The sequence below is a fragment of the Musca autumnalis genome, unplaced genomic scaffold (genome assembly GCF_047663935.1).
Source record: "Musca autumnalis isolate F117 unplaced genomic scaffold, ASM4766393v1 scaffold_3, whole genome shotgun sequence".
NCBI lineage: Eukaryota > Metazoa > Arthropoda > Insecta > Diptera > Muscidae > Musca > Musca autumnalis.
In genome coordinates, this window is record NW_027411866.1 from 49,032,236 (window position 1) to 49,320,593 (window position 288,358).

Genomic DNA, 288,358 nt, shown 5'->3' on the forward strand with positions numbered 1-288,358 from the left:
CCATACCGACAAATTTCGGGTTGAAAGTTGTGTATCCCAACGAAGACTAAGTACTAAATTTCAGCCATTGCGATTGGATATTGAGACCACATCCTTCAAAATACCGACAATCGCGAGGTACCCTTCTATGGGAGCTACACAAAGACGTGGACCCATACCGACAAGTTCTACGGGGCAATATCTAAACGTGGACCTATATGGCCCATTGCAATACCAAACATACATAGGTGTAATAGAAACTTATATACCAATTATACAGCTCTATATTAAATATTTGACCACCTACAAGCTTTATGTCAATTATAAAGCAGCCTTCGACAGACCCTTACGTTCAAAGGTATGCCATTTTTATACCCTCAGCATTTATGCTAACGAGGGTATATACACTTTCATACGGGCAAAATGTGCCTCATCGAAATAATGGTTTTAGACCCCAAGTATGTTTAGACCAAATGTGTTTCAGACAATTTGGAGTCGATTGAGCAATGTCCGTCCGTCTGTCTGTCTGGCTGGCTGGAGCGCACGATAACTCTCGAACGGATAAACCGATTCGGTTCAAATTTTGGCTTTCGTAATATTTTGCCAAAACTTAGTTTAAGTTCGAAGATGAGCTATATCCACTCCTTCCGGTACCTCCCCCACAAAAGTTCGAAAATGTTCGGAAAATTTGTGCGCACGATAACTCTTGAAGGGAGTAACCGATTTGGTCCATACTTTGCCCATCGTGGAGCGTGTACCAGACTTAGATCAGGTTTTAATATGGACTCAATCGGTCCACTCCGTCGGGTACCTCCCACACAAAAATTTGGAAAAGTTCAGTTTAGGACCATCTCTCGAATCGCTTTGATTTTTGCTTTAGCAATTTGTATTCACTGCCCTCCATACGACAGTATAAGTTTCATCAGGGGCAAGTCCATACTTCCTGAGAAAATAGCCTGAAAGTTGCAAAAAAACCCTATGACACCGTGTGATGAGGTTGGAGATATACCCTCAGCCTGTGTAAATTGAAACAAATTTTTCCCAAAAAACGTATGTATTTAGGGGTTTTTAAAAATTTTGGGCGTTTAAACCAACGAAAATGTTGATTAGGATTAAAGATCAAAAGTTTTGAGGAGGAGATATTAAAAGGAATGGATCTACATTGGCTATTATGGAAGTGGATCTCCAGCCACTACATATGTCGCCATAGGGGGTTTTTACACCCTTCGGGCTGTTTGCTCAAGGACTTGCCCCTAAAAAAACATTTACCATCATAATTGAGGCAGCGAATGCAAGTTGCTTCAACATCAACAACAACAACAAGATCAAAGTGATTCGATAGCAGGTCTTAAAGTGAACTTATCCGAAATTTTGTGTGAGAGGTACCGGATGGAGTGGACAAATATAGTCCATATTTGAACCTGATCTATATCTAGTAGATATATTAGGATGTGTAAAATATGGACCAAATCGGTTACTCAGTGCAAGAGTTATCGTGCGCACAAATTTGTCGAACTTTTTCGAACTTTTGTGGGGGAGGTACCGGAAAGAGTGGACCGATATAGCCCATCTTCGAACTTAAACTAAGTTTGGGCAAAATATTACGAAAGCCAAAACTTGAACCGAATCGGTGCATCCGTTCGAGAGTTATCGTGCGCTCCAGCCAGCCAGACAGACAGACGGACGGACATTGCTCAATCGACTCCAAATTGTCTAAAAACACATTTCGTCCAAACATACTTGGGGTCTAAAGCCATTATTTCGATGAGGCACATTTTGCCGTATGAAAGTGTATATGAGGAAAAGTCAAAATTTTTTAGTTTCCATGAAGCCAAGGTTTGCACTATTATAATACGCGAACTATTGTAGTTTACCAGTAAATATGACTATTGCTGGATTAATTTAGATGTTTTTGTACAAAGCTCAAAAATTTAGCAAAAAAAATTAATTTACGTGGTAGTTACGACCGCGTAAAGGAAAAAACATAGGTAAAAACACGTTGAAGCTAAACAGGTTTTTTACATTGCTATTCGATTTCTGATTAAACCATTCAAATGACGGACATCTGTTCAAAGTAAAAGTAGGAGAATACAAAATGAAGATTACACTTCTAATGTATCACTTTCCAAAATTTCCACTGCATCCACCTTTTATGGATGTTGACATTTTGAAGCCGGATTTCAGGTGTTTTTTGTATTTTTTATGTAACTGGGACGCGCATTCGGATATTTCGAAAAACCAATTATAGGATTAAAGAACTCGCGATTTCGCATAATCTGATATGTATATTGAGTATGTAGCCCACACAGCAGCAGAGTAATCTACTGCCAAAGGCCAAAATTTAGTGTGATATTTTTTCTAAAAAACCTATTTTTTGGGTACAGTATTTACAATATCGTTTTGAGTGTGCTGGTACCCCGCGATATTTTAGTTTTTCGACGATCCGGATCATATGAATCACAGATCATAAAAATCCATCTACTAGAACGGCGGAAATGGCTACTGCAAAAATTGAAAAATTTGCGAAAAATGTTTTTGAAAATATCGCTGACTAATTCGCGTTTTATGTGGATCGTTTCCATTTCAATGAAGAAAGTGAATCATCACTCGCGTTTGTGCGAAAACAGCGGTTTGAAAAATTTAGTGGCGTGGGAGCTGTATCCGATTTATCCAAAAAATACTGTGTGATGCTACATCCACGGTTCTTGATGGATTTTATTGAAATATGTTTAGATCGATGTATTTTTTCACGGTTGATAGTGAAATCGGATGCGCATAAAAAGTGTATGCACTTTGTGCAAAATATAAGCGTTATACAGTTTGTTGCACACTAAACTGCAGACGATGCTACATCTTAGCGGCCAAAGTAAATCCTGGCAAATGTGTACAAATTAAAAGAGAAGAATTCTCTGTATTGGTAAACCGCATGCGCATCAAGTGATTTTGAGGATTTCGCAATTTATACGCATTTCAAAATGAACATTACCCGATACAATTTTATTTCAAGATTATACCCCATTTAAAAGAACCCAACATTTATTTGAAAGATATCCGTATCTTCTGCTAGATGTTAGCGTGTTTTCGAGAAGTGATTAGAATAAAAAATGTGATTTATTGCGTGAAATTTAACTAAAATAGAAGAAAAACTCCGACCTATTTTTCTTACATTTTGTTCAACTAACTCACAAAATAAATTTTAATAAATATTTTCTCTTACAAAAATTTTATAAATTTCCTCAATATATTTTTTTGTTTTCGCTATAATATGAAAACCACTAAACGGATTTGTATAGTTTTGGTTTCATTTGAATCTTCGCGATGTATAGATTACGTACATATTTTTTATATATTTTTCAGAGGCATAAGCAGGTTGAATTTTATTAAAACAAGTTGCAAACTACCAATTGTTTGGAATTCTTTCCTAATTTCCGCGAAAATGAACAACTTTTTCACTAAAGTTATGGGACCTCAGTAAACATATAGTATGTAGGGAGCCCCCTAATTAAGAGAGTTTCTCAATATAATGATTAGAGTCTTTTAAAGATTTTTTTCTTTTTATTAGAATTGAAAACGCCATAACTTTTGCGCGCAACAACCAAAATTAGTATCACGAACAGATTTAAGAATGACATTTTTTTTCCAATCTATGTACCAAAAATCTTTCATGTAGCTTAAAAAAAAAAATTTTAATTTTTTTTTTATGGAAAACTAAAAAATTTTGTCTTTTCTTCATATACCCTCGTTAGCATAAATGCTGAGGGTATACAAAGTATCAGTCGGCTTTGCCGACAGAGATATACCCTCAGTCTGTGTATATTGAAACAATTTTTTTCCAAAATACGTATGTATTTAGAGCGTCTGAACCGACAAAAACTTTCATTAGGATTAAAGATCAGAAGTTTTGCGGAGGAGATACTAAAAGGTATGGATCGACATTGACTGTTATGGAAGTGGATCTCCAGCCACAACATATGGTGCCATAGGGGGTTTTTACACTCTTCGGGCTGTTTTTTCAAGAAGTATGGACTTGCCCCTAAAAAAACTTTTACCATCGTAATTTAGGCAGCGAATGCAAGTTTCTTCAACAAAAATTGAAGTGATTCCATATCAGGTCTTAAAGTGAACTTATCCGAAATTTTGTGTAGGAGGTACCGGATGGAGTGGACAAATATAGTCCATATTTGAACCTGATCTATATCTGGTACATATATTAGGATGTGTAAAGTATAGACCAATTCGGCCACTCCCTTCAAGAGTTACCGTACGAACAAATTTTCCGAACATTTTTGAACTTTTGTGGGGGAGGTACCTGAAGGAGAGGACCGATATGAGTTATGTTCAAACTTAAACTATGTTTGGACAAAATATTACTAAGGACATATTTTGGACCGAATCGAATCTCGTTCGAGAGTTATCTTTCGCTCCAACCCCTCACACGGTGTCATAGGTTTTTTTGCAAGTTTCATGCTATTTTCTCAGGAAGTATGGACTTGCCCTTGATGAAACTTGTACCGTTGTATGGAGGGCAGTGAATACAAGTTGCTAAAACAAAAATCAAAGCGATTCGAGAGATGGCCCTAAACTGAACTTTTCCGAAATTTTGTGTGGGAGGTACCCGAAGGAGTGGACCTATTGAAACCATATTGAAACCTCATATTATCTGGTAGAAAGTTTACGCTATACAAAGTATGGACCAAATCGGTCACTCCCTTCACACACAGAGAAGAGATATTGTTGAAATAATCATATTCTAAGAACAAAATAGTGTAATTTAAAAATCTTAAAATATATATTGTTGTTTCAACCATATATTTTTTATTAGGAAACATGATGACACAAAATATATTGTTGGGCCAATAATACATATTTTAAGAATTTTAAAATACACTATTTTGTTCTTAGAATATGATTGTTCCAACAATATTTTTTCTCTGAATGCAAGAGTTATCGTGCGCACAAGCTTTCCGAACATTTTCTAACTTTTGTGGGGGAGGTACCGGAAGGAGTGGACCGATGTAGCTCATCTTCGAACTTAAACTAAATTTGGGAAAAATATTACGAACGCCAAAATTTTAACCGAATCGGGGTCTAAAACCATTATTTCGATGAGGCACATTTTCATCGTATCAAAGTGTATATTACAAATGTTGTCAAATATTTCATATTCCATTTCAAAAAAAAAAAAAAATGTTGAATTTTTTTCGCGCTACAACAAAAATTTTTGGTACATAGGTTAAGAAAAAAATCCAAGTACGAATCCGCTCGCGAGCCAGTTTTTGGTTGATGCGGACCAAAGTTATGGCGGTTTTATTTTCGCTTTAAAGAAAAAATTATTAGAAAAACGCTAATTATTTTACCGCGAGCAATTGTTAGTAAAAAGTTATCTGAAAGTGGCTTGAGTTAGTAGGTTGCATAATATTTGTTAAATGTTACTCAGTACTCACGAAATGTATAATAAATTGATAAATTATTGAATGTAAGTCAACTTTTTTCAAAATGAAGGTCAATTTACCCACTATAAAATTACGAAAAAATTTGTATGGAACCAAAACTTCACTACGAATCAAATGAGACTAAAATCATACAAATTGGTGTTATAGTTTCGATGTCACAGCTAAAATAAACACATATTTTCGTTAAAAAATATTTTTTTGTTTGAAAAAATATTTTTTCACATTCATTATTTAGTATAAAATTTTTGAAAAATCTATAGGAATAATTCCTTTATAATTCCCATTAAAATATACGGATTTTGCTTTATAGACATTCATATAAAAGATTTCCTATTGAGGAAGATAATTGGATTGCTGAGGATATACATATCTCAAGGCTTCTGAAATGGAAATAGATGTCACATAACCCATTTTAATTTATATGCATTTTAAAATAGGTGTAAATCGCGTAATTATCAAAATCATTTTGTCCGCATGTGATTTTCATGTACAGCAAGACCATATCTTTTAATTTGTAAATATCTTTCGAAATTTAATTTGGAGGCTATGATGTAGCATCGGCTGCATCTTCGCACTAAAAAACTTATAAAATATCGCTAAGTTGCGCAAAATGAATACAATTTTTTTCCTCATCCGATTTCAATGTCCACCATGAAAATCTACATCGATATATATCTTTTTCAAGGCGATCAATCAAGAACCGTGGATGTAGCATCCCACACTATTTTTTGGGATAAAATGAATGTATCTCTCTTATCATTAAAGTTTTCAAATCTCTGTTTTCGCTAAAACGAAGATGCTGTACTAGTTGTTTCATTGCAGTGGACACGAACCGCAAAAACGCGATAAAATACACGATATTTTCAAAAACATTTTTAGGTGATTTTTCTACTTTGGAATTTCTCGTAACTCGCGTTTTAGTAGATGGATTTTCACGGGGACTGATTTATTGGATCCGAAACGTAAAAAACTAAAATGTGCAATCAAGTAGGAAGAATTCGAATGACAATTGTAAAAATTAGGCCCGAAAAATATGATTTTTAGAAAAATGTTCGCACAAAATTTCCGTTTTGGATGCAGATATCTATGAAGCTGTGTAGACTACATTCACGACACAAATAACTCAAAATCGCGAGTTCTACAATCCTATATATAATTTTTTTAAAAACCTGTTTGCGGAATGAAATTAGAAGAAAATGTAAAAAAAAATGTCAGCATCATTTAATGGTAGAAGCAGATAAAAAGTTGAAAAGTAATACATTAGGGAGATGATCCTTATTTAGTTTGCATCTACTTTTACTTTGACAGGAAACTCGTGGAAAGTGTGGTTTAATCACAAATCGAGAGAAAACAAAAAAAGACACGTTGGCTTCAACCCATTTTTACCTACTTTTTAACATAAATATAGCCACAGCTTCCAGACAAATTAACTTTTGATGCCAATATTTTTTGCCACATCCAAAAACATCTCATTTTAGCCAAAAACATTTAGTTTGTATAGTATACAATCACAAGTCGCGTGTTCTAAAAGGGTAAACCTTGGCTACAACTATGTTAAATTTTCAAAAATATTGGTGATATACCCTCCTTAGCCTAAAGGCTGAGGGTATAAAAAAAGAATTGTTTTGGACAACAGATGCTACTTTGGCTTAAGTAAACAGTTTAAAAACGAAGCCACATCTCGTCAACAAAAATAACGCTTTACAAAACACTGATACTACCCGTGTCTGGATACTTGCGCAAGCAGATAAGGCAGTACTCGGTTTGTTTGAGAGAAAAATTCTTCGAAAGATCTACGGGCCAATCTGCGTTGACGGTGAATATCTACGTCGTATAAACCAAGAGCTGTATCTGCTATACAACGACATCAGTATACTTAAACGTATAAAGATACAACGATTGCGTTGGCAAGGCCATGTCATCAGAATGAGCGATTATGAACCCGCTAAAAAGCGTATAAATACGGGACACGTGGCGGTACACGCAAAAATTGAAGTCCAAGGCTTCGATGGAGCGAAATATTAAATCAGAATACTCTCAGTTTGGGAAAATAAAGTAACAAAGCTCATGGAACAAATATTCTGTACTGGGCCAGTTAGGTAATTAAGTAAGTAAGTATCTTAAATATTGCGACCTGTATCTTGATTTCAACAGACGAGCGATGGACAGATGGATATGGCTGAACAAGAATCTATTTAGTTTATAGGGCCTTCGACGAATATGTATTTCGATGTGTTGCAAACGGAATGACAGATTTAATTATACACTCCATATTATGGTGGAGAGTGTCAATATCTTAGATGAAGAGTGCGGACATTAGACATTTCATAAATATTTATACGTCTAAAAATTTTTCCCCATTGGCACCTCTGGTTTGTAACCCATTTCCTTAATTTGTTGCTCTCTTTCTCACGCCTTTTCCTTTTTTTCTTGATATCTCTCACTTGAGTGTAGAGATATGTGACATGACAAAACTAGGTGCTTTTTATTGTTGTTGGTCTGGAACAGGAGAGAGAGTGGGAGTGGGAGTGTTGTCGGGCTGTATGTAGGTGATGCAAAAATGTGTAACAAAAACAAAACTCAAGCTGGGTATGAAAAAGACATCGAAATCAAAATCCATGTCCTTTTCATTATTATGAGGATGCAGTGTGAGTGGTGCTGGTTGGTTGGTGGCAGCTGTGAGTGGGCCATGTGGGAATGTGTGTCGCCAGACCAAGAAACACTATTGCCACCATCAACAGCGCCACACAACACAACACCACAGTCGCTGTGATGTGTTATGTATGTGGTGGCTTGCTGGCTGGCTGCTTGTTCGGCTCGTTAGCTGGTTGCCTTGCTGGCTGGTTGGCTGGCTCAACATTTACTGTGTTGGGACACTTTTGCATTTCAGTACGAGTCAAGCGGTCTTCAAAGTATCCAGCAAAGAGAACGCGGTTCTTTTTAAGCGCGTTTTTATTAAATTCTACTCATATAATTTATAATTTGCGTCGCTATATAATTTCTCCTTGTTTCGTAGAATCAAACCAAAATCAATATTCAAACAAACACGTAAATCAACCACAATCGAATTGGAATTTCGTCGAATTGGAAAAAAAGTCGTAACCAAGAACTACCAAAAAGTTTCGTTTCGAAATTTTCCTTTGAACGGAAGTTGGAATTTCTCAGTTTTGAGGAAGCAGAATATGAAAAAGTGAAGTTCCTGAGATAAGGCAATTGACAACAACTGGTTTGACCCACATCAACCACATTGCCAAAGGAAGCAAAAGTTCGGGCACAACTCATCAAGTGAAGAAGAAAAACAAATTCTGATCTCTAAGCCATTGGAAAAAGAATAAGAAATCAGTTATAATTTTTCAAGATCTCTATCTGGACAAGCAAACATATGTCTTGTTGATTTTTTTAGGTTCATTCAATTCTCATTCACAAAATATCGGATTGGTTCGTTCAACTATATATATACTCTATATAAAAAGTATATGTATCTGTGTATACGTATATAAATTGTCGATTGACTCCTATGTTCGGTGTATAATTTTTCTCTACTTCGGAAAGTGGAAACCTATTTTCAACGAATATTTTCGCAACACTCCACCAGAGCAAATCGAGACTCGTTGAAACGAGAAATTAAGGTAAGTTGAATAGAGGGACTAGCCCGGAAAAAAATATTTCATGGGGAATGGGCCAATAGTATATCCCTTGAACTTTGCAAAAGTTTGCAGCTAGCTGCAGTTTGAGTCACATTCGAGGGGTTAAAGATTCTTCGTAGAATTGCAATTTGACCTACATTTGCGCTTTTGGCCTTTTTCGTTTCCGAGTAACTGAGAGTGGAGAAGTGCATACGTTTAAGTGTGTGTGTGTGTAGGTGTGCTTACTCCTTGCAAGAGAGTTCCTTGTTGTGAACCTATAGGTGCCGGTGATTGTATGTTGTTATTTTGCGCACAGGTATACCTACACAAATGTACCACGCCCTAAACAACAAGAATAATAATAATGCTCAATTGCAAATTTTTGTGTAAACCTGCCTGAGTGTGTTTGTGTCCAAGAGAAGATGTGCGAGAGAGAGTGTATGCATTTGTGAGAATGTTTTTATCTGTCATATCCCGAATGGGTATATGTGTGTGTGTGTGAAGCTGTAACCAGTAACTTTTGTTAATGCCACTGGCAATTGTTTTTTTGTCCCGTTACTGCCGGTTTCCCTTTGTTCCTTTCATTGAAGTGTTTCCCGGTCATATGATTTTCATGATTTTCATATTGTAACCCGTATTCCGCATACCTTTCTGTATCTATACCTCAACACTTAAAGCTGCAGATTGTTGTGAAAATAACAATAGCAAAATATGCGATGAGTTGTTGTTTTTATCCTGAATAATTGAGTTGTTGAACTTTCAGTTAATGTCGTCGATATGAGTTCGATGTCAATAACTCAATCCGAGCAAGCGACCCCAACAGACAGACACCCATTGACTCGAGCCTTGCAATTGAATGCATTTCTGCTGGGTCATTGATTGATTTTCTTCCTGGAATTTCTATGAATAGAAACATGACTTACAGTTATTTTATAACTCTGTGTTGAAGGATTAATTGCACTTCGTAGAAGCGATTGTTTGTTATAAAATAAAAGAATTGACGGGGGCCAGATGTTTCAAAGTAAAAATGAAATTTATATATGGTCCGATATTATTATAGGTTCAACCTGATTGTAGAAGTAAACAAGTAAGAATTGCGCTAAGTTCGGCCGGGTCGAATTTTTATTGAAGTAAAATGGAAAAATATTCCAAGGCTTATTCCTAGGAGAAGTGGAATCTGCTAACTGGAGAATAACAAGTGAACTACTATCAGTCTGCTTTGTCGACAGAGATATACCCCAGCCTGTGTGAATTGAAACATTTTTTTCCCCAAAAACACTTGCGTATTTAGGGGGATCTCAGAATTTTCGGCGTGTGTACTTTCCAACCAAAATATGGATTTGGATTATAGCTCAAAACATTTGCGGGGGAGGTACCTAAATGAATGCACCGATCTTATCTTGGGAGTCATTCCTCTCGATAGATATCGCGCCTACCTTTCATTTCCATATAATTTAGATCTTTTGTACCATTATGTAGGATACATGTAGTTGCCTACAAAAAACATACTATCGCTGTAAACAGGGCCACTAGAAGTACGTTCGGTAAAAATTTCCAAAGCATCCTCGAACACACCCTTATATGCACTTATACTAAAATGTTGAATATTTGTGAGGAGTGGACCGATAGGGCCTACTTTTGAACATAAACTAAGTTTTGTTAAAATATTTCGAGATCCAAAGTTTAGACTTAATCGGTTGCTCCGTTTATACCACTTTAGCGAATATTTTCGAACTTTTGTAATGGAGGTACCGGAAGGAGTGGACCTATGAGCACCACATTCGGATTTCATTTAATATTCTAAGAAATATTACGATATGCAAAGTGTGCACCAACGCAGTATTCGGTTCAATAGTTGTCGTGCGCACCAGCTACTACACATGCTGGTCGTAGGGGTTTTTTACAGCTTTCGGATCATTTTCTCAAGAAGTATGGACTTGCCGCTCAAAAACTTGTACTGTCGTAATATGGGCTTTGAGCGCAACATGTTGCAAGAAAAGACACAACGATTCAAGAGGAGGCCCTAAACTGCACTTTTCCGAAATTTTGTGTCGGAGGTATCCGAAGGTTTTGACAGATATGTATAATACATATTCTAACCGGATCTATGTCTCGTAGAAATATTACGAAGTACACATCATGGACCATATCGGTTACTGCCTTTGAGAGTTATCGTGCCCACAATCTTAGCGAAAAGTATTGAACTTTTGAGGGAAGATACCCGAAGGAGTGGACCGATATGACCCATCATAGAACTTGTTTTAATATTGCGCAAAATATTACGACGCCAAATATTGGACTAAATCGGTTTATCCGTTCTAGAGTTATCGTTCGGGGTTTTCACAGCTTTCTGGCCATTTTCAGGGTGTATGAACTTGCCCCTGAAAAACTTGTACCGTCGTAATGGGGGTTGCGAAAACAAGTTTTAACAATAAAAATAAAAACGATTCGAGAGGAGGTCTTAAATTGCACTTTTCGAAATTTTGTGTGGGAGGTACCCGAAGGAGTGGACCGATATAGTTCATATTAAAATTTGATCTAAGCCTGGTAGAAATATTACCATATTACCAAAATATTACGAAAACCAAATTATGGATCATATCGGTTAATCCGTTCGGGAGTTATCGTGCGCTTCAGCCAGTCTGACAGACATTGCTAAGTCGACTCCAAATTGTCTGAAACACATTTCGTCCAAACATAAAACCATTATTTCGATTAGGCACATTTTGCCCGTATGAAAGTATATATGAGGAAAAGTCAAAATTTTTTAGTTTCCATGAAGCCAAGGTTTGCACTATTATAATACGCGAACTATTGTAGTTTACCAGTAACTATGACTATTGCTGGATTAATTTAGATGTTTTTGTACAAAGCTCAAAAATTTAGCAAAAAAATTTAATTTACGTGGTAGTTACGACCGCGTAAAGGAAAAAACATAGGTAAAAACACGTTGAAGCTAAAGAGGTTTTTTACATTGTTATTCGATTTCTGATTAAACCATTCAAATGACGGACATCTGTCCAAAGTAAAAGTAGGAGAATACAAAACGAAGATTACACTTCTAATGTATCACTTTCCAAAATTTCCACTGCATCCACCTTTTATGGATGCTGACATTTTGAAGACGGATTTCAGGTGTTTTTTGTATTTTTTATGTAACTGGGACGCGCATTCGGATATTTCGAAAAACCAATTATAGGATTAAAGAACTCGCGATTTCGCATAATCTGATATGTATATTGAGTATGTAGCCCACACAGCAGCAGAGTAATCTACTGCCAAAGGCCAAAAATTGGTGCGATATTTTTTCTAAAAAACCTATTTTTTGGGTACAGTATTTACAATATCGTTTTGAGTGTGCTGGTACCCCGCGATATTTTAGTTTTTCGACGATCCGGATCATATGAATCACAGATCGTAAAAATCCATCCACTAGAACGGCGGAAATGGGTACTGCAAAAATTGAAAAATTTGCGAAAAATGTTTTTCAAAATATCGCTGACTAATTCGCGTTTTATGTGGATCGTTTCCATTTCAATGAAGAAAGTGAAAGCGTTTGTGCGAAAACAGCGGTTTGAAAAATTTATTGGCATGGGAGCTGTATCCGATTTATACAAAAAATACTGTGTAATGCTACATCCACGGTTCTTGATGGATATAATTGAAATATGTTTAGATCGATGTATTTTTTCACGGTTGATAGTGAAATCGGATGCGCATAAAAAGTGTATGCACTTTGTGCAAAATATAAGCGTTATACAGTTTGTTGCACACTAAACTGCAGACGATGCTACATCTTAGCGGCCAAAGTAAATCCTGGCAAATGTGTACAAATTAAAAGAGAAGAATTCGCTGTATTGGTAAACCGCATGCGCATCAAGTGATTTTGAGGATTTCGCGATTTACACGCATTTCAAAATGAACATTACCCGATACAATTTTATTTCAAGATTATACCCCATTTAAAGGAACCCAACATTTATTTTAAAGATATCCATATCTTCTGCTAGATGTTAGCGTGTTTTCGAGAAGTGATTAGAATAAAAAATGTGATTTATTGCGTGAAATTTAACTAAAATAGAAGAAAAACTCCGATCGATTTTTCTTACATTTTGTTCAACTAACTCACAAAATAAATTTTAATAAATATTTTCTCTTACAAAAATTTTATAAATTTCCTCAATATATTTTTTGCTTTTTGCTATTATATGCAAACCGCTAAACGGATTTGTATAGTTTTGGTTTCATTTGAATCTTCGCGATGTTTAGATTACGTACATATTTTTTATATATTTTTCAGATGCATAAACAGCTTGAATTTTATTAGAACAAGTTGTAAACTACCAATTGTTTTGAATGCTTTCCTAATTTCCGCGAAAATTTACAACTTTTTCACTAAAGTTATGGGACCTCAGTAAACATATAGTATGTAGGGAGCCCCTAATTAAGAGAGTTTCTCAATATAATGATTAGAGTCTTTTAAAGATTTTTTTCTTTTTATCAGAATTGAAACTGCCATAACTTTTGCGCGCAACAACCAAAATTAGTATCTCGAACAGATTTAAGAATGTGATTTTTTTCCCAATCTATGTACCAAAAATCTTTCATGTAGCTTAAAAAAAAATTTTAATTTTTTTTTATGGAAAGCTAAAAAATGTTGTCTTTTCTTCATATAAATTCAAGATAGAGCTTGCAGTATATAATACATCAGTTTGGAATTTTATATATTAGTCCTTGGATATTTAGAAGTAAAAATTAACCATACGTGATCACGTTCTTTATACAGCATACAAAGGTTATGCCCGGTTTTTGGTATTTTGAAGTTAAAAAAAAATATCCAATAGACTTGATGCAGATTTAGTTAGGTTCTCAATAGCTAAAATTCGTTCAAAAGAAAATTACCCATATAGGTTCATATAGCCTCACATTTTCCAACCGCATTCGCTCTTATATGGGTTTTATTAGCAGAGAATTGCCTATAATGGTGCACGTGTTCTTATCGCAAGATTATCAGTATTTGAAAGATCCTAGCCTAGTTTTTAAGAATATCGGCTGTAATATGGATTTTGAGTTCATAAAATATCACATCGCATTTAAAACATATTTAATATGTCGAATTTAGACATGGATGCTTTTAATGTGAAGAGAGGTTTAAAAAGTTCGCCCCCTTTTCGAGGCCAAGGTTGCGGAGTCTAATATTTTTATTTTTAAGACACTATCATCTGTTGAAATCAAGATACAGCTCATAATATTTAATGTTGAGCTTTATATTACACCTAGGATGTTTGGTATTGAAAATGGGCTATATCAGCCCACTTTCTGATATAGCCCCCATTGAACTGTACATTCCAAATGGTGCTAAAATGGTTCGCAAAATAACTCTCGAAGGTCCAAATCGATTTCTTCGAGACATAGACTAGGTTCGAATATGGATCATATCGGTTCAAACCTTAAGGTACCTCCCACAAAAAAAAAAACAAAAAAATCAAAAATCCGATTTCACCATAACTTTAAGCATCCTATAATTACTTCCAGACGTGCATACATATATCAAGAACCAAAAACGTCTATATAGGACAACGTCTTCGGATACCTCACTCACAAACGTTAAATATAAGTGACGTTTAAGGATCTGTTGGACATTTTGGCCAATGGCATATCTTGCTGTCTTGTTTACAGTGATATTTTATAATTCGTGGTTAAGTCCATGCTTACTGACATAATGATCCAACAGCTCTAAATCTTACGGTTACCAACTAAAATGTCGGTTTTACACGATAACTATCAAAAGGAATGACTTCCAAAATTAGGTCCACTGCCAAATTGGACTATATCGGTCCATTCTTTCAGGTATCGAAACCAAATTTATCAGGAAATATTGTTTCAATATTTTTGGCGGAAAGTTTATACGTTCAAAAAAGGCCACGAAATTCTAAAAATCCCTGACTAGATAATTTTTAGGAAACATATTTTTGGTTGTGTTGACAGTATTCCATTTGTCAACATATAAAATTCTCAACTCACACAGGCTGAGGATATATATCTGTCGGCAAACTCGACTGATACTTTTTTTACTTGTTTGCCTCCGCTGTTCCGACTGAAGTGATTAATATTTGGACATAGTCCTTGAAAGGTTGTTAATGTCATCGAGTCCATAAACATCTACTCATGCAATTAAAATATAAATAAGCCGGAACAACATCCATTGGGGTTTCAGATGGAGCTTTTTCGACTTAACCTACTTTATCAGGACTTACCAAAAATTTTGTCAAGCTTTTTTCAGAGATATTTTTCGACCATGTTTTTGCAAGGCCCAAATACAAACATATTGTAACGGAATTATGGTTGAACTTAGACGTTGTTTTATTCCCCGATACGATTTGTACCAAATAAAACGAAGGTCCGTTTTAGATTACGATTCTACAATACTTTATTGACTTTACTTCAGTTATTCACCCAAGACATTAGTTCAGTTAGTTTACACTTTACTTACACTTGCGGTATAAGATCGCGTTATAATTCGCAACTAACTCCCAGCCGCTCCTTTCCCGTATTTATCTGTGCCCGCTGCTACATAAACAGTTCCAGTCCACTTTATCTGGGAGGTTCTTCAATGTTCAGGCGAAATGCTAACCGACTGGCAAATACACACATTTACGCACCTACCTAGTGTAAACAACTAAAGTGGCTGCGGTAGTAAATAAGTGAGAGGAGAAGGGATTACAATGTCACAATGCAGAAGCATAATTGAATAGTCAAAATAATTAGAAAGAAAGAGTACAATAACGATACCTAAGTAAACAGCGCAAATTAAGACTAAGCGATAAATTTATAATTGTAGTAAACTCCATACAGTTGTTGTTGCAAAACTGAAAGAGAGAAATACAGAACTGAACCATATAAAAGTAGTGATTAAAATTCTATACAGTAATTGTTGTTCGGTTTTTCACTATAGAATCATCATTTCAAAAACTGAAAATCCAATCGAAAATTCCCTTCCCCTGCCCTCTATAATGGAGAGTAATTAATAATGGGGGAAAACTCCTGACTTAAAGCAATCCAAATACACAACTTTTTTAATGGGACTTAAGTTAGTTAGTGTTCGGGCAGAACTGATTATAACACCCACCAGGTGCCGTGACATAACTCCCAACGGACATAACTCCCAAAACGATTTTGGGAGTTATGTCCGCCTTGGTTTGCGGACATAACTCCCAAATTTTTTGGGAGCTATGTCCGACCCCCCTTAGCGGACATAAGTCCCAATGGGAGTTATGTCCGTTTTTAAAATTTAAGTGATTTTTATTGAAATACAATTTTTATTTCAAATGTATAAGAAAAAAATTAAAAATTAACTTTAAGTTCATATGCATTTTTCATTTCATAAAATAATTTATAATTGATTTAAATTTTTTAAGAAAATTAAGTACAAAATCGAATTAAAATTCGCAGATACTTTCTGAAAAAAGGTAAGCGACGCTGGCGAAAATATTTTTAAAAAATCGCGCAGTTTTTGGAAAATATTTTTACAATTTAAGAAGATAAAAAGTTTTTTTTTAAATATTTAAATACTTTCTGAAACTATATTTGAAAAAAAATTGCGCGATTTTTTACAAAAATATTTTCACAACATAAGAAAATATTTTTTTTTTTTGCAAAAATATTCAAATACTTTCTGAAAAACGAAAAGCGCCGCAGGCGAAAATATTTTTGAAAAAATCGCGCGATTTTTTACAAAAATATTTTCACAATTTAAGAAAATAAAAACTTTTTGTAAAAATATTCAAACACTTTCTGAAAAACGAAAAGCGCCACAGGCGAAAATATTTTTAAAAAAAATCGCGCGATTTTTTACAAAAATATTTTCACAATTTAAGAAAATAAAAAGTTTTTGTAAAAATATTGAAATACTTTCTGAAAAACGGAAAGCGCCGCGGGCGAAAATATTTTTGAAAAAATCGCGCGATTTTTACAAATATATTTTCACAGTTTAAGAAGATAAAAAGTTTTTGTAGAAATATTCAAATACTTTCTGAAAAAAGAAAAGCGCCGCAGGCAAAAACATTAAAAAAAATCGCGCGATTTTTTACGAAAATATTTTTACAATTAAACAAGATAAAAAGTTTTTGTAAAAATATTCGCAATTTTTTACAAAAATATTTTCACAATTTAAGAAAAAAAAAGTTTTTGTAAAAGTAATTTAAGCAGATAATAAAAAGTGTTTGTACAAATATTCAAATACTTTCTGAAAAACGAAAATATTTTTGAATAAATAACTTCTCCTAACTGCTACTTACATCATTTCGGGCATAATTTCGTTTTTAACTAATGTTATGAAATCAGGAGGATTTTGTGGATACTTCGGTATTGGTTGGCACTTAGGCCTTCTCAAATGTATAAATCCGCTAACATTCTAACTTCTACTCTAAAATTTAAAAAAAATGTATAACTATAAATTTCAAAATTAAGCAAAGAAATAATTTATAAATTAAGAAAAAATCGTTTGGAGTTATGTCCGCTATTTTTTTGGGTGTTATGTCCGCTTTACTTCACGGACATAACTCCCAACGAATTTTGGGAGTTATGTCCGCAAAGGGCAGCGGACATAACGCCCAAAATCATTTTGGGAGTTACGTCCGTGGGAGTTATGTCCGGGCACCCACCCACCACATTAAAACACTGTATATTTCTTTTCGACATATTCCCGAATGCAGCCCCTGTATTCAAAAGTGGATCTATTTTGACCACTTTCTGCATGGAGGTTCTCTGTGGACATATATTAGCATTTCTCCGCTGGAATTAGAACTCAAAATGTCAAAAAAACGTAAATGGTTAATATTCATTTGAAAATTTTTTTATTTATTGCGTCAATTCTGTTAGAAAAATTGTTTAAAAACTTCAAAATACCAGGAGGAACTTTTGTATGGGGACTATGCCGAATGTCGTCGCATATTTTTATACCCTCCACCATAGTAATGAGGGTATATTAAGTTTGTTTTTCCGTTTGTAACGCATTGAAATACTCATTTGCGACCCTATAAAGTATATATATTCTTGATCAGGGTAAAATTCTAAGTCGATCTGAGCACGTCGGTCCGTCCGTCCGTCCGTCTGTGGTAATCACTCTAGCATCCACAAAAATAGAGATAGGACGCTGAAATTTTGGGAAAATGCGTCTTTTGTTTGCAGGCAGGTCAAGTTCGATGATGGGCTATATCGGTCCACGTTTTGATATAGCCCCCATATAACGGTACCCCCCGATTTGCGGTATTTTGACGTTTTTAGCTACATTTTTAGACCGATTTAGCTATAATTTGAAATTTAGGGTTCTTAAGTATCAATAAACTTATATAACAAAAGTTGTGGACATAGGTCCACGTTTTGGTATAGCCCCCATATAACGGTACCCCCCCCCCCCCCGATATACGGTATTTTGACGTTTTTAGCTACATTATCAGACCGATGTAGCTATAATTTGACATTTAGGGTTCTTAAGTGTTAATAAACTTATATATTAGAAGTTGTGGATATAGGTCCACGTTTTGGTATAGCCCCCATGTAACGGTACCTACCGATTTGCGGTATTTTGACGTTTTTAGCTACATTTTCAGACCGATGTAGCTATAATTTGACGTTTGGGGTTCTTAAAAGTCGATAAACTTATATAACAAAAGTTGTGGACATAGGTCCACGTATTGGTAAAGCCCCCATATAACGGTGCCCCCGATTTACGGTATTTTGACGGGTTTAGCTACATTTTCAGACCGATTTAGCTATAATTTGACATTTAGGGTTCTTAAAAGTCAATAAAATTATATAACGAAAGTTGTGGACATAGGTCCACGTATTGGTATAGCCCCCATATAACGGTACCCTCCGATTTACGGTATTTTGACGGGTTTAGCTACATTTTCAGACCGATTTAGCTATAATTTGACATTTGAAGTTCTTAAATGTCAATAAACTTATGTGACAAAACTTGTGGACATAGGTCCACGTTTTGGTATAGCCCCCATATAACGGTACCCCCCGATTTACGGTATTTTGACGTTTTTAGCTACATTTTCAGACCGATATAGCTATAATTTGACATTTAGGGTTCTTAAGTGTAACTAAACTTATATAACAAAAGTTGTGGACCTAGGTCCAAGTTTTGGTATAGCCCCCATATAACGGTACCCCCGATTTACGGCATTTTGACGTTTTTATCTACATTTTCAGACCGATTTAGCTATCAATTGACATTTAGGGTTCTTAAATGTCAATAAACTTATATAACTAGTGGACATAGGTCCATGTTTTGGAATAGCCCCCATATAACGTTACCGCCCGATTTCAGGTATTTTGAGAATTTTACCAACAAGTTTTAACCGAATTATCTGTAATTTGAACATTTGACATTTGAAATTCTTAGTGGTCACCATACCTCTCCACCAAAAATTGTCAAGAAAGCCCCCATATAACGGTACCTCCCGATTTTCAGTAATTTGATGATTTTAGCTACAATATTAAACCGAACAAGCAGTAATTTGACATTTGAAGTTCTTAGTGGTCACAACACCTCTCCATCAAAAATTGTCAACATAGGTCCATGTTCGGATATAGCTCCCATGTAACGGTACCTCCCAATTTTCAGTAATTTGGCAATTTTAGCTACAATTTTTAACAGAACTAACTGTAATTTGACATTTGAAGGTTGTAGTGGTCACCACACATCTGCATCAACAATTTTCAACATAGCCCCAATATAACGATACTTCCCAATTTTCGGTACTTTGAGGATTTTACTTAAAATGTTTAACCGAACGTAGGTCCAGGATTTTGTATAACCCCAAAACAAACCTCCCGATTTTCCGTACCTTAGCTTTATTTTTTGGACGAACTTTCTGTAATTTGAAATTTAAAAGTCAACAAAAATTCTGCAACAAATATTGTTCATTTAAGTTCATATTTTCGTATAGCCCAGATACCTCCGAACTAGCTGTTAATGACATTTGAAGTTCCCACGTTATGTACCGATTTTCGATATTTTGAGGATTCTAGCTAAATTTTTTAACCGAATTAGGAGTTATTTGACATTAAAGGCTCCCATCAAAAACTGTCAACATAGGCCCAATTTCTAGCCCACCAAAAATTGTCAACAGTTAGATATAGGCACCATAAAAAAGGGCCTCCCGAATGAAGCATTTTATGTACATTATCTAACATTTTAACGTACTCACTTAAAGTTGGGGACAGGAATGAATATTTTATGGTGGAGGGTATGAAAAGTTCGGCCCGGCCGAACTTAACGCTTTTTTACTTGTTTATTTTCAAATCTAAACATCAAAGGACTATTATACTATCTATACTCTTTTCCAAATTTCAAACCTGTATCTAAAATATTATTAACTCTCTCTATTGAATTTATATACTTTGTGTCAATATTGCTTATAATATCAATTAAAAAACCTTTAAAATAGCTTTACGTAACGCTACACAACATTTTTAACTATCATGATTTTGGTCAATTGAAATTTTGCGTTCCCAGAGGATAGATATTGCCCAATTTTATATGTTTCGTGGCTTTTTCTTGTCAAATTTTCGAATCGAGATTGCTATAATTTGGTATTGTGTGTTGTCAGAGGATACTATAGCTCAATTCCGAGAATTGTAAATATTGGTCTATGTTTTGGAAAGAACAACGATGACGCCCCATGTGACGCTTCTTATCATCCGTTAAGGTGTAACAGCACTTGCAAATTTCAGAAAATCGAAAATGCTTAATTGGCTTATTTCAAAATATAAATAGCATAGAATATGTGGTTAAAGTTTCAAGTTGATCGGAACAATATTGTCCGAGATATGAACGTTGGAAGGGAACATTTGTGTGTTTGTACGCAACATTGAAACTGAAAACGTGTTTTTCTCGAAATGATATATTAAAATCGTTGTTAACTCTAGCTGAAAAACTAATGAACCGATTGTCATATATTTTTGTGGGCTTATCAGGTACATCAATTTTTTACCAGGACATCATTTTTTAAGGCCAAAACCTAATATTTTTAAAAAGTCGATCGACGAAGGGCACGATCTTTGAGCTAAATATATGACTTTCGGTTCATTAGTTTTTGAGCTAGAGTTGGGACCGCAAAACGCTTTATTAATAACAGGGCTTCGTAGACAGATATTTACCACAACACTACGTAATATTTTTCAACAACAAAAATTAAAAAAAAAGAAAAATGTAAATCCTAAAAGAAGGTTTTAAATGGGCTACACAACTGGTGGCAGGGACATACGCCCTGGGGCTTTGTTATAAATAGACATCGGATTTTAGCATGTTTTTTATTTCTTATCCGATTGGACTCAAATTTTGGATCTAGGGGTTTTGAGGGTCACTTTTTCGATATTTGGGGTCATATCAAAAATATGCAAAAAATATGCAAAATATATGCAAAATATATGCAAAAAATATGCAAAATATATGCAAAAAATATGCAAAATATGCAAAAAATATGCTAAATATGCAAGTGTTTTTTTGACAAAAATCGTCAATTAAATTTAGAAAATCATCAAAAAAGCATTCTAAATTAAGTTTTTTGACGTTTAACATAGTTTTTTGCAGATTATTATGTTATTGAGACTCTCCAGATATTCCGCCACAGCAATAAATCTAGACTAACAAGACTTAAATCAGTTTTCACAAGGTGAGAAAATGTCAAATAACGCAGCATTCATATTACAACATAATTTGCTTCCTATACAAATGTAGATAGATAATGTCAAAATCAACATGTCCATATATGAGGATTGTTTCTAATCGGCCAAAATTGTCTAGCAAAAAAACAAAGGAGCTAGAGTTAGTCATCGCTATTTTTCTTTAGATAAAAGCGCAATTTTTTCTTGTTTTTGGAAAAAGGGTTCGTTTTTTAGCGCAAAATGGGAAAAAGTACTAAAGTACAATTTACGATTCCAGGTTCTGGAATATAACTATAATTAGAAGTATACGTTTTGAATATCCACATATTAGATTTGAATATATTTTATAGTATTTAGTCCTATATTTGTGGTCAAAAAGCTTCTTTGGAAAAATGCTCTAACTGCCGCTTTAATATTGATGACATGGTTTTAGTTTAATGCAATAAATATACATAATTTTATATGTATATTGTAAGCATACAACCGCTTAATGCAGAATTGGGAAATGTTCACTCCTCGGCGAAAAGTAATGCATTATTTTTAGATTCACTTTTGGCAGTTTTGTTGAGATGTGTATTATTTTATTGTTGTTAAATAATTTGAGCTTAATCTCGGGTTTTGTTGTTTTCAAATTTTTAAAAACAACAAGTTTTATTTAATGCGGGATGTAGTTAAAATTGATGCGAAGAACACCAAATGATTAGTGCAAAATGGCATCACTCAGAAAAACAACACAATAGCGTGGTAGTGGTAAAATAAGTCAAACCCTTGGAATTATCTTTAACATGGCAAAACCACTCACATATTTCTGCCAGAAAAGCATTTGGAATGCTAAAAAAATATAGTTCTTTCATTCCTGCTACAGGAAAACAATTTTGATAACACAGTCGAAAAGAAAATATACAATTAATTAACTTATACCTGACAGTGTACTCGATAATTTGAACTAATTATTACAAATGCTTCGAATTTGGACAGTTGTTTAATGGAGGAGTTGCTGTAAAAATTGTTCCAGCAACATTTAGAAAAAAATTATCGAGTACAAGGATATAACATCTTTTATAACCCATTAGTCTTGTTGTCTAGGATATAAATAAATATATTAAGAAAAATATTCGCCGCAATATTGTCATTAAAGTTGCCAAAGGCACTATACACCTAAAAGGCAAAGATTTCAAGGAATCTTAATTTTCAAAAAAAAAAAAAAAATAAATTTCACACTTGCACCGTGTTTTGCTTACATCCTGATATATACTTTAAAAACGCCATATTTTTAGCTCTACTTTCACAATCTGATTGGCGTTTTCTGTAATTTGGGAAAATTGAGTCTTGTTGCATGGTAAATTGGTAAAAAGTAAGGAAAGGAACAAATACGGGCAATGCCAATAAAAATGTCCGGATTGTCGTATAGAAAAATCTCATTTTTTTAACACTTAGAGCACGTAGAGTGTTATATAACTACCACGAGTTATTTAATCATAGAAAATAATTTATTTTTTTTTACTATTCGTTAATCCGGCCAATTTGATAATTCGGACACCGCCGAAACCTGTGGTGTAGGGACTATCGAGATTATACTGTATATATGGGTGCATTATCCAAATCTGAATCGATTCTTACCAAATCAAACAGGGATCGCCCTAGGGCCAAAAAATCTCCAATTTTTATGCGAATTGGTCTATAAATGTGACCTGTACTTTGTTTTCAAAAAGACCTGGCCAGATGGATAAGTGCGAATCTATGCAGATCATAAAAAGGAACTGTGGGTCTATTTCGTTTCCTTTTGCATGTTGCAAACTCATTCACTAAGACATAATACCCTTAGGGTATTAAAATATAGTTATCGGTGCAATCATGAATAAAAATTCCGTGCATAATTTGTTTCCTTTCCCAAATTTCACAATTTTTTTCCATATTTATGCAGAAAAAAAGGGAATATTTTTGTCGATTCGTCTAGAATATGCCATCATGAAGCGAATCTAGTAGCTTTCAACTTTTAACAAATATTGATTTTAAAAGAGTTTCACTTTCTAAAATTATTTTCCGTGCGGAAAATTCGGAGGGAAATATTCATGATTGCCCTGTATATGTTTTTATATGTTATATGTTTTTAGTAAAATATGAAAGATTTTTTGTAATATTCAATATTGTCTTAGTCTTAATTTCTAGCTCATTTGTTATTCTGTCAGACAATTTGGCCGAGCAGAAACTATCAACATATTTGGATACGTTCATTTTGATATTTCTGATTGAGTTTTTGAACACATTTTTATTAGAAAGCAACTTATGTTGTAATAAGAAGGCTGGGTTATAGGAAATTTTCTAAGTCTTTTAGTCCAGATTTATTGCTGTGGCGGAATAATAATTAATAACATAATAATCTGCTAAGAAATCGACGTTTAACGACAATAAACTTAATTTAGAACACTTTTTGATGACTTTCCAAATTTAATTTGACGATTTTCGTCAAAAAAATTAGTTGCATATTTTGCATATTTTTTGCATATTTTGCATATTTTTTGCATATTTTGCATATATTTTGCATATTTTGTGCATATGCAAAATATGCAAATATGCAAAAAAATAAAAAATATGAGCCTGTCATTGCATTCAGTTTTCTTCAAAACGAATTTTGGCCCAATCAGAATTTTCGTATCTTTATTAATAAAAAATATGCAAATATGCAAAATCCGATGTCTAGTTATAAATAGCATACCCATCTGAATTTTTTCTTATCATTAACAAATTTGTAGCTGAAAACAACCGTAAGCGAAATTAATTCTCAAGCATTGGTTAAATGGTATTAAAATCTGCTGTATTGTATATTGTACCCTCAGGCTTTAGGCTACCTATAAAAAATGTACCTCATCGATATAATGGTCTTATGTTTCGACGAAACCCGCTTCAAAGTATTTTGAGTCGATTTAGCCCAGTTCGTCCGTCTGTCTAGCTCGAGCGCATTATAACTCTCGAATAGACCAATAGATTTGGTCCAAATTTTGCATCTCACAATATTTTGTCCATACTTTAAGTCATATCGGTCCACTCCTTCGGGAACTTCCCTAATATGGTACAATAACTCTTGAAAGTCCAAATCGATTTTTTCGAGACATATATTAGTTTCGAAAATGGATTACATCCATTCACTCCTTCAGGTAGCTCCCACACAACATTTTACTTATCCGATTTGAACGAAACTTTGAACACCCTAAAAATACTTCCAGACGTACTGAAAATTATGCAACCTGAAATAATAAATGTAAACGTTGATAACTTGGAAACGAGTTAAGATTTTTTAACAATTCAAAAAACAATTTTGTAGGCTAAAAAGATGTATTTAAGATGGCATACAAAAATACTCCGTTTACAGTACCGTTATACTAAAATTTTATCGGAAACCAAAAGCTGGGCGTTTTTAAACTGAGCATTGTAAATGATGCACCACAATAATCGATTAATAATTCCCAAATTTTTCACTTTTTATGCCATTTTAGTAATCAAAATGGTGGAATAATTGGTTCCCTATCGTTTTCAGTAGTTTTGCCACTGATTCCGATAGAAAAAATGATGTTCCTGGCGTAAATTTGGCATGATCGTAATTAGTGTCCCTTTGTAGGCAATTTGGCTATTTTTTGAATTTTTTCCAACATATCACTATGAAAAATTAACGGTTATGTCTAGAGTACGCACTAACAAATTAATGATGTATGGAAAGTCCTGTATCAACCAGGTTTGCCCCATATTAGACTAGCCTGTAACGGCATTGCCCTGATAGAGGAAAAAATCAGGACATAGAACGAAAGTTTTGCACTTTTCTTTAAAAGTAGTTTTTAGAAACATTGTTAACAATGTCTTGACCATGTTTGCTTTTATAGAAACAAAAATGTCAACGCCCATTGTTGCCTTACAAGCCAAACAATAATACTTCTGACGAAGCGTTTTGATAGCGACAGTTTATTTATTTAAACTCAGGTGTGTGTTGGCTTCTTCCACAAGTAAAATATCGATTTTACGCCAGATATGTTGGTTTTCATCCGAACTATGAATGTTATACCACACAATGCCCGCAAAAATACGACATAACTTGAAAAAAACGCAGCAAAAAAAGATTTGGGGTGATTCTATGAAACTCGTCCAAGTGAGTGGTATTGTTTGGCTTAAATGGCAACATTGGGCGTTGAAATTTTTGTTTTTATAAATGCAAACATGATCACGACATTATTAACAATGTTTCTAAAGACTATTTTCAAAGAAAAGTGCGAAAACTTTTGTTCTATGCCTTGTTTTTTCACCTATCAGGTCAATGCCATTAAAGTCTAGACTAATATCATTAAATTGTTTGTGCGTACTCTAGAGTCTAGACATAACCCTTAATGATTCTTCATATTCATTTTTGGAAAATAACTTCAAAAACTAGAAATTTCTAGCCAAATTGCCTACAAAGGGACATTAATTACAATCATGCCAAAATTACGTCAGGAACATCATTTTTTCTATCAGAATCTATGGCAAAACTACTGAAAACTATAGGGAACCAATTATTCCACCATTCCACAGTGGATCCACTTGTATGGAGAAGGTGGCCAAACAAAAATATTTAGAGTGTAAAAATCAAGCCAATGCGCCGGTTACAGCTTTGTGCTGCTGCGAAGAGTGTTTTAAGAAACCACGAGCGTAACATTCTCCCCCCTGTCCCCTCTGGAGGGGGTATACGGTAAAAATTGTTTTATGCTGTTAATACAAAATGACATGAACAAAGGTCCCGATTATCTTAAGATAATGCAATCACTGTATTCAAACGTGGATCTATTTTCACTACTTTCTGTGTGGAGGTTCTCCCACCAAAAGAATTTCCAAAATCCATATTGCAGAAGATATTTTAAAAAATTATGCTAATAGCTTCGAGTTACAGAAAATATTTCAAAAGCGAAAACGTGGAGCTATATAAGCAATTCTCTGCGGGTTTTAGAACCCAAAATGATAATTAAGAGCTAATGTGGTCTGCTAAGAAATCGACGTTTAACGACAATAAACTTAATTTAGAACACTTTTTGATGACTTTCCAAATTTAATTTGACGATTTTCGTCAAAAAAATTAGTTGCATATTTTGCATATTTTTTGCATATTTTGCATATTTTTTGCATATTTTGCATATATTTTGCATATTTTGTGCATATGCAAAATATGCAAATATGCAAAAAAATAAAAAATATGAGCCTGTCATTGCATTCAGTTTTCTTCAAAACGAATTTTGGCCCAATCAGAATTTTCGTATCTTTATTAATAAAAAATATGCAAATATGCAAAATCCGATGTCTAGTTATAAATAGCATACCCATCTGAATTTTTTCTTATCATTAACAAATTTGTAGCTGAAAACAACCGTAAGCGAAATTAATTCTCAAGCATTGGTTAAATGGTATTAAAATCTGCTGTATTGTATATTGTACCCTCAGGCTTTAGGCTACCTATAAAAAATGTACCTCATCGATATAATGGTCTTATGTTTCGACGAAACCCGCTTCAAAGTATTTTGAGTCGATTTAGCCCAGTTCGTCCGTCTGTCTAGCTCGAGCGCATTATAACTCTCGAATAGACCAATAGATTTGGTCCAAATTTTGCATCTCACAATATTTTGTCCATACTTTAAGTCATATCGGTCCACTCCTTCGGGAACTTCCCTAATATGGTACAATAACTCTTGAAAGTCCAAATCGATTTTTTCGAGACATATATTAGTTTCGAAAATGGATTACATCCATTCACTCCTTCAGGTAGCTCCCACACAACATTTTACTTATCCGATTTGAACGAAACTTTGAACACCCTAAAAATACTTCCAGACGTACTGAAAATTATGCAACCTGAAATAATAAATGTAAACGTTGATAACTTGGAAACGAGTTAAGATTTTTTAACAATTCAAAAAACAATTTTGTAGGCTAAAAAGATGTATTTAAGATGGCATACAAAAATACTCCGTTTACAGTACCGTTATACTAAAATTTTATCGGAAACCAAAAGCTGGGCGTTTTTAAACTGAGCATTGTAAATGATGCACCACAATAATCGATTAATAATTCCCAAATTTTTCACTTTTTATGCCATTTTAGTAATCAAAATGGTGGAATAATTGGTTCCCTATCGTTTTCAGTAGTTTTGCCACTGATTCCGATAGAAAAAATGATGTTCCTGGCGTAAATTTGGCATGATCGTAATTAGTGTCCCTTTGTAGGCAATTTGGCTATTTTTTGAATTTTTTCCAACATATCACTATGAAAAATTAACGGTTATGTCTAGAGTACGCACTAACAAATTAATGATGTATGGAAAGTCCTGTATCAACCAGGTTTGCCCCATATTAGACTAGCCTGTAACGGCATTGCCCTGATAGAGGAAAAAATCAGGACATAGAACGAAAGTTTTGCACTTTTCTTTAAAAGTAGTTTTTAGAAACATTGTTAACAATGTCTTGACCATGTTTGCTTTTATAGAAACAAAAATGTCAACGCCCATTGTTGCCTTACAAGCCAAACAATAATACTTCTGACGAAGCGTTTTGATAGCGACAGTTTATTTATTTAAACTCAGGTGTGTGTTGGCTTCTTCCACAAGTAAAATATCGATTTTACGCCAGATATGTTGGTTTTCATCCGAACTATGAATGTTATACCACACAATGCCCGCAAAAATACGACATAACTTGAAAAAAACGCAGCAAAAAAAGATTTGGGGTGATTCTATGAAACTCGTCCAAGTGAGTGGTATTGTTTGGCTTAAATGGCAACATTGGGCGTTGAAATTTTTGTTTTTATAAATGCAAACATGATCACGACATTATTAACAATGTTTCTAAAGACTATTTTCAAAGAAAAGTGCGAAAACTTTTGTTCTATGCCTTGTTTTTTCACCTATCAGGTCAATGCCATTAAAGTCTAGACTAATATCATTAAATTGTTTGTGCGTACTCTAGAGTCTAGACATAACCCTTAATGATTCTTCATATTCATTTTTGGAAAATAACTTCAAAAACTAGAAATTTCTAGCCAAATTGCCTACAAAGGGACATTAATTACAATCATGCCAAAATTACGTCAGGAACATCATTTTTTCTATCAGAATCTATGGCAAAACTACTGAAAACTATAGGGAACCAATTATTCCACCATTCCACAGTGGATCCACTTGTATGGAGAAGGTGGCCAAACAAAAATATTTAGAGTGTAAAAATCAAGCCAATGCGCCGGTTACAGCTTTGTGCTGCTGCGAAGAGTGTTTTAAGAAACCACGAGCGTAACATTCTCCCCCCTGTCCCCTCTGGAGGGGGTATACGGTAAAAATTGTTTTATGCTGTTAATACAAAATGACATGAACAAAGGTCCCGATTATCTTAAGATAATGCAATCACTGTATTCAAACGTGGATCTATTTTCACTACTTTCTGTGTGGAGGTTCTCCCACCAAAAGAATTTCCAAAATCCATATTGCAGAAGATATTTTAAAAAATTATGCTAATAGCTTCGAGTTACAGAAAATATTTCAAAAGCGAAAACGTGGAGCTATATAAGCAATTCTCTGCGGGTTTTAGAACCCAAAATGATAATTAAGAGCTAATGTGGTTGAAAATTCTGGGATACACCAAAACGTATACCCTTATGGCCAATATCCATTTCAAAGATTTTTTAGTTATTGCTTCAATTCTGTTGGAGAATTTGGCTAACAACTTTTGTATGGGGACTATACCGAACGTGGTGTGATATGGTTCATTTTCAATTCTAAACATACAAAGACTACTATATTATACCCTGTTCCAAATCTCAAGCTTGTATCTAAAATATTGTGATTTCTCCCTATTGTGGCTATATTGCATATTAAATCAACTTAAAATCTTTAAGATAGCTTTACGTAACGCTACACAACATTTTTTACTTTCATGATTTTTGGTGACCTTAGTTTCAGCATGATTGCCGTCGAGACCCATATGGAAATTAAAAACAAAAATTGGGGGTTTGCCCAGGATAATCGATTTCTGAACCATTTTGGGGCATTACTTTAGTGCACATTAAATACATCTATAAAACGGGGATGGATGAGAGATCATGTTTTGGATTTTAAATAAGCCCAGTCGTTAGAGAATTTTATATGGTAATCTGGTGAAAATTAACCGGATTAAACAAATAAATCCTCATAAGTAAACATATTATCATTTATTGATATTTTATATTTGGTTACATTTTTTCGAGTTGCACTCTTATTTAGTAATTCCAATTGAATATTATATATTATAGTTTCGAGTTGTTTCTTAAGCATTTACATTTATTTGTTTTTATCAATATTTACAGGAATTATAACAAAGAGCCAACAATTCCATTTGAAAGAAAGAAATACAGCGAAAAATTCAAAGGAGAAAAGAACGAATTTAATCAAGAACAAGACGTGAAGGCGCTCATAAACTCAACAACAACAAATCTACAGTATTGAACTAAACCAAAACTAAATAAACAAGAAATATTGAATTTTCACAGAAAAATTCGCCAAAAAGAATCCCATAAAGAAAAGTTGTGGTCTGATCATAAAAAGAGTGAATATTTTATAAGAACTATCTCTCGCCCGGTTATTGCTAAGAAACAAACAAAAAACCCCAACTACAAAGATAAACAATAATACCCTCCCCCGCCCCACACAAAGTAAAATAAAAGATAAGCAATTTTCATAAATGGTGTGTATGTGCATTTTATATAGAAAGTAAGTGTAAGACAAACATTTTTTAAAAAAAGTCGTAAAAACTCCCCCACAAAAATAGTCAAATATTGATGTTTTATATATTTACACATGAATATATAGTATATTGAGTGTTTAAGGATTATGAGCAAAGACTTTCGTAATTATTAAAATAAAAATCTGTCGTACAAGCCCTGACAGGATCTCACTCACTCCCCAAATACAACAACACACATTTACAAGAAGGACTTCCAACGATTTTAAGCTAATTAAAGACGACGAAATTTTTGTTGAGAAAGACAAAGAACAACTTTAAGAACTTTCTTTTTTACTAAAGCCCAGCAACAACAAACATTTCAATGGTTAACAAATAAAAGAACTTTTTTCTTTGTAAAAGGCCAAATTTATTGAAATTCAATATCAACAAAAACAAAAATTACCATAAACTTTAAAGCTATTTCTAAGGCAGAAAAACCAATTAAAATTTTTAAAAATATAAAAAAACACTGCAATAAAAGGGTTTGTGACTTTAATGATAATTTTTTAATGAACAAAACAAAACTGTTTTTATAACATAAAAGAAGAATTTTTTAAAGAAATAAAAATAAAAAAACCATAAAAGTGAAATAGAAAGAATGTTTTAGGAAAAAGCGAGAAAAATAAAAAGGTGATTTAAAATAATAAAAAAACGTTTCTTCGAAATAAGCGTGTACTAGAGACGATTTCAAGCCGTATTAAATTTAATATCAACTGGAAGAAATATTACACCAAGAAAGGTAAGTCTCAGATCTTAAAGAGAACTTATGAAATAAACAGATATATACTCGTATTAATAATTTGAATTAAAAACATCAATGCACAACGTGCGCTTGATGAGAGCAAGTGAAGATAATTTTCAATGCATTTTACATTGAAACTTACGCTCACTTGGTCTCAGTAAGCGCACATTGTGCATCGATGATTTAAAACAAATATTTTAATTGATTTAATTTTTATCCAAATTCGATTATTTATAGCACATATTTCAGATTTGTTGATTAGGAAAAGAATTGTAGATCCATTTTTTGGCCCATAAGTCTGTTAAATATTGCCAGCCAATATTGCATATTGGCAAAATAACTAAAAAAAGAACAACACATAGGGATAGGGTCAACTATGCGTCATTTGTCCTAATCTAATATCGTCGATGATCTTGTCGTCATATTAATTTCATAATAAGGCCTCATGAAATAACACCCCGAATTGAAAATGAAACTAGGTCCCAAACAGGTATATGGAAAACAACAATAAATCTTTTGGGGCCTATTTTCGTCTTTTTGGGACCTTTTTTCTTTCAACTGTTGGGCCAATTTGTCTTCACAACAAGTAAATCGAAAATTTGAAAATTAAATTGGGGTCTAATTACATTTTTCATTGAGGCCTTTTTGCACATGTTTAGGGCCCAAATGCAATCCAGTGTTTAACAGAAAAAATAAATTGGGGTGAATTTTCGAAAGTTATTATGAAGAAAACGAACAAAAATTAGGGTGTAATTTTATTAAGAACCAAAAAAAAAAAGAAAAAATAACGGATCCCGTACATAACTCCCAAAATTCCCAAAAAAAAAAACGCGGACATAACTCCCAACGATTTTTTTAATGTTGTGAAATTTTCCATTATTTTCTAAAAATACCCCTTTGTAATGTTGGCGATATTTCCTGAGTATTTCAGCCATGAAAAATTTCTCTACAAACGGCCTTTCGGATTCGGCAATAAAAACTAGGCCACATATCAATGATCTAATATAAATCCATTGATATAAGAGAAGCCTCCCTTATCCCTACTGGGATATAAATTTCTATAACATATGCCAAAATTGGAAAATTCACTTTGATTGGCATCTCCTCCTACATCTTTAAGAGTTATCTTGTGGATTTGCCATTTTAGTTAGGTTTCTTGTTTGTTTTTCATTGTTTCTTGGAGCTTTTCGGCCATAATCTCAGGAAGTATGGAAAGTTCACAAATTTTTCAGACAAATTTTGAACTTTTGTGGGGGAGTTGCCCGAAGGAGTGAACCGATATAGCCCATATTCGAAATTAAACTAAGTTTGGGCAAAATATTACGAAGTGTAAAATTTGGTTCGAATCGGTAGATCCGTTCGGGAGTTATCGTGCGCACCAGGAAGCTACACAATAAGAGAGACAGATGAACGGACAGGGCTAAATCGACTCTAAATTGTCTGAAAGGAATTTTATCCAAATATACTTGGGGTCTAAAACCATTATTTCGGTGAGGCACATCTTTGGTCGTATTTTGTATACATTCCCTTTACCCTAAAGACTGAGGGTATAAAATATTTGGCGAAGCAACCAAATGCTGCAATATTTGTATAAAAAATCCAATTGATGATAGATACAATTTGTAGTATGGGAGGAAATTGTGGTTCTCTACACAAAACCCATTATATATTAGGCAGTAGGCCCGTTATCTAGCAGACACATTACGAGTATTGAAATGTGCATCAGGGGAAATGTCAGTAGTTATTTTTCCATATGTAATCTACTTTGCCGGTATATGCCCTCCAGGAATTAAAATATGGACCAAAAATAAAATTTGTGTATTTTTCATACAAAAGCAATGGTCTATGTCACCCGCTAAATAATATCAGATCATCATGCAAAATTATAGGCATTTTCTTCAACCTAAATTCTTACCTCCAGCAAAATTTCGTGACTATGAGCTGTAATTGCAAACTCTAGCGTGTTTATGATAATACTACATACAAAAAACTGGATATATTAGGCTGTAACTCTGTTATGTGATCACGTACATCAACATAATTGACATCAATGGAAAGGCCAGGAATGTCTCTTCCAGGAATAAAGATATAAGCTGTATATTAAAAATTTTCGCAATTTTCACAAAAAAGTTATGGTCCATTTAACCCTCTAAATATTATCTAATCGCCATCTCATATTGCAAGCTTCTTCTTTGTCATATACTCTTACCTTATTTAAAATTTTGCGTTGATCGGACTATTATTGCGACCTACAGAGCCGTTACAAAATTGGATAAATATAATGTTTTTGGTCCATTTCACCCGCTAAATATTTCGGGATCATCTGAACCCGACCTCCATACAAAATTTCGTGACGATCGATCCATATTTGCTGCCTGAAGTTTCATTACAATTTATAATGGACAGACGGACGGACGGACACACATCTCAAAATCGCTTTATCTCGTCGAGATATGAAGATTGGTATACCACATTGGAGGACTCCGGCGAATATTTCGCGGTGTTACATGACTTTTTACCAAAACAAACTTATAATACCATTTCCACATAGTGGTGTAGGGTATAAAAATAAATCGCGAAATTTTTATGTGTTTGCATTTTTTTACAAAGACACGGACGCCAGCATCGTGGGATGAGTACAAGTATTTAAAATTTTTTTTTTGAAAATTTTGTCCTTTGAAATTTGAATGTCCTTTAAAAGGCCAACAGAATGAGAAAAAAAATCTTAAATGCCATTTTACTCCATTTTGCCTATAGTTTCAGACGTATATAGTCCGGGTCATGTGTAACGAAATTTTTTTGAAAATTGTTTCCGTAATGACTGAAATCTGGTATTTAGTTTTGTTCTGAGCTACAAAAATTTCCCCCAAGAATTTGTCAGTATAGGTCCAGGTTTTGATATAGACCCCACAGAATGGTGCCTCCCGATTTTCGGTATTTTGTAAGTTTAAGTCACATTATCTCACCGAAATGGCTGAAATATCGCAATAAGTTTTCTTTGGGGCTAAAAAAAATTCCCGGAAGATTATCAGTATAGGGCCACGTGTTCATATAGCCTCCATAAAAAAGGTACCTCACGATTTTCGGGTTTTGTAGGTTTGGGACTACTTTCCCCCAGAAGTTTGTCTGTATAGGTCTAGATTTTGGTATAGTCTCTATAGTATAGAAGATTAATCTACTGATGTGACTGTAACTTGGTATTTTGGATTTCCTGTATCATCTTTTGATGAGTGTTTACCTAAGATTAGATAAAATCTTATTTATAAAGCGATTCAATAAAAAAGCTCACGCACAACGTCATTTTACAAATCAAACTTTTGAAGTCACTATAAGCAGATATATAACTGAAAATTAGCTTTGAAGCCACACGACATAACCAAAATTGGTAAACCTTTTGTTTCTCACTAAATTTATCATGATATCATTACATATATACGTGTATATATTACTTTATATCATATATAATTTTACTTCATATATCAATTAAAAGTGGTTTGTCGGGACCTTTTTCAACATTTAAATTAAATAAAAGTTATTATAGTCAACAATAGACAAGAGATGCAACAGGAAATATTGTTTTGAGCAATTTTTTATTTCAAAAAAATTAAAAAATTAAAATTTGTAATACTTTTACTATTTGTTTCTTGTTGTAATGGCTTAACGTATAATAGGAGCAGCGTAGAGTATTTGGGAGTAGCCTGCTGTTGTTATTAGCTTTGAATTGTTTGCCCTGGGCCTTTAACATTGGGCATTATTCTAATCATCTTGCTTGCCGTTCCCAATACCTTTTTTCGGATCAGGTCCGACTGAGATATTTTTTTATTTTTTTATCATCTTGTCAGCAATAACTTCTGAAATTATTTCCTGCAACTTCTTCTGATTTTTGTTTTCTAAAGTTTGGTCCACATAATATGACGATTTTGGGAACAATTTTGATATAACATATCAGATGACACTTGGAATTTTTCACAGCCCAGCAGATAAGAAAATAAAGGAAATTGAATGCAGAGATTATGGCTTTGGGTTTTTCCGGTATTTATCATTCCCGGGAATCGGGAACCGCAAAATCGCCATTCCCGGGAATTTCTTTTAAAATACGGGGGTGCGTCAATGTTTTCGTAATTTTTCCATCTTACCACATAGTTATATGAAATACAACACCGACTCCATCTAGTACCATTTGTGGGAAGCCCAGAACAAAATTTTCAGAGAATTACGTTCCGAAATAGGTCATTCAGTATCAGTTGTAATAAATGTAAATACATATTTCCCGATTTCCCGGAAATCAAAATAATATTATATATCCCGATCATCTTTCGGTGCGGGAATTCCCTACCCAAAACCCAAGTAGTGATGCGTCTCCAAACAAACTGTTAAATACATATTTCTATTACTAAAATGTGCAGGATGGGGCGATTTTGAAGTCTTCTTATAGCCTCCACCATAAATTATTAGAGACGGTATTTACCGGGTATTTATTTGGGTATTTACTATATTGAATGGCAAATACAAAATTTTACACCCTATTCCTGGGTTTAGGTTGTAAATTCGTTTCAAAATAGATAGTTTTACAATACTTTAAACTAGTGGGTAAATACTTGGGTAAATACCCGAGTATTTACCCAAGTGTTGGGTAAAAACTCATTAACTGCCGAACCACTTGACGTAGGCTGACAAAATTTGGCTTACATCTTTCTTATGTCAACAGAACTTCTGGTACTGAACATGGGATCTCTGGGTCCATGTTTTGATATAGCCCCCATATAGCCGTACCTCCCGATTTACGGTATTTTTTGTCTATTAGGCACATTTTACAATAATATTGGCTGTAGCTTGGCACAGTGAGTTCTCAATGTGTAGAAAATATATTATGGACCCAGAGACCCCATGTTCAGTACCAGAAGTTCTTTTGACATAAGAAAGATTTATGCCAAGTTTTGTCAGCCTACGTCAAGTGGTTCGGCAGTTAAAGAGTTTTTACCCAAAATTTGGGTAAATACTCGAAATCGGGGTACCCTTATATGGGGGCTATTAGAAAACGAGGACCTATGTTGACAAGTTTTTGCAAGGGTATTTTCTACAAATTGAGAACTCACTATGCCAAATTTCAGCCAATATGATTGTACAATGAGGCAAGTAGACAAAAGTACCTTAAATAGGGAGGTACGGTTATTTGGGGGCTATATCAAAACATGGACACAGAGACCCCATTTTCAATGCTAGATATTCTCTTGACATATGTAATATTTGAGCCAAATTTTGTCAGCCTCCGTCAAGTGGTTCGGGTGGTTTAAGGTTGAAGATGGGCCATGTCGGTCGACTCATTCGGTGGGCACTAAGTATACCTCTCGAAGGGAGCAAACAAGTTAATGCAAACTTTGCACATCGTAATATTTCTTCAAGGCATAGATCGAGTTCTAATATGGCCAGTTGCATATATCAATTCGTGCGTACCAAACGTCTAACACGGCCATCTATAACTTTAGATAAAACAGTTTGACATCTTTAACAAACAAAAAAATAGATTTTTTATACCCTCCACCGTTGTATGGAGCGTATATTAAGTTTGTGTTTCCGTTTGTAACGCATTGAAATAATAATTTGCGAGTATATGTGCAAAAAGTTGTAAAATTGAATTTTCCATTTAAAAAACAGAAATCCAAAAAAAAAAAAAATTGATACTACATGAATGATTACATAGACTAAAAAAATCGTCATTCCAAATCTATTTTTGTAACTAACCTTGATCGATGTCTGCAAAAGATATGACCGTTTCAATTTGAATGTTTAGAAAAAATCTAAAAAATTTACGTCTTTATAAAATGAGCTGTTATATGTCTTTATCGTTAAATAAATTCGTACTAAATGCGTTCGCGGAAAATCAAATTTATGACAAAATTTTACGTTTTTGCAAACAAATTTTTTAAAATAGCGATAAAACTAAATTCATGTGTGTTACCACGAGAATCATGTGGTAGTTGTAAAATTTGAACCCAAAAAATATATATATATATATTTTTTTTGAAAATTAAATTAAATTAAAAAATATATATTTTTTAATTTTTTTTATTGAAATATTTACGCACACAAATTGCTAATTTGGGAATGGATTGCTCTGTTCCTATGAAGGGTACACTCTCGAGTTACACAGGCATAAATACGAAATCGCGAGTATTACAACCGCATATTAAGCTTTTAGATAAATCCAGTTGCGCGTCTAAAATAGAGACAAAATTAAACAAAACAAGTAAAAAGGCGTTATGTTAGGCCGGGCCGAACTTTTCATACCCTCCACCATAAAATATTCTGAACTAAAATGGAATAATTAGTTTTCATTCCTGTCCCCAACTGTAAGTGGGTACGTTAAAATGTCAGATAATGTACATAAAATGCTTCATTTGGGAGGCCCTTTTTTATGGTGCCTATATCTAACTATGTATGTTGACAATTTTCGGTGGGCGAGAAATTGGGAGGTACCGTTATATAGGGGTTATAAACATGGACCTGGATAAAACATGGACCTATGTTGACAGTTTTTGATGGGCGTCTTTAATGTCAAGTAACTCCTAATTCGGTTAAAAATTGTAGCTAGAATCCTCGAAATACCGAAAATCGGTAGATAACGTGGGAACTTCAAATGTCATTAACAGCTAGTTCGGAGGTATGTGGGCTATACGAAAATATGAACTTAAATGAACAATTTTTGTTGCAGAATTTTTGTTGGCATTTAAATTTCAAATTACAGAAAGTTCGTCCAAAAAATAACGCTAAGGTACGGAAAATCGGGAGATTTGTTTTGGGGCTATACCAAAACATGGACTTATGTGGTGAAACATTTTAAGTAAAATCCTCAAAGTACAGAAAATCGGGAAGTATCGTTATATTGGGGCTATGTTGAAAATTGTTGATGCAGATGTGTGGTGACCACTACAAACTTCAAATGTCAAATTACAGTTAGTTCGGTTAAAAATTGTAGCTAAAATTGCCATTTACTGAAAATTGGGAGGTACCGTTATATGGGAGCTATATCCGAACATGGACCTATGTTGACAATTCTTTATGGAGAGGTGTTGTGACCACTAAGAACTTCAAATGTAAAATTACTGCTAGTTCGGTTTAATATTGTAGCTAAAATCATCAAATTACTGAAAATCGAGAGGAATTTTTATATGGGAGCTTTATCAATACATCGACCTTTCTTGACAATTTTTGGTGGAGAGGTGTGGTGACCACTAAGAATTTCAAATGTCAAATGTTCAAATTACAGATAATTCGGTTAAAACTTGTAGGTAAAAATGTCAAAATACCGAAAATCAGTAGGTACCGTTATATGGGGCTATACCAAACCATTTACCTATGTTCATAAATTTTTCGAATATAAGTTTTTGGTCACTAAGAAGCCTAAATATCAAATTATAGCTAATTCGGTCTAGAAATGCGACTTAAATCGTCAAAATACCTGAAATCGGGCGGTAACGTTATATGGGGCCTATTCCAAAACATTGATCTACGTCCACTAGTTTTGTTATATAAGTCTATTGACACTTAAGAACCCTAAATGTCAATTTATAGCTAAATCGGTCTGAAAATGTAGCTAAAAACGTCAAAATACCGTAAATCGGGGGTACCGTTTTATGGGGGCTATACCAAAACATGGACCTATGTCCACAACTTTTGTTATATAAGTTTATTGACACTTAAGAACCCTAAATGTTGCATTATAGATAAATCGGTCTGAAATATAGCTAAAAACGTCAAAATACCGTAAATAGGGGGGTATCGTTATATGGGGGCTATACCAAAACGTGGACCTATGTCCACAACTTTTGTTATATAAGTTTATTGACACTTAGGAACCCTAAATATCAAATTATAGCTAAATCGGTCTGAAAATGTAGCTAAAAACGGCAAAATACCGTAAATCGGGGGGTACCGTTATATGGGGGCTATACCAAAACGTGGGACCTATGTCCACAACTTTTGTTATATAAGTTTATTGACACTTAAAAACCCGAAATGTCAAATTATAGCTAAATCGGACTGAAAATGTAGCTAAAAACGGCAAAATACCGTAAATCGGGGGGTACCATTATATGGGGGCTATACCAAAACGTGGACCTATGTCCACAACTTTCGTTATATAAGTTTATTGACACTTAAAAACCCGAAATGTCAAATTATAGCTAAATCGGTCTGAAAATGTAGCTAGAAACGGCAAAATACCGTAAATCGGGGGGTACCGTTATATGGGGGCTATACAAAAACGTGGACCGATATAGCCCATCATCGAACTTGACCTGCCTGCAAACAAAAGACGCATTTTCCCAAAATTTCAGCGTTCTATATCCATTTTTGTGGATGCTAGAGTGATTACCACAGACGGACGGACGGACGTGCACAGATCGACTCAGAATTTTACCCTGATCAAGAAATGAGTATTTCAATGCGTTACAAACGGAAAAACAAACTTAATATACCCTCCATTCTATGGTGGAGGGTATAAAAATTTCAGTCTTCAAAATGCCAGCATCCCTTAGAGGCTGATGTAGTGGATATATTAAAAAAATCTTACTTTAGGAACTTCACCTCTGAAGTGTATTCTTTAAGTTCATATCGGTCCACTCCTTCAGGTACCTCCCCCACAAAAGTTTGAAGGTTGTTCGCACGATAAATCTTGAAGGGATTAACCGATTTAATCCACACTTTTCACATCGTGAAATTTATACCAAACATAGATGAGGTTTTAATATGGACTCTATCGTTCGACTCCTTCGGGTATCTCCCATACAAAATTTTGTTTAGGACCTGCTCTCAAATCGCTTTGATTTTTGTTGTAGCAACTTGTATTCGCTACCCAAAAACGACGGTATAAGTTTTTCCAGAGGCAAGTCCATACTTCCTTAGTAAATAGCCCCAAGGCTGTAAAAACCCCTTTGGCCCCATGTGTAGAGGCTGGGGCGCACGATATCTCTCGAACGGATCACCCGATACCGTCAAAAATTTTGCCTTCAAAATATTTTCTCCAAACTTAGTTTAAGTTCGAAGATGGACAATATCGGCGAGCACCATCCAGTTCCCACCCCTCCTAAAAGTTAAAAAAAATATTACTAAAATGGTACGCGTTATATCTGTTGAACGGAGCAACTATCCAGACGGTGGATCTCCTAATACTTTGTCCACATATAGTTTTACTGCAGAAATGTTCCATATCGGTTTTCTGCTTGTGGGATAGCTCACCCACAAAAGTTCAACATTTTTGTTTAAGTGCAGTTTAGAATCTATTCGATGTCGATGCTACTCTTTGTGGTCCTGTTTCAGAGATATTATGGTTTTCGTGGGCAAGTTGATGCTTCCTGACATAGTGGTCCAAAAGCTCTAAGTTATACGGTGACCAACTGAAATGATTGGTGGGCACAATATCTATCGAGTGGAATGACTCAAAAAATAGGATCCACTTTCAAAATGGACTATGTCGGCCCATTCCTTCAAGTACATTCCTCCGCAACACTTTTGAGTTTTAAACCAAATATGTATATGTTTTTGTCGGGAAGTTCGTACTTCTAAAAAGGGCCACAAAATCTGCATAGTCGTAAATTAAAGTTTCAATTCACGCAGGCTGAGGGTATATCTCTGTCGACAAAGCCGACTGATACTATTTTACTTTTTTTTTTACATTTATACGACCACATCTTCCGCTCATATTATTATTTAAAAAAATCCTTCTACGAATCGTGCTAAAACAGTTGATTTTACAGGAATGCGTTCAAAACTTATGGTACAGTACAATTTTCAATATTCTTGATCAGGATAAAATTCTGTTTCGATCTAGCCATGCCCGTCTTTTGTAACCACTCTAGCGACCACAATAATTGAGCTAGGACACTATATGTTTGCCTTAGACACGTCAAGTTCGAAGATGAGTTATATCGGGCTACGTTTTGGTATAGCCCTCATATAACGATACCTCCCGATTTTCAGCAATTTGAGGATTTTATCTTAATTTTTTGACCGAACTACATGTAATTTGACATTTCCAGCGGTCACAAAACATCTCCACCAAAAATTATCAACGTAGATCCATGATAGGTTCACACTTGCATAAAAATATACATACAAAGATAGATTTTCTGGTCTCATTTAGGCTTGGGGTATCCGTGGTCATAAAATTATGAACAGGAATAAAAAATTAATTATTCCATTATAGTTTAGAATATTTTATTGTATTAAAGTTCGGCCTGACCAAAGTTAACCTTTTTTACTTGTTTTGTATTTAAAGTACTTTTTATATTTTTGAAGTTGATATAAGTTTTTATCAAAATCCAAGAAAAAATACGACTGAAGAACCTATTCCCCACTTTTTACTTCTACTAAAAAAGCTGCTAAATTTATATGAAAATAACTTTCTGTTTAAAAAGCTCTCTTTTGTATAAACGAAAATGATGCAATGCACTTTAGAAACACTTAACAAACTCATCAACCACATTTGCCACAAATTTTTAACGATTTCAAAATAAATTAGTTCAATTTATATGGAAAATGTGAATAAATTTTTCTTAATAGGGACTTTTGAAGTTTGCACGTACGTACCCAGCAAACCAAATGTCTGATGTCCGACACGTCTGAACAATTTCGGAAGCAAAGTCGTTCAGATTTCGTTCCGATTTCTAAACGATTTTTCGGAGAGGAAATAGTTCAGATTTTGTATCGATTTCGTTCCGATTTCGGAACCAATGTCGGAAAGAAATTTCCTTTCCGAATTTCCCAAGGATTTTCTTCAGATTTCGTTACGAAATCGGACCGAAATCGATCCGATGTCGATCCGACATTTCGTTCCGAAATTATGTCAACCACTTCATACAACTTTCGTTAAGATATCGTTACGATTTCGGATCAGATATCGGACGTATCGTCCGAGTTTTGTTCTGATTTCGTTACGATGTCGGTACGATTGGTTTGCTGGGTACATACTATACATATATGTATTTATAGAGGGTGTGTGACTGTGTATGTGGCATTCATGAAAACGGAGAACACAGTGTGGAAGGATAATTAACAATGTACATTTATTATAAAAAGTAGAAAATTCACAAGGATGCAAGGACTTCTTGTTCAAATATAGAAATTATGGCTTCTATACATCCATATGTAGTATGTATGTGTGTACATACACTTCTGCGAAATGAACATTGTTGTTGCTGCTGTTGCAAAATTGTACCCAACCAAAATCACTATGTACTCTTCTGACATCTCATATATACCAAATGCATATAAAATTACGTGGGAGTAGTGGCATTATGCACACATACAGATATACGGAGCCACTTTGTGTACATATGACCGTCAGCATGCCGACCACCGCCACTACGAGTACCACCGTCTCCAACCCAAAATAATAAATATGACCAAATTTGCAAACGGATATGCAAAATGGTTTCACATCCCAACGTATATACATACATACATGTGTTTGTATATATCATCAGTCCACCATCAGCGACATTCTGTGCCGCGCCAGATAGACGATGATGATCTGTTTTAAACTCAGATAGACAAGCAGGCGGACAGCTTCACATTTAAAGTGGATAGAAGGAAGTGTGTTTGTATATGTGGATGAAAGCGTATCAGCAAATTTTATTTTAATTTATTTATATGCTCATATGTATGTATATGAGAGGTCTTTTCAGAGTAGTAAAATCCATTAAAATGCCCGAATGCAATACTAGATGCAATATTTCTAGGCAAATATTTAACAACTAAATTCAGATGTCGTAATTGTATTTCAAAATAATGTGGAATTTTAATAACATGCCTTAAATTAGAATGAATAAATAGGATTTTAATTTGTTTTCCTAGAAACTATCAGGGTTGCGGATTCAAGCCATTTTTAGTTCGACTCCAACACCGACGCCGGAATCGATTTTTTCACGACCCCAGCTCCGGAGTCGACACCGGGGGTACTTTCCTATACCATTCAAAATGAATAAAATATGCACAATTTGCCGGGGCGATCTGTATGGAAGGAACAAAGTAATGGGCGCGTCGCGTTTCTGATTATAGATACAACTCGTGGTTCATACGACGTCGATATTCACAGTCAATGCAGATTTGCCAGTAGATCTTTCGAAGAATTTTTCTCTTTTAAACTGCTTACTTAAGCCAATGTAGCATCTGTTGGCCAAAACAATTCTTCTCTTTATTTCACAACTGATGTTGTATGTTATTTTTATGACGGTGCCGAGGTAGGCGAAGTCTTTTACTACCTCAAAATTATAGGAACCAACCTCCACGGTTGGTCCGACCTTTATTGACGCGTCGACTACATCAACTTTTCTTTTCCAGCAGAATGTTTAACAGGTCACACGAAAGGCTGTCTCCTTGTCTGAAACCTCTTTTTTGGTACTGAATTCTTCGGAGAAGTTCTTTCCTATTTTAACTGAGGACTTAGTATCAGTTAAAGTCATTTTACAGAGCCGAATGAGCTTTGCGGGGATACCAAATTCAGACATGGCTTGGAATGCCTTTGGGCATGGTTGGTCCGAGCTTTATGGACGCATTGCGCGTCGACTCCATCAACTTTGTCTTTTTCAGCAGAATGTTGAACAGGTCACACGAAAGGCTGTCTCCTTGTCTGGAACCTCTTTTGGTACTGAATTCTTCGGAGAGGTTCTTTCCTATTTTAACTGATGACTTAGTATCAGTTAAAGTCATCTTCCAGAGCCGAATAAGCTTTGCGGTGATACCAAATTCAGACATGGTTTGGAATGCCTTTGGGCGTAGGAGGCTGTCGAAAGCTGCCTCATAATCGACAGAAAGGTGGTAGGTTTCGATCTGCATCTCTTGGGTTATCTCCAGGATTTGCCGCAGGGTAAATATCTGGTCAATGGTGGACTTGCCTGGTCTAATGCCGCATTGGTATAGTCCAATTATTTTACCTCGTCTAGGCTGGGCGGTATACTTTCAATACCATCATCTGGGAGTGAATTTGTGGTATCTTCATCGTCTTCGCTACTATTGGACACCAACAGTTTGGAAAAATGCTCTTTCCATATCCCGAACACTATCTCCATCATCTACCAAATTACCTTGCTGGTCTCTACAGGAGGATGCTCCTGTACCAAAGCCATCAGTTTGATGTTTTACTCTCTGACTTCATTCTGGCTCCTGTACATCTCGATGTTTTCACACTCCCGCTTTTCCATTTATCTCTATTTCCTGCGGAAAAGACGTTTCTCCTCTCTCCTTTTCCCTATATGCCGCATATTTGTCTTCGATAGCAGCACGACACTCTTGGTCATACCATGGATTCCTTGATGGAGATCTCTGGTATCCAAGAATGGATTTTACGGCTGTTTGCATGGAGTGGGCAAAACTTTGCCATTGTGCTGATATGTTATCGGGACGAGGAGTGCTTTGATTAATCAATTGGGCCAGTTGATTGGAATATGATGTGGCTATCTGTTGTGATTTCATATTACCGATGTAGAACTTTCGTGTTGTGTCTGTTCGTACTTTATTCGCTACTTTTAACCGGGTACGTACATTTGCTGCAACAAGGTTGTGGTCCGAGTCTATGTTTGCTCCTCGGAACGAACGTACATCCAACACGCTCGATGAATGTCTCCCATCTATAACAACGTGATCAATTTGATTTCTTGTTTTCTGATCCGGAGGCAGCTAGGTGGCCGTATGAATATCGAGATGCCTAAATCTGGTGCTGCTAAATACCATGTTTTTTGCCGCTGCAAAGTCTACCAGCCTCATACCGTTGTCAGATGTTTCAGCTAATGTTGAAGCTAATGTTGAAGAATTTTGCCTTTATCCGTATTGTAGCAAGTCTTTCATTCACTGGGGTGAAGCTGGAGACCAGTTCTACTACTACCTACAAAACCGCGTCACCTTTAGGTGTTGTTGTGACGCTAGTTCCAATCTATCGTCTTTCCTGTATGTCGACCTTGTACTTTTCAAGCACATCTGTCAGCGCGTAAACTGCACCTTTTCTATAAGGAGTGGGAACATTCCAGGTGCAGATTCGCAGATCATGGTCCATAAAAGGTCGTTAACTTTAGAGGGGTTTGTTTTTCTTTTCTTTCGTTGTTTCATTGTAGGCTGCTTTCTTCTAGGGGAGGGTTACTAACCCGACGCCCAAACCCATGTTTTTAACTTTCTTATGGGTGAAGGCGCGGCACATATTAGCTCACTAGCTCACACCACAGGGAGGTCAGCGTCCACTTAAGATAGAGAGGGATCAATATAAATCCTGGGCTTTGCAATGTTAAAGCCGGTCAGGACCGTTCCTTAGTATCTTTCATCTCCTACGTCACCGAGTTGTAAAGATATCAACATGAAAATTTGACAAAAAAAAGAAATTTTAGAAAAAAACTCAAAAATAAAACCATGTTTTGAGTTATGTCACTCTTTGAGTAAATGATAATTCTGTAACTTTTATCGATTAAAATGTTGTTAAAATTTCTTTTGTTTTTGTAACAACTACAAAACAAACAAATGAAATTGTTGTAAAATAAACAATGAGTAAAGTTGTTAAAAAGTTACTGAATAGGGGGGCTGGTCATGACAAATAAATAGTTCTAGTTAATGTGAAAATTAATCGACGTTTGACCGATTTTAGGAGCAAGGATCTAATAGGTTTACTTTCTTGTTGGTATACTAGACAAAAAACATGTTGTGAACTTGTGAAATAGAAATAATCATGTGTTAATTTCTTTGTTAATAGGGAGACTTCCTAATTAAGTAAAGAGGTGAGTGAGTGTGGGGTTTTCAATAAAATGAGTATTAAAGGATATTTGAAAACCAAGGAAGGGTGAGCAAATGTGGGAGTGGAACCACCAACTCTCCCTTGTTTAAGCAGCAGTCGTGTTTGTTAATATGTGTTTGTGTTGTAAAGTTTAGAGTTAAAATTTCGTTTTCGCCCTGAGGTGTTAAGATGTGGCTGGTTGAGTACCAGGCACCGAGACCGCTGGCCGCCGTAGGAGCCTGCTTAACGTCGCCTACAGGACAGACCTACAGCAACCTCACTGAACTAGCCCAATGACTCATGAAATCACTCCCCGCCCAAAAAATATATAAGCGGGAGAAGAAAAAATGTCGAGATGCACAAGACTTAGAATGGATTTACACATATTGTGCTAGGCTATGGAAATGGAACATTTCCAAGTAGTATGGAAAATTAGTTTAATGGTTTATCAGCCATGCTTTTCATACCGGAGGAAACACCCTGGTGTAAGGTGTATATGGCAGATAGTTAACAAGATCTTGCAAGAAGAGCGCGTGTCAAACGATTGGAACCTTAGTATTCTACACCAGTTCGCTGGTAATGACGGGGTTACGAAACTTTTTGTCAATTTACACATACATATATGACCCGATTACAAAGAAAAAGGGTAACAAATATAACAACAGTTTTGACTTGTTTTTGCATTTTGGTCTGTGTTCTTCTTGATTGACACTGTTATACACACAGTATCAGTTTAGTCTAATTGTTGAAATATACATGATGTCCAAGATAGACCATTGTGCGATAGATCTACGGTCCAATACGCCCGAGCTATATCAGCTACATACTGACATTGACATTGTGAAACGTATCTTGTCAGCATACGTGGAGCGGAAAGACCAAGAATCCATTGGAATGAACAAGTTACCAATAATATCGAATATCATAGTATTAGAAAAATTAGTGAGACAGAGTAAAAATCAGAACGGTTGGACATTTATCATCAATTCAACTTATGTGACAAACGTTTTTATGGGCCACCTGAATAAGTAAGAAGACATACTCATTCTATCACGGGGGAAGCCCATTGCGCTGTACAATGTTTCGTCCAACGAGACATCGAAACTAATTGAGATGGAATTCATCTGTATAGTTTTAACTTATTTATATCTGTACGTCTTCCCTCACTGGGAGATCCAAACATACTTTGGTTGCACGCAGAGAAAAAAATTTGATTGTTCCAACAATATTCGAAGAGCAAAATATGTATTGTAAAGATATTGTTAGATTCCGCATGTAGTATTTTGAGTTTAACAATCGCATTTGTTAATTACAAAAATTTTTTTGTCATATTCAACAATAGCTTTTGTCTGCTGGACAATATTATTCTCTTTTCTTCGACAATTTTATTCTCTTCTCTCGGTATTCGATGCAGTGGTGAAAACAACAACTTTGGTGAGTATTGTTTGTATGAGTTCCCCTTATCTTTGTTATACCCTCCACCTTAATATGGTGGGTATAATTAAATTTGTCATTCCGTTTGTAACACATCGAAATATTCATCGGAGACCCTATAAAGTATATACATATATTCTTGATCAGGGTAAAATTCTAAGTCGATATAACCATGTCAGTCCGCCCGACTGTTGAAATCAAGATACAGCTCGCAGTTTTTAAGATAGAGCTTTGAAATTTGGTACAGAAGTTTCCTAGGATGTTTGATATTGCAAATGGGCAACATCGGTCCACGTTAGAACGGTACCACCCGATGTTCGTTATTTTGAAGGTTTTAGCTTCAATATCACACCGAAATGGCTGAAATTTGGTATTAAGTGTTAGTTAGTGGTATAAAACTTTCCCCCAGAATTTTGGTGGTATGTGTCTACGCCTTCATATAGCCCCCATAGAACGGTACATCCCGATTTTCGGTATTTTGAAGGTTATGGCCACAATAATCCATTGAAATGGCTGATATTTTGTATTTTGTCTTCGTTAGGGGTATTCAACTTTCCACTCTAAATTTGTCGGTGCACGCCTCCATATAGCCCCCTTAGAACGGTACCTCCCGATTTTCGGTATTTTGAAGGTGGCGACCTCAATATTCATCCAAAGTGGCTAAAATTTGGTATTTAGTCTTCGTTCGGGTAATAAAACTTCCCCACAGAAATTTGTTGGTACAGGCCCAGGCCTTAATACAGTCCCCATAGAACAGTACCATCGAATTTTCGGTATTTTAAAGGTTTCAGCTTCGTTATCACAACGATATGGCTGCAATTTGGTACTTAGCCTTCGTTGGGAATATAAAATTTCCCCCCAGAATTTTGTTGGTATGGATCCACGCCTTAATATAGCCCCAAAGATCTTTACCTCCCGATTTCCGGTATTTTGAAGGTTGTGGCCTCAATATTTCTCCGATATTGCTGAAATTTGGTATTTAGTCCTCATTTGAGTTATAAAACTTTCCATATGAAATTTGTCGGTATAGGTCCACGCCTTCATATAGCCCCCATAGAACGGTACCTCCCGATTTGCCTTTGTTTCAGGGTTGTGGCCACAACAACAAACAGAAATGGCTGAGATTTGGTATTTACTCTACGTTGGAAGTAAAACCCTTTCCGACTGAATTTCGTCGGTAAAGGTCCACGTTTCGATATAGCCCCCATAGAACGGTACCTCCCGATTTTCATAATTGTGAAGGATGTGACGTTAATATCCCACCGAAATGACTGAGATTTGTTATTTAGTCTTTCATGGCGTTATAAAATGTTCCAGAAAAGAATTATCAGTATAGGTCTACGTCTTCCTAGAAGCGTACCTCGTGATTTGCGGTATTTCTTAGGTTTTAACCAAATTTGGTCTGTTCCAGAACTGCTAGAATCTACCAGTTTTTACTATTTTTTTCCGATAACATAAAGGAAAAAATTTTATCGTAGTAAAAATAGTAGCTTCTTGCAGGTTCTGGAATAGACCAATTATCTTACTGAAATATCGTAAATTTGGTATTTAGTCTTCTTTGAATCTAAAAACTTTACGCCAAAAATTTGTCGGAATTTTTTGTATGCCATTTTAAAGACAACTTTTCAGCTTACAAAATTGTTTTTTGAATTGATAAAAAATCTCAACTCGATTCCAAGTTATCAACGTTTACATTTTTTATTTTAGGTTGCATCATTTTCAGTGACAGTCACTGTATATTCGAGATCAGCATAAAATTCTAAGTCGATATAAGCCTTCCGTCTGTCTGCTGAAATCAAAATAAAGCTCGAAATATTTAAGATAGAGCTTTATAATTTGGTACAGAAGTTTCGAAGATCTCTAGAATATTTGGTATTGAAAATGGGCTATATCGGTCCACGTTTTGATATAGCCTCCATAGAACGATACCTCCCGATTTTTGGTATTTTAAATGTTTTAGCCACATTACCTCATAGAAATGTCTGAAAGTTTGGTATATAGTGTATTTTTGAGGCTACAAAACTTTCTCACTGAATTTCCTCCTTATATGTCCACGTTTTGATATAACCACATTGACCGGGTCCGCCAGATTTTCGGCATTTTCATGGGTTTAGCCGCATTATCCTACGGGATTGGTTAAATTCGGTATATAGTCTTCGTTGGGGACACACAACAGAGAAATGTCGGTATAGGTCTACATCTTAGAAAGGTATCTCCTGCTTTCCGGTATTTTGATGGTTTTAGCCACATTTCCTACCGAAATGACTGAAATTTGGTTTCTAGTATTCGATATGGGTATAAAACATACCTACAGAGAATTGTGCGCATAGATGCTCAGTCTAAGTCCCAATTTACATTAGGCGAGTTTACTTGCGGCAATTGTCAGTTTGTAGGTGAGAGAGGGTGCTGAGAGGCAAAGGGTTACCATATGCCTCACCTCTCTCTCCAACAAAATGACAATTGCCGCAAGTAAACTCGCCCAATGTAAATTGGGACTTATATAGCCCCATAGAATGGAAGGTACTATGATACCGCTCAATGTGAAGTCTTTTAAACGATTAGCCTAATGTAGTAACTGTAACTTGACCTTTCAATGGGTAGAAGAGATCCACGAAGAAAATTATCAACATAGATTCACATTTTGCTATATTCCCAATATGAAGTTACATCCAGATTTTACTTATTTTGAAGATTAAACACGCATCGTCCAAATGGAAGGACTGTAACATGGTACTTCAGATTCCGAATGCGTAGAAAACATTGGCTTCTCATTGGTATTAAACCTTGTTTAAAAGAAATTCGTCTGTTAGCGTGACGGAATAGCTTACTTTCATAAACGAAAGGAAACTGATTTTTCAATTTTACTTCAATACATATGGTAAAATTCAAATTTCCTTTACAATTCCATCGAGAAAAAATTTAAGAAAATTTTGACAAGCACATTCACGATTTTTGTTACATGGGTTCAGAAAAAAAATCGTGGTTTCAAATATGTTCGCGTTCACAAAATTGGATGCTGCGCCCAAAAGTAATGGGGGGTTTTATTCCCTTATAAAGAAAAAATATTTAAAAATGCCCTTTGTGTTGTAATACCAAAATGTATATATAAATCGGTAACAACATTTAATATCTATTCGTAGACGCCTAAATATTAGCTAAATTTATTTTCATTTTCGCGGAAAATCAAAAAATAATGAAGGAATCTTGGAGTAAATTTTATTTATTATTACTCAGAGTCCATAAAAATCTCTAAAAAATAAATTAAAAATACGTACAGAATCTAGACAATGTGCAGAAAAATGTGAGACCAAAATTTTATTGATTAGGATTTTAAATTGCATATTGCAGCTACAACAAAAGAAAAAAAATTTATTGTTGGAACATTATTTCAAGAATATATTGTTTGGTTTAATACGAAAAATTTGAGAACATTTTTGGAGTTATTCTACTATTTCGCTAAATTTCCTAACAAAACCTGAATTATTTTGCTAAAACCTCTTCAAGGAAAATAGTTTATCATCGTGAAAGTATATTTGCATAGTGTGATAAGCAATAGAATTAGAAAATAAAGAGTGATATAGATATTACAATCAAACAAAAAACATAAAAGTTAAAAACCGTATAACGCGCGAAATAGTTAAAATCAGTTGAGGCGCATGTGCTTTTCGCATAGAGCGAGTGCATCTCTGTCAATATGTTTGCATTTTTCAATGTTTCATTTAACCGCCAAAGTGTGCCATCAGTTGCATCTTACTACACAAAAATGCTTCATGTGGGTAAAAATAACGCGATGTTCATATGATTATAAGGCGCATCCGATTTCAGTGACCCCCTGTTAAAAATACGTCAATAAGACAAATTTTATACAGATTCGTCAAGAACCGCGGATGTGCTACCTGATTCTATTTTTGGTTAAATACGAATACTACTCCCGACTCTCTGAAATTCATGACACACCTTTTTGACAAATTTTATAATCGTGTATAAAGGATTCCATTTATGTAAAAAAATTTAAGGGCAATCGCGGTTAAGTATGCGGATTAGTCAAAATAAAATTTTGCTTATTTTCCTATTTTCAGGGTATCTATATCAGCGGTTTTAGTGGATGGATTCGATCGCGGTAGGGCTCATTGAATCCGGCGCGGAAAAAAACTAAAATCATGCGGTGTTCAAGGGTACCTGAGTCACAGTTGTAAATTTTTAAGCCAAAAAATAGGTTTTTAAAGAAAAATTACGCACCAAAAATTCGACTTTGGACTCCTATAACTAGGGAGCTGTGGGGAGCACACTCATGAGATATACATCAAACGACGTGGAATCACGAGTTCTACAATCCAATAAACAGGCTAGGTCATTATCTGGTTGCGCCCTCCAATTATAAGAAAAATTCAAAAAACCCCGATTTCAAAACTTCAAAATGTCAGCATCGATTTTAGGGGGATGCACTGTATATATCGAGAAGTCACACATTAGAATCATGTTGCCCAAGGGGTATTCTTCAATTCTTTCTTTGAGCTCAGGTCTGAATTTTCCCTGGTTTGACCCGAAATCAAGAAAAAACACAAAAAAGCTTGCTAACTTCAACACATTTTTACCCATTTTTTTATATTACCACCAACGCAGCTTCCACGAAAATTATTTGTTATGGTCCATATTATGAGATCGTGGCTAAAACACTTCAGTTAATATAAATATATTCATATTTTATAAAATATATTGACAGTTCGCGACTTATTAAATGGTGAACCTCAACTTCAATGATTGTAAAACATTTTTGAATATTACCATATATATGATTTTTTAGTGAAAACCTGAACTCTTTAAGCATCGAGTATTCTCATGTTAATGAGTCAGCTTGCAAATATTTTGTTCTGGTGTTTTTTTTTTTGGGAAAGCCGAAAAGTGAGCATCATTCTCATTAACATGAGAATACTCGATGCTTAAAGAGTTCAGGTTTTCACTAAAAAATCATCATTTCAAAAACTGAAAAGCCAATTGATAATTCCCTTCGCCGGGATGAAATCATGATATTGGTAGCTATCAGTAAATTTTGCAAGCTGTCAGTGCGTTTTGTAAACATTTTTCTCTGCAAAGAGGAAAGTGATGAAGTTAAGCCAATGGGGGAAACTCCAGACTTAAACAATCATATGATTGAATCTTCAACTAAAACAAAACAAACAAAAAAAAACAGTAATGTTTTATTATAATAAATATTTGAAATAAAGACACTTAAAGAGTTCGGTTTTTCGCTAAAAAAGGCATCATTTCAAAAACTGAGAAGCCAATTGATAATTCCCTTCGCCGGGATGAAATCATGATATTGGTAGCGATCAGTAAAATTTTGCAACACTGTCAGTTCGTTTTGAAAAACATTACTCTCTGTAATAGAGGGTAATAAATGAAGTTGAGCCAATGGGGGAATACTCCACTCAAACAATCGAAAATAAATAAATAACTTCAATATAACTCGTGGTGGAGGGTATAGAATTTCGGCCCGACCGAACTTAACGCCCTTCTGGCTGTACTATTTTAAAAAGCCACATCTAATATATTTCTCAATAAATTACCACTGAATTTAAGTATTTTCAGCATTTCACCTAAAATAATCAACCAATTTAGCTAACAAGTAAGAATGGCGTAAGAATGGGTTTACTTTTATACCACGAACTTTTTATACCATGAGTTGTATTGAAGTAAAATGGAACAAATAGTTTTCTTTCGTTTATGATAGTACTAAATTCTGCGCCACGTCAGGTCTTATTTCAAGGAGAAGTGGAATGTGCTAACTGGAGTATATCACTTTCTTTTAAACAGCAATTCAGAATCGGGAAAAAACATTTAACGGTCATTCCACTTCGACGATGCGTGCACAAACTGAAGATATGTAAAATCAGGAGGTACATACCAAAATATTAACCTGATAATTTTCTGCGTGGAGGTTTTCTACCAATTCCTTTGAACCCGTAATATCCCTTCAATGGCAGTTATATTAAAACGTGCCTTTTTAAATGGTTTTATTTAGCTCACCCCGTTTGTTTTATTTATTCTTGGGTCAAATTTAGTAATTCAAATTTCACGCTCTTCCTGTCAACCGATTAATCTGAAATTTTGTATACTCTTTGGATTTTGGTGACAATACAATTATGTTTATTCATTATCATTATAAATTCAAGATGGCCGCCGCTACAAAATGGCGGATAATTTATGTTTTATTAATCCCATAAATATGGGTATCAAATAAAAGGGCTCAACAAGCAGAATACAATATATTATAAAAAATTTAAATCCAAGATGGCGGCCGCTACAAAATGGCGGATAACGTAGGTTTTATCAATCCCATCAATATGGGTATCAAATGAATGTGCTCAACCAGTAGAATACTATGTACTATATAAAATTAAAATCCAAGATGGCGGCCTCTACAAAATGGCGGATAACTTAGGTTTTAGCAATCCCATCAACATGGGTATCAAATGAAAGGTCTCAACAAGTAGAATACAATTTACTATGCAAAATTGAAATCAAAGATGGCCGCCGCTACCAAATGGCTGATAACAATTTTTTTATCAATCCCACCAATATGGGTATCAAATAAAAGGCCTTGACAAGAAGAATACAGTGCACTATACAGTACATCTTATACACCCGAAAGCCATACAGTTTCCAGCTAAGTACAATTACGGGACGGCTGAAAGAAGAATGTTGCCTTTGATACTATCATGGGCTTCTACAATACATAAAATGCAGGGCAGCACTGTGGATCACGCAGTCGTATACTTAGGTACTGTTTGAAGAAGGTCAAGCCTACGTGGTTCTTAGTAGAGTAAGATCTTTGCAGGGACTATGTATAGAGGAGATGAACTGCAATAAACTAACGGACAAGAAACCTTGCAATAATGAAGCACTAAATGAATTAAACAGAATGCGAAATAAAAACTAAAAACTAGAAAATAAAAATAGGTAAAAAAACTTTTTAAGTTAAACGGTTTTATGTTAAACATACATTGCAATGTTTAAGATAAATGTACTAAAAACCAAAAAATAATAAAATAGATACAGTCGTGGGAATTATAAACATATGCATAGACTAGACTAAAATAAAACCGTGGGGCACGTCAATTGTCTACAAATTATCGACTTAATGTGCGATAGAAGAATCGTTTAATTCGTCGTTAGGCAGTTGGCCCGCAGATGGTGAGGAAATTACTTACTATTTTCTTGCTCATGGAAATTCCAATAGTTATACACTCCATGTAAATAAAAGCGATGTTTCAACTAGTTTATCGTTGGACATTCACACTACTGGCTGGCGAGGAATCGTTTCACTGCTCGTAGTTTGTCTTTAATCAAAAAAGTACTACTCGCTCACCACTATGAAACCCTAAAACTCGCTTATAATCGAGCTTGCTAGCTTGTTTGCACATTCTAGGCCTACTTATCACACGTCCATCGCTGTCGGTTGAACAACAGCCTAATTATAGTGTAACATTACAAAACGAACATTTTAATCAACGAGTGTAGACAATTGACGTGCCCCACGGTTTTATTTTAGTCTAGTCTATGCATATGTTTATAATTCCCACGACTGTATCTATTTTATTATTTTTTGGTTTTTAGTACATTTATCTTAAACATTGCAATGTATGTTTAACATAAAACCGTTTAACTTAAAAAGTTTTTTTTACCTATTTTTATTACCGACAATTTTCTGTAGGCATGTTTTAAACCCATGTCGAAAACTATATGCCAAATTTTAACCAATTCGATAGGATAATGGGGTTAAAACAATAAAAAACGAAAATCGGTTGCTACGTTTTAAAGTGACAACTTTTGTACCACCAAATCAGCCATTTCCCGAAAAACGAGAGGCACCATCTATGTGGTTACATCGTAACGTGTACCTATACCGAAAATTCGTAACAGGAATTCTGAATATCCCCAACGAAGACTAAATACCGAATTGTACCCATTTCTGTGGAACAATGCGACTAAAACCTTGAAAATACCGCAGATCGGAATTACCTATTTGTTACAAGGGCTGTATTTCAACGTTGACCTTTTGCCGATAATTCTTTGCAGGAATGCTGTATATCCCCAACGAAGACAACATACCGAATATTACTGTAGGATAATGCGACTAAAGCTTTAAAATACCGAAAATCGAGAATTCCACTTCTGTATGAGGGCTATATCAATACGTAGACCTATACGAAAAATTTCAGGTGGAAATTTTAATACCTCCGAAGTTTTTATCATTCAAAAAAGACTAAATTGCAAATTTTAGTTATCGCGATGAGACAATAGAGCTTAAACATTCAAAATACCGAAAATCGGGAAGCTATATCACAACGTGTACCTATGCTGATCCGGGGGAGAGTTTGTTCAGCCCCAAAGAAGGCTAAATACCAAATTTTACCCATTTTAAAATACAGAAAATCGGAAGGTGCCGTTCTATGGGGGCTATATCAAAACGTGGACCTATACTGACAAATTTTTGGAAGATAGTTTTTGGTCCCAAAGAGGACTAAGTACGCTTCTTTGGGGGCTATACGATGGCGTGGGCTTATACTGATAATTCTCTTCGGGAATATTTTATACCACCATGGAAAACTTAATATCAAATTCAGGCCACAACCTTAAAAATACCGAAAATCGGGAGGTAGCGTTCGATGGGGTCTATATGAAGGCGTGGACCTATGCCGACAAATTTCAGGTAGAAATTTGTATACCCCCAAGAAGACTAAATTCCAAATTTCGGTCATTTCGGTGGGATATTGAGGCCACAACCTTCAAAATACCGCAAATCGGTGGCATCGTTCTATGGGGGCTATATGAAGACGTGGACCTATGCCGACAAATTTCAGGTAGAAAGTTTTAAACCCCATGAAGACTACATTCCAAATTTCGGTCATTTCGTTACGATGTTGAGGCCACAATCATCAAAATACCGAAAATCGGTGGCATCGTTACATGGGGGCTATATGAAGACATGAACCTATACCGACAAAAATTCAGGTGAAAAGCGTTATATCCAAAACTAATACCCAGCAAAATAAATTGGAAGTAGTACAATGTGGACTAGTTCTGTCACGGCATGTTTTGATGCAGTTCAACCGGAGTCTGAAAAAGGCACTCCAGTCCTCACATTTTAACCGCATTTGGATGCAATCCAAAGAATCACATCCACTGCATTTTAGTCACATCCTTTGGCATTGCATTGCATTTGAGGTAGAATAGGAGGCAGTCCAAAGCACGTGTTTTCATACAGTCATTCTGCGGAAATTGTGCAAGCCATTACAAAATATGCCAGAACAAATAAAATGCATTATTTGTGTAAAACAAAAATATTAAGAACTTTATTACATTAACACAAATTATGAAAATTCTCCATTGAATTCAATCGCAAACATGCGTGTTTCCTCCGCTCTCCATTTGTTCCAAGCTGAACTGTTTTTGCTTCATTTGCTAAATGGGTTGTCTTCCCATCACCAGTTAAGATTTCGACATGTACTCCAACAGCACTCCATTCGGAAATTTTCTTCTCTTGAGTTACCGGAAAAATGTTCACAAATGAAATATTATTTAGTTTGTATTAACAAATGTTTGAAAATGTTAACACGCTTATCTCTTATTGGAAAATGTATACCGCTGCCTGTAGAGGTGTACAAACTGATTTATGTACATGCAGGGATCTCTAACAACTGCTAATAAAATGTAGCGAACGGAGTGCCTTTTTAACGACTCCGTTTAGACGCATCCGGATGCTGTTAAATTATAAGGAATTGGAGTGCCTTTTTCACGACTCCGGTTGAAAGGCATCAAAACATGCCGTGACAGAACTAGTCCACATTGCACTACTTCCAATTTATTTTGCTGGGTAGCTATATATTCATTCATTTAGAAAATGTAGATTTTTATCACAAAAAAACGGCAATTTTCGAAGAACTGTGCGGCGCTAAATTAGTAATTTCCAAACTATTTGAAATGTAGTGTTTTAGATTTTTCCAGTAACCAATCCTGAATGATCACTCTAAAGCTGGCATAAGCGAAATAAGTCACTCGTGCTTTGCTCTCATACAACGTTTAACAGACCCCTAAAGTATGCAAAATAGAATATAGTGCCGATACCTGCTCTGTTTATTTTTTGACTTTCTGCACAACCTAATACTCAATATGAAAAATATTTTGAGGAAGCGAGGTTAAAAGCCGGCAGGTTAGCGATTTTATTGTACTTCCTCTAACACAACTACAACAAAATGAAGATGAATCAACTGCATGTGAGGCCAAATTAGAAAGTGTATACATATGTACATAAATATGTATGAGAAAATGGGTGTGCGTGGGTTTGTGGCGGTATACATCCTGTTTATTTATATAGCCTTACCTTATAGAATGGGAATAAAATTGCATAGGTAAACTTTTTTTGGGGGTTTGTGAAATTACCATGGGACTAAAGGACTGAAAGGCTTTTACAATACAGAAATATTTTGGTCTGATGATGTTACTCTCTGCACTGCACACTGTGGTCAATCAGTCTGTATGTACAATGATTGCTTATTGCATTTTCTGGGGGTTGGTTTTTGTTCTATTCTGTCCTTCGGCTAAATGGGGGCGGATAGAAAATATATTTTTTTCTTAGCGTCCTAATGGCCATAAAATAAAAATGAAATTCTGTATTCGCAGTTATAATTTTTTTCTCTATGGTCAGTAAAATTCCCGTTAAAGACGTCAGTTTTGTTATTTTTATTTATTTGCAAAATGAAACACAAACAAGTTTTCTGCAATTTTATGACCACTTTGGAGGATGAAATGGGGGAAAGGTGGTGGGCGTTAAGTTGGCAGCGGAAACATGCCATCATTAAGCCTCCAAAGCACAACCAACCAACATCACCACCAACGAAAGGCACAAAAGAGTTTTGCAACTTTTTATTGAATTTTTCTAACAACCAAAACGCTGTGGGTTGGGTTCGTTGTTGGCATTTCTATCTGGCGGCAGTGGAAGGCTTCTGTTGTTGCGTTTGTAACAATAAACTTTTTTAATTGCATTGTTGAAACATAAACGAGATATGTATTATTTTTCTATTAACTTTTCCTTGGAAAGTGCTAACAACAAAAAAGTTTTCTTTTTTTGTGTTTTGTTTGGGCTCATTTTTCGACAAAATAAAATACACTAAAATTCAACGAAGGGTTAGGTTACTGAGTTGCTAGAAGTTTGTTTGCCAAAGCTAACTTTGCGCGAAAAAGGAGACGAATGGAAATAGCAATTTTAAATGTCTAATTAAAGACCTTTCAAAAGATTTTAAAACTTTTATGTTAAATGGCTCTTTGTTTCCGTGTTTGAGTCGGAAAACAAAAATTTTATTTTTTGTATTCTTTTATTTTCTTGGGTATAATTAAAGATAAACGTTTTCTTTATTTGTGCGGTAAGGAAAAAGAAAATAATTGACTTTTTGGTCGCCTAGGGTTGGGATGACGATAAATAATTGACGGCACAGGGAAGGACTTAACATTTTTTCTACAAAAAATTGAAATAGTAATAATTTAATTGTTTTGACATGTTTAATTATAGTCCCCATTAACAGAGCTTTGATTTTAAAACATATTTCGGGATAGACTTCCAAGCGCCACTGATTTTGCTTTGTACAGCTATAGCCACGTAATCTAGAACAATATTTTTATACCCTACAGCACACTGTCTAGTATGTCTTTTGTGTGTCAACTATCGAAAGTAATGACTCCTAAAGTTAGATCCACTTCCAAAATGGGCTATGTTGGTCCATTTCTTCAAGTACCTTCTCCGCAAAAGTTCAACACTTTTGCGCTTTAATCCAAATTACCACCGAATTGGTTGTAATTTGGTATTTTGTGTCTCCAGAGGCTAAAAAACATTTCTACCAAAGTTTCTTTATATAGGTCCTTGGTATAGCCCCCATATAACGCCCCATATATAGTACGCGTCACTTTAAGATATTTTGAATGTATTAGTCTCATTTGACCACAGAATCGGTTGTAATTTGGTATTTTGTGTTTCCAGAGGTTAGGAAACATTTCTACCAAAAATGTTTTTATAGGTCCACGTTTTGATATAGCCCCATAGGACGCTATCTTCCGATTTTCGGTATTTTGAAGGTTTTAGCTCTATTATCCTACCAAGATGGCTGAAATTTGATATTTAGTCCTCCTTTGGGCTACAAAACTTTCTCCAGAAATTTGTCAGCACAGGTCCACGTTTTGATATAGACCCATAGAACGGTACCTCCCGATTTTCTGTATTTTTAAGGTTTTAGCCTTATTATCACGCCGAAGTGGCTGAAATTTGGAATTTAGTCTTTTTCGGGGCTACCAAACTTTCCCACAGAAATTTATACGTATCGGTCCACATTTTGATAAACATCCCCATTTTCGGTCCACGTTTTGATACAGCCCCCACAGAGCGGTACCTCTCGATTTTCGGTATTCTGAAGGTTTTAGCCTAATTACAACACCGAAATGGCTGCAATTTGGTATTTAGTCTTCGTTGCGGGTACAAAACGTTCCACCTGAAATTTGTCAGTAAAGGTGCACGCCTTCATATAGCCCCCATAGAACAGTTTCGGGGCTACCAAACTTTCCCACAGAAATTTATACGTATCGGTCCACATTTTGATAAACATCCCGATTTTCAGTATTTTGAAGGTTGTGGCCTCAATATCCTACCAAATTAGCTGAAATTTGCTACTTAGTCTTCATTAAATTTATAAAACTTTCCACCTGAAATTGGTCGGTATAGGTCTACGCCTTAGCCCCCATAGAATGGTACCTCCCGATTTTCGGTATTTTCAAGGATGTGGTCTCAATATCCCACCGAAATGGGTTTAATTTGGTATTTAGTCTTAGTTGGGAGTACGAAGCTTTCCACCTGCAATTTTTCGGTATAAGTCCACGCCTTCATATAGCCTCCATATAAAGGTACCTCCGGATTTTCGGTATTGTAAAGGTTGTGGCTTCAATTCCCTACCGAAATGGCTGATATTTGGTTTTCGGTATTTTGAAAGTTGTGTCCTCAATATACCACCGATATGACTGAAATTTGGTACTTAGACTTCCATGGGGGCATTAAATATTGCAAAGGAGAATTATCAGTATAAGTCTATGTCTTCAAATAGTCCCCATAAAAGCGTATAACAACTTTTATTACACGGCAAAAATCCGACATCGATTTTTTAAAACCACCCTACCTATGTGCACGAATTCCCATATCGCTATCTGCCTTTTAAATTTGGGAGTTCCTGTAGTTTTAACAAAGCTAAGTCAGTTTATTCTTTCACCAAAAGAACTCAAAATAATTACACTGTGCAACATTTTTAAGGTAATCTTGTGCAAACAATTCGAACTGAGGATTTTTTGAAAGTACAGACCCAAACGACAAGAAACCCTAGTTTGGTTTTGTTGTGTCAGATCCAGCTCGGATTTTATGGCCCCATCTAAACATGGTTAAATATTGAGTTTTTAAAGAACTTTGGGCCTATATCTATGAAACCAATGCGAATCTTCTTCTGACCTCTGAAACAAATTTGTAGATAAGGACAAGAATAAAATATTTGGAGAAATAATGAACTCGAAAAACTATATTTATTGCCTCAAATTTCAAAATATATGCAAAAATTCCACAATTTTTATACATTTCGCACCGTATCTCCGAAACCGTTAATTTTTTCTGAATATTTTCTTTTGAAAAAATTTTCCCTGGAATGTAACACACAGCTCTTCAGAACATGTCATTGTTGTAAAATGCCTCTATCTCGTTGTTTTCAGTACATTTATCAACAGCGATTTAATAAAAATGTCAATAATGTGGTGAAATCCGAAATGCGAGAATAAACTGTTGATGTGAACTGTGTTTGAAATACGCGTTGTAAAAGATATGATACAAAATACCGCTGAAACAACATGAACTTAGGAACTTCATTTGGAAGATTTTTGCAAAAGCTTACTTGGTTCAACTCCCAATAGTTTAGCCGATATTGAGCAGATTTCTATATTTTATATGTTTTGGTGCCGTAGATGGAGTTTTTCTTATGTGGTCTGATCAAACGATAAGTTCTACAAGTTTAGGGCTACAATATTGCTTAAGACAGCAAGGCCAAATTCCTATTCGTTTCTGAGATAAAGGCCTGATAAATGCAAAAAAGTGTATTTTTAGCCCGGTTTAGATGAGGCCATAAAATCCGAACTGGATCTGACAGGACAAAACCCTACTAGGGGTTTTGTAGTCTAAATATGTACTTTCAAAAAATTCACATTAGAAGTTGTTTGCATTTTCAGTGTTGCATAGTGTTATTTTGACTCGGTCGCCCTTTGCAATATATCGTTCAAGTGAACTACTAAATAAAACTAAGGAAACAATGTGCGTAATAGCACTTAGACATAAAATAACACATCTTCGAGATTTATTATAATCCCAATGTTTTTCTACATAATAATACATAAAGTTCCCTGAATTTTTTTGATAAAGCACACGTAGATTCATACAACAAGTTATAGGCGTTAGCCCCCGAGAGAGCAATCCAAACTACAGACTAATCATTTCTTTACCTTTTGTGCATCTTTGACGCGTGGTCAGACGTCAATTCAACCTCTTACTGCCTTATTATATATCACACCATGGCAAAGTATTTAAAATGTAATTTACATGGCACAAAGAAATAAATATGTTAATTTATTTTAAAACCACTCTTCCTACTTGTGATTTAACGAGATTTTCATTTTAATTCGATCAACGCTTTTTTTTCTTCAAATCAACATTCATTTATCATCGTCAGTCAGTTTTTTGTTTGACAATTTTTCTTATTCCAATCATATGGAGGTCCTTAACAATTTCTTAATGAAATTCCAATTTCTTTCTACACGTATCAACAATCTCCATTTGCCTTTTTTATTCTTCTTATACTTCATGGATTTTAGATGTAAGAAGTTTTTTTTATCGCATTTGCTGTTTTTTCTCTTCTTGTTCGTCACAGTTTTTTTTTCAGAATTTGAAATGATTCTGCTTTTTTTATTCCGACAATTGGCATATTTTAATATGTAAATGGATTTTTCGTCTGTTTGTATTTTCTTCTTCCTCTTTTCTTTTTGATATTTTCATATTTAGTTTTTTTTTTGTTCGAATTTAAGGCGTCTTTCTAAAAGCCGGATGCCGGAAGAAAGTGATTATCATAAAAGTGTAATTTATGTAAAGAAAAAAATAAACGAAGTAGATCCGACAGGTCAACATATCAAAATACGGTAGTTATACATTGACTTAAAGATGACATTAAGCAACGATTTACTAACAACTATTTACTTCATGCTTTACCCACCACTGTATTTCACTTTTTAATTTAGTTTTAGCTTTTAATGTAACAGTCATCAACTACAAGAAGGCTAGTTTTGTACCGTTGTTTTTTATATGGCATTTATATAATCGGGATTAAGAATTATTTTACCATTTGTAATACTTTTTCTAAACATTTTGAATATGCTACGTGTCACAATTTTATTCAGATTGCCAAACTTTATTACTTTGTCCTTCCAATAATCTGTAAATGGTACAAAACTTTCGTTTAGTTGAATCAGTGTCTAATTATGCGTCATAAAATTTGATATTTAGTTAAGATTCTGCGAAGCGATTTTTCATTCTTACTGATAGAAAATGTGAGAATATAGACTTTACTTACGTGATTGTAATTATACCCTCCACCATATGGAGGGTATAATTAAATTTGTCATTCCGTTTGTAACACATCGAAATATTCGTCGGAGACCCTACAAAGTATATATATTATTGATCAGCATAAAATTCTATGTCGGTTTGACCATTTCCATCTGTCCGTCCGCCTGTCTGTTGAAATCAAGATACAGCTCGCAATTTTAAAGGTAGAGAGTCAAAATTAGGTACAGAAGTTTTTATTACATGCAGGATGGTTGGTATTGAAAATCGGATATATCGGTCCACGTTTTGATATAGCCCCCATAGAACGGTACCTCCCGCTTTTCGGTATTTTTAAGGTTTTAGCTTCATTATCCTACCAAAATGGCTAAAATTTGGTACGTAGTCTTCTTTAGGGGTATAAAACTTTCCCCCAGAATTTTGTCCTTATCGGTCTACACCTTCATATAGCCCCCATAGAACGGAACCTCCCGATTTTCAGTATTTTTAAGGTTTTAGCTTCATTATCCTACCAAAATGGCTGAAATTTGGTACGTAGTCTTCTTTATCGGTATAGAACTTTCCCCCAGAATTTTGTCGGTATCGGTCCACTCCTTCATATAGCCCCCAAAGAACGTTACCTCCCGATTTTCGGTATTTTTAAGGTTTTAGCTTCATTATCCTACCAAAATGGCTGAAATTTGGTACGTAGTCTTCTTTCGGAGTATAAAACTTTCCCCCAGAATTTTGTCGGTGTCGGTCTACACCTTCATATAGCCCCCATAGAACGGTACCTCCCGATTTTCGGTATTTTGAACGTTGTGGCCTCAATATTCCACCGAAATGGCTGAAATTTGGTATTTAGACTTCGTTGGGGTACTCAAACTTCCCCTTTAAATTAGTCGGTATAGGTCCACGCCTTTATATAGCCCCCATGGAAAAGTACCTCCCGATATTTCGTATTTTGAAGGTTGTGTCTTCTATATTCCACCAAAATGGCTGAAATTTGGTATTTAGTCTTCAATGTGATATAAAACTGTTCGCCAGAAATATGTCTGTACAGGTCCACGCTTTCATATTGCCCCATTTCTGACTAAAATTCGTCGGTATAGGTCCACGTCTCGATATAGCCCCCATAGAACTTTACCTCCGGATTTTCGTAATACTGAAGATTGTGACGTCAATATCCAACCGAAATGACTGAAATTCGTTATTTCGTCTTCCAAGAGTTATAAAATATTCCAGAAGAGTATTATCAGTATAGATCCACGTCTTCCTATATTCCCATATAAGCTTACTTCTTGATTTTCGGTATTTTTTTAGTTTTAGCCACATTCTCTTACCGAAATAAAGGAAATTTGGTATTTAGTCTTCTTTGAGCCTAAAAGCTTTCTGTCAGAAATTTGTCGGTATAGATCGACGTTTTGAAATAGCCCCCATAGAACAGAGATGGTCTGTCTGAAATGATGACGTATCTGACATACATTTCTGACGTATATTACATACGACGGAAACGTCGTAAACCTAGCCAAACAAACAAGGTTTTTTACAGAATAAACAAACGAATTTTATATCCTAAAAATCGATGTTTTTCCATAATAATAAAACTCATTTTATTATTATTTTTTGAGATTCTGTTTTATTACAAAACATGCATAAAAAGATTTCACTCTAAAATGTACATTTTATATATATTTTTATATTATATGGGCATTACACATACATATGTTTGTTTATTACTTCACCCGCAAATTCTTTGAATATACGTAAAGTGGTGGTAGTATTCGGAATATATTGTAGATGGCGTACTAAGTGCGTAATCCAATTTATTGTTCAATTATTTCAGTTATTTTAAAAATTGAAAATATTAATAAAAATATTCTGTTATTTTCAAAAAAGGTACGGACCCTCTTCAATAACAAAGACAGGCTTGCAGAATTAATATTAAGTGAAAAATATTATGGTAACATAAATTTTTTGAGGTTTATGACATTCACTACATTTTATACGTTTTCTACGGGTATATGACGTTTTCGACGTTTACAACTTTCTTACGGTCGAAAACCTAAAAAATCGTCATACAGACCATCTCTGCCATAGAATGGTGGCTCACATTGTTTTACCGAAATTGCTAAAATTTAGTATTAAGTCTTCTTCATACACGAAAGGAAGGAAAAGAACCACGCCGGCGTGTCGTCTTGGAAGTCACTCTAGCGACACTTCTAGAAGATCATTTCCGCGATAGTTCTAGAAATTAAAAAAAAAATATTTTTTTCTATTTATTTTTATTTAAATTTTTTATTTTTATTTATTTTTTTAATTGTTCTATTTTTTATTTATTTTTCTTCTCTTTTAGAGAAATTATTCTATGCAATTTCCGCCTACATTAATTTTGTCATTTTAAAAATGTGATGTTTTGTTGCCTGACTTGGGAAGCGAACCCGGACCTTCAGAGTGCAAAGTGAGTATGCTTACCAATGCACCACCGCCTCATATAATCATCAGATAGAAAATGTTCTATATTTGTTCAAATGTGTTGAATCATTAAATAAATGTAAACAATCGCCTTGGAAGTCACTCCGAAGTGTCGGCATACGCAATAAAACGTAATCACAATAAGGTTATAGAAATTGTTTGTGTAATTCACAAACAATCCTCCTTGGCGTGTCTCCGGAGTGACCTCTTAAGCGAGGGAGTGCGAAACTCACATCCAATTGGTGGCAGGGTATGAGCAAGTGCGTCTGTTCTTGCTTTTGTGTTTGTTATTTTTATGCATTTCAATAAAACAAAAACCACCACCACTTATAAATGTGTGTGAATGTGTTTTGTGGCTTTTGGGTTTCATCGAAGCATATATTTGTTTACACACAAACAAATATTTGTTTGCAGGACCCAAACATATGTTATGTTTGGGACTGTTGCAAATATATATATATGTTTGCTGCAAAATATTTTTGGGACATACATATGTTAGAGAGGCCGTTTTTTCCTCCGTGTAATTATGAAAAAATATATACGTTTTTGTTTAGAAAGTGGGTATAAAAGCAGGAGAAAGTGACCCTATTTGGAATTTTTTCTCAATATTTAAGTTGCTTATTAAAATATTGTAATAATATCCAATATAAACAAAGATTTTGAAATATATTTTTTGTAATTGTGATGAAAGGTATGTGAAACGAATATTCGGTGTCGCCAATGAAATGCGATGTCCACACTTGTTTATTTCTTCCACGTCAATTTTCACAATAAATGATGAAAATAGTTGTGGGTAAAATCTAGTTGGGCTGTGTAATTTATCATTTCATAAAAAATTTTATGGCGAACAAACTTCTATAATATTTTGATCTGATACGATGAAATTTGATGCAGATTTTAAAGATTTGTGGAAAAAGGGAAAAAAATCGAAAATAACCCTTTTATGACTCACACGAGGGTTTAGTTCTTAAGAAAAATATTCCTCGCATCCTTGTCAGTAAAGTTGCCAAAGACACCATATACCTAGAGTGGAAAGATTCCAAGTAATCATAACTCAAATATTTGGAAAACTCTAGAAATGGAAGAAGCTTGCACCCCTACTTTAGTTTATTGGCTTTTTAGAAAAATTGATACCAATATTTCCTTAATATGTAATGCAAATAGAGATTTAATTTCATTGGTTGGTGGCTTATAGTAAAATTTAGCGGACAATATTTTTAGCTTTGACGCCATTCTTCTAAAATGATGTTTTGCATAGCAATTTTGCCAAAACTCACATGAAATACGACCTTAACCCTAAAATTGGTTTTTACTTATGCATATTTCTGGAGTTTGGGTAATATATAGAGTTTTAATGTATTCTAGGACCAACAGTAAAAATTAATAGCGAAAAAAATTTTAGAATATTTTGATACGATCATATTTTATAGGAGAAGGGACCTAAAAACTCCTTTAGTCGCAGTCTGAGTGTGAAAAGTATGAAAAACTAGCTGAACCCGGTGCGATTTGCATAAAATACAGGAAACCGGCAGAATATATATATGGGAGCTATATGCAATTCTGAACGGATTCGATATAATTTGGCACATGTATTTCTAGACCAAGTTCCTTCACACATTCCAAATTTTATCGAAATTGGACATAAATATCGTGTTTGTTGCATAAAATGGAGGATATCCGCCGAAAATATATATGGGAGCTATATCCAAATCTGAACCGATTTCGATATAATTTGGCACATTTATTTCAAGAGCAAGCTCCGTCACACATTCCAAATTTTATTGAAATTGGACATAAATAGCGTGATTGGTGCATAAAATAAGGAAGTCGGCTGAAAATATATGTATATGGAAGCTATATCAATATCTGAACCGATTTGTATATAATTTGGTAAGTTTATTTCTACATCAAATTTGGACATTGTATCTGTAACAGTTCTAAAGATATTTGCATACAAAATCTAAATTTTTTGGAGGTACCTCCAGATCAACGCGGAATTTCAAAAAATTAAATAGCCTATTTTCATTCCAGGCGATGTAGCAATATACCCTAAACATTTCAGGAAGATCGGTTCAGCGGTTTTGGGTCTATAAAGCACAATCAAACAAACGTACAAACATTTTTCTATTTTATATATATAGATGAAACCAGCGACCCGAAGAACATAAGAACCCAAAGTTTGGTCTAAATCCATTCATGTTTAGAGTTTTGGTCAGGTTTTTCGTAAACTTGACCACGGCACATCGTACTTGAGGCAACATAATGCGAAAAATATCAAATCTATCCGAGAAATGTCCTTTTGCGACAAATATAGCTATATAGTCCATAGTCCATCCTGATACATTTATGAAAGAAATATTGCTATGTGCAAAGTATGGCCCATCTTTGAACTTAAATTAAGTTTGGACAGAACGTTACGAAAACCAAAGTTTGGAACAAATCGGTTGATCTGCTCAAGAGAGTGCTAAGCGGAGCCAGCTGGACAGACAAACGGATGGACTTGGGGTCTAAAACTATTATTTCGATGAGGCACATGGTTATCGTATCCAACCCTCGTTTGCCTAGAGGCTGGGGGTATAATAATATTTTGTTGTGGAGTTACTCGAATATAGTCCATCTTTAGATATAATCTCTCTGGAAGAAATATTACGCTGTAAAAAGGTTGGACCAAATCGAGTGCTCCGTTCAAACTTTATTTCAGAAAATTTGCAAAACATCTATGTGAATGCTTTAAAACGAAAATATATTTTTACAGTGTTTTATTTACATTGCTTTCGCAGCAAGAAAAAAAAACAACAACTAACCCATTATTTTTCAAAGTCAGTCGCACTGAATTAATTGTTATTCTATGACCACTAGAATAACTAGTTATTCTGTGGCCACTAGAAGGTGAAAAATAAACTATCAAATTTCTATTTTTAGAACAGCTGAGGTGTAATTAGTTTTCAATTTCAACACAGTTCATATTTTCATTTCATTTTGCTCTCTGCTCGGTTTGATCATACGAACTTCTGATTTGTAGCTGAACACAATATCCACTATTCCACGCGTACGAACATTAAGGGTTTCGATTAAAGCTTACATGTGCACCACCAACTGTTTATTTTTAACAAAAAACTCGCATGCCGACGTTGAGCTTTGAACACACAACACTCGGATTTGTAGTCATTACTTTGTAAGTAGTGGAATAAGTTGTTTTACCTTACATAGTGGCTAACCGGTCCGAATTTTTGCTTGGTTGTTTTCTGTTTAGTACAAATCTAGAAACTCATTCTGAACACAGTTGTAGGTGACCAATCGAACTAAAACTTTTCAGACTTTTCAGATTTGGATGACAATATGAATATGACACCAAAACCAATATGGGTCCATCTTAACCCCTAGCCCCCATATAGTGGAACCCGATTTCAGATATTTTGAGGTTTTATATTAAGTTTTAACCCGAATTGGCTGTAATTTGGAGTTCCCAATGGTACATAGACATCCCCAGCTGGATATAGGTCCAGCTGATATTTTGAAGTTTTTATCTACATGTTCGGCCTAAATTGGCTATAATTTGGTTATGGGGCTCCTTTGAAGGTGGAAAGGGCAAGTTAAGAAGTGGAAGTTCGGTTCGGAATAATAAAATATATATATACTAAAACATGAAAAAACAAGTAAGAACGGCGTTGTTATACCCTCCACCACAAATTGTATTGAAGTAAAATGGAATTATTACTTTCCTTTCGTGTATGAAGAAGACTTAATACTAAATTTCAGCAATTTCGGTAAAACAATTTGAGGCACCATTCTATAGGGGCTATTTCAAAACGTCGATCTATACCGGCAAATTTCTGACGGAAAGTTTTTAGGCTCAAAGAAGACTAATTACCAAATTTCCTATATTTCGGTAAGAGAATGTGGCTAAAACTTAAAAAATACCGAAAATCAAGAAGTACGCTTCTATGGGGATATAGGAAGACGTGGACCTATACTGATAATACTCTTCTGGAATATTTTATAACTCTTGGAAGACGAAATAACGAATTTCAGCCATTTCGGTTGGATATGGACGCCACAATCTTCAGTATTACAAAAATCGGGAGATACAGTTCTATGGGGGCTACATCGAAACGTGGACCTATACCGACGAATTTTAGTCAGAAATGGGGCAATATGAAAGCGTGGACCTGTACAGACATTATTCTGGCGAACAGTTTTATATCACATTGAAGACTAAATACCAAATTTCAGCCATTTTGGTGGAATATTAAGACACAACCTTCAAAATACGAAAAATCGGGAGGTACCTTTCCATGGGAGCTATATGAAGGCATGGACCTATACCAAATTTAAAGGGGAAGTTTGAGTACCTCTACGAAGTCTAAATACCAAATTTCAGCCATTTCGGTGGAATATTGAGGCAACAACGTTTAAAATACCGAAAATCGGGAGGTACCGTTCTATGGGGGCTATATGAAGGCATGGACCGATACAGACAAAATTCTGGGGGAAAGTTTTATACCCCTAAAGAAGACGACGTACCAAATTTCAGCCATTTTGGTGGGATAATGAAGCTAAAACCTTAAAAATACCGAAAATCGGGAGGTACCGTTCTAACGTGGACCGATATATCCCATTTTCAATCCCAACCATCCTGCAAGTAATAAAAACTTCTGTACCAAATTTTGACTTTCTATCTTTAAAATTGCGAGCTGTATCTTGATTTCAACAGACAGACGGACATGGTCAAATCGACATCGAATTTTATGCTGAACTAGCTGACCCGGTCCGCGTTGCTGGCCCGTTGTTTGGGTTCTCTGTGTAAACTTTAGTTATCTGTCCAGTATTGATGTCAATGTTTTGACATAAATTCCATGTAATGGTATCTCCCAAATTTAAGATATAAAATCTCTTTTATTATACCCTTCACCATAAATGGACAGTTTAAAGCGCTTTGTGACCCACATATAATGGTCGGTGCAGGTCAATTAAAATTGCTATATATTGGTTTGTTGGTCTCGGTTGGGGTCATAAATATTACTGCAGAGAATTGTCAGTATAGGTCCACGTTTTGATATACATAGCTCCCATAGAACGGTACCGGCTGATTTTCACTATTTTTTAGGATTTAACATCATTATCACACCAAAATGGCTGTAAGCTGGTTTTAATATAATTTAAAGATGAGAGCATAAATATTCGGATCGACCGAAAGACACGCCTTTTTCTTTGCGCTCGGTATGCAACAGCTATAGGTTCACGTTTTGATATATCTCCCAAAAAACAGTACCTCCCGATTTTCGATAGTTCGGAGATATAGCCACTGTTGGGGGTCGTAAACAGTCTTGCAGAAAATTTTCAGTATACGTCCTCGTTTTGATATACATAGGTCACATAGAACGGTGGCGACTAATTTTCTCTATTTTTGGTGGATTTAACCTCATTCAGCCCGATCGAACGTAACGTCTTTTTTCTACGCGCTCTATTTTACCACTATTGCATGGTAAAATACCCCTCAGCGAAATGTATGTTCCTTCGGTATATGTATGGCACCATTTATATAATTCATAAAAAATTACTACTATAAACTATAAACTGAAATCAATGCTCATGAAGTTTCACTTCCCACATTTTGAGATTTTATCCGTAATTGTAATATTTTCAAAAATCGGACGCTATCGCGGTATTCTGATTTTAATGATGATATTGTATTGTATATCAATAACTTTGTCTGATGTCCAATCATTTTTCTGGAATTTCGGTCTAGTGACATCTCAAGTTATCGGGATTTCACTGTATTCCAAAATGTGGAGTTGATCGAGCTATCCCACTTATTGTTAAGTGTTCAGGGTTTGTAGCGTTTTTTATGCACACTTACAAAATTATGTATATTATCTGAAATAATAAATGTTTGAACATTTTGTGATGACCATGAAATTTCACTTCCGCGAAGACCATTCAGGGTCAAGACAGTATTACAATAGTATTGCAAACAATCTGTAAACAATACGTTCAAAAATATCATGGACTTCAGATTTTTTTTTTTTAATTTTGAAGGAGAACCTCCGGCCACTACCACTTGTTCAAGCTAGTGCTTATATCATTTTTGTGTCACGCTTACTAAAATTATGTATATTAATTGAAATAATACATTTTTGAAAACTTTGTGATGACCGCGATTTCAGATTTTATTAAAAACATTGTAGGGGAGGACCACCGGTCACTACTCTCAGTCGTATAAAAACCAGCTTACGAACGTTCTAATTAATTGAAATAATACATTTTTGAAAATTTTGGGATGACCGCGATATTTCACTTCCGCGACGACCATTCAGGGTCAAGACAGTAATTACCATAGCATTGCAAACAATTTGTAAACAATATATAAAAGTATCTTGAATTTCGCGGTTTTCTTAAAAAAATGTGGGGAGGACCACCGGTCACTACACTTAGCGGGTTAAATAAATAGATTACGACCTATTCTCAGACCTAAAAACTTCACATACAAAATTTTATAAGATTTCCCAATCGATTTATCGGAATTGCTTTATCGTGACATCTCAAGTTATCGGGATTTTACTGTATTCCAAAATATGGCGTTGACCGCGTTATCCCACACATAGAAGCCAGTGTTATAGCGGTTTTATAGTCACGCTTACTAAAATATGCTATACTATCTGAAATAATACATTTTTGAATAATTTAGGATGACCGCGATATTTCACTTCCGCGACGACCATTTAAGAAAATATATAGCCTATTTTCACCACCGGTGTAGTTTTATGTTACCTTTTCTTAACATAATTATATTTTTCTTGCGTCGCAAATTAGTCGGGATCAGCAAGTGACTATAAATAAAACATCTTCAGAAATTATGGTGTCTATATGAAATTTGCGGTATGTTAACTTATGATTTGAATATCTTCTTTCATCTACTGGCATAGTAAAACTGGCAGTGTTTGTCTGAAATCTAAACATGAAGTGCTCTTAAATCCTTCAAGAATCGTTCTAAAGCTTCTTGGGAATTTTTATGTGCCATCGTACATTCGTGCCAGATGATAATTTCCATTTAATATTGCATGTGTACAATTCATTCAATAGAATGTCCAGTCCTTGCACCTTCTTATAATGTATACCTGATGAAGCTATAGCTATCGATATGTTGCCTTCTAATCTAAAGACTTCCTTTCCAATAAGACCAAAGCTTCGTTATGCATAACATCTGTTATTTCCATTGATTTGTAACATATTCCCGAAATCGGGAGTAGTCGGGTCTTACGGCTAAAATATGTACCCAGGGTTGGGGATACGGACACGTTTGTAAGTTTATATAGCATATTTCCACAAGGGACTATCCCTGTACATCATCTGATAATGACATGGAAATCGGTTCAGAAGTTTTGGAGATATAACGTATTTAAAAAATGGGCGTGCTAAAAGGATTTGAAAAAAAGGAGGGCATGGGGGAGGTCCCCCGTTCCCTCCAAAATTCAAGAAAAATATATAGCCTATTTTCACCACGGGTGTTCATGATGGTCATCGCTGTAAATTCTCTGAAATTTTAAAGAAAATCGGCTCAGTAGTTTCAGAGATATAACATATTTAAAAATGTGGGCATGGTCGGGTCTTTAAGCCATAAATAAGTACCTAGGATCGGAGATTCAACCACCGTTGTCTCGCAAATTTATTTTCTAAGCCATACATTAGTAAGTTTTGCAAAGACAGAGTTTTAATAAAATAGGGCAAATTCAACAAAATATATAGCCTATTTTCAGCAGAGGTCATCCCTATCCATTCTCTGAAATTTTCAAGAAAATCGGTTTAGTAGTTTTGGATATATAAGATATTTAGAAAGTGGGCGTGGTCTGGTCCCAAATGAGTACATAGGGTCGGAGACACAACCACCATTGTCCCCAAATTATTATTTCTCTCCGATACGTTCGTCAGTTTTGTTAAAATATCGTTTTCAAAAAATAGGGCATGGGGGAGGTTCCCAGCTCCCTCCGAAATTAAACAAAAGATATAAACTATTTTCACCACGGGCCCTCCCAGTAGATTCTCTGAAATTTTCAAGAAAATCGGTTAAGCAGTTTTGATATATGTATAAGCTATTTAAAAAAGTGGGCGTGGTCGGGTCTTTATGCCCCAAATCAGTACCTAGGGTCGGAGACACAACAACCGTTGTCTCGCAAATTAATTTTCTCTCCGATACGTTCGTCAGTTTTGTTAAAATAGCGCTTTTAAAAAATAGGGCATGGGGGAGGTTCCCACCCCCTCCGAAATTCAACAAAATATATACCCTATTTTCACCACGGGTCCTCCCAGTAGATTCTCTGATATTTTCATGAAAATCGGTTAAGCAGTTTTTGATATATTAGCTATTTAAAAAAGTGGGCGTGACCGGGGCTTTAGGCACCAAATGAGTACCTAGGATCGGAGACACAACAACCATTGTCTCGCAAATTAATTTTCTCTCCGATAGGATTGTCAGTTTTGCTAAAATAGCGTTTTTAAAAAATAGTGCAAAGGGGAGGTACCCCGCCCCCTCCCAAATGAAAAAAAATATATATAGCCTATTTTCACCACCGGTGTTCCCTGTACATTATCTGAAATTTTCAAGAAAATCTGTTCAGCCGTTTTTGAGTCTATTCGGAACATACAAACATAGTAACATACACACATTGTCTTTTATATATTAGACTAGCTGACCCGGTCCGCGTTGCTGGCCCGTTGTTTGGGTTCTCCGTGTAAGCTTTAGTTATCTATCCAGCATTGATACAGCCATAATTAGGCATCTCTCTAGAAACTTCATAATATAAATCAATGTTTTGACATAAATTCCATATAATGGTATCCCCCAAATTTAAGATATAAAATCTCTTTTATTATACCCTTCACCATAAATTGACAGTTTAAAGCACTTTGTGACCCACATATAATGATCGGTGTACGTCAATTAACATTGCTATATATTGGATTGTTGGTCTCGGTTGGGGTCGTAAATATTACTGCAGAGAATTGACAGTATAGGTCCACGTTTTGATATAGCTCCCATAGAACGGTACCGGCTGATTTTCCTATTTTTGAGGATTCAACATCAGTATCACACCGAAATGGCTAGAAGTTGGTTTTAATGTAATTCGTATCGACCGAAAGACACCCCTTTTTAATTGCGCTCGTTATGCAACAGTTATAGGTTCACGTTTTGATATAGCTCCCGTAAAGCAGTACCTCCCGATTTTCGATAGTTTGGAGATTTAGTCACTTTTGGGGGTCGTATACAGTCTTGCAGAGAATTTTCAGTATACGTCCTCGTTTTAATTTTTGGTGGATTTAACCTCTGGATAGTGACATCTCAAGTTATCGGGATTTTACTGTATTCCAAATTGTTGAGTTGATCGCGCTATCCCACTTATTGTTTAGTGTTCACCGTTTATAGCATTTTTTAGGCACGCAAAATTATGTATATTATCTGAAATAATAAATGTTTGAACATTTTGTGACGACCGCGATATTTCACTTCCGCGAAGACCATTCAGGGTCAAGACGGTAATTACAGTAGTATAGCAAACAATCTGTAAACAATACGTTCAAAAATATCATGGACTTTAAAAAAATTGAAGGAGAACCTCCGGTCACTACACTTAGCCATATTAAAATAGCTCACGACCGCGCTATCCCACTTGTTCAAGCTAGTGTTCATATCATTTTTGTGTCACGCTTACTAAAATTATCTTGAATTTCGCGGTTTTCTTAAGCAATTTGTGGGGAGGACCACTGGTCACTACACTTAGCGGGATAAAAAAATAGATTACGACCTATTCTCAGACCTAAAAACTCCACATACAAAATTTCATAAGATTTCCCAATCGATTTTTCGGAATTTCTATATAGTGACATCTCGTGTTATCGGGATTTTACTGTATTCCAAACTATGGCGTTGACCGCGTTATCCCACATAGTGAAGCCAGTGTTATAGCGGTTTTGTAGCCACGCTTACTAAAATTAGGTATATTATCTGAAATAATACATTTTTGAATAATTTGGGACGACCGCGATATTTCACTTCCGCGACGACCATTCAAAAAAATATATAGCCTATTTTCACCACCGGTGTTCCCAGTACATTATCTGAAATTTTCAAGAAAATCTATTCAGCCGTTTTTGAGTCTATTCGGAACATACAAACATACTAACATACACACATTGCCTTTTATATATTAGATAATAATGTATATACTTTATAGGGTCTCCGACGAATATTTCGATGTGTTACAAACGGAATGACAAATTTAATTATACCCTCCATATGGTGGAGGGTATAAAAATCAGAGTGATTCGAGAGCAAGTTTTAAAGTGAACTCATCCGAAATTTTGTGTGGGAGTGATTAGAGAGCAAGTCTTAAAGTGAACTCATCCGAAATTTTGTGTGGGAGGTACCCGAAGGAGTGGACAAATATAGTCCATATTCGAACTTGATCTATATCTGGCAGATATATTACGATGTGTAAAGTATGGACCAAATCGGTCACTCAGATCAAAAGATACAGAAACAGAAAACAAACAACAAAAAACAAAAAAAAACTTTGTCGTTTTTTGGGCCGCCCCACAATGCGAAATATGATCACTTTAGCGGAACTTTACTATAATAACTTTTAATGGAAAGGCCGTAGATTCCTAAAATGTTTCTTGTATTAGTGGATAGCGTGGGGCTTAATATGGTCCACATGTAACGGCGCACAGTGGTTCAGAAATCGATTTTCCTGGCCAAAACCCCCATTTTTTGTTGTCACCGATTGTTAATTTCTATATGGGATTCGATAGTAAAAATATTGATACTAAGGAAAACAAAAAATTGGATCAGAATATTGGAATGCGTGGGCGTGGCGTGCTCCTAAAGACGAAAAATGTTTCCCAATTTTAGAAAATACGTGATTTTTGCAAATTTCTGGAGAAAGAAATAGCTATTTCTCAAAAACTATAACAGATATTGTTTTCATTATTTATTATTTGTTAAGCAAGTAGGATTGTTGCCTTTAAAAGTCGTTTTAATAATTTACCGTAGCGTTTATACGAAGAACTTTTAGGGAACAGCTTTGAACAAAGTTCCTTTTTCACAGAATGATGCCCGAGAGTGTCCTCTTTCGGCCCATTTATACTTTTGTAACCGTACCGTTCCGTTAAACACTTTTTAAATTTTTTTGAAATTACATTAGTAAAAATGTATGTTTTTTCCATACCGTTTCCCATATAAATTATAGCTAGTAGAGGGGTAATGCCGGTTCTAGATCAGTAATTTGATACCTTTTTACCTCCTGTCTCTGTGTGTGTGTGTGAGAGAGTGTGTGTGTGTGTGAGAGAGTGTGTGTGTGTGTGTGTGTGTGAGAGAGAGAGAGAGAGAGAGAGAGAGGAAGAGAGAGAGAGTGTGTGTGTGTGAGATAGAGTATTTGGAGAGCGAGGGTTAAATTTAACTGCACAGTGGGTCAAAACAACAAAAAATTACAAGAAATATGATAGGCTAAGCCACCTATATGAACGGATGAGGGGGAGAGAGCCCGAGAATTTGAGAGAGACCCACATTTTTTCAATAATATAATCAAGAATACATACATACATACATACATATGTAAGCGTTTAAATATAAGCGAGGCAAAATATGAAACAATGTTGCATATTTTACCTCCTGTATGTGTGAAGCAAAATATGAAACAATGTTGCATATTTTACCTCCTGTATGTGTGAAGCAAAATATGAAACAATGTTGCATATTTTACCTCCTGTATGTATGAAGCAAAATATGAAACAATGTTGCATATTTTTCCTCCTGTATATGTGTGGGAGGGAGCCAGACCGAGAAGTTGAGAGAGAACCACATTTGATCGTTAATGTAAACAAAATACATTTATTTTAATATATGTCTGTCCGTGAGCATGTCGAATCATGATCATAATCAAAGAGGATTTTTCCGTCCGTCCGCCAGTCTCTCTGTGAGCATGTTCATTCATGTTCATAACTTAACATCTGTATGCATAATTAATTTCACAATATTGTGAAATTATTGATGGTGGTCAGTTGACAAATTTCGTATAAAAAGCAAATAATCTTAAATAAGATTCAATGTATACCCAATTAATTTCACAAGTTTGTGAAATTATTGATGATGGTCAGGTTCGTTCGTCTTTTGAATTTCATAACGCTATGAGTTGAGATGAATGTCAGAGTTTCTCATATTGCAACAAAAACCCAAGAGTAAACATTAAGTGGCCATGAAATGATTCGTACAAATTCTGTCTATTGTTTTACTCCATGTAAGCGTACTGGTGATCGATACATTGGCCAAAAATTTGATTTTTTGTCAACGAGCATTTAGGCAATTTGTTTACATTTAATATAAACAAATCGTTAATAGAAGAAGAGAAAGAATATTTCTTTGTTCATATGAGATCTTGCCCTTTGTTGTTATTACACAGCTTGAGTATAATATGCATGTGGCGTTAGTGTTGATCATACTATGGTGGGGGAGGGGGATTCAAATGTGAGGTGGGGTATGGTTGAGGAGCATCTTGATGCTGGAATACATTCAATACTTTGATTCTTCTAAATCAATGGTGGGCAAATTGCGAGAGACTCATGTATTTTTTTCACTTTTGTGTATGAGGCCGAGCATTTCTGCCCAACAGTGTTCTAAATACTTGTATATTGATGGGATTTGATGAGTACGCCACCAGTACTTAATACGTCACAGATTTTTAACGGAGATTAAATGCACTGCACAGTGGGTCAAAACAACAAAAATAACATCCAAAATGTTAGGCTGAACCAAATTTAGAGTAAGTCTAAATGAAATCATATGTATGAGTGAGAGTATGGTATTATTGTCATCAAAAAACACACATACATATAAGCGTTTAAATATAGGCAAGACAAAATATGAAACAAAGTTGGATTTTTTATCTCCAGTATGTGTAGGAAGCAAAATATGAAACAATGTTGCATATTTAGCCTCCTATATATGTGAGAGAGGGAGCGATAGACAGAGAATTGGGAAAGTCAATGTATATGTAAGCGTTTAAATATAAGCGAGGCAAAGTATGAAACAATGTTGCATATTTTACCTCTTGTATGTGTGAAGCAAAATTTGAAACAATGTTGCATATTTTACCTCCTGTATGTGTGGGAACAAAATATGAAACAATGTTGCATATTTTTACCTCCCGTATATGTGAAAGAGGGAGATGAAATAGATAGAGAATTGGGAAAACCCCCAACATTTTGCAATATAATCAAAGAAAAAAAAAAAAAACCAAGTCAAAGCGTTTAAGGCTTGGGAATTTCATACTCGTAACTTAATTTAATTTGAGTTTAAATAAATAGGAATGAGAGAGTCTCAGTTATTCAACCAGGAGTAAATATCAATGGTCATCATTTGTTATGCTCTCTATACTCGATGTTAGCGGGTTGGAGATCGATACATGGACCCAATAATTAGATTTTTTATTTTAAATTTTGCCTGTTAGAGCGAAGATCATTTTTAATGATTTCTATTAATTTTCTCGTTTAGAGTTAAGCTTGATCAGCTTTAATGACTTTTATTAATTTTCTCGTTTAGAGTTAAGCTTGATGATCGGATTTTTTGTCAACAAGAACGTAGACAATTTGGTTACATTTAATCAAATGTAAACAAAAGTGGTTGTATTTAGGATTGAGGAAAAATAAACTACATATAACTTCATCAATAAATGGCTAGCAACACATGGAACATTTTCTACCAGAAGAGGTTCACTTGACAAAGATCAAAAATATGTCCACAATATAAAAACAATGCACTGCATTCGTTGATATAGCAAAGTTTGCATAAATTTGCATCTGATATTTAATAGAAAGTTTTCTTAATGTCTATTTATCCAGCAGATGTTGTGGTATATCAGATGTTATGGAAGCTGGAATTATTGTTTACTCCAAAAATATCATAAGCAAGAAGAATACTTTCCAACATACCGACAATTATTGTATGCCTCGTCAATAATGTGTAATTAGGTGACCAACGATGATGTTCATGTAAGGTCTATCTTCATGTTCCTAAAAACCAATTTCCACCTCATACCAGAACGGACCAATTCATTGATATCTAAAAATCCAATGGCTAATTTTCAAACGTTTGTAAGCGTTCATCTTCACGATGGAATCTATTATCCATGACATAGGATGGTTTTTTGTTTTTGTAATTTCCAATAAACCGCTGACAGAAATATACTCCATTTCATCAAAATACAAAGGGATCACTGATGTGAATAGGGTTAAGGGGCTTTGACGCAGAGTTTCATGCCAAAAAGACTGGACAAATGATTATGCTTGATGTCTGCGCTTAACAAAGTTATTGAATAATCTTCTGTTTAACAGCATGTTTATTCGTGGTCATGATTAAACATGCCATCTATCCAAATAATTCCCAAAGATTGTGAATTTCATATTTATATTGCTTGACATTACATTTTTCATATTATCACAATTTGGAATAAGAAATAAGGTAGCTCAAGTTCGAAAAAATCTCTATCCAGTCTTCCTGAATTCATAGATTCAGGTTTCGTTCACATTGGATTCAGGTTGTGTTCAGGTTAGGTTGGGTTCAGATTGGGTTGGGTTCAGGTTGGGTTGGGATCAGGCTGGGTTGGGTTCAGGTTGGGTTGGATTCAGGTGGGGTTGGGTTCATATTTGGTTTGGATTTTACCTTACTGATGGTCCGGGAAATATTTCTCATGATTGTCACAGTTTCAAAGTCCTTATTATAAATATATATCAATGACTAATACGCATTAAAAAATAAATAAAAACAACAATATTACGATGGAGATAGATTGCATTTATTTCGTAATCGCAATGTACAAATTTGATTAATATATAATATCTGCCTCTCGTAGTTCTTCAATTATAGAAACCATCTCATTTGTATGGTCATATTTTCCACTTTGATTTGATTCCACCAACAGCTTTAGTCGTTCAACAAGAACATTGGGATCGTTCCAATATTCATATTGAGGTTTTTCGGGATTTACTCTCATTAGGCCTTTACCAGTGTGAGTACCATCGACTATCTTCTTTATTATATTAGTGTATTTATATCCTTTGTTAGATTTTACTCGTTCATTATGGTTGTAGTTTACTTTATGTGCATTTGAATCCAGTAAAATTTTCTTATATATCTCCAACTCTGATTCATCGTAGTTTTTGGGCTTTTGATGAAAGAGGAGTTCAAATAAGCCTGGTGTGAGTGCCCAATTCTGGTTTCCTACCATAATTTTTTCATTATTTATTTCTAAAGGTTTATCTCCAAATTTCCATTCCCCATTAACATTTTTATGTGGACCGTATACAGTATCCAGATTATTATTGATTTTCAATTGAAGAAGATTCTTTTCATAATCATAGTCATCATGATCAGAATAAAAAGATTCTTCTCCACCCTCGTCGTTACTTGAGTCATCTTGATTATTATCTTCTTCGTACTCATCACCACTTGGAGTGGTTTCTTCTTTAACATCTTCCTTATATCTCTTGATACTGGAAAACGATGATTTCCCATACTCGGGTATATTTTCTGTTTTAGGAATCATGTATTTGGATGCATTTTCACTTGTTGTTTTAACTAATTTGTTTAATTCATCTGTTATAGGTTTGAAGGTATTTTCCAATTGGGTTGTTCTTGCTTGTTCTCCCCTTTTAATGTTTTGAAATTTTCTTTTCAAAACATTGCGGGATTGAACCAGCCGTTTTAACATTTCTTCTTCCATTGTTAGAGTTATACTGTTAAATTTGAGTTATTGATACAATATATATAGAACCCCATCCTAACCCAACCTAACCTGAACCCAACCCCACCTGAACCCAACCTAACCTGAACCCAACCTAACCTGAACCCAACCCCACCTGAACCCAACCCAACCTGAACCCATCCTAACCTAACCTAACCTGAATCCAATGTGAACGAAACCTGAATCTATGAATTCAGGAAGACTGGATAGAGATTTTTTCGAACTTGAGCTACCTTATTTCTTATTCCAAATTGTGATAATATGAAAAATGTAATGTCAAGCAATATAAATATGAAATTCACAATCTTTGGGAATTATTTGGATAGATGGCATGTTTAATCATGACCACGAATAAACATGCTGTTAAACAGAAGATTATTCAATAACTTTGTTAAGCGCAGACATCAAGCATAATCATTTGTCCAGTCTTTTTGGCATGAAACTCTGCGTCAAAGCCCCTTAACCCTATTCACATCAGTGATCCCTTTGTATTTTGATGAAATGGAGTATATTTCTGTCAGCGGTTTATTGGAAATTACAAAAACAAAAAACCATCCTATGTCATGGATAATAGATTCCATCGTGAAGATGAACGCTTACAAACGTTTGAAAATTAGCCATTGGATTTTTAGATATCAATGAATTGGCCCGTTCTGGTATTAGGTGGAAATTGGTTTTTAGGAACATGAAGATAGACCTTACATGAACATCATCGTTGGTCACCTAATTACACATTATTGACGAGGCATACAATAATTGTCGGTATGTTGGAAAGTATTCTTCTTGCTTATGATATTTTTGGAGTAAACAATAATTCCAGCTTCCATAACATCTGATATACCACAACATCTGCTGGATAAATAGACATTAAGAAAACTTTCTATTATATATCAGATGCAAATTTATGCAAACTTTGCTATATCAACGAATGCAGTACATTGTTTTTATATTGTGGACATATTTTTGATCTTTGTCAAGTGAACCTCTTCTGGTAGAAAATGTTCCATGTGTTGCTAGCCATTTATTGATGAAGTTATATGTAGTTTATTTTTCCTCAATCCTAAATACAACCACTTTTGTTTACATTTGATTAAATGTAACCAAATTGTCTACGTTCTTGTTGACAAAAAATCCGATCATCAAGCTTAACTCTAAACGAGAAAATTAATAAAAGTCATTAAAGCTGATCAAGCTTAACTCTAAACGAGAAAATTAATAGAAATCATTAAAAATGATCTTCGCTCTAACAGGCAAAATTTAAAATAAAAAATCTAATTATTGGGTCCATGTATCGATCTCCAACCCGCTAACATCGAGTATAGAGAGCATAACAAATGATGACCATTGATATTTACTCCTGGTTGAATAACTGAGACTCTCTCATTCCTATTTATTTAAACTCAAATTAAATTAAGTTACGAGTATGAAATTCCCAAGCCTTAAACGCTTTGACTTGGTTTTTTTTTTTTTTCTTTGATTATATTGCAAAATGTTGGGGGTTTTCCCAATTCTCTATCTATTTCATCTCCCTCTTTCACATATACGGGAGGTAAAAATATGCAACATTGTTTCATATTTTGTTCCCACACATACAGGAGGTAAAATATGCAACATTGTTTCAAATTTTGCTTCACACATACAAGAGGTAAAATATGCAACATTGTTTCATACTTTGCCTCGCTTATATTTAAACGCTTACATATACATTGACTTTCCCAATTCTCTGTCTATCGCTCCCTCTCTCACATATATAGGAGGCTAAATATGCAACATTGTTTCATATTTTGCTTCCTACACATACTGGAGATAAAAAATCCAACTTTGTTTCATATTTTGTCTTGCCTATATTTAAACGCTTATATGTATGTGTGTTTTTTGATGACAATAATACCATACTCTCACTCATACATATGATTTCATTTAGACTTACTCTAAATTTGGTTCAGCCTAACATTTTGGATGTTATTTTTGTTGTTTTGACCCACTGTGCAGTGCATTTAATCTCCGTTAAAAATCTGTGACGTATTAAGTACTGGTGGCGTACTCATCAAATCCCATCAATATACAAGTATTTAGAACACTGTTGGGCAGAAATGCTCGGCCTCATACACAAAAGTGAAAAAAATACATGAGTCTCTCGCAATTTGCCCACCATTGATTTAGAAGAATCAAAGTATTGAATGTATTCCAGCATCAAGATGCTCCTCAACCATACCCCACCTCACATTTGAATCCCCCTCCCCCACCATAGTATGATCAACACTAACGCCACATGCATATTATACTCAAGCTGTGTAATAACAACAAAGGGCAAGATCTCATATGAACAAAGAAATATTCTTTCTCTTCTTCTATTAACGATTTGTTTATATTAAATGTAAACAAATTGCCTAAATGCTCGTTGACAAAAAATCAAATTTTTGGCCAATGTATCGATCACCAGTACGCTTACATGGAGTAAAACAATAGACAGAATTTGTACGAATCATTTCATGGCCACTTAATGTTTACTCTTGGGTTTTTGTTGCAATATGAGAAACTCTGACATTCATCTCAACTCATAGCGTTATGAAATTCAAAAGACGAACGAACCTGACCATCATCAATAATTTCACAAACTTGTGAAATTAATTGGGTATACATTGAATCTTATTTAAGATTATTTGCTTTTTATACGAAATTTGTCAACTGACCACCATCAATAATTTCACAATATTGTGAAATTAATTATGCATACAGATGTTAAGTTATGAACATGAATGAACATGCTCACAGAGAGACTGGCGGACGGACGGAAAAATCCTCTTTGATTATGATCATGATTCGACATGCTCACGGACAGACATATATTAAAATAAATGTATTTTGTTTACATTAACGATCAAATGTGGTTCTCTCTCAACTTCTCGGTCTGGCTCCCTCCCACACATATACAGGAGGAAAAATATGCAACATTGTTTCATATTTTGCTTCATACATACAGGAGGTAAAATATGCAACATTGTTTCATATTTTGCTTCACACATACAGGAGGTAAAATATGCAACATTGTTTCATATTTTGCTTCACACATACAGGAGGTAAAATATGCAACATTGTTTCATATTTTGCCTCGCTTATATTTAAACGCTTACATATGTATGTATGTATGTATGTATTCTTGATTATATTATTGAAAAAATGTGGGTCTCTCTCAAATTCTCGGGCTCTCTCCCCCTCATCCGTTCATATAGGTGGCTTAGCCTATCATATTTCTTGTAATTTTTTGTTGTTTTGACCCACTGTGCAGTTAAATTTAACCCTCGCTCTCCAAATACTCTATCTCACACACACACACTCTCTCTCTCTTCCTCTCTCTCTCTCTCTCTCTCTCTCTCTCACACACACACACACACACACACTCTCTCACACACACACACACTCTCTCACACACACACACAGAGACAGGAGGTAAAAAGGTATCAAATTACTGATCTAGAACCGGCATTACCCCTCTACTATAGCTTTTTCACACAAATGGACATTTTTTAACATACGAGTTTTATGAAAACCCAAGTTTTGTTTATTGGGGTTTGACGTTTTTAATAGTTAGAACATATGAAAAAAGAAGAAGAAATTTGCTTCTACACCAAGAATTATTTCTCACGACTTCATCAACATGTCAACGTTGAAGCAACAAATTTACTTCAAGTATCTAATGTGCCTAGAAGACTCCAACGCAAAAAGCCATTTGATTTGCTGTCACTTCAGAATTGAAATGCCAATATCTTTATTCTTCCATTATACACATTATTCTTAATTTTACAAATTGTTTAAGAATTTTTATCGCTTATTTATCAGAAATAAACTACTAGTTAGTCACTTTTACTTCTGGAGACTAGTCGTAGTATTAGTTAAGCATACATTGTATTATAAATTGCTTAAATAAATACAAAAAAAAAACATATGAAAAAAAAACAAAAATGCATGATGCAAACTATAAAAAAAAACTCAAATTTTTAAATTTGACCTTGAATTCCTCTGCTTGACCCAATGTGTTGGAAAGCTGAAAGTGTTATCTGTCAAACAAAAAAAGAATTATGAGAATATTTCTATCCGTTCAAAAGTTACAAATTGGTATGTTGAGCTTTCAGCGGATAGAAAACTTATTTACAAAATATTTTCAATATAGGTTCGCGTTTTGGTATAGGCCCCGTTAAACGCTACCGGCCGAGAGGACAAATTTTAAATGTTACACGACACATTTTCCAACGTATTTTGTTGTATTTTGGCATTTTATGTTCTTGGTAGATAGAAAACCTCTATGCGAAATATTAGAAACGTAGGTTTGCGCTTAGGTATAGCCACTATATGACGGCTTCCCTCATATTACGAATTTTAAAGGTTAAAGACAAAAATTGCAACCGATTTTGATGCAAATGTAAAACACAAAAACGGTTAACATATGTAGGTCCACTTTTGGGTGAGGCCCCACAACCCTACATATTCATTAAGGAGTAAAATGTCAGCAACTTCATTTGTATCTATAATGTTTATTGGTCTATTCAGCAGGTTTGTACCATTATTTTATTTATAATGTCTCAGATTAAGTTCAGTTTGCCACTGCATTGGAATTTTTAAAAATGTTACACTATATATAAATCACAAACATTTTCAGGTCAAAACTATGAAAAATTGCGAGAGGATTCTTAATTTCACAGAAATCATAATTTTGTTAGAATTTGTGAGTCCATTTCTTCAAAACACATTCAACAATGGCGTTTATTGTCGCGATTAACTTTCTCTTTTAAAAAATGCAATTATTCCGAAGTTATTAAAAAAAAACTTGAATATCTCCGAAATCTTGTATGGCTGCGAACAGAGGAGACCCAAATATTTCAGATTATATGTATCTTAACAAGGAAATGTACTGGACTCACTTTTGAAATATCCACGGAAAATAAAAACAAGTAAAAAAGTATCAGTCGGCGTTGCAGACAGAGATATACCCTCAGCCTGTGTATATTGAAACATTTTTTCCCAAAAAACGTATGTATTTAGTGCGTTTTAAAAATTTTGGGCGTTGATTAGGATTAAAGATCAAAAGTTTTGCGGAGGAGATACTAAAAGGAATGGATCGACATTGACCGTTATGGAAATGGATCTCCAGCCACAACATATGGTGCCATAGGGGGTTTTTACACTCTTCGGGATGTTTGCTCAAGAAGTATGGACTTGCCCCTAAAAAACTTTTCCCTTCGTAATTCAGGCAGCGAATGCAAGTTGCTTCAACAAAAATCAAAGTGATTCGATTGCAGGTCTTAAAGTGAACTTATCCGAAATTTTGTGTGGGAGGTACCGGATGGAGTGGACAAATATAGTCCATATTTGAACCTGATCTATATCTGGTAGATATATAGACCAATTCGGCCACTCCCTTCAATAGTTACCGTACGAACAATTTTTCAGAACATTTTTGAACTTTTGTGGGGGAGGTACCTGAAGGCCATATTTTGCACCGAATCGGCAGATCCGTTTGAGAGTTATCTTGAGCTCCAACCACCTCACACGGTGTCATAGGGGTTTTTTGCAACTTTCATGCTATTTTCTCAGGAAGTATGGACTTGCCCCTGATGGCACTTGTACCGTCGTATGGAGGGCGGCGAATACAAGTTTCTAAAACAAAAATCAAAGCCATTCGAGGGATGGCCCTAAACTGAACTTTTGCAAAATTTTGTGTGGGAGGTACCCGAAGGAGTGGACCTATTGAGACCATATTGGACCTCATATTACCCTGGTAGAAAGTTTACGCTATACAAAGTATGGACCAAATCGGTCACTCCCTTCAATAGTTATCGTGCGCACAAACTTTCTGAACATTTTCGAACTTTTTGTGGGGGAGGTACCGGAAGGAGTGGACCGATATAGCCCATCTTCGAACTTAAACTAAGTTTGGGCAAAATATTACGAAAGCCAAAATTTGAACCGAATCGGTTCATCCGTTCGGGAGTTATCGTGCGCTCCAGCCAGCAGGACAGACAGACAGACAGACAGACGGACGGACATGGCTAGATCGACTCCAAATTGTCTGAAACACATTTCGTCCAAACATACTTGGGGTCTAAAACCATTATTTCGATAAAGCACATTTTCATCGTATCAAAGTGTATATACCCTCCATAGCCTAAAGGCTGAGGATATAAAAAAAACATATTTTTGAAAAATTCAAAAGGCACTTCTTTCCGATTAAAATTGCATGAAAAGGCATTTTGCATTTTTTAAAGAGTAAAATATCATAATTGCTTTGTAAAATATTAAGAGAAATAAATCATGGCATGCGGACTTACCATTTGTCCGCGCCAATTCATTTTTCGTAATGAATTAAAAATCTATTTCTTATAAGAAAAAATGAAACAAAAGTGCAACTTTTAAGTGCAATTTTAGCTCGTTTCGCTGAATAAATCGCCAAACTGAGTATGGGCCATTGGCAGCGGAGTACTTAGCTAACGAATTCAATTAAAAAATTAATTAAATTTATGTACTTCCAAATTCCTCAAAGTTCCACTAAACTTCCCACTCACTGAGCGCCCTAGTGCACAATAATTAAGCTAGAACGCTAAATGTTAAGAAGTAACGGCTCTATCAGAATTTCCGAAGTCCTTGTTTGTTTCAGCCATAACGGGACAGAATGAACCAATCAAACTCGTTGCCTGGTATATAGCATCACCTACATAACATTTTACATTTAAATTTTTTAATTTATATGTATGTATGTATATAAAAAATATTTTAACGTTTCCATTAATTATATCATAAATTAAAAAAACGTCATATGCCACATTTATGTATGTACACATGGAACCATATTTATACATATGTGTACATATTTACCCTGTGATATGCTGTGCTTTGGCCTATTGTTGTCCTAGAGTCAACATGAAAAATGTGTTTGATTTTTCCATTTAATGCTTCGGTTTTTACATTTTTGCCCTTTCTGTAATTTCAAGCAAACATAATTTACATACTTTGGCAATTAATATGCCTTATAATTTGTTATCCTTCCATTATCCTTTCCCTTCGTTACAATCACAGATATATATGTATGTATGGACATACAAACAAATAGCACAAAATAAAATAAAAAAGCAAATAAACATTCCATTGCTTGCTCACCCACTCACTCTATACAATATTTAAAATGTTTTCTGAACCATGGAGTTGTCGTTATCGTCGTCATCGTTGTCCGTGCCCACACCCACCTTCCTCAAAACTGGCCACCACCCATCATTCCCTTACTTTAGATTAAATACAGGCAATTGTTGTTGTTGTGTGTAATCGGCTCAAGCCTGCTTCAATCTTAATGAATTTATTTAGTAAACATCACAGTTTCAACTTGAAAGACAGCAATGGCTGATGATGTCCTTCCCGCCAGAATGAACCCCTAAGATGGTGGTAAGAAATTAAAAGCGTTTTTACTTTTACAAACGTAGTCAAGTATCTTCCGGTGCTAATTAGTTTTTCAAACACTTCAGTGCGCTTTTGTTAATTATCTTGGCGAAGAGTAAACGGAATGTGGCATTAAAAATTTAGAATCCTTCGAATACAAAGATAAAAACAACAACAGCAACAAAATATAAACTTGTTTTTTTAAGTATCTCCATTAAAATACTTTGAAAATACAATTTTGATAAGTTGGAATAAACCACAACAACATTTATTTCCCTCCTGAGGAAGTAAATCAGTATAGCTACTATTTCAATAGTGAGAAAACGCAGCGTTTTAATATCTAAACCTATTTTGATTGGAATCAGATAATTCCACGAAATGAAAAATTTTCTAATATGATATTTAGTGAATGTTATAACTTCCATACTATGCTAAGGAATTGGGAGCTCCCTACTGGGGGCCTGGCAAGTGTTGTCTCTGAGGAGAAAAGTAAGTCGAAACCTTTTGATCTTTACGATTTAATCAAAAATTCGCAACTTGGTTGATAACATTGCAAAAACTAATCAAAACTTGTAAATAGCAAAATGTAAAGTGGAGTTTCGAGAATGGCCTTTTGCGTAATGATCATCCACAATTCCCTCAGGCTACGCCATTGTTAACCAATATATTTGGTTCTACAACATTATTTTCTCCTGCATTAGAAGTAAATTTCAAATGACCGCAATATAAAATACAATATAACTTTAATTTGACAAATAAATAAAATTTAAATCCCCTTTAAAGTAAAATCACAGTAACAATATTCGCCAAACGACCAAACCATTTCGGTTACCATGGTATCCAATTGATAAGCATGGGTTTCCTTGTTAATGCTCACTACAGGAAAATGACAAAAATTCTTATTTGTGTTCTTGTTGTTGTTGTTTTGGACAAGGTATGTTGTAATGGTCGGTTGTTATGTAAACAAGACTCAGCGGGACTTCTGCACCCATGACAATGGTCTGCTGGTGAATTGTTAAATATGTCTCGTATTTTCCGGAGAGAATTTTGCATGACTTCGGTTTGAAAAAATACGCCGCCTTGTTTCCTGTTGCCATTTAATAATTCTATGGGGTTTTTGGTCAGGACAACAAATTGCTGCAAAATAAAGAAAATTCAAATAAAAAGAAAATGAAATGCAGCAGAATAGATGGTTGTTGTTCTTGTTAGCGTTGTTAAATATTATTATTCAACTCTTTCCATTATGATTTTGGTTAACGATTTGGCACAATGGAAATGAAAGCAAAAGAAATCACAGTCATCGTCATCATCATCATTGTGTCCACTCATGTCCACTCGTATAGTTATCCATCCAAATACCCACCCATCCACCGAAAATAAAGATCCAATTCAGCCTAAAAACCAACGGAAACTGTCCATTTCAATTAACTAAAGTTTAGATACATACAAACTTCCAAAAGAGATGCTAGATTTTAAGGGAGGATTATCAAAAAATATCCGAAAAAACGTCATACCATCCATTCCTTTAAAGCTGCTGCTGTATATGTTATATGGTAACGACAGTGGTAGGTGTAGCATTAAATGATATTGAATTTTACATGTTAGGCTTTATACGAAGCAGCAGATCGAAGTCAAACAGAATCAATAAAATAAATTTATGGAAGCTGATTATCGATGAAGAAGATATTTCTCGGTGCAATCGAAAGTGCTTGCTACGGATTCTTTCCGTACGTACCGGGAACAATATGGAATCATACTGTCTGTCTCATTTGTGGTATTATGTTGCACAACATAGCACCACAGTCCTCCAAAAAAATCATCCTTTCTGCAATTTAATTACAATGAACTGCGATGTAAGACTGAAGAAATAGTGGGTTTCTTGAGTCGAGGGTTGCAGGAAACCAAGCACAACTACAACTGAAGGTTAAAACGTTGTGATGGTTATGCTTCCAAGGAGACAGAAGTGGAGGCGAAAAATTCATCTGTTAAATACAACCCATTTCGCTAGAGCTAGACTTTAGTGAGTCCGAGTCTGAACGGCGTGTCCTTAGTTGCCACTTGTAGAGACGTTTTTCATGGCTGAAATACTCAACATTAGTATATTAAGAACCCCGAAGGACAGATCCGTCGTGAGTCGAACTTTCACGTTATGGCGTGATGAAAGTACCACAGATGATGTTTTTAGCTTCGAAATGTTCTGCAAAAATGTTGCTCAGAAAATTTTAGGTACGGCTATCATTGACAACTAATCGATTTTGTCGCGTTTTCGTGGTCTTTTTGTGCTTTTACCCTGTTTTTTGTTCAGAAAAAGACAATATTTTGTTTTTTGTATATTGGTTACAGAACATACAAAAAAATAAAACACAGTTTTTCTGAGCAAACAGGGGTAAATGTCAAAAATGACTATAAAAACGCGACAAAATCGATTAGTTGTCAATGAGAGCCGTACCTAAAATTTTCTGAGCGACATTTTTGCAGAACATTTCGAAGCTGAAAAACATCATCTGTGGTACTTTTATAGCGGCTCTCAAAATAAAGGACGAAAAGGACATTTAAGGAAGCGAGTTAGAAGGTCGAAGTGCTCTACGAAAATAATCCTCATTCGATTTAACTGCAGACATGTCATCTCAAAAATAAGCTAAAGCAACAGTGAACAATGATATAACGCTAATTCCTGATGCCTTACAGGGTCTCTAGCAAAAACTTCATCACGCCATAATGCGGAAATTCGACTCACGGCGGATCTGTCCTTTGGGATTCTTAATATACTCACCAAGGGCTTTCATCTACAAAAGGAATTATCTCTGCCCCAAAATTTGTGTTCACAGTGTAATTAAAAATACCGCCTACAATTCTAAATAATATTGGTATGGAGGATATTTTTATTTTGTTGTAGTCTATTTTTGTCTTCGAATAGTATATGACATTATTGAAATACAAATTTTTATTTAAATTTTTACCAGTTGTATTTTATATTTCTATATCTTTTTTATTTCTACAAATCTATGGTTAATAATTTGTAAAATAAATTTCACAGAAAAACAACACAAGTTTACATGTGTTTTCCATTTTCCTTCGCTCTTATTTATAGGAAACAACAAAAGTATAAATGTGTCATTTTGTGCAAACATACGTCTTTAAACAAATTTAAAAAAAATACATTTATAAAAAAATTAAATTGTTTATCCCTAACGATTATTTTTGGCATGCTCTATGAATATATAAGAAAAAAACCAAAACAAAATCTTCGACATGTAGCAAATATTACAAAAAAATATTGTTTTCGCTCTCCTAAAAATGTTGAATTTTAGATTTATGTCGTTTTCTATGAAAACCAAAGATTTATCTTAACGATTGTGGACGTTCCAAATAAATGTATACATTTTGCTAATAAATTTGGCTTGGATTACAGCGCAAAAGTGTCAATCATTTGCGATGAAGATGCCTGAAGGAATGGACTGGCATAGAACATTTTGTCGTGCCAACCAGCTATATATAATATAAACTTGGGTTTGGGCGTCGCGTTAATAACCCATCCATAGAAAAAATCATCCTACAATGAAAAAACAAAGGAAAAGAAAAACAAACCCCTCTAAAGTTTGCGAACCCGCAAATGTTTTAAGGACCCTGATCTGCGATTTTGCACCTGGAATGTTCTCACTCTTTATAGAGAAGGTGAGTTTACACAATGTCAGATGTACTTAAAAAGTACAAGGCCAAAATAACCGCCTTACAGGTAATGCGATGGATTGGGAAAGGCGTTCCAACAACAACTAAAGGCGACGCACTTTATTGTAGCTTCCTTGACATAAAGCATGAGTTTGGTTGCGGATTTGTAGCTGGTCGGAGGATAAACTATCTGGTCTGCAGTTTCACCCCACTGAACTTGACTTGCTACAATATGGATAAAAGCAAAATTTTTCAACATTAGCCTTATTTGCACTCCAACCGAAGACAAGGACGAACAGACCTAAGATATATTTTACGAGCGTTTATAAGAAACGTATGACCCTTGGCCAGCCCATGACATTAAAATTATTCCAGGCGATTTTAATGTCAAAATTGGAAAAAAGAATATCTTTGGCCAAGGGACAAACATCCGACAATGGACTGAGGCTGATAGATTTCGCAGCAGCAAAAACATGGTAGACACAGTACCAGACTTGAGCATTTTGATATTCATAAGGGAACCTGGATGTCTCCAGATCAAAGAACAAGAATTCAAATTTATCACGTTGTGATTGATGGAAGACATACATCGAGCGTGTTGGATGTACGATCGTTCCGAGGAGCAAATATAGACTCGGACCACTACCTTGTTGCAGCAAAGGTACGTAAACGTACCGTCTAAACGTTGCAAATAAAGAACGAACTGACACAACACAGATGTGGAACATCGGAAAGCTGGAATCACAACAGATAGCCTCAGCATATCCCACTCAACTGGCCCAATTGCTTAATGAAAGCACTTCTTGTTCAATAATATGGCACAGTTGCTAAGTATTAAGCACCCCGTGTAAACAGTCGCATATCAGAGGTCTCTATCAAAGAACCCATGGTATGACCAGGAGAGTTGTGCTGCATATAGAGCTACTTTACAATCAGTAGCAACGCGTAGGGCACGAGGGAAGTATCGGGAGAAAATGAGAGAGGAGAAACGTCTTTTCCACAGGAAGAAGAGAGACATGGAAAAGCGGGAGTGTGAAAAAATCGAGACGTACAGGAGCTAGCATGACGTCTAAAAATTCTACCAAAGAGTTTAACATCAAACTAATGGCTTTGATACAGGCACATCCTCCTGTAGACACAAGCAAGGTAATTTGTTAACATATATCACATAGCACTTTACCAAGTGATTTGCGATATTTTAAAGTCTTAGCCACGTTCTCCTACCTTAATGCGTAAAATTTGGTTTTTAATCTTCGTTAGGGGTGAACAACAGAGAATTGTCGGTGCAGGTTATAACGTTCCTCCCGATTTTCGGTATTTTGAAGATGTTAGTTACATTAGTTGGTAGACTAAAATATGGTATTTAGTATTAGATATGGGTATAAACATTCATATTGAGAATTGTGGGTATAGATGTACGTTATAATACAGCCTCCATAAAAGTGGTACACCCCATTAGGGGTATCTTAAATTTATCATTCCGTTTGCAATACCAATAAATATTTGTACTTAACTATGTCCGTCAGTCTGCCTTCTGAAATCAAGATAGAAGTCACAATATCTAAGGGAAATCAATAAAATTTTGTGTAGTTGGGGAATAAAACGAAAATTAAATAAAACATCAATAACACGTCTAGTGTAAGGTATTCTATTTATCTAACATTGAAAAAATGAACATGAGATCTAAAATACTTTCGAAGAAATTAATATTCCTTTATTCAAGAAATTAATAATTTTTTCTAAACACATTTTTGCCTTCAGAGGCACACAACGCCCACACCATCACATAATCAGACCAGATAACTCGACTTTATAACTTCTGATATTGTTTTTTCTCTAATCTACAATTCCAAAGAAAAATATATAAATTGAAACACATGAAACCACAGTGCATCCCTTGGCGTATAGCGCGATGTTTTATTACATTTTCATAGTTGTTTGTTTAAATTTTTGTTTGAAATGCTCGAAAAAAGCTGTTGTAACGAAAAAGTTTGTGTTTACATTTTTTGTCGGATGAACATTAAGGGATGTAAGCAATCCCTTAACAATTTTTTTCACTCCGCTACAGCCTCAGTGTCTGATGCCAATATTCGTGTTGTGGTTGTTATTGTTGTTGCATTTGAAATTCCTATTTGGTGTTGGTTCATGTTTTGTTTTTGTTTGTTGTCAAAATCCCCTTGCCGTTTGGTCGAAAAGTTTGTGTGGTGCATGGATATTGGATGTCCATTGAGATTTGCTGTGGAGTTTCCTTTTTTTTCAGAATTTTGGCCAGTGGGCTGCTGCTGCGGATGCTATTGATGTAGTTGTTGGTGGCTTTACTTTCAAGTGCACTTTACTGGATGCATTAATTAAAAAAAGTTCCTCTCTTGGCTTTAATTTGTCTGGGCAACAATATGCTTTGCCTGCTGCTCTGTGATGATGATGTGATAGTGATATCAGATTTGCCGTTCTCGTTTTCCATTCATGCGTCCGTTCTCTTTCATAGGGGATGATTTCGTTCTGTTGGTTTTGCTTTTAATCTTTCATTTCACCAAAGTTTAGACAAATTAAAGTTGAAGATTTAACTTTAGTAGATTTTAAATTTTATCAAGGACTTTTTCATTAAATTTTGGTTTTTGAGTTTGATGGATTGAATGTTGAGTGAAGTGCTGTTTATGACAGCAGGGTTTGTTTAAGCTTAAGTTAAATTATTTGTATTAGTTCTAGAATAATTTAGTATATGTTGCGTTTAAATTTAATAACAATTATAAAAACACATATTTTTATTCTTCTCATTTCAGTATTTTACGAACATTTTGCGGTAAGTAAAATAAAAATAATGATGAAATTTTCATATTTCGTTTTAAGTAGTTCTTTCGTTCATCTGAAAGATCACATCTTATACGAATTTTGGAATTTTTGTTTGTTGAAAAATATTGCATAGTTTTGTGGTAAATGGCAATCCGCGAAACCTTTTTTTGCAATAGCATTTTGCGGTGCCAACGACCAAAATCAAAACGATCTTGACCAAAAATCATGAAATTTTAAAATGTTGGGTAGGGTTACGTGACCCTATTACACTGTGCAACACTGGAAATGCAAACAACTTCTAATGGATATTTCCTGAAAGTATATATTAAGACTATAAAAACCTTAATTGGGTTTTGTGTTCTTAGATCGGGTTTAGATTTTATGGCCTCATCTAAACCGACCTAAAATGAGCCTTTTTCCAGTGATCGGACCTTTATCTCCGAAACTAATAAGAATTTTGCTTTGCAGTCTTCAGCAATATTGTAGCCCTAAAGTAGTAGAACAGAAAAGAAAAGAAAGTAGTAGAAAAACTGCATCTAGCGCATCAAACTCGTTAAAATATAGAAAAGTTTACATACACGCAGAGAAAAAATATTTTTCGCTTTTGTTGGAACAAAAATATATGTTTTGGTTCCAAAAATGTATTTGTTTTGTTCAAACATTGTAATCCAAATCCAAAAATACCATCTTTTGTTCCAAACATAGAAAACAAAAACAACTTTCGAATTTCCGCAATATTGTTAAAATCGTTAACAATACCGATTGTAGGAACTATCATAATCTAATTTTGTTTACAAAAAGTATTGTCAATACAGAAAACCAGCCCAGAAATTTTTGATTTGAGTGCATATACTTCTCATATACACTTTTCGCATAACTTGGATATAAATGTCGCGTATAATATTGCAATCATTGATGAACACAATACATGGTTTGCTGCATTGGCTGACAACAAAGACAAACAAAAAGCCACAAGAACCCACCACAACATAAGGAATAATTAAACACCATAACAAACATGAAAAGGAAAGAAGAATGAAACAAAACAGAAACAAATAAAAACAAGAGTCTCACAAGTACATACACACAAAACAAAGGTAAAGGCAGCATGTCATACAAACACACCACAACTCACCAAAATTGTTTTTTCAACACGGCATCGAATAGCGAGAGAAGAGAAACAAATTTTCGAAGAAAAGAGAGAAATATTGTTCAGTTGACACAAACTATTTTTGGATTTACAATACTACATGAGGAATCCAACAATATGTTAACAATACATATTTTGCTCTTGGAATATTGTTGGATCAAACATATTTTTTTCTCTGCGTGTAATTTCTGAAATTCTGGTCAGTAACAACTAAACTGTTGTAAGTTGAAACAAGTAGCCATTCTAAAAATTTCCAAAATAATGTGACCATCAATTCTTCAGAACATTCTTGTTATTTCACGTTGTTTAAGGGTTATTTCATAACATATCTTTTACAAAACTTATTTCAAACAATGTTCATACAGGCTGTTTATTCTCATGTTGGGGATTTCAATTAATTATTGAAATATTTACCAAATTGTTGTTGAAAAGTTTGCTATAAACAAGGCGATAGATGCATTTTACAACAATATAATGTTCTGAAGGGTTGTGTATTACATTCCAGAGAACTTTTTCCTATAAAGTAACATTAACATAAAATTTGAGGCAATAAATGCAGTTTCGAGTTCACTATTCTTCCAAATATTTTCTTCTTGCTCTTATCTACAAGTTTGCGGCAGATGTCAAAACAAGATTCGTATTGGCTTCAGAGATACAGCCCCGATTTGTTTTAAAAATTCGCTATTTAACCATGTTCAGATGAGGCCATAAAAACCGAACCCGATCTAAGAAAACAAAACCCAAATATGGTTTTTGCCTATTGGTTCTCTACTTTCATAAAATTCTGGACAGAAGTTGTTTGCACGCGATTGGCTCAAAAATGTTGCACAGTGTTATAAAGGTTGTCAGTTGAGTTTTTATTAATTATTGAGACGAATTATATAACATCAATAGAGAAAGAGTTCACAATACTTAATAAACAATTTTGAAATTTGATACAGAGTAATATATATTATGAATTACTGGTTGGATATTTTGAATTGAAAATGAACCATATAAGACCACGTTTGGTATGGTTATCCATATTTTTAAGTTATCACATATGCTCACATTTTGCTACATCCACATTCGCTCTTAATTGGCATTTTGATTTCGAATTTCTGCAGAGAATTGCCACTGATTTCGCTGTCGCAAGATATTCAGCAACTGAAGATCTTACATTAATTTCTAAGAATATCGGCTGTTATGCGGATTTTGGGATTCCTATTTTTGGAGAACCTCCATGCTGAAAGTGATTAAAATAGATCCCCGTTTTAATGTTTATCGAGATATCGCCCTTTAATTTCAGCCCCATTTTTCAAAAAATTTTTAGTTGGATAAATCTTTGGCCCCCATAAATTACATCTTATAAACCTTTTAATTGGTATTTGGTATACTGTAATATGTCAAGGTGCCACCGTGGTGCAATGGTATGCACACCCGCCTTACACACATAGGGTTGTTTGTTCGATTCCCCGGCCAGGCAACATCAAAACACTTTTCAACGGTGGCAAAATACCCCTCAGTAATGTTGGCGACATTTCCTGAGTATTTCAGCCATGTAAAACTTCTCTACAAAAGTGGTGTCTTAGACATCCCCTTAGGACTCGGCGATAAACTGTAGGTTCCATATCATTGAGCTAATATGAATCGGGGTGCACTCATTGATATGAGAGAAGTCTCCTTGTCCCTTATGTGATGTTTGTGGAACAATTATATTATAATATGTCAAGGTATTTTATCATCTCTTTTAAATTATTTATCCGAATAGACACTAAAGGAATTCTATGAAATAAACATCTCCAAAAATATGAATAACTCGTATCGGCGAGTGCATATTGGAATTGTATCGAATAAATCCAATCGAATTCCAATCTATCTATTGTGTCGATAACCAAAGAAAATATTTTTTTAAGTCCCTCTTTAACCGAAGTGATTAAGTCCGTGCAATTAAAAAACAAAAAAAAAAACAAAAAAGACGGCGCACAGTGCGAAATATGAGCACTTTAGCGGAACTTTGCTAATAACTTTTAAAGGAAAGGGCGTAGATTCCTAAAATTTTGCAAAAATGTCTCTTATATTAGTGGATAGTGTTTGGCTCAAATTGGGCCACATAGGCCCGCGGTTTCCCGTAGCGTTCATGTAACTCCTGCTGCCGTTTTTACGTTTTACATTCATTTTTCAATCGATTTTGCTGCAAATTGGTATATTCAGTTTTCAGCGGATAGAAAGCTTATCTACAAAATATTATCAATATAGGTTCGCGTTTAGGTATAGCCCCCATTGAACGGTACCGGTAGATGGGACCTATTTTAAATGTTACAGACACATTTTCCAATGTGTTTGGTTGTATTTTAGCATTTTATGTTCTTCGTAGATAGAAAACCACTGTGCGAAATATTAGCATCGTAGATACGCGTTTTTGGTATAGCCCCCATATGACAGGAACCCGTCATGTTAGGTATTTTAAATATTGAAGGCAAAAATTGCAACCGATTTTGATGCAAATGTGCATTTAAGATATTAGCGAATAAACATCCTCCTCACATAAAATCTGTCAACATTAGTCCACTTCTGGGTGAAGCCCCACAACCCTACACATCTATTAAGGAATAAAATGTCAATTTTTTGGTTTTCATTTGTATCTATAATGTTTATTGGTCCATTCAGCAGGTCTGTACCATTAATTTTGTTAATAATGTCTTTCAGATCAAGTTCAGGTCTGCACCGCATTACAATTTTAACGTATTTTGGTATTTGTACCGCAGCATCTAAAAATGTTGCACTATATGTAAATCACAAACATTTAGAGGTCAAAACTATCAAAAATTGCGAGAGGTTTCTTAATTTTACAGAAATTATCACTGTTAGAATTAGTGAGTCCATTTCTTCAAAACACAGTCAACAATGGCGTTCATTGTCGCGTTTACCTTACACTTTTGGAAAATGCAACAGAATAAAATTCCCGAAGTCTTTTTAGAAAATCTTGAATATCTCCAAAGACCGCGCGATACCGCACCATTTTTATAGCTTTGCGAACAGAGGAGAATCCAATCTTTCAGATTATATATATCTTAACACGTGAATGTACGTAATTCACTTTTGAAATGACTACGTAAAATAAAAAATTACAATTTTGAAAACTTCAAAAAATCACTTCTTTTCGACTAAAATTGCACGAAAACAATAAGGGTTTTTTGCATTTTTTTAAAGTGTAAAATATCATAATTGTTTTGTAAAATATTAAGAAAAATTAATCATGGCATACTGAGTTACCATATGTCCGCGCCACGCTATTTTTTTAATGAATCCAAATTACATATATTTCTTAGAAAAACAATTATGAAACAAAAGTGTAACTTTAAGTGCATTTTTAAGTCGTTTCGCGGAGTAAATCGCAAAACTGAGTATGGATTATTTTCAGTGGAGTACTTAGCTAACGAATTAAATTAAAATTTAATTAATTTTTTGTACTTCAAAATTCCTTAAAGTTCCACTAAACTTCCCATATTTCGCACTGTGCGGCGTTTGCAATTTTGGCCATTAAGAACCGTTTCTACACAGTTCGTATGTTCTAGGAAGTTGTTTATTGAGATCTAAAGTACAATTTTGTAGTTAATTGTTTGCTTCAATTTTGATTGGTTCGATATCTGTATATCAAAATCCGAGTAAACATTATAACGGAAATTTGACCTTGACAATTTTGACCTTGAAGATGAGGTTGATGGATTTTATGTGTTCACGATTATTACGACGAGAGCTGAAACTTTGCTTCCACGAGTGAATCCAAATTCTTATCGGTTTTGTGAATATAGTCCTTTGGAGGCCTATAACCGCGAAAGTTAATAGGGAAAAACGGCGAGACACATATCTTCTTATTTTTGGTCTTCTATCACGCTGCGGTGTCAGAATATGGTTAATAATTTTCCTGTCGCATAGTGTTATATTTTAGAAAGCGAGTAAACCGTATCGGTCGGCTTTGCCTCTGTGCAAAATTGCCAATGTCGACAGAAATAGAAAAGATATGTATATATTATACGGAAGTTCATTGAAATAATTTAATAATCTGTATTTGAAAGTCTGCTGAGAAACTAAAAACGTTTTTATATAAGGAGGCAACAAGTTCCACAATCTAGCAATTCGGGTAGAAAAGGATTTCTAGCAAATACTTGTGGTAAAGGGATTTATTTCTATCTGAGAGTTTCTAGAAGACGATATAAACTGGAATCAAATAAAAAAAGGAACAGGGGCATCAAATGAAAAACCTAAAAACCGAAGGGAAAACTGTGAATAATTATTTCTGCAACGTCTGCAGTACAACATTTTAATATTTTTCGAAAGCAGGGCATAACTTTGTTTTAATTATTCCCATTGGTACCCAGTATTACCTCAATACCAAAGGAATGTGAACAACAAATTTGTCGAAATAAATTTCTAAATGGTTTTCGAGATACAGTCAATGAAAACACCTTGATGGTACATTTTGCTCAATAGTTATTTCATTTCATGTAATATTTTTTTGACACAGATTCCATAAACCTCGAAAATTACCTATCAAATATGGAGTATATTAATTACGGAAATCCAAATTCGTTTTTATACCCTCCACCATAGTATGGAGGGTATATTAAGTTTGTTTTTCCGTTTGTAACGCATTGAAATACTCATTTGCGACCCTATAAAGTATATATATTCTTGATCAGGGTAAAATTCTAAGTCGATCTGAGCACGTCCGCCCGTCCGTCCGTCCGTCCGTCCGTCCGTCCGTCTGTGGTAATCACTCTAGCATCCACAAAAATTGAGATAGGACGCTGAAATTTTGGGAAAATGCGTCTTTTGTTTGCAGGCAGGTCAAGTTCGATGATGGGCTATATCGGTCCACGTTTTGGTATAGCCCCCATATAACGGTACCCCCCGATTTGCGGTATTTTTACGTTTTTAGCTACATTTTTAGACCGATTTAGCTATAATTTGACATTTAGGGTTCTTAAGTATCAATAAACATATATAACAAAAGTTGTGGACATAGGTCCACGTTTTGGTATAGCCCCCATATAACGGTACCCCCCGATTTGCGGTAATTTCACGTTTTTAGCTACATTTTCAGACCGATGTAGCTATAATTTGACATTTAGGGTTCTCAAGTATCAATAAACTTATATAACAAAAGTTGTGGACATAGGTCCACGTTTTGGTATAGCCCCCATATAACGGTACCCCCGATTTACGGTATTTTGACGTTTTTAGCTACATTTTCAGATCGATGAAGCTATAATTTGACATTTGAAGTTCTTAAATGTCAATAAACTTATGTGACAAAACTTGTGGACATAGGTCCACGTTTTGGTATAGCCCCCATATTACGGTACCCCCGATTTACGGTATTTTGACGTTTTTAGCTACATTTTCAGACCGATGTAGCTATAATTTGACATTTAGGGTTCTTAAATGTCAGTAAGCTTACATAACGAAAGTTGTGGACATAGGTCCACGTTTTGGTTTAGCCCCCATATAACGGTACCCCCCGATTTACGGTATTTTGACGGTTTTAGCTACATTTTCAGACCGATTTAGCTATAATTAGACATTTAGGGTTCTTAAGTATCAAAAAACTTATATAACAAAAGTTGTGGACATAGGTCCACGTTTTGGTATAGCCCCCTTATAACAGTACCCCCCGATTTACGGTATTTTGACGTTTTTAGCTACATTTTCAGAACGATGAAGCTATAATTTGACATTTAGGGTTCTTAAGTGTTAATAAACATATATAACAAAACTTGTGGACATAGATCCACGTTTTGGTATAGCCCCCATATAACGGTACCCCCCGATTTGCGGTATTTTGAAGTTTTTAGCTACATTCTTAGACCGATTTAGCTATAATTTGACATTTAGGGTTCTTAAGTATCAATAAAAATATATAACAAAAGTTGTGGACAGGACATACGTCCAGGTTTTGGTATACCCCCCATATAACGGTACCCCCCATATAACGGTACCCCCCGATATACGGTATTTTGACGTTTTTAGCTACATTATCATACCGATGTAGCTATAATTTGACATTTAGGGTTCTTAAGTGTTAATAAACTTATTTATTAGAAGTTGTGGATATAGGTCCACGTTTTGGTATAGCCCCCATATAACGGTACCCCCCGATTTGCGGTAATTTGACGTTTTAAGCTACATTTTCAGACCGGCTCTTAGCCAGTGCTTTGTTAAATATTTTTATAATATCTTATTTTTATTTCTTACATATATTGCTGAAACAAATAATTGTAAACCTATTTTGAAAATATAAATAAAAATATGTTACTACTACTATAATAATACTGAACAATATTTATAATATACTTTGATATTTAGGGTTCAATAAACTTATATAACAAAAGTTGTGGACATAGGTCCACGTTTTGGTATAGCCCCCATATAACGGTACCCCCCGTTTTACGGTATTTTTACGGTTTTACCTACATTTTCAGACCGACTTAGCAATATTTTGACATTTAGGGTTCTTAAGTGTCATTAAACTTATTTAATAAAACTTGTGGACATAGGTCCACGTTTTGGTATAGCCCCCATATAACGGTACCTCCGATTTACGGAATTTTGACGTTTTTAGCTACATTTTCAGACCGATGTAGCTATAATTTGACATTTAGGGTTCTTAAATGTCAATATAAGTTGTGGACATAGGTCCACGTTTTGGTTTAGCCCCCATATAACGGTACCCCCCGATTTACGGTATTTTGACGATTTTAGCTAAATTTTCAGACCGATTTAGCTATAATTTGACATTTAGGGTTCTTAAATGTCAATAAACTTATATAACAAAAGTTGTGGACATAGGTCCACGTTTTGGTATAGCCCCCATATAATGGTACCCCCCGATTTACGGCATTTTGACGTTTTTAGCTACATTTTCAGACCGATGAAGCTATAATTTGACATTTGAAGTTCTTAAATATCAATAAACTTATGTGACAAAACTTGTGGACATAGGTCCACGTTTTGGTATAGCCCCCATATAACGGTACCCCCCGATTTACGGTATTTTGACGTTTTTAGCTAAATTTTCAGACCGATATAGCTATAATTTGACATTTAGGGTTCTTAAGTGTAACTAAACTTATATAACAAAAATTGGGGACCTAGGTCCACGTTTTGGTATAACCCCCATATAACAGTACCCCCGATTTACGGGATTTTGACGTTTTTATCTACATTTTCAGACCGATGTAGCTATAATTTGACATTTAGGGTTCTTAAATGTCAATAAACTTATATAACTAGTGGGCATAAGTCCATGTTTTGGAATAGCCCCCATATAACGTTACCGCCCGATTTCAGGTATTTTGAGAATTTTACCAACAAGTTTTAACCGAATTATCTGTAATTTGAACATTTGATATTTGAAATTCTTAGTGGTCACCACACCTCTCCACCCAAAATTGTCAAGGAAGCCCCCATATAACGGTACCTCCCGATTTTCAATAATTTGATGATTTTAGCTACAATATTAAACCGAACTAGCAGTAATTTGACATTTGAAGTTCTTAGTAGTCACAACACCTCTCCATCAAAAATTGTCTACATAGGTCCATGTTCGGATATAGCTTCCATGTAACGGTACCTCCTAATTTTCAGTAATTTGGCAATTTTAGCTACAATTTTTAACAGAACTAACTGTAATTTGACATTTGAAGTAGTGGTCACCACACATCTGCATCAAAAATTTTCAACATAGCCCAAATATAACGATACTTCCCGATTTTCGGTACTTTGAGGATTTTATTAATATGTTTAACCGAACGTAGGTCCATGTTTTTGTATAGCCCCAAAACAAACCTCCCGATTTTCCGTACCTTAGCTTTATTTTTTGGACGAACTTTCTGTAATTTGAAATTTAAAAGTCAACAAAAATTCTGCGACAAAAATTGTTCATTTAAGTTCATATTTTCGTATAGCCCACATACCTCCGAACTAGCTGTTAATGACATTTGGTGTTCCCATGTTATGTACCAATTTTCGGTATTTTGAGGATTCTAGCTGCAATTTTTAACCGAATTAGGAGTTATTTGACATTAAAAGCTCCCATCAAAAACTGTCAATATAGGTCCATGTTTTATTATAACCCCTATATAACAGTACCTCCCAATTTCTAGCCCACCAAAAATTGTCAACAGTTAGATATAGGCACCATAAAAAAGGGCCTCCCGAATGAAGCATTTTATGTACATTATCTGACATTTTAACGTACTCACTTAAAGTTGGGGACAGGAATGAATATTTTATGGTGGAGGGTATGAAAAGTTCGGCCCGGCCGAACTTAATGCTTTTTTACTTGTTTTTATTGACACTGGAATGATATGGCATAAAGAAGTAATTCAGAAAAATTTGAAAATTTCAAAAAAAAAAATTTGAAAACTTCAAACAAAAAAATTGAAACTATTTCTTACAAAACCTGTAAATGAAGTACGTTTTTAGCACATAAACTTCAAAGCTAAATTTAATTTAAAATCTCGAAAAAATATATACTTACAAAAATTTAATAATTTGTTGTAGTACGAGTAGCTCAGCAAATTTTGTTCGACCAAACCATTTGTTCGACCCCCCATGCGTATGTCCCTGCTGTGTACAGATGACTACTTGGAGAACGCATTGTTTAAGTTGTTCGTCCTTTATAATTAATTGATTTTAATCTGTGAAGACGTTGATGTTCTATGGCCAAGTTGCAAGATCTTTTCAAGAAATTCGGAGTTAATGTTTAACCTCTTGTACAACAAGTAAGTCTCACTTTTAATTACGCCAGGTAAACCTTTTTCTAGGAATTTCGGCTGTTGCTCTTTTGTAAGTTTGGGTCGAATATTTCTGGAGAAATGTCCATCTTTGCTTTGTTAAGATTTGTATCGCCATTTGGCTCTTTACGGTGTTTTGCACTGTCAGGCCAACAAAAAACAAAGCAGAAAGAACGGGTTGCTGTTCTGGTACCACATGGGGCTAAAGAACAGGGCAGAAACAAGACCTAGCAGCGTGCTGATGCCTAGAGAAATAGGGTCTAACCCCATTAGTTATATCGTGAGCTCCTGCACCTACGTGCAGACTTATTAGAACTATTGTTGAGAGGGATTTTTGACTGCAAGTATGGAAGCACATCTGGACATCACCCAAACATATTCAAGAGATTTCAAATCCAAGTTCGACTTAGGCAAGAATGTTTAAGACTACTTCCCAAGAACAAGAGACCGTAGAAATACTTTGTGTTTTCATCGTTCGAGCCTGGGGCTGGATTCTTGTTCCATAACAATTTGAAACGAAAAATATTTTCTTTATAATATTTTTTCATTTGACATTTATTTCCTTTATAATTATTTTTCATTTGATGGTATAAAGCCCCCAGAAAGTTTTTTTTTTTATTATTTTGGGGCCTGTTTCACTATGTGGAAAAAATGCGAACGTAAAACACCTAAACTTTGCTTTTCATGGTAATATTTACTTTGTATTAGCTTCGAAACAACTACAAAATATTAAAATCATACACGAGTTATGAAGTTTTTCTTTCGTTTTCATTTTCGTTCGACATAGTGAAACAGGCTGTTAATTTTTTTGTATTCCACACGACAACAACTGAGTGTTATAAATTTTACAAATCGTATAATGAACAAGATACAATTGGTCCAATGGTATGCACACCCGCCTTGCACCCTGAAGGTCGTGGGTTCGATTCCCCGGCCAGGCAACATCAAACATTTTCAACGGTGGCAAAATACCCCTCAGTAATGTTGGCGACATTTCCTGAGTATTTCAGCCCTGTAAACCTTCTCTACAAGTGGTGTCTTAACACAGGCCGTTCGGACTCGACAATAAACAGTAGGTCCCATATCATTGAGCTAATATGAATCGGGGTGCACTCATTGATATGAGAGAAGCCTCCCTTGTCCCGTATGGGATGTTTGTATATGTTATAATGAACAAGATAATGTATATATAAATATAATATAGGATAGATTGGGTAAACATAATTAATAGGTTGAAAAGAAATGGAGACAAAAGATTGAGTTTAATACAAAAAAATAAAAAATAGTGAAAACTATATTCAGAAATATTTTTTAGCTCCAAATATCAGAAAAAGGAAATAACAAAATGATTAATCATCTGTTGTATTTTAGTCCTGGCCTGGCATTGTTTGATCCGACAGTGCAAAACACCGTAAAGAGCCAAATGCGACAAAAATATTAACAAAGCAAGCAGAAGAAGATTGAAATTTCTCCAGAAATATTCAACCCAAACTAACGAACAACTGCGGAAATTCCTAGAAAATTGACTACCAGGCGTAATTACAAGTAAGACTTACTTGTTTGTCAAGAGATTAAACATTATCTCCGAATTTCTTGGAAAAGAAACTTGGCCACAAAACATCAGCTACTAGCCGCAAAGTATGATACTTATGGTACTTAAAAGTTGTGAACGGTATAGCAGACAAAGACTAAAACCAATAAATTATAAAGGAAGAACAACTAAAACAATGCGTTCTCAAAGTAGTCATCTGTACCCAGATGGCTCCAAACCCACATTATGTCAGTCCTTTGAATAAATTAAAATACTAATAAAATGTAAAAGACAGTTGTTTTCATTCCAAAAATTGATAATATAGGAAGAATTTTTTTTTCACAATAGACTCCATTTTAGCCCTAATACCCTAGACAGACGGCAGCGTTAATTTGCATTAACTGCTTTAATTCAAATTCGTGCATTATCCACATTCTTAATGCACAAAATCAAAGGAAATTTAAACTGTATTTAGGTATTTCAATATGGCAATGCTGTAAAAGAGAGCCCATATTCATGTAGGAGAGAGAGCATATTCATGCTCTGAGACACAATTTGCATTGAAAATCAATTGTCTTTTGTCAAATTTCCATGTTTATGAAAATAAAAAAGGAAAACAAATCAGAATTTTTCGCGTTTCTTTCAAATAAGTAGTGGCCTTTCTCGAATAGAATAGCAGCTAATCGTTTTTCGCACCTTCTGTCAAATCTATTTTTAAAATTTTTATTTTCACAAGCATTTCATTACCCACCATACCAATTCTATCGAAAATAATATCTTCTTCAAATGTTCCTTTAGAGTTTTGCGACATTTTTTAATATTAAAAAGACTCAAAAATATCGCGAATAAATTACATTTATTTTTGCATTATCGTGGTGAAAAAGTCTGTGGTAGAAAATATATTTGTTTCGCATATTTTAGCGAAATTTTGTAAAACTTTATGAAATGGTCTGCTGGGTACAAACAAACAACACAAAAAGCTGTTTCATAAATGCAGAAACTATCGTCTGTCAGGGTAAAAAGTTAATTCAAATTAAGGAATTTTTAATGCAAATTAACTCTGCCGTCTGTCTAGGGTATAAGGCGTTTTTTTCGGGACATTGGCTTTATTATCCCGAATTCAGTGATAATTACGTTTTTTGTTATTAAGAACAGAATGGCCTTTAATTTAATGCATAATACGGGAAAATAGCTTTGACCATTCCATAGATATGGGTCGCCAAAGTCGCTAAATAATCAAAAAATCGAGATTTTTCATAACTTCGAGGCACCAGTGGCACGTGTTAACATATTCCCATTGTACTCAAACTTAGACAATCTTATAATCCAACAAAACTAAGGGTAAGGGCTCTCAATAACGTAATAATCTGCTAAAAAATTCGAAGTTTAAAGGCAAACATTCTTAATTTAGAACACTTTGAAGATTTTCCAACCTTAATTGACAATTTTTCGACTTTAATGACGATTTTCGGCCACATACTGTTTGAATATTTTGCATATTCTACATATTTTCCCATATTTTGTGCATTAGGGTTATGACTTTTTTACAACCTCATATCCCTGTATCATAGCGTGATGAGTTTTGCCATAAGAATACATAAAATCTTAATTATAAGGTGATTCGGTGAAAAAACCTCACGCACAAAATGATTTTAAAATTTGAATTTATCAAAATTATGGACAATTTTTTGAAGTCACTGAAAACAGATATATAATTGAAAATAAACTTTTGAGCCACATGAGATAATTAAAATGACATAAAATTTATTTTTCACTATTTTTCTTCAATTCTGAGAATCGTAAAAATGACGTAAACGCTTTTATTCAAAAATAGAATTTTTTAACAAAAAACAAAAAATTTAAAATTTTTTCAAAGTGATTTTTTCGCGACTTTTTTAATATTTGAATGAAATAAACGTTATTATAGTTATTAGTAGGCTTATATTTATTCAGTCGTGCAACAAAAAATAATTTTTTGAAAAAAACATTTTTTCATTTCATATATTTTTTCAAAAAATTATTTTTTTAAAATCGATTTGTGCGTGAACTTTTTTTATATTTCAATGGAATAAACGATAGCATAGTGATTCAGCCCGATCATGAATGTAAACTCCCCGTGAGTTTTGTCTTTCTGGCGTTACAACTTAAAGGAGAAAGTGAAACAACTCACGGGGAGTTGATATTCATGATTGGGCTGATTAATAGGCAAAAGTTCATTCATCCCTGCTACAGGAAATCATTTTTGAGGAAAAATGTCAAAAAATCATAACCCTATTGCATATAGGAAAAAATTTCTTGACAAAAAAATATTAAATCACGAAAATTTCACCCAAGCCCACAGTGCAATTTTTTCTATTTTTTATTAGTTATAAGTGGTTTGTGCGTAGCCTTTTCCAATATTTAACTGGAATGGAATAACATTTATTTTAGGCATTAAAAGACAAAACTTCATTCATTTGTGCAATAGGAAATACTTTTTTTAGATTTGTATACTCTACACCGCCTTGAGGTAAGTGGTATTATGTCTTTGTGCAGTTGTATGAAATATTGAAAAGGAAACGAAATAGACCCATAGCTCTTTCTAGGGATATACATAGAGTCACTTTCTGAGTCGATTTATGCATGTCCGTCCGTTCGCATTTATTGTCCCATTCAGCTGAAAATTGGGGAATATAATTTGTTTAGCCATAGGAAGAACGCTATTGCTTTTGGTTCAGTTTTGGATATAGCTCCCATATATATTTTCGGCCGATTTCATGTATTTTATGCACCAAAGACGCTATATATGTCCGATTTCACTGAAGTTTGGAATGTATGTTGGACTTTAGCCTAAAAATACCTGTGCCAAATTATATCGAAATCGGTTCAGATTTAGATATTGCTCCCATATATACATATTTTCTGTCGATTTCATGTATTTGATGTATCAAACACGCTATATACGTCCGACTTCAATGAAATTTGGAACGTGAGACGAAAATACGTCTAGAAATACATGTGTCAAATTATTTGTGACGGAATTTGGTCTAGATCGGTTCAGATATGGATGTAGCTCCCATATTTTTTCGGCCGATTCCATGTATTTAATACACAAACACCCTGTGTATGTTCAATTTCCATGACATTTTGAATGTGTGACGGAACTAGGTCTAGAAATAAATGCGCCAAACTATATTGAAATCGGTGGAGATTTGGATATAATAGCTTTTTTATATCCTCCACCATAGTATGGAGGGTATATTAAGTTTGTTTTTCTGTTTGTAACACATCGAACTAATCATTTGCGACCATATAAAGTATATATATTCTTGATCAGTATAAAAGATCTAAGACGATCTAGCCATGTCCGTCTGTCTCTCTGTCCGTCTGCTGTAATCACTCTAGCGTTCGCAATAATTGAGCTAGAGCGCTATATTTTTGCACCCGAGAGTCTTTTTTCTATAGGCAGATCAAGTTCGAAGATGGGCTATATCGGACCACTTTTTGGCATAGGCCCCGTATAACGGTACCTCCTGATTTTCGGTATTTTGGGGATTTTAGCAACATTTTTTGACCAAACTACCTGTAATTTCACGTTTGGTGTTCCCAGTGGTCACATAATATCTCCACTAAAACCGTCAACATAGGTCCATGTTTTGGTATATCCCCCATATAACGGTATCTCCCGATTTTCGGTATTTTGAGGATTTTAGCTACAATTTGTGACGAAACTACCTGTAATTTGACAGTTGAGGTTCCTAGTAATCAGAAAATATCTCCACTTAAAACTGTCAACATAGGTCCATGTATTGGTATAGCCCCCATATAACGGTACCTCTCGATTTTTGGTATTTTGGGGATTTTAGCTAGAATTTTTCACTGAACTATCTGTAATTTCACGTTTGGAGTTCCCAGAGGTCACAAAACATCTCAACCAAAAACTTTCAATATAGGTCCATGTTTTGGTATAGCCCCCTTGTAACGGTACCTTCCGATTTACGGTATTTTGAAGATATTAGCTACAAATTTCGACCGAACTATATGTACGTCGACATTTGAGGTTTCCAGTGGTCACACAACATCTCCACCAAAAACTGTATGCAGAGGTACATGTTTTGTATAAAGTCCATCAAAAAGTTGTCATTAAAACTCATTACGACGGGCCAGCAACGCGGCCGCTGTAATCTTTATATATGCCTTCGTTCAAAAAATTTAAATTATGTCATATATTTTTGTTATTTCCTCTTGTTAAATCCTTCAAATTATTTTTGACGGCTCGCTTCTCAATTTCGTTGTATTTTCCTTAAGTGAATGACATTTATAAATATCCTTAGTTTGTGGAATATTTGATTATGTATTTGACATTTCTTTACTTTATGTGTGTTTGTGTGTGCCATTGTATGGTTCCCCCGATGCAACAAATACTAGAGACGACATTTGGCAGCTAACGGAAATGAAATTTAATTTCCCAATTCCCATTTTATGGGAATTGGAGGTTTTAATAAAAGAAACTCCCAAATGTTATTCTTCCTATGGCCATTGTGTGGGCTTATATTAACTGACTTTGTATTTCATGCGTACGATTTATCTGTGAGAGTGAGTGATCCTTAACTTAATTGTGTGGCTTACTATTGGCTCCCAAGCAATATGCCGAACATCATCATCATCATCGTTGGTTTTGATAGAATATTTCACTTTTGCCATTCAAAAAGTTGAATTTATTTTTTATTAAAGCGAAATTTCGTTTCATACATGACTGCAGCCAACAAAAAAACGAAAGAAGAAAAGAAAATTCCAATTAAATTCAAGAATAGTTCATTGAAGCAGTGAACCACGCACACACCCACAAATAGTCCCGTAATAGGAAAACATCTTTGAAAAGAAATTCCACAATTTTTCTTGTACGTGTACGTACACAAAGGCACAATTACAGATGTACATACATGTGTATTGAATTTTATACACAATTCACCGCAGGATATTACACATGTATAGCACATGCATACATACACATACATACATTCTTAAAATATTCTTGCAAAAAAGTTGCTTAAATCCATTGATAGACAAACGAACAAACTTTATTTTTCTTTTTCATGAAACATTTACCAAAAAATGGGGAAAGGAAGTTATGTTCTTTTTCATTCAACTTTTACATTGCGTGTTAAATGTTCTATGTCAAACAAGAACCGGGTAGGACAATGATTTGGAGGGTGTGTGTATGAGTGCGAAACATATTTATGCACTCACACATTGTCACGTACATGGCTTACACTTTGCCACACTCCCAAAAATTCAAAAATTTGGCAACAGCAATTTCCTTTTGTAAGTTTTCCTCCCGCACGTTAAGTGTATGCCGCCATATTCACTTGCCAAAAAACCGCTACCAAACAAACTTACACACATACACATGAGTCCTCACACAGACAGTGACATTCATTTAATTCTCTGTTCTTTTTGTTATATCGTTTATACGGAAAATTTCCGTATTGTGGGTTTTGCTTCTGTTTTTTTTTTTTTCGGGGAAAAATCAATATGGCGCAAGCGCTTTGTAACCACCAGGAATAAGACGATATTATCCTGTTTACTTTTAGCAGAGAATTGAAAAATACGAAAAGTATGAAATGCTTTAAAATGTAAATGTTAATACAATTGAGAAAACACATTTTCATTCTGAGACTTTTCTTTGGAAACTTAATGGCCCAAATATCAAATAGAGAGATCTTTGTAGATTAATCAAACAAAGTTATCTTCCTCTGATTAAAATAAATACGCAATCAGGAATCTATGGTGAGCTTATTTTCAATTAATAGAATACAATTATTTTTAATTAATTTCTCGTTGGAGTCGAGCTTAATGACCGATGATTTTTTGCAAGTGAAAAAGGAAAGCCGAAGATTCGAACCCACACAACCACTATTATGTGACCGGTTTACCATGGGTAGCGCCTCATCAGACATATCGCCGTGGAGTGGCCTCTCTATCATTGAACTTTTTTTCTTTCAAATGCAATTTGAAAATTATAAATGTAATTGAAACTCAACTGATCGGGAACAGCAGTTAATGAGTTCAGTTGATTTTATTTTTATTTAAAAAATGGCGTTTGTTTTTCTTTTCTTTCGAATTTAGCAAAGACTACCGACAGGTTGCAACTTACTTTTTGTACTTAACCCATATCGTACCGAGACAAAATTTTTAATTATTTTTTAAAAGCAAATCACTTTTTAGGGTAATTAGGACCCACTGATGTCAAAAATATACTCAAAAAAAAATTCGATTTTTCGTTTTCGGGGAAAGTGGTATTCGAAATTTCGAACACTGGCGCTTATGCTATATGTATAGAAGTAAAATAGAATTGATTTATTTGCCGTTTTAAGGATTTATTTCTTAATTTTTGTATTAAAAAATGTTTACAGATTGGTATTGAGTCTTCTTTGAACCTACAAAACTTTTCCCCGAATTGTGTCAGCACTGGTCCACGTTTTGGATTGCCCCCCATAGAACGGTACCGCCCGATTTTCGGGAGTTTTCCAGGATTTATCTGCATTATCCTACAGAAATGGCTGTGACCTAATACATATTTACTCTTCTTTGCGGCTACTAAACTTTCCTCCTGAAATTTGTCAGTACAGGTCCATGTTTTATATATCCTCCGTAGAGCGGTACGTCCCAATTTTAGGGTATTTCAGGGTTTTAGCCGCACTATCCTTAAGAAATGGCTGAAATTTAGTATTTAGTCTTCTATGGGGCTATAACAGCATTTCCCCGAAATTTGTCAGTAAATTTCTACGTTTTGATATAGCCACCGACATGTAGGTTAAGTACAAGTGTTCGAAATTTCCGACAGTCAGTTTTGAACATATATAAATCGCGCTTACGCAAGTAAATCACGATTTTTATATTTTGTGAAACAGTTACATCTATTGGCTATAATTCCCCATCACCATAGGATGGGGGGTATATTAAGTTTGTCATTCCGTTTGTAACTACTCGAAATAATCATTGCAGACCCCACACACTATATATTCTTGATCAGCGTGCAATTCTACATCGATATAGCCATGTCCGTCCGTCTGTCCGTCTCTCCGTCTGAGGAAATCACTCTAGCGTCCGAACGGATTGAAGTAGGTGGATGAAATTTTGGTAGAATCTATTATATGTACGTAGGACTTTTGGTATTGAAAGCGGGCTATGTAGGTCCACGTTTTCGTATAGCCCCCATACAAAGTGACGCGTGACGCGTCGTCGTTTTTAGGAATTTTTAAGATATTTGTCTCATTTGACCACCGAATCGGTTGTAATTTGGTATTATGTGTTTTCAGGGGCTAAAAAATATTTCTACCACAGTTTGTTTATATAGGTCCACGTTTTGGTATAACCCCCATATAACACTCCGTATATAGTACGCGTCACTTTACGATATTTTGAATGTATTAGTCCCATTTGACCACAGAATCGGTTGTAACTTTGTATTTTGTTTTTCCAGAGGCTAAGAAACATTTCTACCATAAAATGTTTACATAGGTCCACGTTTTGATATAGTCCCCATAGGACGATACCTCCCGATTTTCGGTATTTTGAAGGTTTTGGCCTCATTATCACACCGAAATGGCTGAAATTTGGTATTTAGTCTTCGTTGGGGTACAAAACTTTCACCCAGAAATTTGTAGGTATAGGTCTAGGCCCTCATATAGCCCCCATAGAACGGTACCTCCTGATTTTCGGTATTTTGAAGGTTGTGACCTCAATATCCCGCCGAAATGATTGAAATTTTGTAGTTAGTCTTCGTTAAGGGTATACAATTTTCCACCTGAAATTTGTCGGTATAGGTCAACGACCTCATATAGGCCCATAGGACGATATCTCCCAATTTTCGGAATTTTTTGAATTCAGTTCAATACAGTTCGTGGTGGAGGGTATAAAAAGTTCAGTCCGGCCGAACTTAACGCTTTTCTTACTTGTTTAATTTAATTTTTTTTATTTTTTTTTAAATTAATTTAAAATGTATCCAAAAACATGTCTTGCAAAAACGGACCCCTACCATCGAGGGGGAGGATAAAATTGTAGGTACAGATCCAGGCTATGGAACGGTAACTCCCGATTTTCAGTATTTTGACGGTTTCACCCATATTATCTTACCGAAATGGCTGAATAATTGATAGTTAGTCTTCCTTAGGGCTACATAGAACGGTATCCCCGATTATCGGCATTTTAAAATTTTTGCCTCATGATGGATGGATGATAATTGGTATTTAGTCTTCTTTTCCCCAGAAATGTGTCAGTACTGGTCTACGTTTTGATATAGCCCCTATAAAACTGTATCTTTCGATTTTCGGACTATTCAAGGTTTTAGTTACTAATCTTTCCCCCACGAATTTGTCAGTACAGGTCTAAGTTGTGATATAGCCCCCATAGAACGGTCCCGCCCGATTTGCGGGTTTTAGCATTTTTTAAAGGTTTTACCTACACTAGCACACCGAAATGCCGGAAATTTAGTATTTACTCTTCGATATGGGAATACAACATTCCTAAAGAGAATTGCGGGTATAGAGGCAAGTTTCAATATAGTCCCATATAATAGGTACACTATATTTTCTGATTTTTTTGAGGATATTTGATATTTTGAGGATATTAGCTAATTTTTCATAAAAAATAGTATTAAAACATCTTTTTCTCGAAATGGCATTTTGAAAACGGTGCCAACTCCAGCTCAAACACGAATAACCCGATTGTTATATCGAAGAGCACTTTCGAATGGAATAATTTAAATTACAAATGTGACAATTCGTATTTCAAATTAAAAAAATGCAAATTACGAATAGAAAACTTGAAATTGCGCATGGAAAAATTCGAATTATAAATGAAGTAATTTGTATTTCAATTCTTAAATCACAAAATAAATAATTCGAAATTCTTTTAAATTCTTTAATTCTTTAAAATTACAAATTAAATGTTTCGAATTTCAAATGAAATAATCAAATCACAACTGAAATTCTTCGAATTACATGTGAAAATGATGTAGTTATACATTACTGCAGGTTTTTGTCTCTACTGAAGAATAAGAAATTTTGAGTTAATACCCTTTTGTTGAAAAGGTGCGATATATTCGTGATCAGGATACAATTCTAAGCCGATCCGTCTGTCTGTTGAAATCAAGATACAACTCGCATTTTTTTAAGATAGAGCTTTAAAAGTTGGTATAGAAATTTCTATTACTTATAGGATCACTGGTATTGAAAATGGGATATATCGGTCCACGTATTGATATAGGCCCCATAGAACGGTCCCTCCCAATTTTCGGTATTTTGAAGGTTGTGACCTTAATAATCCAACTAAAGGGCTGAAATTTGAAGTCTTCCTTGGAGCTACAAAACTTTCTCCAAGAAATTTTTTGTTACAGGTCCACGTTTTGATATAGCATCAATTGAACTGTATCTCCAGATTAAAAGCATTTTGAAAGCTTCAACTTCATTATCCCACCGAAATGGCAAAAGTTTATTATTTAGTCTTCCCTGGAGCTACAAAAATTTCTCCCTGATATTTGTTATTACTGGTCCACGTTTGGATATAGCCCCCATAACCAGCCACGCCAGATTTTCGGTATTTTAAAGTTTTTTTGACTCATTTAGTTTTATTTGGGGGTATAAAAAGTTTCCCATATTTTCAAGGTTTCAGCCGCAACATCGCACTTAAAAGGCTGCAAATGTAAATTTCATCACCAGTAAAACGGATGTGTGGGCCTTCGGTATACTCCTATTTTTTTTAATGTGCCTCTTGGTCATAACAGCTCAACTCGAAAGGGAATTAATTAAAAATATTACTATAAATAAATGATTTTCGACACTTTGAAGTCTGGCCTAAGTTATCATTTATGAACGAATGTTCTGTAATAACCACCAAATTAAGTAATGAAAATGGTAGATTCTCTCGGGAGAGAATAACTGCATTCAAATCCGATAAAAACCATTATCTGAAACTTTGCACGGTTCTGATATAACAGCTATCTATTGTATATTTAATTTAATCCATTTAATATTTTTATAACCGCCAGCGTTAGAATTCTCTTCTACTGTGTCCTAATGTGATGTAACCGATATCCTCTGTGTTGATATATTTAAAAAGAACTCCACTTTTTTTCCTAAAATACCAAAAAAACATATTCAAAATTTCAGTTGATGTCGTATGCTGAGTGCTCATAAATATTTACGACCACAGAATGTTCCGGTAAAAAAGGAACACAAACTACGACAACTGCATGTAAAATGTAGCGAATTCTTTTTAGACATTAACATAAATCTGAAGTCGTAAACTTTTGGGTGTGCCGCCTTTTGAGTTGCTGATGGCATACATACAAAAATAGCAGAGAAATCATGACAGTGATAAAAATAAAAAACACACAAAAACAGTGGCAGTAATAGCAGGAACAAGAAGAAGGCTATGAGAGTAAGGACAACAAACTCTCTAGTTTATGAGATGGTTATAGTTTCCACCAAAACAAAAAACGAGGAAGAAAATAACCAAAAGAGAATATTAAGAGAGACAACTGTTGTGAGAGTCCAAGAGAAAGTATGGCAACTTTTAGTCAATTCGCGAAAATCTATTGGAAAGAATTTTCCACATAAGTGGAAAAGACCTTTTGTTGAGAAATTTCCTTAACAAAGCGCCGGTCCTTACTCTCTGTGGAGATTTTCCTTCCAATGGAAAGCCTTATGCGGCTAATGCAATTTGTTTGATTGCCGCAAAAAAGAAAAAAAAAACACACAAAAGGATTACACTTAAACAAAGTAATTTAAAGCTGTATTAGAAGATGACTGTATGGATTTATGTGTTTAGTCGATAAATAAAACAGGATATAATATTACGCAATCATAACGAACAAATATCCCAAGGATAAGACATGAATAGGAGTGACATAGGGATAGGCCAATGTAGAAAAATGTAAATGTTCTGTAAATTCTTTGGCCCTTAAAAATATTTTGCATTTCTTGATAGCTACACACATATATGTGTGTACGATTATGGACGTCTGTGAGTATTTTTAACACAAACTAACAAAGTTCAATATCCTTTGGCAGTCAACAGCAGTAAAACCAGGTGACTTGTTTTTTTTTCTTCTTTTCATTCCTTTTCCACTTTTGCAAACAAAACACTCCCTATTTTGTATGTATGCTCTGAATGTTGATGTTGTTAAATGGAATGTGTGCTAGGAATAATTCAAGAAGGCAGCTCCCTAGTATTGCGAACAAACAGGACTGAGATTTTTATATGCTTTTGCCTCTTAACACACACACGCTCACATAAGAATATTTACACATAATTACAGAATGTATGGAAGAAAATTCATCTGTTTACCCAGTAACAGCTGTAGTTGAGGAAATTAAGTTGTACTGCTTCTCTTGATCACTGGAGGGCGGGGGAATTATAAGAAAATATGTGTGCGAGTGATTTGATATCCTATTTTTCACAACAGCAGGCTGGCAGGCAGGTTACATAAAAAACCAGTTGTCACCCACCCCAAAGAAACGAAATAAAAACACGCACACACATTCACAAATCCACCATCCCAGCAAACCAATCGTACCGACATCTTAACGAAATTGGAACAAAATTCGGACGATATGTCCGATGTCTGATCCGCAATCGTAACGATATCTTAACGAAAGTTGTATGAAGTGGTTGACATAATTTCGGAACGAAATGTAGGAGCGACATCGTATCGATTTCGATCCGATTTCTTAACGAAATCTGAAGAAAATCCTTGGGAAATTCGGATAGGAAATTTCTTTCCGAAATTCGTTCCGAAATTGGAACGAAATCGGTACAAAATCTGAACTATATCCTATCCGAAAAATCGTTTAGAAATCGGAACGAAATCTGAACGACTTTGCTTCCGAAATTGTTCAGACGTGTCGGACATCAGACATTTGGTTTGCTGGGATCATACCACACCATGCACACACAGCCATATCTAAGATTTATAAATGTTCTGAAAAAAAAAACAACAACATTGTTTTGTTCATGAAGCAAACGAAGTTATTTTTATGATTGCAATATTTTTGATTGCTATTTCCTGAGGTTCTTTATCTTTCTTCCTTCGTCAGCATACTTTTGTTTTTTTTCCTAAAACCGAACCGGAGATAAACTTGAGCTTATTACAAACTTTCACAATTTTGTTTTATTAATGCAATAATTTATGATCTATCGTTCGCTGCTTATAGGCGGCCTTCATTAATGTGATTAAGTGTTGCCATAAAACAGCGGCATTAGTTAACCTTCGCTATGTAACTTATTGTGACGTTTTGCTGTGTAATATTTCTTTGGAAACAATGTAACAGCTAATTTTATAACAAAAAGAAATTCATGAAATACGCAAAGTAGGCAGGATATATAATATAAATCAATTTTAGAAGACATTTATCAGCATAGGGTTTGATAAAAACGATGTTAGTTTTCACAGGAATCTCAGAAGTTTATATTTGTCCGAAATAATGTAGAGGGTATAATTACTAGACATCGGATTTTGCATATTTGCATATTTTTTATTAATAAAGATACGAAAATTCTGATTGGACCAAAATTCGTTTTGAAGAAAACTGAATGCAATGACAGGCTCATATTTTTTATTTTTTGCATATTTGCATATGCACAAAATATGCAAGTAATTTTTTTGAAGAAAATCATCAAATTAAATTTGGAATGTCATCAAAAAGTGTTCTAAATTAAGTTTATTGAAGTTAAACGTCGATTTCTTAACAGATTATTATGTTATTAATTATTATTCCGCCACAACAATAAATCTGGACTTAAAGACTTAGAAAATTTCCTATAACCCAGCCTTCTTATTACGACATAAGTTGCTTTCTAATACAAATTTATTCAAAAACTCAATCAAAAATGTCAAAATGTACGTATCCAAATATGTTGATAGTTTCTGCTCCGCCAAAATTGTCTGACATAATAACAAATGAGCTAGAAATTAAGACTAAGAAAATATTGAATATTACATAAAATCGTTCATATTTTATTAAAAACATATAAAAATATATACGGTGCCATCATGAATATTTCCCTCTGAATTTTCCACACGGAAAATAATTTTAAAAAGTGAAATTCTTTTAAAATCAATATTTGTTAAAATTGAAAACTACTAGATTCGCTTCATTATGGCGTATTCTAGTCGAATCGACAAAAATATTCCCTTTTTGGGCATAAATACGGAAATAAAAAATTGTGAAATTGGGGAAAGGAAACAAATTCTGCACGGAATTTTTATTCATGATTGCACTGATAACAATATTTTAATACCCTAAGGGTATTATGTCTTAGTGAATGTGTTTGCAACATGCAAAAGGAAACGAAATAGACCCACAGTTCCTTTTGATGATCTGCATAGATTCGCACTTATTCATCTCGCCATGTTTTTTGAAAACAAAGCACAGGTCATATTTATAGACCAATTCGCATAAAAATTGGGAATTTTTTGGCCCTAGGGCGATCTCTATTTTGGTAAGAATCGATTCAGATTTGGATATTGCTCCCATATATACAGTACATTCGCGATAATCCCTACACCACAGGTTTCGGCGGTGTCCGAATTATCAAATTGTTCGGATTAACGAATTGTAAGGAAAATAAATCATTTTATATGATTAAATCACTCGTGGAAGTTATATAATAATACTTTTTTAAATTGTAATTGCTAATAACGAACACTTAAACGAAAGTGCTCTACGTGTAAAAAATAGTGAGATTTTTCCACTCGACAATCCGGAAAAAGAAAAAGAAAAAGCCAATCAGATTGTGAAAGTAGTGCTAGAAATATGGCATTTTTAAAGTTTACATCAGGATGTAAGCAAACCTAGAGACAAATGTGGAATTTCATCGTTTTGTAAATTAATATTCCTTAAAATCTTCGCCTTTTAGTGTATAGTGCATTTGGCAACTTTAATGACAATATTGCGCGAAAATTTTTCTTAATATATTTATTTATATCCTATACAACAAACAAAACTGAAACAATTGTTTACCAACTTCTCCATTAAACAACTGTCAAAATACGAAGCAATGGTAATAATTAGTACAAATTATCGAGTACACGGACGGGTATAAATTAAACAATTGTGTATACAAAAGGGTTATGACTTTTCGACTGTGTTATCAAAATTGTTTTCCTGTAGCAGGAATGAACGAACCATATTTTTTAGCATTCCAAATACTTTTCTAGCAGAAATATGTGAGTGGTTTTGCCATTTTAAAAACAATTCCAAGGTTTTTGACTTATTTTACCACTCTATTGTGTGGTTTTTCTAAGTGATCCCATTTTGCACTAATCATTGGGCGTTCTTCATTTTGCTTATTATTCATCGTGGATGGGTATAACAATAATGCATTACTTTTCGCCGAGAAGTGAACATTTTCCAATTTTCCGATATTATAAAATTATGTATTTTAAGTGCATTAAACTAAAACCAAGTCATAAAAATTAACGTGGCAGTTAGAGCATTATTCCAAAGAAGCTTTTTGACCATAAAGAACAAAAATTGCCAATTTATGTCAGTATATACTGAATAAAGGACACACTCTATAAAATATATTCAAATCTAATATGTGGATATTCAAAACGTATACTTCTAAATTATCGTTATATTCCAGAACGTGGAATCGTAAATGGTACTTTAGTACTTTTCCCCATTTTTCGCTAAAAACGAACCCTTTTTCCAAAAACTAGAAAAAATTGCGCTTTTATCTAAACAAAAATAGCGATGACTAACTCTAGCTCCTTTGTTTTTTTGCTAGACAATTTCGGCCGATTAGAAACTATTACCATATTTGGACACGTTGATCTTGATATTTCTGATTGAGTTTTTTTGAGTATAGGAAGCAAAATATGTTGTAATAGGAATGCTGGGTTATTTGACATTTTCTCACCTAGTGAAAACTGATTTAAGTCTTGTTAGTCTAGATTTATTGCTGTGGCGGAATATCTGGAGAGTCTCAATAACATAATAATCTGCAAAATACTATGTTAAACGTCAAAAAACATAATTTAGAATGCTTTTTTAATGATTTTCCAAATTTAATTGACGATTTTTGTCAAAATAACACTTGCATATTTTGCATATTTTTGCATATTTTTATACCCTACACCACTATGTGGGGAGGGTATTATAAGTTGGTTTTGGCCAAAAAGTTTGTAACGCATCGAAATAATGGTCGTAGACCCATACTTATATATACCAAAATAAATGTCTCGACGAGCTGAGTCGATCTGGCTATGTGTGTCCGTCCGTCAGTCCGTCCGTCCGTCCGTCTGTCCGTCTGTCCATCTAAACCTTGTAATCACGCTACAGGTCGCAATTTTGATCGGATCGTCACCAAATTTTGGACGTTGATGAGGGTCCCGGAGGGGAAGAAGCCTATTGATTTTGGTGATGGTCGGATAATATTCAGGGGTCGGCATGGGCAAAAAACTTATTTGCGGAAAAAATCAACGTTTTATTTCAAAGCGAATATCTCCGTATCTATAAGGGGTATATTAAAGGCAAAGCCTGCTAATGAAAGCAGAAAATATCACCTTTTCAGCGATGTATGGTAGATTGTCGTAGGTGGTCAAACAACAAAAATATCGCAATAGTCGCTTGTAGAACCCAACTTTTCATTTATTCGATTTTAATTCAAATGACGAATAACACAGCTTTTGTTGGATACTTTCCAAAAACAAAACCTGGCTATGGGAGTAGAAAATCCTGTCTTTACAATGATACAAAGTAGGTTAGCGTAGGTGGCCAAATAACGGAGATATCACAATAGTCGGTAATACATTCCATTTTTCCACTTTTAAAGAAATCACGCTACAGGTCGTAATTTTGATCGGATCGTCACCAATTTTTGGGTGTTGATGGGGGTCCCGCAGGGGAAAAAGCCATTTATTTTGGTGATGGTCGGATAATATTTAGGGGTCGGAATGGGCAAAAAACTTTTTTGGAGAAAAAGACAATGTTTTTTCCAAACCGAGTATCTCAGCTTCTATAGGGGGTATGCCAAAAGCGAAACCTGCTAATGAAAGTAGAAAATATCGTCTTTGCAACGATGTTATAGGTGGTCAAACAACGAAGATATCGCAATAGCCGCTAATAGAACACAACTTTTCATTTTTGCGATTTTAATAATAATGACGAATATGACAGCTATGGTTGGGGACCTTCCAAAAACAAAGTCTGACGATGAAAGTAGAAAATTCCATTTTAACAATGATGCGTAGGTTGGCGTATGTGTCCAAATAACGGAGATATCGCAATAGTCGTTAATACATCCCATTTTTCAATTTCTTTGTAATAACGCTACAGGTCGCAATTTTGATCGGATCGTCACGAAATTTTGGGGGTTAATGGCAGTCCTACTGAGGAAGAAGCCTATTGATTTTGGTGATGGTCGGATAATATTCAGGGGTCGGAATGGGCAAACAACTTATTTGGAGAAAAAGTTCTCGCGGGTGATCAAACAACGAAGATATCACAATAGTCGCAAATTAAACCCAAATTTTCATTTTTGCGATTTTAGTTATAATGACAAATATCACAGCTTTGGTTGGATACTTTCCAGAAGCAAAGCCTTACAATGAAAGTAGAAGATCCCATCTTTACAATGATGCAAACTAGGTCGGCGTAGGTGACCAAATAACGGAGATATCGCAATATTCGATAATACATCCCATTTTTCCAATTTTTTGGAAATCACGCTATTGGGGGCAATTTTGATCGGATCGTCACTAAATTTCGAGGGTTAATGAGGGTTTCACAGAGGAAGAAGCCTTTTGATTTTGATGATGGTCGGATAATATTTAGGGGTCGGAATGAGCAAAAACTTTATTTGGAGAAAAAGTCAACATTTTATTCCAAAGCAAATATCTCAGCGTCTATAAGGGGTCTACAAAAAGCAAAACCTGGCAATGAAGGTATAAAAAATCACCTTTACAACAATGTAACGTAGGTTTTCGTAGGTGGTCTAACAACGAAGATATAGCATTAGTCGCTAATAAACCCAACTTCTCATTTTTGCGATTTTAATAATAATGACGGATACCACACCTTTGGTTAGGGACCTTCTAAAAGCAAAGCCTGACTAAGAAAGTAGAAAAACCCATCTTTGAAATTATGCAAAGTAGGTTGGCATAGGTAGTCAAATAATAGAGATATCGCAATAGTCGTTAATGCATCCCTTCTTTCCACTTTTTCTGCAATCACACTACAGGTCGGATCATTGATCGGATCATAACGAAATTTTCTCACAGAGATAGAAGCCTATTGATGTTGGTGATGTCGACAGTAGTCAAATATAAAATTAAATATTAATTATTTTGGTTCAGTTCGCCTTAAGTCATTTGGTATAAAAGCCAGATAGGTGAAAACTTTCGTATCTCCATAAAAGAAATGTTTTCGAGTGAAAAGATTATTCACAGAGGTAGTGGTGTAGGGTATCACATAGTCGGCCCCGTACCGACTATAGCCTTTTCTCACTTGTTTGAAAAATAAAATGTGTCGGTATTTTGAATTATTTTATTTAATTGATTTCTTCAAAATAATGAATGAAAGCTCCATTGAATCGTATCTGTAAAATTTTTATTTTGTTTCAAGAATGTGTTGCATAAATTTGTTTTAAGATTATCGGTGTTATTCGCGAGTTTACGTTCTACTCGGCAGCTACAAAGCAAGTGAGTGATTTTGACATTCTCTTTCTATAAGAGACAGTCCTTTCGAAATACATAAACCCAAATTTAATGAAAAGTGTACGTTTACGTGTTATTTCGTAGGGCTTGTCGGTCGCATAGATTTTCGTTTCGAAGGTGTTTACATGAACAGAAAATGATTTTTTTCCACTTCCGAAGCGCAAGAAACCTTTCGGTCGACATACATGAACAGGCTGTATGAATCTGGCTTTCTTAACTTCCTACTAATGCCTTCTTTAAGCGGTCAGTAAGTTTTTATCGATTTCCGACGTCCCAACAACCAAAATGCACGTGTACCGAGAAACATGGACTGTCAAGCAAGTGATATTTGAGCTAAGCAGACATTCAAAACTGGCAATGTGTACCCAGCTCTATCATGTTGCATTATTGCAAACCCTAGTTTTGGACCATGTTGATGATTTTCCAAATTTTATTGACGATTTGCCTTTTTTTTTTTTGACGATTTTCGATCAAAAGCTGTCGGCATACACATAACTTGTCCTGGTTTATAAGGGTCTGGCTCTGAACGCAGCTTCTCATAAAGATCATGCGTCAACCCTCGCATGTACTCCCTGCCTGCATAGGCTACCATGGGACAGCAAAACGTAACTTCACGTCGGACTATACTAAGATAATGACTTCAAGTTTGGACACAATCACTATGAACAACAACAAACAAACACAAGGCGACAAAAATGGAGAAGACCACGAAAAACATGTTGCTTGTCTAAAATTAGAAGAAGCGGCTTTCGTTTACCTCCGAAAAAAGCTAATAATAGTCAGTGATGCTATAGGCTGTTGCCACACATCAATTGCTGAGAGATAACAGGGAAGCAATTGTAAGGCGAAAATTTGTGGGAAAGACACAGGAAAGCGAAAAAGTGCAAGTGGAAAGTAAGAACGTCAAAGAAAAACGAACTGTCTCAATTTCACCGGGGATGGCAAAAGTTAAGAAAAAGGTTCGCACAGTAAGATGAAGAAAAATATAATTCAGAGAAAGACGGAGAAGAACGCGGTTAGAACCAAAGGCGAATCAGTTACTATACAAAGCAGTGGTTCATCCTATGCCGATATCTTGAAAAAAATGAAAACCTCCATTAAACCAGTGGAAATTGGAGTTGGAATAAAGAGAATCCACAAAACCAAAGACGAAAATGGGAAAGTGCAATTAAATCAGTGAAAATGACGTAGTACAAATGCAAAAGGAGAAACTCTTGGTGGATATCAAAGATATTGAAGAAACTACTGGTGAGGCTGATATTGTAAACTAAATTCCTGGAAACATAGTTGAAAAAATTCTAAGCAGTACGTTTATTGAAGTTATTCCTCAAGCAGTAAAGGTTGGGAAAAAATCACCTTGCCCAACACTTGAAACTGAAAAAGGAAAGATCGCAGTAAAATGTTCAAAATTGCAAAGTTTTTTTTTAAGTAGTTCATGCGGAGTCGTGAAAAATTCACTCCATTTATTACATTTTAGAAGCAATAGCGTACAAAAAAATCCAGTTTTCAATCCCTACAAACAACATTTCTAACATTTTGTTATACATTTAAAAATACAAGCTGTTAAGTTAATTAAAAGTTGAAATTTTTTTGCGGTAATCCACAAGAGTAGAATGATTGGAGTGGATTTGGAGTCCTTGCCGAAAGCTTAGCTGGTGATAAGAAGATAAAATAAGAAGACATTTTGGATGGGCTGAACATGAAGACGGAGAGCAGAGGAAGTAAACACAATAGCGATTGATTTTAATGGATACTTTTTATAATTTGTGTTAAAATAATAAAGTTCTTAATACTCTTTTTTACACAAATAAAAAATGCATTTTATTTATTCGGGGATATTATTAGTGGCTTGCGTTTTTATTGCATGCGTATACTGATTAAAACACTTTCCTAAGAATGTATCTAAATTCAATCAAAAGACGTGCCGTGGATCGAAAATGGAGTGCAGCCTAGACGTTTGCAGTGGAAGCAAAATAGACTGTATCCTCGCCAGCAGCAAAATTTTATGGAAGTGGTTCCATGAGATGCCATGATTTCACTGGATCTTTTGCATTGGTTCAAATGAAGTCGTGAAAGATCCGATCTTTTCATCAGCATTTGAACCCATTCAAAGGAAGTCGTGATAGATCCGATCTTTTCATCGGCATTTGAACCCACTGCATCGATCCAATAGAGATGAATTTTGTGTTTTTATTTATACACATGTACATATGTATACTTTCTTTTACTTATCTAAGATTTATTAAAGCTATGTAAGATTTATTACGCTAGGAAGTCCCAGTCATTGAGCAAAAAATAGAGTCGGACTGCAATCTTTGGTATTATAAAAGTTTCCTTGCCTCTAGAGAGCCCTGCTTTACAAGTCGATTTGTAGATCCCTACAAAACAAAAAAAACAAAGATGTAAATACAGTTCTAAGTCTTTGAAAAAAATGTACATTTCCAAAATGTTGGTAAAATAAAATTCACGAAATAGTAATTTGCTGTTAGAGTCCATGTCGCAATCTGTACTGGTGATGGGAACTGAAAAACTTTTGTAAGATGAATCAATCAATCAGTTGCGGAGGAATTAAACTATGTTGCGAGTAGCGGCGGTGCTTAAACTGCAACAGCTGGACGGCCGAATGTCAAGTATCTCAATAAAGTTCTCAACCTGTCGCTAGCCACACACATCGTTTCCGAAGTCTGGAAATATACCAGCTACTGAAGCCTAGCAAGGATGCCAGCAAAGGTGAATCGTGCAGACCAATTTCGCTTTTGTCGCCCGTAACAAAGGCCCTTGAGGCTTTAGTCATCCCCAGCATCAGAAATAACTGCCTAGTTGCCGATCAATAACATGGGATCCGCAAGCAGCACAACAACTGCGCTGCACGCCATCTCCACACATATTAGTCGAGGACTCAATCAAAGTAAGCCGTGCGATAGAAAAATGACATGCCAAAGATTAGCGAAAATGCTATTCTAGGGAATTAGTTATGATGACTTGACAAAGAATTGGTATAGATGCCATGCCAAAGAATTGTTGAAGATGCCATTCCACCGAGTTAATGAAGATGACATGCTTAGGATCTGAAAATGAATTGCATCTTTTGGGGGTCACGCTCTTGTAAAAATAATGAGTGAAGTTGCTAAAAAAATGGCATTCCATTTCACTTGAACCCATTCTTGAATAGCATCTTTGGCATCGTACATTTTGCTGGGAAGATGTAGTCCGAAATCACTTGCACTCATGATTCATCTACTTCTTTGGCTACAAATATTTTGCTGAGTTGCGATATTGATATCTGACAATGTTCAGTAAAGTAACTGACTATTTTTTAAAGTGAATATGTATGTATTCTCTTCTTAGTTTTTCTGAAAACGTTTATTCATTCTATACTCGTCAAACATAATTTGCATTTATTGAATTTTCTTTTGATATAAAATCCAATTAAATAATATTAATTTAAAAGATGTCAAGCACAAAATCGATTATTTTCTTAAATCCAAAGTAATTTAAAAAAATATGATAATAAAAATTCTATGATAAAGATAACAAAGAAATACCGAACTTATATCGTAAAATGTCCCTCTATGGTATAATTATGTACGTTTGTTTTTCTTCCTGTGTGGTATTCCTTGACATTTCTATTGCATCACCTGTCTTCTACATAAGACATGACCTTTTCTAAAGCATATCATCCCCCAGAAACAACAGCTACTTCAATATCCGTTTTTCAAAAGAAAACAAGTAACAAGTAAGAAAAGCGTTAAGTTCGGTCGGGCCGAACTTTTTATACCCTCCACCACAAATTTCAGCCATTTCGGTGGATTAATGTGGCCACAACCTTCAAAATACCGAAATTCGGAAGGTACCGTTCTATGGGGGCTATATGATGGCATGGACCTATACCTACAAATTTCTGGGGGGAAGTTTTATACGCCTAAAGAAGACTAAATACCAAATTTCAGCCATATCGGTGTGATAATGAGGCTAAAACGTTCAAAATATCGAAAATCGGGAGATAGTGTATTATGGGGGCTATATCAACACGTGGACCTATATAAACATTTTATGGTAGAAATGTTTCTTAGCCTCTTTTAACACAAAATACAAAGTTACAACCGATTCTTTGGTCAAATGGGTCTAATACATTCAAAATATATTAAAATGACGCGTACTTTATAAGGGGTCTTATGTGGGGACTATACCAAAACGTGGACCTATATAACCCAACTTTGGTAGGAATGTTTTCTGGCCTCTGGAGACACAAAGTACCAAATTACAACCAATTCGGTGGTAAAATGGGCCAAATATCTTAAAAATTCCTTAAAACGACGACGCGTCACGCGTCATTTTGTATGGGGGCTATACGAAAGCGTGGACCTACATAGCCCGCTTTCAATACCAAAAGTCCTACGTAAATATAACATATTTTCCCAAAATTTCATCAACCTACGTCAATCCGTTCGGACGCTAGAGTGATTTCCACAGACGGACAGACGGACAGACGGACGGACATGGCTATATCGATGTAGAATTGCACGCTGATCAAGAATATATATACTTTGTGGGGTCTACAATCATTATTTCGAGTAGTTACAAACGTAGTGACAAACTTAATATACCCCCATCCTATGGTGGAGGGTATAAAAATAAAGAAAACTTCTATTCACACATACGCAACTATGCGATATACATACATACATATGTACTTATTTATAGCACAATAAACTGCCATAGAAATTATAAATAATTCTTTTTTTGAACTGTTGATGTCAAATATTAACCTTGTAATGGCCATAAGCACGTGTAGATTATTAAGCAGTTTTTTATAGTCCTTGCTATCTTTAATTTTATTTTTTTACGGGTTGTTTTTTTTTTTTGTGAATGTCATAATAACTTGGAACGTGCACTGCATCTTTAAGCGTCTTATCAAACCTGTATAAAATTATAGCAGCCACTTGGCTCAGAGGGGGTGCGATTTCGATATCAAATGAAATTAAATGTTGGATAAGATTAATACAGGATATAAGAAGATTGTTGTTAAACAAAAAATTCTAAGCACAGTGACGTACATAAATAAACTAATGTGTATGTATGCATAGGTCTACAAGTTTCTAACAGAAGTTTATGTGGTGTTATTAGAACGTGTGTTGTTGTGGGACGCCAGACCTTTAAAATAGATTACCTAATGGCCGTGGCATGACTCGTTTAAATTAAATCCTAGAGCTAGGTAATGGAGATGGCATGTATTGATATTGCTGTAATTGTTGCTTATGACAATTGGGAAGGAGAAAATCTACAAGAGACTTATTTACTGATAACAAAGATGACTTTGGTAACAACGCCAGTGGACATTTTGGGGAAAGGGGGTCCACATAAATCCTGGTTTATCCATCTGTCATTCCATCAAGATTGTGTTATGCGACTTAATCCCTCAAGGCAGCGTCGCTAAACATGAATTCCCTACAAGCGGCGTCGTTAGACTCGCTGTTCGGACTTGGCGATAAAAAAGTGGTCCCTTATCTAAGAGCTAATATGAATCGGGTTGCAATCATTGATATGAAAGAAATGTCCTTCTTCCGTTTGAAAATGTGGTCTATATTAAATTAATGACCGCTCACCATTGGAAATTCTAATTAACAATTACTTGAAATTGGTCGGTACTAGTCCATGTCCAAAATTTGCGGTGGGGAAGTTTTCTGATCACTGGCAATCGTAAACGCCTAACCTCCACAATTTTTGGTGGAGGAGATTTTTGACCATTAGGAACCCTACATGCCTAATTATGGCTAATTCGGTTGATACCGTTATATTATGGGGCTATTCCAAACCGTGGGCCTAAGTCTACAATTTATGGTGGAGTAGATTTTTTACTTCTATGTATCCGAAATGCCAAATTACATCTAATTGAGACCGAAATGTTTTGAAAATACCTGAAATCGGGTGGTGCCATTATACGGCGCCTAAACCACAACATAAAAATACCAGAAATCAGGCGTTGTCGTCATATGAGGGATATTCCAAAACGAGGACATATGTCCACAATTTTTTGTATAGAAATTTTTTGACCACTTTGAATCCGAAACACCAGATTACAGCCTATTTGGGCGGAAAATTTAGACGAAAACTTGAAAAATACCTGAAAACGGGTAGTGCTATTATACGGGGCCTATACCATAACGTAGTCCTATGTCCACAATTTTTATACCCTCCACCATAATATGGAGGGTGTAATTGAAGTATGTACATTAGGGTTATGACTTTTTTACAACCTCATATCCCTGTATCATATTTTGATGAACTTTTGCCTAAGATTAGGTAAAATCTTAATTATAAGATGATTCGACAAAAATAGCTCACGCACAAAAAGCTTTCAAAGTTTTCATATACACTTAAGCACATATATGGCTCAAAAAAGCTTTAGCGAGATAACCAAAATGACATAAGCTTTCGTTTCTCGCCAATTTTATCTCCATATCATAACATATATATCGTTTTATATCATACATAACTTTATTCCATATATCATATAAATTGAAAGTGGTTTGTGCGTCAACTTTTTTACTATTTAAATGGAATAAAAGTTATTATTTTTAATAGGTTAAAAGTAATTCATTCATGCAACAGGAAAAAAATTTTTTGAGAAAAAAATTTTTTCGTTTTATAGGATTTTCCAAAAAATAATTTTTTTCAAAGTGGTTTGTGCGTGACCTTTTTTAGTAATTAAATAAAATGAATGTTATTTTTGGCATTAATAGGCAAAAGTTCATTCATTCTCGCTACAGGAAATCATTTTTGAGAAAAAAAGGTCAAAAAGTCATAACCCTATTAAACAACCCTTAATGGTCGTACGCCTGGCACAGTGTATATGACTACTAATCAGAAGTTAGCATGTTCAAAATCAGCAAAGCAAAATAAAACAAATAAGAGAGAGCTATAGTCGGACGGGGCCGACCATGTGATACCATATACCAATTCCTCTGGGCACTGTTTGATTGCAACACGATATGTTATTGATGTAATTAATTGATGTTTTTGCATCATTTGTTATTGATACAATTTGCATCAAAGGAGAGGTCAAGAGTGGGTTTTTAAATTTCGCGTTCATAATTTGTCGGTATATACCCCAAAATTTAAAATTTTTAAAATTAAATTTGGATATTTTTCCCACAATGGTCAATGATCAATTTCGCCCGCTAAATACTATCCGATCAGTTTTCAAATTATTGTAATTTTGCTTGACCAAACCTCTTAGTTCAAAATTTTGTCAGTATTAAAATATAACTACGGACTCTAATGCAGCGATATTTCTATTGCATACTTTTGGGGGTGTCATTGTGTGAGTGCATGCTTTTTCAATTAGTTGAATTGTGTGTGTGGTGAGAGAGAAATGTTTACTGAGTTCTCTATGTGATGACTATGACTATGGCATCAATGGAAAGGTCAAGAGTTCTCCTTCTCAATATAACTTACTGGGGAAAACTTTTTTCCAGGAATAAAGATATAGTCATTATAGGTCTGTCCGGTTACTTTCCCAGCAAGAACTTTCTCGGAGAGTAAGGAGTTTTTACTTGAAAGCAATCAGCTGATTTGCCAAAACACAGCAATTCGAGGTAAAATGTTATATTTTATTAAAAATAAAAAAGAAAATGACCCAAAAAATCAATTTTATATGTTTTCCAAAAAAAAAAAAAAAAACAATTAGGCTTGCCACAACAATAGTGTTTTCAATTTGCACAGACATAAATCACCGAATAAATAAAAACAGCTGATTTATTGTTTGAAGGAAGAAGAAGAGTTGCAAGTGCTTGCTAGAAGAAATTTGTCCAGCAAGAATTTGCAAACTCTCAGTAAAATAACTGTCCAAATGTCCCTCTCGAATCGCTCTCTATTGCTGGACTTATGTGTTAACAGACGACTTCCAGCAACAATTGGTACAAATTGCTAAACATTTTATACTAAAAATTTTACCAATTTTCACACAAAAGTTTCGGTCCATTTAACCCGCTAAATATTATCTGACCATCATGTACAATTGCAAGCTTCTTCCTCGTCATTAACTCGAACCTTACTTAAAATCTTTGATCAGACTGTTATTGCGACCTACAAGCAGCAACAAAATCGGATAAAAATTTGTTTTTGCTCCATTTCACCCACTAATAATATTTCGCGATCATCAGAAAAATATAATCGATTCTATTCTGGTCGGAACCCGAGTGAACGTTGAACACAAAACCCTCAGATTTGTAGTGGGACACACACGCTCTGTTCCACCTTGTTCCATTACTTTGTAATGGGTTACAATTTTGCTGGGATGTGACAGCTATATGTGACAAGATCAGAAGTAGAAAAAACGTTCTCAAGACGCTAGCCGGCAGCTATTGTTGAGCTATATTAAACCAATTGGCAAGTCAGTGGAAAGCTATGCGATGCCAGCAGTGTATGCAAATCATAGATAGAGCTACGCAGTGGAAGAATATTGAGGACTGCACCAGGACAAGACACCAGTGGACCATCTACATGAGGAGACGAAGATTTTAGTGTTACATCAGCAGAAAATGCTGGGCACGCCATTTTAAACATGATGCTGATTCGAATAATTTTTGGACTTTATTAATTTTTTCGATTTATTATTTATTTTCCTTTTTCTTTTATTTTTTTTCTGTGCCAACGTTAATTGTTTGTAATTGACTTTGAACATTGCCATTCCAGACAATAGTAATTAGTTTCCGAAGTCGTCCAGTAATTCTATTCAAAGAAGTCGATTATTTTTGCACAAGTTTCTTCTAATTATTCAATTTATATACCCATGCACACATACACATATGTATATGAAGCTACCTAAATACATAAATAAGAGGAAGTCGAAGCTACACATTGTTCGGTCAATTATGAAACTAAAAAATACAAAGAAAGAAAGCAATGACCTGCAACAAAAGCCATTCATTAGAAACTGTTACCGAATAGCAGTAGTAGTGCCATGACATAGTCAAATAAGGACAAAAGGTGTCTGATGATGACCGACTGGGGTATGCCAAGCCATTATACTCACCCAATGGAACACATAAAATGGAGGGTAAAAAAAAAACATAGAGAGAATAGAAAATAACTAAAAACCAGAAAAAAATGTTATTTGGACACCGCAGCAGCTACTGTAAGGAACGGGACACGCGCTCTAATTTTGAGCATTGTTGTTCGGTTAGTTTGTTGATTGCTGGTCTCTGCATAACAACACTAATACCCATGGAAAAACGAGCAAATAAAGGAAGATATCTACATAATTTGAGAGTTCATTAACCCAAAAACCTATGCATGTTGTTTCTAATGTTTGAGGTTAGGTAGAACAGGTTTGTGTGTGTGTATTTTTTTGGTTCTTTGTTTTTATGGATTTCTAAGAAGCAGCAAAAGTCCTTTGACTGTAATGTCAGCTGTTTAAGGTGTAACTCCGGCCAGTTGTGTGTCTTTTGGTATCCACTTATTTGTTGTTGTGGTTACAATAACAACAACGACATAAGCCAACAAACAAAGTATGAAGTTTAAACAAACATTTTACACGCAGACAGAGTTGTTGTAAAAGGATTGTTGTTTCTGTCATTCATGCCGCTCCTTTTGTTTTATTTTTCTTTCTCCTTTTTGGTTCTCCTCTATAATCAACGTGTCATATTGCCTTTGCCGCAATTGGAAATCTGTCACAGCGAAACCTACTCATTTTTTGTGGTGTTATCCAATTTATTGGATTGTCAAATGAATGCCTATCGAAATGCCAAATAATTGACATATCGTTATCCTGATAGAGGAAAGAAAACACAAAACAACAGAGTGGATGATTTGAATGTTAAGTGGGAAGAAAACAAAATTTAACCCAAAATACGCATTGGCATATCAAATAACAAATGAATGGGAACACACAAAAATTTGGAAAGGCAATGTCATGCTCACATAGGAAGGTTGAAAATATTGCCTGAAGCAGCAAAACCAGCAATCAATTGAATGCAGTATTGATCAACCATCCATTCAATAGTTCCCATACCCAAATTGAATGATTACACTGCTCAACAAAATTGAAAAAGTTGAATGTTTCAACCGAAGTTTTTGTTGTTTCTAAATGAAATCGGCGAGTTATTTTCAAATCCGGTCGCGGTTTTCTCCGTCTGCTCTTGTTCTTGAGATATATTTTTTGATATATATTCACCATAATTATTTAAAAAACTTTTTCTATCGAGCGTACAACATGTCCTTAATATATTAGTGTCGAAAAACCCACAAAAAAATATTTGTTTTTATCCGAAAATAACGAAGTTCAGGGTAAAACTCGTAAAAATGGATTTTGACCTATATCGCAAGAACAAGAGCTGATGGAGAATAACCGCGACCATATTCGAAAATATCTCGCCGATTTCATGTGGAAACAACAAATCCTTCGGTTGAAACAAAAGTCGTGTTGACCAGTGCTATGATTCGACTCACCTTGAAGGGATGATACAAACACTCTTTGGAAAGACCCAGTATGTTTTAAGGGAAAGGGATGACTTTTCTATATCAACTATCACCACGGATCTTTGGAAAATCCATGGGAGGGAAAATATACTTTGAAATGCCTCCTCCTTTGGACTGTACAGGTTAGCACGTCCGCCTTGCTCTCGTAAGGTCTGTGCTTCAATTCCCAGGCCGGATAAAAACATCATACTTTCCAACGGTGGTAAAATATCCCTCAGTGTGATGTAAGCGAAATTTCCTGAGTATCCCAGCCATGTAAAAACTTATCTATACGTGGTGTCGTAAGACACGCTGTTTGGACTCGGCGGTAGGTCCCATATCATTGAGCTAATATGAATCGGCGTGCACTCATTGGTATGAGAAAAGTCTCCCGTGTCCCTTCGGGGATGTGTATGGGAACATATATGTATATGTATGTATATGTGCAGGGGCAAAGAAGAACACCGGCCCATAGACCTGTTCCGTTTGCAAGATCTTCAGTCACCACATGTGAACATCGGTGAGATGTAATCTATGCAGGGATTGGGTGCAGTTGTGAGACTGCTCTGGTCTTAGCCGCCTTCAGATCTACTGCGATAGGAGTCGGAATATGATACCAGAATTTTCTAATTGTTGAAGGGTGTTCGAATATGGGTTTTACTTACTGTATATACTTTATAGGATCGCAAATGCTTAGTTCGATGTGTTACAAACAAACGTAATATATCCTCCATACTATGTTCTATTTTTAGGAAAGTTGAGGTGCATTTTTTTAAACTTCAACGAACTTAATATTTTTATTTTATTTTGCTCTCTGCTGGATTTGATCATACAAACTTCTGACTTGTAGCCGAACACTCTACACACTGTGCCACGCGTACGAGCTCTAATGGTTGTTTAAACGCTTGCATGTGCACCACCAACTGTTCTTTATTTTGTTAGCAAAAAACTCATGTGCCGACGGTGAGCGTTAAACACACAACCCTCGGATTTGTAGTCGGACACATACGCTCTGTGCCACCGTACTCACTACTTATTAAGTAGTGGAGTAAGTAATTTTACCTTGTTTCATTACTTTTTAATGAGTTATATAATCGCTATCGGATCTACATTTTTTCTGGGTTGTGACGATGGACAATGCAATCGCCTTAATTCGTATTAGACCCAACATATGCCCTGCATGTGGATTGAGACCGCACGACACTCTCTATTTGTTTAAGTACTTCTTCTTAAATTATTCGTCGGAGACTCTATATAGTAGATATATTCTCGATCTTGTATGTTTGTCTGTTGGGCTTTATAATTTGGTATAGAAGTTTATATTACTCCATGGATGTTTGGTATTGAAAATGGGGTATACCGGTCTACGTTTTGATATAGCCCACATAGAACGGCACATCCCAATTTTCGGTATTATGAAAATTATGGATTCAATATCGCATCTAAATGGCTGAAATTTGGTAGTTAGTCTTTGGCTGGGGTATAAAACTATATAAATAACTATATAAAAACTATATAAATATAGCCCCCAAGAAGGTCCCTCCTGTTTTTCGGTATTTTAAAGGTTTCAACGTCATTGTCAAACTGAAATGAATGAAATTTGGTATTTAGATGGGGGTATAAAATACTTCGGAAGAGAATTATTAGTATAGGTCCGCGATTTGATGTAGCCATGTTGCCACCATAGAACTGTACCACCCGATTTTCTGTATTTTGAAGGTTGTGGCCACAATACTCGTATTGCACCAAAATGAGTGAAAGTTGGTATTTAGTCTACGTTGGGTATGAAACTTTCCACCAGAAATGTGTTGGTATAGGTCCACGTCTTCATATTTTGAAGATTTCAGCGCCATTATCAAATTTCCCGGAGAGAATTACGTTTTCATATAGCTTCCATAGAAGGGTATATCCCGATTTTCGGTATTTTAAAGTTTGCGGCCTCAAAATTAACCGGAATGGCAGCAATTTGTGCACTCAATCTTGGGGTTATAAAACTTTTCACCTGAAATTAGCCGGTATTTGTTTACGTCTTCATATAGCTCCCATAGATTGAATGGTTCCTTCCTTCCGATTATCGGTACTTCGAAAGTTTTAGCGACAATAATTAACCTAAATGACTTAAATGTGTTATTTAGTCTTCGCTAGGGTAATATAATTGTTCCACAAACATCCCATACTGGACAAGGGAGACTTCTCTCATATCAATGAGTGCACCCGATTCATATTAGCTCAATGATATGGGCCCTACTGTTTATCGCCGAGTCCGAACGGCGTGTCTTAAGACACCACTGTGTAGGGAAGTTTTACATGACTGAAATACACAGGAAATGTCGCCAACATTACTGAGGGGTATTTTGACACCGTTGAAAATTTTGATGTTGACTGGCCATGACCTTCAGCGTGCAAGGCGGGTGTGCATACCATTGCACCACGGTGGCACCCAGGGTTCGCTAGGGTTACACAATATTCTAAGAGGTACTAAAAATCCCTTGCAAAACAGCTTTGATATAGCCCCCATATAAGGGTACCACCAGATTTAAGATTTTTTTCTGAAGGCTTTAGTCACATTATTCTCCCGAATTTGTTATTTATTGGAACTTTGTTTTCTCAGAAAGTACAAAACTTACTCGCAAAGAATTATCCATATATATCCAGATTTGACTCAAGACCACCACGAACCGGTATTGCCCACTTTTATATATTTCGAGGGGGTTTGTCAAATTTTTATACGGATATTGCTGTAATATGGTATTGTGTTTTGTCAGAGGATACAAAACCTAAATTCGAAAAATTGTTTATATTGGAAAATATTTAATATTGGTCCCTGTTTTGGAAAAAACAACGATGACCCCGTGTGAGCTCGTGTAAAGTGCTTTGCTGCATTTTCTTTCTGGCATGGATAGAATCTCAATGTGTAGAAACCCTCCACGGAGAAAATTATCATCAGTTAAGATATTCTGCTCCTCCAAGAAATACGTATTAACGTAGAGGAAGATCTTAGTACTTTCATAAACGAAAGGAAACTTATTGTTGCTATTTTCTTCAATACTGTTCGTGGTGGAGGGTATAAAAAGTTCGGCCCGGCCGGAACTTAACGCCTTTTTTACTTGTTTTATACTATGTTGGTCTCTAGGTAAGAAGTACTATCATAAAGCTAATAAGGACCAGCTGGATGAGACGTTTCTAAAAACTACACCATCTCTGAAATTAAGTATAACAATTTTAAACCATTTTTAAGATTTTTCTTTCAGATAATGTAACAAAAACTGAAAATGTATCAATCTTAAAAAAACCTTTTATAACCCTAAATTTAGCTTCATTATAGCAAAAACTTCAACATTCTAATTTAAAATATTGAATTTCATTTCTGTGACAGTTTTTTCAAATTATGCATAAATTATCAAATGTTTTCTCTAATTTCAAACTTTTAACGTTCTTAAATATTTCAACATGTTTTTTTGTTTGATATTTTCTTCCTGCAACCCTTAGAGCAGCAGGCTCTTCATTTGTTTGCTAGGAAGCCCAAAGCATTATAATTTTCATTGAGGGCTAATTATGCAAAACTTGAGATGAATTTATAACAGTGTGAGTGTGTGTGCCATTAAGAGTGTGTGCATATTTAAATAAATAATTTGACAAAAAACGACAACTGAAATGTCCTTTAAGGCAAGAAATCACCGAACACCCAAAACGCAAACATCAACCCAGGCCATATGTCTTAATTTTCATTGCCCATTTACAGACTGGAGGGTTTTGTGTTTGTACCCTACACGGGGAGTGTAAACGTTTTAATAAATGAATTGTATATGGAGTAGGTATAAAATATAAGAGGAGTTCTGGACATTTTTTGATAAGTACACCAAACTTTGTACGTAATGACATTCGGGATAAGAGAAATGTAAAAAATTATAAAAGATAATATTTCATGTTTTTCTGTAAGGTCAGAATTGTTAATTTCTCTTACAAAACGATCACGAAATATATATTGTAGTGATATTTTATTATTCCCTGAACTTTCAAACTATAACCTCCTAGTTTATAGTTTAAGACCTAAACTATAACTTCCAATTGCGGAGTTTGCCAATCTAACAATATTTTTCTTTATTGAACAAAAAGTGTCTTTTAAAGTCATAGCAACGGCCTAAAATTGAGTGTTTGTCCCACCCTTTGTCACCCATTTATAAGATTGATTGTTGTTTTTGCTTTTAATTTAAACAACAACAACAACAAAAACACATTAATATGCATGAGTCCTAATGCAACAACATCAAGTCAACAGAGTTGAACAAAAAGTGAAAAGAGTTTGAGACACACTTCAAATGTGTGTTTGAGTTAAAAGGACATTATTAAGGACTTGCGGTAATAAATCTGAACAAGAACACATACATTTAGCCGCTTCACTGATTTTTAGCTGGAGAAGTGGGTGCATGGCTCCACCCTCTTGTCAACCACGATTTTAACCCTCCAGCACAAGAGCTAAACAATGTTTGTCATGGAATAAGGAATTTTTATTTAATTTACAAAAGAAGTTTTTAATTGTCATGGCAAAGTTTATTTTGACGAGAATTCTGTGATAAATTTCGCTTAAAACTAGACATGACAGCTATTATTGAAGGTACCGTGGTATCGCAAATGTAGATGCATATGTTGATATATTTTATGTATTCTCTAACTCCGCATGGAGTTTGCAGTTATGGATGGTTGTCTTTGGAGTATAACCGCAAACAATATTTGTATTAGCATTGCTTTCAGAAGTTTAAAATTTATTCATTAATGAGTTGAGGGGGTGAGTCTTGGAGTAAATGTCTTACTATTGGGAACCCTATATAAACAACGCGAGTCTTTAGTGGGCCTAGGTTCACCCTTAGTAATAATAACAAGTAAGTTCGGCCGGGCCGAACTTTTTATACCCTCCACCATGAAAATGGAAAATTTAGTTTAGTTTTATATGGCGACTATACCACAACGTGGGTCTAAGTCCACAATTTTTTATGCAAAAGTTGTTAACCACTGGGAACGATAAATACCACACGACATCACATTTTGCTCCAAAATGTAGCTGCAAAACTTGAAATTGTTGGTAGCGTTGTATGGGACCTTTGTCCGCAATTTTGGTATAGATTTTTTTAACCACTTTGAACCCTAATAACTTCTAAATACCTAAAATCGTGCCGTGCCGTATAGGAGATTATATCAAAGTGTGGACCTATACGCATAATTTAAATGCCATATTATAGTTAATTCGACCAGACAATGTAGCTAAAAACGTCAAAATACCTCAAATCGGGCGGTACCGTTATATCGGGGCTATACCAAAACCTGGTGCTATGACCATAATTTGTTGTGGAGAAGTTTCCTGATCTCTGGGAACCCTAAATACCACATTATATCTAATTCTATGGTATGCGCTAGGTATGTGCTAAGAGCAAATTAAAATTATTAGTATCTCGACAACACTAATAAGAAAGAATGGATTTGCCAGCGAAAAGCTATTTCAAAATAATCCTCGAACAGTCTTTAAACTTAATTTAAGCAAAGTTTTGAACTTTTATGAAGGAGATGTTGTACGATATAGACTTTATGTACGTTTGATACCAAAAATAACACAATGCATTTAATTTGTTCACCGTAGGATTTTTAGAGATTCTGGACAATTGTGTCTGGAAGCATGACCTCACCTACGAAGCAGGGCTACAAAGAGTGCCTTCCGTAAAATTTTAAAAACGAATTTTTCGAAAACTGACCACAAACTGCACTTATGCGTAAAATTTTGAAATGTTTGACCAAATCGGTTCCTACATTTTTAGCGAAATTGACTTTGATATAAGATTGCAAGAACATTCATGATGTGCAAAGATTAGATAAAATCAAAGCTTTATTTAAGATCCAATTTAATTGTTGGTCGTAAGGTCTTTACAGTTTTAGGGTAATTATCCTATAAAAGTTGTACTGCAGTAGTATGATCCGGGAGGACTATTTGATGCAAAATTTTAAAAACGATGCTACACGGAGGAAAGGGAAAGGCCTCTCTAACACATGTCCCAAACATATTTTGCAGCAAACATATATTTGTTTGCAACCAGTCCCAAACATTACATATGTTTGGGTCCTGCAAACAAATATATGTTTGCCCGCAAAAAAAAATGTATGTTTATGTGCAAACAAATATTTGTTTGGGTGCAAACAAATATTTGTTTAGATGAACTATAAATACAAACCCAAACCCCACAAAAAAACATACACCAGAGTAAGGCAAATAAAATTGAGATATGTTACAAAATGTTGGAAACATACATATATTTGTTTGCACCCAGTCCCAAAAATAAATTTGTTTGGATGCAAACATATTTCTAACACATATTTTTCTGCGTGTAGACTTGTCGCTAAATTGCACAGTTGCGCAACATTTTGAAATTATGTGTGCGAGGTACCCGAATGAGTGGAACTCTATAGTCCATGTTTGAACATGATGAGAAATATTACGACGCGCAAAGGTTAGACTAAAGGCAATCACTTCTTTCTATAGCTATCGTGCCCATCAGGCACATTAATTAGTTGGTCACCGTGGATTTTGCGGACATAACGCCTTAAATCATTTTGCGAGTTATGTCCGGGCGCCCGCTATTACGAGGGTACATTTTTTAGGCGGCAAGTACATAACTCCAAAGCAGACATAACTCAAAAAAAAAGCGTGAACATAACTCCCAACGATTTTGCCTTCGTCTGCCACAAAAACAACATTCAATACGCCTGAAGATCGGATTAACCACCCGTGAAACGTAGCGTAATGGTTGCATGTGTGGGACTTCGATAGACTCCTAATTTTTCAATGTATATAATAGGTCTAATAAGCTCAACTCGAAAGAGAATTAATTAAATATCACTATAAATGACCTTCGCCTTAATAAGGCAAAAATAAAAAAAAATCCTTTTAATTTAAATTTTTTTGTTTTGCTTAATTTATGAAACTATGTTAGTATCAGTTTGGAGAAGTTTTACCAGACTATGGTATTTGACAAAGATATTTCGTATACATATTAATTATTAAAATGTTTAATATAGACATATAAATATAATTTTTTTAGTAGTACGATTTTTTTAATCGAGCGATTTTTAAGGTATTTGCATATTTTTACAAAATTTTTTATTTTCTTAAATTGTGAAAATATTTTTGTAAAAAATCACGCGATTTTTTCAAAAATATTTTTGCCGTCGTCGCTTTTCGTGTTTCAGAAAGTATCTGCAGTAAAAATATTTTAGTAAAATATCGCGAGAAATGGTAATATTTTTTTAACATTCACACATTTTTAAAATAACTGTACATTTTCTGAAAATGAGCAAATATTTTTAAAAAATCTCTCTTTTTATGGATCTTCGCCAGCAGCGCTTTTCCACTTCCCGATACATCATTAGCTTCATAAGCTGACAGTGTTTTTATTTTACAGACAAAAAATATATGCACATTTGGCAGGCAAAATTTTCTTGAAATGTTGAATATAGTTCGATTTGTATTGGCTACTACTATTTTTCTTAAAAATTTTAATTCAATTATAAATTGTATTATGAAATGAAAAATGTCTCTGAAATTAAAGATATTTTTTAATGTTTTTTTTTATATATATTTGAAATAAAAATTGCGTATAGAAAAAATTAAATTTTAAAAACGAACATATCTCCCATTGGGAGTTTAACTACAATTACCATTATAAAACTAAAAACGAAGTGATCCAAATGAACCAACGGTATTTTCGTTGTCCAATAATCCCAACACGATAGAATTTTTGCATCAGAACGCTTGAACATTTTTCTGGTCAATCTTTAGTAGCACAATGTAATTTATCGCCTTTTTCCGAAAAATGTGCACTATTTCAAGGCCAAAACTGCCTGAAGGAACGTTCCAATGCTGTGATGTTCTAGAGAGTTCTTAACTATTGTCTTGGCTACAATTTTTCTCCTAATGTTGACTCAAAAATCGGAAGTGTTTGGCGCTTATATGCCAAAAAATTCAAAAAAAAACCTGGATAAAAAACTTTTACCGTAGACATATGCTCTAGTAGACTTTTTTGCTCAGTACTATCCCAAGAATCAGAAACTGGATGCGCCCATTAAGGTTTTTTCCTTCCATACAAATCGCCCCGGCCTAATGTACGTTCTTATCTCCTTCGGTGGACAATATATAGAATACTCAGGTTCCTACCATCGGGTATGCAATCCTCTTGCCAGACGGTGATGCGTTAATCAGTATGTCGCCTATGTTTATGATTCTCTCTATGTTTCAGATTGATGCTTACCATATTTAGCCCCATTTGCTCCACTTTGTTTCAAGCGACATTTCAAGATACGACGTCCGCGAATAGATCAGTATCAAACGAAGTTTCTGGTCTTTAGTCTAATCTCTTCAATTTCCTGCTGGAGAAGTTGGTATTCACATAAAATTTATGATTTTTAAAATATTGAGAATGGTTTCAGCCCCCCCCCCCCCCCCCTTTCCGTAACTTTTTTGAAAAGTTGTTAAAATTTATTTTCTTTTTGTAACAACTACAAAACAAACAAATGCAATTGTTGTAAAATAAACAATGAGTAAAGTTGTTAAAAACTTACGGAATAGGGGGGCTGGTCTGGTTCTAAAATGTTTCTAAAACAAAAGTTTTTGCAGGGGCTAGCTTTTGGACGCAAATAAAAAAGCAATATGTTTGTAAGTACATTTTATATCCACCTTTATGAACCATTTGGGTAAGGAAAGTTTCTCCCCACCGAGAACTCGAGGTAGCAAACTACTTATTGAATATTCATAAATGACAATTTTACTTTTGAAGCTCCAAAATGGATATTCACGACGTTCTAGGTACATAGTTCTGAAAAATATAACTAAATATCTGATAAGTCAAAGAAACGATTGTTAGTGACACACTTGAAGAACATGCTAAAACCACTCTACTTTTTCTTAAGTATTTTGAGTTCTTACCATTAAATGTGTTCTAAATAGAAATCATAACATTACTGTATTCAAAGTATTTGAAAGTATTAAGTTTACGTCCTTGTGAAGGGTGTAAAACCCTCTAATATCCAAATTTAACTGCCTTTGTACTAGATCATTTTATTTCTTCTTCATTTATTTTATAATGTAATTCCAACATTAAGCAATTATTCTTTCAGCTACCAACATTTTACAAATTTTAGCTATGTCATTTTACTGTACAAAACTCTAGATGATGTCAGCATTTTTACAAAATTCTTCTCGCTAATTGCAATATATCTTGTCTTGGGAAATGCGATATTCCGTTTGGAGAAATTTCATACAACAAAAAGAAAAGAAAACATCCTTTGTGTTTCCGCGTCATAATATAATTAAGTAGGAAATTTCATTTTGCCTTTGAACATTTTAAAAGCTGATTAGTACGCACAACATTTCACAAATTTTCTTTGAAGTCTAAACTAATGGCGAAATGCAATTATTATTGGCATTGTCCTTTTTCTCCTCTTGAAGGGAATGCTTAGTTGGCAAAAGAAATCATGACTTTCCCCCCACCTTCATTAGGTAGTGCTTGTGCTTCTATTTACCACAGAGGCCAAACCTTCTGTACCCTTCCTTTTGAAGGCGAAAAATAGATGCTTTGCAATTTTACCTCTTCCCAAACAAAATTTTTCAAATTCTACTTTTGTGTGTTTAAACGGTCCTTAACTAATGCCCGCCGATTTTTCATTTTTTCGCAAAAGTGTTGTGTAAAATGTACTCTAGAAAAAAATCACATTTGACACGCCCGAATAAAAAACAACATTTCATAACACATACACACAAACTGTGGCAATGTTGGGATACAAGAAAACAGATAAAGGGAAACATTTTATTATGCCAGCGACTGTTCATCAAGTATACCAAAAATGAAATATGATCCAGCATTCTATTACAATGGCATGACACCTAAAGAACTGCAACAACGACAACAACATTAACATCACAAGGACTCAATAAACATTTTGTCAAAGGTTTCGAATTTTCCAAAGGAGTTCGAATTAATATTCAAATCTTGTTCAATCTGAGATTAATAACTGACGGAAGGTTGTAATAAGGCTTCTGACTAATTGAAGCTGTTTAGCGAATGGGATATGCTAATTTTTAGCCAAAAACGAGTAGTTAATTCCCTTTTCGGGAATAGTTTCAACCCCTAAAAGTGACAGAGTATGTCTCTGCTGTGTTGTCATCGCGAAAGTCATTAATAGAAATTTATGACTGGCATTCATTTGGGAAATATTTGCAAAACGCAATCAATAAACGTTACAATTTCAGATGTTCGAGAGATAAAAGTTCAATGAACTACTGTTTGCCAAATATGTATTTTCCACAAGAGAATGCTCGGTCGAAAAATTATTAATTGCAATATGTGGCAATATACTACGACCATGCTTGTTGTTGTAAATGCTCGGGTGCATTAGAAAGTTCTTTCAAGAAGAAATAAAATAAGAAAATGAAAGAAAACAAGTCGGAAAGAGTTACTCTGATTTGCGACAGAAATAAATTCAGTTTAATGATTTTGCTATACACCATAAAAGAATGTCTTTACTCTCCATCATAAGATGAAGCGTACACTTTGTCATTCCGTTTGTAATACGTACATTCTACATATACATATACATTCTTGATCAACATAAAAATCTAAGTCGAAATAAAGAACTCCGTCTGTCAGCCCGTCAAATTGTTGAAATCGAGATAGAGCTCGCAATATTTAATATAGAACCATATAATTTGGCATAGCAATTGATGTTACTCCCAGGATTTTAGGTTATATCGATTCACAACGAACTGCCTGATTTTTGGCATTTTTAAGGCTGACATATGGTACTTAGTCTTCGCTAGAGATGCAAAACATGCCTAGATAGAATTGTCGTTATAGGTCCATGTTTTGATATAACCTCCATAGAAAGATACCGTCAGATTTTCGGTATTTTGAAGGATTTTACCACACTGCACTATAGGTAATTTGGACAGGGTTTTCAGGCAAAATGTAGATTTTTGCGAGTTTTCTAATTTGATTCGTAGAAAGAACATGTCAAATTCTATGGATGTGCAATTTGGTTTCAAAAATATTCAAAACTCGCGGTGTAATTCGAATTTAAACTCAAAATTTCGAAGACAAAATAAAAATGTTAAAAAAGATTAAAACTCAGAGCAGAATTTAAACGCAATTTGTAAGAGTTTGGTAATAATCAAATAAATAGAAATGATATTCAGTGGAATTGTGGCTGTGTGTACTTTCCGTTTTAAGAAATAATTTTCAATTTTGTTTTTTCGAAAACGCCACAATGTTTCTAACAGAACACGGTGCTCTTGAATCAAATTTAAATGGAAGGCGCTTACACCTGCGAAGTTTTTGCGGATTCTGAAACTACAATGTTCATAGATTAGAAAAATCAAAAAATAAAAAAATCGCCGGAGCGCTTTTTAAATAAATCGCGATTCAAGTTGACATTTTTAGGGGTTGTTTAGGTTTTCACGATTTTGCTTAGAAACCGCAAGTCCTATCAAAATGAGATTGAAGAAAATGTTGTAGCTATGAAAATTCTCTACAAGATTGATATTTACGGTATTTTCTTAAGTTTTACCATTTTTGAGATATTGAAGTTTAAATTGGGACAATGCTGTATCGCCCCCTTATGCTTAGTTTACATTTGGCGTCGTTTCGTGATTTCGCGCGGAATCAAGCAAAATTTTTCATGATTTCGCATACAAAAATGAAATCATCTCAAATCATTTCAGCGAAATCAACATCGAAATCACAGTACACATGATATACAACCCTGCTTTTGCCTAAAAAAGTTGCAACACTTTTCACGTATCACAATAAACAAGGTAGATGGTCAATTGCTGCAACAAAAAATTTTAGTGTCAAAATTTTTAAACAATGTGAAAAAAATATTAAATTACTTTGTTACAATGCTATTTTTCATTGTGTTCCCGTACTTTTTTAATGGTAATGTTAGAAAAAGAGCGAATTGTCAAAAATTGCTTCCCAATACAAATTTCTTAAAAAATACGGGAACGAAAAAATGACGGAAATTGCAAAAACTCCATCATAAACGTCAGAATCAACGTATCAGCTATCATATTAGATGTCAATGAACATGCTTGCTGCTAGTTTCTACTAGGCCAAAATTGTATGGCAGAAAACAGGAGAAGAGGGTGTTATTCGGCGCTATTTTTGTTTAAAGATAAGTGCAAGTCTTGCTAGATTTCGGAGTACGGGAACGCATTTTTAGCACTAAACGGGAAAACTACTGCAAGTACTAATATTGTGCAGGTTCTGAGCACAACTTTTACCTATCAAAATTTATTATAACGATGTCTCAACAATAAAATCATTTTTTTATTTTTTCATTTGTTGGTTCTATACACAATTAATACGATATATAGATAATTTTACGATAAGTTTCCAAATAAAGTTGTAAAGTTCTATATGTCGTATATTTTTGATGATTAATTCAATTTACAACAACTTTTTTTGAAATTTCGTGTTCGATCAGCTGCGCATATGCATCTACCTTGATCATTGTGATATGTTTGAAATCAACAAAAAATAAATGTAAACATCGGGTTGTATTTCAGGATTTCGTGAAATCCAGTGGATTTTGGAGCGCAAGTGTAAACTTGGCATTATAAAACAATGCCATGAAGGGCGCGCCTTAACTGACTTTTAATGAAAACCCCTTACACAGGGCAAGTTTTTGTGAATTGTGAGACAGCAATGTTCATAGATGAGAAAAATCCAAAAACAAGAAAAAAATCGCTGTAGGGATTTTTAAATAAATCGCGGTCAAAATTCACATTTTTACGTGTTTTTTAGGTTTTCACGATTTTGCTTGGAAACCGCAAGTCCAATCGAAATGGAGCTAAAGAAAATGTTGTAGCTGTGAAAATTCTCTACAGGATTGACGTTTATGATTTGTTCTTAGGCTGTATCATTTTTGAGATAAAGAAGCTCAGTTTACATTTTTAGATTTTTTTGTTAGGGTTTAGCGATTTTGCTTGAATGCGGCAAGTCTTATCGGCATAGGACCTGAGAAAATCTTATAGCTGTGAAAATTCTCTACAAGACTGGCTTATGTAATTTTTCCTAGGTTGTACCATCTTTTTAGATACACAAGTTTAAGTTGGGAAATTGCTGTCATGGCATTGTTTTATAAGGAGACAATACAGAATTGAATTGAATTTGAATTGTCCCAATTTCAACTTCTATATCTCAAAAATTGTAAAACCTAGGAAAATATCATTAAGGCCAATCTTGTAGAAAATTTTGATAGCTTCAACATTTCCTTTATTCTCATTTTTATAGATCTTGCGGTTTCTAATCAAAATCGCAAAAACCTAAACAACCCCTAAAATGTCAACTAGAATCGCGATTTATTTATAAAGCACTCCGGCGATTTTTTTGTTTTTTTTTTCTCATCTGTGAACATTGTAGTTTCAGAATCCGCAAAAACTTCCCAGGTGTAAGCACCTTCCATTTAAATTTGATTCAAGAGCACCGTAAGAAATAATTTTCTTAAAAAAAATCGACATATATGCTACAACCTAAGAATTTGTTTTTTTACAAATGTATAATTTTATATTATAGACTAGACAAAATTGTCTAACTTTGTCTGAAATTCTGCCACCTGAGTTATATCACTTTTTTAAAGATGCCGTCCTTGCTGAAAAATATTTTTTTTTTTAAATTTTTTTTTGTTGAAGGAAATATTAAAAACAAAAAAGCATCCGATTAGAACTGAAAATACAGTTTCTTTAAAGAAATGTTCACCATGTGTTGCAGTGCTTGATTGGGTGTTATCGCCGTGGGCATTCCTGCCATAATATAGGGGACAGGATTCGTCCTCTCCAAAGTACAAGAGAGAACCTGTAGATCAACAATACTACCAGGCAAGCTTGAATGACATTCATACTGATGCAGTTGCGCAGGTAGTACAAAGGTACAGTGTGAATGCGGTACTTGGATACCACCCCCATCCATCGCAGCAGAAGAACGACAGCTGCCAAAGGAATCACGAGTGGTTTTTGCCCAATTGTGATACGTACGATGCAGCCGCCTCAATTCACATTGGGTCCGAGTTGATGGCACGATACACAACACATGCCCTGTATTTGGATTTTGACTAGACGGCATGCATTCGTTAAATTGCCCAGTTAGCCCCACGCAACTGAATCCTGATTCTTTGTGAATGCAACCTGCCCAGGTTGCAGAATTTTTGAATCTGGACGTCGAGGAACCGGAAGCGGAAAAGATTTGCGTTGCTACAACAATAACAAAAATGAAATCTTAAGCTTGTATAGAATTACATATTTTTAACTCGGCTCTACTAAGGCAGTCTTCCAATATTTCGTTGATCCTACCTCAGAACTAAATTAGAAGAAGGTTGCGACATCAAAGGAACAGGATCCTTTCCAATCCCTGCTTTCACAAGATAATTCAAAACAAACAGTAAACTACAAGTGGTGCTCGATAAATTTGTGGCCAAGGCAACGGAATTTACTTGTGAACATTTTCAGCCGATCATTTTTCACAACTTTCGACGTGGATAATCACGGCAAGAGTGCATCGATTAAAATAAATCTTTGTATGGCGTTGAAGCACCATCCTATAGCACTATGATCTGGAATCTGGTTTAATGAATTAAATCGTGACCGACACTAGCAAAAAACGAAACTGGAATCAGGTTTAATGAATTCAGTCGTGACCGACACTCGCAAAGAAACCAAGGTCGTGAGTGTGGCCCAAAAACGGTCGTTGTGCCAGAAAAAAATTAAGTCGTCCATGAACCGATAATGCAAGATCGCCATGTTATATATCGCAAAATAGAAGCATCTTTTGGCATTTCTTCCACCAACTAACATTTGGCATTGCTTGAACGTCAGACCTTAAAAATGGTTACTTCTCGTTAGATCCAACACAATTTTACAATCGCTCAAAGGCAATCGACAAGAGTTTATTGTTGTACAAAGAAATTGTGAATAAATCACGGTGCTTTAAACACGTTTATAAAATCGTTACAGATGACGATCTATGCGTATGAGCCCGAAACACAACAGCAATCGACGATGAAGATCTTGGAAAATGAGCCAAATCCAACTAAAGTGGATCACGGAAGAAGCCCTTCGAAGCAAATGGTCGCCTGTTTCTTCGGCTAAACTGATCATGTGGCTACTATACGGTTTGAACGTAGGACGGTTGATTCTGAGTGGTTAGCCTGAAGTCTCCTGAGAAATTCGAAAAACAAACCAGACGAATCATTGTGTGCCACGACAATACCAACTCTCACACATCGATTGAAACCAAAGGATTTTTGGCCGGACAAAACGCGGCTTTGATGGGTCCTCTGCCGCACACCCCTGACTTGGAACTCAATGACTTCATTTGTATCCCGCAAATCAATGATTTTGGTCGCAAGAAAATGACATTTAAGGGTTTAAAAACTATGGCGGGGCTCCCCGGGCTTTCCCCCTGGCCACGTCGGTGCCCTACCCGCCAAGATTTTAATATAACTTGGCGAAATTTTTTCTAGACAAAATTGCGTCACATTTTGCAGATTTTTTCAACATGCCTGTCCAATTTCGTTTTTACGAAACGTTGCGAACAGCCAGACATGCATAAATAATTTCTGTAAAATGGCATGAATGATAACTCTCGAACGGAGCAATCGATTTGGTCCAAAGTTTGCACATCGTTTTATTCCTTGCAGATGTAGATCGGTTTCAAATATGGACTATATCTGTCAACTCATTCGGGTACATCTTACACAAAATTCGGAAAAAGTGAAGTTTAGGAGCTCCTCTCGGATCATTTTGAAATTTTTTTCGACAGGTTGTCCATGCTGTCTCCTTTACGACGGTACAATTTTTTTCTCGGGCAAGTCCATACTTCCTTAGAAATCCTGACGGCACCAACAAAAATGGCAAATCCTCCTGATAACTATCACAGGGAGTTTTTGATCGGCCCAAACTTTACACATCGTATTATTTCATACAGTCATGTATCAGGTTGGAATATGGATCATACCGGTCTACTCCTTCGGGTACCTCCCACACAAAATTCGGAAAAGTGAAGTGTAAGAGCTCCTCTTGGGTCGTTTAGAAATTTTTTCCTGAGATAATGACTCAAAGGCTCCAAAAACCCTGAAGAATCATACTTAAATGAAATTGTGCAAGATAACTAAAACTTTTTCGAAGATATCTTCCAAATTTAGTTTACCTTATTTTAATATTCGAGTTCTCTATGAATCAAAAATTGGTTTACTAAAAACTTTTTGTATATGTAAATGATTTGGTATATCTCGAAATTATGGTACCTACAGATTCTGAGAAGCTGAGCTAATATCTCCGTCAGCCCAGCAGCCTGATACTTTTTTATTTATTCGTTTTCCCATAGCGAAAATGTTATCAACTTCTTAACCCGATTTCCCAGAGCAACGTTTAAAAATCTCTTTAAAAGTAACTGCCAACTTTTTTTATATTATGATGTATTAGATGTCGAGTTCAAGATACAAAACATTGTATAATTTTCACAATATCTACCCCAGTGTGCACATAGCTTTTCTTTTTTTCCCTGTATCCCGGGCATCTTAACATGCAACCGACCATTTCCGTGGTAACAAACAGAGACACATTCGCTCGCACCCATGTATAAGTGTACATTGTCCCCATGAGCTTTCTATTGCATTTGTATACGTATTTCTTTTTGCTTAAATTGCACTGAATTATATCCTAAACGAATCCAGCGGGATGAAGAAAAACCTCTTCGCTATGAAATAAACTGCAGTAACACCAACAACAACAATGTCATGTTTGACTTTTTGTTACAAATGAAAGGGGTGGTGGTATTGGTGGTGGTGATGATAAAGACTAAAGTCCAGTACATAACCACTGGGTCGCAGCGGCGACGTGCACTCATCAGGATATTCTGGATATGTGTGCGTACATGACAAGAGATTTAGAAGAAATGAAACAAAACAGATAAAAACACACGCAATAATAATGCATTGCCTTGTCCTATGTTGTTGTAGTTAATTTTTTGTTATTTTGGAACAGTTTTTAGTTTTTCTGCCGGCAGAAATTACGTTAACGACGTCGATGATGATGATGATGACGACGACAACAATAACAGCAGGCACCAGGCACGCGTTTTCATGACAACAGACATTAAAGGATACAGGTGAGAGAAAGAGCCAAAGACAATTTGTGTATGGGGTGAAAAACTGAATAAAAATAACCAGGATATAAAAAGAAAAATTTCCACTTTGTGTGTGTACGGAATGAGAGAACATTTGTAAAACCAGAAAATGGGACATTTTCTAGAAATGCATTAAACAATTGAGGATATTTTTCATTGTATAATATTTCTATTCTCTTAATAAATAGCCTTTGTTTTAAACTCTCTTAAATGTTATGCCTCTCTTTTGTTGGAGTTTTCCTTTTGCACCAGAAAAGGGTGTGAATGCCGGCATCCTTTAACCAACCACTAACGTTGGCAAGAAGAGTTCAGCTATACATTTTGTTGGGGTAGTTGTTCTCACTATGGTACATAGGGAGAGCTGTGGTTTTTCTCTCTATCTCTTTGCACAGGATATTCCAATATTTCCAATTCGATTGCTTAGCGAACGGGAGTTAACGTGCCAGGACATCGGGCAGCTGGGCACATACTGTTATCAATCGACAAACCATAAGGATCGTCGTCCTCAGTCGTACGTGTTCGTTTGTTGCTTTCGTTCGTTCATTTTTCGAGAACATTCAGTTTTAATAATCTTTAGTTTATTGTTTTCGGACTCCTCTGCACTCTATAAATGCAATAATTTTGTGTTGAAACCAACCAACCAACAAAGGGAAAGCTAGTTAGAAAAATCCCAAATAAAAAAAACAACAAAAACCCTAAGAAAACCTAAAAAACAGATCATCACCAAATCCAACAACAACACCTTAACTAGGTTTTCAGTTTCAACAACTTCTAGTCCATTCAAAACTCGGTTCACAATTTTAACTTAAGTTTCGTTAAAAATTGATTTTTGACAACAACAACAACCAAAACAAACCAACACCGGCTTCCAAACTCAAATCCGAGTTAAACTTGGCAAAGTAACAGAAACTCTAATATCTCCTGTTCACCAACAACAACAGCCAAAGAACACCACCAACAAAAATCAAAAAAAAAAAACTAGGAGGAAAAAAGATTTAAACGGGCAGTTTGCAATATTATTTCTAAAGTTAAAAGAAAAAAATCAAATAATAACAAATTCGTAACAATTTATTCAAGATAATTGTTAAGAATACAGAAGGCCAAATTATTTAAAAGAGAAAAAAATATCTTCGTCTATGTGTGCATAATAAATTGTGTTCAACGTCGTTTTTCTAGTCAAATTTTTGTTGAATTAAAAAAATTAAGAAAAAAAAAAACTAAAAACGGTTTAAATAAATTTTTGTCCCCGCTAATAAATTTTCTGCTACCACTCGGTTATATTTGAATCTTGTTTATTTATTATTACATTTTCAAAAGACTTCTACTGCGAGTCTACGTTCACTGGTACATGGAACAAAGATATATCTTCAGCAAATAGAAATGTAAGTATGGGAAGATTTGAAATGAAAATACATTTACCTATAAGATTTGTTGATCATGACTGGAAATTTTTAAAGTTTTAACGTGGTCTAATATGTTATACTTTTCAAAAAGTCAAATATCATTTCATTCATATATAAATCATCCTAAAAGTAGGCAATATTTTGAAAAATATAATATTTAAATAATACACTGTGCTACAGTTTAAAAACAGCTATATTTAAAGTTATCATATCCGCCACTAGAAAAAAAGACCAATGACTAGTTCGAATGGACAACCAAACACAGTTTTGTGAAGGAAATTAGAAATTAGCCATCATAAATAAAATAAACAATATAAAAATTAAATAATGTAAATAATGCCTTTATATACAAAAGTTGCATACATATTCTCGAAAAAACTCTGAGTAATTAAAAAAAAAATCTAAAAATGTTTGATAGTAATATAATAGACACATGCTTAAAATCAGTTTAAACCGGACATGCTAACCACTTCTACACTGAATACCAGGGTTCGACTCCTATGCTAGAGAGCATCGAAACGTGTACAACGGTGGCAAAAACCCATTACCGTAATATTGGTTACATTTCCTGAAAAATATAATATTTCATCAACCCTGTCAAAGTTACGCCGCTCGGACTCAGCTATAAAATGCGACCCAATATAATTAAGCTAAATATAGTGTTCATGCCATGTATTTTTTACAAAGGAAACCTTTTTGGTTGTTTGCAGCAATTGCATCGTATCCTGAATAAGTTTGTGGCATTTTACAAAAAGTATGGTCTTTTCTAATTAATATTCCTTTCGAAAAACTGTTTTCATGTCATTAATGGACATCACATAGGGGCAAACTGTTCCAGATATCGCCAAGTTTACTAGCCGGACTAGGACTCAAAAATAATTCCTTTCGAAAGTACTTTAAATCAATAATGACTTACAGCTTATCGTATGACGGAAACCCCCCTGAGGGTTTAACTACCGTTGGAAAATTGTTGTGTTATCTTGGTGTAGACCCGACTCATTAGTACTTTAACTCAAAAGAAGTGATCTTATGTCAAGTGTTTTAAAATTCATCAAGGGTTTTATTTTTTCATATATTACATTTTTATGGCCTTCATGTAAAGATATCACTCACATAGAGGATGTCGATCACTTTGTGATTCATGATTTGGTTATAATTTGACGTTTAGGTTTTCAGTTAGAGGAATTTCTGTCTACATATAGTAAAGTAGATAGCCGAGATAAATATAAAGCAATCATAAAAAACCGGTGATTAAACAGGAAAGGTAGTGAAGTATAGATCGGCATTTTAAATTGATTTGATATTTGTTTGGTATTAATACTTCTCAGAATTGTCAGAATGGGGATTAACCCTATAAAGATTTTAGTCAACTTTAACTTTTGGATTTCTATTTTTAGCTATTCGAAAGCCTTGCACTTATTGCCAAAATTAAGATCTACATATATTCGGAAAATCGATCAACTGACTAGAAGTTCTCCGCACATTTAAATATTTTGGTAAACTTTGACTTTTGGGTTTTTTATTTTTTGTGATTCGAAAGCTTCCTACTTATAGCCAGAATAAATATACACATATGTTCGGAAGTAGACCAACTGCAATGGTGAAATTTTTTCCATACCAAATTGTTTCACTTTTTTAAAATTTTATCAAAATGTCTGTCCAATTTCGTGTTTGGTGCCTCATTTAAAGATTTTAGTAAACTTTGAATTTTGGGTTTTTTTTTGTGATTTGAAAGCTTCCTACTTATAGCCAGAATAAATATCTGCATACATATGTATGTTCGGAAGTAGACCAACTGTAATGGTGAAATTTTTTCCAGACCAAATTGTGTCACATTTTCCAAATTCGTGTTTGGAGCCTCAAATAAAAAAACAGCCGTGGGAGCTATATCCAAATCTGAACCGATTTCAATATAATTTGACAAATTTATTTCTATTTTCTAATTGCATTCAAATTGGAAACAATTTGTGTGTTTGGAGCACCAAATACCTCAAATCGTGCGAACACATCTCGAATCGATTTCAATATAATCTGTAACCATTTTTTCTCTACAAAATTCCGTCACTCATGACAAACTTCATCAAAATTAAATGGAGCGAAAATATATATGGGAGTTATATCCAAATCTGGACTTTCTTCAAATTAAAAATATTTCATACATAGCGTGTATATGGGACCTACATCCAAATCTCACCAAAAGCAATAGCGTTCTTTCTGTGGCTAAACAAATGATCATCCTCAATTTTCTGCTGAATCGGACAAAAAATATGACCTGTATGTTACGAATGGACGGACATGTATAAATCGACTCAGAAAGTGATTCTATGTATATCCTTATAAGGAACTATGGTTCTATCTCGAAATGAATGCACAAAGACATAATACCCCTGACCTCAATGCGGGTATAAAATTATAGTTAGCTTAAGTTTTTTCTACAATATTTCTTATTTTTGCCTATTTAGGTCCAGTTCTGTTAACACTGGAACTAATTTAAAACACCCGTTTTCCGTTGTTGCACGGAAAAAAGTACATCTGAAAAGTGAAGTTTCATACTTATCATAATTAATAGCAAAGTGAAATTATTTTTTTTTTTTTTTGATTGCTTTTGATAAAATGTATAATTTGTGATCCACAATGGGTAGAAGATACTGCTAAAAAAATTTTAAAAGAATGCCCGATTGTAAGAATTCTGTACGTTTTAGAGAAAAAAAAGTTGGAGACCGACGAATTACTACGTTATAGAGAAAATTCGTCATAGAGAAACCGGGGTCAAATGGCAAACCAGTCATTTTTAAATGAAATTAAACTATGCTAGTTGTCATTGAAAACTTACGTATTTTACATCAATTTTTATTTTAACAGTGTCGATAAACTAGTTTTGCTTCTCCTTTTTAGTGTGAAATCCAATAAAAAACACGGTTTATGATTATTTTTTGTTTCACATTTATTGTGCAAATTAAAATGAATAACGTTTTTCAAAAAATCGTTATTGAGATATTATTTTGTGTAAGAATTTCCACTTGTGCATTAAAAAACTTCGTTATAGAGAAGTATTCGCTCTAGGGATGTTCGCTATAGAGAGGTTAAAATAGGTGAAAAAGTGTGGGAAAAGTTGTGTTTTCAATTTTTATTCGTTATATAGAAAAATTGTTATATGGAAGTTCGTTATAGAGAAGTTCGACTGTAATATAATAAAATCCTGCAAAGCTAATAATCTTCGAAAAGTATTTTTTTTTATTTTCCAAATAAAGTTCAACTGTTTTCCCATTGGAATTGTTCAGTTAAAATAATAAACATATTTTAAATATTTTTTTAATTTATATTTTATTAAAATTTTGTTTAGCAAAAAATTTAGTAAGATAGTGTAATTTAAGATTATATTCACCCTTAAAGTAGGCAACATTTTTAACAAGAAATTGAACTCACTTTGGTCCAATCGCTAAAGAAAATAAATATACATACATACGTACATACATAGATACATTTAATAAATATGTACATTAGGGTTATAACTTTTTTGCAAAAATCAAAAATATCACCATATAGCTGTGAAGAGCATAGACAAATTTTAGAAAATGCGTTCTCAATTTTCCCCTACCGTTGAAAAAGTTCGCGCAGTTTTCCATTGCAGTTATTTCTTTTATTTGCGTTATAACGGCAGGAAATCTTTCTGCAATAAGCTATTTTCTATTAAAATTTGATATAATCTTCACAATCGGACAATTCTACGTATATCTTATATAACATTTTCACCAATATTTTAATCTTTTTTTTAACTTAAATTAAACATATGTATAAAAAATATTTGTTCAAAAAATTAAAATGAAATTTTTTACAAAGAAAAAAATTATGAAAAGGCCTTTAGAAATCGCTGTGGCTGCGGGAATTTTTTTGACCGAATCGACTTTAAAATGACATTTCCGTTAACAGGAAAATATATTTGCCACAAGGTACTGGTGCGGTTTTTTTTTTATACCCCTAATGTACGTACATGCACTATTCTATTCATTTATTTGTTTCTCTATGAATTCATAGAAACAACGTGCACCTTTATTTAACTAAAGATATTTCTCCCTTTTACATTATCACCCAAATTATCATAATTTGTTATGCTTATCAAACATTAACAATCTCCCGATACTAAAATTGCCACAATTTCAGCTGTCGTTTAAGGGAATAAAAACAAAACCGTCAAAGAACAAATAAATAACAGCGGGATACCATTGCCGGGGCAAATGGTGGTTTCCACTTATATGGTGTAGTGGTAACAGGGAGTTTAAAAAGGGAAGTGTATCTCTAATATTACTAATAAAATAATAAATCAATTAATGCTAAAGAAAAGGATGGAAAAAATGTCTTGGAAATTATTTGCCGCAAAATCATGGGTTGCATTTTTAGATATATTGATTCGATTCGATTTCTTGCAAGCAATTTAAAAGAAAATAATGTTAGGAGGCTTAAATTTTTTAAACAACATTTTGTAAAATCGCATTGTAGTATACAATACCAGCGTCACACCCTTCTTTTCACTCTTTTCTATCTATCTAGTATGTGACCAGCCTCATCATTGTAGCCATCTCTCAGTTAAATTTTTCTTCCATAGACCTTTATTCGCATTGATATTCTGTATTGTGCTTTACAAAATAGTGGTTGAGTGAAAATATAGTGTCGGCAGGGTTGTTTAACGGCTGCAGCAGCAGCACTTGGTGTTGACTCTTTTGCACTTGTTTTCCATTACACTAATGCTCCTCCACATCAAATAAGTTGAGAGGCCAAATTGTATGAATAGATACAGAAAAATATGTTCCATTTCCAAGCCAAAGCTGCGGCTGCCGCTTGTTTATCTAGCTAAAGAGATTCTCTAAAAATTATAATTGTCTTTCTGCTGACATCTAAGGAGCGTGGGTTTGAGCAGAAGCATCACGTAATGCCGAACATTGGTATTGTGGGAGTGAGACTTTATCCTCAATTCAAGATATACGTAATAGGTGGTTCGTGCAAACAGGAAGCTGCTGGTGCTGTTTTTATGTATCACAAATTTTCCTTCACCCCCTATTTGTTGTTGTGCTTTGCCGGCTTTGTATATTTAGCCTTCCAGTTTTGCTCTCTTGAACTCTTACCAAAAAAGCATTGGCCGGTAAATTTCCCCAAAATCAGAAAAGAAACCCAAAAGCGAAAGAGAATGATTTTGTTATACACTTCGCTTCAGTATTGATTGCCTTTGGGAAATTTTATTTTATTTTTAGCGCATGCATTTAGTTAAATAAAAATAACACAATGGATAAATTTCACAAATTATGCAAGAGGGTGGTAATAAAAAAAAATAATAAAATGTTTGGAAATTGTATTTTGATAAACTAAAAGTTGGAAGACGTTGGGATATCGCCAAATTTGTATAACCTACACTAACAGCAGAAAAAAAGGAAGTGGGAAAGGACTATAGTCGTACTGGGCCCACCATGTCATACCCTACAACATCATTCCGTGGCTTAAACTTTCCTTGGACTGAAATTCTTTTAAGAAAAACGCTTCTCATCTCAAATTCATGGGATTAAAGAATTATTTTAAGCTACTAGGGTTTAGGCCATGTTTATATTATGGCCTTTTGCAGGGTTAACCTTGTTTATGAGGATTTATTTGAAATATAAGCAATGGAATTGACATTTGAAACCCAGTGGGTTTGTTAAATCTGGTTATATATAAACTTACTATTAGTTAATTTTATTTGTAACTAACAGACCCGGGTCCGCATTGCTGGACCGTCCTTTTTTAACGGCAACCTTTTATTTATATTATACTTTACAATTCAAAAATAGGTATTTTCTACATTATTTCTTCGGGTCTTTGTCAAAAGAAATTTTTCATTGAGGATTTATTGTTCTTTCCTAACGTACAATGTCAGATTTTCCGCCCAACATGCTGTTTAGGATTGTTAGTCGTCCTTGTTACCTAAGTTTATCCTGGCGCTATCTATTTAAAAAGTTTAAATGAATAGTTGAAGTCGGATTCTTCCGCTTATGGAGTCTGATACGTTCTTAAGGTGAGAACACAGTCAGCTCTTAGCTTAATTTTCCTGCTTAGCTTATTTCTTCACTATGCCGCTTATTTCTTGGTATCACACATCGAAGCGTAAAATTCATGGGCGCTATAAAGATAATTATTTCAATATACCAAATAAAATTAAATTTTTTAATATGAATTGTTCGTAAATAATTAGTACCGAACATGAAAATTACAGCCAAATTCTATTTTTCAGATGGAACATGTGTTTATATCAAATTGAATGTCGAAACGAAATGTCAAAAATGAAGCCAGGCGAAGACTTCGAAAGTTCAACAATTTTCAACTTTGTGGCCTGAAGCCTCGCTTTGTTGTGGCCTTTCCTATTGAAAACAGTACACGTTCACTTTTGCGCTTTGAAGCGAGGCGGAAAAAAATGCAACAAAAATTCATTGTGTTCTCGCCTTTAGTTTTTCATTCCCAACTCTTCTGCTATTCATAAAAATAGACATTACCACGGCAAAATCTTGAACATTTTGTGCAAATGTCATGTCATGTCATTCAGTTGTTTTGGACATAGAACACATTTTATAAAGAGGCGTGGTCGGGCCCCAAAGAAGTGGCTACATTCTGAAATGCCGGCTAAACATTCTGAAATGGGGCTAAAACCTTAAAAATACCGAAATTCGGGCGAAATTCCGTTCTATGGGGGCTATATCAAAACGTGGACGCTATACGTACAAATTTTGGTAGAAACTTTTGTAGCCTCAAAGAAAACCAAATACCAAATTTTAGACCTTTCGGTAAGATAATGTGGCTAAAACCTTCCAAATACCGAAACACTGGAGGTACCTTTCTAGAGGATGATATCAAAACGTGGACCCTAAACAGATCTTATTTAGGGAGTCATATCCCTTCGATAGATATCGCGCCCACTAGTCATTTCAGTGGGTTATAGTATAAATTTTGGACCAGTATGCCAGGAAGCATGGACTTGTCCACGGAAAACATAATATCGTTGTAAACAGGACCACAACGAACAGCATCGGTATACATTTCCAAATGATCTTCGAACAGAGCCTGAACTGCACTAAGGCGCAAACGTTGAACTTTTGTAGGAGAGGTACCCTAAAAAGAGGACCGATGTGGGCCCTTTTAGAAGTTAAATAAATTTGGACGAAATAGTAGGAGATCCACAGTTTGGACCAAATGCACGATATTTCTTGAACTGAAATTAAGAGTGGACACAATATGACGAAGGGCAAAATTTGGACCAAATCGGTTGATCGGTTCGGGAGTTATCGTGCTCTCCAGGCGCTACATACGGTGCCATCGGGATTTTTTACCCCTTTCGGGCTGTTTTACAAACAACTATGGATTTGCTCCTAAAAAATTTTACCGTCGTAATTGAGGCAGCAAAGGAGTGGTCAAATATTGTCCATATTCAAACCTGATTATATCTGGTAGATATATTAGGATGTGTAAGGTATGGACCAAATCGGTAACTCCCTTCAAGAGTTATCGTGCGCACAATTTTTCCGAATATTTTTGAACTTTTGTGCGGGAGGTAGCTGAAGGAGTGGACCGATATGGCTTATCTTCGAACTTAAACTAAGTTTGTACAAAATATTACGAAGGCCAAGCTTTTGACCAAATCGGCACATCCGTTCGAGAGTTTTCGTGCGCTCCAGCCAGCCAGATGGACATGACTAAATCAATTCCAAATTGGCTGAAACGGATTTCGATCACATTTAAAAATGCATATATTACAAAAATAGATTTTATTAGCATAATAACATTTTCTGAGGTCGCAATAAAGCGGCCACTTTCATTTCTCTAAATGTTCCAAATTTATCGATAGGTAAATAGATTAGAAAGGACAATGTTATTAAAAAAATATTTTAAATACACATTTCCGTATTTACATATGTACGAGTATATGTTCAACATTTAAATAAACTTTGTGTAATTATTAAAATATGTCCAGGCCGTATACTACTTTTTTGTATCTGTCCCAAAAAATCCCTATTATATGTAATTAACTTGACAGCAATATTTTATTATTGTCAACAATAAAAATATACATAAACATTAAGAAAAAAAAACAACCAAACCATAATATTATCTAATACATTTCCTTCAAAAAAAGGATACGACATAAAAGCAAGCAGACACACCCTTTCGCCACAAGAAAAATAACAATAAAATCCCAACTATTTTCTAGCATTTTTCTCTCCCTTTTTACTAATACGAAAACCCTCTCATCTCTGTTAGTCATTGGTATGTGTGTTAATATTAACCCCTCCAACCACCAGTCTATTCTAATTCAAAACCCATAAATCTTCCAAAGCAAAAAATTCCTTTAACCATTAACATATATTATTCATTTGCATGTCTCTTTATTATGAAACATTAACTTTTTTTTTTTTTTGCTTTTTTACAAAAGGACTGCCGGGAAAAATGTGTCACGTGCTTTAGTAATTAGCTCAGAAAACCAAGCACCACCACCAATCCCTTCGTAAGCCACAAAGCACTTAAATTTCTCATCTGTTTTTTTCTGGGTTTTTTTATATCTTTTCGTTGAAAATAATACGTTTCATAGCATGTTGCATGTGGTGCTTACAAACACCTCATTGTCTAATAAACAAAACGCCAGACTGTCAGACAGACCCGGCCCGGCAGTCCTTCATCCCCTGTCGAATGATCCATGAAGAAAGCAAATAAAAGCGAATGGAAAAAATCATAAAAAACGAGGTCAATTTTTTCATATGAAAAAAGCGCAGAAAGAACTAAGAGAAAAAAGTGTGTTGTGAGACACATTTGCACATACTCAGCGTGTGTTGGTCGTTGGCTCGTCAAAAGTGTCAATTACATGTCGGAGAGTATGCCTTTTAAAAGTTCTTTGGTATTTTTCCGTTTCTTTTTTTTCTATTTTGATGTCTCCCTCATCAAGGATTTGTTTTGCTTCACTGGATATGTTCCGTTGCGTTATTCATATCCTTGTTTTGACAATAATGAGTTACAGTGGATTTGCTTAGGAAATAAATTAAAAGAGGAAAATGTAAGCTTTATTTAACATAAAATGGTTTGGTAGGTCCATTGTTTGAATCCAAAGTGGTGGTACTAAATACTAATTAATTAGGGACATGACGTTTACATCCATGCTGATGGAACCTTCTGCACCTTCGGGGTTTAGGCTTTCGCCCCTGATCACAATTAAGGCCGGCTGCGTGTTCAAATTTACACTTTCCTTGCTATAATTTCATACCACATTTTTTAACAGCAGTTTTATTTGCGTCTATGTCCCCACCTAAGACAAGGGCGAGCAGACCAAAGCTATATCTAACGAGCGCTTAGAATAAAAATGGCTCAACTAACGGGAAATTCACTATCTACAATAAAACATCTGACAGCGGAATGAGGATGATAGACTTCGCAGCGGCAAAAAAACATAGCAGCATCCGCTTTGATAATCTCGACATTCATGAGGACACCTGGTCCACCAAAATACAAGAAACCAATAAGATCTTGTTGTGATAGATGGAAGATATTCATCCAGCGTGTTGACTGTACGATCGTTCCGAGGAGCAAACATCGACTCGGATCACCAAACTTTTGCAGTCACGGCATATTCTACTTATCTGGCCCACTTGCTTAATGAAACCACTCCTCGTTCCGATAAAATAACCGTGGGAAAGAAATCCATACTTGTATTTTGGTTGTTGCTTTTTTCACTCATACATTCATTTGTTTTGTTTGTATTCCTACGGTCGGCGCTGCTTTAAATGAAAGAAGCTTACACTTGGGAAGTTTTAGCGGATTCTGAAACTACAATGTTCATAGATGAGAAAAATAAAAAACAAAAAAATCGCTGGATAGATTTTTAAATAAATCGCGTTCAGAAGTCACATTATTAGGGTTTATTTTAGGTTTTCAGGATTTTGCTTGAAAACCGCAAGCCGTATCGAAATGGGTCTAATGTTGTAGCTGTAAAATTCTTTACATTTTCTTTAGTCCCATTTCGATAGGGCTTGTGGTTTCCAAGCAAAACCCTGAATACTTAAAAAAAACAAAAAATGTGACCTTTGACTACGATTTATTTAAAAATCCCTCTGGCGAGAGGGGTACCGTGAGAGAGAATGTGAAAAAAGATAGATACGAGTATACAGGAGCCAGAATTAAGTCTGAAAAGAGTGAAACATCAAACTGATGGCTTCCACCAAGGAACACAGGTAAGACAACAAGTGTCGTGATGCTCCTCGTGACAATCAGTAAAAACTGGTAGCGCGCGAGAGTTGTATAGGGTGAAAAAGAACGAGCGGAACGTTTTTTGTCCACTGGGTAGTAAGAAATAGAAAGGCGGGAGTGTAAAAAATGGAGTAGCCTGGAGACAGAATTAAGTCCCAAATATGTACCAAAGAGTGAAACAACAAACTGAAGGCATCGGTTATGGATAGACCTATTTTCCAAACTGCGGGTATCCAATATTACGACGGAGATACCGCAGATCCAATCCCAGAAGATGGCACTGAATGCATTGAATACATGCCAAGATAAGACAAAGACATCAAAAAACATTTTGAAGAATAATAAGGCAATAGGAGCTGATGGCTTACCATCCGAGCTGTTCAAGATCCGAACAGAAACGCTGATAAAGTGAATAAGACAGGAAGTATGCAAACCCTGAGATTGTTTCTTGGCGTCCTATGTCCCGTCCACAAGAAAGGAGATAAGACAGTGTGCTCAAACTATAGGGGCATAAGTCTACTGTGAACGACTAAATCTATTGAAAAGCAGCCTTCGACAACCATAAACGCTCAAAATATGTTGGTATTCCCGCAATGCTTATTCGGCTTTGTGTGTTGACACTATATGATACCCAGTTCTCAGTTAAAATAGGAAATAGCCTCTCCTAACAGTCTCTAACATTAATAACAGGCTTAACGACCTCGCGGACCCCAGTCTAACAGGGAGTTACCAGCCCCTCGGTCGCACGGGACCGAAACTGGAAGTATCTCGGTTACGAGATCCTAACATTAATAACAGGCTTAACGACCTCGCGGACCCGAGTCTAACAGGGAGTTACCAGCCCCTCGGTCACACGGGACAGAAACTGGAAGTATCTCGGTTACGAAATCCAACCAGAAGTCCCTTTTCTGGTACCGCAGATGGAGTAGAAAATTGAGTAACCAGCTCTCTACACCATCGTGCCTAATTTATCAGGCACTGGGCGACCAGTCCCGATTAGAATGAAATTAAAGCTGGTAGTAGTGTCAACTACGAAGTCTGACCGTAGAGTTTTTTCTGGCGATAAATTGACCTCATCCCCCTACCAAGAGGGAAGTGAAACTAATACAGTGGATCCTCAAATTGGTACATGCTAGATAGACATAGAAGCTCTAGGTAATCCTGGGTCGATCACTAAAGAAGTAAGTGATACATTTAAAGAAATAAACCGAATCAGCTGAAGTGTATCTGACATAAGGATAAGGTCAAGTTGATGGTGATGATCGACACGCAATGCGCCCACAGAACCAACTGTGAGGTAATTAATGACTTCATCTACCGCAGCACATATACACAGCAAACAACATCAGTTGCGAAATAAGAAGAAGAACAGTATTGACCAATAGATGCTACTTTGGTCTAAGTAAGCAGTTAAAAACAAAGCTACATATCGTAAAACAAAAATAACACTAATACTATGCGTGCTATTGTATGGTTCCGATGCCTGGATAAAAATAGTGCTGACCAAAAGATGCTAGAAAGCCACATCTCGCCGCAGAAACAACAAACTAGGTGATCGTATGGCGGTACATGCAAAACTGGAAAGCCAAGACTTCGATGGAGTAAACAAGTGGTAGGCGAGATCGAAAAAAGAGATAATCCAAATTGGGAAAGTAAAGCAACAAACAGGGAAGAATGGAAGTCTATTCTTAGTTCGGCTTATAGGACAAATGTCCTGTAGAAGGCAGCCTAAGTATGTAAGGCTGAAACCATGATTGCGACTGCAGTCTTAATGATCACTAAGTCGATTTTTTTGAATTGCTTGCGTTTTAGACTAAATGCGTGGAAATGTATAGGACAAATGAAACCTTATAGGCGTAGAATGACAAATAACAGGCAATACTATAACAAAGTGCAAAATACCCCACAAAAGTATGAGAAAAAACCCGAGTTTTACGTCAATTTTTGCAACCATTTTTGGTGGCGTTTAAACGACCAGTGGCTTTAAGTGGGTTAATATGTCCCACTGTCTGCTGCTCTGTTTAATTATTATTCCCATCCATATACATATACACAAACTTTAGATGTGACATTAAAAAGGAAATGTGGAATGAATAGCTTTGAGTTGCTATCTCTGTGGGTGTGTTTGCCTCTCTTTGCAGTTTTGGTTTACCATCTATTTTCCATGGATGACAGTTTAAGCACCGATAACAAAAACCTTATCTTGGCTTTAAATGTGGCGTCGTGTAGATGACAAACGCCAACACTGTTTGTTATGGCTGTCATCTTGTCATTATCCTTATTTTTTTCTGTAGCTACATACGTACATACATACATATGTATATAGAATAAATAGCTCACCATATTTACATTTGCTTTTTTAGTCTTCTATTTTGTTTTACTCGTTTTTCCACAAACAAACTAGACACATGCTAACACCAAGAATATGGAAGAGAGAAAAACCACTTAGAAATTGTGTCTTATTTCCATTTTGTGTTAATATTTGTTGCCGTCTCCTTTTTTGTGTCTAAGTGCTTTTATAACGCTGAACAACACCCTGATTTGCGTTGTAGAAATAGGAATTATTTATGTTTGTATTAGTGTGGGTGTATAATAGACGGCTTTTTTTCCTTAGTTTTGTGTGTGTTAAATGTAGGTGAACATTGACTTTGCTGTTAAATATGAGCTTTAATATTAAACATGCCACCAAGTGCCTGTTTATGAAATAATATTAGTTCCCTTTGAAGGTTAAAATATAAATAGACTTAAGTTTGGCAAATGTCAAAGGTAATACTTTTTGTGTGGATATTTTGACATCTGATAATAGGGCTGTTTCAAGGATTTCCACAGAATAATGCATGTACATACATATATGTATGTAAAATAAATTCTTGAAATATAAATTTGTTTTGTTATTGTTCTTATAATTTATTTCTTTGCCAAAGGAAAGTCTATTTTTCTTTGACAAGGGTGGAAATATGGTTGGCTATCCTTTTTCATTTCCAGAAAATTCCATTTAGACATAGAATATCAAATAAAGCCAATAAAAAACATATGTATGTCTAGCACTCTCTCAACATACACCCTGCCAACATATCCTTTGGTCCCAGTTACACACACACACAGTGACTGTAAATTCCCCCTCCTCTGTGAAATCTCTAACACACATTCACACAAGTGTTAGGTATATCTTCTCACCCCAACTACAGCTAATGTCATTAAGGTCCTGCTGTCACAAACAGCAATCATCCCGTAGAATAGTACAACGCGAATAAAAGACATGGTATGAGAATGCATAAAATGCGGATTTTTTAAACCAAGGGAAGTTTAACAACAAAGGTAGTGTAGTGCTATGTTCAACTTTAGTGTCGTAAAGGAAGAAGTAGGAAAAGCGAAGGGTGGTTTTCCACACTCGCTTGGAAAATCATTAAAACAAGGCATGTATGTGTGTAGAACATATGTTTGGGTCATTGAACTTAAAATAAATAAAACTATCAGTATTGGATAACATGTAAGATGGTATCGGTCAGCTGTGCTGACGGAGATATACCCTCAGCCACTGACAAAAAAAAAACGAAATCAAGCACAATAATTATGCCGTATATAAAATATATTGATTTTGTATCACGAGTTTGTTTTAAAATCTGTATGTAGCGCAATGTGGGACTATACCAAACGTTTTTAATAACCAAACTTCTTCATAAAGGACTCGAAATATTAATTTACTTTAAACTAAGTTTGAAAGAAATTTTTGAAAAAGTTTTAGAGTTATCTTGAACAATAGCATTTTAGTATGTTCCGGGAGGGTTTTTATCTCAGGAAGTATTGACTTACACCGGAAAAAGATTGTACCGTTGGCCGCTAGAACAACCTACTGAAAAAAGAATCAAAATGATGCGAGAGGAGCTCTTAAACTTCACTTTTTTCGAATTTTGTGTGGGAGGTACCCGAATCCAATCCAACCTGATACATGACTGGATAACATAATATGATGTGCAAAGTCTGCACCAATCAGAAACTCCTGCGAAAATTATCTTGCAGATTTGCCATTTTGGTTGATGCCGTCAGGGTTTCTTGGAACATTAAGGCCAATACCTCAGGAAGTATGGACGTGCGCAAGAAAAATATTGTACCGTCATAAAGGGAGTCGCAAGGACAACCTGCTGAAAAAAATTCAAGACGATCCGAGAGGAGCTCTTAAACTTCATTTTATCCGAATTTTGTGTGGGAGGTACCCGAAGAAGTGGACCGATATAGTCCATATTCCAACCTGATACATGACTGGATAAAATAATATGATGTGCAAAGTCTGCACCAAGCAGAAACTCCCTGAGAGAATTACTTGCGAATTTGCCATTTTGGTTGGTGCCGTCAGGGTTTCTTGGAACTTTTGAGCCAATAGCTAAGGAAGTATGGACTTGCGCAAGAAAAAAATTATACCGTCATAAAGGGAGTAGCAAGGACAACCTGCTGAAAAAAAATTTCAAAACGATCCGAGAGGAGCTGTTAAACTTCACTTTAACTGAATTGGGAGTGGGGGTGGGTGAATAAGGTATATTGTCTCATAAATTTCAGTCTGGTCCTATAACGAAAATGGTTGGGAAAGGATGAATAATATTTTGTAAAATATATTTCTCTAAATTAAATTTTTAAATGACCATTAGCCAATGCAATAATCAATAATATCTAGAAAATAATTTTTAATTTAATATTATATACATTATAATAACAAACAATATACTAATCTCTTCTTTACTTTCTCCTTTCCCTCATTACAGATTTGATATAAAACTAAATGAAATTATATACACATTTGAGTAAGCAATCGAGCAGCTATTAATTGTACACCAAATAAAAATACAGATTTTTATATTATTCCAAAAACAAAAAACAAATCAAGAATATTCCAAAAACAACAACAAAAGAAAGTAAATAAATCTTGCAAATCAACACCACCAAAGAAAACCAACTATTACAGAGCTAATATAAAACAACAACAAAAGATATATAACGAATTGACAACAACAACCACAAAAACAACAACAACAAAATAATCATTTATACACTTTAACAGAGACTCAAAAAGGATTTAAGGATTTTTTGAGTATAAATCAACCAAATGTTCCATATTGAAATACAACAACAGTAACAAGAAAAAAAACAATTTATAAAATTTAAATAATTCTAGTCAAATAAAAAAACAACAAAACCAAATTTACGCTAAAAACAAACTTTTTTGCATTTTTGCAATTTTATAAAACAGAACAACAGAAAAATCATTCCAAAAAACAACAACAACAACCTTTCACCCATTCACCAAACAACAACTAAAGAAATTAAAAAAACAAAAACAAAATCATTAGCAAAATTTACTCTTTTAACTTTTTATTATTATTAAACAAAAACAATTTTAAATAAATTACCAAACCACAACAACAAGAACAACTCTTATAAAATTACGATCCAAACAAAGATCTAAAACTCCAAATTCCAGTCTAACAAAAATTACCGAGAAATTAAACAGAACTACGCTTTTTTAAGAAAAAAAAAACCAAAACAAAGTTTCAGAGAATTAAAAACAACAACCACAACCTGTGCTAAGCACTAAACTTCAGAGAAAAAACCAACACGCTCCAAGTTTGACTCCAAGTTTCCTGGACAGGCTCGCAAAGCTATAGGCCAAAAGCCACATTTCTCTTTAACCCCACGGTATTAGAAAATCTTTCAAAATTACTCTCCAACAGCAACAAACCACCACCAACACCAACAAAATGACCAATGCCATGGACATTGTTATTAAAAATGGCAGTACCAATGGGTCTGTCGATGGCAATGATGAATCGCGTACCAATTTGATTGTGAACTATTTGCCACAGACCATGACCCAGGAGGAAATGCGTTCGCTTTTCTCAAGTATTGGCGAGCTGGAGAGCTGTAAATTAGTGCGTGATAAAATTTCCGGTACGTTTGAGGTTTCAACGAAATCTTACATAAATTTTATTCTTATTTATTTGCTTTTGTCCTTTTTACAGTATTGCCAGCATCATTGCAAGCATTGAATCCAGCATTGCAGCAAGGTAAGTTATTTGATTTGGTATTATAATTCTCTATTTTTAATATAAAAAAGTTCTTCCACTTGCAGGTCAAAGTTTGGGCTATGGTTTTGTTAACTATGTTCGACCAGAGGATGCCGAAAAGGCTGTCAACACCTTGAACGGTTTACGTTTACAAAATAAGGTCATCAAGGTCTCATATGCCCGTCCAAGTTCGGAGTCAATAAAGGGTGCTAACTTATATGTATCGGGTCTTCCCAAAAACTTATCACAACCAGACTTGGAGGCGTTATTTGCACCATATGGCAAGATAATAACATCTCGCATACTCTGTGATAATATATCCGGTAAATATTTCTGATTGAATATATTTAATTTTCTTTCTTTTAATTTTTAGAATTGACTTTTCATTTCCTTTTTTACATTATTATTTTTAAAATGATATCGGTCACAAGCTCTGTCGAAATGAAACTAAAGAAAATGTTGTAAAGAATTTGCACAGCTACAACATTTTCTCTAATCCTGTTTCGATAGGGCTTGCGGTTTTCATGCAAAATCCTGAAAACCTTAATAAATCCTTAAAATGAGACCTTTGACCGCGATTTATTTAAAAAATCACTACGGCGTTTTCTTTTTTTTTAATTTTTCTCCTCTATGAACATTGTAGTGTTAGAATCCACAAAAAACTTCCCAGGTGTAAGCACTTTTCATTTAAGGTTGGTTCAGGCGCTCCGTCCATGGCATTGTTTTGTAAGAAATAATCTGAACATCTATATCTCAAAAATGGTAAAACCTAGGAAAAAGTCATAAAGTTCAATCTTGTAGAGATTTTTTTAAGCCAATGGAGAAGTTTAACAACAAAGTTATTGTAGTGTTATGTTCAACGTTAGTGCCGTGCGGAAAGAAGTAGGAAAAACGAAGGTCGTTTTCTACACTCGCTTGGAAAATCATGTGTGTGTTAGGGGTCATTGAACTTAAAATAAATAAAATTATCAGTATTGGAAGGACAATCTTGCAGAGAATTTTCGCAGCTACAACATTGCGATGGGACTTGCGGTTTCCAAGAAAAATCTGAGCAAAACCTTAAAAATGTGACGATTTATTTAAAAATCCCTCGGTCGATTTTTTTTATTTTTTCGATTTTTCTCATCTATGAACATTGTAGTTTCAGAATCCCCAAAAAATTCCCAGGTGTATGCACCTTCCATATAAAGTTGGTTCAGGCGCACCGCTAATGAAATTTTTTCAGAAATTCTGTCCGAATTCGGAAGAAAATGTTAGCTGGGCGTTTCTCTCTCTCTCTCTCTCCACACACAATACAACTAATTGAAAAAGCATGTACTCACACAATGAGTGAATATCGCTGATTTATACGCCATTTTAGTGGGTTCATCATCCACGGCAATCCACGTACGTTGTACGTCGATACGTTTAACTATACTGATGTCGTTGTATAACCGATACAGCTCGTGGTTCATATGACATCGATATTCACGGTCAAGTACCCAGGTCTCGGAACCATACAGTAGCACGGGTAGTATCAGTGTTTTGTAGAGTTTTTCTTTTTTTTTTTGTTTGTTTCTAAACTGCCTACTTAGTCCAAAGCAGCATCTGTTGGAAAATCTTATTCTTCTTCTTATTTCACAACTGATGTTATTTGTTGTGTTTATGGTCGTGCCGAGGTAGACGGAGTCGTTTACTACATCAAAATTATAGGAGCCACTGCACTGTTGCTACGAGTTCTGTGGACGCGCGTCGACACCATCAACATGGTCTTGTCGCCGTTTATCGCCAGACGCACTATAGCAAATTCTCCTTATATTTTCTTAAAGGTATCAGTCAATTCTCTTACTGATCGTCCTTTGATGTCTATATCATCACCATAAGCAAGTAACATGTGGCTACTGCTGTAAATTGTGTCATTTCTTTTAACAACTGCCTCTCGTATAATCTTTTCCTGCAGTATTTTGAATAAGTCACACGAAAGGCTATCCCCTTGTTCTGTCCTATTTTAACTGAAGACCGGGTATCAGTTAAAGTCATCTTACAAAGCCGAATGACCTTTGCGGGCATACAAATTCAGACATGGCATGGAATACCTTTGAACGTAAAGGGCTGTCGAAGGCTACTTTATAATAGTCAAAAATGTGGTACGTGGCGATTTGCATCTCTTGGGTCTTTTCCAGGATTTTCCGCAGGGTAAATATCTGGTCAATGGTGGACTACTTACACCAGGTCTAAACCGCATTGGTATGGCCCAATTATTTCGTTCACCGTAGGCTTTAGTCGTTCGCACAATATCCCCTACACTATCTTTTAGGCAATAGGGAGAAGACTTATCTAGTTTGAGTATACAGTCTCATCTCCCTTCTTGTGGACTGGACATAGGATGCTCACGTTCCAACCGTCGGGTACACGTTCTTCCTGCCAGATGGTGCTAACTAGCTGATGCACGTGGCCTCTTTATCAGCGTTAGGGTGTCCAAAAAACCGGTTTTTCCAAACAAAACGGTTTTCGGTTAACCGAAATTTTCAGTTTTTTCAAAAACCGGTTTTCGATTTTCAAAATTTTTCAAAACCGGTTAAACCGGTTTTGTAAAATAGGTACAAAATTGCTCATAATTGATAACTAGTTGATTAAAAATGTGCGGCAAGGGGTAAATTAAGTATAACTAATTCTTTATTATATAATTATCTGATAATATCCTTGTTATTTAACATTCAACCTTAAAGTGGAGACAGCAAACATATGTAAGTCAGAAATTGTGCTCTAAGAATAGTAAAAGCCCTTACAAATATACGATTGTGTAACAAAGGAATTAAATTTACATTTTATTAAGTCTGGATTCTCCTTCTTGCAGTGAGAACCTCAAATTATAGTGCCGGAATCAAAATGTACTTTGTTATCGTTACCCTTTACAACCTTAAATTCGACAAGTTCTTAGTTTAATGTAATAATTCAAAAACGTATGAATAAAGTCATTCCGTGTGATATTACGTATACGCAGTTTTTTCATAGATCGTTCAATTGAACTATATTGGATTTGTGCCATTTTACACTAAATATTTTCAAGTTTAAAGGTATTTGACATTTATAATTTAGCCGTACATTTTGTTAGTTATGTTTAGTTTACTTTCAATAATACAATTGTAACGAAATTTTAAAAATATTACTACTTTTTTAAAACCGGTTAACCGACACAAATAACCGGTTTTTTCGGTTAACCGAAAATGACGTTTTTGGCGAAAACCGGTTTCGGTTTTGTAATTCAAAACCGGTTAACCGGTTAACCGGTTTCGGTTTTGGACACCCTAATCAGCGTGTCGCCCCAGGTTATGAACAGCTGCCTTATTATTCTTCAGTAGGTTTATTGCTTTCTTTACCTCATCTTGGCCGGGCGGTATACATTCAATACCATCTTCTGGAATTGGATATTTAATGTTTTGGTCGTCTTCGTTAGTATTGGATACCAGCAGTTAGGAAAAATGCTCTTCCCATATCCCTAGCACACTATATTTATCAGTTACCAAATTACATTTCTGGTCTCTACAGGAGGATGTCCCTGTACGAAAGCCATCAGTTTGATGTTTCACTCTTAGTAAAATTGTCCGACTTCATTCTGTCTTCTGTACATCTCAACGTTTTCACACTCCCTCTTTTCCATTTCAATATTTTTCCTACGTGCGTTACGCGTTGCTACTGATTGTAGAGTAGTCCTGTATGCCGCATTTTCCTCTTCGGTAGCAGCACGACACCCCTGGTCACACCATGGTTTCCTTGGTGGAGGTCTCTGGTATCCAAGTATGGATTATGTGGCTGTTTGCAAGGAGTGGGAGTGAGACGAGGAGTGCATTGATTAAGCAATTGGGCCAGTTGAGGGAAATATCCTGTGGCTATCTGCTGTGATTGCAGCTTACCGATGTCCAACATCCGTATTGTGTATGATCGTACTTTATTTGTTACGTTTAATCGGGTTCGTGTGCTTTGCTGCAACAATGTGGTGGTTCGAATCTATGTTTGCTCCTCGGAACGATCGCACATCCAAAACGCTCGACGAATGCCTTCCATCTATCAATTTGATTTCATGTTCTTTGATATGGAGACAGCCAGGTGTCCTTATAAATATCGAGGAGCTTAAATCTGGTACTGCTAACTACCATGCTTTTTGCTGCTGTGAAGTCTATCAGCCTCATTGTCAGATGTTTCACCGTGGAGACTGAATTTCCTAAGTGTTGAAAGATATTTTCTTTTCCAATTTTGACAATAAAATCGCCTAGAATAATTTTAATGTCATGGCCAGGACAACGGTCATATGTTTCTTTAAAGCGCTCGTAGAATATATCTTTGGGCTGTTCGTCCTTGTCTTCGGTTGTAGTATGAGCGCAAATAAAGCTAATGTTGAAGAATTTTGCTTTTATCCGTATTGTCGCAAGTCTTTCATTCACTGGCGTGAAGCTGAATACGTGATGTTTTAACCTCCGACCAACTACAAATCCGCATCCAAACTCATGCTTTGTGTCATAGCAGTTATAATAGAGTACGTCACCTTTAGGTGTTGTTGTGACACCTTTCCCAATACATCGTATTTCCTGTATGTCAGTTATATCTTGGAGGTCAGTGTCCACTTGAGATGAAAGAGGGACCAGGATAAATCCTGGGCTTTGCCATATTAAAGTCGGTCAAGACCGTTGCTTGGTACCTTTCATCCCCTACGTCACCCACAGACTCGCAGACAATGTTCCTCAAAACGATTGCGGCATTTTAGCGTTTTTTACTTATTCGTTTTTTGTTTTGTTTCGTTTTTATTTTTAGTTGTTTTTTTATACCCTCCACCATAGGATGGGGGTTTATTAAGTTTGTCACTACGTTTGTAACTACTCGAAATAATCATTGTAGACCCCACAGACTATATATATTCTTGATCAGCGTGCAATTCTACATCGATATAGCCATGTCCGTCGGTCTGTCCGTCTGTGGAAATCACTCTAGCCTCCGAACGGATTGACGTAGGTGGATGAAATTTTGGGAAAATCTATTATTTGTACGTAGGACTTTTGGCGGGCTATGTAGGTCCACGCTTTCGTATAGCCCCCATACAAAATGACGCGTAACGCGTCGTCGTTTTAAGAAATGTTGGTTTATATAGGTCCACGTTTTGGTATAGCCCCCATATAACGCCCCATATAAAGTACTCGTCATTTTAATACATTTTGAATGTATTAGTCCCATTTGACAACAGAATCGGTTGTAACTTTGTATTTTGTGTTTCCAGAGGCTAAGAAATATTTCTACCATAAAATGTTTATATAGGTCCATGTTTTGATATAGCCCCCATAGGACGATATCGGTATTTTGAAGGTTTTGGCCTCATTATCACACCGAGATGGCTGAAATTTGGTATTTAGTCTTCGTTGGGGGTATAGAACTTTTCCCCAGAAATTTGTAGGTATAGGTCCACGCCATCATATAGCCCCCATAGAACGGTACCTTTTAATCCACCGAAATGGCTGAAATTTGTGGTGGAGGGTATAAAAAGTTCGGCCCGACCGAACTTAACTCTTTTCCTACTTGTTTCATAGTAAGATGTTTATTAAAGTGGTGGGTTACTATCCAAACGCCGTTTAACGGGTGCTAAAGGCAGTTCCCAAGGTGACACCATGGGAGGTCAGAGACCACTTCAGATGAAAGAGGGACATACGAGATGGTATTAAAATAAATAGTTTTCACAGGAAGCTCTAGAGCAAAATATTTCTCCTTTCCTGTTTAATTTTATCCCTAGTTTTTTCCACGGATTTGTTACCGGTGACCAATATATTCATATTTGGGCGACCCAACATTTTTTTTTTTGAAATTATACCCCCTAAATTTGTTCCATTTGATCCAAAAATCTTATATATGAAATTTAATGGCGATCGGTTAACGTTAACCCGTGCCAACCGAGCGATCCTTGTGACCATAGTAATTTGTATGGGGCCACAAAAATGTTCATTTCATTTTCAAAATTTTAACAAAAATTCTTTAAATGCCGCATTTATGGTTTAATCGATGAAAAAACTTTACTAGTTTAGTATTATGGCTAAAAACGATTTCTACAAAAAATTTTTAGAATGGGATCGGATTTTGATATAGCTATATAGGGCCCAAAATACGTTAAATCGCCCAAATATGCATATTGGAGCTATATAAAAATCCGAACCGATTTTCACAATTTTTCGTAGAAATCACCTGAATAATGTACTAGTAAAGTTTTTTTTGTCGATCTAATGTGTATATCCTGGAATTTCCCCAGCCAAAGTCGACCGATTAGGAACTGTTATTCAAAATAATTTACAAGTATTTCTATGTTTTGTTCGACCTTTTGAATTGTTTGGTTTTTATCAAAATAATTTACTTTAACATTTTGTTTTAATTTTTTATTTTGTTTTACATTTTCTTTATTATTTATTTTTATTTTAGACATTGAAATAATCAAGAAATTAATATTAAATGGCATGGGTACGTTTATATTTTGTTTTCTTTTTTATTTAATTTAAAATATCCAACATTTTTTTATTATATACATAAATATGTTTTACTTATAAATTTTCATTTCGACTTTTTCACAGGTCTCTCAAAGGGTGTTGGCTTTATACGTTTCGATCAACGCAATGAAGCCGAGCGTGCCATTCAAGAACTGAATGGCAAGACACCGAAAGGCTATACGGAACCCATTACGGTTAAATTTGCCAACAATCCAAGCAATAGCGCTAAAGCTCAAATCCCACCACCATTGGCTGCTTATCTGACACCTCAAGCAGCTGCTGCGACTAGACGCCTAACTGCCGGAGCTTTGCCATCTGCTGGTCGTATAAGGTAAGTGCGCATAGAGACAAAATAAAACTCTCTTAAAACTCATTTGATTGCTTCACATACATAAGAAAGAACAGTGATTAGGCATGCTTTAGGGTACAGTTACCTCTTTTTCTCCCTAAGGGTCTTTCTTCCCCTTGTACCATTCCCATGTGCTCCAATTTACAAAACATATAGCAACAAAGAACCAAACAAAACTTTTGGACACAAGTGTTGGCAGATATTTCCTTTGATCCCGTACACCACCAATCAATCCACCACTAACCGTTATAAACAACTAACAAACTTTTTTATAACATATTTTCAGTTCAGTTTTAAGCATATTCACATATTTTTTCTGTTTTACACTAAAAACATATTGTATTTGTTCTCAAAATCTATTTCCATATTATTTACCAATAAAAAAACCGACGAATTATCTCTAACAAAACTATTTTACTAATCTTATAATAAATTTTTGTGTATTTTTTATATTTTTCAATATTTTTTCATTTCTTTTCAAATATTTTTTCTTTTGTATTTTTTCCGTTATGTTTTTGTCTGTGGCCAATTAATTTTTATAAATTTAGCATTGGAAAAAGCCCCCTGTTTGCCATTAACAAGGGTTTACAAAGGTGAATTAATTTTGTTATTTATTGTTTTATTTGTTCTGAAAAATTACCAAAAAAAAAAAACTAAATAAAACTAAATTTATTATTATAAAACAAAGAAGCAACTAACGTTTTGGCATAAAATTTGTTTTTGGCAACATTTCAATTGTAGTGTTTTCAATTTTCAGTTTGTTTCCTTCCTTCAGATTATATTTATTTCTTGAGATGTCTTTAACGGTTTTTTTGTTATAAAATTTTAATGTGTTTTGATGTTGATCTTTTTGCTATGATTTGTTTTTTATTGTAAGAATTCAGTTCTAAATGTAATAAATTTATGTTAAGTTTTTTTGTTAAAGATTTATTTATTTTTATAATTATTATTACTAAAACCAAAATCAGCCGTCATTTTGTGTCTTTTGTAAACATCTATTATCACAATCACGAAAAGGTCAAGGGGAATATTTGATATGTATTTAAAAAAGAATTTGTTGGGTGTATTCATATTTAGGATAGAGAGGGCCATATTCAAAAATAAAAGTTAACTTTTAAACTTTTTGATTCATAAATTCTACAGAAAGTCGAATTTCCAATTTAGCCATATCACTCGATTTGGCGTATTTTCAAAATTTTAACTATAATTTTTAATGTAATTTTCCTCAATTTAGTATATTGGGTTTGCCGAAAATTAGGCCAAAGCTATGGATTATGTATTTCAAGTTTCTACCATATCCTAAACAAATTTCAGCATATTCAGCGTTATTGATAATTACCGCAATTACTTTTGACATGTTTAGAGCATAATTGATAGGGTCAAATTTGTAGCTTCACAACATGCCATTTTTCAAAACAAAAAAAAAATTTTCTCTTTTCTAATTGTGTGAGTGAGCAAATTGACACACACTGACAGCACGTGGGACCTCAATTGAGCACTGCTAGTATAGGTCCGCATCCGTATTTTTGGAATCTTGAAGGTTTTAGCCAAATTATCCAACGGAGAAGCTGAAATTTGGAATTTAGACCACATTTTAATACGGCCCCCATAGAACGGCCGGATTTTCGATATTTTTAAATTTTAGTCGCATTATCCAACCGAAATAACTGAAATATTGTTTCAACATAATAAAGGGTGAAGGATATAAACAGTTCGACCCGGGCGTTAAGAGTTATAGCTTGATGATGGAGTTGAAGATGGATATGAGGTAGCGATGATGAAAGTTTTGTGGAGGTGATTTCCAGAGTATTGCACTTTTGTTTATCGATGGTAAATAATGGTAAAGGGTAATGGAACCTGTGTCTGACCTCATATCTGCCTAGTAGTCAGTGTCTTCAATGGGCATCAAAAAGTAGATGTTCTTCAGTCTCCATCTCTTTTGCATCTTGACGTAGCCTAGAGTAGTCAATGCCACAGTTATCACATTATGAAGATAGATGTCTCACTCTTCAGTGATCCGTGATAATTTTGGGGCAGAGATAATTCCTTTTGGAGATGAAAGCCCTTGGTATATTCCCTTGGTATATTATTTTTTGTTCACTGTTGTTTTATCTTATTTTTGAGATGACCTCGACCTTCTAACTCGCTTCCTTCAACGTCCTTTTCGTCCTTTATTTTAAGAGCCACTATAAAAGTACCACAAGATGACGTTTTTCAGCTTCGACATGCTCTGCAAAAATGTCGATCAGAAAATTTTAGGTACGTCTCTCATTGACAACTAATCGATTTTGTTGCGTTTTCATGGTCATTTTTGGCTTACGAGTCTCTAGCAAAAACTTCATCACGCCATAACGCGGAAGTTCGACTCACGGCGGATCTGTCCTTCGGGGTTCTTAATATACTCACCAAGGCCTTTCTTCCCCAAGAGGAATTTTCCGTGCCCCAGACTTTCACCTCCATTTTGTTGCACAGTCGGTCGGTGCTGTAAGTTTGCTTTCAACTCTTTTCATTAATTCTGCTCCCTTCCTGACAGCAAGGATCTGTGCCTGAAAGACACAGAAGCTATCATTAAGCTTCAATAAGTTTTTATTTAATTAGATCCCTCTGTGTATATTGGCAGGTGGTGGACAAATAATCGCTTACGCAACACCTGACATTTAGTTCAAGTAAACGACTGTCGATTGTGTTTAAGACTTTCCCACGTCCGATGTGTGATGTCCACCACGATCCTGAGTCTTGGAGCCTGAAATCCACCATCGCAGTCTGAAATCGGATTAGGATATCCAAAGGTTTGAGATCCAGTATAAATTTAGGGCGGCTTGAGGAGTGCTTTTGATTGAGACGGTAATCAGTACTGATGCAGTCCTTTGCACCCTTAATAGTTTGGACAGTCACGTTTTATTCCCAAGTGCATGCAGCCTAATAAGTCAAGTACCGTCTTCTCTGGCTTAACTCCAAGACCATTGTCATCTTTGCCACATATCAGCCATACCACATCATCAGCATAGGCCACCCGACGATCAAAACACACAAGAATTGTGTTTTTATTCAGGAGCCAGAACCGACGTGAGAGACTTACCCCCCTCCGCCTGCGATGTGCAGCTATTGACAGTTTTCCTTACGGAACTTTCACCTATACAGGAACATCTCATCAACCCATTCCACTAGGTTAGAGGGAATTCCTGTGTTGCTGAATATGGATGGATTCAAGCTTCACATGAACTCTCCATATTCTTCTCATCGTGTCCAACCACCTCATGTAAGCCGGTTTCCACTGATTCGCCCTGGTTGTAATTTAATTCCAAGTCCAGATCCAAATTTCCAAATCCAGTAAACTTTCAATCGTCTTTAATAGAAAGGAAGAAGGACTAATTAGTCTACAGTCTTTGGGTAATGTGTGATTCGGCTTTGGCGATATAGGTTACCTTTACCTTTTTTCATAGACCGGGTATGTGTGAGAAACGCAGGCAGGCCATAAAAATCTTTGTCAGGGTCGTCAGTACTGGTACCGCCACATTCTGTAGCATTTCCGGTGAAGAAAGCTCTTAATCGCCCATTGAAGTCTTGAGAGGCTAGTTAGTCTGTCAAACAGTTGTTCATCTTCTACTTGGTGTAGACAAGGCACCATCAAAGTCTACGCAACCGGGAAAGTGAACCCCTGAAAGTAGGTCGAGAGTCTCTAGTCCAGAGTTAATCCAGAAACCGTCACTTCGCTGGTTTTGGATTTGGGATCCTGAAATAATATCTTGCGAAACATAGCCGCATCATTGATTCCTTCTATAGACTAACTAAAATTAAAATAAGATCTCCGTTTAGCTTTCCTGATTTCACTTTTGTACTTATTGAAATTAACCTTGTAGAGGCATCCCAATCCGTACTGAGTTTGGCTAAACCGGTTGTGATTTCTTTACAGGGTAGGTGATTGGCCAGGAGTAATCATAACACGTCGGGAAAATATTTGGTCACCTGAAATGCCCAAAGACGTAACCCTCAAAGGTTTACGTTGAGGGTTACGTCTTCGGGCATTTCAGGTGACGATTTATTGGTTAGGAAATCCACTCCCTCGACTTCTTCGATTGTGTGTAGACTATTGTTTCCGCACAATTTTGAAGTCGTCCGGGATCTAAATTTACCCAAGTACGTTATCCTGGGATTTCTACGAGGGCCATACTCGGAGTAATACAGAGTATATAGATTTGGAAAAATATCACCCTGCGATCCGAGAAGAAACACTTTTCAGACACCCTCCAATTCTCTATATTATAGTACGGTTACACTAGAGTTTTTTGCAGGGTTAACCCACTTCGAGAGGATTTATTTGACGTTTGCGCTATGGAATTGACATTTGAAATCCAAAACCAGTGGGTTAATCCGGTTAAGTGTAAGCGCGGTATTAGATTCGTCTATGTTGATGAGGGTTGCGTCAATTACATCCGCCCATAATATGGAGGGTGTAATAACTTTGACATTCCCATTGTAATACATAGATATATTCGTCGGGGAACCTATAAAGCATATATGTATATTAGGGTGATCCAAAAAAACAAAATTTCTTTTTTTTGGATTTCCTACCCCTAATTTTTTTCATTTCATCCAAAAACCTTATATCTGAAATTTTATGGCGTACGGTTAATGTTGAAAATCGGATCGGATTTGCCACAATAATGAACTGGTAAAGTTTTTTCATCGATCGGACCATAATTGTGGCATTTAGAGAATTTTGGCTTTGGCCCCATACAAATTACTATGGAAACAAAGATCTCTAGGTTGGCACGGGTTAACATTAACCGATCGCCATAAAATTTCATATATATAAGATTTTTGGATCAAATGGACAACATTTGGGGGGTAGGAAATCCAAACAAAAAATAATAGTTTTTTGGGTCACCCTAATGTACATATTCTCGATCAGCATAAAATTGCAAGTATATGTAACCATGTTCCCCGTCCATCTGTTGGTATACGGCTCGCAATATTTACGATGGAACTTTATAATTTGGTACAGAAGTCTCTATTAGTCCTAGGATGTTTGGCATTGAAAATGGCTATAGCGGTCCATGTTTTGTTATTGCCCCCCATTTATGGAATTTTAAAGGTTGTGGCCTCAATATGCCGCCGAAATGGCAGAAATTTGGTATTTAGTCTTCTTTACGGATACAAAACTTTCCCTCGGAAATTTGTCAGCATATGCCCACGTTTTGATGCAGTCCCCATAGAATGGTACCTCCCCATTATCGGCATTTTCAAAGTTTTAACAACATTATCTCAGAGAATTGTCTGAATTTTGGCATTTAGTCTTCTTTGTGGCTACAAAACTTGCCCCAGAAATTTGTCAGTATAGGTACAAGTTTTGGTATGGCCCCCATGGAACTGTACCTCTCGATCCTCCGTATTTTGAAGTTTATAGCCTCATTATCTTACCAAAATGTCTGAAATTTCGTATTTAATCTTCTTTGGGACTACAAAAAATTTCCTCAAAAAATTGTAGGTATAGGCACACTAAAGTGTGGAAAGTGAAATTTTCGAACTAAGTAGGTTAAATATTTAACTTAATCCTTATATGTTTAGTTTTAAAAGATTAATCAAGGCATCATGGTTTTTTTTTAATAAAATGTGAATACCCCCAATGAATTGTTAGTAAAATTCCCATTGACCTTTCTCTCTTGCTCACTTAAATAAAAATCAACACTTTAGCATGCAGCAATAAATACTGACAAAAAATACTTAGTTTAAGTAAACATTTTAGAGAAACCCAAATAAATGTAGAGAACACAAAACTTTTAATAAAATAGAAAAAAAAAACATTATTAAAAGTCTTGTGCAATAAATTTGTCCCAAACAAAACAAAAAATAATTAAATTATTTTCTTCTATAAAAACTAATTTTATTTTTTTTTTCTTATTTTCTCTCCACCAAAATTAAAAAACTTGTAGATATTCTCCATTGGCTGGTGATCTTTTGGCCAATTCCATATTGCCCGGTAATGCTATAACCGGTTCCGGCTGGTGTATATTCGTTTATAATTTGGCACCCGAAACCGAGGAGAATGTATTGTGGCAATTGTTTGGCCCCTTCGGTGCCGTCCAATCGGTTAAGGTAATCCGTGACCTGCAGACCAGCAAATGTAAAGGTTTCGGCTTTGTTACCATGACCAATTATGATGAAGCGGTTGTGGCAATACAATCATTGAATGGTTACACTTTAGGTAATCGTGTTTTGCAAGTAAGCTTTAAGACCAATAAAACAAAAACAGCTTAAGCTCATCCATCATCATCAGCAGTAGTAGCAACTAAACGCAACAACAACAACAAGAACACAACTGCAGCAAGCAAACTACAAATAATATTGTAAGCATAAATGTTTATGGTCGGCCAAAAGACGACTGAATATTCGAAGGAGTATAACAACAACAACAATTACAAGACAGATATTTTGATGCACGTTTACTCGAAGGAGTAACTTCCACAAAATAAAAAACAAAATAAATGAATATAAAACGAAAGGTTTTGTGTATGGCAAAGGTTATAAAAAAAAAAACAGAAAACAAATGGTTTGATGAAAAAGACTGAAGTAATTTTTTAATATATTGAAAATCTACCCCCTTTTGGAAAAAGTTGGGTAGGCTAAGAGTTTCTCTGGACTTCATTCTTAAAATCTCGAAATTTTCTCTTCTAAACAAAGTTTTAATTAATTTAGGCTTGGTATTTTTGAGCATTTAAAGAGTGTTTAAAATACCCTTCCATTTGATCTCATGTATGTGCTAAAGTGCTCAAAGCAGCACTCATGGTGAAATATTTGTTGGACTACTTTCCCCTAAAACGGCACTGCTTAAGATATATACTATACAGGACTACAATACGCAGAGAGGGAATATGGAATCAAGTATAATATAATTATTGGTTGCTGCAACCATATTACGGTGTCTGACACAGTAATGTAAATCACATTCTGAAAAAGGAGAACTGTATTCTGCTATATAAAGTTTCCTGCGTTATCGAAATTATTTTCAAATAGAAAATTTATAAAAGCAATGCTAGTATTCATACCTTAGAACAAAAGCTTTCGTAAGGTGATACATTGGTTCTTACCCTAAAGTTTTATAAATACCTTTCTTTTATGAAATCTCCTGCTCCATAAGTTACTTTCTGCCTCATAGGTAGTTAAACATTCGTAGTAATTATTTGGTAATTGGACTTTCGTTAAACAAGAATATGATCTTATTACATTGTAATGAATTGAATATCAAGTAACTTCTTTCTCTAAAATTTAACGCTTTGCTTTTGATAACAGATTGAGTTTACGTGCTTTCTGGAATATCTGTCTGCAAATACAAAGAAAAAAACCAAAAACAAACATCGTATAATTATGCATTAACATCTTCATACTCAATGCATGTTGTCGATCGAACCCTCTAAAATATTAAAACAAAACATTACTAGTCAAATTTGTTCTTTAATTTTTAAAATAAATTATAAAATTCCTTTATGTTTACTCTTTTTGTGAAAATGCACACATTACGAAAATATTTGAAAAAAAAAACAACAACAAATCTTTGTTACTTAGTAAAGAAAAACAAAACGCTCTTTTTAGAAAATTGATTACGCAAAGCAAAAGAGAGAATAACTACTCCATATTCCATATGAACAAATACAAAATAAGTAGCGCTAACAACGTAAACAGGAAACCAAATAAACCTCCTTCCTAAACAAAAACAAAAAACAAACATGAAATAAAAACCAAGCCACCCACTTAACCTAATAAAGAAAATATGGAAACATTTTTATTACAAGTAACAACATGTGAAGAAATACTATAAGAATTCTAGTAGACCTCCTTATAAAGAAATGTCTTTAAAACAAAACCAAAAAAACAAAAACCCGTAACACAAAGCAAACAAACAAAGAAATTCTGACAAAATTCTCAACAACCGCGCACATTGTGTAGAGCAAATTAAATTTATTCTTACTTAATTAATTATATTGTATTAAATTATAACTTAAATACAACAAATATATATTTAATTATTTTTATTGTCTATGTTTATTTAATCTCAACTCTCTTTCTCTATAAACAAAACAAAAAACTCATTGAAATAAACTAAAAAAATTAATTAAAAACAAAACAAACTTAGTAAACATAGTTTTAATTTTTAATTATTTATTTAATTAAAAACAATTTATTCTACTTACAAACAAAACAACAACAAGCATACACTTAACAACAAAGAACAACAAGAAAAAAGTATAATTAATTAACCATAAACTTTATTATATCAATGTTTAATTATTCTTCAAAACAATATTTGAAAAAAAAACCAAAGTAATAATAAACAAAATAAAGATGAAGAAAAACATTTCTCACAAGAAAAACAAAAACTAAAAACAATTTTAATATAATAGAAGAATCAAGAATTTCTATAACAAAAAAAAACCTTGAAAAAAAACACAAAAAATATATTTGTATGTGTGTAGAATTCTCTTTTTTTTAATTAGTCATACGCCATATGTATGTTTATGTTTAACCGTTTAATTGTCGCATTAATTAATTAACTACTTATACTAATTTATTGTCAAATTCATATAGCAACAACAACAACAAAATATAAATTTCTTTTTTTAAATACAATTTATCCATACACAAAGAAAACAAAAAAGTCTATGATTATATATGAAAAAAAACATACATACTTATATATAAAATGAAACATAAAACTCAAAACAAAAAACATCCTTTTTTTTATTTTTAATCACAACTTTACAAATGAGGTTTGGGGCTGGAATATGTTTTGGGAGGTGGTATGATATGCCATGTCATGAAAGACCGGGAGTGTTAGAAAAGAAATAAAATTTATAATGGAAATCTAAAAGACTGTCATCACATCAAAAATAAATAACATTTCACCTAAGACTAGTTTGGTGCTGCAGAGCTTATAAGGGAGTAATACAAATAATAACAACAACAACACATCAAGAAGAATATCTCAAAAGCAAGGGAGGGAAATATATAAAAGTTCCACTGGTTCCCATACGTTTAGCTACATTTCTAACATAGGGATGTAATTTATGACAGTCCACCGAGTTTATACGATGCATTTAGGTGACGGAGTTTCGTGAAGTTGTTTATAGGCAAAATAGGTGTAAAAATCGACAAGTTACCTCAAACTGCAGATTATTCTTAATTTCCGTGCTTGTGAATGCTTTATCCTAAGGCATTGGTTGATATTGGTTGGTATATTAGTTATGGGCTTCAGTAATCGACATTTGAATCTTATTCTGCAATCCAAATCAGATTCATATATCTCATTTTTTAAAAATTTGAGGTATTATTCCTTCAGTGAAATGAATCGAAATTTTTGTAGCCACTTCAAATTGTAGTGCAAATCGACGCAGGAAGTTTTAGTCTTTCGTAGTAGTATCGGCAATCTCTATGTACACTCTATTTTTCTTAGCCTGTAGTACTTTCACACCTCAAAGACAACAAAAATCAATTCTGTAATAGATTTTAATGTTGTTTCGAAGCACATTTTTTCTATGTCCTATGAAAAACTTTAGTATGAAAACCAATTACGAAATATCGTATCTCCTCATGACCAACAATTGTCTTCAATTTTTAAACTGTTACACACAAAAAGTCTATTAACACTGTGCAACATTTTTTCGCAATCTTGTGCAAACAACTTGAACTAAGGATTTTTCGAAAGTACAGACTCAAACGATCCAGCTAGGATTTTATGGCTCCATCTAAACATGGTTATATATTGACTTTTTAAAGCAATTCGGGGCTATATCTCTGAAACCAATGCGATTCTGCTCCTGAACTTTGAAGCTAATTTCTAGATAAGGGCAATAATAAAATATTTGGAAAAATAATGAATTTTATAATATATCTAACACTTCCATAATTTGTATATATTTCGCACTATATGTCCAAAATTGTTAAATTATTCCTAATGTTTTCTTTTGGAAAATATATTGTCATTGTTGTAAAATATCTCTATCACGTTGTTTTAGTATACTTTTCAACAACAATTTAATAAATATGTCAATAATGTGGTAAAAGGCCAAATGCGAGAATAAACTGCTCGTGTGAACTTTGTTTGAAATACGTGTTGCAGAAGATATGATACAAAATACCGCTGAAACAACATGAAATAAGCATTTTAGAGTTTCAGAATATTCTGAAGAATTGCTGAGAGCATTATTTGAAAGATTTTTGCTGTAGGTTACTTGGTTCAATTCCCAATAGTTTGATATATTATATATTTGATCGATTTTGATGCCCTATATGGAGTTTTTCCGATGTGGCCTGTCCAACAGGTAAGTTCTACTAGTTTAGAGCTGCAATATTGCTAAAGACATTAAGGCCAAATTCCTATTCATTTCTGAGGTGAAGACCCGATAAATGCAAAAAAAAAAAATAGTTTTATCCCGGATTACATAAGACCATAAAAGCCGAACTGGATCTGACAGGACAGTGTTTTTGTAGTCTCAATATGTACTTTCAAAAAATGCATACTAGAAGTTGTAAGCATTTTGAGTGTTGCATAGTGTAATCGAAATTCTACTCCAGTATCAATGTTTAGCATCTTCGTTGGTGGATAAGATCGATTTATTTGTATTTACGTATTCTTATTTGAATTTTCGTTTACATCACAGCTCCACTTGGTCGATTTCACTCGAGAATGAAAAAATACTCGCTAGTGGGAGTACTCGAAAAATACATAAAGTTTTCGCGTCACTCTTTTGTTTTAGATGCAGCTGTGGATTGAGAAAGTACCCATACTTAGAAATAAAACAAGGGTAATAGAAAAACTACGAGAGTACTCGGCAAGAGTAGAATCTGTTCGATTTCGAGCGTATTTTACTCTCATAGGCATAGAAAAGTGGAGTATAGTCGATTTCTTTTTTTCTAATCGGATTCGAGCGAATACTTCGGAGCTCTGTTTGACATATGATCCACCGTATTGTATTAAAAACAATCTTCTGCCACGATGTGCCATTTTCAGGTACATTGTGGTAGAAGATGTCTCACATCCACGAAGACTGGCAGATGTAAGATTGAAGTTGTATATTCGCTGTTTTGTCTGACAGAAATTAAGTTGCGATTTAAATACGGTACCGCCGAACTGAAGGACAATTTTACTCAATATTACTGCAATTAATAATTGGGGATATAACTCTCCGTTTGCGGCGGTCCTTAAGGTTGCGGTTTATTATCTCATTCCGTTTTGAGCCTTGAATTTTCACATTTATCTCTAAGAACGAAGTATGTTACTACATAGTCGATAAACAAGCTGGTAAGTATCGATCTCCAAGATTTAGTCTAGAGTCAAAATCTGCTCGATATTGAATTTGCCAGGTTTCACGCCGGATGCTACCGTAGTGCAATAGTAAACACACCCATATTCTTTTAAAACTAAGAACTCATCGCCTTGTCTCTGTTATTCTCTCAATTGGGTATATAATGCTTAGGATCTAATCATACGTACGTTGCTTTACCTAGATGAAAAACAATAACAAATCATAAACATAATTCGGTTGTTGTTTTTTCTTTATTTTCGGCTCTGGTACACACCTGTCGGTTTAGTTCTATATTGGCCTCATTTTGTCAGGACGAATTTGATAATTTTTATTTATTATTGTCTTTTTAGGACGAAGGCCATTATTTATGAAAGTTATTAATTAATTGGATTAATCGAGCTAATATGGCCTAAGGAGTTTTGTATTGAAAAATGAATTCTAGCGAAATACCACACACTCAACCATTACGCTACGATCGTTTCGCCTGGTGGTTTAAGCCAGGCTCATCAGGCGTATTTGAATGCTAATGGCTAGAAGACAAAGGCTGATTTTGATAACTTCTATTTATACAAACATTTTTACAATTTTGTAATTATGAAGTATTTATGGAAGTCTTTTTCTTTTATCAAGTCACCCTAGTGTCTTGTCTAGGAATCATTTTCTCAATACATACACATATACAATCGAAGGGGGGTTTCCTTCATGAATTGTAATGCCTTCAGTTTTTGAAGTTTTGGATATCATGTCGACTAGTTTTGTTGATATGATACATTGGCATCATGTTGACTAGTTTGTTGATATGATACATTGGCAGTGGCTTAGAACGCTGAGATCTCGACAACATTGTCTGTTTGTTGGAGAGAACCCAGGTTCAAACCTCAGCCGGGGCAGCCGGGCTCTGCTGTAAAGATTTTTATTTATTATTTATTATAATAAATAAAAATCTTTACAGCATTTATTATAATAAATAAAAATCTTTACAGCAGAGCCCGGCTGCCCCGGCTGAGGTTTGAACCTGGGTTCTCTCCAACAAACAGACAATGTTGTCGAGATCTCAGCGTTCTAAGCCACTGCCAATGTATCATATCAACAAACTAGTCAACATGATGCCAATGTATCATATCAACAAAACTAGTCGACATGATATCCAAAACTTCAAAAACTGAAGGCATTACAATTCATGAAGGAAACCCCCCTTCGATTGTATATGTGTATGTATTGAGAAAATGATTCCTAGACAAGACACTAGGGTGACTTGATAAAAGAAAAAGACTTCCATAAATACTTCATAATTACAAAATTGTAAAAATGTTTGTATAAATAGAAGTTATCAAAATCAGCCTTTGTCTTCTAGCCATTAGCATTCAAATACGCCTGATGAGCCTGGCTTAAACCACCAGGCGAAACGATCGTAGCGTAATGGTTGAGTGTGTGGTATTTCGCTAGAATTCATTTTTCAATACAAAACTCCTTAGGCCATATTAGCTCGATTAATCCAATTAATTAATAATTTGATAATTGTTTTCCAAATTTCATCTTGTCCAGTTTTTATATCGCCTTTTGGCTTACACCGCTCTCATGCGCTAGATTGATTGTGTTTAGTCCGCACTATAGGGACTTGGGGGAACAAGTGTTGGAAGACTCCCCAATGGAGCCAGTACGTCCAATACGTGCGGATGGCCGTTTGTAGAACAATGCAAGCTTATATCACGCAGTTGGTTTAGTTTAGCGAAATATATTGGTGCTTTTATTTGTGGCTGCACTGTCAAATCGATCACTTACGATTTATTCAATCGGTTGTGACTACGATCATCATAATTATTTCCAATGGGCTAAGGTTTTCTTTTAAAGAACATGAGACTGCAAAATTGCGCTCTACTTTTCGGCCATATGATAACGGTTGCTGTAGAGATGTATAGTTCGAACTGAACTAGTTCGATTGAACGATTTATTGAAAAGAGCGTATGAACTAGATCAGTCAGTATACATGTGTTTACATAAGCTGTGTTCCTTTACTTACCTGAGGTTACCATTTTTACCGTTTGTTACCATTTTTAACCTGTAAAGCGTTCCTTAACCCCGAAAAGTGGCAAAACTGGAAGCAATTTTTAAGAGTGGGGAGAGAGCGCAACTGGCTTTCTCTTCTACCACAGGCTACCAGCAAAATTTCTGCAGGTAAAAAATGGCAGAACTGATTTTTCGACTTTTGTTTGACGATTATTTCAAGAAACGATTATTTCAAGACGAAAAACAGAAGAAAAAGTCGAGCGCTGACACAACTAAATTAAAAACTTGAAATAAAAGACGAAAATTGATTTTTTTATGTTTCTTTTTGACATTGCTGTCATATCTACCATTTTTCCGTTCCTTTACTTTTCTGGTAAAAATGTTCATGAGAGAGCATTTTTGAGCAATTTTGACACTTTTCTCTTTTACCGAACTTACCATTAAAAAAGTAAAGGAACAAAGCTATAAAAATTAACGAACTTGCAACCGAATGATTCAGAGTTGGCGATGGAACGAAAATACTGCTGACTGGCAACGATCGATTAAACATTGAACTAAAAGTAGATCATTATCATAGTTTAATTTTTAAATTTAAAGAGCTGAGTTAACATGAGTGATCAGCTAAATGGACTAGAATGTATAACTCTAGATTATCGTTTAGTTACTTGTATAATACGAATATTGCATTTCACAATTTACATTGGACGGTCTTCCACATAGCGGAGGTCTGCAAGGTGGGCCATCAAAGATTAGAATGTCCGCTATGCACACAGAATGTCGTGAGTTTCATTCTATTTTAGACATGATAAAATTTTCTAAAATTGTGGCCACAATGCTCCACATACTGTTCGAACTCGACTATAATAAGGAGGTCATATGGAAATTGGTAAATTAAGAGTCTTATGGGTACTTTACACGATATGTTTTTACATATGAGCTGTAACTTTGCATATATATTTTGTATGGGAGAAGTGACAACTCATATGTAAGAAACATATCGTGTAAATTACCCATTACCTTGCTTTATCTGGGATGTTTTCATAAATATCCGTTGCAATGGTATTGTTTGAAGCGGATACCATCGGCTAGATGGCAGGTGAATCAATTTTTACAACATAATCGCAAATCATTCAGTTTTGGACCCATTGGACTTCTCTGATGGTTGTTAAACCCAATAATTTAGAGTAACCAAATAGAAAAAAGTAACGGGTAAGTTTTGTCGTGCCACACCTATTTTTAGAGTAATGAGGTAATTACATTTAGTTTGATAATGGTCTAAACGAATAAGAAGAGCATTCTTAACAATTTCTAAAAATTTCTATTAAAACAATTCTAACCTCCACAAAAGTGGTAAACAAGTTAGGAAAAAATCAGGTAAGAGTAATTAAGTATTACAAATCTACATATATTCCAAAATGACCCTCTAGAATAGAGAATACAACTAAAACACAATAACAACAATATTTTCGTAAAGGATAAAAATAGAATGACCCGTTTCACTAAGGCGATTCAAATAAAAATTCGTTCTAAACACTAACAAACTTTAGTTTTTTGAAAAAAAAATTTTTTTTTTTTGAAAAAAGTAGTAATTCGAACTAATTTGAATTCAAATTGTCTTTGAAAAACAGGCCAGAAAAGAATGGAATACAAATTCGTTTTTAGGCTAACAGTAGCCCATACTCGTATTATTTGTTTATTTAACAGCTTGGCAACATGATCCCAATGTGATCTTAACATGGAAAGCCAAAAATCCACAAACCCATTAGATTGGGAATGAATGTTTCAAATGTGGAATTAAATTTAAAGGTACTTCCAATAACATTTTACATAATGCTTTTCAATTTTTGGACAAATATATTTCCATCTTGAAAATGTTTGAGATTAGCAACATCATTCTTCTTGAATAAACACAACATCAAGATCTATCACTCTATGTCAATATTCCCCCAAATAACCAGTCCCCCTCTGAAATACATACTTATAAACATACATACCAACCAACCAATACATTAACAACACCAAGTAAGCAAAGTTGTAAAAAATCCTTCCCTAAGGATTTTCCAAAATAATAAAAAACCAAAAAAAAGATATAGCGCAAAAATAATGGAAGACATAACAAATATACTAAATGTCATATAATAAATAAAGAAGTAATATTATATATTTAAATTAATTTAATTATCAAATTTTTATAACATCAATTCTATTTAAATGAAATGCAACAACATATATTATTATTAATTAAATTATATTATTATGATTATTCTTCTTATTATTATCAATTCTCCTTATTATGGTGATGATTATGAGTCTTTATTAATGAATTACTATTATTATTATTCTATAGAATATTTAACAATAAATGTGTGTAATGATATTTATTTTTCAAAAAACATAAACTACAACAGAAAAATTTAAACTAAACAGAAGAAAAAACTCGCATTTTATTGTTTCCAAACAGAAAACAAAAACAAATTCCAAAACTCTATATGAAATATTCAATAAAAATTGCATTTTGTTTTTTCCATTGAGAAAAACAAAAATAAAAAAAGAAATCTACAATTGATATATTCTTGTATGAGATAATCTGTAAGGGAGAATTAAATTGAAATTAAATGATTGGAACAAGAATTAATGGATGGAAGAGGGAAAATGCCACAGAAGAAGAAAGATACGGGAGATAGTGTAACACAAAACATAGGTTTGTTTTTAGATTGGATATATAGAGTGGAAAACACCATATTCACCTCAGTATTGTACGCGAAGGAATTTAAATTAAGGTTAATACTCTATTGTTTTCAGAGATATGGAGAGACCCATGTATATAGTCATGGCTCTCTCCATTTATTGTATCAAGTTTAGATGGTGACATATTTTAGGTATTGGTCAACTTCCTCCTGGATTGAGTCCATGTGCATATTCTGGGATTCAAACCTATTTGTCTGAAATAGGCGATCGGTTTCATTTGACTTTAGTCCAAAGGCAACAATTGTCCCAAACTATTTCTCTGTTTCCGTCTTTTGCTGACAGATGACTAGGGAAGACACGCGATAAGCCACCCAATAGCTACAAGGACTGATAGCCCTGTAAAACAAAGATATTTCAAGGACCGTTTTTGCTTCGACAGCCGTAAATTGAAGTCCGCCAGTCTTGGCGATGCATATCCAAAGCCCCATATTGAAGGCAACCTAAGCCGACTCCCAATGTAGAATTTATAGCCAAATCAAATCGCTTTTTCCAAACAGGGAATTCCCGTTGATAACATTTTAGGTACCTTCTTTGGCTGTCTTCTCACCTGGGCACCTGGAATTCAATGGTTCTTGGTTTGTCAATTTTTTTCTTGAACTGCAAAAATTGTGTAGTTCCGTAATGAGCTAGTCCAATGGAATTACTTCGAACAAGAAACTATTGGAACTATATTCAAATCTTTCATTTTTATACTTCCTTTTGTTCAAATGTATTGCCTTTAGTTCATCTCCTTCCTTTAATTTCACACTCAATCTCAATCTTTCTCCTTGCTTCGTTCACTATTTTCATATTTTAAAATTTGAAAAAAGGAAAGATTCATGGAATTATATCGGCCTCGGAATTATTTGAGTAAAGGAACAAAAAGAACTGCGAATGATTATATCAAGGAACTAGTTCCTTTAGAGAAAAAGAATGAGAAGGATCGATCCGCTCCGTGAATTAGATTCTCCAGCACTAAAACTTTGAGGAGTCGTTCATGTGCAATTTCCAGTGATAAAACGTGCATGTGATTTACGTTTATGTAACAATCTGGCAGCATCAGAACAATGAACGAAACGAACCGGTGATCGACATGAGAGTGGAATTAAAAGAATGAGATAAACTATAGGAATGAAAGAAACTAAATGCACGACAAGAACTATATTAAATAAATAAACTATACGAATGCAAGAACTGAATATACAGCAGCGTTAGGCAAGTGTGCGCCCACATGCTCTCAGTGAACGCTTCTCTCTCCACACACACACAATTCAACCAATTGAAAAGCATGCACTCACGCAATGACACCCCGAAAAGTATGCAATAGAAAAATATGTTACCTATCGCTGATATACAGGTAGCTTTGTGAACACAGCTATTTTTACTACTTCCGACAGGACGCCAGAGCCACCAATGAACGTAAACAAACAAAACAATTCCCGTACCAATTACACAAAGTCAAAAACTTTTCAGCTTTTCTGAATCGTTTCATTCTCACAACCAAAACAAAACCACAAAATGTTCAATGTAAAAGGATGAAAACCGTACGATTGCTGAAATGTACTTCGGCTATGCTTTGCCGAGTTGTCTGATTCACCACCGAATTTTTGGCAAATGTTTGCTGTGCGTTATAGTCAATGACACCCTCAGGCACACACACACACACACACATGTGATTGCTTAACAACCCTATATCCTATATATCAGCATACCACAGAGGATTTTATCAAACACAAAACGTTTTTGATTTATTCAAATGTGTTTAGTAATATTTCGTGTTCTATCTGCTCTTGTGGAGTTCAGTACTTTTCGTTTTGTTTGCACTCACGAATGTAAATAAAACGAATCTAAACACGAGCTCCGCCAACGTGGGTTATGTTTCGTTTTGTATTGTTCCTATGGAAAATACGAAACGATTGGAAATGTTATTTAAAGTATTTTTACGTACGCTGGTCGCCACAGTTCATCTAACAGCCGTCTGTGTATACCTTGATGTCGTGACCCGTCTGTGATGATTCGCTATATCATTTTTTTTCTGCTGGATATTTGACTTCAAAAGGATTGCAAGAGTGCAGTAATCAGCATTACTTGCTATTTCTCTCGGTATTTTGTGAAGTACGCAGTCAGGTCCGTATGCTCTATCTTTCCCCATTGCTAGAGGACGATGCCTTTCAGCATTACATGCCGCAGTTGCATTGAGAGTGAGTGTTGGTCTAATTATGATGGGGCACATCCGTAACATCGCACAGAATTGGAAGGCCAATACGTGGAAGGCCAAGGCTTCGATGGAGTAAACAAATAGAGAGGAATGGAAATTTTTTCTTAGTTGGGCTTATAGGGCGAATGTTCTGTACAAGGCCAACTAAGTAAATGAGTACATCCATAAAACCATTTCAGGTTTAAGGCCACAACGACTTGGGTATTTTTAGGATTTGCCAGGGCTATTACTTGATATCGTAGTCGTGGTAGGTTAGGGATAGCATATTTCGTTTTTGTAGTGATGGTACCATCTCAGTTTTCCATGAATTCACCTCAGGCCACTTCTCGCAGCCCAAGTATACAGAGATTTTAGAAATCTACTCATGATGTCACTCACCACTGACGGAATCAAACTAAAGACGAGTATTACCACATCTGGTTAAGTTTCGATTTTGATAATGACAAGGAGACAAAGCAGTGGCGTGGCCATTTCTCTCTGTGGACTTCCTCGATTTACGTGCTTTGCCAGCATGATATTTTCCATTGTGGCATTAATGACTCTTCTCTGCAGTATGGCGGGTTATCCAGCTACTAAAGAATGGTTCCACACATAAGTAATATAGAGTGCGTTCTATTGCTGAGGTGCTAACGTTGTTGATAGCGCCTTCTATATCCAAAAAGGCAGCTTAGGTGTATTGTGTAGGGCTCTGTAAGGGTAAGCGTGTTGACTAAAAGATATGCTGTTTGAATTCTCCATCTTTTCTCGAATATGCTTGTCGATAAGTCTATCAAGCCTTTTAATCCAATATGATGAAAGGCGCGTGGGTCTAAAGACTTTAGCATTTTCGTGACTACGTTTTCCAGCTTACCTCCTCCAAATCTAGGTATTTGAGGGATAGACATCTACTTCATATGTGCACTAGTAAAGGGTTAATTATCCTCTCCGCGCTTTGTAGCATTTTTTGTATAATACTATCAGGCCCGGAGATTTGTAAGGAGAGAAGCTGTTTACAGCCCAGTGACTTCCCAGCAAACCAATCGTAGCGAAATCAGTACGAAATTCGGATGTTACGTCCGATGTCGGATCCGAAATCGTAACGATATCTTAACGAAAGTTGTATGAAGTTGTTAACATAATTTCGGAACGAAATGTCGAAGCGTAATCGAATCGATTTCGGTCAGAATTCGGAACAAAATCGAAAGAAAATCATTGGGAAACTTGGAAGACAAATTTTTTCTTCCGAATTTTCGTACAGATTTCTGAACGATTTCGGAATAATGTCGTATGAAAATCGGAGGTACCTTACAAATCTTCGTAAACATTTCTGAACAATTTCGGAATAATGTCGTATGAATATAAATAATATGTATGAATATGTTGAGTCTATCAGCATTAGCTTTAATTATTATATGTTGCATTTATATTCAAAATGTTTAAAAATTTTATATGCGAAGTTTATAACCAACCACTTTGTTTTTCGACAACAAACTAACATGAAACCAAACTCTTGCTGTTAGATATGTACATATATACAAAAGGTGGTTGCTGTGCGAAGGGAAATTTGTTTCCGACATGTCGCTCCGAATTCGTACCGAAAGCGGAAGAATAACATTGTTATATTCGAAGGGAAATTTACTTCCCATATTCTCTCCGAAATCGGAACGTTATCTGAACGAGTTTGCTTCCGAAATTGTTCAGATGTGTGGGACATCCGACATTTAGTTTGCTGGGTTATTATCATGTCTTTATCTTTATTTATAATAGCTCTTGGATACTTCTATCCCTGCAATTGGGAAGTGCGTCGTAAGAAGGATTTCAAGAGATTCGGTTTTTCGACTGGTGTAACTTTTTAACAACGTTAAAGCCTGGTAACATAAGCTGCCTAGCCTGGTTGCCTTGCTTTCCTGCTTCATTTCTGACTTAACAAAAATAAAAGAATAAAGAAGGCCAAGACAATTTTGAACTAGGTTGCCCTTTTCTTCTTTATTCTTTTATCAGAAGCAAGCAAGGCAAGCAGGCGAGGTAGCTTATTTACCCAGGCCTTTACTCATTGTTTATTTTACAAAGAGGATATTATATTTTTTAAAGCTGTATCTAAGCATTTCTCTAGAATGATACAGCTTTTTCTATATCTGCTTCAGTGTCATCTTTGTGTGGACCATGAAGGGGTAAAGAAGAATTGCTTGCCATTCTCCCGTCACACTCTTGCCACGGTGAAGTCCCCTATGCTAAACTGGGGACATGAGAAAGCGTTTATGGTGTTTTTAACAATTAGACGTGATCTGGGCTTACCGTTATCCTTCATATATAGTAAGGCTGTCTCCAAATATCATCCTTCCAAATTAAGAGAAAAAGCGTAAGAACAATTTTCTTCCAGTGTCGGATTCTTCGAATTTAATGAACACACAGTAATTTAATATATAATTATCGGACAAATAAATAAAACCTAGAACATTTTCATTGTCTCCGACAGGTGTGTAATCTGCATTGGCTGCCTTGCAACGGTGAGTTCTGCCTCAAAACTCCTTGCTCCACGTTAAAGATATTTATATGTAGATATCCTGATTAGAGATAAGCGTGTGTCACGATCGTGACACTAAACAACAATTAAACAATTTAAGCACTTTTGTGGCGAAGTAATAAAAACCTTAGTGATTGTTTAGGGTCACGATCGAGACATGCGCCCATCTCTACGTCCACGCCCCATTTCGCATTCTTCCAATTCATTTGTTGCCTTTGGATTTCCGAAAAATTTCATTTGAAATTATGTACAAAGTAATTTGTACTCGCATAACATTTTCGGCTAAAGTAAAAACTTCTAATTGCTGGTAAATAATTACGGATGTCAATGATATAACTTAATGTTAATGGTATATGCAGAGCAGCTAGGGTATTATATATGTAGGTGTTAGTTTCAAAAACTTTGGGGTATTTATTATTTAAAAAAATATATAAACTGACTTTTAGAATTTGAATTTCTTACAGACGCATACATGCAATTGTTTTGACCTTCCATTTTGGGTGAACAAATTCCAACTTCTAATATCCAGTTACACTTGATCGATCGGCATCCTATACAATCAAAATTGGCCCCCCTTTCTTGTCAACAATATGGTAACAAAATGAAAAATAAGTGAGTATAAAACTATTGTTTTGTTATACTCTCTTTGGATTTTCCTTTACCTAATTAGATTAATTTTTAGGTCCCAACAAAAATCTGCATACATTCAAAAATGGGGAGATGACATCAGACCAAGTATTAAGGAATGGTGGCGAGGTAAGGAAAATGAATTATAGTTTCTTAGAACTGTAGAATGTTGGCACTTTTTTGTGGCAATTCGTTTTAAAGCGTTGCAATATTTTAAATTGTAGATTTTATTTAAGAGTTCTTAAAATGTTTTTGAATCGTTTGTAGTTTAAAGAAGTCATCATCATTATTAAATGTTGCATGGATGGAACAATAAAATATAAAATAGGATAATACCCTAGACAGACGGCAGCGTTAATTTGCATTAACTGTCTTAATTCAAATTAATTCGTGCATTATCCACATCCTTAGGGTATAAGAACAGATTTCCAACGCGCCGATTTTTAACTTTACTTGCTCTTTCCATCAGAGTTTTGGCCTTCCCTTGGCATGTACACCGACAAATGGTTCATATTCATATGCCTCTCTGGTGATGGTGCCCTTATCCATCCTATTGACATAACCCAGCCAATCCAATCGCTGTAACTTCATAGTTTTACTATATCAACCTAGCATTTATTGGCCAATATTATTCTTCTTTTTATTTTAAAACCTATGATATGGCGGTGCCGAGCTAAATAAAGTACACTAAAATATTAGTCCGAGTCTACTGGGCGTCTTGCATGTTGATACCATAAACTTCTTCTTATCGCCGTTGACTGCCAGACCCACTTTGGCAGACTCCTTTTAAATTTGTCCAAAGCTGACTGTTGCGGCTCGCGTGCTTTATTGTTTTTTTTTTGTCATGACATCGCAAATAAAAATGTGTGCAAAATATATTCAAAATCACGTAAGAATGTCAGAATTTTCCCATTTTAATTTTGGACAAATATGCACAATCCGATGACTAATTCTGACTTTTACTGTCTGGACCACAAGGTAATTTTTTTACTCATAACTATCACCTGAATTTGTATTACATTATTTCACAGCATTTTTCTTCACTTCCCTCATATTTTTTCTGTTACAAATTTAACTTCAATTTGTTGTTTTCTTCATGACTGAGAAATATATAAACATTCATGATTTATAATGAAAGTTGTTTATAGTTCAACGATACACTGAAAAATAAATACATAAAAAATAATTATTGATAAACAATACATATGATATACAATAACAAAAAAGTGTTTTTTAAATATAATTGTCCCCTAAAATTTTATTCTTATTAAAACAAATATATTTATATATTTATTAGAAAATAAAACCAAATACCACATAGTTAATAAGAAAGGCAAAAATATAAAATATTATTGTGAAAGAAATATAGAAAATATATTTATTATGTGAGAAACAACTAAAAATAATAAAGGGCTAAATCTAAGAACACCAACTTTATAATTATTTATATACAACCATATATGTATAACAATATATAACATTAAAAAAAGAATAATTTTTTTAAATAAAAAATATATTAGAGAAATTTATTTAAAAGTAAAAAATAAAATTTATAACTAAAAATATCTTTAAAATAAAATATATAACAAAGAAATGGAATATTTATATATTTAGAATTTTAAGTAAAAGAATATTATATCGAAAGGCAATATTTGTGGAGGTTGAGATAATACCAAAACGAAAAAAACAGAAAACAATTATATAGAATAGTAAGAAAAAAAAAACAAACAACAACAACAAAACACGTAAACGGAAGCTTAACCTGAGGAGTAAATATAACAACATTAACTGTGTAAGAAATGTCATTTATATCAACAACATCAACTAAGAAAAACACAGCTATTCAACATCATTGCTTAACATAACAACAACAAAATCACAAGGACATCATAGGTGGTTACCCTAAAAAAATTCCCTACAACAAAACAGAGACTTCATTAGAACTAGGATACTCTGAAATGCTTCAAATAACAATAACTACTATGGAGGAGTATAAGCATCGCAAAAACCAAATATAATATTCATTCATAAATATAAAATATCATTAAGAAGAAAAGACAACAAAAACAAAACCAAAAACATTATCTAATACTAAATGTTATAACATTGAAGATGAAACTGCAAACAAAGAAATTAACGAAATTTATTAATGCAATATACAATATTATATTATACAACAAATACTATAACAAAAATATATATTAGAAGGTATATAAATAAATCTACATACATTTATATGTGTATTTTATATACGTAGGGGATGGAAGATACCAAGGAACGGTCCTGACCGGTTTTAACATGGCAAAGCCCAGGATTTATCTTGGTCCCTCTTTCATCCCAAGTGGACACTGACCTCCCCGTGGTGTCACCTGGGGAACTGCCTTTAACATCCGTTAAAGGTAGTGAGCTAACATGTGCCGCGCGTTCACCCATAAGAACGTTAAAAACTTGGGTTTGGGCGTCGGGTTAGTAACCCTCCCCTAGAAAAAACAGCCTACTATGAAAAAACGAAAGAAAAGAAAAACAAACCCCTCTAAAGTTGACGAACCCCGCAAACGTTTTAAGGACCATGATCTGCGAATCTGCACCTGGAATGTTCGCACTCTTTATAGAGAAGGTGCAGTCTTCGCATTGGCAGACGTACTTGAAAAGTACAAGACCGATATTACTGCCATTCAGGAAATACGATGGATTGGGAAAGGCGTCACAACAACACCTAAAGGTGACGCACTGTATTATAGCTGCCATGACGTAAAGCATGAGTTTGGTTGTGGATTCGTAGTTAGTCGGAGACTAAAACATCTTGTATCCAGCTTCACTCCAGTGAATGAAAGACTTGCTGCAATTCGAATAAAAGCTAAATTCTTCAACATCAGCTTTATTTGCGCTCATGCTCCCACTGAAGAAAAGGACGAACAGACCAAAGATATATTTTACGAGTGCTTAGAAGAAACATATGACCGTTGCCCTGCCCATGACATTAAAATCATTCTAGGCGATTTTAATGCCAAAATTGGAAAGGAGAATATCTTTGGCCCAACAGTCGGGAAATTCAGTCTCCACAGTGAAACATCTGACAATGGTATGAGACTGATAGACTTTGCAGCTGCAAAAAACATGGTAGTTAGCAGTACCAGATTTAATCATCTCGATATTCATAAGGGCACCTGGCTGTCTCCAGATCAGAAAACAAGAAACCAAATTGATCATGTTGTGATAGATGGAAGACATTCATCGAGCGTGTTGGATGTACGATCGTTCCGAGGCGCAAACATTGATTCGGACCACTACCTTGTTGCAGCAAAGGTACGCACCCGCTTAAACGTAGCAAACAAAGTACGAGCAGACACAACACGAAAGTTAGACATCGGTAAGCTGCAATCACAACAGATAGCCACAGCATATTCCACTCAACTAGCCCAATTGCTTAATCAAAGCCCTCCTCATCCCGATAACATATCAGCGCAATGGCAAAGCATTGCCCACTCCATGCAAACAGCCGCAAAATCCATACTTGGATACCAGAGACCTCCACCAAGGAATCCATGGTATGATGAGGAGTGTCGTGCTGCCACCGAAGAGAAAAATGCGGCATATAAGGCTACTTTACAATCCGTAGCAACGCGTAGCGCACGAGAGAGATACAGGGAGAAAAGGAGAGAGGAGAAACGTCTTTTCCGCAGGAAAAAGAGAGAGATGGAAAAGCGGGAGTGTGAAAAAATCGAGATGTACAGGAGCCAGAATGAAGTCCGAAAATTCTACCAAAGAGTCAAGCATCAAACTGATGGCTTTGGTACAGGCACATCCTCCTGTAGAGACCAGCAAGGTAATTTGGTAACTGATACAGATAGTATACTCAGGATATGGAAAGAACATTTTTCAAATCTGTTGGTATCCAATAGCAGCGAAGAAGACGAAGATACCACAGTCCCAATCCCAGAAGATGGTATTGAATGTATACCGCCCAGCCAAGATGAGGTAAAGACAGCAATAAATCGGCTGAAGAATAATAAGGCAGCAGGGGCCGATGGCTTACCAGCCGAGCTGTTCAAAACCGGAGGCGACACGCTGATAAGGTGTATTTATCAGCTAGTTAGCACCATCTGGCAGGAAGAACGAGTACCCGACGATTGGAACCTGAGTATCCTGTGCCCCGTCCACAAGAAGGGAGATAAGACTGTATGCTCTAACTATAGGGGCATAAGTCTACTCCCTATTGCCTACAAGATCGTGTCAGGGATATTGTGCGAACGACTAAAGCCAATGGTCAACGAGATTATTGGACCATACCAATGCGGCTTTAGACCTGGCAAGTCCACCATTGACCAGATATTTACCCTGCGGCAAATCCTGGAGAAGACCCAAGAGATGCAGATCGACACCTACCACCTTTTTGTCGATTATAAAGCAGCCTTCGACAGTCCGCTGCGCTCAAAGGTATTCCAAGCCATGTCTGAATTTGGTATTCCCGCAAAGCTCATCCGGCTTTGTAAAATGACTTTAACTGACACGAGGTCCTCAGTTAAAATAGGAAAGAACCTCTCCGAAGAGTTTGGTACCAAAAGAGGTTTCAGACAAGGAGACAGCCTTTCGTGTGACCTCTTCAACATCCTGCTAGAAAAGGTTATACGAGAGGCAAACGTCAAAAGAAGTGGCACAATCTACACCAATAGTCACATGTTACTTGCTTATGCTGATGATATAGACATCATGGGTCGATCAGTAAAAGAAGTAACTGATACCTTTATAAAGGTCGAAGGAGAATCTGCTAAAGTGGGTCTGGCGGTAAACGGTGAGAAGACCAAGTTGATGGTGTCGACGCGCAATGCGTCCATTGAGCTCGGACCGACTGTGGAAGTTGGTTCCTATAATATTGAGGTAGTAAAAGACTTCGTCTACCTCGGCACCTCCGTCAACACAACAAACGACATCAGTTGTGAAATAAAAAGAAGAATTGTATTGGCCAACAGATGCTACTTTGGATTAAGTAAGCAGTTTAAAAACAAAGCCACATCTCGTCAAACAAAAATAACGCTCTACAAAACACTGATACTACCCGTGCTGATGTATGGCTCCGAAGCCTGGGTACTTGCGCAAGCAGACATGGCAGTGCTTGGTGTGTTTGAGAGAAAAATTCTTCGAAAGATCTACGGACCAATCTGCGTTGACGGTGAATATCGACGTCGCATGAACCACGAGCTGTATCTGCTATACAACGACATGAATATTGTTAAACGTATCGAGATGCAGCGACTGCGTTGGCTAGGCCATATCATAAGAATGAGCGATGATGAACCCGCTAAAAAGGCGTATGAATACATGCCACATGGCGGTGCACGCAGAATTGGCAGGCCAAGGAATAGATGGCGCAAACAAGTGGATGTTGAGATGAAAAGGCGCGGTATTCCAGAGAGCAAAGCAACAAATAGAGAGGAATGGAGATCTCTTCTTAGTTCGGCCTATAGAACAAATGTTCTGTAATGGGCCAGCTAAGTAAGTAAGTAAGTATTTTATATACATACACCCCCAACTAAAAAATATATATATAATTATACACCCAAAATAAATAAATTATATGTGTATGTGCGAGATTATACAAAACAAAAAAAAATGAAAATCTAAACAAGTATCTAGTAATCATCAATAAAATCATAGATCTTTTTTAGCAATTATTATTCATTAACAAAAAAAGAAGTGAGCAAAAAAAAAATAATTAAATCATTCATAGTACATGTGCAACTGATGTCATCGTAATTCCAATTCTATAACAACAACAAAAATACAAATCATATTCATATTTAAATGGACAATTCTATTCAACGATTATATACAAACAAAAATACCATAGAAACATTTATAAAAACAAACAAAAAGAATTACTATTTTTTAATAAATCGTTATATGAAAACAAACAAATACATAGACATACATAACAATAAGCATTTTTTATAGAAGAAACCACAATGCATAACTCAAATTTGTTGGAAATTGTCTAGTTTTCAAGTTGTAATATTGAAGGTTTCAAATTCTGCAAGAATTTTCATTTTTCACACCAACTATCTGAAATATTTTTGGAAAAGATTCCAACAACTTTTAGTCTGAACAAACCTTGGCTGGGAGAAAAACATATTTCTTTGGGGCTCTAAAGTTATTAATCGCATGCATGTAAGTAAAAAAGCAGAACTTCGATTTTCTCGATTTTACTTGCTAGTGAGAATACTCGAAGAGTACAAGCCAAAGTTCGATATGATCGATTGTACTTGCGAGTGAAAAATACCTGAAAGTAGGAGTACTTGAAGAGTACGAGTTGTACAAGAAGATTTACTCTCCACTCTTTTATTTTATTTGGCAGCGATTGTGAGTACTCCTGGTTTAAAAATAAGAGTGGGAGTCAAAATGCTCGAAATAGAGTAAGAGTTTACTAGAAGAGTGAAAACGAGTGAGAAATATATTTGTTATTATTTGCTCTTTGTGTATTTTGTATGACTGGGTGTAGTAGCAATACGGTTTTGATGTTGACGCTTTTTCACTCTAACGAGTACCCCCACTCGAATTCGAGCGAGTTTCACTCACAAGTGGAATTTGAGCGAATATTTCGGGGCTCTGGTTAAAAGTCCTTTAGGTTAGGTTAAAGGACGCGTAACAGTCATTATTGACGCAGAGAAAAATAGTTTTCGCTTTTGTTGGAACAACAATATCTATTTTTGATCCAACAATTCATTTGTTATGTTCAAGCATTGCAATTGCAAATCCTAAAATACCATCGTTTGCTTGAAACATACAAAACAAAAACAACTTGCGAAATTCCAAATATTGTAAAAATCATTGACAATACCTATGGTAGGAACTATCATAATCTAGAATTTTTACAAAAACTACTGTCAGCCCAGAAAACCTGTTTCAAAAATTGCATGGTGTACATACACAAAAAAAGAACAAAGATAGAAAACAAATATAAGGGGATCTCATACAAACAAAACTCACCAAAATTGTTTTTTCACCACGGCATCGAATACCGAGAGAAGAGAATAAAATTGTCGAAGAAAAGAGAATAATATTGTCCAGCAGACAAAAACTATTGTTGGGTATGACAATAACTATTGTTGTAATTAACAAAAACGATTTTTGGACTCACAATACTACATGCGGAATCTAACAATATCTTTACAATACACATTTTGCTCTTCGAATATTGTTGGATCAATCATATTTCTCTGCGTGTAGGTATAAAGATGAAAAAGTATTGGCCATATAGCGTGGTGTGGTAGATTCTAGAAGATTGTAAGAGATTGGATCGTGTATCAATCCATCATTGGTTGCCTATTGTTCAAGTCCACACTTCCTGATATAATGACCCAAAAGATCAAAAAAAACTTGCCGGCGCCAAATAAACCCGATTTGATCCAAACGTCGTACACCGTATAATTTCTTACAGACACGGATTATGTCCGAATATTGACTACATCGGATCACTCTTACGGGTACGTCTCATAAAGTTTGGCTCTGTCGCCACAACTGGCAGATTCTTTGTTATTTGTTTCTGATTCTTTCTTATTGTTTTCAGCTCTGCAGCCTTTTTTTATTGCAAATATTTCGTCTTGGAAGGCACTACAATTTTCGTTGTATGACAGTCGTAGGTCGAGGTTCTGCACCTGTTCAATTTTCCATCTTAGAGCTTATATCGATGGCTCTTTTTACAGTGTGAATGTGGATTTCAGCTGGGGATGTGCATAGGTATTAGCTCGCAGTTTATTTGATGTAATCATTTAAAATCTACGTTCTCTCTGTCACTTCTGTTCGAGTATAATCGCAGCGTGGCCATAGTGAGATCTGCGCCACAAATTAAGCTTCCTATGCCGAAGGTCACTATTGCAAGTTTACTCTTCTAAAACAAGATCTAACGGAAGAAGATGCAGTAACACATTAAAGGCAGCTTGTGGAGAGTTTTTTTTCCTTTTTTTTTTGTAGAATTTCGTGATTGATGACGCTCTTTGGACTCTGTTTACTACGTATAGATAGAAGTTTTTGTTTAGTACGTTCCACCAAACCTGAACTCCATACCTAAGAATTGGGGTTACCAACTCTTGTCTACGGAGTTCTTGCATAGTTCCATCAGCCCTTTCTTGGAGCGTTCTTCGACATTTCTTTTCCATGTTAGCCGATGGTCAAAATTGTGTCTAGAAACTTGGCCTTTGAAGGAAGTTCCAAGGTAACACCATCCAGCGTTGGTAGAATGAAGGTGTCGAATTTCCTCTTAGTTTCTACAGCATGTTTGGACAGGACTGATTGGGGTAATTGGTAGTTTGGCCCTAATTTCAAGGTCCAACAGCCCTTTTAGAGCTTTTAGTAGAAAAGAAGTCTGTGACGTGGTTCCAGCGTCTTACGAATGAATGTTACTGTGGCTTATCTCCATAGAGCCGGAAACCCACTTGGTTTCAAATGTCAATTCCATTGCGTATACGTCACATAAATCCTCATGAAGAAGGTTAACCCGGCAAAAACAGGCTATAAGATGAACTCAGACAAGCTCTGGAAATACTCTTCAATTTGTCAATACCATAGTATCAATACCTCTGATACATTGCAGGTGTGATGCCATTTGGTCCAGAAGAGTAAAAGGTCTTAAAATTATTTACCAAATCCAGCAGAGAGCAAAATAAAATAAAAAAGAGTGTGTTGAAATTGAGAACAAATTTACCTCAACTTCTCTAAAAATAGAACCTATGTGTTTTTAGTTTATTTTTCAATTTCTAGTGTTCATAGAATAACTAGTTATTCAGTGTGACATACCTTTGTTATAATAATGGGGTGTTTTGTAAGTAATTACGACTTCTATAGTATAAAAGTACTATAAAAACCCATTTTTGGTATCGCTTTTTTGCTGGGTAAGTTATGAATAAAATGTGTAGTAGCGACTTTTGCTCTAACGTAGATTTGTGCTATCTTCTCAATATTATATATTTTCATCTCCCAAATATTTATGCCAACTTTTTATTACAACAAGAAATTGTCAATCTTCTAACATCTTTGGAAACCATTAAACGAGTTTATCAGGCTAGAAATAAACCAAACGAACAAAAAATACAAAATAGATATCTGATAACATTAAAATTATTGATGCTCTCACTCACTGTAACACAAAATGAAAGAAAAAATATATAAAAACGCTCCCGCCCCGAAACCAAAACAGAAAAATTACAGATGAAAAACAAATCAAACTGAAAAAACTAACACTTTTTATATAAAACTAACAAAAACCCAAATAAAGAAAATATATATGAAAAACTTTTTTAAAATATTCGAGTGAAAATTATTGAAATTAAAAACATAAAACAGCTTCCAACAAAATATTTAAATATATATTCAAAGAAAGAGATTTATAAAGACAAAAAGAAATATATGAAAGGTAGTTTTTAAGAAAAATAATATTTTAGAAAATAAAGAAAAATATATATTTTATGTTTATCATATGCATAGCGAAAATTTTAATAAAATATCAAGAAAATTCCCCTAAAAAAATAATTTATATAAAAATGGTGCAAGAATAGACGGACATAACAGAAAATCTACATGGATGTCGATATATAGCAGAAATTTAAAGAAAAAACAAACAAATAAGATTTTTAGTAGTTTCTAGATTTTATTGTAGAGAAAGAAACATAAAGTATATATAAAACAAATAAATATATAACATGCGATCGCATAAGAGAATTTTTATAAAATATACATATATGATAAAAAAATTAAATAATAAATGGACAATTTTATGAAATTATTGTCTGAAAGAAGTAAAAACTGTATGAAGTTCTGGAATCAGAAGAAAATAATGTAATATTTTTACGAATGCTGAAAGTAGTTTTTCCCAAGATCAGTTTTCGGGAATAGATCTGGCAGAGCAGACAGATAGGTCCACATTTACAGGGCTATACCAATAATATTTTCCGGTTAAGTTACTAATGAAACATCAAGTTCAGAAGTCCCCGTTATTTTCATATTCATCAATAGACAGCAATCAAAATCTCTCAACACTGTACTTTCCCAATCAACGTAAAAATGTCTATAAAAGGTAAAATTTCCCAATCCCTCTTTAGTAAGATTCCGTAAAGACAGACTTGTCGACAAACGTCGTTAAGAGGAAATTTGGGAGAGAGAGAGAAAAGCTTTTAATAGCCCACGTGACTTTCCTCAAACTTATTATCTTGTCAACTGTCCTTATTAATAGTCATGTTGGATTTTCTCCTCGATTATTCTGTCCGTGCAACCGGGGAAGTGCGTCGTAAGTGGTATTTGGCGCTTTGGCTATAGCTCTTTTGTACTCCTTCTGTGTATCCTAATATTGTTTCGGAGGGAGAGAAAGATTGTTAGTATTTATGAAATCTAGTACTGAATCACCTCTTAAGGTAGTGTCAGTGTTACCCCACAAGGTATGTCTTGCGTTACCGTCGCAGCCAATGACGATGGTATTGTGAGGATGCATAGGCTCCAATGTACTCCAGACCTCACATAGTGGTGCTTTTCTCGAGTAGGCAATGTAACAAGAGGCGTTAAGGAACAGTTTACCATTTTCTCTTGCCACGGTGAATCCGCTGTGTTAAAGTGGCCCTCTACTTCGTTTTCGTAATCGTAGCGCCCTTGTATGACGCCCATCTGGATCCTCCTCGAACAAAATTTGGTCTTCGTAATATTAAAGTGCCGTCCTCCTATCAGGTTATCTGAAGCGATTCTAGAGTGCTTCAGATTGATCTGCACGACCATAATCGTCATTTTTGAGTGGCGATGATTTGTATAGCGCCTCTAGCAGCATGTTTTCCAACAGCTCTTGGCATCGTCGACTTTATCTACGTCCTCTACTCTAGTCGAGGATTTTAATTTTGGACTCCAAAATTTAAAGAAAAGCTTGTTCTTCCGTCTCACCAGTGTCTCCACTCTAGCCTATGTTATAGAGGAAACTAGACCCCTGTTGTTGTTGGGTTACTCAGTGGCTAATACGGACCAACCATCCATTGTGACATTCTTGTTCACCGTCGCCAGACCTTTCAACACCTTTAGGCCGTCGCATTCTATCCTGGGCAACCAAGCTCTGACGCGAGGTCTCATTGGGATTTCCTGGGCCGGAACCAGTCTCAGACTGATGTTATCCCAAGCATCGCTAAGCTTAGCTATGCACTCTTCCAGGAATCTCTTTAAGAACTCGTCCATGCATTTCATGCACCTCGCTAGAGTCGAAATGGGGCACAGGAGAATCACTTTATCCCATTCCGCTGTGGCGATAGAGGACAGCTTTCCTTTCTTATCGTAGGGCAGCTCTCTTTTCTAGTCATAGCCATTATCAGGTTGCCCGTAACGACTTCGTTGAAGGGTTCTTTCGTCTTAGCGGGCTTTATGCCTTCCGTCCGGCAATATTCTTGCTTGGAAATAGATGAACGATCGTCGTTTTGAATGATTTTGGCTTTGTCGTAAACCTCAAAAATTTTAGTATGTATAAGTTTTATATAAGTTCAGATGGGCTTTTTTTATACCCTCTGCCTTTAGGCAGGGGAAGTGTCCTGAGGAAGTGAGCCTCATCGAAATAATGGTTTTAGACCCCAAGTAGTTTAGTCGAAATCTATTTCAGACAATTTAGAGTCGATTTAGTCATGTCCGTCCTTCTGTCTGTCCGGCTGGTTGGAAGACACGATAACACTCGAACGGATCAACCGATTTGTCCTGTCCCATAGGTCAGCTTTGAATATGGACTATATCCCATATCGGTCCACTCCTTTAAGGCCTGCTTGCTCTAGAATCGCTTTGACCTTACTTGCAACAACGTGTATTCACTGCTCCAATTTCGACGGTACAAGTTTTTTAAGGAGCAAGTCCATACCTCCTGAGAAAATGGACCGAAAGCTTAAAAACCCTACTGGGTTGTTCCAAACTTTGCATATCGTAACATCTCTGCAAATCTTAGACAAAGTTCGAAAAAGGTACATACCGGATGACTCCTTCCGGTACCTCCTCACCCTCTAAGGTATGCGGCGACCAAATAAAATGACTGGTGGTCCCAATATATATCTATCGAAAGGAATGACTCCCAAAATAAGAGCCACTTTCAAAATGAACTATTTCGGTCCATTCCTTCAGGCACCTCCTTTGCAATACTTTTAAGCTTTAATCCAAATCCATATTTTTGTAGCAAGTTCATTCATCCAATGAGGTCCACAAAATTCTGAAAACCCTTTCAATACATAATTTTTTAGAAAAAAAAACAAGTTTCAATCGACACAGGCTGCGGCTATATCTCTGTCGACTGATACTGATACTTTTTACTTCTTTAATATTCATGGAGTGTTTCCGTATAGATATTAAGACACCTCTATACTATATGTTCTCGTAGCGTATACAAAGACATCACCTTGTACGAATACAGTGCTGCGCTCTGGTCCTAAATGAGGTGGTTGTCCACAAGTTCTTACATCTGATGAATATCCTCAAACTAATCTGCAGAATTTCTGTTTTCGGCTGTTTTGTGATGGTAGTTTCGCTGCTTCAACCAGTCCATAAATAGGCTGTCTGAAGAAGAGACCAACTAACCTTTTTATCAATTCCCACTTTGTCTTGAAGCAGATACCATGTGGCAAAACTGAATTCAATGTGCCTTGACTGCCTTGACATCTTTAACCCTTGCACGAAATCTTCTATCCTTGGTCAAAGTTATTGCAACTTATATAACATACTATGTGGCCAAACTGACGGCTTTAATTCGCGGTATCATTTACAACTCACTCACCCACCTGCCATTCTCCCGTATTTATATGCTCTCGCAGATTCATTGATTGTTTTAGCATCGTCAATCTAGGATTCGCAAATACACAGACGTTGAATGTAAAGAACAAATGGAGTAAAGATAATGAATTGAGAGAGTAGAAGGCGTAATAATGAATGACGTCACAATGTAGAAAAATAATTAAGCTGAATGATCAAAAAAATATATGGGAGAGAGTACAACAAAAGCGATAGCAAAATAAACAGAAGAAATTGGCACTAAGCGATAATTTCATGATTGGAGAAAATTCTACACAGCAATTGTTATAGTAAGACAGATTCAAATAAAGTAACTGCCTAATTAAAATTTAACTACAAATCATATTTTTTTATATTAGTAGCAATAGCTTTGAAATGACATGCCACATCAATATGTGAAGAAGGTAAGCAATAAATGAGTGGTAGAATGTCCTGCTATGAAAAACCCCTAAACTAAATTATTTTCAAAATGTCCGTATTGCTGATTTATGCTGCTTCGGCATTCATTTCTGATGAACAAGCTGAATGAGGTCTGCTTCTTGCCTGGTTACAGTAAACGCTATCGACCGGTCTTTACCATTGCAAAGATCTTGGGATAATTTTGATGTTGTGTAGAGATAATGCTATTATATTGTCCATGATTACTTTCTTTTCAACAGAATTCCCTGTAGTTCATACATTTTTTTGATTCCAGAAAATCTTAAACAGTTTCTAAAACAAATAGTAAGGAAGTATATTTATTTTGAAACTCATTGGATATTTTGGTTCTTATTTCCTTTTTTCTATGATGATGTGAAACCAAGCTTTTATTATTGTAGACATTGTTGTTTCATTGTAAACATAAACGTATTAAATATTAAAGAAAAAGGAAAAACAACAACATTTGGTTTCGAATCGCCATAGGGAATAGGGCATTAGTTTTCACTATATGAAAAATAAAAAATATAATTTATATTAACTCTGTTTCCATCTATTCTTCTGAATTTAAATGTATCTGTATGTCTTCAAATATGAATTTCGTTATATCTCTAATATTATGCAAACACCTTTCCAAAATAATTTATACCCTAGACAGACGCCAGCGTTAATTTGCATTAACTGTCTTAATTCAAACTAATTCGTGCATTATACACATTCTTAATGCATACAATCAAACTGAATTTAAACTATGCAAATTAACGCTGCTGCCTTTCTATGGTATTAGATATCAATATTTAATATACAATAAATAAAATTCATAACAAAAACGACATCAAATAAAAAGAAATATTTATTAATGGTTTTAGGCATATGCTAAACAAAATAAAAGTTAAAAATATTAATATTACATACTTACATATATCAAGGAAGTGTTTGCTAAAGGCTGGACCAGTTCATGTGAAATTTACGATATTGCCAAAATGGTTGTGTGCAGTTTTAGATAATATAAAACAAAATATATAAAAAAAGAGTTTAAGAAATATCGTAAATTAGGCTCGAGTCTTTCCTCACCAATCAAACAAATAAAAACGAATAAAACAACAACAACAAACCCATGACTCAAAGACTTATAGCGAAAAAAGATATTATTTTTTATAAGAATTCGAGGAAGACAAGGCCTGACAGGCTTTTTGCGATATGCCTATGAATTAGAATATCGTAAAAATGTTTGAAATGTGAGTTAGTCCGCCTTGTACGTAAGACTTCCCCAAAAAGCAAAATATATATTTACATATATAGTAAAAAGTAATATATATTATTTTTTTACCATACCAATTATTATCTGTAAACTAAAAACAATATTTTTTCTAAACCTAAATAGAATTATTAATAAAAACAATAATAAAATAAATGCATGACTCGAAGGTTTGAGGGTTGGTTGGCCAAGCCCATGGACAGGTTGCCAACTATTTGACGCCAGGGTTTGGCAACAACAACTCTATTCATAGTTAATAAGAAATATTAGTTTTTATTCAAATAGTTTAATGTATCTTAATTTATTCATAATTAATTAATTTATTCATACATAAAATAGTAATATTCATACAGAAAAGTTTGTTAGAAGGGTCTTTACAAAAATTGTTATGGACCTTATTTCAGGCGTCCAATAAAACAATAAGGGCCTGTTTATGTATGTCGATAAGAAAACGAATGCGGAAGAAAAACTACCAAATTTGAGTGTGTATTTCAAATTTGTTTTTTGTTTTGAAGCAAAAGCAAATGAAATAATATTTAAAAAACTAAAGTTTGGGTGTCTTTCAAGCGCACACATTTTCGTTTTGAAATACATAAACTGGGGGTAAATGTGTTGTTTTATTGACATGGAAAATATAGGAAACAGAGATTATGTGCTATTGTCTAGTCGCCTTTTACTTCTGATATGGATTATTATTTTTTCTTTTTTGATTTAATAAAATCATAAATATCAAAGTATAGTATTTTTCATTAAAAATAACGTACGAAAGAAAGGCAAATGAAAAAATAGTCTATCGCAAAACACAAAACAAAAAATATACAAATATATTTCTATGTTTGTTCCATTGAAATACAAATCAATTTTATTAAGAAACAGCATTACAAAAAATAGAACCATGTGTCCTACAAACAAAACAACAAACGTAACACACATTATTTCCTATAACAGAACAAAATAACAAACGTAACAAATTATAAAATAAAAATAAAAACAAAAACAAATGAATAAAAAAGTCAGCAATATTACCACAAAAAAAAAATAAAGTTTTAATTTATATTAATAAATATTAAATGTCTACGAAAGAAATTTAAAGTCTATGAAATATATATAAAACGAAAAGAAAAAAATATATAAATATATACGTACGTACATATACACACATTGATGATTCAAATACCACCATCAAATTCCTAAATAATTTAAACACAAACAACGTCATACATTAATAATTTTTTTTTTCACTTTCAACAAAAACAACAACAGCAACACAAAACGCAACAAATTGAAGCCATAAACAGAGATATAAACTCGTAAAAACATCAACAAATTAAAATATATATCTATATATACATATATTTATTCATACAATTATAATAAAAACAAAAAAGAAAAAATTACACACATATATAAAACAAAAGATGGATACATATGAAAATGGAATATATGTATGTGTAATCTTATAATTGTATTTTATGTATTAGTTTTTTGTTCCACACTCTCTTTTGCTCTTTCATTCCAAAAAAAGAAAAAATATAAAAAATAAACGGAAAACAAAAAAAAAAAAAATAAAATTGTTTTATTTATTATGTACCCAGCAAATATTCGGATCCGTTAGTCATTATGTAATACTTTCAGCATTACCAGTAAGCTGAAAATTAATGGGTTATTTTTTAAAAAATGCACAAGCTAAAACTACTATTTTAGGATATGCCCCATCTTGTTGTATTATATGCCTTTTGTTATGAGTGAGATGGCATAGAGCGTGTGTTTCCGGCTACAAATCAGAGGGTTGTGTGTTCAACGCTCCCCGTCGCACAGTATCACGACCGTGGCCAAAAATGGTCAAAATCAAGTTCTTCGGAATACAAATTTATTGATGAGAATTTATAATAAACATTTCAATTTAAAGGAATTTGAATTATGGTATTGATTTGTCAAGTAGGTTTTTTGTAAGCTTTTAAAGAACCCTTAATGTTCGTACGCGTGGCACAGTGTGTAGTGTGTCGGCTACAAATCACAAGTTCGCATGATCAAATCCACCACAAAGCAAAATAAAATAAAACAAGTGAAAGAGGACTATAGTCGGACGGGGCCGACCATGTGATACCCTACACCACTTCCCCTGGGCACTAGTTTTCCACGGAATTTATTTGTATGTTTGTGATGTCTCCCTTGTTCCTTCCGGGATTTTGTGGGAATATATGTATGTATGATTGCGACACGTTATATTTTATTTTCATTACTTAGTAATGGACTTATGGACCATTTTGGATACATATCTTTATTAAAAAAAATACCAAACGTATTTAGAAATAGCTTTTGGTAACTTTATCCGATTCAATCAATGAAAGAGATCAATATTTCGAGGTGTTACATTACTTCTAATCAAAGGTAGCATAAAAACTTCAAAACCCCGTGATTGCAAAATATTGTAACATTGAATGTAAACAAACCAAAACTATGAAGGAAAACACACTTATATTTTACGGTGCGTCTGAACCAACGTTACATGGAAGTTGCTTACACCTAGGAAGTTTTTTTCTTATGTATAAACATTGAACTGCAAAAACTTCACAGGTGTAAGCACCTTCCATATAAAGTTAGTTCAGGCGCACCGTGATGTTTGACAGCTATTCCTTTATCTAATTGCTACATTTATATAATTTGCATCAAGTGAGAGGCCAAGAGTTGGTTTTCAAGTTTAGTTTTCGTTGTCCGAATATGCCTCCAGAATTTAAATTACTGATTCAAATTTGAATTTTTTATGGTAAATGTTATACGCTAAATACTATCCGATCATTATCAACAATTATTGGCACTATACATGACCAAAACTATTACCTCGTGCAAACGTTTGTCAGTATTGAACTATAACTGTGATTTCTAGCGTGATTAAGCTTACACTACCCACAATTAAAACTGAGGGATCCCTGATATAATAGGCTGTAACTCTGTTATCTGACCACATACTTCAACATAATTAGCAACAATGTCAGGCGTTCCTCTTCTAAATATAACTTACGTTGGTTTAACATAGTTTCCAAGAATAAAGATATAGTAATTTCACTGACTACTTTACCAATTTTCACACCAAAGTTCTGGTCAATTTAACCCGCTATATATTATCTGATCATCACGTTAAATTGCAAGCAACTTCTCTGTCGTAAATCCAAACCTTACATAAAATTTCGCGCCGATCAGATTACCATTGCGACCTACAGAGGCGCTACAAAATTGGATAAAAATTTTGTTTTTGGTCCATTTCACCCCCTAAATGTAAAACTATAGGGGGTCTATTCTGGTTTGAACCCGACCTTCATACAAAATTTCGTGAAGATTGGTCCATAATTGCGGCCTGTAGCGGGCGTACAATTTTTAATGGACGGACGGACACACATCTCAAAATCGCTTTATCTCGTCGAGATATGAATTTTGGTATACCACATGGGGGGTCTACGACGAATATTTCGCGGTGTTACATAAAATTTTCGAAAAACAAACTTATAATACCCTTTTCACATTGTGGTGTAGGGTATAAAAATATGAAGTATGTTGAAAAAAAACTCCATTGTTAAAATAATGGATTAGAAGGGAGTTTTGTAAGTAGTTACGACTACAAAAATATAATAAAACCCCAAGTGTACAGTACAAGTGCCGTTGGAGTACATCTTTTTCTATAAATTCACTTATGAATTTTACAAGAGAGTGCGCAGTTAGGATGCAGTCCATTTTCGATCCAAATCACGGTTTTTGATGCAGTGTTTTGGATTGAATTTAAAGACACTTTTCGGATTGTGTTTTTAATCAATTTTAAGAGCCAGTAAAAATGCATGTCATCGCAAAATATCCCAGAATAAATACATTGCATTTTGTATTTGTTTAGACAAGAATATCTAAGCACAAATTATTAAAATTCTCCATTAAATTTAATCGCAACTGAATTTACTTCCTCCTCCTCTGCATTTTATACCTTGCCCAAAAGATTTTGCTTCACCATCCAAAAGGTTTTTTATGTTGCCTTCTCATCACTCCCATCGCTAGTATAGCTTTCGACATGGACTCCAACGCCACTCCATTAAGAACTTCCCTCTCGTGAATTACGGTAAACATGTTCTTGTTTAACTTGTATTTCTTTATTTTATAACAAATCAATTTTTACAAACTATTCCAATAATAATAGCCCGTTTAAGATACATAAATGGCGAAGAAGTACAAAATGTGGACGGTTTTGAATATCCGGGTAGCATTTTATCAACAACAGGAGGTACGGCGGAGGACGTAGATAAGCGCATTAGAAAAGCCCAAGGAACATTTACGTCCCTTAAAAACATATGGGTCTCTGAGACCCTAAATTTTAAAACAAAAATTAACATTTTCAATGCATATGTAAAATCTACGCTACTGTATGGATCCGTGACGTGGCTCACCACTACTATAATTACCAATAAACTTCAAGTATTCATAAACAGATGTCTTCGCAACATACTAAATATGCTAGCCATAAACTATATCAGATGAACGACTCAGGAGCATAAGAAATCAGCAGGAAATAAGGTCTGCAATAACACAAAGAAAGTATGGATGGCTCGGCCACACTCTAAGAAAAATCGAAAATGAAATTACCCACTCAACTCTATAATGGAGTCCCAAGGCCGACGTAATAAGGGCAGGTCTTATCAATCGATCGATTAAAATATATAGCAAATACTATAAATGAATGGAAGATCTTTGTAAATAGACTAAGGGCCATTATTATATGTGTTCTTTTACTTTTGGTAATTGAATCAGTTGAAAACGGCTGGAGCGATTTGGATAATTTTTTGTGGAAATGTTAGTCATAGTCCAGTTTAGGTTTTTATGCAAAGAAAAATTGGCCACGCCCACTTTTCCGCCCACTTTTTTAAATATGTTATATCTACGGAACTACTCAATAGATTTTCCTGAAATTTGCAGGGAACGTAGAGTGATGGCCCCCGGTTGAAATAGGCTACATATTTGGTTGAATTTCGGATCGGGCGGGGTACCTCCCCTATGCCCTATTTTTGTAAAAATGCAATATTTGCAACAATTACAAATGTATCGCCTTGAAAATTAATTTCCGAGTCAATGGCGATTGTGTCTCCGAACTTCCGTGCTTATTTGGGGCATTAAGACTGGACAACGCCCACTTTTTTAAATATGTTATATCTACGAAACTACTAACTCGATCTTTCAGCGAATGTACAGGGTTGGTCCCCGATAAAATAGGCTACATATTTTTTGACTTTCGGATTGGGCGGGTACCTCCCCTATGCCCTATTTTTGTAAAAATGGAATATTTGCAACAAATACGAATGTATCGGTTTGAGAATTTATTTGCGAGTCAATGGCGATTGTGTCTCCAACCTTACGTACTTATTTTGTGACTTAAGATCCGACACGCTCACTTTCTAATTAGGTTATATCTACAGGGGATTTTCAAGAAAATCGCGATTTGTCTAAACTTTTAAATCTTTATAAATAAAAATCAAATATCGTTCGTTGGTAATGGCATCAGTTGAGAACGGCTGGACCGATTTTCGACTTGGGTTTTTATGCAAAGAAAATCTGACCATGCCCACTTTTACGTCCACTTTTTTCAATTTTCTATTTTTATCATTTCTACAAAAACTACTGAACCGATTTTCCTGAAATTGCCAAGGAATGTATAGAGATGGTCCCCGCTTAAAATAGGCTAAAAATTCAGTTGAATTTCGGAAAGGGCGGGGAACTTCCCCTATACCCTACTTTTTTAAAAATGTTATATTTACAATAATTATGAATGTATCTATTTGGAAGTTAATTTGCGAGACAATTGTGGTTGTGTCTCCGACCTTACCTACTTTTTTAGGAACCACAGACTTGATCATACCCTCTTTTTAAAATATGTTACATCTACAAAACTACTGAACCGATATTCGTGAAAATGTTAGGGAATGTACAGGCATATTTTCTTGAATTTTGAAGAGGGAATATTTAAAAAAATTCCTTACCTTTATGAATAAAGATCAATTGCTGTCATAACCCAACTTAGGTTTTTTGGAAAGAAAAGTTTACCACGCCCCCGAAAACAGGTTACATATTTTATTGAATTCCAGAGGAGGCGGGGTACCTCCCCTATGCGATATTTAAAAAAACGTTATATTTGCAAACATTATGTATGTATCGGAATAAAAATTTACGGATTAATCTACAATCTAGGTACTTCTTTGGGGCCTATAGGCCCGACCAAGCCTGTTTTTTTAGTATGTCAAAACTCCAATACTTCTGAAGGGATTTCCATAAAATTTGCAGCAAAAGCTCAATGTATGTGGAGTACCTTCCCCATGCCTTTCTGTTAAACGCTATATGTATAAGCCAAACTTATTATTATATCGGTTTCAGCATACATTTTGGTAGGCAATGAAGTTGTGTGCACCCTAGGACCGGACCAGACCCATTTTTTTTAATATGTTATATCTTGAAAACTTATGACCACGCCCACTCTTTTCAAAACATTAGTTTTCCAAAACTACTGAACCTAATTTTCAGAAAATATTCAGGAATGTCCAGTGCTCCAAAATGCTATATATTTGTAGACGAATTTCAGGGCCTATTATTTTATAATCGGTGTATTTGTTAAACTTATGAGTGCATCAGGTTGCAAATTCGTTTTCGAGACAACGGTGGTTGTCCCCCGATCAAGAAAAACTATATATTTACAAATGTACTTAAATGGTGAGGTTCAACGGTCCATCAGCCATGAAAAGCTAAAACATATAAGTCTAAATAAGCGGGAGAATTCGATTTAATCATTTTTTGTAACTTTTATTATTAGATCGCTTTAGGATAAAGACAGTGACATGGGCGATAATAAATCCTAAAAGGCACAAATTGGCGAAAAATCCGACAAAGTCCGTAAGAGAAAAGAAAGGTTACATACAAAATCTGTTGATAAATTTAAAATCCTTCTCGATATGACAATGGACCGAAGAAGTGATTTAGAAAATACCTACTTTTGAATTAAAACTCATTACGACGGGCCAGCAACGCGGACCGGGGTCTGCTAGTGTCATAATAAATAATAACAAATTCTTAGAAATTTATACACTCTTTTTGCCTTTGGATGAAATAGTGGCGCTGCTTGTAGGGATCAACAAACTGGCTTGTTTGTAGGGATCCTTAACAACTGCTCATAAAATGTATCGAGCAGAGTGCATTTTTCATAACTCTGTTGGACTACATCGAAAGATGTAGTGAAATCCTAACTTCACATTGCACAACTTCCAATTTTTTTGCTGCGTAAATCATGACTTTGGTTGCGGATTTGTAGTTAGTCGGAGTTTAAACATCAAGTCCCCTGCTTCACCCCGGTGGATGAAAGGCTTGCCGCAATTATCATAAAAGCTAAAATTTTCAATATCAGTCTTATTTGCGCCCACCGAAGACATGAGCGAAGAATCGAGTCCTGCTCATGAAATTAAAATTATTCTAGGCGATTTTAATGCCAAAACTGATAAGGTCTTTGGTCCAACAGTCAGAAAATTCAGTCTCTATAATTAATCGGATTTTTGCATGTTTTTTATTTCTAATCCGATTGAACTCAATTTTTCGATCTAAGCGTTTTAAGAGTCCATTTTTCAATATTTGGGGTCATATCAAACATTTCTTCTTCTTCTTTATTTGCACATCCGATGTTCGGATATATGCGATTATACAATATTTTTACAATTTTAAGTGATAAAGTGAATATTTTATAACATTTCATATTAATTGAAGATCTCTATTTCTCGCAGCATTTAGAAGGCTTCTTTCGTCTTGGAGTCCGGTCCAGGTTTAGATATTTTCCAGCCAGGAGAGTTCTTTTCTGCCCCTGGTTCGTCTTCCTTCAATCACTCCTTTGATAATGTTTTGCAGTATTTTGTATTTGTTATTTCTCATGATGTGTCCCAGATATGACACTTTTCGGCTTTTGATAGTTCTTATTAGCTCCCTATTCGCATTCATTTTCCTAAGAACTTCGTTATTATTCATTCGGTCTGTCCACCGTATTTTTAGAACTTTTCGGTATATCCATATCTCAAAGGATTCGAGTCTTTTCATGTCGCTTGTTTTTAGCGTCCAAGTTTCTGCGCCATATAAAAGAACAGACCACACGTAACATTTTATAAATCTGTGTTTTGTTTGGATACCAACCCTGTAGGAAATGTCAATAGTGAATCTATACTGACTTACTGCTGACATTGTCAACAGTACTACTGACAAACTGTAGACAACTAATGTAATTTCCTATAGACATTTTGTATGAACGTGTCATTCGAAAGTCAGTACTGACAATGGAACTAGTAAGTCAATAGTAAGTCAGTAGTTCCTGAGGAACCATGTGTTGACATTGGAGGTAGTGAGTCAGTATAGACATTGGAGGTAGTAAGTCAGTATAGACATTGGAGGTAGTAAGTCAGTATAGACATTGGAGGTAGTTAGTCAATAGTACCAGATTTTCAATACTAAATTTTTTAGCTTATTTGGAACTTTTCATAGATAAAACAGCTATATAGTACGTTTAATAAGAAGATGAAGCTACACATTTGTTTAAATACTTTATTTCATTAAAGAATAAAACAAATAATATTGAAAATGCTAAAAATGTACAAATTGCGTATTACAGTATTTTTATATTTTTAAATGGCTAAGCCAAAGATTCCACATAAGTAAAAATTAGTAAATAAAGACAATGTTTTCAAGGCAGCTTAAACATTTTAACATATAAATAATAAAAAACGTTTTCGTTTTATTTTCTTGGCCAAGTCGCACCAATGACTTGTCTGCTTAAAATAGTCTTCTTCTGTTGCACTTAACGTTTTATCAGGCGATTCGCTGAATGTTGATATAACATCTAAGAATTGAAAAGAATAAACATGTATAAATAAACATAAATTAAAAATATGTCCTTAAATTTGCTTGCCTATTACAGCTGTATAACATTGGAAAAATCTCACAATCGATTTTCTGCCAAATAATTCTTCAACATTGTAATTCATTATTATGTTTAGTTGCATTCAGCATTTCCAGCGAGAAGGGACAATATATACATAAGGCTCCACAATCTTTTCTAAAGGTTCCACATAATGTCTAATTGTCGAAATTTCACCACAAATGTCGCCTCAGAATTCGTACTTTGCTATAGAATTGTTTATTTTTCACATGTCTTTTATATTTTTTTTTTATTGAAAATATATGCTTTAAGTTTTAACGATATTTTATTGATTTTTACAAAAACACTTTTTTCACCAACCGCAAAACTGATTTTACGCCAAACAATTAAGAAAATTAAAAAAAGATGCTTCGTTGGGCTATCATCTGTCAATATACACAATGCTTCTTCTTATTAAGGTAAAGGTATCAATAGTTGACAACCTGGTGACAAAGTATTGACTTTGTCACCATATTAGTAGACAAAGTGGCGACATGTCAACACATGACCCCACACTTCCTACAGGGAATGTCGTGACTCGTTAGGACTTTGTAGTATTTATAGAAGGCGTCTCTAGCCATCTCTATACGGCACTTTATTTCATTGGATATATTCCATTTGTCGTTTATACTGATTCCCAGATATTTAAAGGTTTTGACTTTTTCAATTTCGGAGTTGTTAATCTTTAAATCAGCGTCGCCCATAATATTTCCATCAATACTACTGCATATGTGTATGCATTGGTGAAAAAAACAACAACCACATGATATTCATCGTTTGTTTATTTACACGTACACTGTACGTGAGAGAGAGAAGCAAATGCAAAAACAACTCAGTGGGCGCCCTCACTATACTTCTTTGCAAAGTCAGCGCGTCTCTGCTTTAAATTGAAGTTGCTAGGTAAGTTATTTCGACTTATTACCATGTATTTAGTCTTCCTAGTGTTGATTTTAAGTCCATACGTTTCACTTACATGTGTAAGATTGTCGATTAACTTCTGAAGTCCAGATATGCTACCAGCTAATAGTGTTGTATCGTCTGCATATCGTATGTTATTAATAAGTGTTCCGTATATGCTTATGCCAATTTTCTCCGATTCTATGGCTTCCATAAATATCATCTGGGAATATATATTAAATAGTAGCGGAGAGAGTATGCAACCTTGTCGGACGCCCTTTGAAATTGAAAATTCCTCAGTCAATTCACCATCAATGTCAACATATGCCGTTTGATTCCAGTATAGGTTTTTTATACATCGTATTTCTTTATCATCTATTCCAATCGTTGTGAGGATGTGCATTAGCTTATCATGAAGGACGGTATCAAAGGCTTTTTCATAGTCAATGAAACACATATATACATCTTTATGTACATCTCGGCACTTCTGTATTAATATTTGAATGCTTAGTAGAGCTTCCCTAGTTCCCATTCCTTCCTTAAAACCGAACTGAGTGGCTCCCATTGACAGTTCACACTTAGAGTATATACGTCTATGTATTACGCGCAGGAATATCTTTAATGCATGACTCATAATGCTTATAAGCCTAAATTCTTCGCATCTTTTGGCATTGTTCTTTTTTGGTATAGTAATGAACCTTGATTTAAGCCAGTCTAACGGGTATTTTCCAGTATCATATACGTGATTAAAGAGTTTTACGAGTAGGTTTATATTATCTCCATCTATCAATTTCAGTACCTCTGAGGGAATTTCGTCAGGGCCTGATGCTTTATTCTCCTTAAGAGCGTTGAGTGCGTATTCTACCTCGTTCTTAGTTATCTGTGTCCAAGTCAGATTGATTTGTATTTCTTCATATGGGGTTCTTCCTTCATCATTAAATAATCTCATTACATATTTTCCATACCCTTTTCTTGTCTGATATTTCAAAAATGGCTTTATTATTTTCGTCAAGTAATATTGTTGTAGAAGTCTGCTTATAGACGCCAGCTGCTTCCTTTAGTTTTTTGTGAAGGTTAAAATGATCATGCAGGTTCTGTAGTAATTCAATTTCTTGGCATTTTTTATTAAGTAGATCGGTTTTTGCAGTCCTTGTAGCAGTTCGTATTTCCTTATTTATTTCCCAGTACATTTCGTAGTTGATATTTTTGTATCGGCTTCGCTGTTCCCGCAGTTCCTTTATTTCGTTCGTGATCCATTCTTCTTTTGAGGTTCTATCCGTATATCCTAGACATTCCTTTGTGGTGGTGGTGATGTTTGTTTTGAGCTTATCCCATAAATTTTCCAGATCATCACTGTTTATTACCTCAAGTTTGTGATTGATTTGCGCTTTAATATCCCTTTTCACGTTTGGGTCTTTCATTTTTTCAATTCTAGATTTCTTAATTTTTCGCCTTATAACTGCTAATTTAGTACGGATATTAAGAACTAAAAGATTGTGGTCCGAGGGAACATCCGCTCCAGGACACGTTGTGCATTTTGTGACACATGAACAATAGCGTCTATTTATAAGTATGTAATCAATCTGGTTTCTTACAATATTTTCGCGATTGTCTTGCGGTGATCTCCAAGTATACAATCTTCTAGGATGCAGGTGAAATAGGGTATTTGTTATTTTAAGATGTTGTTCTTGGCAGAATTGCACCAGTCTGTCACCTCTTTCGTTTCGAACTCCGAGTCCATGTTTTCCAGTAATTCCTATTACTTCGTCCTTCCCAACTTTTGCATTGAAGTCTCCCTGTATGATGGTTAGTTCATGAGGTTTGGCCAATTTTATTAATTCATCAATTTCAGCGTAAAATTCTTCAATTTCGTCCGAACTGGAGTCATGTGTAGGTGCGTAAACCTGTATTATATTTATATTAAGAGGTTTTGCATTGATTTTTATCATCATTGTTCTGTCTGACTTCGGGACATATCCCATTACACATTCGCCTATATGATTTTTAGTTATAATCGCCACCCCTTTTCTATGATGTCCTTCTCTATTTCCAGAATGGAACACTCTTGTGTTTTCTGATTTAAAATCTCCACATCCCGTCCACCATGTTTCACTCACTCCAAGTATATCTATATTTAATCTGTTCATTTCGCTTATGGTGTTATTCAGCTTTCCAGTTTCGTATAGACTTCTAATATTCCATGTTCCTATCTTCATTTTCTGTTTTGTTTTACCTCCGGCGATTCTTAGCACCCTCTTTGGGCCGGAGACTGAGGGCCGTGTGTTTTCTGTTGTTGTTTCCATATTGTATAATTTTCAAGGGAAAATACTTCAGTGGTTTCCCGTTGCCTTCTGAAGGGTTTATTGTTTTCCGTCGATATATTCAGCCGCCCCCATGGAGTACAGACGCTGTTTGCTGCCGCCAAATTTTGGTCAGACGCTGCCTTCTTCCTTTGTTTTTTTTTTGGTTCACCCCGCATATTTTATTTTTGCGGTACCCATCATATCTGATGAGCGTTCCCCTATCCACCACCTGGGGAGGCGTCCGATGGGAGAAAAAAGTGGACAAAATAACTCCGTACGGAATCAAACATTTGCAAATATGCAAAAAATATGCAGAATATGCAAAAACTATGCGAACAGTTTTTGGCCGAAAATTGTTATAAAAGTAGTAAAATTGTCAATTAAAGTTGGAAAAATCATCACAAATCTTCAAAGTGCTCTAAATTAAGATTGTTGGCCATTTAACGTGGATTTTTAGCAGATTATTATGTTATTGGCAGATTGTGTGGGTGCCAGCGTGGTGCAATGGTATGCACACCCGCCTTGCACGCAGAAGGTCGTGAGTTCAATTCTCCGGCTAGGCAACATCAAATTTTCAACGATGACAAAATAACCCTCAGTAATGTTGGCAACATTTCCTGAGTATTTCTGCAATGTAAAAAACTTCTCTACAAGTGGTGTCTTAGGACACGTCGTACGGGCTCGGCGAGTTATGAAAATTGCACTCTGTTCGATACATGTTATGAGCAGTTGCTTAAGGATCCCTATAAACAAGCCAGTTTGTTGATCCCTACAAGTAGCGCCAATATTTCATCCAAAGGCAAAAAGTGTATAAATGTCTAAGAATTTGTTATTATTTATTATGACATGTTTATAAAGGTATAACATATTATAAACTTAGTCTATTTACAAGGATCTTCCATTCATTAATAGCATTTGCTATATATTTTAATCGATCGATTGATAAGTTAGTTTCAGTGGTGTTCTTCTCCACGTTGTTTTCGGTCAACCCTTATTACGTCGGCCCTGGGGACTCCAGTATAGGGCTGAGTGGGTAATTTCATTTAAAATTTTTCTTAGAGTGTGGCCGAGCCATCCCTACTTTCTTTGTGTTATTGCAGACTTTATTTCCTGCTGATTTCTTATGCTCCTGAGTCGTTCATTAGATATAGTTTGTGGCCAGCATATTGTTAATATGTTGCGAAGACATCTGTTTATGAATACTTGAAATTTATTGGTAATTATAGTAGTTGTGAACCTTGTCTCGGATCCATACAGTAGCGTAGATTTTACATATGCATTGAAAATGTTAATTTTTGTTTTAAAGTTTAAGGCCTCAGAGACCCATATATATTTAAGCGACATAAATGTTCCTTGGGCTTTTCTAATGCGGTTATCTACGTCCTCCGCCGTACCTCCTGTTGTTGATAAAATGCTAACCGGTTATTCAAAACGGTCCACATTATGTACTTCTTCGCCATATATATCTTAAATGGGCTATTATTATTGGCGTAGTTTGTAAAAATTGATTTGTTATAAAATAAAGAAATACAAGCTAAACACGAACATGTTTGCGGTAATTCACGATACGAGTCCATGTCGAAATCTGTACTAGCGATAGGAGTGATGAGAACGCAGCATAAAGAACCTTTTGGATGATGAAGCAAAACCTGTTGGGAAGCTATAAAATGCAGAGGAGGAGGAAGTAAATTCAGTTGCAATTAAATTTAATGGAGAATTTTTATAATTTGTGATTAGATATTCTTGTTTCAAACAAATAAAAAATGTATTTTATTTATTCTGGGATATTTTGCGATGGCTTGCATTTTTACTGGCTCTTAAAATTGATTAAAAACACAATCCGAAAAGTGCCTTAAATTCAATCCAAAACAATTGACAATTTTTACGACTTTTATGACGATTTGTGAATTCAGTTTTCTTTGAAACGAATTTCGGTCCAATCAGAATCATCGTGCCTTTATTATTATAAAATATACAAATATGCAAAATCCGATGTCTATCTATAATGTAGGATCTGACAAAGGAATGAGACTGATAGACTACGCAGCAGCAAAAAAACGTGGTATTTAGCAGCATCAGATTTAAGTATGTCGATATTCATAAGGGCAACTGGCTTTCACAAGATCAGAAACAAGAAACCAAATTGGTCACGTTGTGATTGATGGGAGACATTCGTCGAGCAGCAAACATCGACTCGGATCACTACCTTGTAACAGCAAGGGTAAATACTCGTCTAAACGTAGAAATAAAGTAAATAAAGTAAAAGTGAACATCGGTAAGCTGCAAAAAAACAAACGGCCACATTATATTCCACTCAACTGGCCCAATACTTAGTTAGTTGGCCTTTTAGAGAACATTTGTTCCATAAGCCGAACTAAGAAACGATCGTAATTCCTCTTTTTTCCAATCTGGGATATGAAGTTTTCTGATGTCGCGCTTCACTTGTTCGCCTTGGCCTTCCAGTTCTGCGTGAGCCGCCATGCGGTACTTTTACGCCTTTTAGTGGGTTCGTCATCAATTATTCTTATGATATGACCTTGCCAAAGCAATCGTTGTATCTTGATTCGTTCAACTATACTGATGTCGTTGTATAGTTGATACAGCTCGTTGTTTATACGACATAGACACCGTAAACGCAGATTGGTAGATCTATCGAAGCATTTTTCTCTGGAACACACCAAGACCTGCCTTATCTGTTTGCGCAAGTACCCATGCTTCGGAACCATACATGAGTGTTTTGTAAAGTATTACCTTGTTCGACGAGGTGTGGCTTTATTCTTAAACTGCTTACTTAGCCCAAAGTAGCATCTGTTAGCCAAGACTATTTTTCTATTATTTCTTATTCGTTGTGCTTATGACGGTGCCGAGGTAGACGAAGTCTTTTACTGCACCAAAATTGTAGGCACCAACATTCACAGTCGGTGCGATATCCGTGGACGCATTACGCGTCGATACCAACGACTTAATTTTATCGTCGTTTACCACCAGAGAGACTTTAGCAGATTCCCTTTCGACCTTTACAAAGGTATCAGTTACTTCCTTTACCGATCGACCCATGATGCCAATGTCGTCTGCATAAGCAAGTAACGTCTGCATAAGCTAGTAGCGGTATACATTAAATACATACCATCTTCTGGGATTGGATCTGTGGTATCTTCGTCGTCTTCGTTAGTATTGGATACCAACAGTTTGGAAAAATGTTAATTCCTTATTACATATTTCCAGAGCACACTATCTGTATCAGTTACCAGATTTCCTTGCTGGTCTCTACAGAAGGATATGCCTGTACCAAAGCCATAATTTTTCTGTTTCAATCTTAAGTAGAATTTTCGGACTTCATTCTGGCTCCTGTACATTTCCATTTTTTCACAATCCCGCTTTTTCATTTCTCTCTTTTTCCTCCGGTAAAGATGTTTCTCCTCTCTTCTTTTCTTCCGATACATCTTTCGTGCACTACGCGTTGCTACTGATTGTAGAGTAGCCCTATATGTCGAATTTTTCTGGTCATGCCATGAGTTCTTTGGTGGAGGTCTCTTGTACGCAAGTGTGAATTTTGGGATGTTTGCATGGAGTGTGCTGATATGTTATCGGGACGAGGAGTGCTTTGATTAAGCAATTGGGCCAGTTGAGTGGAATATGATGTGGCTAATTTAATCTGGTATGTACGTTTGCTGCAATAAGGCGTAGGGCCGAGTTTATGTTGTGTCCTCGGCAAGGACGTAGCCAGAATTTCATTTCGGAGGGGGGCCCACCTGACCAAAATTTTGAAAGTTCATGTTAGCGAAATTTATTATTTTGCAATGATGTAAAACTTATTTTAGACTTATATTACTGATGAAATGATCTTTCATTACTATTTTTTAATTAAAATGACGTAAGAATTCATGGCCAATTCCCCCTTGTTTTCAGAACTTTTTTGACAATATATCAGAATTAATATATGTTCAAAACAATGGGTATACATATTAATAATCGCATATACTTTTAGGAGTATCATTTATCAAATAACTCACAACTACAGTGAACGTTATGTAATTCAGTGATATCACTTCGGTCAGACCAAAAGATAGAGTATACAATCGGAAAACCATAGAAAATTCTTAACTTTTAATTTTTATGTTTACATGGAATGTTGGAGACCTTTCCTTTGTTTCCTACTTGACAATAGTTCAAAATGACGGCTTCAATTTTTCACTCCAATTTTATTGAGTAATTTATAGAAGGAACATGGAATTAGTAGAGAATGGATTTATGCAGATGGAACATGTGGATATCATGGCGCTATACACTAGTATTTTTTTATATTTACATAAAGTTATATAAATAAAGGAAAAAACACCGAGCCACGTGTCTTCTTTTTTTGTCTTTTATCACGATGCGGTGTCAGAATGTAGTAAATTTGTTTTTCGGAAATTCAGGTTTCCCATCGCTGTTATTGTTATTTTGGTGTTCAATGGTCCAATGGCTTCTTGATAGAGAACTAATACTGAGCAATAGTGAGTCTAGCCACGATGAAATTCAAGCACCCAATCGCGGGTATGTACATAAATGTGTTTGGAAGAAATCTGTTTCAGAAATCTTGGAGTTGACTTGGATATGTTCGTCCGTCTGGGTGGCTGCCTGGAGAACACGATAATTTTAGAACAGATCAACCGATTCGGTCCAAAAGTTGAACATAGTGATATTTTGTCCATATTCTAAAACTTCGAAGATATGGTCCATCCTCAAATCGATCCACTCTTTCGGTAACCTTCCACAGAGTATTTAAAAAATTTTCAGATAAGTGCAATTTATGACCTCTCTGGATAATTGTGTAAGCTTAAGACCTCAGTAGTCATTGCTTCACTTCCTTTATGCTAATAATTTAGTTATAAGTTAAATAACAAAATGGAATAAATAAATTAATAAATAAAAAGACCTCTTTGCTTTTTTGCAACAAATGTTCTCGGACCCCCTATTACTACAGTACAAGTATATACATACTTCCAGAGAAAATGGCCCGAAAGCTGTAGTAGTGGCTGGTGCGCACGACAACTTTCAAATCGGATACTGCGTTGGCCCAAACTTTGTTTATCGCAATATTTTTGCGAGCCTTATATAAAGTTCGAAGATGGTGATTATCGGTCTACTTCATCTGGTATTTTTCCCCCAAATTTCAAGATTTTGCTAAAGCGGTATGTGCGATTTTTCTTGAACGGAGCTACAGATTTGGTCCAAACTTTGGATTTAGTAATATTTTGTCCAAATTTAGTTTTAGCTCGAAAATGGACCATACATTTCTCACAAACCTTCAAAATAGTTGTTTAATTTAGTTAAAGGTCTGTTCGAGGATCCTTAGAAATTTTTACTGAAGGTATTCCTTGTGTTTAGAGCGGTATTATGTTTTTCGTGGGCAAGTCCATATTTCCTAAAAAAGCTGACAATTGTACTGTGACGAACTGAAATGACTGGTGGGCGCAATATCTTTTAAAAGGAATGACTCCCGAAATAAGATCTACTTCCAAAATTAACTATGTCGGTCCGGTCCATTTCTTCAGTTACCTCCTCCGCAACCCTTGTTATCAATGATAAAATCCATATATTGTTGGCCAGTTAATACGTCCGAAAATGGCTACACAATTCTGAAAATCGCCTACTACACAGCTTTGTGTTAAAGGATTTTGGTTGTGTAACCGCTTTTCGATCGATCAAACAGGCTCAGGGTGTATTCCTGTCCGCAAACATAAAAATACGACAGAAAAATCCTTTTATGATGTTCAAAATATTTCATTAAAAAAAATTAGAGACTATATACGAAAATTTAAAACCACATAGATTAAGCAACGATTTTATCTTTTATTGTTGAATTGCTCTAACCAAAAATTTCAGAAACAAAAGATCGCAAGAATGATTTTTCTAGATGTTGTTTATAAGCCAAATTATTGGACGTAATATGCTACAAACGTTGAATAAATACAAATAAACATCTTGTTCTGAACTCAGTAACACTTACAGTCAGTGTAAAATTACACTATGCAACACTGAAAATGCAAACAACTTCTAGTATGCATTTTTTGAAAGTACATATTTAGACTACAAAACCCCTAGTAGGGTTTTGTCCTGTCAGATCCAGTTCGGATTTTATGGCCTCATCTAAACCGGGCTAAAACTATACCTTTGTGCATTTATCAGGCCTTTATCCCAGAAACGAATAGGAATTTGGCCTTGCTGTCTTTAGCAATATTGTAGCCCTAAACTGGTAGAACTTATCTTTTGAACAGACCACATAAGAAAAACTCCATTTAGGTCATAAAAATCTATAAAATATAGAAAATTTTACATAATTGCTGAAATTCTGGTCAGTATCGGCTAAAATATTGGGAGTTGAACCAAGTAACCTTTTGCAAAAATCTTCCAAATAAAGTTCTCAACAATTCTTCAGAACATTTTGAAACTCTAAAATGCTTACTTCGTGTTGTTTCAGCGGTATTTTGCATCATACCTTTTACAACACGTATTTCAAACACAGTTCACACCAGCAGTTTATTCTCGCATTTCGGATTTCACTACATTATTGACATTTTTATTAAATCGTCGTTGAAAAATGTACTGAAAACAACGGCATAGATTCATTTTACAACAACGACATGTTCTGAAGAGTTGTGTATTACATTCCAGCGAATATTTTTCCAATTTGAAGCAATAAATGTAGTTTTTCGAGTTCATTATTTTATTGTTGTCCTTATCTAAAAATTTGCTTCAGTGGTCAGAAGAAGATCCGCATTGGTTTCAAAGATATAGCACCAAATTTCTTTAAAAACTCAAACTTGACAAAGTATATTCTCCTTTCCAATTTTGGCATTAAAATCGCCAACAATAAGTTTAATGTCTAAGCACTCTTAAAATATATCTTTGATCTGTTTCTTCTTGTCTTCAGTTCAGGTGTTTTAACCTAAGACCAACTAAAAATCCGCAACCGAAGTCATGCTTCGGAATCCATCCTATTTCCGGTATGGCAGTAATATCTTCCTTTTATTTGTCAAGTACATCTGCCAGTGCTTAAATTGCACCATCTTTATAAAGAGTGCGAACATTCCAGGTGCAAATTCGCAGAACATGGTCTTACAACGTTTGCGGGGGCCGTCAACTTTAGAGGGTCTGTTTTTGTTTTTTTTTTCTTTGTTATACCATACACCACTATGTGGAAAGGGTATTAAAAGTTTGTTTTGGTAAAAATTCATGTAACACCGCGAAATATTCGTCGGAGACCCCCAATGTGGTATACCAATCTTCATATCTCGGCGAGATAAAGCGATTTTGAGATGTGTGTCCGTCTGTCCATCATAAATTGTAATCAAACTCCAGGACGTAATTATTAGACATCGGATTTTTGCATGTTTTTTATTTCTCATCCGATTGGACTCAAATTTTGGATCTAGGCGTTTCAAGGGTCAATTTTTCGATATTTGGGGTCATATCAAAAACATGCAAAAAATATGCAAAAAATATGCAAAATATATGCAAAAAATATGCAAAAAATATGCCAAAAAATATGCAAAATATGCAAAAAAATATGCAAAATATGCAAAATATGCAAAAAAATATGCAAAATATGCAAAAAATATGCAAAATATGCAAAAAATATGCAGAATATGCAAAAAATATGCAAAATATGCAAACAGTTTTTGGCCGAAAATCGTCGTAAAAGTCGTAAAATTGTCAATTAAAGTTGGAAAAACCATCAAAAAATACATAACAGTGTTCTAAACTAAGACTGTTGACCGTAAAACATAGTTTTTTCAGCAGATTATTATGTTATTGAGACCATTTACGACAGTGTGGTGTAGGGTATAAAAGTATGGTATTGTAATACAATTTTTTTTATTATTAAAATATGCAAAAATATAAAATTTGATAGAATATCAAACGCTCTATGTAAAATTCAATACTTTCTTTGTAATTATTTGTAGCGTTGCACATAGGAGTAATGTATGTTAAATGTTGATTAAAACTCCTAAAAACCTTTTTTATAATCCGATTGATATAATATTTTGCACAAATCATATCTTTGGTCCAAGGACTATTTTTGTAGAAAATAATGAAAATCGGTCCAGATTTGGATATAGCTCCCATATATATTAGCATCGGATATGAGGTAAATAATGCACTAAAGGCGTAATATAGGTCCGAACAAGCTGAAAATTGGTACAAATCTACCTACCTTATTTCTACACAGCTATGTGGTGGTATTTTTGATATTTGCAAAAAAGTGCAAAAAGTTATAACCCTAGTGCGCACTTGTTGTCTTACCCATATTTTACTTCAGAAAAACCCGTGATTTTTCCGAATGGCGCAAACATTTATCAAAAGTTTTGATTTAGTCTGATAAATAAGAGCCCCGGCTATAAGACAGATCAAAAATTAGTGTTGGCAAACGTTGCCAAAATATTTCCGTAATTTTTTTAAAATTGCTTTACATAAATTTTCTAAAATTTACTTCAGAAAATCCAGTGATTTTTCCGAATGGCGCAAACATTTATCAAAAGTTTTGATTTAGTCTGATAAATAAGGGCCCGGCTATAAGACAGATTCAAAATTAGTGTTGGCAAACGTTGCCAAAATATTTTTGTAATTTTTTTAAAATTGTTTTACATAAATTATTTAAATTTTACTTCAGAAAAACCAGTGATTTTTCCGTATGGCGCAAACATTCATCAAAAGTTTTGATTTAGTCTGATAAATAAGAGCCCCGGCTATAAGACAGATCAAAAATTAGTGTTGGCAAACGTTGCCAAAATGTTTTTGTAATTTTTTTAAAATTGTTTTACATAAATTATTTAAATTTTACTTAGAAAAACCAGTGATTTTTCCGAATGGCGCAAACATTTATCAAAAGTTTTGATTTAGTCTGATAAATAAGAGCCCCGGCTATAAGACAGCTCAAAAATTAGTGTTGGCAAACGTTGCCAAAATATTTTTTTATTTTTTTTTAATTGTTTTACATAAATTTTTCCTATTTAACTGCAGAAAAAAATTTAAAGGTTTTCATGATTGCAGTGGAGAAAAATATGATTACTTCAGATTGGCGCAACTATGCGTAGCAGATTATCTTTGAATCAGCATAATCTGCAGAATCTTCCATAAAACATCAAAAGTAACTATGGTCCGCAAACGTTCGCATCATGTAGTATTTCACCATTGAAATTTGAGTTATCATAAAAGATATCTATGAATGACGGGATGTATCACAATAAACTAATAGTGAAGATGCAAAAACAATTATCTTTGGCGATTTTTATGAGCTCTAATACACATGAGTACAAATAAAATAAGTAGATTTGGCGAACGCTGTAACCAAAATATATTTCTATTTTGTAAATGTTTTTCTTAAATACTTCCATATTTAAATAATTCAATGGTTTTAGTTGATAAAAATGAGATTTTTTCAGAATGGCGCAAATATGCGCAATATATTATGATTGGATCTAATGTAGGAGACTTCAGTGCATAAACCACCAAAAGTAATTATGGTCCGCAAACGTTCGCATCATGCGCTTTTTCACTTTTGAAATTTGAGGTATCTTAAAATTTTTCATAAAAAATATGCATGAAGGAAGAGACGTACCACCATTATTAAAGAGTGAAGCTGCAAAAACAAATTGGAACTTTTATAAGCTTTTCTTGTGCGGAGAATATACAAAAACAAAAAACCTTGAAAATTATAAATTTTCGCGAAAATATTTTTATTTCAATGTTCACTTCATTTTATAATATTTGAGACTGTACTTTTTTGCTTTCATTATAGCTGAGTTCAGTCGGCTGCTGCTTTGGATTGGTTAACCGCAGATAGTTGCGGATGGTCATAGCGAATGGGGAAAAGGGTCAGGTGACTGTTTACCAATAGTTTGTTTTTAAAAACGCGATTTTTATATGTTGAGTTTTGATCAACTTTTGGCCTATATTACTCGTATGTGCGTTGGGCCGGTTATTGTTCAAAGGGAACAAATCGATGTCGGATTTTTTGAGGCGGCAACCGCATAAAGTTTTTAGTTGGGTCAGATTTTAAGACTGTCAAAGTTTGAGCACAATTGGAATATGTTAACATGTGCCACTGGGGCCCTGACGTTATGAAAATCTCGATTTTTTGTCTAGTTAGCGATTTCGGCGACCCATTTCTCTGGAATGGTTAAAGCTTTTTGTCCATATTAAGCATTAAATTAAAGGCCATTCTGTTCTTAACATTTCTTGCTGAACAACAAACTACGTAAGTATTACAGAATTCGAGATAATAAAGCCAATGTCCCGAAAAACGTGACTAGGTACGCCTTTGTGCGAAAATGGAGACTATTAAAAAACATTTTCTTCATTTTTATCAATTTTTGGAATGAAAACAAATGTCTTTGACATTTTGTTCTACATTAAATTTATTCGACAGTCAGACATCATGTGGTTTTGGAGCTATCTGGTTACAGCTGACTACTTGAAGAACGCTCTGCTATGTAGTTCGCAACTTTCAAGTTGTTTACCATACTTTGCGCCTCCTGGAAATTCGGAGTTAATGTTTAATCTCTTGAACAACAAGAATTATGCCAGATCTTTTTCTAGGATTTTCGGCAGTTGCTCTTTTGGAAGTTTGGATCGAATATTTCTGAAGAAATTTGAATCTTTGCTTTGTTAAGATTTTTGTTGCCTTTTGGCTCTTTACGGCGTTTGCATTGTTGGATCAAACAATGCCAAGCCAACAAGTTCAGGACTAAGATCCACAGGTGATTTATTATTTTGTTATTTCCTTTTTCTGATACTTGTTTGTCTATGTTTTCGTATTTCAATAGATTTTCAATGAGGTCTAGCTCTTGTTTTTATGCTAAACGTATCGTAGAATCTGAAGAATCTGAAGTCCCGAAAACAATCAAGCGTGGCTTCAAGAAAATCGTAACTATGCAATTGTCATTGGTGCTGGACCCCTGTAAGGTGTATAGGAACGTTACTAGTATCATTATGGCTACAGTAGAAGCCATCGGAGAGGATCCCTACAAATATAAGATCTCTAGAAGCTTTATCCGTGAACAGCGGAGAATAAACCGTGAAAAATAAACGCAACAGCTTCAAGGAACGAGGCTATTTGTGTGCACTGGCATGGAAAACTATTACCAGATATTCTCAAAACAGAGAAGAAAAAACGGGTTGCTGTTCTGGTATCACATGGGGGTAAAGAACAACTCCTATGCGTTCTTGAAACTGACAGTAGCTCATGGGAGAAACAAGAACTAGCAGTGTACAAATGCCTAGAAAAATGGGGTCCACGAGCTCGAGCAGATATTAGAGAGCTTCTGTACCACCGTACAAACTTGTTAGAAAATTGTTGAGAGGGATTTTTGACTGCAAGTTTTGAAGCACATCCGGACATCAACTAAACATATTCAAGCGATTTCTATAAGAATAGTCTGCGATTGACAAATCCAAGTTCGAAGTAGGCGAGAGTGTTTTAAAACTACAGCCCAGCCCACTTCCCAAGAACAAGAGGCCGTAGAAGCACCTTGCGTTTAAATCGTTCGAGACTGGACGCCCCCAGAATGATTTTTTCTATTTTATTTATTTATTTGGTATCCCACCCGACAACAACTGAGTGTTATAAGTGAGAGTTTGAACAAGATAATGAACAAGATAATGTTTATATAGATATAATATAGGATATATTGGGTAAACATTATCAATAGGTTAAAAAGAAATAGAGACAGTAGATTGAGTTTAATACAAAAAAATAGTGAAAAGGATATTCAGAAATATTTTTAGGTCCAAAACAAGACCTAAACCGCATTGAAGATTTACTTAATACGAAAGGCATTCACAAACAAATATCAGATAAAGGAAATAGCAAAATGATAAATCATATGTGGTACCTTAGTCCTGAACTTGTTGTTCTGGCATTGTTTGAACTGATAGTGCAAAACACCGTAAAGATCCAAAAGACGACAAAAATCTTAACAAAGCAAAGATAGAAATTTCTCCAGAAATAATCGATCCAAACTTACAAAAATCAACTGCCGAAATTCCTAGAAAAAGGTTTACCAGGCATAATTACAAGTGAGACTTAATTGTTGTTGAAGAGATTAAACTTTAACTCCGAATTTCTTGAAAAAGATTCTGCAACTTGACCACAGAACATCAATTGCCAGGAGGGGTAAAGGATGGTAAATAACTTGAAAATTGTGAGCGACATAGCAAGGAGTCGAGTTCATCACCAAGTTGTCATCTGTACCCAGATGGCTCCAAAACCACATTATGTCAGTCCCTTCATGCCCTTAATTTCAACGCGTAGTTATCTATGGGTTCACAGATATATCCCGTGTAAGCAACATTTTATAATTTCAACGCATAGGTAACATTACTGAGTCAAAAACGGCCGTGTTACTTACACCAAGGATTTTACCTAGTTAATAGTTGCCAATGTTTTAAAAGTTGTAAAACACTTCTATGTGGCAATGATTTTGCGAAATCATGAATGAAAATCACCAATATTACCACATCATTTCAAAATTTAATTCAAACGCGTAGGCAAAGATAACTAATAGGTAGCTGCGTACCAGTATACCCAGACGTTGAAATTACGGGCATAAGTAAGTTAAAATACAGTGCTGGACATATCAATGGAAACTTTTTTCAGAAAACTAAATATAATAATTTTTGACTAAGTACATTTATTCCTTAGTCAAATATACCTTCATATTTAATTTTATGCAAACATATTCAGGTATATCTAGCTAAGGAATAAATTAATTTAGTCAAAAATTATTATATTGAGTTTAGTTGAAAAAGTTTCCATTGATATGTCCAGCACTGTATGTGTGAACAAAATGTAAGCGTTTGTCATTGAAGCCATACAATGAATGTACAAATGTCAATCTTTGTAAAAACAAAATTGCATTTGAAAAAGGAAATGTTTGATGGATAGCGATGCCATTCCACGGCGGATATGTCTGATGAGTCTCTACAAAAGGCGAACCATGTCACATAATGGTGGTTATGAGGATTCGAATCTTCGGCTTTCCTTTTTCTCTTGCAAACATCATTATTAAGCTCGACTGTCATTAAGCTCGACTCCAACGAGAAATGAATTAAAATTAATATTAAAATAGATCTTCGCCCTAATAGGCAAAATTTTCAAATAAAGTAAAATATATTCGTTTTCATTCGCTACAATTTGATAATAATACAGGAAGAAAAAAGTTGTGTTTTTTTAATAGACTCCATTTTTGCCCTAAGGCCTTTTTTGGGACATTGGGTTTATTAATTCGAATCCAGTAACATTTACGTACATTGTTGTTCAGCAAGCAATGTTAAAAACAGAATAGCTTTTAATTAAGTACGTAATACGGGCAAGTAGCTTTAACCGTTCCACATATATAGGCCGTCGAAGTCGCCAAATAGCAAAAAAATAGATTTTCATAACATCGAGGCCCCAGTACCGAATTGTGCTCAAACTTTGGCAATCTTAAAATCTAATAATACTAAAAGGTTTAGGCGGCTCCCCGGCTAAAAAATCCGAGATCGATTTGGTCCTTTGAGTTAAAACCAGCCCAATGCTACAAATTAAATTAAGATGCTACCAAAAAGAAAATATTGAATTTTACATAACACGTTTGATATTTTATAAAATTTTATATTTTTGCATAGTTTAATAATAAAAAAAAATGGTATTACGAACCATATTTTTATACCCTACACCACACTGTCGTAAATGGTTTCAATAACATAATAATCTGCTGAAAAAAACGATGTTATACGGTCAACAGTCTTAGTTTAGAACACTGTTATGTATTTTTTGATGGTTTTTCCAACTTTAAATGACAATTTTACGACTTTTATGACGATTTTCGGCCAAAATCTGTTTGCATATTTTGCATATTTTTTGCATATTCTGCATATTTTTTGCATATTTTGCATATTTTTTGCATATTTTGCATATTTTTTGCATATTTTGCATATTTTTTGCATATTTTGCATATTTTTTGCATATTTTGTGCATATGCAAAATATGCAAATATGCAAAATAAATACGAAATATGACCCTGCCATTGAATTTAGATTTCTTTGAAACGAATTTTGGTCCAATCAGAATCTTCGTATCTTTAATATTAAAAAATATGCAAATATGCAAAATCCGATGTCTAGTAATTATGGACCGATCGTCACGAAGTTTGGTATGGTGGTCGGTTTCACATCAAAATAGATAGTTATTTCAATTGGTGATGATCGCGAAATATTTAGCGGATGAAATGGACCAAAAACATAATTTTTATCCGATTTTGTAGCTGCTCTGTAGGTCGCAATAATAGTCCGATCGCCTCGAAATTTTAAATAAGGTAAGAGTATATAACAAAGAAGAAGCTTGCAATTTTAGATGGCGATCAGATAATATTTAGAGGTTTAAATGGAACACAACTTTTGTGTGAAAATTGTGAAAATTCCGGGCAAATAAGCTATACTTGGAAGAGGAATGCTTGACCTTTCTATTGATTTCAATTGTGTTGGTGTACATGATAAGATAACAGACCCCCATGCCAAGTGCGGATATTATTCGAATGTTCACCACAAAAATTCGAAAGTGATATTATTTTTGAATCGGTCCACTCCTTCAGGTACCTCCCACACAAAATTTCAGAAAAGTTCAGTTTAACTTGTATTCACTGCCCCCCATACGACAGTACAAATTTCATCAGGGGCAAGTCCATACTTCCTGAGAAAATAGCCTGAAAGTTGCAAAAACCCCCTATGACACCGTGTGAGGTGGTTGGAGCGCCAGATAACTCTCGAACGGATGAACCGATTCGTTTCAAATTTTGGCTTTCGTAATATTTTGCCCAAGCTTAGTTTAAGTTCGAAGATAAGCCATATCGGTCCACTCCTTCAGGTACCTCCCCCACAAAAGTTCAAAAATGTTCGGAAAAATTGTTCGTACGGTAACTCCTGAAGGGAGTGGCCGAATTGGTCCATACTTTACACATCTTAATATACTTAATATAGATCAGGTTCAAATATGGACTATATTTGTCCACTCCATCCGGTACCTCCCACACAAAATTTAGGATAAGTTCACCTTAAGACCTGATATGGAACCACTTTGATTTTTGTTGAAGCAACTTGCATTCGCTGCCTCAATTACGATTGTAAACGTTTTTTCAGGGGCAAGTCCATACTTGTTGAGCAAACAGCCCTAAGTGTGTAAAAACCCCCTATGGCACCAAATGTAGTGACTGGAGATCCATTCTTTTTAGTATCTCCTCCCCAAAACAGACGACCAAAATTTTTAAAACCCCCTAAGTACATACATTTTTTTAGAAAACTTTGTTTCAATATACACAGGCTGAGGGTATATCCCTGTCGGCAAAGCCGACTGATACTTTTTACTTGTTTGAAATTAAAATCATTTTGAAAAAGTTTCTTGTGAGTTCGTTTATTTAATTCAATTTAAAGAGTTTGGTGTATTTATAAGTTCTGTAAACAATAATCGCGAAATTTTGCTGTGAGTGAGTGGGATATGCCTTATAAAAGAAAAAGTAGAACATATTTTTGTGAAGCGAAGCATGTAATCGAAAGTCTGGGTGCTGTGCAAAATATACCAGATAAAGCGACTTTTGATTCAGATGACGAGATGTATGTATGTCCCTGAAAGAAGTGGGAACATAGTGCCAGAAGAATCCATTGAAGGTGAGTCTCCTGACGTTGAAGAACGTTTGGCGATGGTTTACGTCCGTGGATAAGCAAAAAAATATGGAAAAGAAAATGTATCGAATTACCACTGAATTAATTTCAATAAGAACAAAGATAGCAAAAGTAAAATCAAGGATTTTGGGAAATACTACTACAGAAACGATTATTGTGCCAAAAATTGCACTAAAAACAATGGAAGATTATAAAATATTTGAACAAAATTTGGAAAATGAAGAAACATTAAAAACATTTGTAAGTATTGCGATAAAAGATTGGAAATGTAGAATGTAACTTAATTTTAGATAAATGAACTTTGCTCTGCACCAGAGAAATCTTTTGAAAAATTTGTAAGAAACTCATGGGGGGAGTTACAGCCTAATATACCCAGTTATTTGTTTGTAGTGTTATCATAAACACACTAGAGTTCGCAATTATAGCTCAATAATCACGAAATTTTGCACGGGGTAAGAGTTTAGGTAGAAGAAGATGCCTACAATTTTGAGTGATGATATGATATTAGTTAGCGGGTGAAATGAACCATTACGTTTGTATGAAAAATAAAAAAAATTAGGTCTATATTTTATTTCCTGGAGGATATATACCGGCAAAGTAGCCTACATATGGAAAAATAACTACTGACCTTTCCTTCTGATGCAAATTGCAATAACGAGTCTGCTAGATAACGGGCCTACTGCTTAATATATAATATGTAGAGAACCACATTTTCCTATACCCAGTTTTTGTATTATTGCAAATTACCTGTTGCACTAACGTTTTAATTGTCCAATTGGATTTTTATACATACGTTGCAGCTTGGGTCGCTTTGCCACCTTTTTGCAAAACGATTCCCCAGCCAGGCAAAATCATTATTATTTAAGCTTGATGTGATACGGTACCGGAATCCACAAAGTTATTTCTTACAATAAGTCAGTGCCCACTTGAGATAAAAGAAGTGCCAAGATGAGTCCTTGGCTTTGCAATGTTAAAGCCGTTCAGGGCCGTTACTTGATATCTTATTTTTTTTTTTTGTGGCACATCTCTAACATGTTTCATTTTGTTAGATTTTATGATTGTCAAAGTTTAATTTAAACGCAATTGGAAGGTGTTAACACGTGCCACTCGGACCTCAAAGTTTTGGAAATCACGATTTTTTGTCTATTGGCGACTCATATCTCTGGAACGGCTAAAGCCGCTCATATCAATGAGTGAACCCCGATTCATATTGGCTCAATGATATGGAACGTAGTGTTTATCGGCGCCTCCAAACGGCGCATCTTACTATACCACTTTTGTAGAAGTTTTTCATGTCTGAAATACTCGAACATACAGTAACTGTCAGTAAAACTGATGCAACCTGAAATAAAAAATGTAAACGTCGATGACTTAGAAACGAGTGGAGATTTTTTAACCATTCAATGTCTTTAAGGTGGCATACAAAAATATTCCGTTTACAGTACCGTTATACTAAAATTTTACCGGAAAACAAAAAATGGTCCTTTTTAATGTGAGCATTAAAAATGATGCACCACAATAATCGATTAGAATTGAACCGCTGACCTTCTGATGGCAAGATGGTAAGCACGTACATACAATGCGGGGCTATTTTAAAACGAGAACCAGTTAATTAAAAAATGCTTAAAAAGTTTTAAAAAATGTCATTTCCATAAAAATTTTAAGTTTTCTCGCAAAAAATAAATTTTAACTGTTACAATGACGCGTTATATGCGAGCTATACCAAAACGTAGACCTTTATATTCTTGTTTTTGGTAGAAATGTTTTTTAACCTCTGGAAACACAAAATCCCAACGGCAACGCATCACTTTGGGGCCTGTATCAAATTGTGGACCTATATAGCTTATTTCCAATACCAAAAGTTCTACGGAACTACAAAAAAACCAAAATTGTATCAATGGATAGGTGTACCAACTTCAATCTATTCGGACTCCCGAGTGATTTCCACAGACGGATGGATACGGTTATATCGATATGGAATTGCACGATGCCCAAGAATAAATATGCCGTGCGAGTTCTAAAATAATTACTGCGAGAATTTACAAACGCAATGACAAACTTAAAAATTACATTAAAAACTTAAGCTTGAAATAAACAGTAAAAATAAAAAAATCAAGAAATTCAACCAAAAACAACAATTTTTACATTGAAGTGGTGCTATGACTTCATTCGGCATTTATTGACCGGCCGGGTGCCATCTGGCGGTACATGGTTAAAATAGACGTTTTATATTTATAAAGGGGTGAATGTCTTAGCTATGTTAGCAGATGCTGCCATCTGACGTTGTATTTGCATTGTGGTGTTGCTATTTCCGACTAGATGGCACTATTTCCTATCAATTGCACTGTGCGAGCGAAAAGTATTCAAGGGTTCTGATGCAAAAATTCTGTCTTATTGGGGTCCATGTTAAACGCAACAGCCAGCAACTTCTGGTTCCGAAAATCGTTGACCACGCCTTTTTGTCTTGCCATGCTGGAATCAAATAAAATCATTGGATCCCCAGTCAGGGCTGTACGGCGGATGACCCATCAGTTCCACGTTTTGTCCGGTCAAACAGGAGCTGATATGAATCGATGTAGGAGAGGTCCCATTGTCATAATGCAGAATGATTCGTCTTCTCTTGTTCGTTTTTCGAATTTTCAGGAGACTTCTGGCAAACAAATTGTAGTGTACCACTCAGAATTACCCGTCTTACATTTCTGAAGCCGTTTAGTTGCCGCACGGTCAGTTATGCCAAAGAAACAGGCGTCCATTTCGTTGGATTTGGGTCGCATTTGAAGCCTCAAAGGCCCGATTCCTGTTTTGCTTCGGGCTCCTAAGCATAGATCAAGCGTCGTTTGAAGCACAACGATCGTTTTTATTCACAATTTCTTTGCACCACAAGAGCCCCTTTTCGAGCGATTATCCAATTTTGCTAGATCTAATGAGAAAAATCCATTATTGCTGTCAGGTGTTCATGCAATATCAAATGTTAGTTGGTGGAAGAAATGCCCAAGGATGCCTCTATCTCAGGGTATATAACATGGCGATCTTGCATTATACGTTCACGCACGGCTTAATTTTTTCTGGCACAACGGCCGATTTTGGCCGACCCTCACGACCTTTGTTTTTTGAATTCATTAACCAGTTTTTCATAGCGCTATAGAACATATAAAGACTTAGTTTGATTGATGCACTCTTGCCGTGATTTTCCACGTCGAAAGTTGTGGAAAATTATCGGACAAAAATGTTCACAAGTTAATTCCATTTTTTGTTTTTTTTTTTTTAATTTTTCAAGTCACTGTAAACAACACAACACAAGGTCGTAACTGCTGCCCTGAGTAAGTATAGGCTAGAAACTGTCAAACTGTCCAAAAAAGATTTCAAATGCCAGATAGTTTTCCTGCAGCCCTCGTTAAAACGTCAAAACAGCTGAAGCCGGACTGCATCGTTATGTGGGGGATAGAACTAAACGTGGACCTATCTCCTTAATTTTTGGTAGAGAAGTTTGCTGATCACTGGAAATCCCAAATGCCAAATTATAGCATTCAACCGATTTCATTAGTTTTTCCTGTTTTCAAAAGCTATAATCAAGTCATTTGTTAACCGATTAAAAAAATAATAGTAGTAAATAATAATAGTTCGAAAGATACATTAAAAGGAAAAAGGATCAATAAAAATCCGTTGTGAAAAAGGTATAACTTCCCCATTAAATTTGAAAATCTGTGTTTCAATACTTTTACCGTTATAAAACAATAAAACAAAGTGACCTAAGGGACCAATGGTATTTTCGTTGTCCATGGACCCCAACACGACAGAATTTTCAAATCAGAACGCTTTCATATATTTCTGGTCAGATTTTGTAGCACAGTGTCATTTATTGATATTTTCCGAAAAATGTTCACTTTCTTAAGGCCAAAACTGCCTGAAGGGGCGTTCCAATGATTTTGCGATGTGCTAGAGAGTTCTTAATTATTGTCTTGGCTACAATTTTTGTCTTAGTGTTGGATCGAAAATCTCAATGGCATGGCGAATTCAGGCCGTAGTCTTCATTTGCTGTAAAAATCTTTTGGCCGAAATATGCACAAATGCAGAAGAAAGCTGTAAAATATTCTACGCGAAGCTAACATAAAGATGTTGTACACAGATATTCTTTAGAGAAACGAAATATTTGTTATTTATTTTTTATTAAAAATATTTTTTGACAGCAAATGAAGACATCGCATTTTTTATTGCACCATGCTCAATGGTTTGACTGTTATATATCAAAATATACAAAAAAGTTAATAAATAACTTCAAGTCAAAAATTGGTAAAAACAAATAAAATAAAATAAATAATTTTGTTTATTGTTGCACTGCAGAATCTTATATATCTTATGTGTTTATTGTTTTATTCAAACATTTGAATAACAACAAAATGTTTTACAGTGCAAACGAAATTGATTAGCTACGGCCAGTGGTTCAGGGAAGACTACAGTTTCGGTTAATGCCAATTATCCTCATCATTTCCCTTTGCCGCCGACTCTGTATCGATAAATAGGTCAATAAGACCATATATGTAGCAAATTAAACAAAATGATAAATTTGCTGTATGGGCCTTAATCAGGCCTGAATTCGCCTTTTGTGGCACCTTCCTAAATTCGCATTGAATTAAACGATTCAATATACTTCGCAAACCTTTAATAAATATGTTGCACACGTGGTCTCATTATTTCATGTCCACGTTTTGATACAGCTCACAGAACAGTGCTCCCGTTTCTCAGTCATAAAGGTAACGAGTGTACGATAAACACACAGTGTCCCACAAATGTCTTCGTACCCAACTACATTTTCAATAATTAGGAGGGTTGGCGTTTTTTATTTGGGATGACGACTTCTATTCTATAGTTTCAGATCTCGCCACAGATCTTCATCAGTTCCCTTGTTTCTTGTTTTTCAACAAGAAACTTTTTATACCCAAGTGTCAAGTTTTTTTTTTGACTTTTCAAGTTTATATTTTCATCAAAATTCCAGACAAAGTTGTTTAATAACTTATTTTCTAACAATCTATAACTTAAATATCTACTTAGCATAAATTTTTATTTTTCTAAGTTTATCTATATAATACTCTATAGGAGGCCGCAGTGTCGCTGCAGCCTTTCATTAATACTAAATTATAATTACAATAATATTTATAATGTAATCTAATGGTACATTATTTGTCCTCCTAAAAATGATGAATAAAAAAGGAAACCCTAATAGCCAAGTGTCAATTGCTCGCTCAAATAGATACGTGCGCAGAAACACTCTGATCGAGAATTTCTTTGGCACTACCTAAACTCGAGCAACTTCACTTGCAATTAAAACCAAATCTTTCCCATTGCTATGCGTTCGTTGATTCTCAACGAAAAAACACATAACTAATTTTTTGGTATTGTATACTACAGCAATAAACAAAATTTCGACGGTGCCCGGTCTCACAATTAGGAGGGTTGGCGTTTTTTATTTGGGATGACGACTTCTATTTTATTTTTCAAAATAGTCAAACTTAATCCCATAGTCGTTGTTTTAATATTTTATTAAAACAACTTTAATTTATTGGTGGGAAAAATTGGCGATGTTTACCAATGGGTAAGGAAGGGAAGACTATAGTTTCAGATCTCGCCATAGATCTTCATCAGTTCCCTTGTTTCTTGTTTTTCAACAAGAAACTTTTTATACCCAATTGTCAATTGCTCGCTCAAATAGATTCTTGCGCAAAGAAACACTCTGATCGAGAATTTCTTTGGCAATACCTAAACTCGAGCAACTTCACTTGCAAACAAAACCAAATTTTTTCAATAATTGATGTAAAAGCACGATGATAACAAAATAAGGAGCTTACACCTGGAAAGTTTTTGCGGATTCTGACTACAGTGTTCATAGATGAGAAAAACAAAAAAAAAAAAAAAATCGCCGGAGCGCTTTTTAAATAAATCGCGATTCAAGTTGACCTTTTTAGGGGTTTTTTAAGGTTTTCACGATTTTGCTGTAAAAACGCAAGCCCTATCAAAATGGAACTAAAGAAAATGTTGTGGCAGAGAAAATTCTCTACAAGATTGACGTTTATGATGTTTTCGTAGGTATTACCATTTTTGAGATATAGAAGTTCAAATTGGGACAATGCACTGACTATATCGTCTCCTTATAAAACAATGTCATGACTGCAATGTCCCAACTTAAACTTATATATCTCAAAAATGGTACAAACTAGGAAAAAATTACGGAAGCCAGTCCACCGACATTTGACGGAGTTAACACCATCATCCTGTATTTGGCGCTTTGAAGCAATATACATGAGATGTAACATAATATATGAGGTCATATACTTCAATTGTGTACTTTATTTATGTCATTAAGTTATCCCATTTTTCTGAACTGAGATATAAGAGGGCAGTTCGGAAACTTCTTAGCCTAGCACAAAAAGCGCGGTGTAAACAGAAAAATGTTAAGTGTTTTGAAAACTTCCATCTCTGTTATGAACTTATGTTAAATTTTGTTTCGATCTGGCAACTCCTTCATATAGAATCAGGTGTTCAAAAAAGTCGCATCCGTATTTTACAATGGAAAAATTAGAAATGCCTGCTGTCATTAAATATTTACATAAAAAAGGTTTACCGGGACAAGAAATTCATAATGATATGGTGAATGTTTTAGGTGAAAGTGCTCCTTCATATGCAACAGTAAAAAATTGGGTTGCTGAATTTAAACGTGGTCGTACAAGCATTGATGATGAACCACGTAGTGGACGTCCAAAAACAGCAACAACAACAGAAATTGTAGCCAAAGTGCATGATATGGTATTAAATGATCGACGAATAAAAGTGCGTGAAATTGCTAATATCATGGGCATCTCAAATGATCGAGTCCATTTAATTTTGCATGAAGAACTACAGATGAAAAAGCTTTCTGCAAGATGGGTGCCGCATTTGTTAACAGTCGATCAAAAACGCATAAGAATGAACATTTCTCAAGCTTGTTTGGATCGTTTTAAGCGAAATAAAATGGATTTTAAGCGTCGTGTCATAACTGTTGATGAGACATGGATACACCACTATACTCTAGAGACAAAAGAACAATCCAAACAATGGACTGAAGCTGGAGGAAGTGCCCCAAAGAAGGCAAAAATAATTCAATCGGCTGCTAAGGTTATGGCAACGGTTTTTTGGGACTTCAAAGGTATTTTATTGATTGACTATCTGCAAAAGGGTAAAACAATAAATTCAGAGTACTATTGCAACCTTTTGGATCAATAAATGTACACCAGCGCACAAGAGTGTTTTAACAATGGCTAAAATCAACGAATTAAAGTACGAGTTGCTTGACCACCCACGTTATTCTCCTGATTTAGCTTCCAGTGACTTTTACTTGTTCCCAAATCTAAAAAAATTCCTTGCTGGCAAGAGTTTTACCTCAAATAAAGATGCAATTACAGTTGTAAACCACTATTTTGAAGACCTTGAGGAAAACTATTTTAATCAGAAAAAAAGCGTTGGACTAAGTGTATTGAAGTTTCAGGAGATTATATTGAAAAATAAAAATATTTTTGAAAAACTAACTATTCTCTTTCATTGATAGGATAAGGAGTTTCCGAACCGCCCTCGTACATTTATCTCAATAATGTAAATTTATCATTGAGCGGAAAGTACGTATTGAAGAAACCGGTATCAGAATATTAGGACCGACTGGGTAAAAATTTTGAACGTCCTAATATTTTCACCAAACTTAGTTTAAGTTCGTAGATCGCACATAACGGTCCACTTCTTTTGGTACCTTCCCCAGAAAAGTTAAAATAGGCAGGATTAATCCCATAATCGTTATTTTAATATTTTATTAAAACAAGTTTAATTCATTTGTGGGAAAATCTCGAAGGGAGCAACCTATTTGGTCTATGATTTGCACATCGTAATATTTGTACCAGACTTAGATAGAGATGCACCTCTCACACAACATTTCAAAATTATTTACAAATGTTCAGTCTAAGGACACGTGTCGGATTGTTTTGAAATTTATACAGCGGGTAGTACTTTTCTTGAAAATTTCTGAGAATGTATAGGGATGACCAGTGTTGAAAATATGTTAAGTATTTGGTTGAATTTCGGAGGAGGCGAGGTATCTCCCCAATATCCTAGTTTTTTAAAACGCTATATTTGCAAAACTTACGAACGAATCGGTGAGAAAATTAATTTGCTAGGCAACGGTGGTTGAATCTCCGACCCTTAGTACTTATTTGTACAGGGAACACCCGTGATTAAAATAGGCTATATATTTTTTTAAATATATATATATATATATATATATATATATATATATATATATATATATATATATTTTTTTTTTTTTTTTAATTTCGGTGGGTGGCGGGTACCTTCGCAATGCCCTATTTTTTAAAAACGCTATTTTAGCAAAACTGACGAATGTATCGGTGAGAACGTTAATTTGTGAAGCAATAGTGGTTATGTCTCCGACCCTAGGTACTCATTTTGAGGGCTAACGACTAGAGTTGTGTCGTTCATGAACGAACCGGCTCAAAGGAACGATTCCGTGGAAAGAACGAACCGATCCGTATCCAGCACATTCGTTTATGTCTTTCATTTAGATCTCTGGTGGCCAAGACATTGCTGCTTATAAAATTTGCAGCAGAACCACCATAATTAGTTTTACACACAAAATCACTTACGCAAGCAGCGTTAGCGCAGGCATCACAAATTTGTACAGACAAAACAATCAATGATTCAGTTGGCTCATACCGTTCAGTAGATCATTTCGTTCATCTCGTTATTTTAGATTCCCTGGTTCTTTTTGCTTCTTCCGTTCATATTCAAAATCACCACCACCACGTTCAGAAAACACCACCATTTTTTTGCACACAACACAAGCTGCGTTAACGCAAGCATTACAAACTGACACACACAAAACAAACAATGTAGAGAAGAGGAACCATGACCGATATTCAAAAGAAAATGATGGACTAAAATGTTTTGTTGAATGAAAAAGAGCCAACGAACGAAGTGAAGGACCCGGATCTTTTTGGTGAACGGAATGAAAAAGATCGATCCGCTCAATGAACGAGATTGCCCAACACTACTAAGGACCCGACCACGACCACTTTTTTAATATGTTATATCATTGAAACTACTGAGCCAATTTTCATAAAAATTTCAGAGGATGTACCAGGATAATCCTGGTGAAAATAGGCTGCATATATAACCCCTGATTAAAATAAGCTATATATTTTGTGGAATTTCGGCAGAGCGAGGTTTCAAATTAATTCGATAGACAATGGTGGTTGTGTCTCCGACACGAGGCACTTATTTGTGGCCTTAAGACCCGACCACGTCCACTTTTTTAAATATATTATATGTCCAAAACTACTAAACCGATTTCTATGTCATTTTCAGATGATGTACTGGGATGGCTCTTGGCTATATATTTTGTTCAATTTCTGAGGTGCGGGTTATGCACTGCGCCCTATTTTGTAAAATGCGCTACATATGTATGTAAAACTTACGAACCATAAGTCCCACTTTCTTAAATATGTTACAAAACATTGGAAATATCAGATGTTATTCATAACGAATCTTTGGTCTTTTTGAAAAGCAAATGTTTAAATTAGAAGGCAACATATCGATAGATATAGCTTCATCACTGAACATTAATTTGAAACGAATGTACTATGGCACAAAAAAATTCCCTAGAAGCTTTAGATCGATTCTTGAAGGATTTAAGAAGCAAATCACGTTTAGATTATATATCCGCGTTGTTTGCCCTTGCTGATGACTTGAGGCATACCTTTATTTCATCTGCTGCAATAGTATAACTGGAAGTGTTTGTCTTAATCTAAACGTGATTTGTTTCTTAAATCCTTCAAGAATCGATCTAAAGCTTTTAGGGAATTTTTTTGTGCCATCGTACATTCGTTTCAGATGATAACTACATGGTACAAGAAAAAATAACTTTTTTGCGAAAAATTAATGAAGTGTCAAAGTGTCCCCACATAATCGAGTTGTGTAAAATGTTTGTTTCAGTGCAAAACTGAAAAATCTTCCACACAAATGTTCTAAAAACAATTTTAAAAATCATTGAATTCCATTGTTTTCAAAATAGTTTGGCGTATTTTTTTTAAACAACTTAACATAAAAAAACGCGAAAATTTGAATAAAATTTTTTGAAGAAAATTAACTGCCTCCACACTTTTCTTTTGATCTTTTATTGTTGATTTATTTTTATTTTTGCTTTTCTTGTAGTTAATTTTTAGCGAAAAATTTACATACATATATGCACAAACATATTTTATACTATAGTTTTGTCAATATTTGATAGTTAAAAAAATAATATATTTTATTTACAACAATCAAATTGATTTGAATTGAAATAATTTAAAATAAATGACAAAATATACAAAGTGCAAAAGGTTATTAGTGGTTTCGGGTAAATTCGAAATTACATCTATCAACTGTATATAGATTACCAAGATTTGCCAGATTTCGTGCCTCAAAAACTGGACCAACAACTTTCTGGAAAAAAGGTTTGCGAAGAACAAATACAAATAAATCATAAAAACACAGAATATCGGGCAACCTCATAATTGGTACTTTATCGAAACGTGGAGCTTTACCGAAAATGTATTCAAGAAAATTTTGTACCTCCACAATAGACCAAGTAGCACCAAAATTCCGAAAATTTGGCCGTATACGAGTAGTAGCTATTTCAACACATTGACCATATTCAACGGCAAAAAAAGTTTGTTTAGGAAAAGTTTTGCAACCTGTGTAACTCCTCCTGTGTACCCACCAGTTCACTCAACCTAAAATTTAATAAACCCACCCGAATTAAAAGAAATAATAAAGCCTAATGTTCGTCACCATATCGGCAGTTTCATTTTTTATATTTATTTTTTATTTTTGTAAAGATTAACATATAATACAATAATAAAACAAAATAACAAGAAGTGAGAAAAGGCTATAGTCGGTACGGGGCCAACTATGTGATACCCTACACCACCACATCTGTGCATACATTTTAAGGTATTTTAAATTGGGAATTTCCAGCATTAATAAAACAATGTGTGTGTACTGATAATAAGGGATCGACAGAGTACACGCACGATGCGATCTTTAGGCAGCATGTAAGTGATAATGCACTCAGGGAGGGAACAGTTTTTTTTATAGTGAAAAGTGCATAGAATAAGAGAAGATAGGCTAAGAATTATTTTGTAACTTAGTTCTTAAGATTCATTTTATTTTAATAAAATCAGAATTGAATTATCAACCGAACCGAAAGGTTGTAGTTTCTTTTCTCGCCTTTACATTTAGTTCATCGAGCCTTTGAATAGGTTTGAACTATCGACAAAAAGTAAAGAAAAAAAATAAAAAATTGAGTTTTCCCCCACCAGTGGTAAGAGACTCAAAGGAAAAAAAATCAAAATAAAAAAATATTAAAATCAGCTCCTCTCTAGAAAAGAAGGTAATTGTTGAATAAAGAAAGACCCAAGAGGCACATACTATTTTAGAAAATTGGACAAAAAGTCCGCAGAAATTTCAATTAAGACCCACGGGACAACAAAAGTCCACAAAAATATAAAAAAGGCCCAAAGAGGCAAATTAAAAAAATAGAAGACCCAAAGAGGCAAGAAAAAGACCCAAAAGGGGCAAGTTAAAAAAAGACCCAAGGAGGCAACATTAAAAACATAAAAAATATTTAAAAAAGAAGACATAAAGTCTCACTTAAATAAATCATATATTACTATCGGAAAGAGGCAAAGGTCCCAATTAAAAAACAATCATGGAGGAAAATTTTAAAGACCACTGTCAATCCGAAAGTACCTCCCTGGGCGAGGATGTCATTTTTATAAACGTGGAAAAAGAGTCACAGGACGCTGAACTTACTGCCAAGTACAATGCTGCAAATGCTGACCGCAATGAAGTGCAAAATGAAATGGTGGTTTTACACAAACAATTAGGTGAAACTCAAAAACGTTTGGAAGATGAATCAATCATCCGTATGGATCTAGACAGCACAATGCAGAGTCTACGAAAAGAACTTAAGTTGAAAGATCAAATTCATTCGCAGTGTACAAATAACTTTGTACATGTCTTTGGATGAGGTTAGGGCACTGGGAAAACCAAACCATTAAAAATAAATATTGCATATTATCAATTTCCCAGTGCCATAAAATACCATATGTTTTCAATGCAGCGCTCTTATGCGCTGGCGCAGACTGCAATTATTAATCTATTTTAAATATGTATGATGAATTCCGAGCCATCGTAAATCTATGTGTGTGAGCACTGATAAGAAAGAATGTCATTAAGTCCACACACGAAGATAACGATACGCTCAGTAGGTAGAAGGCACACAATGTAGGGACAAAACAACACTCCTTGTGTGCTGGCTAAATAGATAAAAAAGATTGTATGTCTGCGTGTAGGCTAAGATAAATTAGTTTAAGTAGCTCTTATGTTTCATTTTATTTTAATAAAATTAGAATTGAATCCTCAACCGAATCTTCTCGCTTTTACATTTGGTCCATTGAGCCTTTGAATAGGTTTGAACTAGCGACAAAAGTAAAAAAAAATAAACAACTGAGTTTTCCCCCACCAGTGGTAAGAGACTCAAAGAAAAATCAAAATAAAAAATATTGAAATAAGCTCTTCTCAAGAAAAGATGGGAATTGCTGAAAAGATAAACAAATAATAATAATAAAAAAAATAATGGAAATGCCGCAAAGGCACATTTAAGAGCCACGAAGGCAAAAATTGAAAAAGACCCAAAGAGACAAAATTGAGAAAAGACCCAATGAGGCAAAATTAGAAAAAGCCGCGAAGGCAAAAATTAAAAAAAATACATAAAAATTCGAAAAGAGGACATATAGTCCCACTAAAAATTACCTTTTGAAAAGAGGACTATAAGAGTCCCAAACAAAAAAAAAAGTGGAAAAAAGGAAAAAGCCCCAAAATAAAAATATATAAAGTACAAAAAAAGAACTCAACCATGGAGAAACAAATTATCACAATGTTGGAGATGATGCGGCTTAGCATGGATGCATTTTTTGAACGACAGAGAATAATGATGGAGCAAAGGCAGGGACAAATGGAACTATTGCTGCAATTATATACAAGAAATAAAGCGGTTGATAGTTCCCAGGAATCGTCCCCGCCGGCAAGTCCTCAGAATGAGGAAGAAATTACTGAAGTAAATTCCAAATACAATGCTGCAATTACTGACCGCAACAAAGCCATGGATGAAATTAAGGAACTGAAAAAAGAAATGTCCAGCAACAGTTTCTACTTTGGAAAACGACAAATGAAAGAAGAAGCGTTGCCACAGCAGTTCGCTGGAGCACATAGCCCAGACGTAGGCGAACAACAACCCTTTCATGATGATTTAAACGAGGCAGATGAGACAGTGGAATATTATCTGAAGAAGGAAGAAGTTCTAGAAGTTAATGCCGAGGATGAAGAAGAAACGTTCGAAATAGAAACTGGCGATACTAGCCCGGGACTTATGAAAGAAGAACGAGATTTCGACAATAGCGAAATTGTTGATAACTCGCATATATATTATCGTCCAACAACGACGTATCTGAGAAAGCAACAACAAAACAAATTAGCTCAAAGCGTGACAAGGCCGAACGAATGATTTGCGATAATAAGGAAGGTGTGGTGAGACAAATTCTACAAATATTACGTCTGAAGATAGAGAAGTTGCAAGCCAAGCCAAACAACATGCCACCATCGAAGGAAGTTCTGCTAAGCCGGAGGAAGAGGTCGAAAAAAAACATGCTGATGACGTGGGGAATGAAGCCGGCGGACAAAGGTGGAGGAACTGGCAAGAGATATAGGTTAGAGAGATGACTGATGTCATTCGTTGGGGCCGTAACCTAGACGGTGATGCGAATGCGGCGATGCACACATTGTTTTTATATAATTATGTATTTTTAAATCATCAAATATGACAATTATTTCAATTTTGTATTCTCATAGCTAATAAGTACACATAATACAGTCCACTTCACAATCGTATTTTTGTCGCCCGGGAGAATGTAAAAATAACTTTGTACATGTCTTTGGGTGAGGTTAGGGCACTGGGAAAATTAAACCATTAAAAATAAATATTGCATATTATCAATTTCCCAGTGCCGGAAATTAAGTAATAATGGCGCAGACGGCAATTATTAATCTATTTTAAATATGTATGATGAATTCCGAGCCATCGTAAATCTATGTGTGTGAGCACTGATAAGAAAGAATGTCATAAACTCCACACACGAAGATAACGATACGCTCAGTAGCTAGAAGGCACACAATGTAGGGACAAAACAACCCTCCTTGTGTGCTGGCTAAATAGATAAAAAAGATTGTATGTCTGCGTGTAGGCTAAGATAGATTAGTTTAAGTAGCTCTTAAGTTTCATTTTATTTTAATAAAATTAGAATTGAATCCTCAACCGAATCGATAGGTTGTCTTTTCTCTTCTCGCTGTTACACGCAGAAAATTGAAGAAATGCATTCTCATCGCCAAGTTGAAATGAGAGAAATTTTTGACTCTGTCTCTAAAAAGTCAGAGGTCAAATTACAACAATCTCTATAGAAGTTTCGTGATGAAATTAAAACGCTGTATGAGCAAAAGATGGAAAATATGCAAGCTGCAATCAAAAGTAACTCTAGCGCTATCAAAGAATTACTTATTACTCGTACACGTGTGGATAGCTTGAATAGTCGAGTTAGTGAATTGGAATGGACAAAAGCTTCATTGAATGACCGCATAGTTGATTTGGAGCAACTGCTAGAAAATGAACGTACAAGTAATATTTCGAATATAGCCAATTTGGAAGCTGAATTGGAACGTTTACGGGAAAAAGGGATACACAAAAAGAGGCATTGCAAAAACAGTTTATTGGAACCTATAGCCCAAACGTAGGTGAAAAAGAATCCTTACACGACGATTTAATGGATATGAAGGGTTCAATGGATTTAAGAATTGTTGCTTCGGCAGACTATTGAGTGACGAAGGCTATTTTGGCAAAATGGAAAGTTTTGTAACTAGCAGTGAAGAGAGTGATAAAGATATATGTGAATATGAAATGAATGAGACGGCTTAAGAGACTAACACATCGGATTTTAGAGAAGTCGAAGTGGTAAAGGTTGGATTACCTGGATACGGTGATCGCCTCGCCAACGAGTATGCTGGAACAAACATGCGAACCCATGATAAAGATGAAAAGAGTAAAGAAGAAGATACTACTGACGACAGCGACGAAGAAGTGCACAATAAAGCTGACGGTATTGGAGAAAACCGAAAAAGTAATGTGATTCAAGTTGAACCGCATATGAGAAAAATACTGGATGAAAGTGTCCTGAAGGATGACAACGTGGAAGCTCGTTTTGAGAGCGTACGATCTCAACAACAAGCAGTACAGAAAATGGTAAACCAAAACAATAGGTTGCGCTGGAAGATGATGAACTTGAAAAGATATGACGAGCGGGCCAAAATGCCGAAAACGAAGGAAGTTATGCTACGTTGGAGGGAAAAACTGAAGAAAAATTAAAAAATTATTTTGTAACTTAGTTCTTAAGATTCATTTTATTTTAATAAAATCAGAATTGAATCATCAATCGAACCGAAAGGTTATCGTTTCTTTTCTCGCCTTTATAACACCTAAAGGTGACGCACTGTATTACTGAGTTTGGTTGCGGATTCGTAGTTAGTCCGAGGCTAAAACATCTGGTATCCAGCTTCACCCCAGTGAATAAAGACTTGCCGCAATTCGAATAAAAGCTAAATTCTTCAACATCAGCTTTATTTGCGCTCATGCTCCCACTGGAAAAAAAGGACGAACAGACCTAAGATATATTTTACGAGCGCTTAGAAGAAAACGTTGCCTGCCCATAACATTAAAATCATTCTAGGCGATTTTAATGCCAAAATTGGAAGGGAGAATATCTTTGGCCCAACAGCCGGGAAATTCAGTCTCCACAGTGAAACATCTGACAATAAGTCTGTCTGGTTACTTTCCCAGCAAGAATTGTCCAGCAAGAACTTTCTCAGAGAGTAAGGGGTTTTTATTCTCTTTTTTTCTCAAAAATTTGTAAAAAGTAAACAGACACCTTCCCAGCAAAAACCAGCAAGCAATCAGCTGACTAGCCAAAACAGAACAATTTGCCCACCAATAAAGGAAGCAAACACGTCCTATTTTATTAAAAATAAAAAGAAAATGAAACAAACGAGTGGTTTTCCACTTCAAAAACTCCATAAAACAATACAATTAGGCTATGTTATTTTCACAATAAAATTGTTTTTAATTTTCACAAACATAAATCAACAACAAATCAAAAACAGATGATTGATTGTTTTCAGGAAGAAGAAGATTTGCTAGTTGCTGCTAGAAGAAATTTGTCCAGCAAGAATTTGCAAACTTTCAGTGAAAGAACTGTCAAAATGTCTCTCTCGAATCGCTCTTTTGCTGATTTTCTGTGTTAACAGACGACTTCCAGCAACAATTGGTACAAATTGTTACAAATTTTAGGGTAACCAGACAGATCTAATGGTATGAGGCTGATAGACTTTGCAGCTGCAAAAAACATGTTAGTTAGCAGTAACAGATTTAATCATCTCGATATACTCGATACCTTGTTGCAGCAATGGTACGTACCCGTCTATACGTTGCAAATAAAGCACGAACAGACACAACATGGAAGTTTAACATCGATATGCTGCCAACACAACAGATAGCCACAGCATATTCCACTCAACTAGCCCAATTGCTTAATGAGAGCACTCCTTGTCCCGATAACGTAACAACACAATGGCAAAAGATTGCCCAGTCCATGCAAACAGCCGCAAAATTCATACGTAGCGCACGATAGAGATATCGGGAGTAAAGGAGAGAAGAGAAACGTCTTTTCCGCAAGAAAAAGAGAGAAATGAAAAAGCGGGAGTGTGAAAAAATCGAGATGTACAGAAGTCAGAATGAAGTCCGAAAATTCTACCAAAGAGTGAAACATCAAACAGATGGCTTTCGTACAAGCACATCCTTCTGTATATACCAGCATGGTAATCTGGTAACAGATACAGATAGCGTGCTAAGAATATGGAAGGAAAAATTTTCCAATCTGCTGGTATCCAATAGTAGCAAGACGATGATACTACAGATCCAATCCCAGAAGGTGGTATAGAATATATATCAACCGGCCAAGATGAGGTAAAAAAAGCAATCAACCGGCTGAAGAATAATAAAGCAGCAAGAGCAGATGCCTTACCAGCCGAGCTGTTTAAAACCGGAGGCGAAGCGCTGATAGGGTGTATGCATCAGCTAGTTAGCACCATCTGGCAGGAAGAACGCGTACCCGACGATTGGAACCTGAGCATCCTGTGTCCCGTCCACAAGACAGGAGATATGACCGTATGCTCCAATTATAGGGGCATAAGTCTTCTCCCTATTGCCTATAAGATAGTGTCAGGGATATTGTGCGAACGACTAAAGCCAATGGTCAACGAAATAATTGGACCATACCAATGTGGCTTTAGACCTGGCAACTCCACCATTGACTAGATATTTACCCTGCGGCAAATCCTTGAGTAGATCCAAGAGATGCAGATCGACACATATCACCTTTTTGTCGATTATAAAGCAGCTTTCGACAGTACCCTCCGATCAAAGGTATTCCATGCAATGTCTGAATTTGGTATCCCCGCAAAGCTCATCCGGCTTTGTAAGATGACTTTAACTGACACTAGGTCATCAGTTAAAATTGGAAAGAACCTCTCCGAACAGTTCAGTACCAAAAGAGGTTTCAGACAAGGAGACAGCCTTTCGTGTGGCCTATTCAAAATTTTGCTGGAAAAGGTAATACGAGATGCAAATGTCAAAAGAAATGGCACAATTTACACCAATAGTCACATGTTACTTGCTTATACTGATGACATAGACATCATAGGACGATCAGTAAAGGAAGTAACTGATACCTTTAGGAAGGTCGAAGGAGAAACTGCGAAAGTGGGTCTGGCGGTAAACGGCGAAAAGACCAAATTGATGGTATCGACGCGCAAATCGTCCATAGAGCTCGGACCAACTGTGGAAGTTGGTACCTATCGTCAAACAACATCAGTTGTGAAATAAGAAGAAGAATTGTATTGGCCAACAAATGCTACTATGGTTTAAATATGCAATTTAAAAACAAAGCCACATATCGTCAAACAAAAATAACACTATACAAAACGCTGATACTAATGTATGGATACTTGCACAAGCAGATAAGGTGTGTTTGAGAGGAAAATTCTTCGAAAGATCTACGGACCAATCTGCGTTGACGGTGAATATCGACGTCGTATGAACCACGAGCTATATAAGCTATACAAAGACATGAATATAGTTAAACGTATCGAGATGCAACGATTGCGTTGGCTAGGCCATATCATAAGAATGAACGATGATGAACACGCTAAAAAGGCATATGAATACATGCCACATGGCGGTGCGCGCAGAATCGGGAGGCGTAAGCATCGATGGAGCATACAAGTGGATGACGAAATGAAAATGCGCGGTATTCCAAAAAGCGAAGCGAAAAACAGTGAGAATTGGAGATCGTTTCTTAGTTCGGTCGATAGAACAAATGTTCTCTAATGGGCCAGCTAATAAGTAAGTAAGTAATTGTACCCACAACAACAACTGGTGTTTCATGAGCCGAAAATGGCAAAACTGCAGGATTGCTTTGAAGGAAAACCAGTGGATGAAAGACGGTGCGTCCTCTCTTTTGATAGAATAAGAGTAGAGAACAAGGTACTAACAGAGCAGTACGGGTTCATGCTCTCTGGACCCCAAAGCGAGTGGAAAATTTTAATCGGGACTATGGGTAGACCAAACTACACATTATAGCAGATATCATAGGTGTAAGAATAGTGTACAATATGTGTGATGCAGCGACACAACATCCATCAATACTAGCTGAAGTACAAGTAGAAAGATAATACTTAGACGAAGTACGCCATATGAAGCGTTCAGAGCACACTTCGACTAACTCCATAAAACAAAAAGTTGAGAAAAGCAATGATGAAATGTATATTGTTTTTTAAAATTCCCCTGATAATATGGATTCAAATATATAATGTAGAATGCATAATAGCAGGTATAGCTTTCATCTAACTGTATATAAAATAAAATAAAAACAATAGTCAACAAACAATCGTTAGTAATGTTGTGGTAATGGTGGAGTTAATCGAAGTGTGCACTGAAAAAAGTAATAAAGTTAGGTTTTGAATTTTTTTATTAACGAAAAAATTAGTTTTATACACATACAGTATCGGCCAAAACTAAAGCACCCCCTCACTAAATTTTTTTGAAATGATAATTTTTTTATGAAAACTAAATTATAAATTTATTTCTTATTTTTCTTTTTATTTATTTATATCTTTATAATTGAAAAATACAAAAATAAGGAGATCAAAATTTAATAAACGAAAGTTAAAATTCAAAAAACATTTTAGATCGCAAATATAAGCGGACAAAACTAAAGCACCCCCCATTTGAGGTACAGCAAAAACTATTGAAATCAATATTTCGTTGTTTATCCTCCATTCTGGATGACACAATCACATCTTTTAGGCATAAAGGATACTAAATTATTAATTATTGCAGGCGAAATAATCGGTTTTCGGAAAATTTAGATTAAATCCTCAAAATACTGAAAATCGGAAGGTTCCTGTTATATTGATGCTATACCCAAACGTGGACCCAGGTCCACGATTTTTGGTGGATATGTTTTGTGACCACTAATAACTCTAAGTACCAAATTACAGCTAATTTAGTAGGAAAATGTGGCTTAAATATCCGAAATACCGAAGATCGGAAGGTACCGCTATAAGGGGGCTATACCAAAACATTAGCCGATATTGTTCATATTCATCCAAAATGATGCTAAAGCATCCACTAGTCAAATACAATACGCTAACGTTTAAAAATTAGCAAAAGAAAGAATTGCAGAAGAACGATAGACGCCGGCTTATTCAGTCGACGACCAGCAAAAAACCTTCCGCCTCCATGTTTTACAGCGTCTTTGCAATATTTAGGATTTAACGGTTGCCCATTTGGTCCAAGCCTTTTACCATCAAAATACTTTAAATTAAACATAGATTCATCGGAAAACGGTTCAAATCGGTCTTGGCGAATGCCAGTCTGGCTCCTTCATTTTTAGTCGATATGAAAGTTTTTTTTTTTTGCTGGTCGTCGACTGAATAAGCCGGCGTCTATCGTTCTTCTGCAATTCTTCCTTTTGCTAATTTTTAAACGTTAGCGTATTGTATTTGACTAGTGGATGCTGTAGCATCATTTTTGGATGAATATGAACAATATCGGCTAATGTTTTGGTATAGCCCCCTTATAGCGGTACCTTCCGATCTTCGGTATTTCGGATATTTAAGCCACATTTTCCTACTAAATTAGCTGTAATTTGGTACTTAGGGTTCTTAGTGGTCAGAAAACATATCCACCAAAAATCGTGGACCTGGGTCCACGTTTGGGTATAGCCTCAATATAACAGGAACCTTCCGATTTTCAGTATTTTGAGGATTTAAGCTAAATTTTCCGAAAACCGATTATTTCGCCTGCAATAATTAATAATTTAGTATCCTTTATGCCTAAAAGATGTGACTGTGTCATCCAGAGTAGAGGATATGCAACGAAATATTGATTTCAATAGTTTTTGCTGTACCTCAAATGGGGGGGTGCTTTAGTTTTGTCCGCTTATATTTGCGACCTAAAATGTTTTTTGAATTTTAACTTTTGTTTATTAAATTCTGATCTCCTTATTTTTGTATTTTTCAATTATAAAGATATAAATAAATAAAAAGAAAAATAAAAAATAAATGTATAATTTGGTTTTCATAAAAAAATTATCATTTCAAAAAAATTTACTGAGGGCGTGCTTTAGTTTTGGCCGATACTGTATATTACAGGTTTCACATACAAATTAATGTTGGCAGTTCGGTTATAAAACAATATTTGTAATTAATTCATGTTAGCTTTATGTTAGCGTCATTCTTCATGGCTAGGTTTACGACGTTTTCGACGTATGTAATATACGTCAAAAATGTATGTTATATACGTCATAATTTTCTAAAGGCCATCTATGGTTTCAACAAAAGCCGAAAGTGTATTGCATGTACACGTTGCGAGCAGAGCTACATTTGAATGTGGAGTTAATCGAAGTGTGCACTGAAAAAAATTGCATATTATTCAGTGGTCAATAAAAACTTGTTATTTAAAGGTGTTCATCTTTATTATTCAGGAAAGATATTATAATCATAAATAGATATGGCGATATCAAAGGCTTTGACACTAAAATCTCAAATTTTTCAAAAAGTGGAGTTAGTCGAAGTGTGCACTGAGCGGCTCATATAGCTTGGTGTGTGACCTGGTTCACATGATGTGCTCTCTAACTCGTAATTTTGCAGAGAACAGGATTGATAACAATGACGTAAGTGTGAATTTCAAACAATTGAATATCGAACGATTTCAAATCAAAAATCGAATTTCCTACTATGATAAATAACATATTCTTACGAAGAGTTCAATATCCAAAATTATATGGATTTGTTCAATGTATGAATAGTTTATAATCTGATATATAAGGAACAGCTACGAGAACAACAACAAGCACAACAATAGGACGCAACCCTGCGACCGACAAGAAAATTTATTGAAGATATGATTTTATTTTGACAATTAATCGCAGAAGATAATCATGCATCTTTAGAGAAAAAGGAATCAAGATTGGATAATGTCTATAGATTTCTAGGAAAAGTGAAATGTGCACTCGTAGATGCATATCGGTGATATGTAGAAAGTTGTAGAATGATGTTGCATGAGCATGGCAATATAAAATTAATGCGCCTAACAACCCATGGCACCATCGACGGTGCGTGCTCTCTTTTGGCGGAATAAGAGTAAGAGAAAACGTACTAACAGAGCAGTGCGGCTTCATGCTCTCCGGACTCCACAGCGAGTGGAAAATATTAATCGCCAAACTATACAGCGTAGGAAATTCGACCATATTTGCCAATCTGCTACACTATAGCAGATAGCATAGGTGTAAGAATTGTGTTCAATATGTGTGATGCAGCGACACAACATATATCACCGCTAGCTGAAGTACAAGTAGAAAGATTATACTTAGACGAAGTACGCCATATAGCTGGGGGTGTGACCTGGAACACATCATATGCTCTCTAACTCGTAATTTTGTAGAGAACAGTATTGATAATAATGACGTAAGTGAGAATTTCAAACACGTGGATATCGAACGATTTCAAATCAAGAATCGCATTTCCTAACACGATAAAGAACTTATTGTTGCGAAGAGTTCAATATCCAAAATTACATGGATTTGTTCAATGTATAAATAGTTTATAATCTGATATATAAGGAACGGCTACGAGAACAACAACAAGCACAGCAGCTGGACGTAGCCCTGCGACCGACAAGAAAATTTATTGAAGATATGATTGTATCTTGCAATAATGGCAAAAGATTATCATGCATCTTTAGAGAAGTAGGAATCAAGATTGGATAATATCTATAGATTTCTAAGAAAAGTGAAATGTGCACTCGTAGATGCATATCGGCGATGTGTAGAAAGTTGTACAATGATGTTGCATGAGCATGGCAATATAAAATTAATACGCCGAACAACCCATGGCACAATCGACGGTGCGTGCTCTCTTTTGGCGGAATAAGAGTAAGAGAAAACGTACTAACAGAGCAGTACGGCTTCGTGCTCTCCGTACTCCACAGCGAGTGGAAAATATTAATCGCCAAAGTACACAGCGTAGGAAATTCGACCATATTTGCCAATCTGCTACACTATAGCAGATAGCATAGGTGTTAGAATTGTGTTCAAAATGTGTGATGCAGCAAAACAACATCTATCACTGCTAGCTGAAGTACAAGTAGAAAGATTATACTTAGACGTGGACCTGGTCACATGACGTGCTCTCTACCTCGTGCTTTTGTAGAAAACAGGATTGATTATAATGACTTAAATGTGAATTAGAAATAAGTGGATATCGAACTATTTCAAATCCAAAATCGCTTTTCCTACTACGAGAAAGAATTTATTGTTACGAAGGGTTCAATATCCCTCACCCCTGTCAGGAGTAACAATCTTGACGCGATACAGGGGCTTAGGTCGCAGTTCCTCGGTATTCGATATGTAATCCTGAACGGAGGATTTTACTTCCGTTCTACATGACATTTTGAGAACGATAAAGTGCGACTGACCAAAGGTTATCCAGGTAGCGATCTCCTACCCATCAGAGATCCCCCAACACCGGGGTGTTATGCGAAATATCCGTGCCTATTAGAGTTGGGCAATATAGTTCCTGGAGCGGATCGATCTTTCTAGTTCCTTTTGCCAAAAGGAACTAGTTCCTTAATATAGTTCCATAGTTCCAAATAGTTCCGAGAGCGATATAGTTCAATGCATCTTTCTCGTTCCATGTTCTTTTTATTTCCTTCATTCTAAATAGTTCCGGGACCGTTATAGTTCAATGCATCTTTCTCGTTCCTCGTTCTTTTTATTTCCTTCATTCCAAATAGTTCCGAGAATTAAGTAGGTTAACTCATCTTTCTCTTTCTTTTTGTTTTCATTTTTTGGTGGATGAACTGACATAAAAATAAATACATAAATTGCAGCAATGTAACGAGGATGTAATTTACATTTATTTAACAATGTGGCCGCATCTGAATGATGAAGGAACCAAACGTGAAAGATCGAAGAAAGAAAATTAATTATATAAATGAAAGGAATTATATGCACGGCTGGAACTATATGAACTAAAGGAACTATATAAATGAAAGAGCCGGATATCGTTCCAATAGTTCCTTGTCCGGAAGAGTTCCTTGGAACTAGTTCGTTCCGGAACTACACAACTCTAGTGCCTATCAGTGTTTCAAGGTTTGCATTGAGGTACCTATAAACTGTATTTAAACGGAGCCTCGTTGATACCTGGGCGAATCAACGTGTCAAGTCCTTGCTGTGGGTAGTATCAAACGGGAAAACTGCTGCCAGAAGTTCATTTTCCAGGCTGAACTGACGTTTATGGTGATTTGAAGCAAACAGTTCAAAATCAGGGCTGTACGGCACAGGACGAGCAACTGATTGATAGATTAAACAGCATCCCTATAGTAAAGGCAAGTCAGCAGATACTGCCTTACATGAGGTGGTTGGATATATTGACAGGAATATGGAGGGATCCGGCTTCACACTTGCAGCCTTTCTCGACATAGAGGGAGCTTTTAACAATGTGAAGCTTGAATTCATCCACAATTCGCTCACCAACGCAAAAACGTCCTCTATCCTTGTTAGGTGGGTTGATGAGATGCTGAAGAGCAGAATCATCAACTCCCATCTATGAGAGAGTTCTGTGAGAAAAACTGTTTGCAGGGGTACGAGTTCTATCACCTCTTTTTTTGGTCCTTGTAATAAATTAAATTCTTGTGAATTTCAACCAGCTAAGGACGAAGGTGGTTGCTTATGCTGACGATGTTGTCCTCCTCATTAGTGGCAAGTTCTTGCCTACCATATCAACCCTTATGCAACGTGCTTTAGTGCAGTTGTCTCGCTAGGCTCGCGCCAGCCTTAAGGCTTTCTTCGGAAGCCAAATACCTCGGTGTGATCCTGGACCAACGTCTAAGCTGGAGAAGGAACAATGAGGAGAGGGCAAAGAGGGGTTTTATGACACTCTATTCCTTCAAAAACTCCATTGGCAAAAGTTGGGGCCTCAGACCAAAGGTCATACACTGGTTGTATGAAACAGTGGTTCTTCCCATACTTACCTATGGTGCGCTTGTCTGGTGGCTTGCTCTAGGGAGTAGTGCACTTCTGTCCGAACTATCAAGTGTACAAAGAGCCGCATCTCTGCTCATTTCTGGGGCTATCGGAAGCATACCTCAAGCCGCCTTGAATGTGATCCTTGATCTCCAACCTTTGGATATCCTGACTCATTTCCAAGCGGCGAGGACGGCTTTTAGGCTCAGAGAGACAGGGGTGTGGCAGTGCTAACAATTTAGACATGCAAAGATCCTATTTCCTTTTAATGAACTACTTGAGTTCAGTGGACTTAATCACATCAGTGATTACATACCCACTTCACTCAACTTTAATCCAATAAACGTGACAATTCCTAGCATGGATGCCTGGGCTAGTGGCAACCCTCCTCTTGACGGTCTGGCTATCTATACAGACGGCTCCAAGATGGAGGATGGTACAGGAGCCCGGGTCTACAGCGAGAATCCACCAATTATGCAATACTTAAAACTCAATGATAATTGCAGCGTCTTTCAGGCGGAGATTTTTGCCATCAGGAAAGCTGTGGAGCTGGTCAAAAAAACTTGAGAGCAGCCTTGAAGGACCCGTGACTATATATTTGCAGCCCTTAAGGCCCTCAAGTCGCGGACCATAAATTCAAAGCGATAATCGACTGCAAAAACGCTATACTTGATGTACCTGATATCGTTGTTCTTTGCTGGGTTCCAGGACACAGTGATATAGCGGAGAACGAAGAGGCGGATAAACTTGCACGGGGTGGCTCTCAGTCGACTGACTTACCAATAGAGTCATCTATCAGACCAACAAAGTGCTACTACATCCGGAAACTTCGTGGTTTCTTCCTTTAGAAAGCAGGGCTAACTACTCTCAGTACAGAACCAACTCCTTTTGTTCACTAAATAAGTTAGGTATAAAAACCGGTCATAGCATGGTCAGATCCCTAATTTTAAGATGGACATGGATAGTTCAGACCACTGTAGGCTATGTCAAGACCCAGAGGGAACCGAGACGGTCGAACATCTACTGTGTAGGTGCCCCTCGCTTTTTACGAGGAGACACCGACTCTAGCAAATCTACTGACAAGCCCTGCACATCCAGGCAAGGTGACAATGCTGTGCGTCGGACAGTCCCGGATGACCTGAGAATGACCATCATTGACAAGGCTGGACCCAATGGGCGGATCAGTACGGGTCACTGGTTGCAAGTCGAGGGTCATCTTAGAGACATCCCCATCTCAGACGAGGTGGATCGCAGCAAAATGAAGCTCGGTCAAGCGGCCCTTTACAAGGGGATTAAGGTTATCACTTGTGAGAATAAGGAGTCTGTCGACTTCCTTCAGTCCACATTTAATAGTCTTGATCCCCTTTGGGAGGGGAGCGATCTGGCGGCAGTTATCGTTCCTGAGATTCCGTGTGGGATGATCAGTTCAGGGTCCCTCTCCTTCCATGGAGCTGGATAAAATACAACACCATATACACCAGCAATCACAATCATGCCAACAACAAATACCCCATCAACAACTACATGAGCGACATCAACAACAGTCAGAAATTCAACACCATCAAGAAGAACAACAAATAAATGAATTAGAAGCACAAAGATGGTGTGATTCTTGTAAGGTAAATATACCATCAAGATCTTGGTCTAGACATTGTAGAAGTGAAAACCGTAGAGCCAAAAACATTGAAGTTATTGACGATAAAATCTCATTAATTAGAACTGGTTTCCAAAATCGGATTAAAACATATCAATACAAAACCGAGACCATTCAAATCGACAATGAGCAATATTTTGAAGATTGCAGTAATTCAATTATTACGCTATTGAAAAAAGATTTGGCTTAACTCACTATAATAAAGTTCAACAGTGTGATCATAACGGGATATACTAAAATTACCGAAAATGGGACTTCAACAATGTGTATGCAGCATTCATCTAAAATGACTCAGCTTACAACCGCTGATAATGTTGAAGATGCATATAAAATACACACCGATTCAATCATTAATAAAATGGCTGAGTTTCAAGAACGAGATTCTGCATGAACTCTATATAATATTATAAGATTAGAGCTGAATATTAACAAATCGTCTCCGGTAAAGGGTTCACAATATATAAGAACAACCGCAGCTCTATACAACAAAAACCCATGTTGGAATATACAAAATGATGATGACTATTGCTTCAAAACTATGCATTTTTGCTGATTTACAAACCGTAAAGCCCAAACACCATACAAGACCTTCGTCATATGATGATATAAAGGATATCAATGAGGTAATAATACACCTTAAAAATGGTTTGAATCTCAATTTTGAAGGATTGGAATCCCGATGGAATTGGATGAAATTCACATATTTGAGAAAAATAACCCCGCTATTAGTATCAATATATCTGGATACGATAAAATAACAGAGTGTGTTGTTGGACCTCCCTATAATACTATAATGGAGAAGAAAAATCATATTAACCTTCGCAACAACCTACTCAAACAAAATATATGATAAAACTTTCAAGTACCCTTATAAGATTCAAGAATCGTGCCAAATCAATGTTATGGCTATTATCACGCAAACAGTTCTGGAAAACCTAAAAGCTGTAAAAAGCGCATTCAATCCTGGACGGGATGGAATACCTTCAAATATTCTTAAACATTGTGCCAATTATCTTGCTTTCCCAATTTCATTACTTTTTAATAAATCTTTATATTATGGGTACTTACCAGCTTTATGGAAGGAATCTTTTCTCATACCCCTGTTTAAATCTGGTTCTAAAACTGATGTATCTAACTATAGAGGTAGAGCAAAGCTGAGTGATATACCAAAACTGTTTGAGAAAATTCTCACTGAGATGATATCTTTCCAAGTTGGCTCGATATTAACCTATTATCAACATGGATTTAGAAAATCACGCTCAACCGTTACAAATGTTCTTGGGTTGGCCACTACTGTAAATGATGGTTTTATAAACAAAATGCAGACAGACACTATTTACACAGATTTCAGCAAGGCATTTGATAAATTGAATCACAATTTACTACTTTAAAAACCAGATATGATTAGTTTTAGTAACTGTCTTCTCAAGTGGCTAAAATCCTATTTATCTGGGAGAACATGTATGCAGATGACGTAAAAATCTTTCGTTCATTCAATGATCCAACGGAGCAAAGCTTGCTCCAATCAGACTTATATAGTTTTTATTCTTGGTGCAAAGTAAATTTAATGGAATTGAACATACGCAAATGCAAACATATTTCATTTTCTAGACTACGTTCTTTTCACACTAAATATTGCTTCGATAATAATGAACTAGAATCTGTCGAATCCTTCCATGCTTTAGGTATATCACTTGATAAACGGTTAAATTTTCGTCAGCATATATCTTTAAAGGTGAATAAAGCCAATGGTGCATTAGGGTTTATGAAACGATGGAGTAAGGAGTTTTCTGATCCTCAAGTCACTAAGCAATTATATATTTCTTCTGTCCGGAGTGTGCTTGAATATGGTGCTATAATCTGGAATCCCTGCTACTCAATACATTCCCACTTAATAGAATCTGCTCAAAACAATTCATGTTATTCGGTCTACGTAGTCAAGGCTGGAATCATCAAACGTTGCCATCTTATGAAACAAGACTTAATATGTTAAAACTTCCTTCATTGAAAAGTCGCCGAACAATGCTTGGAATAAATTTCATTCAGAACATAATACAAGGTAAAATAAATTCTGATTTAATCATGGGCAGAATTTTGATAAATGCCCCAAACAGACCTAAAAGAAATTTCCAATTATTACAAGTTCAATACTTTCGATATAACTATGCTAATAACGATCCACTACGTCGATTAATGGTCCAATTACAATATCATCGATACAATATCATCGATCTGTCTGAAAATAAGAATAATTTAAAAAGAAAAATAATATTACACTTAAATTCTTAAATGTACTCTGTATACCTCGAGTTTATAAGCAATTGATGTTAATGAAATTAGTCTGTAAGGATATATGTAATATCTATACACTTAATAAAAAAAACTGGTATTGTTAGAGAATGAGACTAGGGCGCACTACATTTGCTTTCAAGTCAGCTAACATCATCAAAAGCACGATTACAGATATGTAATCAATGCTTTTATTATACAGCTAGACTAGATCTAATGAAGAAAGATAAAAAGGAGTGCAGTCGCGTGGTTACCAGCATGCCAGGACCGGGTAAAAATAGCCTTAAGTTTGAAAATTATTATATTATCTGTGTGCATTCAGTTTTCACATTCAATGCTCTTTTGATAGCAGTCTCGATAAGTTTGTAATTTATACTGGTCAAAACATTAGATTTTGAATATAGGAATATATATCGTAAATATCTTGAGGTAAATACCCCCATGACGCAGCTAACACCGGATGAAATGAAGACATTTAATGAAACGAAAAATTGTCACATATATGAAAAATTATTATATAGTGATAGAGTTCGTGATCATTGTCATATCACAGGACAATATAGAGGTCCTGCACATGCACCGTGTAATTTGAACTATAAAGTTCCAAAATATATCCCCATATTCTTCCACAATTTCTCGGCATATGACTGTCACTTATTTGTTAAGGAACTATTAAAAACCATTAAGGGACAAACAACGATTATTCCTCAAAATAAAAAGATGTATTTCTCTTTATCTTACAAAGTTGATATGGGTTATAAAAAAGAATTAGAGTATAGATTTTTAGATTCCCTAATGTTCATGCCATCCGGTTTTGAAGAGTTAGCTAACAATTGCATAGATTAAGATTTATCATCTATACGAAAGCATTTCCCTAGTGCTGAAGAATTTAAATTAATGAGAAGGAAAGGCGTATTCCCTTATGAATATGTGAATTCATTTGAGAAATTAAATGAAACGTCCCTTCCTCCCATTGAAGCTTTCCGTAGCAACCTAAATGATAAAATATATATAGATGAATATAATCATGCATTAGAAGTGTGGCAGACATTTAAATGTCAAGCACTACGCGATTATATGGAGTTATATATGAAAACTGATGTGCTTCTTCTCACAGACGTTTTCGAGAATTTCCGCAAATCTTGTAAAAATATTCATAAGCTTGACCCCTGCCAGTTTTATACCGCAACTGGACTATCGTTTGACGCTATGCTTAGACATACAGAGGTAGATCTGGAACTCTTAACCGATTTAGACATGTGTAATTTTATAAAACATGGAATACGGGGTGGTTTAACACAATGCTCCTTAAGATATACTAGGGCGAATAATAAATATATGAAGAATTATGATAGAAATGCTCCATCAAGTTATTTATTATATAGATGCGAATAACTTATATGGATGGGCCATTCAACAATATCTTTCCTATGGCGATTTTGAATGGGAAGACCCCGAAAATTCGATTATAAATCCAGAGGATATTAAAATTTCAAACCAGATTCGGAAACTGGTTATTTTTATGAAGTAGACTTAGGTTACCACAAAAGTTTACATGATGATCATAACAACTTACCATTTTGTGCGGAAAACAAAAAAGTTGGAGGATCTAAATATGCAAAACTTTAGCAGATTTTGCTTCAAAAAAAGAGTATACAATACATTATATGACACTGAAACAATGTTTAGATAATGGATGGGTGTTAGAAAAAGTACATCGAGTACTTTTTTTTAAACAATCACCATGGTTAGCCTTGTATATAAATAAAAACATTAGGGAACAAAAAAAGGCTACCAATGATTTTTTAGGAAATTTCTTTAAGCTGTTAAACAACGCCGTGTTTGGAAAGACAATGGAATATTTAAATTGTTTAAATACTAGTCGTAACAAACTAGGAGCTCATTCACTAATAGGAAAACCTAATTTTCATAGTATTAGTCAATTTTCGGATGATATGTGGGCTGTTTACACGGATCGTTTAAAGGTTACATATGATAAACCTATATATTTAGGATTCTGTATTCTAGAGCTAGCTAAATAGAAAATGCTTGATTTCCATTATGAGTATATGAAGAAGAAGTTTGGTGAAAAAGTACATTTAAATTATATGAACACTGACTCTTTTATATATACTATATATACGGAAGATGTCTACGCAGGCATAAGTGAAGATATAGATCAGTATTTTGATACATCTTCATATCCAGAGGATAATACATATAAAATACCTCGTCGAAACAAAAAAGTTATAGGAATGATGAAAGATGAAAATTGTGGAAGAATAATGCTTGAGTTCGTTGGGTTAGGTCCAAAGATGGATTCTTACACGGTGGATAATGGTAAAGAAATTAAAAAAGCAAAGTGGGTAAAGAAATGCGTCATAGGTAGATATAACATAACTGAATATAAGAATACTTTGTTTAACGAGGGGATCACAACAGATACTATGCTTCATTACAGATCTAAATTGCATGAGATTTACACCAATCAGTTGTCTAAGGTAGTATTAAGTTTCAAAGATACAAAACGAATGGTGCGGCAAGCACATACATATGCTTGGGGACATGTTGGTATTGAACGTGAGGAAAACTTTATGAATTTGTTAAATGAGGCGATGGATGTTGATTTAAATCTATTCCATAACTATTCCATAAACATAACAGTCGCGTGGTTACCAGCATGCCAGGACCGGGTAAAGATAGCCTTAAATTGGAAAATTATCAAAAACAATTATATGTACCATTCGTAATATACCCTGATTTCGAATGCGTATTAGATGATTCAGGGAGAGAAGTGATTAGAGTAAATAAGCATATTGCGAGCATTCAGTTTTCACATTAAATGCTCTTTTGATAGCAGTCTCGATAAGTTTGTAATTTATACTGGACACAACATAAGATTTTAATGTAATAATGTAGGAATATATATCGTAAATATCTTGACGCAAATTCCCCCATGACGCAGCTAACACCGGATGAAATAAAGACATTTAATGAAACGAAAAATTTTCACATATGTGAAAAATTATTATATAGTGATAGAGTTCGTGATCATTGTCATATCACAGTACAATATAGAGGTCCTGCACATGCGGCGTGTAATTTGAACTATAAAGTTCCAAAATATATCCCCATATTCTTCCACAATTTCTCGGCATATGACTGTCACTTATTTGTTAAGAAACTATTAAAAACCATTAAGGAACAAACAACGATTATTCCTCAAAATAAAGAGATGTATATCTTTTTATCTCACAAAGTTGATATGGGTTATAAGAAAGAATTAGAGTATAGATTTTTAGATTCCCTAAGGTTCATGCCATCCGTTTTAGAAGAGTTAGCTAACAGTTGTATAGATTCAGATTAACCATCTATACGAAAGCATTTCCGTGGTGATGAAGAATTTAAATTAATGAGAAGGAAATATGTGAATTCATTTGATAAATTAAATGAAACGTCCCTTCCACCCATTGAAGCTTTCCGTAGCAACCTAAATGATAAAAATTGTGCTGAGGATGAATATAAGCATGCATTAGAAGTGTGGCAGACATTTAAATGTCAAACACTACGCGATTATATGGAGTTATATCTGAAAACTGGTGTGCTTCTTCTCACATACGTTTTGGATAATTTCCACAAATCTTGTAAAAACATTCATAAGCTTGACCCCTGCCAGTTTTATACCGCACCTGGACTATCGTTTGACGCTATGCTTAGACATACAGAGGTAGACCTGGAACTATTAACTGATTTAGACATGTATAATTTTATAAAACATGGAATACGGGGTGGTTTAACACAATGCTCCTTAAGATATACTAGAGCGAATAATAAATATACGAAGAATTATGATAGAAATGCTCCATCAAGTTATTTATTATATATAGATGCGAGTAACTTATATGGTTGGGCCATGCAACAATATCTTCCCTATGGCGATTTTGAATGGGTAGACCCCGAAAATACGATTATAAATCAAGAGGATATTAAACATCTCAAACCAGATTCGGAAATTGGTTATTTTTATGAAGTTGACTTAGGTTACCACAAAAGTTTACATGATGATCATAACGACTTACCATTTTGTGCGGAAAACAAAAAAGTTGGAGTATCTTAATATGAAAAATTTATAGCAGATTTTGCTTCAGAAAAAGAGTGAGTATACAATACATTACATGACTCTTAAACAATGTTTAGATAATGGGTTGGTGTTAGAAAAAGTACATCGAGTACTTTTTTTTTAAACAATCACCGTGGTTAGCCTTGTATATAAATAAAAGCACAAGGTAACGACAAAAGGCTACCAATGATTTTTTAAGAAATTTCTTTAAGCTGTTAAACAACGCCGTGTTTGGAAAGACAATGGAATACGTTGAAAGCGTAAAGATATTAAACTTATTAGTCATTGGTTAAATACTAGTCGTAACAAACTAGGAGCTCAATCACAAATAGGAAAACCTAATTTTCATAGTATTAGTCAATTTTCGGATGATATGTGGGCTGTTTAAATGGATCGTTTAAAGGTTACATATGATAAACCTATATATTTAGGATTCTGTATTCTAGAGCTAGCTAAATGGAAAATGCTTGATTTCCATTATGAGTATATGAAGAAGAAGTTTGGTGAAAAAGTACATTTAAATTATATGAACACTGACTATTTTATATATATACTATATATACGGAAGATGTTTACGCAAATTGTGGAAGAATAATGCTTGAATTCGTTGGGTTAGGTCCAAAGATGGATTCTTACACGGTGGATAATGGCGAAGAAATTAAAAAAGCAAAGTGGGTAAAGAAATGCGTCATAGGTAGATATAACATAACTGATTATAAGAATACTTTGTTTAACGAGGCGATCACAACAGATACTATGCTTCATTTTAGATCTAAATTGCATGAGATTTACACCAATCAGTTGTCTAAGGTAGTATTAAGTTTCAAAGATACAAAACGAATGGTGCGGCAAGCACATACATATGCTTGGGGACATGTTGGTATTGAACGTGAGGAAAACTTTATGAATTTGTTAAATGAGGCGATGGATATTGATTTAAATCTATTCCATAACTATTCCATAAACATAACATAACAGTCGCGTGGTTACCAGCAGTACCATTCGTAATATACCCTGATTTTGAATGCGTATTAGATGATTCAGGGAGAGAAGGGATTAGAGTAAATAAGCATATTGCGAGCATTCAGTTTTCACATTAAATGCCCTTTTGATAGCAGTCTCGATAGGTTTGTAATTTATACTGGTGAGGATGCAGCTCAAAAATTTGTTGAAACATTAGATTTTGAATGTAGGAATATATATCGTAAATATCAGAAACTGGTTATTTTTGTGAAGTTGACTTAGGTTACGACAAAAGTTTACATGATAATCATAACAACTTACCATTTTGTGCGGAAAACAAAAAAGTTGGAGGATCTAAATATGAAAAACTTATAGCAGATTTTGCTTCAAAAAAAGAGTATACAATACATTATGTGACTCTGAAACAATGTTTAGATAATGGATTGGTGTTAGAAAAAGTACATCGAGTACTTTTTTTAAACAATCACCATGGTTAGCCTCATATATAAATAACAACACTAGGGAACGACAAAAGGATACAAATGATTTTTTAAGAAATTTCTTTAAGCTGTTAAACAACGCCGTGTTTGGAAAGACAATGGAAATGGTTGATAAGCGTAAAGATATTAAACTTATTAGTGATTGGTTAAATACCAATCGTAACAAACTAGGAGCTCAATCACTAATAGGAAACCCTAATTTCCATAGTATTAGTCAATTTTCGGATGATATGTGGGCTGTTCAAATGGATCGTTTAAAGGTTACATATGATAAACCTATATATTTAGGAGTCTGTATTCTAGAGCTAGCTAAATGGAAAATGTATGATTTCCATTATGAGTATATGAAGAAGAAGTTTGGTGAAAAAGTACATTTAAATTATATGGACACTGACTCTTTTATATATACTATATATATATACGGAAGATGTTTACGCAGACATAAGGGAAGATATAGATCAGTATTTTGATACATACTCATATCCAGAGGATAATGTATATAAAATACCTCGTCAAAACAAAAAAATTGTAGAAATGATGAAAGATGAAAATTGTGGAAGAATAATGCTTGAGTTCGTTGGGTTAGGTCCAAAGATGGATTCTTACACATTACAATGGTGAAGAAATTAAAAAAGCAAAGGGGGTAAAAAAGCGTCATAGGTAGATATAATATAGCCTATTATAAGAATACTTTGTTTAACGAGGCGACCACAACAGATACTATGCTCCATTTTAGATCTAAATTGCATGAGATTTGCACCAATCAGTTGTCTAAGGTAGTACTAAGCTTTAAAGATACAAAACGAATGGTGCGACAAGCACATATGCTTGGGGACATGTTGGTATTGAACGTGAAGAAAACTTTATGAATTTGTTAAATGAGGCGATGGATATTGATTTAAATATATTCAATAACTAGAATGCATTAATATAATAATTTATTCTTCTTTGTAAATATGCAAATAAAATATATGTATATAATTATAAATAAAACACCATAGTAAATTTAAAATAAAAAAGTTGTTTTTTTATTATATTTCATTCTTTAATAAATAGTATATATTACAACTAAAGTAAGTATAAAACTTTACATAATTTTGCGAACAATTCCATTTAAAGGGTTATATTCAATCAATCTATCATGAAGAATTAGGCAGTATGCAGATACTCTTGCAGGGATTTGAGTATTAGTTTTAAACTACACTTTAACATCTATTGGGCCGCTTTTAACAACTTCGTTACAAGGATCGGAGTATTTTTAAATTTTTAGTTTTGTTGAAATTTAGCATAAATATGAAACAATACTGCATATCTATTTCCATCAAATTTCAAGTTTAAATCATCATATGGATAAGTTTCTGAATTTAAATTAACTTTTACATTTGCCAAATTTGAGTGGATGAATTTTCCTTCGTTTTCTAGAGCGAGTAGTATCAAGCGTGGTCGTTCTCTATTAGTTGATAATTTTACATTCCAATGACATCTAGTTGCACCTTGAAATGTTGGAATTAAATGACAATCCCAACTTCAGAAAGCAACAGGGAGAGGGGTCTGATAAACATATGTGAGGTATCCTCCAGGTTATATTTTTTTGTATGTTTAATTTTTCTTTTGATTCAGTGGAATAGCACACGTTTTGATCGCTTGAACTGCGTAACATAATTAGATCATGTTTGCTATTTAATATTATTTTATTAAAATCTTCTGCAAACCCCAATAAAATTTTAAGGGGTATACAAAAATTAAAAACATTAACATTTAAGTTATCACCATTATTCCAGTCAACATTCCTCATAATATTACTCTCAATGCTTGTAAGAGAAACGAAATTTTTCATTGTGCTTGATGTTCCTAAATAACGTGTACGATCAATTTCTATGCCGTATTTCATCAAATACGTATGCTACACAGTTATTACGTAAACGTGCATTAGCAGTTACATCTTCTCCTGATGATGTTACTGACCCCTCAACATAAATATAACTCTCACTCGGTAGAACATACAATCTTGATTTTGTATTGTAATCCTTATTTCATCGTTATTTTTAATTGAATGAATATAAGGAACATAGCTGTGATAATCTTTTTTTTATAATGTTATCATCTGAATATGGTGCATCTTCAACATTTAATATTTCAGACATTTTCTTTTAATTGTAGTTTAAATGATTTTAACAACTGTTTATATTTTTCCGTAAGCGGTCGTGTTTTAGGTTTGGTAGCCTTTATCGGAATGTGCTAATCTATCTGTTTTTTCATATATTTATTATATACTTTCATTTCGCAATAGGTATCAAATGTAGGCCAGAATAATTTCTTCACCGCAAAAATTGATTAGACGTTGTTCTTGATCAGCAATCCAAATTTTGAGTGAACTTATTACTTTCGCATTCACAGGCAAATAAATCAAGTTACTAGGTATCTCATCCATTTTATATCCTGGAGAAACATTTGCTCCTAATTCATGTAATGTATGTATGTTGTTCTTGATCAGCAACCCAAATTTTGAGTAAACTTATTTCTTTCACATTCACAGTCAAATAAATCAAGTTACTAGGTATCTCATCCATTTTATATCCTTGAAAAACATTTACTCCGAATTCATGTAATGTATTTACTGGTGTATTATTCATATAGGCTCCTGCAGTTATATTACATTGAATCTGTATTGCGCTTACTTTAAGAATATTGACAGGGAGTTGTGAGCAATGTCTCTAAGCGGGTTTTAAGACACCACCTACAAATCCAAATTCGGTATGGAATTATATGAATGAGAATCAATTAAGGCACACTCATAGTCTTCTTTTAATTGAATGGGTGGGAAATAATTTGCTGTTAAAACGGAAGACTTTCCGGTTAGAGCTTAGGTTATCGACATTATGAATGTTCGTTTATGAATGAAGACATTTTTCTTTTGTTTTATATTATATTTATTAATTATTATTGTTAGTTTTTTTCTTTGCTTATAATACATCATTTTTATTTATCCATGAATTATGGAGCTTTGCAAACCCCAACCATTTAACGTACACCTTATCACCTTTCGCTTTCAAAATTTTTTCCACCAGGTATACATTTGGGAAACGTGTACGTTTAAATTCTTCTTTATAGAATCCACCTTTAATTTGCTTACCCTCATAATCGTCCAAAATATAAGTAACTGGGTTTGTTGTTTGAACAGATTTGATACGGAATATTTCAGTACTGTAGTTTGGTGTTTTCCCCCTTCTCAAATATATGTTTATACTTGCTAATTCGAACATGGTCGCCGACACGATACTTCGACACACCGCCTGGATGGGTTTTAATATGTTTGAAAACTGTATTCAACAACATCTGCTCATTGTTCTTAGTTACTTCAATAGGTTGCATGTTTATGGTTCGATGTTTAATCCTATTATATTCATCAATCAATTTTCTATACATATCAATCCAGTGATATGTGCCGTTATAAGAAATTTCTTTGAACAATTTAGATTTTAAGGTTCTGTTAAATCGTTCCACAATTGACGCCTTCTTCACACTATATGTTGAGTAGTGATTTATTGAATACATTTGTGTTAGTCTTTTATAAACTTTATTAAAAAATTCTTTCTCATCGTCTGTTTGCAAGTGTTTAGGTATAGATCAGCCCAGGCATATTTAGAGAATGTGTCAATAACTGTCAACAAGTACTTATATCCTTTGTTTATGGTTGAAAAATTCCCCATTTCTACTAAATCGGCTTGCCAAAAATCATCAATACCATTCGTTTTAACTTTTCGACGAGGAAAATTTTTTCTCGCCTGAGAATGGAGTTCATTTACTATGAATCGTTTTTCCATCTATTTTTTATGAAGAACTTTGCCAAGAATGATATTATAAGGTATTGACATTAAAGATCCAACACTTTTCCGTCTCTAATAGTTCTTAGTTCTCTTTTTATTCGATTTATTTCATTTCGTAGTTTTTGTACTTCAGATGATCGATCTCTTCTTACTATTTCTTGTGAGTGTAGAATTTTGTTTTGTAAGTAAGCTATGTTGATAGCGTCGTTATCTTCCGACGGTGGTGCCAAGTTTTTAATTTTCTTATGTTGGAGGTTAGGTTATAATGAGGTTATAATGCTGGTCAATACAAATTCCAAAAAATTTCAAAACATTTTTTCTAAAATTATTAGAGTTAGAGTAGTGACCGAATTTATCAACGCTCATTTCATAATTCGACGCCTCCAAACAATAGTATGCTAAGTCGACTTAGCATGTTTTCAAGTTCTTTACATTTTTATATTTAACGTCCTTTAACTTAAATTCTGTCAAATTTTGGTAATGATCGGACAATCCGAACAGAAGTTATAAACAAATATTTACTTAGCATAGTACGGAAGGTCAAAGAAATTTCCAAACTTTTAGAGCTTGTCCTGCAAAACTCGCTTTTCAGAATTAGCAAACTATTATTTGGAGGTGTCGAAAGTCCTTTAACTTAAATTCTGTCTAATTTTGGTAGTGATCGGACAATCCGAACAGAAGTTATAAACAAATATTGACTTAGCATAGTACTGAAGTTCAAAAAAATTTCCAAACTTTGAGAGCTTCTCCTGCAAAACTCACTTTTTAGACTTAGCATACTATTATTTGGAGGTGTCGAATTGATACTACTTGTTCAATGTCAGTGTATTATATTAGCTTCTCTTAATTCCTCGATTATTGACATTATTTCATTGTCTTGATTTGTATGTCCAGCATTCTTAGATGCAACTAATAGAGCTAAACGCTTAACTAGTTCGTCCCAATATATAGTTTTTTTTTCAAATTAACCTTCATTAGACCTTCACCTGTGTGAGTGGATTGAAACTTTTTTTAATTATCTGAGTATACTTGGGACCTCTTTTTCCTTTTATTTGTCCAGTAGGATCATGATTTCTTCTATGTACACATGTATGGGTGCCACCGTGGTGCAATGGTATGCACACCTGCCTTGCACGCAGAAGGGTTCGATTCCCCGGCCAGGCAACATCAAAATTTTCAACGGTGGCAAAATACTCCTCAGTAATGTTGGCCACATTTTATGAGTATTTCAGCCATGTAAAACTTCTCTATAAATTGGTGTCGTAAGACACGCCGTTCGGAGTCGGCGATAAACAGTAGGTCCCATATAATTGAGCCAATATGAATCGGGGTGCACTCATTGATATGAGAGAAGTCTCCCCTGTCCCGTCTGGGATGTTTGTGGAACCATTATTATTATTATTATTACACATGTATTTTCTAGTATTTTCTTATATATATCCAACTCAAATTGATTAAAAACACTGGGGTTTTTATGAAATAGAAGATTATATAGACCTTTTGATAGAGCCCATGTTTGATTTCCTATTTTTACTTTATCATCGACAAAATATAGTTTACTATTGCCGAATTTCCAATCACCATATTCATATCTATGAGGATCATATATAGTATCGAAAGTTTTATTTTCATGTAAGTTTAAATGTGATAATTTAACCTCTTCGTTTAGTGGTTTTGCTGTAGGTTTAAATCGGTGTTAATCACCACTGGGCTCGCGAGCTGTGTCTGTGTGAACACACACAATCTAAATCGTGGTGAGTTTCTACGTTACTCTCACCACCGATCATCTTCTTTGTTTTAGCAATGAGCTAACGCACACGATGTTTATCTAGAGAGGGATAGATAATCTCGTGTGTGTGCCCAACACAAACGCAGCAGTTGAATTTGTTGTTGCTGGTGAACACTGGTTTAAATGTGTATTGTAACCGCATTCCATTTTCATCTTCTCCTTCCTTAATCGATTGAAATAGAATAAAGAATGCTTTGAATTTGATGGCAAACCTCCTCTTGCCGGTTTGGACGGCTCCAATATAGAGGATGGTACAGGAGCCGGGGTCTACTGCGAGAATCCACCAGTTAAGCAATCCTTAAAACTAAATAATAATTGCAGCGTCTTTCAGGCGGAGATTTTTGCCATCAGGAAAACAGTGGAGCTGGTCAAAGAACTTGAGAGCAGCCTTGAAGGAACCGTGTCTATATATTTGCAGCCCCTAAGTCGTGGACCATAAATTCAAACCAATCCTCGACTGCATAAACGCTTTTCTTGATGTACGTGATCGTTGTTCTTTGCTGGGTTCCAGGGCACAGTGATATAGCGGGGAACGAAGAGGCGGATGAACTAGCACGGGGTGGCTCTCAGTCCAATGACTTACCAGTAGAGTTATCTATCAGACCACCAAAGTGTTACTACATGCGGAAACTTCGTGGTTCCTTTCTTGAGAAAGCAGGGAAAAGATGGCAAACAGAGCGTGGTTGCAGGATATCCAAGGCAATCTGGCCTAACTACTCTCAATACAGAACCAACTCCCTTGTTTCACTAAATAAGTTAGGTATAAAAACCACTGTTGGTCTTATTACCGGTCATAGCATGGTCAGATCCCTAACATCAAGATGGGACAACAGTAGTGCAGACTACTGTAGGCTATGTCAAAACCCAGAGGAAACAGAGACTTCTGTGTAGGTGCCCCTCGATTTTTACGAGCAGGCACCGATTCTTTGGTGGATATGAGATAAATACTTTGACTTTCTTCTCTGACATAGATTCCAGCTACATATACCAATTTGCCAATAATCTTACATGACTTGGCAAACACGTCTAATTCAAAGTATCTGCTTCTCCCCACAGGAGGGTAAACAAGTTCTAACCTCATCAGCCACACACCCTTTACACATAATCATCAGCCACCATTCTCACCTACATAAACATCATTTCATTTTCAATCACATTACATCCATAAGCAATAACCAAACCAAAAACTTTCCGTCTCTCCTTCTCACCTACTTACACATCACTTCAACACATGCAATAAACCCACCAGCACACACAATATTCAGGACGATCACAATGGACCTCAAGGTCTCCGAGTGGAGCAGTTGCCAGTCAAGGCAGCTGCGCGTCCTTAAACCAAACCGTACATGGATAAGGAATGACTACAAGAACAACAACAGGACGCAACCTTGCGACCTACAAGAAAATTTATTGAAGATATGATTGTATTTTGCCAATTAATCGCAGAAGATAATCATGCATCTTTAGAGAAGAAGGAATCCAAACTGGATAATGAAAAGTGAAATGTGCGCACATAGATGCATACCGGCGAAGTGTAGAAAGTGGTAGAATGATGTTGCATGAGCGTGGCAATATTAACCCAGCAAAATTTGAAGGAAGGAGTTCCTTGCGATGACATGATTTCATAGGATCTTTTGCATTGGTTCGAAGGATGTCGGGAAAGACCAGATATTTTCATTAGCATTTGAACCCATTCAAAAGAAGTAGTGAAAGATCCGATATTTTCATCGGCATTTTAACCCATTCAAAGGAAGTCGTGAAAGATCCGATCTTTTCATCAGCATTTGAACAACTTACTTCGATCCATTAGAGATGAATTCTGGGTTTGTATTTACCTACATACAAAACAGAATTGTAAATAAAACACCATTATTCTATAGTTATAGATAACATTATTAAATATTTGTTATCAGCTTATTTCTTACGAATGAATATTAATAACACTGCAACATTTTCGAGGTACTATGTAAACTTCCAGAAACTATGTAAACTTCCATATATTTTATCGATTTTGATGCGCTAGATGCTGTTTTTCCTGGTTCTTCTGCTTGAAGCGTAAATTACTACTACTTTAGGGCTACAATACTGCTGAAGACCGCAAATCAATATTCTTATTAGTTTCTGAGATAAAGCATCGATAATTGGAAAAAGTGTCGTTTTAGCCCGGTTTAAATGAGGCTATAAAAACCAAACCCGATCTAACAACGCGAAACCCAACAAGGGTTTTGGTAGTCTCAATATGTACTTTCAGAAAATGCCCATTAGATGTTGTTTGCATTTTCAGTGTTGCACAGTGTAATATAAAATGAGGAAGTAGCTAAAAATCACTTAATCTTTTCCGTAATGTTAACAAAAAATTTACAATTTATAGTCTTAACCTGTATTTGTGGTAAAGTTGGTCCTAATATTTCGTATGCCCGTTTCCTAATTGAATAAATAACTTTTCGAATGTCATATTTTAATGCTATTTTCAATTCTTCTTTAGTGTATTTTGCAAAGTCGTTCCTATTTTTTGACGACCTTTCCTCTATATTTTGTTAGCGGAGCGTGCTTTCTTCCTAGTATGTAGTTATGTGGCAATGACTCTTTCACGAAACACACTCTGAAATAGTTTTCAATTAGAAGAAAAAATTTTCTGGCGCTGTTTTTCTTTCTTTCGTAGATTTCTTTAACCCACTTAGCGCCGAGATTTTTTTTGCGAGAAAACTTAAAATTTTTTATGAAAATTATATTTTTGAGATTTTTTAGGCATTTTTTAATAAATAACTTTTTTCTCTAAAACGTATAGTTTTTCTGCAATCGGGCCTTCTTCTAAAAGTTCCAAAAACTTTGGAGGGTAATATTGGTGTATCCTTACATGTCAATCCCTTGGTTTTTGATTGAGAAAGTACTCTTACTATATTCCTAACAAATCCCTGGCTTTATATGATTCTAACATTTTTGATTAAGTTTTTATCGCATATTTAAATTTTTCATCAATAGTCGAAAATTACAAAAAAGTCGATTTTTTTTTAATAGCTTGGGTTTTTGGCCAATTGCGTGAAAATGTGTAGGTCAAATGAAGCGCTATCAGAAAACAGACAATACTTTAACAAAATGCAAAAAACCCCACAAAAATATTTGAAAAAAACCAGAGTTTTACGTCAATTTTTGCAACCATTTTTTGTGGCGTTTAAACGACCAGAGGCTTTATCTGGGTTAATTGTTCTTCTGCCAATGTTCTGGTGTACCACGTTTCGTTGGAGCATTCCTTAATTATAATTGGGATAGACGAAATGTATCATAATTTCCAAAACACGTTTATCAGTCATTATCTTTCTTTGAATATACCATCTATATTCCCACGAAAATCAAAATGGATAACGCGTCAAGGATCTACATCTTCATACACAAAAGTCAACATCGAGGGAATTCTATGATTTCGTGGTAACTTCATCGATTAATTTTAATTTTATTGTTAACAGAAAATCAGTTACACGAAGTTTACATTAGAATTTGTGCCGGGTTAACCTTCTTTATTAGCAAGTGGATTTATAAAATCCGGTTTTATGTAAACGGCCTACTACTTATAGGTTTTACTTATTCTTGTTGATATTTAATAACTCATATGTACCATATGTACAAAAACCTCAACATTATTGCACAAATTTATTGCTGTAATTCTTGATGAATAAAATAAATAAATATATTTCTATTTTTATTAAAAAATATTCGTTTTAAACATTTTGTTGTCTAACTGTATATTTTTAATTCTATTCATTTAAATATGTATTGGTCTGTTCCAGAATCTACTAATTTTTACTATATTTTTCGATATCATAAAGGAAAAAATGTTATCGTAGTAGAAATCTCCCTTGTCCCGTATGGGATGTTTGTGGAACAATTATTATTTTATTATTATTAGTAGAAATTTGTAGATTATTGCAGGTTCTGGAACAGAACATATATGTTATGTTAGACTTATATATAAGGTTTGTTAGTATTCATATTATCGGAGACTTGAAATTACTGCCACGGTTATTAAAGTTCTCGTTGTAATTTCCGACAAGGTGACGATCCATTTTGTTTAAGTAAATGTACAGACTGACCTTTATTTTAAACAGGACTAACCCCTCCGAACAGCGCAGTACTAAACGAACTTTTACACAAAGAGACTGTTTAACGTATGATCCTTTCAAAATCTTCTCTGGAATGTATGGAATGTGAATACATTTTGCCCTCTGTTATGCCGACAAAATCTACTCCACAGCCTGCCTTTAAAAAATGTTAGGAATAATGTGCATTCTACCAATAAACGCCCACAAGACGCACACCCAATAAGCACCAGCAGACAAAGGAATTTAATATATGAAGCCTTTATTTAGTGCGCTATATTGTCCACCTTGGATCTAACATCAGCAATGAATACATCTGTTTTAAAATAGATGAATAATAGTGGTCAGTAGGAGGAATTGGGAAGCAAAAATAAAAAACAGTGATACTAACCGGTTGCTAAATCTTAGGCTAGGTCATTTTGTGAGAATTAATGAGAATTGGATTTCCATAATAATAAAATAAAACATCTCAAAATTTGCTCAGTTAAAATTGCACTGATACAGAGTCATTTGGAAGTAATCCCTAAAAAAAGAACAAGTTAAAGCCAATGAATTTTGGTTAACCAAAAGTTACAAAAATACTTACCATTCTCTTCTTCATTGTTTATTGCAAAGAAACATCAGATTATTTTGATTTTTTGTAGTGGTTCGTGTGTCACATAAAAGCTCTGTTCCTTTACGTGCAAGAATCTTCAAGTTTTACAACTTTTTACTCGAAAAGCGTTCCTTTACTTCAGACACCATACAATTCATATGGAATCAGATTACAACTTTTGCTACTTTTGCCGGTTTTACCACTTTCAAAAGTAAAGGAACAGACCAAAAGTAAACAAATACCCATGTACCATGTTCATGATTAGCAAATGACAAGATCTATTTAACAGGTCACGTAAGTAACACAAATACAACTCTGTTTTTTCCAAAAATTCTTCAATATGTCAAAACGTTTGTTTACGTTTTCATACAATTTATTCACAATAACAAAAAATTTGACAGATTGAAACCAATCATCTGGTCATTTTACGCCACCTTATTATTTCATCATGGCAAATACCGTTTTAAGCACAATTATAAGGTTACATTATTTTTTTTTTTCAAAATATATAAGGTAACAACATATTGAAAACAAATACGTAAATAAATAAAAAACAAAAGTTTTAATTGCGTTAGCTAATAAATTTAACACTGTTTTGTTAAAACTGTTTTTTAAAATTATATGTATCAATTTATTTTTGGAAAGTATTTTGGAGAAGTCTTCTGTTTGCTGCTACCTTATTAATAATTCTTGGAGCCATATATGCTTACTTATATTTGGTTACTTTAATTGAGCACAAACAATCGAACTAGAAAATTAAAGCAAAAAAGCGCGATTTAGCAAACAAGCGACACCAATTAAATTTTAATAAAGTCAATTTTATTAAAAAAGGTAAATATGAGTTCAAAAAGTTCTTTTAAAAGAAATGTAAGGAAAGGAAAACAAAGAATTAATCAAATGCTTGAGAATTTGAGAGAAAATAACCCTTCTGTTGAAAGTGATGAGCCACTGCAAAGTGAAAGTGAGGAGCCAATGCAAGTGGAACCCGAAACATTTATGGAGCCACGGACTGTTCCCTTGCAAGAAAAATTAAGGACATGGTTTTTAAAATATGCTCCAAATGTTAATTGCTGCAATAGCCTTCTAAAAATACTGAAGGAACAAAATATAAATGTTCCTCTTAGTGTGAATGGTTTGCTGGAAAAAAATGCGTAACCAGTACAGTGGCTCCAGGAGAATACGTGCACTTAGGTCTACAACAGCAGCTTCAAAAGGTGACGAACATAATACAAGAAAAGCCTGTAGTGTATTTAGATGTGGGAATAGACGGTGTTCTACATTACAAAAGCTCAGCCGTAGGTTTGTGGCCCATTTTGTGCAAAATTGTGGATGAAACATTAATTGGAGTTTTCTTAGTCGGCACTTATGTTGGAAAACAAAAACCGTTATATGTGGATTCATATTTGCACGACTTTGTGGAGGAAATTCACAAAATAAATTCTGAAGGTAGATATACAGTATTCATACACGCTTTTGTTTGTGATACTCCAGCAAAATCGTTCATTTGTGGAACAAAAGGCCACAACGCGTTAAATGGATGTCAACGCTGCCTTCAAGAAGGAACGTGTTTAAGAAACCGAACGGTTTTTTCGTCATCGTTGGGTCCGAAAAGAACAGATGAGGATTTCAAAAATAGGACCGACATTAATTTTCATCAGCCAATAACTATACAGTGCCAAACAAAATTAGAATCTTTGGGTATACAAATTGTATCCCAATTTCCATTAGACTGCATGCACCTCTTAGATTTGGGTGTGACGAAAAAAATCTTACATCTTCTAATGGCTAAAAAAAACCAATCAAGATATTAATGCCTTAAAGAAATCAGCCATGTCCAGTATGCTGCTATCTTTCCCTGCATATATATCTGCTGAATTTTCAAGAAAACCAAGGACTCTTGACGAAATAAGTAGATGCAAAGCAGTTGAATTTAAACAAGTAGCTCGTTATACAGGTATTGTCCTTTTAAAAGACTTTGTTGATGAAGAGTTTTATAGGCATTTCTGTCTGCTATCCATTGGGTATAGAATTTTCGTGGAAACATCAACAAATACTGGATCATTATCTCCAACAAATAAACAATTAAATTTAACACTGTTTTGTTAAAACTGTTTCTGATAATAATAGTTATCAATTTATTTTTGGAAAGTATTTTGGAGAAGTCTTCTGTTTGCTGCTACCTTATTAATAATTCTTGGAGCCATATATGGTTACATATATTTGGTTACTTAAATTGAGCACAAACAATCGAATTCGAAAATTAAAGCAAAAAAGCGCGATTTAGCAAACAAGCGACACCAATTAAAATTTAATAAAGTCAATTTTATTGCTGCTATATTATTAATAATTCTTGGAGCCATATATGGTTACATATATTTGGTTACTTTAATTGAGCACAAACAATCGAGTTCGAAAATTAAAACAAAAAAGCACGATTTAGCAAACAAGCGACACCAATTTAAATTTAATAAAGTCAATTTTATTAAAAAAAGGTAAATATGAGTTCAAAAAGTTCTTTTAAAAGAAATGTAAGGAAAGAAAAACAAAGAATTACTCAAATGCTTGAGAATTTGAGAGAAAACAACCCATCTGTTGAAAGTGATGAGCCACTGCAAAGTGAAAGTGAGGAGCCAATGCAAGTGAAATCCGAAACATTTATGGAGCCAAGGACTGTTCCCTTGCAAGAAAAATTAAGGACATGATTTTAAAATATGCTCCAAGTGCTGCAATAGCCTGTTAAGTGCTGCAATAGCCTTCTAAAAATACTGAAGGAACAAAATATAAATGTTCCTCTTAGTGTGAATGGTTTGCTGGAGAAGAACAAAAAATCGTAACCAGGACAGTGGCTCCAGGAGAATACGTGCACTTAGTTCTACAACAGCAGCTTCAAAAGGTGACGAACATAATACAATAAAAGCCTGTAGTGTATTTAGATGTGGAAATAGACGGTGTTCCACTTTACAAAAGCTCAGCCGTAGGTTTGTGCCCCATTTTGTGCAAAATTGTGGATGAAACATTAATTGGAGTTTCCTTAGTCGGCACTTATGTCGGAAAACAAAAACCGTTATATGTGGATTCATATTTGCACGACTTTGTGGAGGAAATTCACAAAATAAATTCTGAAGGTAGATATACAGTATCCATACGCGCTTTGGTTTGTGATACTCCAGCAAAATCGTTCATTTGTGGAACAAAAGGCCACAACGCGTTAAATGGATGGACGCGTTAAATGGATGGATGTAGCTATGAAATAATGTAATGATAGACGTTTCAAACAAAAACTACATTACTTATTAAAATTATTCAGGCATAAATAATACTTCTTTTCTATAAGTAGGCTATTTAGCCGAGTAGTTAT

General features: G+C 34.9%; 1 protein-coding gene across 10 annotated transcripts; it reads left to right on the forward strand.

The window, feature by feature from the left end:
* Positions 1 to 8,320: 8,320 nt before the first annotated feature.
* fne (ELAV like RNA binding protein found in neurons) lies at positions 8,321 to 184,068 on the forward strand. 10 transcript variants are annotated; one of them, XM_073975209.1, is made up of 10 exons: positions 8,321 to 9,061; positions 30,083 to 31,237; positions 65,450 to 65,554; positions 95,234 to 95,253; positions 168,494 to 169,676; positions 169,748 to 169,792; positions 169,858 to 170,115; positions 176,374 to 176,620; positions 177,187 to 177,231; positions 182,572 to 184,068. In XM_073975209.1, the coding sequence occupies exons 5-10, from the start codon at positions 169,487 to 169,489 to the stop codon at positions 182,894 to 182,896; spliced, it is 1,110 nt and encodes a 369-aa protein (XP_073831310.1). In that variant the 5' UTR covers positions 8,321 to 9,061; positions 30,083 to 31,237; positions 65,450 to 65,554; positions 95,234 to 95,253; positions 168,494 to 169,486; the 3' UTR covers positions 182,897 to 184,068. The 10 variants fall into 10 exon arrangements, with proteins under 10 accessions (XP_073831310.1, XP_073831317.1, XP_073831307.1 ...); XM_073975216.1 differs by lacking the exon at positions 177,187 to 177,231; XM_073975206.1 differs by lacking the exon at positions 65,450 to 65,554 and having other exon boundaries at positions 169,843 to 170,115.
* The last annotated feature ends 104,290 nt before the right edge of the window (positions 184,069 to 288,358 follow it).

Excerpts from the sequence above, each read along its gene's own strand:
- fne (XM_073975206.1), top strand. The coding sequence starts at position 169,487 with ATGACCAATGCCATGGACATTGTTATTAAAAATGGCAGTACCAATGGG. Across the intron at positions 169,793-169,842 it reads GAATCCAGCATTGCAGCAAG|TTCTTCCACTTGCAGGTCAA; the intron begins GTAAGTTATTTG and ends AATATAAAAAAG. Across the intron at positions 177,232-182,571 it reads ATTAACAAGGGTTTACAAAG|ATATTCTCCATTGGCTGGTG; the intron begins GTGAATTAATTT and ends AAAAACTTGTAG.